The following is a 275303-nucleotide window of genomic DNA, read 5'->3' on the forward strand; positions in this document are numbered from 1 at the left end:
TTTTTAATCATATCTATGTCTCCCTAGTGGTTAGAGCGTTGGGCCAGTAACCGAAAGGTTGCTGGATCCAATCCCCGAGCTGTCGTCGTTCTGCCCCTGAGCAAGGCAGTTAACCCACTGTTCCCCGGGCGCCGAAGACGTGGATGTCGATTTTTCCTATAACTGCCCCAAGAGCTCTACTTGCTGAGTCGGCCAGGGCAGATGTTCTGTATAGAAAGGTAATATGTTCATCAATAAAAAGACCCAAATATTTATAATTGCTAGTAAACTCAACAGTCTTCACCAAAACAACATTAAAAAACACTTCTCTTACTACCTGGTTTTCTAAAAGTCATTATCTGTGTTTTAGTCTGGTTGATCATGAGTCATCTTTTACACCAACAGACTGCACATAATAACATGTTCTGCAGGTCTTGTTCAGTTTCTGACATCAGAATAATATCATCAACATATAAAGGATACTTAGCATTTCATCATCATATCCTACTCCAATATTTAACTTTCTTTTGCCAAATAATTTATAAACAAAGCAAACAAAGTCGGTGATAAGGAGTCTCCTTGTTTTGCACCATATTCATTAACACGCACACAAGCAATTGGTACTTTGTAAAGAAACTGGATTACGTGATAAAATTTCCCATCAACCCCTGTCTTTAACAAACTATAGGCTAAAATATCCCTATTTACAAAATCAAAGGCTTTCTGGAAATCAATGAAACATGCAAAAATAGGCTTCTCTTCATGTAATCTATTTATTGTACAGGCCAAGAAGATATGATTTATATAGGCTCTGGATATACTAAAAATATTTTTGTTTTTCCACCAGAATGTTTTGATCCTCTAAAAGAGTCATTAGCCTGTTGAGGATGGATGAATATAATTTAGAAACCATAAACCTATACCTCTATAGTTCAGTGGTACTCTCTGGTCATTCTTTTTTAAGATTTGGGAATGGGATACACTATAGACTTATACCAAATGGATGGCAGTATAATGTACTCAAAAACACATTTGGAGCAAATCATATTTTATAAATCAATTAATTTAGTGGATTTTAAAACCTCATTAGGCAGTTCATCAATGCCAAACACTTTCCCATTTTTTGCAGCTTCAATCACCTTAACTTCTGCCACAGACAGCTCCTTGTTTAAATACGGGTTACTTATATATAAGATGGTTCTAACATTGTATTTCTCATTTTAGTTTTCAGGGAACACATGTCTTTATACAATTCTTCCACAAAATATGTCACGTTTTCGTTACCTGCCAATACCTGGCTCTGGTCCATTTCACTTTAATATCACAACCACTTATATTACAGTGTCTGATCCCAAGATCTGATGAAATCTCTTTGTGGCAAATAGTCAATAAGTATTGAGTTTCTGCTGAGTAATAGTCAGCTGGCTAGCTGTTCATTCACACCTGTAAGCTGTGGGTGCCTGAGTGACCAACCACATATTGAATGATTGACAGGTCTGAATCCCTATCAACTCTCTTGACAGGCCAAAATGTTAAGAATGAGGAAATTGAATGGGAGGAATAATATTGTTTTAACCAATAAGGATTGGAATTTTGCACTGTCTAGGTCAAGGGTAAAAAAAAAAGTTAAATTGCACATAGAGTTGATATTTTTGTCACAATAATGTACTACAATTACAAATATGAATTTTGATTTATCTTTTAACAATTTTCTTTCTCAATATGGCAGTGTTATCCGGAAGGGCATTGGACAAAAAACGGTCAACTTGAAAATGAAAACTGGAGTTTTGCGTTTCAATTTGGTCATTGATTATGTTTACATATAAACAATATTGATAACGTATTATTACGTTTCCAACTAATTCTATCATGAAGGCTTCTACATAGTAAAATATGTTTTCGCGAGCTAATTTGTTATTATGTAGGTCTAATTTGATTAATATACTGAACGAATAATATAAACGCAACATGCAACAATTTCAACAAATTTACTGAGTTACAGTTCATATAAGGAAATCAGTCAATTTAAATAAATTCAGTAGGCACTAATCTATGGATTTCACTTGACGGGGAATACAGATATGTATCCGTTGGCCACAGATACCTTAAAAAAAAAAGTGAGGGCGTGAAATCAGAAAACCAGTCGGTATCTGTTGTGACCACCATTTGCCTCATTCAGCGCGACACATCTCTTTCACATAGAGTTGATCAGGATGTTGATTGTGGCCTGCGTAATGCTGTCCCACTCCTCTTCAATGGCTGTGTGAAGTTGCTGGATGTTGGTGGGAACTGGAACACGCTGTCGTACACGTTGATCCAGAGCATCCCAAACATGCTCAATGTTTGACATGTCTGGTGAGTATGCAGGCAATGGAAAAACTGGGACATTTTCAGCTTCCAGGAATTGTGTACAGATCCTTGTGACATGGGGCTGTGCATTATCATGCTGAAACATGAGGTGATGGCGGGTGGATGAATGGCACAACAACGGGCCTCACAATCTCATCACGGTATCTCCGTGCATTCAAATTGCCATCGATAAAATGCAATTGTGTTCGTGGTCTGTAGCTTATGCCTTCCCATACCATAACCCCACCGCCACCATGGGGCTCTCTGTTCACAACGTTGACATCAGCAAACTGCTCACCCACACGGCGCCATACACGCTGTCTGCAGTTGTGAAGCCAGTTGGACATACTGCCAAATTCTCTAATACGATGTCGGAGGCGGCTTAGGGTAGAGAAATTAATATTTAATTATCTGGCAACACCTGTGGTGGACACTCCTGCAGTCAACATGCCAATTGCACGCTCCCGCAAAACTTGAGACATGCCACACTCTGTGGCATTGTGTTGTGTGACAAAACTGCACATTTTAGAGTGGCCTTTTATTGTCCCCAGCACAAAGTCGACCTGTGTAATGATCATGCTGTTTAATCAGCTTCTTGATATGCCACAGCTGTCAGGTGGATGGATTATCTTGGCAAAGGAGAAATGTTCACTAACAGGGATGTAAATTAATTTGTGCACAACATTTGAGAGAAATACACTTTTTGTGCGTACAGTATGTAACATTTCTGGGATCTTTTATTTCAGCTCACGATACATGAGACCAACACTTTACATGTTGCGTTTATAATTTTGTTCAGTTGAAATTGAAATGTCCCCTTTAATGAAGTGTAAGAAACATTACATTAATGTAACCTTTAATATCAGAAAATATCTTGTTTTCAACTGACACCAAGCATTTTGTCATGTCCTCCGTAGCCTTCACTGAATTTGTATTTAGGATATGAAAAAATAAAATTGCTTATAATTCTTACATTTTACCATTGATATGAACATCTATTTGTGCTCTTTTGCTGAGAAAGTATTTTTTCCTAATAAATGCATGATTATTGATTAAAAATCACTATAATTAATTGCGTACCTCAGTCTACCCTCAACCCCATTACGCCAACCAATCTCCCCTCATAAAAAATTGTGAACTTATCCTTATGTGACATCATCAACTGGAAGTGACATCATTACAAGTCTTCTGAAGAACATGGTGCAAAGACAGGCAAGTTGTATATTTTTTTTAATATCTATATTTCATTGATTTTTATTGTTAGATCAAGCTCAACTCTGTTACATGAAATAAAGATAGAAAACTATTACATTTTTTATTGCAAAAATATATACAATTTCTTAATTTCGTGCACACGATCTGGTCTCATGTTCTTCACCACATGAGGCGCAGTGGCCATTTTGAGCCAAAAAACACAACTCCGTTGATCATAACAGGGTTGTGAGACTGTGACAGAGTTGAGTTTCACTTTGTTTGTGAAGTTATCCAATTATTCAAATTAATTAATTATTTTTTATCTTCATTCTTATAACCACATGCATATGTTGACTGTAATGTTGTCCATGTTAAGATTACATACAGTAGTCTACATCGGAGCGATGTCTCTGGAGAGTGCATTCTTTTCTTGTCAATCTACATTTCTGCTGTATGTGCTCAACACAGAAGCAACTCGACTGCAAGTGCTTCAACACACAACATCTACATTTTAGCAAGAAGGAGCCAACTGCTGCGCCACATTCAGCCAGTGAAGGAAATCCAGTGGGGAAGTCCAGGGCTGCTTGAGCAGGAGTGTAAGACCAGACCAGACACCAGACACTAGACACATCACGTTGAATCAACCAGATTATTCTGGCCTGCTCGTGATGACATCCACTGATACCTGTTTGAGGATGGCCTTGAAATCATTCCACCCTCACGTAGAGATCTTGAAAGAGGTATGGGACAGACTTTCAGGATGAACGCCATGAAGCAAGAGACACACACACACAAAGTATCTGCCTACCTGTGAGACCTGCTCCATGGTGGCCCTGAGTGTCTTCATGTCCACACACACACACCCCAAAGCCTCAGCCTGCCAAAGGAAGTGTACCAAGTGGGAACCCAGCCTGTGTTGTTTCAACAGGCAGGCCCAGGTCTCAACAGGCAGGCCCAGGTCTCAACAGGCAAGCCCAGGCCTCAACAGGCAGGCCCAGGCCTCAACAGGCAGGCCCAGGCCTCAACAGGCAGGCCCAGGTCTCAACAGGCAGGCCCAGGTCACAACAGGCACCCAAAACAAACACGTATACAAAACACTGGGATGTACCCAAACAAAAGAGCGAGGGTAAACCTCGTAGAACGACACGGGACGATACCCGTAATACACACAGCATGCAACACAGGCTGAGACAACGCATAGGTACTCAACACGACCAACGGACATGGGAACAATAACCCGCAGCCCAATGGGGAAACAAAGGGCACATTTATACAAATACAATCAGTGAGGAATTGGAACCAGGTGAGTGTAATGACACAGTTCAGTGCAGCCTAGAAGACAGGTGACGGCGACCTCCGGAACTGGTGGACAGAATGAGCAGCAGTACCGGAGGGGATCCATGACACACACTTGCATACCCCGCAAGACATGCCACCAGAGGTCTCTTCACAGTCCCCAAGTTCAGAACAGACTATAGGAGGCGCACGGTACTACATAGAGCCATGACTACATGGAACTCTCTTCTACATCATTTAACTGAGGCACACAGTAGAATCAGATTTTAAAAAACAGATTAAAAATACACCTTATGGAACAGCAAGGACTGTGAATAGACACACACACACAGGTACACACACACGCATACGCACACACACGCTGGCACACGCACTCTACACACACGCACATCGTAAAATTGTTGTATGGTGGTATTGTACATTTTACATTGTAGATATGTAGTGGTGTAATAATGTTATATGATGTACTGTTTTATATTTTGTTTTAATGTGTGATGTAAGTGTCAATGTATTTGGACTCCAGGAAGAGTAGTTGCTGCCTTGGCAACAGCTAATGGGGTTCCCTAACAAATACAAAAGTTGGCTGGATGTCCTTTGGGTGGTGGACCATTCTTGATACACACAGGAAACTCAGCAACATTTCAGTTCTTGACACACTCAAACCGGTGCGCCTGGCACCTACTACCATACCCTGTTCAAAGGCACCTACATCTTTTGTCTTGCCCATTCACCCTTTGAATGGCACACGTACACAATCCATGTCCCAGTAGTCTCAAGGATTATAAGTCCTTCTTTAACCTGTCTCCTCCCCTTCATCTACACTGATTGATGTGGATTTAACAGGTGACATCAATAGGGGATCATAACTTTCACCTGGTCAGTCATTGAAAGAGCAGGTGTTCTTAATGTTTTGAACACTCAGTTTATGTAATTCATGTCAAAGTCTAAGTCATCCTGGTTTGGTGGAATTTTTATTGAACTAGGCAAGTCAGTTAAGAACAAATTCTTATTTTCAATGACAGCCTAGGAACAATGGGTTAACTTCCTTGTTCAGGGGCAGAATGACAGATTTTTACCTTTTCAGCTCGGGGGATTTGATTTTGCAAAATTCCGGTTACTAGTCCAACGCTCTAACCACTAGGCTACCTCCCGCCTTTGTTTGAAGCGCTGTCACAATGAATATGTTTTTAAATTAACTTCTCAGCAGCATACATATTTGATGCAAAAAAAAATGTATTAATGGCTTATTTTGTCGATTTGACAGACACAGCTTGGCTAGATTGTAGTCACGGTACGCCTGCATATGGAGCTCAGCCAGAACTGTTATTTTTGTAACTGAATGAAAACGTTTTAATGATGTCATTTAACCGATTGATGTTGGGAAAATAGATTGCGAAATGTATAATGGTCTTAAATGCCTTTAAACAGCTTGGGGAGGAAAAATATTTCCTAAAATGAAGGCTACTGATTATTTCTCAGTATCTACTCGCAAGCGTCTCATTGACAGTCTGAAGCACTACCAGTCATACCGTTTTCTGCCAAGGTGCAACCTTTGGTAGGCTGATGGAAGGCTACTCCGAGTCAAGAGGTTGTGATACAGCAAAGCCAAGACATGCCTGGGCCGTGCTCATCATGGTTCTGACAGGCGAAGTGAAAATGATACCATGATTTTGCTCGTTGTGCACGCTGCTCAATTGATATATCAATCATGGTACCATTTTCACTTCGCCTGTGTATGTAACAACACCATCGGACACGAAACAACGATACAAATGTAACAACAGCACAACAAAATAGATTTAAAAATAACATTTATTTTGCAGGTGCCTTGTCATTTTCTACACCGGTGGTTCAACATGTGCTTTCTAACAGTGACAGCAGGAGCAACAAACATTATCAACCAACATTATCAACCAACATGAGCAACCAACATGAGCAACCAACATTATCAACCAACATTATCAACCAACATTATCAACCAACATGATCAAGTGGTCAAAACCATTCATCTTCAGGCGATGTGGGGAGGTTGGTTCAAAAATACAATCTGTTAATTATTACATCATCTATAAAATGGACATATCTATGTAATACAGACTAGCTCATAACATTGCTAATCGTTGAAAATGACAAATCTACCCAATGGATTATGATAATATTGTGTTTTAAAAAAAAATGTAAGTGGTTGTGCAAAAACATACATTTGTACCTCCATTTTGAAAGTGGGGATGCAGCTGCTCCCTTTGCTCCAGTGCTCGGTAATCTGTAGGGATTACTCAGCATAAAACAATTCTACTATTCTTTTTATTAACAAAAGAATCCAGATGATTTGCAGTATTACGTAAAAGCAGTAGACAGTATTTGATTTTTTTACTTTAAAGAATTTGTAAGTCGTAAAATCTAGTCTGAAGGACTCATAAACTGTTCTTTTTTCATTGTTATTCGGCACAGTAGTAAGTGGTGTATTATGGGTATTCCCCAGTCCTGCTGTTAGAAGTTCTCATAGTGATGTATGAAATGTGTTTGGTCTCTCTTGTTCATCTGTTGGCAGGCCTTCTCTACGTTCTTAGTGAGACCAGGAGGACCACAGCTGAACACACCAATCTTACCCACCTAGGGAGAGAGAGAGACACACAGTAATTTTGTAAGATCAGTTCCAGTGTTTGAGTATCTGTTTATCATGGTAGATTGCTACTGCAGCCGATGGAAACGTGGAGGGGACACAGTACAAGGAAGTGATGCTGAATTCTGTGGAAGGGTTCAGAACGTCATACAGCATTCAGAAAGTATTCAGAACCCTTGACTTTTTCCTCATTTTGTTACGTTATAGCCTTATTCTAAAATGGATTCAATTCATTATTTTCCTCATCAATCTAAACACAATACCCCATAACGACAAAGCTAAAACAGGTTTTTAGATTTTTTTGCAAATGTATTAAAAATAAAAACAGAATTAACAGAAATCTACATAAATATTCAGACCCTTTGCTATGACCTCAGGTGCATTCTGTTTCCATTGATCATCCTTGAGATGTTTCTACAACTTGATTGGAGTCCACCTGTGGTCAATTCAATTGATTGGACATGATTTGGAAAGGTCCCACAGTTGACAGTCCATGTCAGAGCAAAAACCAAACCATGAGGTTGAAGAAATTGTCCATAGAGCTCCGAGACAGGATTGGACAACAGGACAACAACCCTAAGCACACAGCCAAGACAACGCAGGAGTGGCTTCAGGACAAGTCTATGAATGTCCTTGAGTGGCCCAGCCAGAGCCCTGACTTGAACCCGATCGAACATCTCTGGAGAGACCTGAAAATAGCTGTGCAGCGATGCTCCCCATCCAACCAGACAGAGCTTGAGAGGAGGCTGTAATCGCTGCCAAAAGTGCTTCAACAAAGTACTGAGTAAAGGGTCTGAATACTTATTAAAAATAACACATTTACATACATTTGCAAAAATGTCTAAAATCCTTTTTTTGCTTTGTCATTATGGGGTATTGTGTGTAGATTGATGAGGGGGGAAAAAAACAATTTCATCCATTTTAGAATAAGGCTGTAACGTAAACAAAATGTGGAAAAAGTGAAGAGGTCTGAATACTTTCCAAATGCGCTGTATGTAGCATAGTCTTCTTCCAGAGATGTTTGGGCTGTATTAGCTAACTTCTATGGACAATTAATACTGATAGATACTATGATAACATATGATAGCAATATAATGACCACTATAAAGCACAAACAGGTCTGGCATCAGGTTTTACGCAACATGGCGCTGATGGATGTGTCTATGTAACTGACCTCAGGGTGCACCTCCTGCAGAGAGCTGAAGAAGGAGAGAAATGGTGGACGACCGAAGTGGGTCACAGAACGCAGGCCGGTGAACAGGCTCCGATTCCACTCCTTCTGGAAGTGACGCTCACACACGTACTGACCAGACACATCAGGACATCCCACTTTAGTACCACATACTACATTTACTGTTAAATGTACAGTCCTAAAGTCCTCAAGTCCTAATGTTTTAAAGTCCTAAAGTCACAAAGTCCTAAAGTCTAAAAGTTCGATTCTTAAAGTCCTAACGTCTTAACGTCTTAACGTCTTAAAGTCTTAACGTCTTAACGTCCTAACGTCTTAACGTCTTAAAGTCCTAACGTCTTAACGTCTTAACGTCTTAAAGTCTTAAAGTCTTAACGTCCTAAAGTCCTAACGTCTTAAAGTCCTAAATTCTTAACATCTTAACGTCTTAAAGTCTTAACGTCTTAACGTCTTAACGTCTTAAGTCCTAAAGTCCAAAAATACAAACTCTGCCCTCCCGGTGCACCATAGTAGCTACAACTAAACCACACAACATATCTAAACTGTTGTACTCTTATCCTGTGACATTTCAAGCACTTTTAGGGCCAGTTTTCCAGACCCAGATTAAGCCTAGCCCTGGGTTGAGAATGTTTTGTTTTCAGTCCAGGACTAGGCTTAATCTACGTCCAGGAAACCGTTTGTTGGTTGTTCTCACCAGCATGGTGGTTCGCAGGTCAAACTTCTCTGCCAGCTGTGTGATGTAGATGTGGACAGAGACCAGGTCCAGACTGTCCTGCTCCTCCACCTCCCGGATGATGTCAGACACCCACTCAAACTGACGTTGCGTCCGCGTCACCCAGATAAAGTATACCTTCAGACAGACAGGATATTCCCCCCGGGCAAAGCCAAAGGTTAGGCATAGGGATTCAGATTAGGTTAAGGACATAAAGGCAGGAGGTATATTTACTTTTATTCTGATACGGGACAGTGTAAATACTGAGTAAATACTGAGTAAATACTGAGTAAATACTGTGTAAATACTGAGTAAATACTGAGTAAATACTGTGTAAATACTGTACATGCAACCATATCTACATGTACATACTACCTCAATCAGCCTGACTAACCGGTGTCTGCATGTAGCCTCGCTACTTTTATAGCCTCGCTGTCACGTCCTGGCCAGTATAAGGGTTAATTGGTATTGTAGTTTGGTCAGGACGTGGCAGAGGGTATTCGTTTTATGTGGTTCGGGGTGGTGTGTTTGTTGAAGGGGCATTTGATTTAAGTATTCCGGGGTTTTTGGGCACTGTTTGGTTTTCATGTATTCTATGGTTAGTCTAGTGTGTCTGTTTCTATGTTTGGTTAATTGGGGTTGGTACTCTCAGTTGAAGGCAGGTGTTGTCTATTTGGCCTTTGATTGAGAGTCCCATATATTAGGGTGTGTTTGTTTGTCATATGTGGGAGATTGTTCCGTGTTTAGTGTGTGTCAACATTACAGGACTGTCAGTTTATTGTTTGTTCTCTTTTGTTCATTTTGTGTTCATTTTGGAGTTAATAAATGTTCAAAATGAACAACCGCATGCCTGCTGCGTTTTGGTCCTCCTTCACCGCCGATAATCGTGACACTCGCTACTGTATATAGCCTGTCTTTTTACTGTTGTTTTATTTCTTTACTTACCTATTGTTCACCTAATACCTTTTTTGCACTATTGGTTAGAGCCTGTAAGTAAGCATTTCACTGTAAGTTCTACACCTGTTGTATTCGGCGCAAAGTGACAAATCAACTTTGATTTGATTTGGATCACTAGAACAAGCAGAAGCAGAAGAAGAAGAAGGAGAAGGTTCCTGACATTCTCATGTGGACAGCTTACTTTTTTACACTGTATCTTGAACTTGACTGAGGACTTGAACACCAGGTCCTTGAGGATGGAAGCGAAGGGGGTGACTCCAATCCCTCCTCCCACCAGGACTGACACGTCAAAATTTGTCCAATCCTGGTGGCCCTCCCCAAACGGCCCGTCCAGGTACAGCTGTAGAATGGGAGTACAAAGATGTGATAGAGAAAGCATTGCAAAACAGCAAGAATTAATCAACCTTCCAACCAACCAACCGCATGCACACAGACACGCTTGCAGCAGACACGGATGGATGCACAGATGTACACACACAGACCCCCCAACCTACACACAGACCCCCCACCATACACACAGAGCCCCCACCCTACACATACACATCCTCCCTCCATGCCTCCCTTCTTCCCTCCCTCCATGCCTTTGGATATGTTCGCAGTTGTTCCAGGTTGTTGGGGGCGTATGCCTCTCGGAGGTGGCTGGTCCAGGGGCCTATGGCGCGGATGTGAAGGCTGAGGGTCTCCTCATGTGGAGCTGACGTCAAGGTGAATGGGTGGTACTCATCTGTGCCAAGCGCCAGACACGCCACCCTCACCCACTGGCCTGAGCGGTACACAAAGCCCTGGGGACGCTTGAACTCCAGGTGTGTCACTTCTATGTTGGGGTGGGGAGGGGTTGAGAGAGAGAGAAGAGACAGAATGAGATAGAGAGAGAGAGGAGAGCGACCAGTAGCACAAGGCAATAGCCAGAGTGGAGGGGAATATAAGGATAGAACTAGAATTAACCCACAAAGAGCATTAACTGGAATGGGAACTCATGCATTCATCCGCTCATCTATCCATCCATCCAATCCACCATCCATCCATCCCTCCTTCCTCACTCCTTCCCTCCCTCCATGCCTCCCTTCCCCCTTACTCTATCCCTCCCTCCCTGCCCCCCTCCCACCCACCCTTCCTCCCTCCCCTCCCACCCTCTATCCCAGTCCCTACCTGAGGGCAGCAGCGTAGCATTGACCACAGGGATCTCCACCTTCTTCCTGTTGAGGCTGATGAGTTTGTCCAGGAGGAAGAGCAGTCCCGGGGGGATCAGGTAGATGTAGAAACGAGGCTCCTGGAGCAGAGCAAAGCTGCCGTGGATGACTGTCTGGCGGGACGAGACATAGACAAGAGGATCATGTTTTAAATAAACTAGAAACCAGGGGACGAGAGGGCTATGAGGAAATATACTTCATGTTCTCCCTACAGGGACCAGCATTTACGTTCAATCCAACCAAAATGCATCCTACCGGCTGTATGTATGTATTTCTAAAGTTATATAGCTTAAAAACTTGATTGCTGACATAGAAAACATTTTGGGACTATATCAACAATGTACTAATGAAACAAAGAGCAAAAATATCGTTTTTTTGGTGGAATTTAGTTGGTAATGAATGAGGGGAGCAGGTTCCTTCCTTCACCTACTGACTAATTACATTTACATTTTAGTCATTTAGCAGACGCTCTTATCCAGAGCAACTTACAGTAGTGAATGCATACATTTCATTTCATGCATTTAAAAAAAAAATGTATTATTTTTTTATTATTATTATTATTATTTTACAAAAAAAGGACACTCTCCTAGACCACTTTTCGATTTCCAGGTCACGGAGGAGTCGAGGAGAGGACGGTCTTTTCGTCCAAATGAGAATCTCCCTGTGTTCACCGTGGTTCAACGTTATGGCAAGCCCCTTCGGTTAACCAGCAACTACTATAGTAATACTCATCTGTATATGTTGTACAAGGTATACGTATATGAATATAATGTATCTCTGTGCTCACCAGAATGTAGACAACCACATAGAGGTAGTGTGTGAGCCAGAAACCCCGGAAGCTGATTCGTCGGAAGTAGTGAGTGGCAAAGACGTACATAAACGCAAAGATGAAGAGAAGCAGGATGCCCGTTAATCCTGCAGTAACATTAGAGAGAGAGACACGTTAGAGTAACGTTAGAGAGAGAGAGACATGTTAGAGTAACGTTAGAGAGAGAGAGACATGTTAGAGTAACGTTAGAGAGAGAGAGACATGTTAGAGTAACGTTAGAGAGAGAGAGACATGTTAGAGTAACATTAGAGAGAGAGACACGTTAGAGTAACATTAGAGAGAGACATGTTAGAGTAACGTTAGAGAGAGAGACACGTTAGAGTAACATTAGAGAGAGAGACATGTTAGAGTAACGTTAGAGAGAGAGAGACATGTTAGAGTAACATTAGAGAGAGAGACACGTTAGAGTAACGTTAGAGAGAGACGTTAGAGTAACATTAGAGAGAGACATGTTAGAGTAACATTAGAGAGAGAGAGACACGTTAGAGTAACGTTAGAGAGAGACATGTTAGAGTAACATTAGAGAGAGAGACACGTTAGAGTAACGTTAGAGAGAGAGAGACACGTTAGAGTAACATTAGAGCGAGAGAGAGACACGTTAGAGTAACGTTAGAGAGAGAGAGAGACGTTAGAGTAACATTAGAGCGAGAGAGAGACACGTTAGAGTAACGTTAGAGAGAGAGAGACACGTTAGAGTAACAGAGCGAGAGAGAGACACGTTAGAGTAACGTTAGAGAGAGACACGTTAGAGTAACGTTAGAGAGAGACACGTTAGAGTAACATTAGAGCGAGAGAGAGACACGTTAGAGTAACGTTAGAGAGAGACACGTTAGAGTAACATTAGAGCGAGAGAGAGACATGTTAGAGTAACATTAGAGAGAGAGACACTTTAGAGTAACGTCAGAGAGAGAGACATGTTAGAGTAACATTAGAGTGAGAGACACGTTAGAGTAACGTTAGAGAGAGACGTTAGAGTAACATTAGAGAGAGACATGTTAGAGTAACATTAGAGAGAGAGACACGTTAGAGTAACGTTAGAGAGAAAGACACTTTAGAGTAACGTTAGAGAGAGAGACACGTTAGAGTAACATTAGAGCGAGAGAGAGACATGTTAGAGTAACGTTAGAGAGAGACACGTTAGAGTAACGTTAGATAGAGAGACACGTTAGAGTAACATTAGAGAGAGAGACACGTTAGAGTAACGTTAGAGAGAGAGACATGTTAGAGTAACGTCAGAGAGAGAGACATGTTAGAGTAACGTTAGATAGAGAGACATGTTAGAGTAACATTAGAGAGAGAGACACGTTAGAGTAACGTTAGAGAGACATGTTAGAGTAACGTTAGAGAGAGAGACATGTTAGAGTAACGTCAGAGAGAGACATGTTAGAGTAACATTAGAGAGAGAGAGAGACATGTTAGAGTAACATTAGAGAGAGAGACACGTTAGAGTAACGTTAGAGAGAGACATGTTAGAGTAACGTTAGAGACACGTTAGAGTAACGTTAGAGAGAGAGAGACTCGTTAGAGTAACATTAGAGAGAGAGACTCGTTAGAGTAACATTAGAGAGAGAGACACGTTAGAGAGAGAGACACGTTAGAGTAACGTTAGAGAGAGACGTTCGAGTAACATTAGAGAGAGACGTTAGAGTAACGTTAGAGAGAGAGAGAGACTCGTTAGAGTAACGTTAGAGAGAGAGACACGTTAGAGTAACGTTAGAGAGAGAGACACGTTAGAGTAACGTTAGAGAGAGAGACACTTTAGAGTAACGTTAGAGAGAGAGACATGTTAGAGAGAGAGACACGTTAGAGTAACAGAGCGAGAGAGAGACACGTTAGAGTAACGTTAGAGAGAGACGTTAGAGTAACGTTAGAGAGAGACGTTAGAGTAACGTTAGAGAGAGACGTTAGAGTAACGTTAGAGAGAGAGAGAGAGACTCGTTAGAGTAACATTAGAGAGAGACGTTAGAGTAACGTTAGAGAGAGAGACTCGTTAGAGTAACATTAGAGAGAGAGAGAGAGACGTTAGAGTAACGTTAGAGAGAGAGACACGTTAGAGTAACATTAGAGAGAGAGAGACACACGTTAGAGTAACATTAGAGAGAGACGTTAGAGTAACGTTAGAGAGAGACTCGTTAGAGTAACATTAGAGAGAGACGTTAGAGTAACGTTAGAGAGAGAGAGAGAGACTCGTTAGAGTAACGTTAGAGAGAGAGACACGTTAGAGTATTGAGCTACTGTAATATTCAGCAATAACATAACATAATAACATAGCTCTTTACCGTCAATATTTTGGGACTAAAGCAAACCCAGCGGGCAAAACTGGTTGCATTGTTGTCGTTATAACTAGAAACGGGTTGAAATGACATAATTATGACATCAACTAGTTTTGCCCAGTTTTGACCGGTGGGAACGGTTTGTATTCTGTCCTACCTGGAACAGTCTGAAAGAACCACCACGACCATTTCATCGGCATCTCAGACCTGCAAATAGTCAATACATAGCAAATAGTCAATACATAGCAAATAGTCAATACATAGCAAATAGTCAATACATAGCAAATAGTCAATACATAGCAAATAGTCAATACATAGCAAATAGTCAATACATAGTAAATAGTCAACACAGAGTAAATAGTCAGATAGTAAATAGTCAACAGAGTAAATAGTCAGATAGTAAATAGTCAACACAGAGTAAATAGTCAACACAGTAAGCAGTCAACACAGTAAATGGTCAACACAGAGTAAATAGTCAACACAGTAAATGGTCAACACAGAGTAAATAGTCAACCCAGAGTAAATAGTCAACCCAGTGAATAGTCAACCCAGTGAATAGTCAACCCAGTAAACAGTCAACCCAGTCAACACAGTAAACAGTCAACACAGTAAAACCCATTGAATAGTCAACACAGAGTAAATAGTCAACACAGTAACCAGTCAACACAGTAAATGGTCAACACAGAGTAAATAGTCAACCCAGAGTAAATAGTCAACCCAGTGAATAGTCAACCCAGTAAACAGTCAACCCAGTCAACAGTCAACACAGTAAACAGTCAACACAGTAAAACCCATTGAATAGTCAACCCAGTCAACAGTCAACACAGTAAACAGTCAACACAGTCAACAGTCAACACAGTAAACAGTCAACACAGTAAACAGTCAACACAGTCAACAGTCAACCCAGTCAACAGTCAACACAGTAAACAGTCAACACAGTCAACAGTCAACCCAGTCAACAGTCAACACAGTAAACAGTCAACACAGTAAAACCCATTGAATAGTCAACCCAGTCAACAGTCAACACAGTAAACAGTCAACACAGTAAACAGTCAACACAGTAAACAGTCAACACAGTAAACAGTAAACAGTCAACACAGTAAAACCCATTGAATAGTCAACCCAGTGAACAGTCAACACAGTAAATAGTCAACACAGAAGATAGTCAGATAGTAAATAGTCAACACATAGTAGTCAACCCAGTCAATAGTCAGCACAGTAACTAGTCAACACAGTAACTAGTCAACACAGTAACTAGTCAACACAGTAACTAGTCAACATAATAAATAGTCAACACATAGTAAATACTCAACACATAGCAATTCAGATACAAGAGTATGCATGTAAAGAGGTACACATGTGAAAATGGAGAAGAATCCCCAAAATATTCCCGAAGAATCCAGAAGAATGAAGAAGAATCCAGAATAATGCCATTACCCATTGTTGACTAGGACCCTAGGGAACAGACAGGCCAGGATGCTGAGGTCACTGACTGAGAACACGTAGACATTAACCACATGACCCAGAGAGTGGACAACTAAAGAGAGGAGGAGAAGAAGGGGTTAATTCAGGAGTAAAACTTAACATGAACTGGAAACACGTTGTAATTGTGTTACTACAATGAGATGTGAAGAACTAGTATTTATAAATGTAGGAGTTCCCCAAGTGAAATCATTTAGACCAAAAATATATCTATTTTTTTAGGATTTTACATTGGTAAGTGACTTTTTTCCAATATCCGCCCAGTCAACCCCTCCTTTTGTGTCGATTCTCTGAGAAGTGAGTCAACCTCTGATCTCTAACCTCTGATCTCTAACCTCTGACCTTTAACCTCTGACCTGTGAGTAAGAGGGCGGACATGGCCATGAAGCGGTGGAAGTCTATAGCGGCGTCGAAGGGGATGTATTGGTTGAGGAAGGTCTCTCGTCCCAGGGTGATGAGGTTACGGCACACCGTCAGCAGCATGTAGGGGTACAGGAAGGAGATGGCCGCCGCCGAACCACGCGACGCCAAGATACCCACGACCGACGTCTCTGGCACGCCCGTGGAGTATGCCTGTAAACCATAGTCTAAACACACAGCTAGGGGTTTGTTTCTGTTAGTCCACAGGCTTTACCTGAATCCCAAATAAGACCCTCAGCCCCTCCGTATTCCCTAGGGCACTCCCGTAGATCTGAAGGGATTGGATAAGTGTAATCAAAATGGCAAAAAAAGTCAGCCAAACAGAAGGGTAAGTTTAAGTCATCACCATATTGCGTAAACATATCCCATTCTGTTAGATCTACAGGAAGGATTCGGGCCAGGGCTTGATTTGGGATTCAGGGTATATACAAGGCTGACAGAAGACCTTTATATTCAGATACAGTATAGCTATTTTAATGTGATGGAAAATGTACCTAAGCATTCATAAGATGCTTTTGTAGGGCAATGGAGTTAAAATTGCACGAGTAATCAACAAAATTATGAATATCTCATTAAGTTAAGCATTTGTGTCAACAAAACAGTCATCTCTCGTGACCGCTGATTTGGTTCTGGGCATTGAGATAAAAAACAAAAAACAGGTAACTCCCAGCCTTCTTCTTCTTCTTGGCACAGCCTGGTCTCAGATCTGTTTGTACGGTCTTGCCAACAATCATAATTGTTGGCGAGACAGCACAAACAGATCTGGGACCAGCCAGGCTAGCTCAAATTCAAATCAATCAAATGTATATTATAGCAGTTGTAACGAAGTGCCAGCTAACTCCCAAAACAAAAGATCAGACAGAAGAGAAAATAATAGAAAAGAAGGACGAGAGAAGACAAGACGAGAGAAGACGAGAGAAGACGAGAGAAGACAAGAAAAGACAGAAGAAGAGAAAACAAGAGAAGACAAGACGAGAGAAGACAAGACCAGAGAAGACCAGAGAAGACAAGACGAGAGAAAACAAGAGAAGACAAGACGAGAGAAAACAAGAGAAGACAAGACGAGAGAAGACAAGACGAGAGAAAACAAGAGAAGACAAGACGAGAGAAAACAAGAGAAGACAAGAGAAGACAAGAGAAGACGAGAAGACAACTTACAGTAGCATCTCTCCAGAGCCACTCCGGCTGTGATGCCATAGACGATAGTGAAGCAAACAATGTGGCGACGGTAGTTCTCTACGAAGCGTTTGAATTGCTGGATCTTCTGCTGGATGGGGCTCCTGTTGTAACGCTCCTTCTTCGGCTTCACGTAGACCTTAGGACTCTGGAGGCCCGATCTGCATGGGAGGAGGAAGGAGGAAGTCATTTGCAGTGGTTTAGATTGAGAAAAGCTACATTGTCCCAACATAATTTATTAAACTGAAACTACCAAAGAAGGTTCAGGCCGCAGCATAACTGACTTCAATGGCATTTATTGCTGAACACGTTTAAGAGAAAGCTCCAACAAAGCACTATTGCGACCTTTTTTAACCTTTAAGTTACAGCAATGCAGCAATCAATGAATACAATGGATGAGTCAGAGTTAGCAAGGACAATAGAAATAAGTCATAAGGACAGTGGGTAAAAAATCAGAACATCCGGATGAGGTTCAGGCTGGATTCCCCTTAAGGGGAATAATTAAATGTTAAGAGGTATTACTGGGCGTTAGTGATATAACGAAGCCACAGGATAGATAGAGTGTAAGTACTGTGCTCCATGGTAACACCATCGTACCATCATCAATATATGTAAGGAACTCAGATTCAAGTCTAGTGTTATCTGATAATGGCGTTAAGTAGAGGCTGGTTGCATCACTGGGAGGACAACTCTAGATACCACACATGAGGTCAACCACAAAGCAAGAAAACTCTCTTACGCAACCCGAGGTAACCATGGTGAACCCATAATTACTGGTATCACTCTGCTTCACTTCCTTGAAATAGAATACTGTACAAATGTAACAGTTTTGCTTCCGTCCCTCTCTTCGCCCCAACCTGGGCTCGAACCAGGGACCCTTGCACACATCAACAACTGACACCCACGAAGCATCGTTACCCATCGCGCCACAAAAGTCGCGGCCCTAGCAACGCAAGGGGAACAACCACTTCAGGTCTCAGAGTGAGTGACGTCACCGATTGAAACACTATTAGCACGCACCACCGCTAACTAACTAGCCATTTCACATCGGTTACACATACAGGTAAGCACAACAACCATTACCACTACTGGTATCGACCTACTGTATAAGGACTTATTGAACTTTATGTAAATAGATTTTTAAAAATGATTAGAAAGCCATGCGAGAAAGTCATGAGAAAATCTGTCAATAAATAAAAAATAAAAACACGTGAGGAGAAGTCTGGTAGTGACATGAGCAGCATGAGGTTGGATGTGATCTCTGGTAGTGACATGAGCAGCATGAGGTTGGATGTGATCTCTGGTAGTGACATGAGCAGCACGAGGTTGGATGTGATCTCTGATAGTGACATGAGCAGCATGAGGTTGGATGTGATCTCTGGTAGTGACATGAGCAGCATGAGGTTGGAAGTGATCTCTGGTAGTGACATGAGCAGCACGAGGTTGGATGTGATCTCTGATAGTGACATGAGCAGCATGAGGTTGGATGTGATCTCTGGTAGTGACATGAGCAGCATGAGGTTGGATGTGATCTCTGGTAGTGACATGAGCAGCATGAGGTTGGATGTGATCTCTGATTGTGACATGAGCAGCATGAGGTTGGAAGTGATCTCTGGTAGTGACATGAGCAGCATGAGGTTAGATGTGATCTCTGGTAGTGACATGAGCAGCATGAGGTTGGATGTGATCTCTGGTAGTGACATCAGCAGCATCAGGTTGAAATTGCCCAACCCAAGAGAACTTACCTTTTCCCTTGTCGTCTGCGAAGTTCCTGCCCGTCTTTCCCCGGGCTACTGGAGAACTGTGTGTCCCGTTCTGAGGGCGAGCTAAGGAAGTGAAGACATTACAGTTTTTAAATAAAGAGCATGAGGCCTGCAGGCCGCCGTTTCAAAACTGATGCTGATAACTGATACTCCAAGGGTGGAGTAATTAAAATAAAATAATCGTAATAGTCGTCGTAATAGTAATATAACAGGTTACTTGGAAAAAAGTAGTTATCGTCATGAAGTAAATCATCATCATGTCCACAATCACACCCTGATAAGAGCATGACTATCGAGATCTTGGTGAATGGAGATTGTGAAATACAGTAAATGACCTTGCAATGAAGAGTGCATTTTTTCAATCAATCAAATCAATGTTTTGTTTGTCAGTAGTTCTCTCATAAGGGTGTATCCTCGTTACTAAGTTATTCTCTTCCTCTATTCTAATGTTGTTATCTTACCTGTTCCTCTCCGGGGTGATGAAAGAAAACGGGCTGGTGTTATTTGTAACGTCTGCTTCCAACTCACACCCTCAAAACACATAGATCCCCTGAACGCAGCTCACTTTCCAGCCCACTTTCCAGCTCACACTCTCAAACACCTAGATCCCCTGAATGCAGCTCACTCTCCAGATCCCAATCACCTGAATTCTAATCACCTGTTCACACACCTGTAGGTCATTATCAAACACTATTTAGTTCAGTTCTTTGCACCTCATCACTGTGAGGTATTGATTGTTTTGGGACACATGTCTGTCAGAGTGCTTGGTTTCCCGTGAGTTACTCCTCCCGTGTATGATAGTTTTTGCCTGCCTCACTAACGACGCCTTTTTCCTATTCCCTGCTTGTACTTAAGCCTATTGGATTTCCTGTTACCTACCTATTGCCTGATCTCCCAGACTACGTTACTAGCCTTTTCCCTGCGTGTACTGTTGCCCTTTTGGACCCCTGTGTATGACCTTCTGCCTGCCCCTGGACCCAGCTACATGCCTCCTCCTGTGTATGACCTTCTGCCTGCCCCTGGACCCAGCTACCTGCCTCCTCCTGTGTATGACCTTCTGCCTGCCCCTGGACCCAGCTACCTGCCTCCTCCTGTGTATGACCTTCTGCCTGCCCCTGGACCCAGCTACCTGCCTCCTCCTGTGTATGACCTTCTGCCTGCCCCTGGACCCAGCTACCTGCCTCCTCCTGTGTATGACCTTCTGCCTGCCCCTGGACCCAGCTACATGCCTCCTCCTGTGTATGACCTTCTGCCTGCCCCTGGACCCAGCTACCTGCCTCCTCCTGTGTATGACCTTCTGCCTGCCCCTGGACCCAGCTACCTGCCTCCTCCTGTGTATGACTTTCTGCCTGCCCCTGGACCCAGCTACCTGCCTCCTCCTGTGTATGACCTTCTGCCTGCCCCTGGATCCAGCTACCTGCCTCCTCCTGTGGTCCTTTACAATAAACATCTGCTGTGCTTGAAACCATCTCTCTCTCACCTCATGTTCATTACATTATTATCTTACCTGTTCTTCTCTGGGGTGATGAATGAAACGGGCTGGTGTTATTATCTTACCTGTTCCTCTCTGGGGTGATGAAAGAAACGGGCTGGTGTTAATATCTTACCTGTTCCTCTCTGGGGTGATGAAAGAAACGGGCTGGTGTTATTATCTTACCTGTTCCTCTCTGGGGTGATGAAAGACACATGCTGGTGTCGACTCAGTCTGTTTCCCCCCTCCTTCTCCATCCCTGCAGAGATACATAACATTAGAAGAAGAAAAAAAAGAAGCTTTGCAGAAGCCTTTGAGAGTATTTTGTGTCCCTGGTCGGCCTTCTCCAGCCTTTGTCACCTTTGATGTTAAGCTGAGCGAAGGTCAGTTCCTTCTCGTGGTCCCGGAGCAGGAAGTGGAAGTCCTCCCAGGTAATCTGTTCCTTGTCGTTGAAACCTGCGGCCTTCAACATGTCCTTGATGGCCTCCTCAGCCTGGCTCTTAGACAGAAGACTGCTGGAGATCTCTATGAACGACCTGCAGAACAGACCACAAGATGGCCGGAGTTAAGACGGCCGGAGAATCCATTATACGGTGCTTATCTTTTTCATTCATTTTGGATTGCGCATACAGCTGGATCTACAAAGCAGACGGCATGGAATGTGGACGTACTTTGACAGAAGGTGGCTATTGAGGTCTGAGTGTAATGTCCTTTCAAGAGACAATGTTTTTCATGAAATTGGATGATATTTGGATGAAAACAGATCAAAGTATGATGACCCAAAGTATGAAAAATGACTGTTGCTTCTATACTTATCAAGTTTGACCATAAAGTTACTGGTTTCTTTTCAAACTTCCTGGTAGTTAGCCATGAGAGAGAAGTACTTTTTCTCAAATCTTGAGCATTTTTTTCCCCCAAAAAATATTATGGGTGATATTTTACATGGGAATCAGAATGACTGTTCGGGGACCTTTAAGAGAATTGATAACAGTGCTAACCTGAGCAGCCTGGAAAAATCCTCTTTCGATAAGAAACCGTCTCCATCGATGTCGTGCATCGAGAACATCAGTTTAGACTTTTCCTCGGGAGAACCTGGACAAACAACACAGTGGAATATCAGTACAAAATCTGTGTTTCTTATTGGACAATTCCTGTTTCAGTCAGTTGTCTTCTGTTTGTTGCCTAATAAACACGACCCCCGGACTCCAGGGTTTGGATCAATTCCACTTAAATTCCAGTCAATTCAGGAAGTACACTGAAATTCCAATTATCTTCAATGCTTTTCAATGAGTAAAATGTGGAATTGGAATCTGGTTTACTTTCTGAATTGACTTGAATTGAAATGGAAACCTACCCTGGACTCACCTTTCATGAAAATGACGATGACATCAAGGAACTCCTGGAAGGAGAGGTATCCGTTTCCGTCCTTGTCGGCCAGCGTGAACATGGCGTCAACAAAGAGCGAGTCCGGTTTGAGTCCCAGAGCGTCGGCAAATTCAGTTCGTGTCAGCTCAGTCTCCAGGGCTTCGCGGGTCTTCCTACAGGACGCACCACTCATGTCCCTGGCATCACAATTCTCTATCTCCAGGACCTATAGGGTGGGGATGGATGTATATATTTTTGAACCTTTATTTAACCGGGTTGTCCCATTGAGCCAATACATATGAGTGATAGATCGTTTCGTCAACATGAAAGACAAGAGGATGGCATTGGCGTTTCTCACCATGTCGTTTAGCACCATGAACTGCTAACTGAAAGTAATCAGATTATGATCCTAAATTTGGGTAATACTAAAGTTACTGATGTCCATTTTGGACAGGTAACTAGTAACTGGAATGGATTACATTTAGAAAGTAACCTTCCCAACCCTGCACATGTCAGCATGGTGCCATTGCGATTGTTAATGGTGGTCACGTTGAATGGCTCAATAGGTTAGAGGGGCGGCAGGTAGCCATAGTGGTTAGAGCGTCTGTGTCTGTTGTTAGCTAGTTACTGGCTAGCTAGGTCTTCATCTGTATCTGTTGTTAGCTAATTACTGGCTAGCTAGGTCTTCATCTGTATCTGGTGTTAGCTAGTTACTGGCTAGCTAGGTCTTCATCTGTGTCTGGTGTTAGCTAGTTACTGGCTAGCTAGGTCTTCATCTGTGTCTGGTGTTAGCTAGTTACTGGCTAGCTAGGTCTTCATCTGTGTCTGTTGTTAGCTAATTACTGGCTAGCTAGGTCTTCATCTGTGTGTGGTGTTAGCTAGTTACTGGCTAGCTAGGTCTTCATCTGTGTCTGGTGTTAGCTAGTTACTGGCTAGCTAGGTCTTCATCTGTGTCTGTTGTTAGCTAATTACTGGCTAGCTAGGTCTTCATCTGTGTCTGGTGTTAGCTAGTTACTGGCTAGCTAGGTCTTCATCTGTGTCTGGTGTTAGCTAGTTACTGGCTAGCTAGGTCTTCATCTGTATCTAGTTACTGAAATGTTGCTAGATCAAATCCCCGAGCTGACAAGCTAAAAATCTGTCGCTCTGCCCCTGAACAAGTCAGTTAACCCACTGTTTCTAGGCCGTCATTGTAAATAAGAATTTGTTCTTAACTGACTTGCCTAGTTAAATAAAACAAAAAATGGTGTTAACAATACTAGGGTTGTGGGTTCAATTCCTGCATGGGCCACGTAAATTGTCACTGTCCATTGGGTTGTGGATCTAACCCAATGTGACATTAGATAAAAAGTCTCCTAAATCACCATATTACAGTAAACATTTCCTAAATCACCATTTTACAGTAAACGTCTCCTAAATCACCATATTACAGTAAATGTCTGCTAAATCACCATATTACAGTAAAGCGTCTCCTAAATCACCATATTACAGTAAAGCGTCTCCTAAATCACCATATTACAGTAAACGTCTCCTAAATCACCATTTTACAGTAAACGTCTCCTAAATCACCATATTACAGTAAATGTCTGCTAAATCACCATATTACAGTAAAGCGTATCCTAAATCACCATATTACAGTAAAGCGTCTCCTAAATCCACATATTACAGTAAAGCGTCTCCTAAATCCCCATATTACAGTAAAGCATCTCCTAAATCACCATATATTCCAGTACCTTGGCAAAGGCACTCCTGATGAAGTTCTCTACTATCTGAGCTCTCTGGTCTCTGGTCACTGCCTCTCTCAGTAGCTCCTTCTCTGTCATGTCCCTCACCGCCAGCTCCTGTCCACCGGCTGTCACCTCAGAGCGAAGGTGCCGGACAAACTCTCCACGCTGGCCCTCGTCCTCAAAGTACAGCACCTGGGGACAGACCACAACAAACAGAGATCACAGTCACACACACACAGGGATTGGCATGGAAACATCTAACAATGAAGACGAACAAAGGAGAGGCACATGAAACACAAGAGTAAACAAAGGTAAATGAATCCGTAAACAAGAGTAAACAAATCAGTAAACAAGAGTAAACAAATCAGTATACACAAGAAAACAAATCAGTATACACAAGAAAACAAATCAGTAAACACGAGTAAACAAATTAGTAAACACGAGTAAACAAACACACGCACAATCATACACACCCCCATCTACTCACCAGGTCATACTCTTTGGGTACTTTCATCAGCAGAGCCCTGCGGTATTTGTTGCTGGACAGCAGGACCTCCAGGTGGGTCTGGGTACCCAGACTGAGTGACCGTAGAGCGGGTCCAGACTGGTCAAACACCTGGAGTTTCCTCCTATCATCGATCAACAGACTGACTGGAAATAGGGGCTTCTTAGGGCCCTGCCACTCACAGGCTAGAGGAGAGGAGAGGAGAGGAGAGAGAGAGAGAGAGAGAGAGAGAGAGAGAGAGAGAGAGAGAGAGAGAGAGAAGGGGGTGAGAGATGGACATCAAGACATATTGCAATTTTCACACTATCATGCCTATCCAAACGGTATTCTGATGGCTCTGATATGTTCTGTTGACATTGTCCTTCCCAGCATAGTTCTAGCAGCAGTTATGGTGGATGTGTAACCAGGCCAGCTCAGCTTGGCTCGGCCCAGTAGTGTGAAAAGAGTAAAGCACACCAGTTCTAACATAACACACACCTGTTTTACACAGAGAGTGACGATTCTGTCATAACACAGACCATGCACATGCATGTACTGCACACACACACACACACACACACACACACCTGTGATTCCAGCAGCAGGTTCCTCTGTTGTGTCGTCAGCCCCTCTCTTCTGGAACTTCTTAAACTTGGACTTTCTGAAGTGGGCCACCACAAGGGCCATGAGGAAGCTCACTGGCCAGGGGAACACATGGACAATAGTCATCAGAGAATCCCTGGTAACCCGTATAATAGGGTTTATGATATGCTATGTCTCTCTAAGTAGGCCACAGCAAGAGCCATGAAGAAGCTCACTATGAGGGTACCACAATCAACAAAACAATTATACTGTAGCAATCACAATGGTTATTTGATTATTTGATCTTAAAATGTACATTTAGGAGAATTGTACAAGAGAAAATATTTGTTTTGGGAATTTTCTCAATACTTTGAATATGATTAATTTCCATGTCAGCTCTATGCCTGGAAATGCCCTTGTCTGGAGCAAAGGATACCAATTTCAAACTTTCCAAAAAAAGTGTTTACATGTTTTTTTTACTGGCAAAAATTGATATTAACTGAGAAAATAGCGTGTGTAGTTTCTTGCAATAGTCCTCTGTGACTTTAAAGAATATTTCTCAAAAAATGTTGATTCCTAAAAGATGTGTCCGGAGATTTGGTTTACTCCGTCAGATTTGTCAGAAATCCTAAATCAATCAGGAATGAGCAGGGCCAGCTATACCATAAGGACCCCTTATTCACGTCCTCATTACATGGAGTGCAACAAGAGAAGTTCTTTACTTTTGAAAGATTTAAACAATATTGGAATCACTCTGGTCACAACCATAAACTTTTAACTTCACCTGCCTGATAGATTAAGATAGAATATGAATACTGTTTTAAATATGTTACAATTTAATTAAGTTTTAGAGTCAGAAAGCAACTGAGAAAAAACTACATTGCTACTGTGTATACCATTTGAACGAAGAAGAAAAATTGCCATTTTATTTTCGCCAACTATGTAAAACACCAATTCCGTCAGATTTATGTCTGACAGAAGGGTTATTTTTATTGGGGATTTTCAAATGAATCATTTTCTATATTTTACAAATGTTTGTATATTAGATGTCTGTTTTGAGTATCTGTTGTCAACTGCGTCACTGATGGCTAATCCCCTTGAGATCGATTTTTGTTGTCAATATTCTGAAAAAACATTGGAATCACTGTTCTGCACCATTAGCTAGACATAACGGATAGTGTTTCCGTAATACATTTTGTTTAAATGCTAACAAAATTAGCCCTGATGTATTTTAAATTGCTATAAAACAAAACAAAAAGAAGTTTGGAGATTTGTATTACTTATTTGAATAATCTAATGTTAGAATTATAAAATCAAGGCCTTTTGCTTGTGGATTCTGATTGGTTAACGTCAGATACTGACCAACAGGAAAGAGGAACAGGCAGATGACTGAGATGCCAAAGCCAGCTTTGCTTCCGTCGTCAAAGTAGTTGAGCTTGGTGGCGTTGGTGCAGGGGTGGAGCTCAGAGGTCGTGACCTGAGAAGGCTGGGGGCAAGGGTCACCTGTAACAGACAGACAGGCAAGACAGGCAGGCAGGCAGGCAGGCAGGCAGGCAGGCAGCCAGACAGACAGACAGACAGACAGACAGACAGACAGACAGACAGACAGACAGGCAGGCAGGCAGGCAGCCAGGCAGACAGACAGACAGACAGACAGGCAAGACAGGCAGGCAGGCAGACAGACAGACAGGCAGGCAGGCAGCCAGGCAGGCAAGACAGGCAGGCAGGCAGGCAGGCAGCCAGACAGACAGACAGACAGACAGACAGACAGACGGGCAGGGATACAGGTAGGCAGACAGGCAGAGAGAAAGGGAGACACGAAGGCAGGCAGGGAGACAGGCAGGGAAACAGACAGGGAGGCACGTAGACAGAGAAACTAGTTACTGTGCCAGCAGCACGTACAATCAACATTTATGACTTACAGTGAATACTGTCATAGATTACATATCTTTATTGTTTGAATTGCAGAGAACACTATCATTTATTGGCCAACCACAGAAACTTTAAGGAAGAAATGAGCTTTACCATCCCTCCAGAAGAAGACTTTCCTCTGTATGTCCTCAGCCTCTGCACTGGTAACTGCTGTAATGACGTCATGAAAGGTTGTGTCCCGAAGGGCCTGCAGCTCCTCAGCTGTGAACAGACTTGAGGAACAAACAGGAGTGGTCAGATTGACTGGAAATATTATGATAGTATCACCCAAACGGTGAATCAAAGCTGATCATAAATGACAATAGTCTTGTGTTTCCTCAGTTCAAAGCTGATCAAAAACTGACAGAAGTCTTGTGTTTCCTCAGTTCAAAGCTGATCATAAATGACAATAGTCTTGTGTTTCCTCAGTTCAAAGCTGATCAAACTGATAGAAGTCTTGTGTTTCCTCAGTTCAAAGCTGATCATAAATGACAATAGTCTTGTGTTTCCTCAGTTCAAAGCTGATCAAACTGACAGTGGGTCTTGTGTTTCCTCAGTTCAAAGCTGATCAAACTGACAGTGGGTCTTGTGTTTCCTCAGTTCAAAGCTGATCATAAATGACAATAGTCTTGTGTTTCCTCAGTTCAAAGCTGATCAAACTGACAGAAGTCTTGTGTTTCCTCAGTTCAAAGCTGATCAAAAACTGACAGAAGTCTTGTGTTTCCTCAGTTCAAAGCTGATCATAAATGACAATAGTCTTGTGTTTCCTCAGTTCAAAGCTGATCAAATCTGACAGAAGTCTTGTCTTTCCTCAGTTCAAAGCTGATCATAAATGACAATAGTCTTGTGTTTCCTCAGTTCAAAGCTGATCAAACTGACAGAAGTCTTGTGTTTCCTCAGTTCAAAGCTGATCAAACTGACAGAAGTCTTGTGTTTCCTCAGTTCAAAGCTGATCAAAACTGACAGAAGTCTTGTGTTTCCTCAGTTCAAAGTCTAGTTCTCCACTAGACTATTGTTTATTTCATTAGTACTTACGTTATGAAAGGTATCCCTCCAGGCATTCAATTTACATTTGACATTTTAGTAATTTAGCAGACTCTCTTATCCAGAGCCACTTACAGTAGTGAGTCATTTAGCAGACTCTCTTATCCAGAGCCACTTACAGTAGTGAGTCATTTAGCAGACTCTCTTATTCAGAGCCACTACAGTAGTGAGTCATTTAGCAGACTCTCTTATTCAGAGCCACTTACAGTAGTGAGTCATTTAGCAGACTCTCTTATCCAGAGCCACTTACAGTAGTGAGTCATTTAGCAGACTCTCTTATCCAGAGCCACTTACAGTAGTGAGTCATTTAGCAGACTCTCTTATCCAGAGCCACTTACAGTTAGTGCATTCATCTTTAGATGGAGCTAGATGAGACAACCACATATCATAGTCGTAGTCAGTACATTTCAGCAAACTCAGTGCAAGTAGGAAAAGTTTGTATAAAAGGGTAAAGGTTAGGCTTCCAGACGTTTTCAGGAAGATGGGCAGGGACTGCTGTCCTAGCTTCAGGCGGGAAGCTGGTTCCACCATCGGGGTGCTGGGACAGAGAAGAGCTTTGGCATGGGCTGAGTGGGAGCTGACCTCCTTTTCAGAATGAACGAACGTGAGAAAGCCAGGAAATAAATCGAGGTTCAAATGACAGTAACAGTTTCATACGATTAATGAATGTATGTATGAGGTGTACATTTTACATGACATATTTACATATTTGACATTCCTTCCTACCCATTTTGTGTGTTCTCGAACCAGAAGCGGTCCCCGTTCCTGATGCGGTTCAACTGATCCAGTATGATAGAGGAGAAGACCTGACCAGGACCGTCCACAGACTCCAGGAGACCCCCAGGAAACAGCTCCAGTTTAGAGATATCCCCGTCATACAGGTCTGATAGGTCCCTGAATAACTAGAGATACAGAACGGGTAGAGATGGAATTGAGAGAGTATGGTAGATTATTCACTCTATTATAGGCTATTTGGCCAGTGGTTTGAGTCCCCACTCTTTGGCTCAACTCTCCCTGCCTGGTTACATTTATGTTTTAGTCATTTTGTGTGACGTATACCTATGTAAAACAACCACATACACTATCATGATCATTGGCAATTAAAATTTAAATGGTCAGTAGTACATAAGGATTTAATAACACATTCACATCACGTACATAAAGCATTTATAAGCAGTACGTAAGCAGTTCTGAACATACCTGTGGGTTGGTGATGTTGAGCTGTGGGTTTATGTCTCCCCACCTCCCCACAGGGGCCAGGCCCAGCCCCTCTCTGACCTGGTTGTAGCTGGGCAGGCCAAAGTCCCGGCCTCTCTGCACCGTCAGAGCAACCAGGTCTGACCGTGAGAAACGCAAAGGACCGTACATGTAGTCTGGTGGGTGGAGAAAAACCACTATCAGTAACATTTAAATCATGTATTATTGTTGTATTGAGAACACACCTTTCTTAAAGTCAACAGGTATAATGCATTATGATGTGGTTGTTATGCATCATTATGTGGTTGTAATGCATTATAATGTGGTTGTTATGCATTATGATGTGGTTGTAATGCATTATGATGTGGTTGTTATGCATTATGATGTGGTTGTTATGCATTATGATGTGGTTGTAATGCATTATGATGTGGTTGTTATTCATTATGATGTGGTTGTTATGCATTATGATGTGGTTGTTATGCATTATGATGTGGTTGTTATGCATTATGATGTGGTTGTTATTCATTATGATGTGGTTGTTATGCATTATGATGTGGTTGTAATGCATTATGATGTGGTTGTTATTCATTATGATGTGGTTGTTATGCATTATGATGTGGTTGTTATGCATTATGATGTGGTTGTTATGCATCATTATGTGGTTGTAATGCATTATAATGTGGTTGTTATGCATTATGATGTGGTTGTTATGCATTATGATGTGGTTGTAATGCATTATGATGTGGTTGTTATGCATTATGATGTGGTTGTTATTCATTATGATGTGGTTGTTATGCATTATGATGTGGTTGTAATGCATTATGATGTGGTTGTTATGCATTATGATGTGGTTGTTATGCATTATGATGTGGTTGTTATGCCTTATAATGTGGTTATAATGCATTATAATGTGGTTGTTATGCATCATTATGTGGTTGTAATGCATTATAATGTGGTTGTTATGCATTATGATGTGGTTGTTATGCATTATTATGTGGTTGTTATGCATTATGATGTGGTTGTAATGCATTATGATGTGGTTGTTATTCATTATGATGTGGTTGTTATGCATTATGATGTGGTTGTTATGCATTATAATGTGGTTATAATGCATTATAATGTGGTTGTTATGCATCATTATGTGGTTGTAATGCATTATAATGTGGTTGTTATGCATTATGATGTGGTTGTTATGCATTATTATGTGGTTGTTATGCATTATGATGTGGTTGTAATGCATTATGATGTGGTTGTTATGCATTATGATGTGGTTGTTATGCATTATGATGTGGTTGTAATGCATTATGATGTGGTTGTTATGCATTATGATGTGGTTGTTATGCATTATGATGTGGTTGTTATGCATTATGATGTGGTTGTTATGCATCATTATGTGGTTGTAATGCATTATAATGTGGTTATAATGCATTATGATGTGGTTGTTATGCATTATGATGTGGTTGTTATGCATTATAATGTGGTTATAATGCATTATGATGTGGTTGTAATGCATTATGATGTGGTTGTTATGCATTATGATGTGGTTGTTATGCATTATAATGTGGTTGTAATGCATTATAATATGGTTGTAATGCATTATGATGTGGTTGTTATGCATTATGATGTGGTTGTAATGCATTATAAGGTGGTTGTTATGCATTATGATGTGGTTGTTATGCATTATGATGTGGTTGTAATGCATTATAATGTGGTTGTTATGCATTATAATGTGGTTGTTATGCATTATAATGTGGTTGTTATGCATTATGATGTGGTTGTTATGCATTATGATGTGGTTGTTATGCATTATGATGTGGTTGTTATGCATTATGATGTGGTTGTAATGCATTATAATGTGGTTGTTATGCATTATAATGTGGTTGTTATGCATTATGATGTGGTTGTTATGCATTATGATGTGGTTGTAATGCATTATAATGTGGTTGTAATGCATTATGATGTGGTTGTTATGCATTATGATGTGGTTGTTATGCATTATGATGTGGTTGTAATGCATTATGATGTGGTTATGCATTATGATGTGGTTGTAATGCATTATGATGTGGTTGTTATGCATTATGATGTGGTTGTAATGCATTATAAGACTTTTCATAAGCAACTACTTGTCCTCTTCATGTTTGAAGGCCTACATAAAGCACGGCCATCCCTCCACTGACCCTCTAAAGCAGAAGTGAGAGGTCTCTGCCTTATGATCAGTAGACACAAAGTATTCTGAAAATATATGATGATGATGATGTGATGGAAATTGACCTCTTAAGTCCTCCACAACCATGTTGTCCTCTCTCTCTGCGATCTGAGAGGCCATGCCCATAATCAGATGGTCTATGTCCTGGCCTGACTTCAGGTTGGGGTTCTACAACAGACAATCAGAGAGTTTTGTTTGAAACATGTCATTCAGTTTCTCTAATAGAAATGCTGTCTTGCCACCTCCTATGGCTGTTGGCTATACGGATCTAAGACCAGTCTACATGGAGGCTATACACAGATCTGAAACCAGTCTACATGGAGGCTATATACAGATATGAGACCAGTCTACATGGAGGCTATACAGATCTGAGACCAGTCTACATGGAGGTTATATACAGATCTGAGACCAGTCTACATGGAGGCTATATACAGATATGAGACCAGTCTACATGGAGACTATACAGATCTGAGACCAGTCTACATGGAGACTATACAGATCTGAGACCAGTCTACATGGAGGCTATATACAGATCTGAGACCAGTCTACATGGAGGCTATACAGATCTGAGACCAGTCTACATGGAGGCTATACAGATCTGAGACCAGTCTACATGGAGGCTATACAGATCTGAGACCAGTCTACATGGAGTCTATACAGATCTGAGACCAGTCTACATGGAGGCTATACAGATCTGAGACCAGTCTACATGGAGGCTATACAGATCTGAGACCAGTCTACATGGAGGCTATACAGATCTGAGACCAGTCTACATGGAGGTTACATGGCATATTTTTACCTGACGGTTCCAGAAGCTGTTACACATGCGAATGGCTGAGGACGTGCTTCCATCGATGTTGACAACCTTCTGAAAGTGGCAAGTTCTGTTTCTGTAGCCAAAAGAAGGTATGAAAAATTAATGATGACACAAATTACATGCAGCTGTTGAAATATGAATGCTGACACAAACACTGCATTTGGGACCATGTTTTTTAGTACATAACAACAAACCGGCCCCAAAAGAGCCTTATAGAGATATTTACTCTGCTAGCAATAGTGTACAGTGTTGAATTGAAGGGGTAGCCTGGTGGAACCATACAATACAAGTGTTTTAATAGCCTGTTGAATGCAGCATGATAGCCTGATAACTCTACCCTCCTGTAGGTTTACACTCTGACCCTGTTCCTGGAGAGATACCCTCCTGTAGGTTTACACTCTGACCCTGTTCCTGGAGAGATACCCTCCTGTAGGTTTACACTCTGACTCTGTTCCTGGAGAGATACCCTCCTGTAGGTTTACACTCTGACTCTGTTCCTGGAGAGCTACCCTCCTGTAGGTTTACACTCTGACCCTGTTCCTGGAGAGATACCCTCCTGTAGGTTTACACTCTGACCCTGTTCCTGGAGAGATTCCCTCCTGTAGGTTTACACTCTGACCCTGTTCCTGGAGAGATACCCTCCTGTAGGTTTACACTCTGACTCTGTTCCTGGAGAGCTACCCTCCTGTAGGTTTACACTCTGACCCTGTTCCTGGAGAGATACCCTCCTGTAGGTTTACACTCCTACTCTGTTCCTGGAGAGCTACCCTCCTGTAGGTTTACACTCCTACTCTGTTCCTGGAGAGCTACCCTCCTGTAGGTTTACACTCTGACCCTGTTCCTGGAGAGCTACCCTCCTGTAGGTTTACACTCCTACTCTGTTCCTGGAGAGCTACCCTCCTGCAAGTTTTCACCCCAACCCTGTTCCTGGAGAGATACCCTCCTGTAGGTTTTAACTCTGACCCTGTTCCTGGAGAGATACCCTCCTGTAGGTTTACACTCCTACTCTGTTCCTGGAGAGCTACCCTCCAGCAAGTTTTCACCCCAACCCCAGTCCATGGAGAGCTACCCTCCTGCAAGTTTTCACCCCAACCCTGTTCCTGGAGATACCCTCCTGTAGGTTTTAACTCTGACCCTGTTCCTGGAGAGATACCCTCCTGTAGGTTTTCGCTCCAACCCCAGTTCTAACTAACCTGATTCAGCTTATAAACCATCTAATTAGTAGAATCAGGCGTGCTAGATTAGGATCGGAGTGTGAACCTACAGGAGGGTATCTCTCCAGGGTCAGAGTGTAAACTTACAGGAGGGTATCTCTCCAGGGTCAGAGTGTAAACCTACAGGAGGGTATCTCTCCAGGGTCAGAGTGTAAACCTACAGGAGGGTATCTCTCCAGGAACAGGGTCAGAGTGCAAACCTACAGGAGGGTAGCTCTCCAGGAACAGGGTCGGAGTGTAAACCTACAGGAGGGTATCTCTCCAGGAACAGAGTCAGAGTGTAAACCTACAGGAGGGTATCTCTCCAGGAACAGAGTCAGAGTGTAAACCTACAGGAGGGTATCTCTCCAGGAACAGAGTCAGAGTGTAAACCTACAGGAGGGTTTTTCTCCAGGAACAGAGTCAGAGTGTAAACCTACAGGAGGGTAGCTCTCCAGGAACAGAGTCAGAGTGTAAACCTACAGGAGGGTAGCTCTCCAGGAACAGGGTCAGAGTGTAAACCTACAGGAGGGTATCTCTCCAGGAACAGAGTCAGAGTGTAAACCTACAGGAGGGAATCTCTCCAGGAACAGGGTTGAAGAGGGGCCTGCTCCAGACAGTGGAGGCTAGTCATCAGTACCTCATATAAACACCAGGTGGGGCCATCGTGGTGGCAAAGCGGATGGCAGCAGCCTGGAACTCAGGTGAGATCCCTGGATCCACAAACTTCTGGTAGCCTGCAGGAGACAAGACAGACAGAGAACAATGACACGGGATGTAATACTGTTAAACTGCTCTAAAATGGAAGAGATGGAGTCTCCAAAACCATTGTCATAGGTGCAGCATGTATGTGTCTGCCCACTGTACAGGAAGCATTTTTTAACATTGTGAAAGATTACAGGGAAAGGAATACTACTAAGGGGCGGCAGGTAGTCTAGTGGTTCGAGCGTTGGGCCAGTAACCGAAAGGTAGCTGGATTGAATCCCTGAGCTGACAAGGTAAAAATCTGTTGTTCTGCACCTGAACAAGGCAGTTAACCCACTGTTCCCTGGTAGGCTGTCATTGTAAATAAGAATTTGTTCATAACTGACTTGCCTAGTTAAATTAAGGTTCAATTTAAACCTCCATATGATTTATTAAGAGAAAATAACATAATGTGACTTTCTTCTTCTGGTTGCTGACCCCTGTGTGCGTGCATGTGGTTGAGTGTGTGTGTGTGTGTGTGTGTGTGTGTGTGTGTGTGTGTGTGTGTGTGTGTGTGTGTGTGTGTGTGTGTGTGTGTGGAGCATCGGTCTCTGAGTGTTTCCTTTCTGACACAGCACATATTTACACAATACCACTAGAGGTAACAACTCTGTCTTGTGATCAGCTTGACCCTGCCCCCCCCCCCTCCACACAGTCACTTTCTCCCTCTCCCTCTCTCTCTCCCTCCCTCCCTCCCTCCCCTCTCTCTCTCCCTCCCTCCCTCCCTCTCTCTCTCTCTCTCTCTCTTACCCTGGTATGGAGGCATTGTCTTCTCCCCCAGGAATCCAGGCAGCCATTCGTAGAAGGCAATATTCTGTAAAAAAAAAATACAATATTATTCATTTTACTTGTCAAGTGTTTGTCAATACACAGGATAATTACATTGGTGCTAAACCAGAAGGAATAAGAGGTGACACAGTCACACAGACACCCTCAACTAATACCATTTAATCCAGTCACACAGACACCCTCCACTAATACCATTTAATCCAGTCACACAGACACCCTCAACTAATACCATTTAATCCAGTCACACAGACACCCTCCACTAATACCATTTAATCCAGTCACACAGACACCCTCAACTAATACCATTTAATCCAGTCACACAGACACCCTCCACTAATACCATTTAATCCAGTCACACAGACACCCTCCACTAATACCATTTAATCCAGTCACACAGACACCCTCCACTAATACCATTTAATCCAGTCACACAGACACCCTCCACTAATACCATTTAATCCAGTCACACAGACACCCTCCACTAATACCATTTAATCCAGAAACCCACGACCACCTGGCATTGATGTAACTAACAACACTCTTCCCTGGTCATGTGACATGCTATATTACTGTAAATAACCACTAAATGACCAGCTATGTGTTGGTTGGATTACAGCAGACTTTTCCTAGTACCTGGAACGTGGCGACCACGGTCTTCCTGGCGTTTTGAAACAGGTCTTCGTCCGACCACGACGAGTGTTTCTCACCAAGCTGGGAGGCGATGTAATTGTGGTAGCGAAACCACACGATCCCCTCGGCCATGGTGAACACATTCTCGTTGCCCCAGGCGTTACCCAACTCTGGAGGGTGGAAACGAAGAAACAAAAAGGGTTTACTCTGGCTGCATGTTTGGCTGTTGAACTGCAGTATCGACTGTATGACAGGGTTGGGGTCATTTCCATTTGAAATCAGTCAATTCAGGAAGTAAACTGAAATTCCAGTAATTGACTGAGTAGAAACTGAACCCAACCCTGGTATATAAATGTTTATAAGCAGTATTAACTGTCCTGAGAATAAAGTATTTTCAGTGATTCTTTAGATGTGCCGATATCTTTTTCTCTCTGACCTCCTTAAAGGGGTTGATATCTTTATAAGTTATTACTCAATGTTTCTGAGCATATCTTCGTAGACTTTAGCTGTGCCAAGGCATGAATATAATGGACTCACACCCAACTGATCAGGAGCAGGAAGTTTTACACAGCTTGATCATATCTAGTTCTTGTGTCAATATCTTTATATCCATTAACAGTTTTGTATTTTGTTTTGTATTTCCTTATTGTATTCTTCGTCATTAGTGAAGTGTCTTGCCAGATCAACTGGCATTATGTAGCTTTACTGTGCAAGTCCATTGTCACGGACTACCGGGATTGTGGAGTAACTGATTACATGATGTATAATCAGCTACATGTTATCTGATTACATTAAATAAAATCAACTTTAATCAGTTACATTACCAGCCAAAATATCATGAAAAAAACCCACATGATTACTTCTTGGATTTCTTTTAAATTCAGAAAGGATTGTTTGTTAAAATGTTTTAAAATACATTATGACACCTTTCTGTTTTCTCAATGACATTCAGATCAGCATCGAAAAAAGGTGCACGTTTATATTTGTTCCACCTGAGCGAGTCTGACCACAAGTTAAGAGACCACTATGACAACACACCAAATGTGTTTCATTGATCTTTTTTTGTCTTATTCTAATACCTCTTAAGGGGAATGTAATCCAAAAGTAAAAGTAATCAGATTACATTACTGAGTTTTGGGTAATCAAGAAGAAGATGAAGAAGAAGATGAAGAAGAAGATGAAGAAGCAGAAGAAGACAACGAGCATCTACTCACCATAGAGTCCCTCAGGTCCATGCTGACCAGTGGAGGGATCAGCAGCACTCCACATGAGGCTAGTGCTCCCGCTCCTCTTGGGCATGTCCAACTGCTCCCCCGAGGCTAGGAGACCTCCAGAGAAACTCCTCAGGGCGTCAGACCAGGAACTAGATGGGCCGTAGATAGAGCTGCCGTCCAGCCATGCTGTCACCAGGTTCACCTACGTAACATGACATGACATAGCGACGCTATCACCAGGTTCACCTACATAACATGACATGACATAGCCACACTGTCACCAGGTTCACCTATATAACATGACATGACATAGCCACACTGTCACCTGGTTCACCTACATAACATGACATGACATAGCCACACTGTCACCAGGTTCACCTAACAACATGACATAGCCACGCTATCACCAGGTTCACCTACATGACATGACATAGCCATGCAGTCACCGGGTTCACCTACATAACATGACATGACATAGCCACACTGTCACCAGGTTCAGCTACATAACATGACATAGCCACACTGTCACCAGGTTCACCTACATAACACAACATAGCCACGCAGTCACCGGGTTCACCTACATAACATAACATGACATGACATGTTTCACCTAATAACATGACATGACATGACATAGCCACACTGTCACCAGGTTCACCTACATAACATGACATAACATGACATAGACACACTGTCACCAGATTCACCTACATAAAATGACATAACATGACATAGCCACACTGTCAATAGGTTCACCTACATAACATGACATAACATGACATAGCCACGCTGTCACCAGGTTCACCTAATAACATAACATAGCCACACAGTCACTGGGTTCACCTACATAACATGACATAACATGACATAGCCACTTCACCAGGATCACCTTTATGAAACATGACATGACTTAACATGACATAGCCATACAGTCACCAGGTTCACCTACAGGTGTTATGATAAAATTGATGTAATTTTGGATTTATTACTTGATTATTATGCCCGACAGATGTCCAACAGACTGACCATGTAATCACTGAAATATGACCAACTGGTCTTACCTTGTGGCATTATGCTCCTGTCTGGCTCAGTTCATAAGGACATTGCACTAACAATGCCAAGATAGTGGGTTCAACGAATGTATAAACTCATTAAGCATCTGTTATAGTACCTGTCTGTCTGTTATAGTACCTGTCTGTCTGTTATAGTACCTGTCTGTTATAGTACCTGTCTGTCTGTTATAGTACCTGTCTGTTATAGTACCTGTCTGTCTGTTATAGTACCTGTCTGTCTGTTATAGTACCTGTCTGTTATAGTACCTGTCTGTTATAGTACCTGTCTGTTATTGTATCTGTCTGTTATAGTACCTGTCTGTCTGTTATACTACCTGTCTGTCTGTTATAGTACCTGTCTGTTATAGTACCTGTCTGTCTGTTATTGTATCTGTCTGTTATAGTACATGTCTGTCTGTTATACTACCTGTCTGTCTGTTATAGTACCTGTCTGTTATAGTACCTGTCTGTTATAGTACCTGTCTGTCTGTTACAGTACTTGTCTGTCTGTTATAGTACCTGTCTGTTATAGTACCTGTCTGTTATAGTACCTGTCTGTCTGTTATAGTATCTGTCTGTTATAGTACCTGTCTGTCTGTTATAGTACCTGTCTGTTATAGTACCTGTCTGTTATAGTACCTGTCTGTTATAGTACCTGTCTGTTATAGTACCTGTCTGTCTGTTACAGTACCTGTCTGTTATAGTACCTGTCTGTTATAGTACCTGTCTGTTAAAGTACCTGTCTGTCTGTTATAGTACCTGTCTGTTAAAGTACCTGTCTGTTAGAGTACCTGTCTGTCTGTTATAGTACCTGTCTGTTAAAGTACCTGTCTGTCTGTTATAGTACCTGTCTGTTAAAGTACCTGTCTGTTATAGTACCTGTCTGTCTGTTATAGTACCTGTCTGTTACAGTACCTGTCTGTTATAGTACCTGTCTGTTATAGTACCTGTCTGTCTGTTACAGTACCTGTCTGTTATAGTACCTGTCTGTTAAAGTACCTGTCTGTCTGTTATAGTACCTGTCTGTTAAAGTACCTGTCTGTTATAGTACCTGTCTGTCTGTTATAGTACCTGTCTGTTAAAGTACCTGTCTGTTATAGTACCTGTCTGTCTGTTATAGTACCTGTCTGTCTGTTATAGTACCTGTCTGTTAAAGTACCTGTCTGTTAAAGTACCTGTCTGTCTGTTATAGTACCTGTCTGTCTGTTATAGTACCTGTCTGTTAAAGTACCTGTCTGTTATAGTACCTGTCTGTCTGTTATAGTACCTGTCTGTCTGTTATAGTACCTGTCTGTTAAAGTACCTGTCTGTTATAGTACCTGTCTGTCTGTTATAGTACCTGTCTGTTAAAGTACCTGTCTGTTATAGTACCTGTCTGTTAAAGTACCTGTCTGTTATAGTACCTGTCTGTTAAAGTACCTGTCTGTTATAGTACCTGTCTGTTAAAGTACCTGTCTGTTATAGTACCTGTCTGTTAAAGTACCTGTCTGTTATAGTACCTGTCTGTTAAAGTAACCTATTTCCTGTGGATATTACCTGTGTGTGGGGGCTATTACCTGTGTGTGGGGGCTATTACTCCTGTCTGTTATAGTACCTGTCTGTATGTTATAGTACCTGTCTGTTATAGTACCTGTCTGTTATAGTACCTGTCTGTCTGTTACAGTACCTGTCTGTTATAGTACCTGTCTGTTAAAGTACCTGTCTGTCTGTTATAGTACCTGTCTGTTAAAGTACCTGTCTGTTATAGTACCTGTCTGTCTGTTATAGTACCTGTCTGTTAAAGTACCTGTCTGTTATAGTACCTGTCTGTCTGTTATAGTACCTGTCTGTTAAAGTACCTGTCTGTTATAGTACCTGTCTGTTATAGTACCTGTCTGTTATAGTACCTGTCTGTTAAAGTAACCTATTTCCTGTGGATATTACCTGTGTGTGGGGGCTATTACCTGTGTGTGGGGGCTATTACCTGTGTGCGGGGGTTATTACCTGTGTGGGGGGGTTATTACCTGTGTGTGGGGGTTATTACCTGTGTGCGGGGGTTATTACCTGTGTGCGGGGGTTATTGGGGCTCTGGCTGGAGTGTTTGTCCCAGGGCCCCCTCTGGAAGGGCAGCAGGACCCGGCCAGCACGGTGGGGGTCAAAGACTGGGTCTCCCTCTGGGACGGGGATGTACATGAACTCAGGGGGACAGCCAGGAGGACGGGAGTCTAGCATCTCAAACATTACATGGTAACCTTCACAGACAGAGGAGACAGAGAAACACAATGACATTTACAAGACACATAAAGGGTCATTATGTGCTTATAACAAGTTATATGGATCTCAAACATGACATGGTACCCTGAACAGGCAATGGAGAAATATACTTATATAACATTTGACTTAAAGCCTGCTGCAGCTATAATGCTGTTTAACTTGTATTTTATAATGAGGCTGTTATTTAGTCTGGATCATTATAAAATGGTAATAAGACATTATTATAGAATCTCAAAGGGGGTCGTACATATTTAAAATGTGTTAGAATCATCTTACTATGCATTATTATAATCGGGTGACTATGGCAACCTCACCTCAATTATTTAGGTTCATTTCATAATGCAATTTTTTTTTAAACAATACCTCCTGAATGTCATTATACCATAGTGAACAATAAACATTGACTTACCGAAGAACACAGAGAGTACGGTCTGGTTGTGTGCGGAGGGCAGGCCCGAGTGGCCCCTGGCCGTCACATCGCTGAGTTTGCGCGGGTTGGGGAGCTGTGGTTCCTGCAGAGGCTGGAGCACCCCGTCAGAGTAACGCGCGGGCAGCAGTCGCACCAGGGGGGAACCTGCACCCGCACACACTTCCGTGAGTTCCATCATCTAGCAACAATGCAACTTATGGTTTTCTATAATCGCATCCTATATCTTTAAATATTCATATTTCAAATGGTTTATATTGTCAGTTATATTGTCAGATTTTGTGAGAAACTTACCAACAGCTCCTCGACTGTGATAGGCTAAATTGTTATACCAGCCGTCATATCGTTGGACTTCCCAGGTGACTTTAGACTGAGCATCTAAACAGGTGGATTTATAGATAGACACTTTCAGTATGGTACTCAAATTGAGGACTTTTTTTATCAAACTTATTTATCAAGATGAGATATTTTCCGTGGGTTTTAACCGAATAATTTAAAGTAACTAGTTACAGGGCTACTTACGTTCAACGATAAGGGCAAGCACTGCCAGCGCTGTCAAGATACTCCAGATCGGTTTACGCAAATCCATTGATGCGAGAGATGCAACTGCATGCACTCTGAGCCAGTCAAGAGTCTAGTCGAGGAGCACTTGTGTGGAAAGGCCAGGGTAAGGTAGGAAAACACTGGGCTAAATCTTTACATAAAATAATCTTTACCTCGCATTTTAGTTTTGATTGGTAATGTGTAAAATCAATGTGGGTATCAGTGCTTCATAAATTAAATTGTCACTCTAACGTAGAGAAGAAGTGTGTTGGTTGGAAGCGATAACGAATCCTTTAATTAAACAAGAAGAGGACAATTGGTTGATTGACTCTAAAAAGCCTATTTTGAATAGACAGATAAGTTTGTTACTTACCCTAATTGTTGTCGATGAAATGTCACGCGCACTGAAGAATCAGAACAATAAAAAAATGTAGTTGATAGCCATACAATATAGCCTATTGCTACAGAGAAGGATAGTCTACAGTGTCGATGACCCAAGTTCTTACAAATGACTGACACATGCGTTTCCTTGATGGACTGGTCATCACCAGTTAACACACCCCTTATTCTAAAGAATACCAATAAATTCATCCTTAAAGATAAACAAAAGACATAGACTATAAAAGAGAAGTCTGTCGCCTTCGTGCGTTACATTCGTTCTTCTCTTGATCTGCTCTAGTAACTTTTATACACTTAAAGGTGAGTATTATTTTAAGCATATATATTACGCATTATGCAGGGTAGCCTAGTGGTTCGAGCGTTGGACTAGTAACCGGAAGGTTGTAAGATCGAATCCCCGAGCCGACAAGGTAAAAATCTGTCGTTCTGCCCCTGAACAAGGCAGTTAACCCACTGTTCCTAGGCTCTCATTGAAAATAAGAATTTGTTCTTAACTGACCTGCCTAGTTAAATAAAGGTAAAATTAAAAATATATATCGCACACTGGCATGTTTGTATGGTTCCGAGGTATATAGAATAGTTTTTTGGTTTTTTGTTGTTGTGTGTGTTTGCTTTGCTATTTGTTTGTTGCTTCCAAAACGAGTCGAGTTTGAGATGGGTTGGTCTTTGTCCTTGTAGTTTGCCAGGGAGGGTAAACTTGAGTGCAAGAGTATCCACTTACTGTACCCATTGACTGTACTGTACCTGACACTGTTTAGTTTGCATGTGCTTTCAATCTTAACAGTGGTTTCTTAAGGCACTTTGTATTTTACAATAATTTAAAAAAAATGTATGTTGAATTAAAAATCCAGAAAACAGTCAAATTCATTTGATAATTGAAACAATTCATATTTTTACTTAAAAAGTTTCACTTTTTAAATGATGTAACATTCTCATTCCTCAGTGTACAGTATGTAAGGAACGGATGTGCTAATCTCTGGATCTTTAGACAGTAACTGAGACACCCTGCTCTCCACACTGTCCCTTCTGTCACGCTGTCTGCTCTCAGCCCCGGAGATCCTGAGGAAAGATGACTTTCTACGATGGCATTTACCCATTCTACCCCCTACAAAGAACCTCCTTTATCTTCAGCACCCACCTCCTCACCATTATCCTGGTCTTCCTGGTCCTCACGGTCAGCTTCCTTCTTATTCTGCCAGGTATCAGAGGCAAGTCGGTGAGTATAATGAACTGGTGCAACCCTAACTATGGATTCATTCATATTAATGCCGACAGAAGTGGAATCTTCAGATTCCATTCATCTTCAGATTCCATTCATCTTCAGATTCCATTTCTGTTGGCGCTAATATGAGTACAACATTATGACGTCATACAAAATTGTAGATAATACAATTTCTCAATGTAAAAATGCATATTTAAACATATTATTTACCCTCGGAATGTGATTGAGATAAACTGGATTAATAAACCTGAGTTAAGAATTTATGGATGTGAGATCTGTCAGTAAGTCACCCCCCCCCCTCCTCTCTCTCTTCTAGAGACTTTTCTGGATGCTCAGAATCATCATCAGTTTATTCATAGGCATTGTGATAGTGGGTAAGTACCTATAACTGGAAATTGATAGACATTTCCACGTCACATGACATCTATTGCAACACGTCAAATGACTGGCAGTCATTGGATTCAAATCTTCTTATCTTATTGCCCTAATAAAAAGACCGATTCTGATAGATTGAGAGGATGTTGATTATTTCACACGTCCATAACGGCTAACTGTTTGTTTACTATTATGTCTGTAAGTGTGTCATCTCATCTCATTTCATATCATCTCAGCACTGAATTTCACCAGTGACTGGGCTGAGGCCAGAACCACCACCAACACCACCTACAAGTCCTTCAGCAGCGAGGAGGTGAACGCTGAACTGGGACTGCACATAGGACTGTATGGTATTAACATTACTTTAAAAGGTAAGCCCGTACAATTAAAACGTAATATTATTATTTATTTGTTTACAGTATTACACCTGTATATATTACATATGTCCTTTTCTGCAGCGTTGAATGTTCTGTATATGTTACCTGGGGTGTAATCTCTCGTCGACAGACGCACCTAACATAACTGGTATCGTAGTGTCTGTCAAGAGACAACGCAATTCCGCAAGATTATTGTTCTGGGTTTTCTGTGACTGCCTAAGGATAATATTGAATACAGCTACTATAACCCTTTAAGTCATCTTATATTTGATAGCATTCCACTGTTTTTTACTGTCATGCATTTGAATATGGAGTACATGAAGAAAGACGGACACAAGGCTAAAGTTTTGATACAGTATGTGACACATAGGGTTGTTATGGTGATCCTTCCCTGTGGCTCAGTTGGTAGAGCACGGTGTTTGCAACACCAGGGTTGTGGCGTTTGATTCCCACGGGGGGCCAGTACAAAAAAAAAATGTATGAAATGTATTCACTACTGCAACTCCCTTCCTTCAAGGGCCTGATAGGTGTCAGACCCCCCCCCCCCCCAGCCCTAGCAAACACACCTGATTTAAACTAATTGCATTTTTGACTGAAGATCATGATTAGGTGATTATTGGAGTCAGGTGTGTTAGCTGGAGCTGGGGAAAAACTGTGACACCAATCAGGCCCTGCCGAAGACTGGAATTCCCCACCCCCCAATCCATTAAGGGATTCATTGACACATTAAACAAACATCACAATGATTCTTACAAGGATTCTTACAAGGATTCTTACAAGTGCATGGATTATAACCGCCATTGTCCTCTATGGTCCACTCTGTCCCTCCAGGGAATCCTGTGAATCAACTCAACGAGACCATCAACTACAACGAGATGTTTGCGTGGAAAGACACCATCGATGAGGAGTACGGGGAGGCCTTAGAGAGAGGTCTACCTAACCCCATCCTCTATATCGCTGAGAAGTTTACCCTCAACAACCCATGTGGCCTCATCTACCAGTATAGATACTCTGGGCGCTATGCCTCGGCCACCCTCTGGTAAGATTAGCCATATAAAAAGAAATAGTTCTGTGAGACAACCGGTCTCAATCTAAACATATATACCTGTAGATGTTTTCAGTGAGACATTGCTCCTCAAACTATGAGTCAGAATTCGAAGGAAGTGGATATTTGACCACCAGGTATCCAGAGGTTAAGGTTAGGCATTGGGATCGAAAATGGTCGCGACCCCTAGTTTGGAAAACGCCAGGGTAAGGGTTAAGGTTAGGCAATAGATTAACAAACCGCCATTGAGAACGGTACAAATTCTGCCGGCTGTACATACACATATACCAAATTTAACTCGCCTCCCCAGGACAGCGTTCTGCTGCTGGCTGGTAGCCAACGTGCTGTTCTCCATGCCTGTCATCCTGTACGCCGGCTACATGATGGTGGCCACCGCCGCTTTCATCTTCTTCTCCATGGCCTCCTTCTCCACCATCATGAACCTGCCTACCTGTCTGTTCACCATAGGCACCTCTGAAGCCTTCCAGACAGAGTACAGCGGTTCTTTCTGGCTGGCGCTGGCCACAGGTAAGGAAAGGTTCACCAGAGCCCAAGGCTCTTTCCTCAATTCATCTTTCCTCAATTCCTTTGTGTCCTCTCTCCTAGCCTCCATCTCAAAAATGCATTGGAAGTGAAGGTTTGAGGGAAAGGGACCTTGGACCTTCTCCAAATGTGCGTTTTGAGAAGGAGGTGAGGAGAAAGGACGCTAGGATCAAGGAAAGATGAATTGAGAAAGATCCCAGTTATCCACACCAATGACAACATTTAACGAAAATGTTGCTTAAAAGGCATCCATCTTGTTTTCCAGGTGTGCTGTGTTTAATCATTGGAGTCCTGGTGGTTCTGTTGGACTGTCTGATCCCTGGGAAGATACGAGAGGCCTTCAGTGTCGGGGTGGACAACGACGAAGATGAGGATGTTTATTTTGGAGAGGGATACCTGAACTCCAACTTCCTGGCAGGAGTAACCACCACACCTTTGACAACCTTAGTACTTCCTACAGTAAGTCTCTGTCAGTTTAATGAGATGAAGTACTGTAGGTCCAGTGTGATCTCTCACAATCATCATCACTAGCTCTGGTCCAGGGTGATCTCTCACGATCATCATCACTAGCTCTGGTCCAGGATGAGCTCTCACGATCATCATCACTAGCTCTGGTCCAGGGTGAGCACTCACGATCGTCATCACTATCTCTGGTCCAGGGTGATCTCTCACGATCATGATCACTATCTCTGGTCCAGGGTGATCTCTCCCGATCATGATCACTAGTCTATTAAAGTCTATGACATTCATTTTGGCTATCTTCTCAAAAAGAACAGCATTTATTTTCCAACTCTGCTACATAAGTACAGTAATAGGGAATAGTAATTATTGATTTAACTGTAAATAATGTTATTTTCTTCTTCTTATGTGTTCCAGGATGAAATTCGGAATGTCAGCCGCCAACCATCACTCCAGGAGCTGTCAGTCAGAATGTAACGGAGTCGGATTTATAACCTCCTATCCCCTGCTTGAAATGTCTCCACCCGCGCTATCGAATCGCTAGCTTTTTGGCAGCGTAGTTGGCTAAGACGTTGTCAAGGAGGGGGGTCAAGTGTGTTTGCGGGTCAGAGGTCCCAGGTTCTAGGTGTGAGCTGGATGGGGAGGAAGTGGTATGGTTAAGCTAGCACGGTGATGGAGGAAGTGGTATGGCTACGCTAGCATGGTGAGGGAGGAAGTGGTATGGCTACGCTAGCACAGTGAGCTAGGAAGTGGTATGGCTAAGCTAGCACGGTGAGGGAGGAAGTGGTATGGCTAAGCTAGCATGGTGAGGGAGTGGTATGGATTCGCTAGCACGGTGAGCTAGGAAGTGGTATGGCTGAGCTAGCACGGTGAGAGAGGAAGTGGTATTGCTAAGCTAGCACGGTGAGCTAGGAAGTGGTATGGCTAAGCTAGCACGGTGAGCTAGGAAGTGGTATGGCTAAGCTAGCGGTGAGGGAGGAAGTGGTATGGCTAAGCTAGCACGGTGAGGAAGTGGTATGGCTAAGCTAGCACAGTGAGGAAAAGGTATGGCTAAGCTAGCACGGTGAGGGAGGCTAGCACTATCACATGCACAGTGACATCCGTGTCTGTCACGTCAAACAATATTATCTCAACTTGAAAATCAATTATCATTGCAGTTACCAAGAAAAATGTGTTTAACTTTGTGAATTAGTTGTGAATATCTCTGGGAGTCCTTTAGACCTACTGTACAATATATTTAGTTATATAAATCATGTATATACGTATAATGTGTTAATGCCATAATTGGTTAATATGTACTATATAAGTGTTGTATCTGTGCCATTTGTCATGTTCCAATAGTGTAACAAAAATTAAACAAACGTGTGAGATTCACATACTTCCTTTTAATGGACATCGTTGAGTCGGGTATTCAAGTCATTGATGATCTGCTTCTTGTGTAATGAACATAAGAGTAAAGTGTGAACGAACAAGTCGACTGCGTCCCAAATGGCACCCTATTCCCGATATAGGGCACTACTTTAGACCAGAGCCCTATTCCCTACATAGGGCACTACTTTAGACCAGAGCCCTACGGGAATAGGGTGCCATCTGGCACTCAGCCGTTGTCCTCAACCTCATGAATATACACCACTTACATCATTGCATGTCATAAATGCCTTTTTTTATTTTATTTTTATTTTTTACATATTTGGAAAGCAATAGTAAGCATTGTCATTAACATTTCATTAATCACAGTATAGTCTTAGCTTCTCACAATACAGCAACTAAACAAGTTAATACATTGTCATTATACCTGCTCTGCATTCCAAAATGTCCCCCCCCCATATCCTTTACAGTGCACTCGTTTTTTTTTAAATACATTTTTAAATTTTTTATTTATTTCACCTTTATTTAACCAGGTAGGCAAGTTGAGAACAAGTTCTCATTTACAAGAATGCATGTCGCAGTATTATCTTTGGCCTTCAGCATTGCCATAATGTTATATTGAAACCTTTGTTACATCCAAGGCAGTATAGAGAGAAAAGGACAGCTTCCAGACACTGGTTTGTATTCCAAAGGGCACCCTATTCTCTACATAGTGCACTACTTTTGATTAGAGCCCTATGGGCCTTGCATGGTCAAAACTAGTGCACTATCTAGGGGAATACCCACTGGACAAAAAAAAAAACGTGTTGAATCGATGTTTCCACGCCACTTCAACCCCACCCCGCAAAAACTTGTAACATAAATCCAATGACATGGTGAAATGTTTTGTGGTTGTTGTTGTTCATTTCACGTTGAATTCACATTAGTTGACAAACTCAAAACTAGACATTGAAACTGATATCTGTTCCCAGTGAGTAGGGTGTGATTTGGGACACAGTACCCTACATTACATTGTTTTCTGTTGCTCAATACCCCACCCCCTAGCCTGGTCACCAGATCGGTCTGTGTTGTTGTCTCACCAACTCCTAAGGTAGTAGTTATGCATTGGCATGGCAGGCTCCAATGACAGACAAGGCTACAATGGCCCTGCTATTGAAGAATAGCCTTGTCCTATGCTGTTTAGGTATACACGGGACGTTGCTTAAATATCCCTGCTATTAAAGAATAGCCTTGTCCTATGCTGTTTAGGTATACACGGGACGTTGCTTAAATATCCCTGCTATTAAAGAATAGCCTTGTCCTATGCTGTTTAGGTATACACGGGACGTAGCTTAAATACCCCTGCTATTGAAGAATAGCCTTGTCCTATGCTGTTTAGGTGTTCACGGGACATAGCTTAAATACCCCTGCTATTGAAGAATAGCCTTGTCCTGTGCTGTATAGGTATACACGGGACGTAACTTAAATATCCCTGCTATTAAAGAATAGCCTTGTCCTGTGCTGTATAGGTATACACGGGACGTAGCTTAAATACCCCTGCTATTGAAGAATAGCCTTGTTCTATGTTGTATAGGTATACAAGGGACGTAGCTTAAATACCCCTGCTATTGAAGAATAGCCTTGTCCTATGCTGTTTAGGTATACACGGCACGTAGCTTAAATACCCCTGCTTTGCCACTTGAACTCCTATTGAAGAATAACGACAGGCCAACCCCTTCCCTACAATAAGTTCAGTTACCGTATCAACACGTTTATGTCACTACATTGTTTAATCTGGCATGTTATCAAATTGGAAATAAAATGTGGCGTGTTTGTAATCTAGTCATAAGAACATAATCATTACCTTGCATTTACAGTTTTTTTAACATTATACATTCGTATTCACACACATGCGCACACACACACACACACACACACACACACACACACACACACACACACACACACACACACACAGACTGTACACATCAAACCATTATGACCGTGTAGCTTTTCAATTATAGCCTGGTACCAGTCTGTTTAGCTTACATTCCACTCCTTGTACTACGTGTCATCGCCAAACAATGTGTTATCCAGGCTACTCCAACTAAGCCTGAAGTTGAATTTTTTTGTTGTTGTTGACATTTTCATCAGAGTAACATATTATTACCCCCAAAATAAAATGATATATCAAAAATAAATGTTGCTAATGTACCACCTTGTCACCAGTGGAGGCTGGTGTCACTATAAATCGGAGGACAGGCTCATTGGAATGGCTGGAATACCAGCCTCCTCTGCCTGTCACCCACCCGGTCTGTCCACCATCTTCTCCTAGACATGCAGAAGCAGTGAGAGAGTACGCAGAAAAATATGCATACCAAATGCCACCCTATTCCTTACATAGTGAACCTACAGCCATATGGGCCATGGTTAGAAGTAGTGCACTACACAGGGAAAAGGGTGCCATTGAGGGTGCAGTCATGGAGGGACTAGATGTAGACATGGAGGGACTAGATGTAGACAGGAGTCTCCTGTCCTGTTAACAGTCTGAACATCACTGCAGGCATGGTCTTCATGTTGATCTGACAGAGAGGAGGAGGAGGTGGAGGAGGAGGAGGAGGAGGAAGAGGAGAAAGAGGTGAGTGAGGAGGAGGATGAGAGTGAGGAGGAGAGTGAGGAAGAGGAGGAGAAGGAGGAAGAGGAGGAGGAGGTGAGTGAGGAGGAGGAGGAAGAGGAGGAGGAGGAGAATGAGGAAGAGGAGGAGGAGAAGGAGGATGAGGAGTAAGAGGAAGAGGAGGAGGAGAAGGAGGTAAGTGAGGAGGAGGAGGAGGAGGAAGAGAAGAAGGAGGAGGAGCATGAGGAGAGTGAGGAGGAGGAGAGTGAGGAGGAGAGTGATGAGGAGGAGAAGGAAGAGGAGAAGGAAGAGGAAGAACAGAAGGAGAGTGATGAGGAGGAGGAGGAAGAGGAGAAGGAAGAGGAAGAACAGAAGGAGAGTGATGAGGAGGAGGAGGAGAGTGAGGAGGAGGAGGAGGAGAGTGAGGAGGAGGAGAGTGAGGAGGAGGAGAGTGAGGAGGAGGAGGAGAGTGAGGAGGAGGAGAGTGAGGAGGAGAGTGAAGAGGAGGAAAGTGAGGAGGAGGAGGAGGAGAGTGAGGAAGAGGAGGAGAGTGAGGAGTAGGAGGAGGAGAGTGAGGAGGAGGAGGAGAGTGAGGAAGAGGAGGAGGAGGAGGAAGAAGAGGAGGATGAGGAGAAGGAGGAGGAGGAGAGTGAGGAAGAGGAGGAGGAGAGTGAGGAAGATGAGGAAGCGGGGGAGGAGAAGGAGGAGAGTGAGAAGGATGAGGAAACAGAGAAGGAGGAGGAGGAAGAAGAGAAGGAAGAACAGAAGGAGAGTGAGGAGGAGGAAGAGGAGAAGAGTGAGGAGGAGGAGGAGAGTGAGGAGGAGGAGGAGAGCGAGGAGGAGGAGGAGAGTGAGGAAGAGGAGGAGAGTGAGGAGGAGGAGGAGAGTGAGGAGGAGGAGGAGGAGGAGGAGAGTGAGGAGGAGGAGGAGAGTGAGGAGGAGAGTGAGGAGGAGGAGGAGGTGGAGCAGGAGGAGAGTGAGGAGGAGGAGGAGAGTGAGGAGGAGGAGGAGAGTGAGGAGGAGGAGGAGAGTGAGGAGGAGGAGGTGGAGCAGGAGGAGAGTGAGGAGGAGGAGGAGAGTGAGGAGGAGGAGGAGAGTGAGGAGGAGAGTGAGGAGGAGGAGGAGGAGGAGAGTGAGGAGGAGGAGGAGGAGGTGGAGGAGAAGTGAGGAAGAACAGAAGGAGAGTGAGGAGGAGGAAGAGGAGAAAGATGAGGAGGAGAGTGAGGAGGAGGAGGAGAGTGATGAGGAAGAGGAGGAGAGTGATGAGGAGGAGGAGGAGAGTGATGAGGAGGAGGAGGAGAGTGAGGAGGAGGAGGAGAGTGAGGAGGAGGAGGAGAGTGAAGAAGAGGAGGAGAGTGAGGAGGAGGAGGAGAGTGAAGAAGAGGAGGAGAGTGAGGAGGAGGTGGAGAGTGTGGTGGAGGTGGAGAAGAGTGAGGAGGAGGAGGAGGAGAGTGAGGAGGAGGAGGAGGAGGAGAGTGAGGAGGAGGAGGAGGTGGAGCAGGGGGGAGAGTGAGGAGGAGGAGGAGAGTGAGGAGGAGGAGGAGAGTGAGGAGGAGAGTGAGGAGGAGGAGAGTGAGGAGGAGGAGGAGGTGGAGCAGGAGGAGAGTGAGGAGGAGGAGGAGAGTGAGGAGGAGGAGGAGAGTGAGGAGGAGGAGGAGAGTGAGGAGGAGGAGAGTGAGGGAGGAGGAGGAGAGTGAGGAGGAGAGGAGGAGGAGGAGGAGGAGAGTGAGGAGGAGGAGGAGGAGGAGGGTGAGGAGGAGAGGAGGAGGAGGAGGAGAGTGAGGAGGAGAGTGAGGAGGAGGAGGAGGAGAGTGAGGAGGAGAGTGAGGAGGAGGAGGAGGAGAGTGAGGAGGAGAGTGAGGAGGAGGAGGAGGAGAGTGAGGAGAGAATCGGACAGATCAGTGCTCATCATGAAGACACTCTCTTGTATTTTTATAAATACTTCTGATTCGTCTGTTTCGTCCAGAGGGTTCTGATTGACTATTCATTGAACGTGTATAACGTTGGCAATTAGCTAACAGTCATAGGATCCTGATGCTCACCTCTCCCACTGATACAGACAGGGTCTGTACTATCTTCTCATGCGGCATGGCAACCACACTCTGCCCATTGATCTCAATGATCCTGTGGCCGACTCGCACCCCTCCTCGCTCTGCGATACCGCCACGCATCAGACTGCAGATCTGAGGAGAGAGAAAGAAAAGCTCAACTCTCTGAATCCAAATGGCTGTTATCAGGATCATTATAAGAGAGATGATAATTAGAGTACAAAGAGGTCATACATGCTTATGACAAGTCTTATAATGCATTATAATGGTATCATAATCCTACTCACGATGCCGTTCTGAACACTGAAGCCCAGCTGGAACTTGAGGTCAGGTCTCTTGATGAGGACAGTGGTGACAGGAGGACAACTCACGATGCTCAGCTTCACCTGCACCTGGCTCTTCAGACCCTGGCAGGACAACCGGAACACGATAAATAGCAATGGCCATTCTAGAGTGTCTCAATACTCTAGAATGGCTTCCTAGAATGGCCATGTCTCAATCGAATTACTCTAGAATGGCTTCCTAGAATGCCCGTATATCAATCTCAATACTCTAGAATGGCCGTGTCTCAATCTCAATACTGTAGAATGGCTGTCTCAATCTCAATACTATAGAATGGCTGTGTTGATCTCAATACTCTAAAATGTCTTCCTAGAATGGCTGTGTGGATGGATCTCAATACTCTAGAACAGTGGTTCCCAAACTTGTTATAGTCCCAAACCTCTTCAAATATTCAACCTCCAGCTGTACCCCCTCTAGCACCAGGGTCAGTTGTTTTTTGCCATCATCGTAAGCCTGCCACACACACACACAATACGATACATTTATTAAACATAAGAATGAGTTTTTGTCACAACCCGGCTCGTGGGAAGTGACAAAGAGCTCTTATAGGACCAGGGCACAAATAATAATATAATAATAATCAATTATTTTGCTCATTATTTAGCCATCTTACAATATAAAACCTTATTTTATATGTAAGATTGTGAATAACTCACCACAGGTTAATGAGAAGGCTGTGCTTGAAAGGATGCACATAACTCTGCAATGTTGGGTTGTATTGGAGAGAGTCTCAGTCTTAAATCATTTTCCACACACAGTCTGTGCCTGTATTTAGTTTTCATGCTAGTGACGGCTGAGAATCCACTCTCACATAGGTACGTGGTTGCAAAGTGCATCCGTGTCTTAACAGCACGATTTGCCAAGGCAAGACACTCTGAGAGCAGCCCAATCCAGAAATCTGGCAGTGGCTTCTGATTCAATTCCATTTTCACAGAACCGCTTGTTGCAATTTCGATGAGGCTCTCTTGTTCAGATATCGGTAAGTGGACTGGAGGCAAGGGATAACGAATCCAGTTGTTTGTGTCTTCCGTTTCGGGAAAGTACCTGCGGAATTGCGCACCGAACTCCTTCAGGTGCTTCACTATATCACATTTGACATTGTCCGTAAGCTTGAGTTCATTTGCACACAAAAAATCATACAATGATGGAAAGACCTGTGTGTTGTCTTTGTTAATGCAGACAGAGAAGAGCTCCAACTTCTTAATCATAGCCTCAATTTTGTCCCCATGAAATATATTTGCAGTCCCTGTAATCCTAGATTCAGATCGTTCAGGCGAGAAAAAAACAGATCCCAGACAGGCCAGTTGTGTGAGGAACTCATCATGCAAGCGGTCAGACAAGTGAAAATTATGGTCAGTAAAGAAAACTTTAAGCTCGTCTCTCAATTTAAAAAAACGTGTCAATACTTTGCCCCTTGATAACCAGCGCACTTCTGTATGTTGTAAAAGCGTTACATGGTCGCTGCCCATATCATTGCATAGTGCAGAAAATATATCAGAGTTCAGGGGCCTTGCTTTAACAAAGTTAACCATTTTCACTGTAGTGTCCAAAACATCTTTCAAGCTGTCAGGCATTCCCTTGGCAGCAGAGCCTCTCGGTGGATGCTGCAGTGAACCCAAGTGGCGTCGGGAGCAACTGCTTGCACATGCGTTACCACTCCACTATGTCTCCCTGTCATGGCTTTTGCACCATCAGTACAGATACCAACACATCTTGACAACCAAAGTCCATTTGATGTCACAAAGCTGTCCAGTACTTTAAAAATATCCTCTCCTGTTGTCCTGGTTTCCAGTGGTTTGCAGAAGAGGATGTCTTCCTTAATTGACCCCCATAAACGTAACGTACATATACCAGGAGCTGTGCCAAGCCCGCCACGTCTGTTAACTCATCCAGCTGTAACGCATAGAATTCCCTGGCTTGTATGTGAAACAGTAATTGTTTCAAAACATCTCCTGCCATGTCACTGATGCATCATGAAACAGTGTTGTTTGATGAAGACATTGTCTGTATAGTTTTTTTGGGCCTTTTCCCCCAGCATTGTCCCAGCCATATCCACGACAGCAGGAAGAATTAAGTCCTCCACAATAGTATGGGGCTTGCCTGTCCTAGCCACTCAGTAGCTCACCATATAAGATGCTTCTTGCCCCTTCTTACTAATAGTATCTGTTGCTTTTATACATGTCTTACTACTCGTCGTCTTAATTCTCGCTCAAAAAACTCCTGTGGCTTATTTTTCAAATTGTAATGTTTTGTTTCTGAATGTCTGCGCAAGAGTGAAGGTTTCATCGAGTTGTGAGATAGTACTTTTGCACATATAACACACTGTGGCTGATGAAAGGCACTACTCCCAATATAAGCGAACCCCAAATAAATGTAGTTCTCATCATATTTGCGCCTCTTCGATGGTCCAACGTCCCCGTCTGTTGTTCGGTACTTTCCCTGGTAAGGGGGCAGTAGCTCTTCAGCTACATCAGATTCAAAACTGTCAGTGTCCATGCTAGCTGGGCTAACAACACATGTAGAATTACTGATGCTAGCATTGGATGTGCTCGTGGAATCAGGACAACTTGTGTCGTCGACAGGTGCAGGTGTGGTACTGCTGGTAGTAGCAGTACTACCAGTAGAGCTGGTATGTGTCTTTTTTAACCATTTATCAATTTTGGAGGAAACGGAATGAGCAGCAGCTATGTTTGGCTACATACGGACCGTTAGTGGAATTCCCGCTAGAGAGTGACGGTTAATGTGATTGGATGTTAATTATTTGACTAGGCTACCTGTATTTGACATTGTGTTGTTATTTCGCTGAACACTAGATGGTTTAATTGTATTTTTGGCAGTGAAAAGAGGCTACTCAGGCGAGAAAGAAACCTCACCCAAATGTATAGCCCCGTTGGAAAATGGACTGTTTGGAAAAGTGAAGAATTATTATTATTATTTTTTTTAAAATGTCAATCACATTTTTTTGGCGTACCGACGGCATTGCAGTTTGGGAATACCTGCTCTAGAATGCCGATGTCGATCTCAATACTCTAGAATGGCTTCCTAGAATGGCTGTGTCGATCTCAATCTCAATACTCTCGAATGGCTGTGTCTCAAACTCAATATTCTAGAATGGCCGTGTCTCAACCTCAATATTCTAGAATGGCTTCCTAGAATGGCCATGTCTCAATCTCAATACTCTAGAATGTCTTCCTAGAATGGCTGTGTCGAGCTCAATCTCAATACTAATGGCTTCCTCATCTCCTTTTCTTTAATGACTGATAAGAGACAAAGAAAGGAAGTGGTTTGAACTTTTGAGTTAAAAACAGTAAAACAGGCTCGATGAGCAGTAACATAACATAGATGCTGCCTGAGTTGACTGTATGCTCCAAAACTTGGCTGCGGTCCAAACACTTAAGACACACCCTATCCCCCTCAGCCCTCAAATTTAGTGGACACTTCTGATGACGTATCATGACGTCTGACGAGTATACACTTGCAGGGCAACGGGCGAGGGAGGAAGGAATGATTTTTAAATGGACCACCCTTGGCCGGAAACGTCACTCGTTCAACCTGCGATGATTGTGTTTTCAGCCCCCGGGAAGCTTGTGGGTGGCTTTATATGCACTACAGTCAATTATGAGCGCATGTCTACTTATATTAAATATATACTTATTAATATATGCCTACTGTATGATAGCTAGCAAATTATTTAGCTAACTAACGTTAGCCTGCCTAGCTGGATCTTCTGAAGAAGGAAAATGTTTTATTGCTACAATTTCCAAAAGGTAACCAAAACATGCATTCGTTTTTACTTGCACTTGTATGTTGACTTCTCCATTGATGTTGTTTATAAGTTTTCGCTGAATTTTCTTAGCGGATGTACAATTGTCGTGAATTGAATTATGGGGAGTTTCAGGCCCCGGAGTGAACATAATTGTACACTCGCAATGGCGACTAAAAACGAGAGCTTACGTTGCAAACTTCCCTTGCTTGGCTAATAATTTTGGACCGTCCACCCAAGATGGCGACGGGGATTTCCTCCAAGGGCATAAGGCGAGGGTAAGTGGACGAGGATGTGTCTTTTAAGTCTTTGGACCGTAACCCTTGACGATGGCCTGGCAGGTGGCTAGTGGTAAGTCCCACCAGGCTGGTGTTATTGATGGACTTGATCTGGTCTGCAACACTAAGCTAGTATTACCACACACAATGCTAACTAGCATTGTCATGCCTGACTGCCTGACAGACTGTCCGCCCTGAGATTGGACGGTAGGGAGTTGTCCAGTCGAGTCATACAAAAGGCTGGAACCAGATGTGTTATGGGCCGTTCTGGCTCGGACAAGGCTTACCTATTTTGTGTTGTTGATGGACATGTCTGACTAGTGACTAGTGTACGGTACCTTGATTATAGCCTGGCAGGTAGCTAGTGGTAGCCCTACCAGGCTAGTGTTGTTGATGGACATGTCTGACTAGTGACAGGTGTACGGTACCTTGATTATACCCTGGCAGGTAGCTAGTGGTAGCCCTACCAGGCTAGTGTTGTTGATGGACATGATCTGGTCTCCCACGTTAAGCTTCCCAGAGCGGGCAGCCGGGCCGCTGTTCAACATGTTAGCTAGGATCACCGTAGGCAGGATGGAGCCCCAGCCAGACTCCACTATCACCACACCTAGGCTCTCTCCCTTCTGCTTCTCCAACTCCAGCTATGGAGGAGGGGGGAGGGAGAGAGAGAGAGGGGGGAGAGGGAAAGAGAGTAAGAGAGGGGGGAGAGAGAGAGAGAGAGAGAGAGAGAGAGAGAGAGACTGAGAGCGAGAGAGAGAGAGAGAGAGAGGGGGAGAGCGAGAGAGGGGGAGGGGGAGAGAGAGAGAGCGAGAGAGAGAGAGTTCAGACTCAACTATCACCAGCCCCAGGCTCTCACCCTGCTGCTTTTAAGTTATTAGTGTATAGTGCCTTCAGAAAGTATTCAGACACCTTGACATTTTCCACATTTTGTTACATTACAGCCTTATTCTAAAATGTATTAAATAAAAATAAATACTCAGCAATCTACACACTATACCGGATAATGATAAAGCGAAAACAGACCTTCGCCTCTCCCGAGTTGCAGCGATGAGACAAGACTGTAACTACCAATTGGATACCACGAAATTGGAGAGAAAACAGGGTAAAAAAAAGGTCCCACAGTTGTCAGAGCAAAAACCAAGCCATGAGGTCGAAGGAATTGTCCGTTGAGCTCCGAGACAGGATTGTGTCGAGGCACAGATCTGAAAGGTCCCCAAGAACACAGTGGCCTCCATCATTCTTAAATGGAAGAGGTTTGGAACCACCAAGACTTTTCCTAGAGCTGCCAGTCCGGCCAAACTGAGCAATTGGGGGAGAAGGGCCTTGGTCAGGGAGGAGACCAAGAACCCGATGGTAACTCTGACAGAGCTCCAGAGTTCCTCTGTGGAGATCGGAGAACCTTCCAGAAGGACAACCATCTATGCAGTACTCCCCAAATCAGGCCTTTCTGGTAGAGTGGCCAGACGGAAGCCACTCAGTAAAAGGCACATGACAGCCTGCTTTGAGTTTGCCATAAAGCACCTAAACACTCTCAGACCAAGATACTCTGGTCTGATGAGTCAAGATTGAACTCTTTGGAGTGAATGCTAAGCATCATGTCTGGAGCAAACCTGGCACCATCATTACGGTGAAGCATGGTGGTGGCAGCATCATGCTGTCGGGATGTTTTTCAGCAGCAGGGACTGGGAGACTAGTCAGGAACGAGCAAAGATGAACAGAGAAAAGTACAGAGAGATCCTTGGTGAAAACCTGCTCCAGAGCGATCAGGACCTCAGACTGGGGTGAAGGTTCACCTTCCAACAGGACAACGATGCTAAGCAGCCAAGACAACGCAGGAGTGGCTTTGGGGACAAGTCTCTGAATGTCCTTGAGTGGCCCAGCCAGAGCCCGGACTTGAACCTGATCGAGCATCTCTGTGAGAGACCTGAAAATAGCTATGCACCAACGCTCCCAATCCAACCTGACAGAGCTTGAGAGGATCTGCAGAGAAAAATGGGAGAAACTCCCCAAATACTGGTGTGCCAAGCTTGTAGCATCATATCCAAGAAGACTCGATGCTGTAATCGCTTCCAAAGGTGCTCGAACAAAGTACTGAGTAAAGGGTCTGAATATTTATGTAAATGTGATATCAGTTTTTTATATTGAATAAATTAGCAAACATTTATAAAAAACTGTTTTTGCTTTGTCATAATGGGGTATTGTGTGTAGATTGATGACGAAAAAACAAACAATTGAATACATTTTAGAATAAGATTGAACCCAACCCCTCTGAATTAGAGAGGTGGGGGGGCTGCCTTAATCGCCATCCACGTCTTCGGCGCCCAGGGAACAGTGGATTAACTGTCTTGCTCATGGACAGAACGACAGATTTTTACCTTGTCAGCTCATGCATTCGAACCAGCAACCTTCCGGTTACTGGCTGATAAGAGAATTATCTAATAAAGGTAAATGAATCAATAAACCATGATGAATTATTAGTCATACAGCATGGTTAATGAATAATCAATGTAATGATCAATGTAGGGATCGATTGGTCTGATTAGTTCCGGAAAGTCCAGGAACCACTGGAGAGGGAAAGAAATGTGTGTATGCAATTAGTATAGAGAGCTACAGAAGCAAATGGTCAAGGGCGTAAAACTTCAGAGAGTTCCTATCCTTGATGGAAAGGAACAGGCTGAGCCAGAAGGTGATAAACAGCGTGAGAAGTTTATGGGGGTTGCAGGTCACCAACAGATTGTGTGTAAATGCATGTGCGTAAGTAAGCAAGAACTATATAATGACTGTTTTGTTATCCTGACGGCAGAACATTCTCATGAATAAAGCTACAGATGCCTTCTGTAGAAAGCTGAGTCCTTGCCTAATTATTTTAACCCATTGTCTTACAAACCTTGGGCATTAGTCAAGGCGAATTGATTATTGATTATTATCATCAAGATATAAAATTCCTTTAACAATTGGTCCTTCGAGCCGGAATTCAAACTGCCGCTGTCGTTCCAAGGAGACACGGAAACCGTGCACGGGCGGATGAAATATCCGTAAATCACCTGGCCCTTTACTGTGGGTTCTTTACAGGCCGGTGGCAAACTGGTACGCGACAGAGGTGGTGACGAGATTCAACGAACATTGAAAAACTCAGCTGCAAATTATAAGGTTAGTAGACTTTATTCATACTTTTGGGGAATAGCACCTGTATGATTACATTAAATAAGGGGTGAGTGATATACCTATAGGTCTGCATTGCATGGTGAAATGAGTGAAGTACCTATAGGTCTGCATTGCATGATGAAATGAGAAATACACCTGTATGTCTGCATTACATGATGGAATAAGGGACACAATTGGGTGTTGGCATTTGATGAGTTGTGAGTGAAAGGCAAAAGCGATTGTTGTGAGTGAAAGGCAAAAGCGATTGTTGTGAATGACAAAAGCGATTGTTGAGAGTGAAAGGCAAAAGCGATTGATGTGAGAGTGAAAGGCGGGAGCAAGTAGAGGATTTTAATGTACTCTGGGTGTTAGACGCTGAAATTCGTGAATGTTATAGCTGGTGACCTGGCTTCAGAAGTTCGCGTGGAGAAAAATCGGTTTTAAAGGGAATCAAGTATTCTGCGCGAATGGAAGGCAGGAATTAGTTGTAAATTCAAAACGACGAATTCGAAAACGAAGTAGGGTCCGAAATCGACCCTGGGCAACTGTGGCCACTGCATAAAACTAAACTAGGGCTTGTGGTGAGACCTGATAATGTAGCACAAGGGTCAAAAAACCATAAGGGGATAGTTGGTACCTAAATAAAGGCTTTAGGTCTGATATCTATGGTGTCAACAGTTACATGAAGCAACAGATAAATAGGCTGTTAACTAGGGCTTTACGACCCCTGGAAAGTAGTTTATAGTTGCATACGTATGCGACCTAATGTCTGATCGACAGTCCCATCTATAGATAAAGTTTCAAGAGAGATAGAGTAACTATGCTGGGATGAGTGATGCGTGTGAGGAGGATTCAGTCAACAATCGCGAAAAAGACAGGCAGTAAAACCTAATAATAAAACGGGTTGCAGTGTTTGTCTATGAGTGATGAGGACAGGGTGTGAGGATAGATACGTATAATCATTCTAGCAGAACAACTCAATATTGCGAATAGAAGGATAACAAAAACATATTTCTAGAATCAACAGTCGCGGGATATAAGCCGTTTGTTCTTTTGAGCGAGAGATAGAAGCAATGTGTAATATAGCATGCGAATAATTATTCCCCAAATTCTAGGTTAATAACGAAAACATATTGTTAAAATCAACAATCGCGGGATAAAAGCCGTTTGTTCTTTTGAGCGTGAGATAGAAGCAATGTGTCTTATAGTGTCACAAGTATCTTCGTCTTCTGACGATAATGCGAAATCGTCATCAGAAAAGGTAGACCAATACGCAGCAGGTGTGCAGTTGTTCATTTTGAACATTTAATTAAATCAACACGAATACAAAAACAACAAACAACAAAACGACCGATAAACTGACAGTCTGCAAAGCATAAAGCTCAACACAGAACAATCACCCACAAATCACACACACAAACACACCCTAATATATGGGACTCTCAATCAAAGGCAGATAGACAACACCTGCCTTCAACTGAGAGTCCCAACCCCAATTAACCAAACATAGAAACACACACACCAGACTAATCATAGAATACAAACACATAGACCATCAACCAAAAACCCGGAAATACTAAATCAAACACCCTTTACACAAACACACCACCCCGAACCACATAAAACAAATACCCTCTGCCACGTCCTGACCAAACTACAAAACAATTAACCTTATACTGGCCAGGACGTGACATATAGCATGCGAATAATTATTCTCCAAATTCTAGGTTAATAACGGTAAATAGTATACACATAAAGATTAACAGCGAGTAGACACTGATTGTATTTGGTTCGGAGTTGTATAAATTAAAGCACATAGTTTAAGGTTCTTACGAATAATATTTCAAAAATTCTAGATTGGGAGAAGAAACAGAATAAATACGAGTGTACTTTAACAACATGGGTAGTAAATACTCTAAGGAGATCCCGGTATTGACGGGAGATGAACGGTTTATGCTGGGAAAAGATAAAGAGGAACATTTATTTTGGCCCGAAATGGAGGAAGAAATACGATTTTGATGGATGTTTAAATGTTAAAAGATTGGAATTAATGGTAAAACAAATACATTGGGTCTGTGGGGGTAAGATAGAGAAGCAGCGCACAGAGGGCCTTGACACTGCTCGGGTATGGCTGGCAAAAGCTAGGAAGAGAGCGGAGGGTGCCAAGAGTAAGGGAGTTACTAAGAATGAATGTTTGGGTAGCCAGGAGCAGACAGAGAGGACTCCCACGGCTCCCACAGAGACAACATCTAAACCCGAATTCAGATTAGTCATTTTGATCTGATTATGTTATTTGAAAATATTATCATCAAGATATAAAATTGCTTTAACACTGGCCCAATGCTCTAACCACTAGGTTACCTGCCGTCACAAGAGTTCTGTTGGTAATGAAATCATAGAAGATGAATAATAATGTCAGAAGTGTATGCTGAATAACAGTTTAGCTGAAGCAAGAACACTAATTACTTGTACTCTTCAAAGTTATCTCTTTTAATTTACTGGAAGGAAGGAAGGAACAAAGTAAGGAACGAAGTAAGGAAGTAAGGAAGGAAGTAAGGAAGGAAGTAAGGAAGGAAGGGAGGGAGGAAGGAAGGAAGCGGGCAATACGTCCTGAAGAGTCATGCATCACGGTCAACAATCAAAGCTCTGCTCACTACAGTAGGCCGTCACACCTCTTTACACTTCAGTACACACACACACACACACACACACACACACACACACACACACACACACACACACACACACACACACACACTTCACCTCTTTACAGTTGTCAGAGTTTGAGAAATGGACCAGGTCGTCATTGTACATCTCCTGGGAATTGATGATGTCACTGTATTGCTTCTGACTCAGGTCCTTAGGATTGATCCCATTGGCTCGGAGGAACTCCCTGTAGGCAACGCTGAACGCCTGTCCGATGGACTGGGCAATGAGCTGGGCCTGCGGAGGGTGAAAGGGGGCATAGGGAGGGGGCAAAGGAAGGGGGCATAGGGAGGTAGGCCGGAGGGGGAAGGGGATATAGGGAGGGGGCAAAGGGAGGGAGGCTGGTTGGTAGGGGATAACTACTCAATGGAAACTACAAGCTATTCAAGTTGACAACAATACAGGGGTGGGAAAGAGCACACAGTTAGGGACCAACTGAAATGATGAATGAAGATACAACACATGTTATAGGAAGGTATAGCACATGTTATAGGAAGATATAACACGTGTTATAGGACGATATAACACGTATTATAGGAAGATATAACATGTGTTATAGGTAGACAACACGTATTATAGGAAGATATAACACGTGTTATAGGAAGATATAACACATGTTATAGAAAGGTATAGCACATGTTATAGAAAGGTATAGCACATGTTATAGGAAGATATAGCACGTGTTATAGGAAGATATAGCACATGTTATAGAAAGGTATAGCACATGTTATAGAAAGGTATAACACGTGTCATAGGAAGATATAACACGTGTTATAGGAAGATATAACATGTGTTATAGGAAGATATAACACATGTTATAGGAAGATATAACACATGTTATAGAAAGGTATAGCACATGTTATAGGAAGATATAGCACGTGTTATAGGAAGATATAACACGTGTTATAGGAAGATATAACACGTGTCATAGGAAGATATAACATGTGTTATAGGAAGATATAACACGTGTTATAGGAAGATATAGCACATGTTATAGAAAGGTATAGCACATGTTATAGGAAGATATAACACATGTTATAGGAAGATATAACACGTGTTATAGGAAGATATAACATGTGTTATAGGAAGATATAACACATGTTATAGGAAGATATAACACGTGTTATAGGAAGATATAACATGTGTTATAGAAAGATATAACACATGTTATAGGAAGATATAACATGTGTTATAGGAAGATATAACATGTGTTATAGGAAGATATAACACATGTTATAGGAAGATATAACATGTGTTATATAACATGTGTTATAGGAAGATATAACATGTGTTATAGGAAGATATAACACATGTTATAGGAAAGCCTACATTAGAGTTAAATAAGGTATGGCCTCTGTACAAGTCATACATTTTCAAAGCTTTAAAATTATGTTCAGTAAGATTGTACTGTAATAGTGTATAGGCCATTCTATCTCAAGGCCATCAGACTGTTAAACAGCCATCACTAACATAGAGAGGCTGCTGTCAACATACAGACTCAAATCTCTGGCCATTTAAATAAACTGACTTAATAAAGGTATCACTAGTCACTTTAAATAACGACACTTTAATAATGTTTACATATCCTACATTACTCATCTCATATGTATTTACTGCTCTATACCATCTACTGTATCTTGCCTATGCCCTTCGGCCATCACTCATCCATATATTTATATGTACATATTCTTATTCATCCCTTTACATTTGTGTGTATAAGGTAGTTGTTGTGAATTTGTTAGATTACTTGTTAGATTTTAACTGCATAGTCGGAACTAGAAGCACAAGCATTTTTCTACACTCGCATTAACATCTGCTTACCATGTGTATGTGACCATTAACATCTGCTAACCATGTGTATGTGATCAATAACATCCGCTAACCAAGTGTATGTGACCCATAACTTTTGATTTGATTTGACCTTTGCAAACACTGTGCCAGACAATCTCAAAGAACAAAATCATTGCCCCAATAGATCAATAACATTCAACAGTATTCAAAGTTCAAGAGTGGGAGAATAGAACAGAATAAAACAGAACAGAATAGAACAGAATAAAATGGAACAGAACAGAATAGAACAGAATAGAACAGAACAGAATAGAACAGAATAGAACAGAACAGAATAAAATAGAACAGAATAGAACAGAACAGAATAGAACAGAATAGAACAGAATAAAATAGAACAGAATAGAACAGAACAGAATAAAATAGAACAGAATAGAACAGAACAGAATAGAACAGAATAAAACAATAGAACAGAATAGAACAGAATAGAACAGAATAGAACAGAATAAATCAGAACAGAATAGAACAGAATAAAACAATAGAACAGAATAGAACAGAATAAATCAGAATAGAACAGAATAGAACAGAATAGAACAGAATAAAACAGAATAGAACAGAATAGAACAGAATAGAACAGAATAAAACAGAACAGAATAAAACAGAATAAAACAGAACAGAATAGAACAGAATAAAACAGAACAGAACAGAACAGAACAGAACAGAATAGAACAGAATAGAACAGAATAGAACAGAACAGAACATAATAGAACAGAATAGAACAGAACAGAATAGAACAGAATAAAACAGAATAGAACAGAATAGAACAGAATAGAACAGAATAAAATAGAACAGAATAGAACAGAACAGAATAAAATAGAACAGAATAGAACAGAATAGAACAGAATAGAACAGAACAGAATAGAACAGAATAAAACAGAATAGAACAGAATAGAACAGAATAGAACAGAATAGAACAGAATAGAACAGAATAAAACAATAGAACAGAATAGAACAGAATAAATCAGAATAGAACAGAATAGAACAGAATAAAACAGAATAGAACAGAACAGAATAGAACAGAATAAAACAGAATAGAACAGAATAGAACAGAATACAACAGAACAGAATAGAACAGAATAAAACAAAATAAAACAGAACAGAACAGAATAGAACAGAATAAAACAGAATAGAACAGAATAGAACAGAATAGAACAGAATAGAACAGAATAGAATAGAACAGAATAAAACAGAATAAAACAGAACAGAATAGAACAGAATAGAACAGAATAGAACAGAATAAAATAGAACAGAATAGAACAGAATAAAACAAAATAAAACAGAACAGAACAGAATAGAACAGAATAAAACAAAATAAAACAGAATAGAATAGAACAGAATAAAACAAAATAAAACAGAATAGAACAGAATAGAACAGAATAGAACAGAATAGAACAGAACAGAACAGAATAGAACAGAATAAAATGGAACAGAACAGAATAGAACAGAATAGAACAGAATAAAATAGAACAGAATAGAACAGAACAGAATAAAATAGAACAGAATAGAACAGAACAGAATAGAACAGAATAGAACAGAATAAAACAATAGAACAGAATAGAACAGAATAGAACAGAATAAAATAGAACAGAATAGAACAGAACAGAATAAAATAGAACAGAATAGAACAGAACAGAATAAAACAATAGAACAGAATAGACCAGAATAGAACAGAATAGAACAGAATAAATCAGAACAGAATAGAACAGAATAAAACAATAGAACAGAATAGAACAGAATAAATCAGAATAGAACAGAATAGAACAGAATAGAACAGAATAAAACAGAATAGAACAGAATAGAACAGAATAGAACAGAATAAAACAGAACAGAATAAAACAGAATAAAACAGAACAGAATAGAACAGAATAAAACAGAACAGAACAGAACAGAACAGAATAGAACAGAATAGAACAGAATAGAACAGAACAGAACATAATAGAACAGAATAGAACAGAACAGAATAGAACAGAATAAAACAGAATAGAACAGAATAGAACAGAATAGAGAAATAGAACAGAATAGAACAGAAATAGAACAAAGAACAGAATAGAACAGAATAGAACAGAATAGAACAGAATAGAACAGAACAGAATAGAACAGAATAGAACAGAATAGAACAGAATAAAACAATAGAACAGAATAGAACAGAATAAAACAGAATAGAACAGAATAGAACAGAATAAAACAGAATAGAACAGAACAGAATAGAACAGAATAAAACAGAATAGAACAGAATAGAACAGAATAAAACAGAACAGAATAGAACAGAATAAAACAGAATAGAACAGAACAGAACAGAATAGAACAGAATAAAACAGAATAGAACAGAATAGAACAGAATAGAACAGAATAGAACAGAATAGAACAGAATAAAACAGAATAAAACAGAACAGAATAGAACAGAATAGAACAGAATAGAACAGAATAGAACAGAATAGAACAGAATAAAACAGAATAAAACAGAACAGAACAGAATAGAACAGAATAAAACAGAATAAAACAGAATAGAATAGAACAGAATAAAACAGAATAAAACAGAATAGAACAGAATAGAACAGAATAGAACAGAATAGAACAGAATAGAACAGAATAGAACAGAATAGAACAGAACAGAATAGAACAGAATAGAACAGAATAAAACAGAATAGAACAGAATAGAACAGAATAAAACAAAATAGAACAGAATAGAACAGAATAGAACAGAATAGAACAGAACAGAACAGAATAGAACAGAATAAAACAGAATAGAACAGAATAGAACAGAATAGAACAGAATAGAACAGAATAGAACAGAACAGAATAGAACAGAATAAAACAGAATAGAACAGAATAGAACAGAATAGAACAGAATAAAACAGAATAAAACAGAATAAAACAGAATAAAACAGAATAAAACAGAACAGAATAGAACAGAATAGAACAGAACAGAATAGAACAGAATAGAACAGAATAAAACAGAATAGAACAGAATAAAACAGAATAGAACAGAACAGAACAGAATAGAACAGAATAGAACAGAACAGAACAGAACAGAATAGAACAGAATAGAACAGAATAGAATAAAACAGAATAAAACAGAATAAAACAGAATAGAACAGAATAGAACAGAATAGAACAGAATAGAATAGAACAGAACAGAATAGAACAGAATAGAACAGAATAGAACAGAACAGATTAGAACAGATTAGAACAGAATCTTATTTTAAGGCTGCCAGCTCAGTACTCACGTCTTCTGACTCAAAGACATAGCAGATCATTCTGTAGTGCCTCTGTCCCTCTGAGGAGGAGAGATCAGCTTCAGTACAGTCCTGTGAGGATGTTCCTGCCATACGGGTACGAGCCATCAGAACCACGATGCTCCCGATGTCTGCGATGTAGGATATGGAACGCAGCGCACTGTCCATCAGCGTCTCCTGGGGGGGATAAATAATATATATGGCTGCTGTGGTAATAACTGTCCATCAGCGTCTCCTGGGGGGATAAATAATATATATGGCTGCTGTGGTAATAACTGTCCATCAGCGTCTCCTGGGGGGATAAATAATATATATGGCTGCTGTGGTAATAACTGTCCATCAGGTGTCTCCTGGGGGGATAAATAATATATATGGCTGCTGTGGTAATAACTGTCCATCAGCGTCTCCTGGGGGGATAAATAATATATATGGCTGCTGTGGTAATAACTGTCCATCAGCGTCTCCTGGGGGGGATAAATAATATATATGGCTGCTGTGGTAATAACTGTCCATCAGCGTCTCCTGGGGGGATAAATAATATATATGGCTGCTGTGGTAATAACTGTCCATCAGCGTCTCCTGGGGGGATAAATAATATATATGGCTGCTGTGGTAATAACTGTCCATCAGCGTCTCCTGGGGGGATAAATAATATATATGGCTGCTGTGGTAATAACTGTCCATCAGCGTCTCCTGGGGGGATAAATAATATATATGGCTGCTGTGGTAATAACTGTCCATCAGCGTCTCCTGGGGGGATAAATAATATATATGGCTGCTGTGGTAATAACTGTCCATCAGCGTCTCCTGGGGGGATAAATAATATATATGGCTGCTGTGGTAATAACTGTCCATCAGGTGTCTCCTGGGGGGATAAATAATATATATGGCTGCTGTGGTAATAACTGTCCATCAGCGTCTCCTGGGGGGATAAATAATATATATGGCTGCTGTGGTAATAACTGTCCATCAGCGTCTCCTGGGGGGATAAATAATATATATGGCTGCTGTGGTAATAACTGTCCATCAGGCGTCTCCTGGGGGGATAAATAATATATATGGCTGCTGTGGTAATAACTGTCCATCAGCGTCTCCTGGGGGATAAATAATATATATGGCTGCTGTGGTAATAACTGTCCATCAGCGTCTCCTGGGGGGATAAATAATATATATGGCTGCTGTGGTAATAACTGTCCATCAGCGTCTCCTGGGGGGATAAATAATATATATGGCTGCTGTGGTAATAACTGTCCATCAGCGTCTCCTGGGGGGATAAATAACATATATATGGCTGATGTGGTAATAACTTAGTACAATAAGGCCCGAGGTACCTTATTGCTATTATAAACTGGTTACCAATGTAGTTAGAGCAGTAAAAATACATGTTTTGTCAAACCCTTGGTATACGGTCTAATATACCACGGCTGTCAGCCAATCAGCATTCAGGGCTCGAACCACCCAGTTGATAAATATATATATATATATAGCTGCTGTGGTAATAACTTAGTACTGTGTGGAGTAAACGGTCCTCAACAACATGTCCACAGGATGCCCCTAAAGCTAGAAGAGCTAGAGATAGGACTCATATGACAGTAGATCAGATTTTTTTCAATTAGGAGAATAGGAATTGGAACTGGAATTTCAGTCAACTTCCTGAATTGAAACCACAATCCGAGAGCAGACACTAAGCTAACACAGAGGTGAGTGTTTTCCCTAGACACATAGCTCAACACTGTAGTTACACACCTGTGTGTCAGCATTCAGCACTTTGACTGCTTTGGTGGAGATAAAGAGGTCAACTTCTGTCACCATCTGAGAGTCTTCATCTTGGCTCTGTGGGCAGCAGACATCATAGATAAGGGATCATCAACTAGATTCAGCAGTGGGATGATTTTTCTCTTGAGCGGATATTCGGGGTGCCGGAAGATAAATCCAAATCATTTGTAGACTGCAAATCAACCGCAAGAATCTCAAACAGATATCATATTTGACTAAAACATAATAATTTCAAACCTTGCTTATTATTGTATACATTATACGTGGGAATACTTGGGAACAGATGTCCAAAATAAAAATCACTTGGAGCTAATTTCCTGGCTTTTATTTATTTTTTACAGTCTTTTATGTCCAACAATGAATATCTATATTTTTAATATAATAATAATTTAAGAGAAGGGGGGGGGGGGGGCAAATATAATCACCACCAGTTTGGAAATCCTGTCATAAATGTAAGACACACAAAACATGGTGAAAAGGAATGAGAGAGCGCCATCATGTGGCTGAAAAAGTGTACTCCAACTGTGAGTTTTTTCAAAGGCAAAAATCCTTATTGTGGTTAGAGAGAACGCATATTCAGTTCAGCTGACATTCATTGATTGATCAGAATATTAGGTAGGCAAAAAAATAGAATAGAATACCTTGACCTGGCTGACAGCTTCCTGGGCCTGGGCCATGCGTGTTCCTTTGGATGGGTTCTTGTCAGACAGCAGCTGTGTGGAACCCAGGTAGTTAGCAGCAAAGATGATCCCATCAATCAGATCCTCCGGCTCACACGGACCTGGGACTGGGCATGAGATTTAAAGTCAGAGTCAGGTTCAGAGTCAGATTCACATTCAGAGTCAGATTCAGAGTCATATTCACATTCAGAGTCAGATTCACATTCAGATTCACATTCAGAGTCAGATTCAGGGTCAGACTAACATTCACAATCAGAGTCAGATTCAGATTAACATTCAGATTCAGATTCCCATTCAGATTCACATTCAGAGTCAGATTCACATTCAGAGTCAGAGTCACATTCAGAGTCAGACTCACATTCACATTCAGAGTCAGATTCAGATTAACATTTAGATTCAGATTCCCATTCAGATTCCCATTCAGAGTCAGATTCACATTCAGAGTCAGACTCACATTCACATTCAGAGTCAGAGTCAGATTTACATTCAGAGACACATTCAGAGTCAGACTAACATTCACATGCAGAGTCAGATTCAGATTAACATTCAGATTCAGATTAACATTCAGAGTCAGATTCACATTCAGAGTCAGACTCACATTCAGAGTCAGATTTACATTCACATGCAGAGTCAGATTCAGATTAACATTCAGATTCAGGTTAACATTCAGAGTCAAATTCACATTTAGAGTCAGACTCACAATCAGTCAGACTCACATACAGAGTCAAACTCACATTCAGATTCACATTCACATTCAGAATCCGATTCAGATTAACATTCAGAGTCAGAGTCAGATTCATATTCACATTCAGAGTCAGATTCACATTCATTGTCAGATTCAGAGCCAGATTCACATTCAGAGTTAGATTCAGAGTCAGATTCAGAGTCAGATTCACATTCAGAGGCAGATTCAGAGTCACATTCAGAGGCAGATTCAGATTAACAGTCTGAGTCAGATTCACATTCAGATTCAGACTCACATTCACATTCAGAGTCAGATTCAGATTAACATTCAATGTCAGATTCACATTCATATTCACATTCAGAGTCAGATTCACATTCAGAGTCAGATTCACATTCACATTCAGAGTCAGATTCAGATTCACATTCAGAGTCAGATTCACATTCAGACTCAGTTTCAGATTCAGATACAGATTCACATTCACATTCAGAAGGTCGTTATTGTCCCATTGCTGGGCAATATGGTTGCAGCAGTACAGCTACGTCAAGGTGTGTACACACCAGAAACCAATCACATGTCCGTTACTCAGGTATGGAATCAATGAGCTACACAGAGAAATTACATTTACCATCCACGAAGCTGGGGAACGAGGCGTTGTTCTGTGTTGGTTCAGGCTGAGGTGTGTTGTTGCTGTCCTTCTGTAGGGCCTGGGGCTCTGGGCAGTGGGGCCTGCCAGGCTGCTGCTCTGAGACATTGTGAGGCATCTGGAACAGACAGAGGGGAGATCTTACTAACAACTGGAACAGAAAGAGGGGAGATCTTACTAACAACTGGAATAGGCAGAGGGGAGATCTTACTAACAACTGGAATAGACAGAGGGGAGATCTTACTAACAACTGGAATAGACAGAGGGGAGATCTTACTAACAACTGGAATAGACAGAGGGGAGATCTTACTAACAACTGGAATAGACAGAGGGGAGATCTTACTAACAACTAAACAGACGGAAAAATGACCGGACTGCAGATGAGACTTAGCCATGTAGGTCAAATCTGGTGCAATGTTTGTTGTACATGGTCCCTGTCAAGTAAACTAATAACATAAAACAAACCCTGTTGAGTTGGCAGCATCAGGCGGTTGATTACCTGTGTCTGTGTCTGTGTCTGTCTCTCCTCTGGGGACTCCCTCTGTGGCTCTGTGTTCTGATGTGGAGCTGCTGATACATTGACAGCCCTTGGATGGCTCTCCAGGCTGGGAGTGGAGTTAGAAGTAGGCCTTGGGCTGGGGCTGGTGGTGCTCTCTCTGCAATGCTGCTGGGTCTGTCTGCCCTGGCTCTCGGTCTGATAAGAGTGGGCCTGGATGTGGACCGGGTGGCTTTCCTGGAGGGGAGGGGAGTCAGAGGGGGGCCTGGGACTGGTGGTGCTCTCTCTGCGATGCTGCGATGTCTGTCGGGTGTGGGGAGTGTGGTCCTGTATTTGGGTCTTGTGGCTGGGAGGGGAGGCAGAAGTGGGCCGGGACCTGGGGAGACTCTCTCTGTAGTGCTGCTGGGCCTGAGACTGGTCATTTTGGGCCTTACTGGGTGGGGAGTCGGAGTCGGGCCTGGGGCTGGTAAGGCTCTCTCTACGGTGTTGCATGGTCTGCCAGGCCTCTTGTTGCCGAGGATGGTTCTGGGCCTGGGTCTGGTGGTTCTGGGCCTGGGTCTGGTGGGTGGGAGGGGGGTCAGAAGTGATGGGACTCCCTCTCCGATCCTGGATTTGCCAGGCTTGGGTCTGGGCCTCTGACTGCTGGGTCTGGGCCTCTGACTGCTGGGTCTGGGCCTCTGACTGCTGGGTCTGGGCCTCTGACTGCTGGGTCTGGGCCTCTGACTGCTGGGCCTCTGACTGCTGGGTCTGGGCCTGGCGCTCCTGGCTGTGTGTAGGCTCAGTGGTGAGACTCTCTCTGCGATGCTGAGTCTGCTGGGTGGGAGGGCAGTCAGAGGTGGGCCTAGGCCTAGGGCTGGGCCTGATGGAACCTTCTCTGTGGTGCTGCAGTGTCTGGGCCTGTGTCGGATGGGTGGGTGCTTGTCTCTTGTGGTTTTGGGCCTGTGTCGGTAGCACCTGTCGGGCCTGGGTCTGAGCCTGTGTCAGGTGGGTGTGGGTCTTTGTCGGATGGGCCTGTTTTGGGCAGATCTGGTGAGGCTGGGTGTGTGTCTGCTGGGCCTGGCTGTGCTGTGTTTGGGCCGGGGTTTGAGGAGGGTGAGGGTGTGGTGTGATGAAGTCAGATCTAGGTCTAGAACTGATGGCACCGTCGCTGCAGTCCTGTGTCTTAGTCTGCTGGCTCTGTCGGGCGTCGCTCTGAGCCTCTAGGTGGTGGTTCTGTGTTGGGTGGGCTTTTGTCGGTCCAGCATGGCCCTCTGTCAGGTAGGTGTGGGTCTGGTAGGCCTGTTTTGGGCGGGTCTGGGTGTGGGATTGTGTCTGGTGAGGTTGTGGGGTGCTGGAGCTGGGCCCGGATCTAGGCCTGGGCCTAGGCCTTGGTGGTCTGGGCCTGATGGCAGCCTCTCTGCAGTCCTGTGTCTCTGAGCTGCTGCTACTGCTCATACATACCTTCATCTCAGATACTATCTGGCCAGTGTTTTCCTCCCTGTCAGTCTCCCTCACGACCCTTCCTCCTTCCCTCCCACTCCTTCCTCCTCCCCTCTCACTCCTCCCACCTCGTCCTCCTCCCCTCCCCTGCCTCTTCACCTCCTTATGGGCCCTTTGAGGGGCATCAAAAGTCCAATCCCTTCCCCCCACACTTCCCCTATAGGGGGCCCTTTGTGGAGACTCTGAGACACACACTGAGATCGTACTGTCCTCAGGAGTGTCACCGTTTCTCAAAGAGTAGACCTTACCATCTTCCCTGTCCCTGTCACCCCTCTCTCCCTTTCTCATTCTCTCTCCCTCTCTCACCCCCTCCCTCTCTCCCTCTCTCACCCTCTCCCTCTCTCTTACCCTCTCCCCCTCCCTTTCTCCTGCTCTCATCAGCCTCCCCCCCTCCCTCTCTCCTGCTCTCATCCTCTCCTCCTCCCTCTCTCCCACTCTCACCCCATCCATCTCTCCCTCTCTCACCCTCACCCTCATCCTCTCCCCCTCCCTCTCTCCCTCTCTCACCCTCTCCCCCTCCCTCTCTCCCTGTTTCACCCTCACCCTCTCTCTCATCCTCTCCCCGTCCCTCTCTCCCTCTCTCATCCTCTCCTCCTCCCTCTCTCCCACTCTCACCCCTCACCCCATCCCTCTCTCCATCTCTCATCCTCTCCCCCACCCTCTCTCTCATCCTCTCCCCCTCCCTCTCTCCCTCTCTCATCCTCTCCCCCACCCTCTCTCCCTCTCTCATCCTCTCCCCCACCCTCTCTCCCTCCCTCATCCTCTCCCCCACTCCCTCTCTCATCCTCTCCCCCACCCTCTCTCTCATCCTCTCCCCCTCCCTGTCTCCCTCTCTCATCCTCTCCCCCACCCTCTCTCTCATCCTCGCCCCCCACCCTCTCCCTCTCTATCATCCTCTCCCCCTCCCTCTCTCCCTCTCTCATCCTCTCCTCATCATTCTCCTGGTGGCTGCTAGTGGTTTTCTTTTCCTGCTCTCTGTCCTCTGTCTCTTCAGACTCCTCCTCTGTGTACGTGGTCACATCCCGCTCTTCCTCTGTTTCACCAGTTTCATCTGGGAAATTCTCCTCCTCCTGCCCCTCCACCTCCTCTTCCTCCTCCTGCCCCTCCACCTCCTCCTGCCCCTCCACCTCCTCCTGCCCCTCTACCTCCTCCTGCCCCTCCACCTCCTCCTGCCCCTCCACCTCCTCCTGCCCCTCCACCTCCTCCACCTCCTCCTGCCCCTCCACCTCCTCCTGCCCCTCCTCTTTTTCTTCCTTGTCTCCAGCCTTGGGTGTCTGATGTGGATTGTCATTGACCTGATGGTAATACTCAGAAGAGCTACAGGGTTTTCTATCTTTATCCTGCATCTCCTCAGACTCAGGGCCGTACAGTGGCCTGGTGGCTTTGTATTGTACAGTGGTGCTGCTGTCCCCCTCCAGGCTGTCCCCCTCCAGGCTGTCCCCCTCCACACTACCCTCCACATAGGTACCATCCTCACCTTTTACATAGGTGGAATCCTTGGGGCAATAGGGTCCATCCTCACCTTCTACATAGGTGGAATCCTTGGGGCAATAGGGTCCATCCTCACCTTCTACATAGGTGGAATCCTTGGGGCAATAGGGTCCATCCTCACCTTCTACATAGGTGGAATCCTTGGGGCAATAGGGTCCATCCTCACATTCTACATAGGTGGAATCCTTGGGGCAATAGGGTCCATCCTCACATTCTACATAGGTGGAATCCTTGGGGCAATAGGGTCCATCCTCACCTTCTACATAGGTGGAATCCTTGGGGCAATAGGGTCCATCCTCACCTTCTACATAGGTGGAATCCTTGGGGCAATAGGGTCCATCCTCACCTTCTACATAGGTGGAATCCTTGGGGCAATAGGGTCCATCCTCACATTCTTCTACGTAGGTTTCATCTTCATGCCTCACATACATTCCGTCTTCGTCTTCTATGTAAGTTCGGTTTTCACATTCCACGTAGGTTCCGTCTTGGTGTTTCACGTAGGTTCCTTCTTGGTGTTTCACGTAGGTTCCGTCTTGGTGTTTCACGTAGGTTCCGTCTTGGTGTTTCACGTAGGTTCCGTCTTGGTGTTTCACGTAGGTTCCGTCTTGGTGTTTCACGTAGGTTCCGTCTTGGTGTTTCACGAAGGTTCCGTCTTGGAGTTTCACGTAGGTTCCGTCTTGGTGTTTCACGTAGGTTCCGTCTTGGTGTTTCACGAAGGTTCCGTCTTGGAGTTTCACGTAGGTTCCTTCTTGGTGTTTCATGTAGGTTCCGTCTTGGTGTTTCACGAAGGTTCCGTCTTGGTGTTTCACGTAGGTTCCGTCTTGGTGTTTCACGTAGGTTCCGTCTTGGTGTTTCACGTAGGTTCTGTCTTGGTGTTTCACGTAGGTTCTGTCTTGGTGTTCCACATAGATACCATCTTGCGGCTCAGGGTAGTACCTCACCTCCATACCCTGGTCTTCCACCTGCAGCACCTGATCAATATCTTGCTCCACACCTTCCACATCTGAACCCACATTGTCGTACTCTGAGCAGCTGTCCTCCTCCTCCTCCATGCTGTCAGGGGTGGTTCTGTCACCGGGCAGGTTCAGAGAGAGCTTGGAGGAGACACTAGCTGTAGTAGGGACAGGAAGAGGTGAACTGGAGGGACTAATCAGACACGGCTGGTAAGGACTGGCACTGGTAAGGACAGGTGATGGTTTAACAGCCCTGGACTGTCTCTCCTGACTGGATGGGGGGTCAGAGGTGGGCCTGGTGCTGAGGCTCGTTGGACTGTCTCTGAGATGCTGCTGGGTCTGTCGGGGCTGGGCCTGGGCATCCGAGGGCCGAGGGTAGTTCTGGGCCTGGGTCATTTTGCTGTAGGCCTGGGTTGGGCGGGCCTGTGTTGGACTAGCAGGGACAGGGACAGGTGCTGCAGGCCCAGGGGTCCTCTCGTCATTGTAATTGTCCAGCTCCTCATTGCTGGTGCTCTGCGAGTGCTGAGGAGGGCCTTCACTCTTCAGACTCTGAGTTCCATCATGTAGTCTTTCAGTTGGGCCTTTGCTGCTCAGACCCCGGGGTTCTTCATCAGTAGGCTCCCCTGTGGATAGGGGGTCAGGGCAGGGTGGAGGGCCCTTACTCCTCAAACTCTGTGGTCTTTCTTTCTGAGGTCCTTCATCATGAGGTCCTTCATTAGACTCCTCTGTGGATCCTGTGGGACTCGGGCTGGGCGGAAGGCTGGGGGCCAATATTCTCCTAATAGTCCCTGGCTTTTTCTCGATGGATCCTCCTGGGCACGACGAAGGGCTGGGTCCCAGGATTCTGGTGATCTTCCCTGGTTTCTTCCCATGAGCCATGGCTCAGGCTGGCCTATTCCAACACTATCCTAAGTCCTAGAATAACACAGCAATGAACCCGTGGTCAAATTATAATTGGAATTGCATATCGGGTTTACTATGCCTAGGATATTGTTTACTAGTTCTATTTACACAGCCAGACCAAATAAGGGTGTACGGGAACGCATGCAATCCCCAAGTGGGCGAAATCAAATGGTTTATTCTTCTAAAACTGCGTCACTACACATCGGTGTTCAATAATACCCGCCAAACACACACATCTAAATGCGAAATGTCCCTGTCCATGGTGTTGAACTGTACGGATGACTGATGCTATTTGTAGTAGGACTTTTTGTTGATCATTATGACGTTGCAAATGCTGTTGCTAGTGTGGATCTTATAAAATCTCACGCGAGATTATTGAATTTGCACACTGCAGATAATCAGATGATAAACGATCACGCCAAACTTTTGCCGCAACTGCAGGGGTAGTGTTGTTAGAAAACTGTTCCTCGAGCACTAGGACAGGGAAACGTACGTATTCGTTCTATCTCCAACCTATTTCTTATATCGGATCCGGGTTTTCACTGCACTCAGCATATTATCCCTGTTTTTCGTAAAACGCAGGAATGGTTTTCTCATCCATTCTCTGAAAATCCCGATTCGTCACATTGATCTATAGCCATGTAAATCGCAGACAGACAAACCGTTAAGTTCTTATAAGCACAATTAACATCGACCTTGATTTGAATGATTTCTCATTGAGACTGCATCACGCTGGTTGGGTGTTATAGGCTAATTAGGCTGGTGGTGTGTGCCATGATTCCTATGTGCCATTAGGACCATATCTTTATAATAAGGATCTCAGATATAGAGACTGAATATGCTACTGATCTCTTTCTGTTTAAGCTTCCTAATCAAAACAATATAGGCTGATATCCGACTTACCAGCATCGACTGATGATAGGATCTTAGCTCCTTTGAAATTATTGCCTATGTCCCGATCAGAGATTTGCCTTAGAAACCCCGGAATATGGTGAATTTGGAAGCCAGGGGCAAGTAGCCCTGGAACATGTGTAAAGAATACCCCATGCAGGCTCTATTCTCTCCTCAGTACGTGCGGGCAGCACCCCGATGAAATGGTCTGGTCCATCTGATGTCAATAAAAATGATCCTTTGTGCCACATGAGATTATACATACATCCTTGACAGAGTCAAAGTGAGTGGCCTATAGCAACAAAAAAAAGCACACAGATTTGTTTTATTGGGGTCTTAAAAACACAATACATTTTTCCAGGTAGTCAATGCATTGTCTATTCATTTATTTTTTATGTGCAGTTGATGCTGCATTTATTTCTATAGAAGTGGTAGGCTATATACACCTCATAGGCCTATTATCTTAATTAATAAGAGTCTTAACAATTCATATTTTAAAGTGTTTTATGTTGTGTTATTATTACTATTTTGTGAAAGCACACAATTACCTCCCTTTTCACCAATATATGAAAATCCACTAAATCTATGAATTTGTCATCTACTACTTGAGTCTGCTAAACATCCTTTCTCGATTGCTCTAGCGTTGCGCGCGAACCCGGCTGTTCTGTAACGATAACACACCGGATACTCAAAGAGCTTCATTTCTCATCTAAAACTCAAAAATAATTATATTATAACGCAATGCATTACAAGTATGACCGTTTCTATATCATAGTTCGCTAGCTCAGCCACGCATTGCCCATTCTAGATGAACGATCTGCGGTGAACGCCACTGGTGACACTGGTGAGTGGTTGAGCTACAATGTGAAGGAATTATACGTTTATGATGTGACATTGTTCTAAATGATATATGGTGTTAGTGTAGTCTTTATGACAACAATGTTCAGCAAGTAGGTTTCTCTCACTGTCACATTACAGAAATACTCGGAGTATACCAAACATTAGGAACACCTTCCTAATATTGACTTTTTATTTGTGTCGCTTAACTTAACGCGAATGAGCGAATTGAATCTCCGTTTACGTAACGTTAGTACCAGCAACACAAATGAGGAGAAATTCGGTGGTGGTATTCGATAGGTTTTTATTTAAAAAAATGAATTTCAGCACCCTGCGGAAGAACGGCAGTTGAACAGGACAAATTTAGGTACAGGTAACCGTTTTCAGATGTGATTTATTTTTTTTTACAAGAATCGACTGATGGTGGGTAACTCAGTGTTATTGCTATCAAATCCCGCGACCGGTTATCAAAACTCAACTCTGCCTCGATATAAGAGAACAGAGTTAAGCGTTCCTCAGCTATGTGAACTGTAATCTTTGCCTCTCTCACTTTACAGATTGGTGGTGGACCTACATTTGCAAGTTACTGTCAAGATAGCTACATAATAGAATATCAGCCCCTGTTTTTGTAGACAAAACGTGAAAACAACAACAGTTGAAACACCATGGCAGAGAAAGGAAACAAACGCAAACAGAGAAGCCTCTCAGTAACAAAGAGAAAAGGATATGTCAGTAGTAAAGGTGGTAAGAAGAGTGCCAATGCATGTCCTGGTACAGCCTCCATCTCATCATTCTTCAACAACGCCCCGCCACCTAGACTTCCATGTCCTCTGTGTGGTCAGCTTGTGCCACGGTTCAGGATAAACCAACACATTGACTCACAGTGTCAGAACTTTCAGAGGGAAGATGGTGCGTCCATTGATACTGCTTCAGCCTGTAACATTGTTACTACAACAAAGCTGGCATCGTCTCGCTCTCCTTCCAGGAAGGCCAGTAAGGTCCATGATCCAGACACAGGGCCTTCCTCTGCGAAGGAGGAAAAGCCTCAGCGAGAGGTCAACACCAGCCCGTACTTTAAAAAGTCTGGTGCTTCTTCTCAGCAGGTAAACACCAGAGAGATGAGCAGTAAGACTGTAGTCAGGCCCATTGACATAGGTAGCAGGCTGTCCTCTAAGCTCTCCAGGAGGGGCCTGAAGCAGAGGCTGAAGTCCCCTGAGGACCTACAGTCGCAGGTCGATGACATCATCACCATCCAGGAGTCCCCAGAGAAAGACAGAAGGTCTGAGGAGCTGAGCAGCTCTCAGAAGGAGAACCACCTCCCTCAGGGATTTGGTGACCAGACAACATGCTTAATGGACACAGAGACAACAAATGTCACAGTGGAAAGTCACAGTACTATATCACTGGGCAGACCTCAGGTAGAAAGCAGAGAAGAAACCTTAGAATGTTTAGAATCTGAATCTAAATTAGAATCATTGTCTCCGGTAGTTTCTATGGCCCCGCGACCTCTGTCCTGTGCTCCATCCAGACTGAACAAGAGGAAGAAAGGAGGGAGAGCAGAGGTCTCTGTTAAAACACAGAGGATGTCTACTCGCAGCAAGAAAGGCAGATGTGAGAAGAGAGATGGTGAAGAACCAGATGATGACCTCACTAGAAACCAACTCCTTACGTCAACAACAACAACAGCTGATGGTGATAAGCAACACGGAACAGAAGAATCTTCAACTGGTAACTGTGACACTCGTTTGAAGAGCAGCTCAGAGGTGCCTGAGGAGGAGCGTCAGAGAAGAAAAGTAAAACTAGAGGAAGAAGAAGGAGAAGAAGAAGAATCCACAGTGACTGGTAGCAGTGATCAGCTGACAGAGCCTGACACAGACAGAAGAACTGATGAGCAAGATTCAGAGTCACCACGGTTACCATACTACCTGGGTAACTTCCTGACCGTGCTAGAGGCAGTGCTGGAGAATGAAGATGATAGGATGCTGTTCAATCAACTAGACCTTTCAGCCATACATGGCTTTGAGCGTCTGTCAGGTGTGTAGAATAGAACATGACTGTCTATGACAAATGTTATGTTTTATATAGCTGTTATAAGGGCTTTATGAATGCATACATAAGGGCTACAGGAAAGTGTTCTGCAAATGTGTTTTTTGAACATACATGATTTATAACACAAGATAATATAAAATCACAATGTACAATAGAATTACATGTAGTAGTACACGTTTAGCATTTTTACTACTATTTTATCATCAACCAGTCTTGCTAATTTGCCTTTCCTTCCTCTCAGTGACAGGACAGAAGCTGTATGTGAGACTGTTCCAGAGGAAACTGAAGTGGCTCCAGGTCAACAAGCTAAACTATAATGAGATTAGCACTGACCTGGGACCTGTAGCTCAGGAGCTGGTGGAAGGAGGTTTCCTACAGACAGGTGAATTGATTGGACTGGAATTGTTTTATGCTACATGCTAACTGTTGAATGGACTTGAATGGTGTTATGCTAACACTAGGCTGATCTAGGACTTGTAGTTCAGGACCTGGTGAAAGGAGGCTTCCTACCAACAGTTGAATGAGTGGACTTCAATGGTATTATGCTAAATGCTAATTGTTGAAAGGTCTTGAATGGTATTATGCTAAATACTAATTGTTGAAAGGTCTTGAATGGTATTATGCTAATTGTTGAAAGGTCTTGAATGGTATTATGCTAATTGTTGAAAGGTCTTGAATGGTATTATGCTAAATGCTAATTGTTGAAAGGTCTTGAATGGTATTATGCTAAATGCTAATTGTTGAAAGGTCTTGAATGGTATTATGCTAAATGCTAATGTAGTGGATGGCTAAGTGCATTGCTACTGCCTTCCTGGGATCTAGAGGTGCTGAAAGCCCTGGATGCAGACAGGTCTTTACTGAGTCAGTATTGACTGTGCTTCTTGAGTGTGTTGTGTTAATGGTGCGGAGGGTTGAATTTCCACTCTGTCACGCTAACAGTGGGAAGTCACTCAAATGTTCAACCCTAACCAACCCCTACCATCCAATGCCCAACATCCTCAACTGTTTTCCAGACAGTGACCTCCAAGATCTGGAGGAGGTGCTGGACCTGCTGCCCGCCCCGGAGCTCCGGAGCCTGGCTAAGACGTTCCACCTGGGGGGCCCTGGGTCTGGTACCCAGAAACATCAGCTGGTGGAGGGACTCCTGAAGCTGAGCAGACAGAGGTCTCTGTTCGCCCTGGCCCCTGGACAGAACAACATTGGGACTGTCATACTAAAGAGGTGAGAAGGGAGGGACTCTAGTGACATATTCTAGAGTCATTCACAGCAATATGTCCCACCCTTTTTTCTGCTTGCCTTTTTATTTTAATTGAAAGGGATAGACATTAGTGAATGGGAGATTGATGGAATGGGAGACTGACGGAATGGGTGACTGACGGAATGGGTGACTGACGGAATGGGTGACTGACGGAATGGGTGACTGACGGAATGGGTGACTGACGGAATGGGTGACTGACGGAATGGGAGACTGACGGAATGGGTGACTGACGGAATGGGTGACTGACGGAATGGGTGACTGACGGAATGGGTGACTGACGGAATGGGTGACTGACGGAATGGGTGACTGACGGAATGGGTGACTGACGGAATGGGTGACTGACGGAATGGGTGACTGACGGAATGGGATAAAGTGTACAGAAGGGCATTACATTGGGACAGGCATTCGTTCCTACGCAGGCAGGGGATTGCATATGTGACGAGGTCATCTGCCTTAAACACACAACCGTCCTCAGGCACACTCCTACACTAATTATCTCTCCTCTCCAGGGCAAAGCAGCTAGCTGGTTCCTGTGTACGTCTGCATCGCGGCCCCAGGGCTGTGTTCTCTCGCGTCCTCCTCCTCTTCTCCCTGACAGATGGTCTGGAGGAGGAGGAGACGGCCGGAGGGGGTCAGGGTCAGCTCTACACCATCCTACTGGTCAACTCTGGCCGACTGGCCTTCCCTGACTACACCATACAGCGCAGAGCCAAACTGTTCCTGGATAGAGAAGATCTTATCAGGTTAGAGTATAGATTTACAGTGTATTTGGGTCAGATCTCATTGGTCAGTGCTGTGGACACTGATTGATCAACCTCAAATGTTTATTTAGGTGTGCGTTCCATAGGCTATCTAAGTGTTATTATAAAATGGGATGTTTGGGTCCTAGATGCTGATTGATTGATAGCAGGGACTTATTCACGACAATCCCCAGGTAATGCCTGTTAACAGTTCAATGCACGTCCACTGTCCCACAGCCCAGGCCAGGCAATTCATGAACTTCATGTCACCCGGAAAAAAATATCTAGACATAATTTTTCATTTGTATAAACATTGCTGCCCGCCTCTCTGATCTTTGCAACAATTGTGCCATTTTTGTTGTTGTTGCCATCTCCACCGTACTCCGCTTCCCGTCGTGCATAAGGACAGCCCTTAGTCCTTTGTTATTCTTACAATAATCCCTGGGTTTTTTATGCCTTATTGCTTAAAGATCGGAAAGGAGAGAGAGGGAGATGCATGTAGAAGGGGCACACACAGACATGAAAGCTCTAGACACCAGGCGGATATGTAGTCCGTAATCAGCAGCGCTACCATTAGTCCAGACTCTGGCACACATTCTGCCAATATTAACAAGATGGCTCCGAAACGACAGTCACCCTGTTTCCAGCTCCTAGCCAGCTTTGCAGTATTTCTGTTGTTGTCGTTGTGTTTCTTACATTATTTGCTCAGAACATTTCTAGTATTATTACCTACAGCCCAAAATAACTTTTTGGACATTAGATTGGCGGTCACACACCAGAAATGTTCCTTTCCCTGACCCTGACTGATCCTTTGTTTTGGATTCTCTGAGGCAAAACGTCGACGCCAGAGAAGTGGGGTCCTAGTCAGGCTCAGGTGGCGAGCAAACCATCCACCGCTTCCGTGTATATTACTCGCTAACATTCAGTCTCTGAACATCAAAGTAGATGAGCTTAGGGCGAGGATCTTCTTTCAGAGAGACACAAGGGACGGTAACATACTCTGTTTTACGGAATCATGGCTCTCTGTGGATAAATTATCCCCATCCACACGGCCAGCGGGGTTCTCAGTTCATCGCTCGGACAGCAAGAAAGAACTCTGGGGAAAAACAGGTGGAGGGATATGATTATGATTAACAACTCACGGTGTGATTGTGGTAACGGAAGTCCTTTTGTTCTCCTGATCTGGAATACCTCACCATCAAATGCCGACTGCATTACCTTCAGAGATAATTTTCTTTGGTTATTGTTACTGCCGTGTAAATTCCCCCCCCCCCCCCCTCCCAAGCTGACACTGTGACGGCTCTCAAGGGACTGAGGAACTGAGGCTGCAAACTGGAAACCACATATCCTGAGGCCGGGGACTATTGTAGCTGGGGACTTTAATAAAGGAAATCTGAGGAAAACTGTTGTTACTCTCCTTTCAGGGACGACTGCAAGGTCATCCTCTGCCCTCCCTTTGGCAAATCAGACAACGCCTCCACCCTGCTCCTCCCCGCCAATAGGCAGAAACTTAAGCAGGAAGCACCCGTGGTAAGGACCGTTCAACATTGGTCTGACCAATCGGAATCTATCCTTCAAGACTGTTTTGATCACGTGGACTGGGAAAGGTTGCGGGTCGTCAAACTTATTCAAACCAAACCGTGGATAGATAGCGCCACAGTTTTTATTTAAATCTGCTTGAAAATCGATGGCAAGACCTGAAAATGGTTGTTCATAACCAATTCGACAGAACTTGAGGAATTCTGAGAAGAATAATAGGTACATTTGCACAATCCAGGTGTGTAAAGCTCTTAGAGACTTAGCCAGAAAGACACAGGTGTAATCACTGCCAAAGGTGCTTCTAACATTTTTGTTATTTACATTCTTTTTTACATTTAACCTTTAAGAACAAATTCTTATTTACAATGACGGCCTACACCGGCCAAATCGGACGACGCTAGGCCAATTGTGTGCCGCCCTATGGGACTCCAAATCACAGCCAGTTGTGATACAGCCTTGATTCGAACCAAGGTGTCTGTAGTGACGTCTCAAGCACTGAGATGCAGTGCCTTAGACCGCAGCGCCACTCAGGAGCCCTAACATGTATTGACTCAGTGGGTGGACTACTCATCTAATCAACATATATTTGTGTTAGATGAAATTATTATTATTATTATAATTTTTTTATGATAGAATTTTTCTTCTGCTTTGACGTTACAGTATTTTGTGTAGATTGTTGACAATGACAATTAAATCTATTTTAGTCCCACTTTGAAACACAACAAAATGTGTCAAGGGATGTGATTACTTTCTGATGGCACTGTATATACTGTATTCTAGTTATGGCTCGTCCATGCTCAACTGGCGGAACGCGGTCCTGATTCGCACCCAAAACAGGGTCAATACGGACCGCGGGTCCTGATGACAATTATTTTAAAAAATGTACTCGCTTCGATCCCTGATATCATATCAGAATTGCAGGAAATTAGCTTTTAAAACGGCAAACAAACAAAAATCTCTGCCCAATGCAAAATGTGTAGAATTGCAGGACATTAACTTTAAAACTGCAAAAATGTTCTCTCCGCCAACAAGAGGAGTGTGAACAGTTTGGGTTTGTGAGGTTTGTTACCGCGTCGGTAATAACTAAATAGTCAAGGCCCATCCTATATAATTACTGCTGTACATAACTCTTCTTTTCATATATACTGACCATACACACATCCTTTATAACTAATGCTATCCATACATCATTTTTCTAATCATATACTGTCTATATAAACCATCCTATATAACTACTGCTGTACATAACTCTTCAATTCATATATACTGTCCCTTCTGTCTATATTCACCATTAACGTTTAAACTGAGTGTCAAAACATTAGGAACACTTTCCTAATATTGAGTTGCCTCAATTAGTCAGGGCATGGCCTCTACAAGGTGTTAAAAGCGTTCCCGCAGGGATGCTGGCCCATGTTGACTCCAATGCTTCCCCACAGTTGTGTCAAGTTGGCTGGATGTCCTTTAGGTGGTGGACCATTCTTGATACACACGGGAAACTGTTGAGTGTGAAAAACCCAGCAGCGTTGCAGTTCTTGACACACTCAAACCGGTGCGCCTGGCACCTACTACCATACCCTGTTCAAAGGCACTTAAATCTTTTGTCTTGTCCATTCACCTTCTGAATAGCACACACACACAATCCATGTTTCAGTAGTCTCAAGGATTATAAGTCCTTCATTAACCTGTCTCCTCCCCTTCATCTACACTGATTGAAGTGGATTGAACAGGTGGCATCAATGAGGGATAACAACTGCTATATGTTCCTAATATTTTGTCCAACTTGGTGTAGCTGTATTCATACTCTCACTCTGACTCTGGGTCCTAGACTTCTAATATTTCTGTCTTAATGTCTTTGTTCTTTTTAACTTTTAGATTGCGTGTATTGTTATTGTGTCGCTAGATATTGCTTCATTTTTGGGAGCTGGAAACAACACTGGTGATAACGTCTGCAAAAAAAAACGGTGTACGCGACCGATAAACGTTGATTTGATTGTGTCGTTGGATTCAGCGCCTCTCTGTCCTGTTGTGTCAGGTATGAGGCGGCGATGCGAGCGCTGCAAGAGGTGATTACAGCCATGCAGACAGGCCACTGGGAGGACGCTCTGGCACTTTACACTGCAGCCAAGACGACCTGGCAGGAGATGAGCAAGACGTACGACCTCAGGTGGGGACCACTAGCGGCATATGCATCCCTGTTTGTCAATCTTTGATATGTGGCCATGCGGATCTCATATTGGCCTGCACAGCCAAATGCAAACCTCCTCCCCCCCACACACACACACACACACACACACACACACACACAATAATCGCTTGATAAGCAACGTTATCATTGACATTGGTCGACAGCCATAAGCCAGCCAAACCTAAAGTGTGTGTGTGTGTGTGTGTGTGTAGCCACCAGGAAGCGCTGCCAGTGTTCCTGCGCTGTTTCACCACAGGGTGGGCCTACACACGCATCCTGTCCAGGGGAGTAGAAGTACTACAGAGACTACGTTGCTACAAGGTGGGTGCAGACACACACATCATATACCTCGATACACACTAGGACTGTCCCAGACAAAAAATATATATATAATGGTCTGTTCTATCGACCAACCTGTATTGTTCCATATATATATATACACATCCTATGTGTTTTAATCAAATCAACTTTATGCACTGACCTTGTCTGATGCTTCAAGTGCGCTGTTTGATGAAATAATGAATACACACCGATGACTAGAGGGAATCCGACCGCAATTGATTTGATTGGGCCGGGCCGGACTCAGACTTGCTGCGCTGTGTGAAAAAAGAAAAAACGACAGCGAGGGACTTGGTGACCCGTTGTCTCTCTGTCCTCCCTGCTGCAGCGACCACCACAGAACATCAGCAGTGTGTATCACACGGTCTCTGCTGCAGCGACCACCACAGAACATCAGCAGTGTTTATCACACTGTCTCTGCTGCAGCGACCACCACAGAACATCAGCAGTGTGTATCACACTGTCTCTGCTGCAGCGACCACCACAGAACATCAGCAGTGTTTATCACGCTGTCTCTGCTGCAGCGACCACCACAGAACATCAGCAGTGTTTATCACACTGTCTCTGCTGCAGCGACCACCACAGAACATCAGCAGTGTTTATCACACTGTCTCTGCTGCAGCGACCACCACAGAACATCAGCAGTGTTTATCACGCTGTCTCTGCTGCAGCGACCACCACAGAACATCCACAGTGTGTATCACACTATCTCTGCTGCAGCGACCACCACAGAACATCCACAGTGTGTATCACGCTGTCTCTGCTGCAGCGACCACCATACAACATCCACAGTGTTTATCACACTGTCTCTGCTGCAGCGACCACCACAGAACATCAACAGTGTTTATCACGCTGTCTCTGCTGCAGCGACCACCACAGAACATCAACAGTGTTTATCACGCTGTCTCTGCTGCAGCGACCACCACAGAACATCAACAGTGTGTATCACACTGTCTCTGCTGCAGCGACCACCACAGAACATCCACAGTGTGTATCACACTATCTCTGCTGCAGCGACCACCACAGAACATCCAGTGTGTATCACGCTGTCTCTGCTGCAGCGACCACCATACAACATCCACAGTGTTTATCACACTGTCTCTGCTGCAGTGACCACCACAGAACATCAACAGTGTTTATCACACTGTCTCTGCTGCAGTGACCACCACAGAACATCAACAGTGTTTATCACACTGTCTCTGCTGCAGCGACCACCATACAACATCCGCAGTGTGTATCACGCTGTCTCTGCTACAGCGACCACCATACAACATCAACAGTGTGTATCACGCTGTCTCTGCTGCAGTGACCACCACAGAACATCAACAGTGTGTATCACGCTGTCTCTGCTGCAGCGACCACCACAGAACATCAACAGTGTTTATCACACTGTCTCTGCTGCAGCGACCACCACAGAACATCAGCAGTGTGTATGACACTGTCCGTGTTGCTGAACTGCAACATAATTACAGCCATTTCTCATTGAAAAGTTCTGTTTACAGAATTCCCTAATTTATTTAGGAAAATATTCCCTCAACCCTTGCTCTCTTTATGTGACACGTGTGCATCGAATGCACGTGACCAATAGGGCCTGACCTTATAGCATATCATAATCACATTAATAAAGTGGTTATAACTAACTCTGAACACCGGAACACATGTGACAGTAAAATGGATGCAGAGGACGTGACTCGAAACGGGGGAATGTTTTACTGGTTGCTCAGGAGGTAAAGGGGAAGTCAGGTGTGTGGAATAAATTTGACTAGTTGTGGAAAGTTCTGGAGATCAAGAAGGTAAGGAGCAAGAGCTGCGTGTGTATTATGTGGCAAACAGGTGCTGTTACAGTATACACACACACATTCATACACACACACACACACACACACACATTCACACACACACACACACACACACACACACATTCATATACCAAGATATACACACACACATTCATATACACACACACACATTCATATACCAAGATATACACACACATTCATATACACACGCACATTCATTTTTCAAGATATGCACACACACATTCATATACACACACATTCATATACCAAGATATACATACACACACACACACACATTCATATCAAGAAGTTTAGAACCAGGAACAGATATAGCCCTTGGTTCTCTCCAGACCTGACTGCCCTTAACCAACACAAAAACATCCTGTGGCGTTCTGCATTAGCATCAAACAGCCCCCGTGATATGCAACTTTTCGGGGAAGTTAGAAACCAATATACACAGGCAGTTATAAAAGCCAAGACTAGCTTTTTCAAGCAGAAATTTGCTTCCTGCAACACAAACTCAAAAAAGTTCTGGGACACTGTAAAGTCCATGGAGAATAAGAGCACCTCCTCCCAGCTGCCCACTGCACTGAGGATAGGAAACTCTGTCACCACCGATAAATCCACTATAATTGAGAATTTCAATAAGCATTTTTGTACGGCTGGCCATGCTTTCCACCTGGCTACCCCTACTCCGGTCAACAGCACCGGACCCCCCACAGCAACTCGCCCAAGCCTTCGCCATTTCTCCTTCTCCCAAATCCAGGTAGCTGATGTTCTAAAAGAGCTGCAAAATCTGGACCCCTACAAATCAGCCGGGCTAGACAATCTGGACCCTTTCTTTCTAAAATGATCTGCCAAAATTGTTGCAACCCCTATTACTAGCCTGTTCAACCTCACTTTCGTGTCGTCTGAGATTCCCAAAGATTGGAAAGCAGCTGCGGTCATCCCCCTCTTCAAAGGGGGGGGACACTCTTGACCCAAACTGCTACAGACCTACAGTGCCTTGCGAAAGTATGCGGCCCCCTTGAACTTTTCGACCTTTTGCCACATTTCAGGCTTCAAACATAAAGATATAAAACTGTAATTTTTTGTGAAGAATCAACAACAAGTGGGACACAATCATGAAGTGGAACGAAATTTATTGGATATTTCAAACTTTTTTAACAAATAAAAAACTGAAAAATTGGGCGTGCTAAATTATTCAGCCCCTTTACTTTCAGTGCAGCAAACTCTCTCCAGAAGTTCAGTGAGGATCTCTGAATGATCCAATGTTGACCTAAATGACTAATGATGATAAATAGAATCCACCTGTGTGTAATCAAGTCTTCGTATAAATGCACCTGCTCTGTGATAGTCTCAGAGGTCCGTTTAAAGAGCAGAGAGCATCATGAAGAACAAGGAACACACCAGGCAGGTCTGAGATACTGTTGTGGAGAAGTTTAAAGCCGGATTTGGATACAAAAAGATTTCCCAAGCTTTAAACATCCCATGGAGCACTGTGCAAGCGATAATATTGAAATGGAAGGAGTATCAGACCACGGCAAATCTACGAAGATCTGGCCGTCCCTCTAAACTTTCAACTCATACAAGGAGAAGACTGATCAGAGATGCAGCCAAGAGGCCCATGATCACTCTGGATGAACTGCAGAGATCTACAGCTGAGGTGGGAGACTCTGTCCATAGGACAACAATCAGTCGTATACTGCACAAATCTGGCCTTTATGGAAGAGTGGCAAGAAGAAAGCCATTTCTTAAAGATATCCATAAAAAGTGTTGTTTAAAGTTTGCCACTAGCCACCTGGGAGACACACCAAACATGTGGAAGAAGGTGCTCTGGTCAGATGAAACCAAAATCGAACTTTTTGGCAACAATGCAAAACGTTATGTTTGGCGTAAAAAGCAACACAGCTCATCACCCTGAACACACCATCCCCACTGTCAAACATGGTGGTGGCAGCATCATGGTTTGGGCCTGCTTTTCTTCAGCAGGGGCAGGGAAGATGGTTAAAATTGATGGGAAGATGGATGGAGCCAAATACAGGACCATTCTGGAAGAAAACCTGATGGAGTCTGCAAAAGACCTGAGACTGGGACGGAGATTTGTCTTCCAACAAGACAATGATCCAAAACATAAAGCAAAATCTACAATGGAATGGTTCACAAATAAACATATCCAGGTGTTAGAATGGCCAAGTCAAAGTCCAGACCTGAATCCAATCGAGAATCTGTGGAAAGAACTGAAAACTGCTGTTCACAAACGCTCTCCATCCAACCTCACTGAGCTCGAGCTGTTTTGCAAGGAGGAATGGGCAAAAATTTCAGTCTCTCGATGTGCAAAACTGATAGAGACATACCCCAAGCGACTTACAGCTGTAATCGCAGCAAAAGGTGGCGCTACAAAGTATTAACTTAAGGGGGCTGAATAATTTTGCACGGCCAATTTTTCAGTTTTTTATTTGTTAAAAAAGTTTGAAATATCCAATAAATTTCGTTCCACTTCATAATTGTGTCCCACTTGTTGTTGATTCTTCACAAAAAAATACAGTTTTATATCTTTATGTTTGAAGCCTGAAATGTGGCAAAAGGTCGAAAAGTTCAAGGGGGCCGAATACTTTCGCAAGGCACTGTATATCTATCCTACCCTGCCTTTCTAAAGTCTTCGAAAGCCAAGTCAACAGATTACCGACCATTTCGAATCCCACCGCACCTTCTCCGCTATGCAAGCTGGTTTCAGAGCTGGTCATGGGTGCACCTCTGCCACGCTCAAGGTCCTAAATGATATCTTAACCGCCATCGATAAGAAACAATACTGTGCTGCCGTATTCATTGACCTGGCCAAGGCTTTCGAATCTGTCAATCACCACATCCTCATCGGCAGACTCAATAGCCTTGGTTTCTCAAATGATTGCCTCGCCTGGTTCACCAATTACTACTCTGATAGAGTTCAGTGTGTCAAATCGGAGGGCCTGTTGTCCGGGCCTCTGGCAGTCTCTATGGGGGTGCCACAGCGTTCAATTCTTGGGCTGACTCTTTTCTCTGTATACATCAATGATGTCGCTCTTGCTGTTGGTGAGTCTGATCCACCTCTACGCAGACGACACCATTCTGTATACTTCTGGCCCATCTTTGGACACTGTGTTAACTACCCTCCAGACGAGCTTCAATGCCATACAACTCTCCTTCCGTGGCCTCCAACTGCTCTTAAATACAAGTAAAACTAAATGCATGCTCTTCAACCGATCGCTGCCTGCACCTGCCCGCCCGTCCAGCATCACTACTCTGGATGGTTCTGACTTAGAATATGTGGACAACTACAAATACCTAGGTGTCTGGTTAGACTGTAAATTCTCCTTCCAGACTCACATTAAGCATCTCCAATCCAAAGTTAAATCTAGAATTGGCTTCCTATTTCGCAACAAAGCATCTTTCACTCATGCTGCCAAACATACCCTCGTAAAACTGACCATCCTACCGATCCTCGACTTCGGCGATGTCATTTACAAAATAGCCTCCAATACCCTAATCAATAAATTGGATGCAGTCTATCACAGTGCCGTCCGTTTTGTCACCAAAGCCCCATATACTACCCACCACTGCGACCTGTACGCGCTCGTTGGCTGGCCCTCGCTTCATACTCGTCGCCAAACCCACTGGCTCCAGGTCATCTACAAGACCCTGCTAGGTAAAGTTCCCCCTTATCTCAGCTCGCTGGTCACCATAGCAGCACCCAACTGTAGCACGCGCTCCAACAGGTATATCTCTCTGGTCACCCCCAAAGCCAATTCCTCCTTTGGCCGCCTCTCCTTCCAGTTCTCTGCTGCCAATGACTGGAACGAACTACAAAAATCTCTAAAACTGGAAACACTTATCTCCCTCACTAGCTTTAAGCACCAGCTGTCAGAGCAGCTCACAGATTACTGCACCTGTACATAGCCCATCTATTAATTTAGCCCAAACAACTACCTCTTCCCCTACTACATTTATTTATTTATTTTGCTCCTTTGCACCCAATTATTTATATTTCTACTTTGCATTTTCTTCTACTGCAAATCTACCATTCCAGTGTTTTACTTGCTATATTGTATTTACTTCGCCACCATGGCCATTTTTTGTCTTTACCTCCCTTATCTCACCTCATTTGCTCACTTTGTATATAGACTTATTTTTCTACTATATGTTTGTTTTACTCCATGTGTAACTCTGTGTTGTTGTATGTGTCAAACTGCCTGCTTTATCTTGGCCAGGTCGCAATTGTAAATGAGAACTTGTTCTCAACTTGCCTACCTGGTTAAATAAAGGTTAAAGAAATAAAATAAAGAAATAAAAAATATACCAAGATATACACACACACACACACACACACTCACATTCATATACCAAGATATACACACACACACAGTCACATTCATATACCAAGATACACACATATATATATATATACACACACACACACACACAGCAGTGTGTAGTGTAATGTATTGATTCAGATTGGTTGTGTTCCAGGAAGCGGTGAAGGAGCTGCGCTCCCTATTGGCCCAGTCAGTCTACTGTCCAGACAGCAGGGGGCGATGGTGGGACAGACTGGCACTCAATCTCCAGCAGCACCTCAAACTACCTGAACAGGTCAGTCAACCTCTAGCCCAACCTCAAACTACATGAACAGGTCAGTCAACCTCAAACTACCTGAACAGATCAGTCAGCCACTCAGCCTCCAGCTGCACCTGAAACTACCTGAACAGATCAGTCAACCTCAAACTACCTGAACAGGTCAGTCAACCTCAAACTACCTGAACAGATCAGTCAACCTCAAACTACCTGAACAGATCAGTCAGCCACTCAATCTCCAGCAGCACCTCAAACTACCTGAACAGGTCAGTCAACCTCAAACTACCTGAACAGATCAGTCAGCCACTCAACCTCCAGCTGCACCTGAAACTACCTGAACAGATCAGTCAACCTCAAACTACCTGAACAGGTCAGTCAACCTCAAACTACCTGAACAGATCAGTCAACCTCAAACTACCTGAACAGGTCAGTCAACCACACCGTCTCTGAAGTACTTTGTCCCATGTTTCTTCCTGAATTTATGGACACTTTGTTAATGTTTGTCTGGATTTCACTTTGCACTGTTGTTATACGTGGTATTTATTAAACGTGTGTCTTTTTGTCTGTGTCCTAGCAGTAATTAGCATTAATTGAATTGAAATTCCCCATGTATCAATCCCAGGCTATCAGCGCCATCAGAGACGGTCTCGCTGACCCCTTGGTGAGGACGGGCCACCAGCTTTCACTCCACCAGAGAGCCAATAGGATGAAGGAATCCCCCAGCTACAAGAATTACCACCCTGTACTCAGTGACCTGCCCACCATCCACATCAACGACGTCACTCATGTGAGTCACTTCTGTCACTGATGAAATATACATTATATTTAGAGATGGATAAATTATAAGCGATGATCGAGATGACAATCTTTGTTATCAAGTTAAGTAAACGCTAATGCAAAAAAAAAACTAAAACGTTAGATAAGAGGTGGGTCAATTATATTCCCAAAATATAAAGGAGAGTAAACTGGGTTTACTTGAGTTTATGCTTCATTACATCACTGATGATGTCTTTTTGACTTCCTAAACATCAAGCAGTTTTAAGGGGCTCCCGAGTGGTGCAGCCGTCTAAGGCACTGCTAGAGGCGTCACTACAGACACCCTGGTTTGATTCCAGGATGTATCACAACCAGCCGTGATTGGGAGTCCCATAGGGCGGTGCGCAATTGGCCCCAGTGGCGTCCGGGTTAGGGTTTGGCCGGTGTAGGCCGTCCATTCTGAATAAGAATTTGTTCTTAACTGACTTTCCCAGTTTATTTTTTTATTCCACCTTTATTTAACCAGGTAGGCTAGTTGAGAACAAGTTAAATAAAAATCAGACTTGTTTTGTGTGTGTTTTTGTGTCTGTGTGTTTTTGTTTATGTCTGTGTGTTTGTGTCTACTAGGTCACTATCCGAGGGCAGCTCTTCCCCCACGAGGGGGGGACAGGGAAGAATGTGTTCCTCATGCCTGCTGAGGAGGGGGCAGAGGGAGGATACTCCACTGTCATGTGTTCTGTGGAAGAGCTGTCACTGGCACACTACCGTCGGCAAGGCTTTGACCAAGGTCTTCTGCTTCACTTCTTTTATAGTTTCCTTTTTTTTTTGCTTCTTTTAAATCGTCAAGTTTTCATGTTTTAAGTGCATTTAACATATAAACCAGAGCTCTCACAGTAAAAAACGATTGAAAACAGCAAGTTCAGTAAAGTTCTCCTGTTGTCACATGAACCTGTACTTAGAAATGTAATCAAATGTAATTGTATTTGTCACAGACTATTTGCATTGCCCCCCCCCTCCTCTTTTACACTGCTGCTACTCTCTGTTATTATCTATGCATAGTCACTTTAATACCTCTACCTACATGTACATATTACCTAAACTAACTGGTGCCCCCGCACATTGACTCTGTGCCGGTACCCCCCCTGTATATAGCCTCGCTATTGTTATTTTACTGCTGCTCTTTAATTATTTGATACTTTTATTTCTTATTCTTATATATTTTTTTTAACTGCATTGTTAGTTAAGTAAGCATTTCACTGTAAGGTCTTCACCTGTTGTATTTGGCGCATGTGACTAATACAATTTTATTTGGGTGTAGACTTTACCGTGAAATGCTTCCTTACCACATGGATGGAAGTGAAGTTTGACTGAAACTTCTCTTGGTTATCTATAGGGATCCATGGAGAAGGCTCCACGTTTTCCACTCTGTTTGGTCTTCTGTTATGGGACGTCATTTTCATGGAGGGTATTCCAGATGTCTTCCGGAATCCCTACCAGGTTAACATGCTCAACCTGTCCTTTTTTTGTGGTTCAGTTGGTTGAAGTGTGTCAGTAACGACGCCAAGGTTGTCAGTTCAATTCCCACAAGGCTCACGTATACCTTAACCTACATGCCCTCACTACATGCCCCCACCTACATGCCCTCAGACTCTGTGGATAAAAGTGTCTGCTACTAGGCATATATTGATATGTTCTCGTCCCTCTTGTTCCTCTCCTAGCCCTGCCCACTGGACCTCTTCACAGACTGTTTCTATGGGAACCGGAGGGAGGCGATAGAGACGCGTGTGCAGGTGCTCTGTGAGGCGTCCATTGAGACGCTGCACAACCTGATGGCCGAGGCCTGGACCAATCAGGAGGGGAGAGTGTGTTCACTGGTCAACTGGGAGCGCTTCGCATCCCTGCAGCGGGCACAGGTAAGCACAGTTAAGGCTCACTTCAAAACCGATTGGATGACGCATTGTCGAGCACAGGTAACCACAGTTAAGGCTCACTTCAAAACCGATTGGATGATGCATTGTCGAGCACAGGTAACCACAGTTAAGGCTCACTTCAAAACCGATTGGATGACGCATTGTCGGTACAGACAGTCTTGTTTGTCATTGACTTACCACGTGGACCAGTGTGGTTCAGTTGGTAAAAGTAGCTTCGGTGCTAGCAACGCCAAGGTTGTGGGTTCACTGGCCTCTTTAGTAATGGAACACTAGTCACTCTAATAATGTTTACATATTTTTGCTTTACTCATCTCATATGTGTATATAGTGTATTCTTATTCTACTGTATTTTAGTCTATGCCAGTCCGAAATTGCTCATCCTATAATTTATATATCCCTTAATTCCATTCTTTTACTTTTAGATTGTGTGAATTGTTAGATATTACTACACTGTTGGAGCTGGAAACGCAACCATTTCGCTACATCCGCAATAGCATCTGTGACAAATAACTCCCTTTACTTTAAAGTTGAAAAGCGTCTGCTAAGTTTAATAAATATTGACTTTCAGATTAGTCATTATAAAGCCTATGCTATGATTTCACCTCCATGTATAACGATGTGTTAGTAACATGGTTATTGTGTTATGGTAAATCTCATGTAATTGTAGCCTGGTTAAACTAACCTGCTGTCACATTGAACAAAGTGCTGTTTACCTGGCTACTGTAATGCTACTGAGCTGGTCTAACCCTCTGTGGTCTCCTCTCTTTGCAGAGTCTCGTGTCTTGTCTGGGTGGATCGTTTCTGGGAGGGATGATCACTAGGATGGCCAAGGACTACAGACACTGTCGAGCAGGACTGCCTGACCTAGTGGTGTGGAACACATCCAACAACACCTACAAGGTGAGCTCACAGGACTGTCTAGGCCTGCCTGGGGCTGTGGAATTAAACACATTTATTTGAGATGACTAGAAGGTCTATCTATTTGTCCCATGATGACATGTTGATGAGAGGTAGAGGGGCTTAGCGACAAACTCTCTATTCTATTCTATGAATTCTATCATATTCTATTGTTCCAGTTGGTGGAGGTGAAGGGCCCTAGCGACAAACTGTCCCAGAAGCAACAGATCTGGCTGGATGAGCTACAGAGACTGGGGGCTGATGTAGAGGTCTGTCACGTCACTGCCACTGGGGCCAGAGGAGCTTGGCTGGAATAGGACTGATGAGCTTGACAAACACCTGCTTTGACCTTTGACCGTCTCACTGAAGTACAGAATTGAATGAAATTGATTTGATAAAAATAGCACTTGGTACAGTTTGTTGCAGGACAGACAAGGTTGAGGGGGGGATAAAACACAGTGAGCTTTAATGACTGGATTTTATACTATAACTGTCTAATATGTAAATAAAATAATCTCTCTAATCAATGTAATAAATCTGGTTGAATGTGAAAATGTTAACTTTCTTAGTATCTGGTGATGCCGGAAAAGGCTTTTTGTCCTATTTAGTCAGCAATGAGTAGAAGAATGACCTGAACATTACATGATGTACTTGAGTTATACTTTTTGAAACATTACCTGAAATATCTGTTACAATAGTTGGAATGCATTCAGTTGTACACCTGACTAGGTATCCCATTTTCCCAATCTATCGCTCCATAATGATGGGGGAAGGGAGATCCCTACGTCTGACGTCGGGGCGTGAAAGAGGGCAGGCGAGGAGGAGAGGAAGCTGCGATAAACACAGGCAGGGCGTCTGAGCCTAAACAAGGACAAAGTGATCACGGTATCAATGCTCTAACAATGGACTTAGCAGATATGCTTGTCGTCAAATTCTTCTGTTTCGTCTACTTAATAAATTACACCCAGGGTGAGTGAGAGAGCATTTGTATTTGTTCTGTTGCCGCGAAGCATTAGCGGGCTACATTCACGAAGGGAAGAGTAGCCAAGCAAGACAGCGTTTGAGCGAATGGCTAGCAGGCTAGGCTACGAAAGCTAACATAGCGGTCCAAGGCCTGGTCGTTGTGAAGATGCCTAGTGTCCCTTTTTGACAGAAACTCCAAACCACAAAGCTATATAGTTGTCAAAATAAATGTTATGTTAAGCTTGGCGGAAGCTAGTTTTCTTTAAAACGAGAATTTACAATTTATATGGATGGTTACGATAAGACTACTAGCTAACTAGCTTGCGGAGGTGCCATTGTTATGGGAAATTAGGTGGAATCTGTTGTCTTTTGGCACGAACGAGCAAAGCGATTTGGGCAATCTGATTTAGCTTGCAATATTTTCAGTGCTGTCGGACAGTGTTGTTTTTGCACCACGTCAATACCACATTTGCAATGATGGGCTGTCCCACTTTCTGTCAACATTAGCTAGCATGCTAGCTAGGTAGCCAGCTAATTTAGCATCGTTTTTAGCAACAACAGTTAGCTAACTAGGGATATTGCTAGGTAATTAGCTAACTATGCCTGTTGACAACTTAATATTTTTTACACGTTTGACCCAAAGGCAATGGCTCCCTAGTAAGAACATATTCGATCTTTGTTAGCTAGCTATTAGCTTTCCGATGGCAGTAGCAAGCGCCAATATATTATGTTGTAGCTATTCGATGAATACAGTAGTAATGGCTGGAATGGAGTATTTGGAAAGGAGTCAAACATGGTTTCAATATCTGTGATGTTTTTTTACTGTTCCATTACAATGAGCCCGTCCTATAACACCTCCCACCATCCTCCACTGGTAGAACGATACAATAGTATTAATGTGAATACAGAAATGTCCTTATTTTCATGGACACATTCTGATCGAGTAATCGATAGAGGCAACGCACTGTACGTTTTCAATGAGATGTTCTTGTTGACATGATGCTAATCACACATAGAATTGATTGAACAGCTTTGAATGTGTTTCATGGTTCACGTAATACTATATGGGCCAACTGCTGTGAAAAAGATGAGCAGCAGATAAGATGTCAAATTAATGAAAATTCAAAAGATGAGGTTCACTAGACTGCTGGTATCTAACAAACAGCATCCAGATTGGTGGTAGTTGGACAAATACAATCTGAAACTACTCAATACGAAATAGCCTAAGTCTCTTAAAGCTATTACAACCACAATTAAATATTTGAATGGTCAGTTTAATATTTTATCATGCAAATGTAGGGAGCAGAAAATAGAAGAGTATTCCCAGGCCTGTAGCTATATAGCAGTGGAGGCTCCGGAGGGGAGACGGCTATTAATAACGTCTGGAACGGAGTAAATGGAATGGCATCAAACACATGGAAACTATGTATTTGATACCATTACGCTCAAGTCATTACCATGAGCCCATCCTCCCCAATTTAGGTGTCATCGACCTCCTATCCTATGTAGTATTTGTCCTACCTACCTTAATGACATCATGAGCTCTAAAATGAATAGCCTACGACAGTAGCTGGGAGCAGGCACAGGAATAAACACCTGCTACTGTTAGTGATGGCAGACCTGGGTTCAAATACTATTCAAATACTTTTCAGCCTTTGCTCTAGCCTGCTTGAGGTGCTAGATGGGTGGTGTTTGCACTTTTACCACTGTTTTATTGGTCCATTAAGCCAGGCAATCTCAATCGAGCACAGATAAAGTATTTGGAATGATTTTTAAATAGTGTTTGAGCCCACGTCTGAGTGATACTAATTCAGTTATAATCCATGTTAAAGCCTTTTATGATGACATCCAGTTGATTTATTTATAGGGTTGAGACTGCGATTGCAGTAATCGCCAGGTCTTTTACGGATGTAGACATAGAAATAGGCCTAGATTCTATTCCCGTAATAGATTCCATTTCCGTAATAGATTCACTTTATTTGTTATCGTTTAAGGACAGGCACCACACCCTAATAGATGATGTTTTTGTCAGTTACAGGTGTACTCAGCAGCACCACCTTGTTAATAAATCATTGGGAGAACCGTGAATGTAGACTAGGCTGTACGCTCAATGAACTACCACTCCTTTGCAACAATGTGATGACACTTGCCGTCTTTGATAGTTTTAGTCATTGGGGGGGGGGGGTGAATCCAGACATTATGGTGGCCTCCACAAATTAGGAATCCTATGTAATTCCAAACAGAATGTGCCTTTTGTTCTGAATGAGTAGAGTATTGTGTTTCCAGGCTTGGCTAGAATAATGTAGGATCATGGATGTTATGAGGGCTAGTGTGCTATCACGTTTTCAGTCTGTTTCAAGAAAATAGGCTACTATCTTTATATGGCTTGTTGATTATAGCTAGGCCTCGAAGAAGATAACGAATTATAGAATTGTAGTTTAATATTCAGCTTACAGCCTGTGGTTTGAAGAGGTGTCCTGTGTGGTGTTGTTTTTCTAGTGGGTCTTAGTTCCTCTGTGTTATCATCTCTCCAGGTTATCATTATGGGAACCCCCTGAACAAGTATGTGCGTCACTACGAGGGTCTGTCCTATAACACCTATGAGTTACATGACAAGCACCTGAGAGTCAAGAGGGCCCTCCACCACCAAGACAAATTTCTCCATCTAGACTTCCACGCACACGGAAGGTTAGTGTCCCAGACTTTTTCACTGTGCTTGTGTGTCCATTTTGTGATTTTTAGTTTATTTTGTTAAAAAGTCTAAATGAAGTACCAGGAGTGAACCTCATCTTCAAGATGAGTCTTGTTCCTCAATAACTGAACCGTGATGTTCCTCAATAACATAGGCATTATTGTTGTTTAATTTAGCCTTGTTTTCATCTTTGATTATTTTCATAGAACATAGCCTAATTATTAATATCCTGTACCTTCAAAACAAGCCTTGCCTGGCTTTGTGGGAGAGCGTAGTGTTTTGTTCTCTCCCAGCGCTGTGCCCAGTCGAGACCCACTCGAGACCATCTGGCTGTTAGTCTGACCTGGGTTCAAATACTATTTCAAATCATTTCAAATAATTTATCTGTGCTTGATTGAGCTTGCCTGGCTTAATGGCTCATTAGAGTAGGCCCCAAATGGCAAACCCTTCTTATCTAGCACTCCTAGGAGGCCAGAGCAAACGCTCAAAGTATTTAAAAAAAACTTCAAATAGTATTTGAACTCAGATCTGTTGCTAGCTTGGCAGGAAGGGGACTAGGCCTCTCATTCTGCCAGTGGCAAAGCCTGGTGCTCCCATTGCTCCTAGCCTCAGATGCTACTGCTTAACAGGGATGGAAACAAATAAACACAAAATAAGGAGAGGAGGAGGTCTGCAGCTGTTCTGAAAAGCAGGAGTCTCTAAAGCTCTGAGTTCTGGCTTGGAATTAATTTAGCCTAGTACCAGGGCCCAGTTTCCCAAAACCATCTAAAGGCTCTCTCTGGTCACCCCCAAAGCCAATTCCTCCTTTGGCCGCCTCTCCTTCCAGTTCTCTGCTGCCAATGACTGGAACGAACTACAAAAATCTCTAAAACTGGAAACACTTATCTCCCTCACTAGCTTTAAGCACCAGCTGTCAGAGCAGCTCACAGATCACTGCACCTGTACATAGCCCATCTATAATTTAGCACAAACAACTACCTCTTCCCCTACTGTATTTATATATTTATTTTGCTCCTTTGCACCCCATTATTTCTATTTCTACTTTGCACTTTCTTCCACTACAAATCTACCATTCCAGTGTTTTACTTGCTATATTGTATTTACTTTGCCACCATGGCCTTTTTTGCCTTTACCTCCCTTATCTCACCTCATTTGCTCACATTGTATATAGACTTATTTGTCACCAGCAAAGCACCATCACACCACCACCTCCATGCTTCACAGTGGGAACCACACATGCGGAGATCATCCGTTCACCTATTATGCGTCTCACAAAGACAAGGCGGTTGGAACCAAAAATCTCAAATTTGGACTCATCAGACCAACGGACAGATTTCCACCGGTCTAATGTCTGTTGCTCGTGTTTCTTGGTCCAAGCAAGTCTCTTCTTCTTATTGGTGTCCTTTTAGTAGTGGTTTCTTTGCAGCAATTCGACCATGAAGACGTATCTCAAAGACACACCAACATGCACAGGTTAGAGCAGGGGGTGCCACACTGGGATCCCGGTTGGAGCAGGGGGTGCCACACTGGGATCCCGGTTGGAGCAGGGGGTGCCACACTGGGATCCCGGTTGGAGCAGGGGGGGCCACACTGGGATCCCGGTTGGAGTAGGGGGTGCCACACTGGGATCCCGTGGACAAGTTGTTGATGTCTCTGTCCCTTACGTTGAAAAACATCCCCACAGCATGATGCTGCCATCACCATGCTTCACCACAGGGATGGTGCCAGCTTTCCTCCAGACGGGTCTCTTTGGTATTCAGGCTATATAGACCTCCTTGTAGGTTTATTTTGGGAGAAGTCACTGATTTTTGGCCAACTCAAAATGATTTTCTTTCACTGTTCTAGTGTTTGAGGAGCCATACAGAACGTAATGAATTTCGTTCTTCAATTATTTACGTCCCCCCCCAACATCGTTTAATATGCAGTAAAACCGTACTGTTTTTAAGATGACCTCATTTCTCTGTTGGTGTTGGAAATAATGTTTACTGCTCTTTCACCGTCTTTCAGGAGAGAAAAAAGAAATGCAAAAAAAAAAAAAAAAATTGAATAAATGTTTTTATTTTCAGCTGAGCCAATGCCCTGGTCTTTTATCTCTGCATCTTTCATTTGCATTTTATTTTCTCCTGAGTCCTGAAATATAAAGGCCTAGTTCCATCCAGAGTTTCTTATATTTGTATTTATTATTTAATTTATGTAATCAGGTTGGCCATAGTATTGCAATGTTCAGACCATAGAAATATATTCTATAGAACAGACCATTCTATGCTCAATATTTAAATGGTTCAGACCCACTCCCAGGCCTGAAGGCACATGTTCAGTGCCACATGTTTATAACATTATTACAGGGTCACAGGAGTAAGGGGTTTTGAGACAAGAGACCGTTATCATCACGGGTAACTGAAACGTAACTGAAACGTTTCATCTCCATGGTGTACTCAGAATGGTAAACAAGTCATTATGAAGGACAGATTTTTCTGAACGTGTCTTCCAAACTTTGCTAGTTTGTTCAGATCTGTCTCTCCACAAGCACGAAAACACCTCATGTCTTAGTGCTACTATGCCTGTGTCTTTTCTTTGGCTCCGTTCATGGACATATTGTGGACCCCAGGAAGAGTAGCTGCTGCAACAGCTAAAGCATGTGACTAAACATATTTGTGTGTGTATATATATATATATATATATCTCTCTCTCTCACACACACGCACACACACGCACGCACGCACGCACACACACACACACACACACACATCAGGTGGTTGTTTAATCAACAAGTCAATGTGTTTGTATCTGTCCCTACTCCAAATCAGCCATACAGAAATGTGGCATGAATGACTTGGTACTAAACCTCTGTTTCTTGTCTGTCAGACATTTTAACCTGAGGATGAAGAGAGACACCAGTCTCTTTGCTGAGGACCTGAAGGTAGACATGGGAGGACAGGAGGTGAACTATGACACCTCTCATGTCTACACTGGAGAAATATATGGTGAGGACCGATGTCACTACAGTGCATTCAGAGAGTATTCACACCCCTTGACCTTTTCCACATTTTGTTGTTACAGCATGAATTAAAAAAAAATAATAATCTTCTTCTTCACTGGCCTTCACACAATACGCCTTAATGTCAAAGTGGAATTATGTTTTTTTTCCAATATTTTTACAAATTAATAAAAAATGAAAAGCTGAAATGTCTTGAGTTAATAAGTATCCAACCCCTTTGTTATGGCAAGCCTAAATAAGTTCAGGAGTAAATATGTACTTAATAAGTTGCATGATTTTTAAAACATTTTTTATGACTACCTCATCTCTGTACCACTCACATACAATTATATCTGTAAGTTCGCTCAGTCGAGCAGTGAATTTCAAACACCGATTCAACCACAACGAGGGAGGTTTTCCCAATGCCTCACAAAGAAGGACACCCATTTGTAGATCTGTAAACATATTAAATGCAGACATTGAATATCCCTTTGAGCATGGTGAAGTTATTAATTACACTTTGAATGGTATAGCAATACACCCAGTTACTGCAAAGATACAGGAGTCCTCCCTAACTCAGTTGCTGGAGAGGAAGGAAACCGCTCAGGGATTTCACCATAAGGTCGATGGTGAGATTAGATTTGAATGGCTGTGATAGAACTGAGGATGGATCAACAACATTGTAGTTACTCCACAATAATAACCTAATTGACAGAGTGAAATGGAGGCCTGTACAGAATAAAAATATTCTAAAACATGCATCCTGTTTGCAACAAGGCACTAAAGTAATACTGCAAAAAATATTGGCAAAGCAATTCACTTTTTGTCCTGAATACAAAGTGTTATGTTTGGGGCAAATACAATACAAAACATTACATATTTTCAAGCATAGTGGTGGCTGCATCATGTTATGGGTATGCTTGTATTATTTTTTTTTACATTAATTTATTTAACCTTTATTTAACTATGCAAGTCAGTTAAGAACAAATTCTTATTTTCAATAACGGCCTAAGAACAGTGGGTTAACTGCCTTGTTCAGGGGCAGAAAGAGAGATTTTTACCTTATCAGCTCCGGGATTCAATCTTGCAACCTTTCAGTTACTAGTCCAACGCTCTAACCACTAGGCTACCTGCCTCCCTATTTGGTAATCATTAAGGACTGGGAGTTTTTCAGGATAAAAAATAAATGGATTATAGCTAAGCACAGACAAAATACTAGAGGAAAACCTGGTCCAGTCTGCTTTCCACATTAATTCACCTTTCAGCAGGGCAATAATCTAAAACACATCTACACTGCAGTTGCTTACCAAGAAGACAGTGAATGTTCCTGAGTGACTGAGCTACAGTTTTGACTTAAATCTGCTTGAAAATCTATGGCAAGACTTGAAAATGGCTGTCTAGCAATGATCAACAACCAAATTGACAGAGCTTGAAGATTTCGGCAAAGAATAATGGGCAAATATTATACAATCCAGGTGTGCAAAGCTCTTAGATTACTTACCCAGAAAGACTCGTAGCTGTAATTGCTGCCAAAGGGGATTCTAACATGTATTGACTAGCATATATCCCTCCCTATTTCTGAATACTTATGTAAATTAGATATTTCTGTTTTAGATTTTCAAAAAATGTGCAAAAATTTCTAATACCTTGTTTTCACTTTGTCATTATAGGCTATTATGTGTAAACGGGTGAGAATGGTTTATATATGTTTTATCCATTTTGAATTCAGGCTGTAACACTGTAAACAAAAAAATATATATTAGGTCATGTGGTGTGAAATACTTTTTGAAGGCTGTGTGTGTGTGTGTGTGTGTGTGTGTGTGTGTGTGTGTGTGTGTGTGTGTGTGTGTGTGTGTGTGCGTGCGTGTGTGTGTGTCCATTCTATGAGTTCATCTGTATGTGTTCTGTTAGCTGTGTGTTGCAATCAACTTGTATTTTGTGCAAGAGAAATTCCCTTTGGAGGACACAGTTCCATGCATCTATCTAAAACCCCCCCCAAAAAAATTGCCTGAGTGAGGTTGTGGTAGTTTAAAAAAAAATAACTTATTGGCCAAGTCCGGGTATTCTGTCTCTCTCTCCCTTCCCTGTTTTCAGTTCAGTTTCTTCCATTTGGATCCCCAACAGGGGTTGAAACCGAACATATTTTAAACAGGGAAGGGAGAGAGAGACAGAATACCCGGACTTGGCCAATAAAGTTATTTAAAAATATTTTCGGTTCCAACCAGCAAAATGTATGTTCTGAACTGGTTCAAACCTCCAAAAAAACGGACAGTTTATATTGTTTCTTTCTGTTCCTTTTTAAACCTCTGAAATTAAATTACTTTACCAATCAGTACAGATAGAGAAGCTTGCTATGGAACGGGCAAGCTATTTACATGCATTGGACAGACAAGTGTAGGGCGCGAGATACGACTGACATTTTTGCGGGTGTGTAGACAGAGAGGGCGAAAGAGGCATGGCTTGAAGCGCTGGGCATCTTGTTGTTATGACATGGAATTATCTGAATTAGTTAGACCCATGGAATTATACCTACAGAGGAGCGGCTTCTATGAAAGAATTTGGAATGTCTTTTGATCTTTAAAGACATTCTAAGAGCACTGACCCTTAACGTTGGACCAGAGCTAGCTAGCTATCAAGCTTGTGTGTGAAAATCGGCACCAGAATTTTAAATAAAAACACGTTTGACCTTTTTGTAGTTAATACATCCAATGTAAAACGTGATAACTATAGTATCCTTAATTAGCATTGAAAAGGTTAGTTTCTTTTTCTCTCATGAAAAATCTCTCCCTAATTTCTGAATCACGCTTGTAATGTCAGTAGTCAACTAGACCATGCTTCAGAGAGAGGGGGAGAGGTAGGTAGCCTACACATACACACATACTGGTAAAGATTTCCTGCTGCAGGCAGACACTTGAAGAAGTTTCTGAGTGACACAGTGAGGGCTTTGCATAGGCGCTTTGTTGCATTTTTTTGTTCTGTTGGACTGAGGAAAAACAATACCCTGAATGTAAAATAACATTAATAACCAGTTCCCACGCTTTTTAAAATAATGGTTCTGTTCCGGAACTGTATAGATCATTTTCATTCCTGGTTCTGATTCTGTTCCTCAAATGTTTATTTTACGGCTTCCTGCTTTCTCACAACCCACCCCCCCCTCTCCATAGGTGAGAAAGGAACCCTGAGCCATGGGTCTGTGGTGGATGGGAAGTTTGAGGGCTTCATCCAGACGTACCAGGGGACGTTCTACGTAGAGCCAGCTGAGAGATACCTGAAGGACCGGGACGTTCCCTTCCATTCAGTTATCTACCACGAGGACGACATCAGTAAGTACTGTAGTATGTGTGTGTACTGGAGTATACAGCTCCTTTCACTATAAAAAAAAAACACAAACACGCTTTGATGTACCCTCTTGTCATCTTTTAATTGTGTGAGAGTGTTTGTTGGTTTTCCATTTGGAGGATAGAGACCGGCTCAGTGCTGGCCCCTATCATTCTCTTAGGCACCGCAGCTCAATAAAACAAACGGAGATGCTTCTGTGGTGTGTCTGATGTTACCTGATATATTAAGGTACAAGTCCTCATCCAGTCATCTGTAGTGCAGACTAGTCATTCCTTATGTTACCTGATATATTGAGGTATAAGTCTCTGTAGTGCAGACTAGTCATTCCTTATGTTACCTGATATATTGAGGTATAAGTCTCTGTAGTGCAGACTAGTCATTCCTTATGTTACCTGATATATTGAGGTATAAGTCTCTGTAGTGCAGAGTAGTCATTCCTTATGTTACCTGATATATTAAGGTACAAGTCCTCATATAGTCATCTGTAGTGTAGACTAATCATGCAACACCTAGGACGGATTAAGAGAGTGTTAACTGAGAGTAGCTCCCAGGTGACAATAGAGTAGCTCCCAGGTGACTGTAGAGTAGCTCTCTGGTGACTATAGAGTAGCTCTCTGGTGACTGTAGAGTAGCTCTCTGGTGACTGTAGAGTAGCTCTCTGGTGACTGTAGAGTAGCTCTCTGGTGACTGTAGAGTAGCTCCCAGGTGACTGTAGAGTAGCTCCCAGGTGACTGTAGAGTAGCTCCCAGGTGACTGTAGAGTAGCTCCCAGGTGACTGTAGAGTAGCTCCCAGGTGACTGTAGAGTAGCTCTCTGGTGACTGTAGTGTAGCTCCCAGGTGACTAGTGTAGCTCCCAGGTGACAGTAGAGTAGCTCTCTGGTGACTGTAGAGTACCTCCCAGGTGACAATAGAGTAGCTCCCTGGTGACAATAGAGTAGCTCCCTGGTGACAATAGAGTAGCTCCCAGGTGACAGTAGAGTAGCTCTCTGGTGACTGTAGAGTAGCTCTCTGGTGACTGTAGAGTAGCTCTCTGGTGACTGTAGAGTAGCTCTCTGGTGACTGTAGAGTAGCTCTCTGGTGACTGTAGAGTAGCTCTCTGGTGACTGTAGAGTAGCTCTCTGGTGACAGTAGAGTAGCTCTCAGGTGACAGTAGAGTAGCTCTCTGGTGACAGTAGAGTAGCTCTCTGGTGACAATAGAGTAGCTCTCTGGTGACAATAGAGTAGCTCTCTGGTGACTGTAGAGTAGCTCTCTGGTGACAGTAGAGTAGCTCCCAGGTGACTGTAGAGTAGCTCTCTGGTGACTGTAGAGTAGCTCTCTGGTGACTGTAGAGTAGCTCTCTGGTGACTAGAGTAGCTCTCTGGTGACAATAGAGTAGCTCCCAGGTGACAGTAGAGTAGCTCCCAGGCGACAGTAGAGTAGCTCCCAGGCGACTGTAGAGTAGCTCTCTGGCGACTGTAGAGTAGCTCTCTGGCGACTGTAGAGTAGCTCTCTGGCGACTGTAGAGTAGCTCTCTGGCGACTGTAGAGTAGCTCTCTGGCGACTGTAGAGTAGCTCTCTGGCGACATCCACGAGTAGCTCTCTGGCGACATCCACGAGTAGCTCTCTGGCGACATCCACGAGTAGCTCTCTGGCGACATCCACGAGTAGCTCTCTGGTGACATCCAAGAGTATCTGAAGAGGATGAAGTGGGAAGTCGTGAAGGTGACAAATGTTACCTCGGGTAATCTAAACGTGTGTCTCTCTCCCTTTAGATTACCCACACAAGTATGGTCCAGAGGGGGGCTGTGCCGACCACTCAGTGTTTGAGAGGATGAAGAAATACCAGGCCACTGCCATGGAGGAGCCAAACAAGGTGAGTTAACAGACTGGGGGTGTGTCTGAAATGGCACCATAATTCCCTATATAGGGCACTACTTTGGACCAGGGTTCTATGCCACTACTGTATATACATTGAGTGTACCAAACATTAGGAACACCTGCTCTTTCTCTGACAGATTGACCAGGTGAAAGCTTGATGTCACCTATTAAATCCACTTCAATCAGTGTAGATGAAGGGGAGGAGACAGGTTATAGAAGGATTTTTAAGCCTTGAGACATTTTATTTTTCCTTTATTTAACTTGGTGAGAGAGAGATGGGAGGAGAGAGACAGACAGAGAGAGAGGGGGGAGAGAAAATGACAGAAAACTCTCCATAAACTCCAACATACAACCAACGACACTGGGCGATAAGCAATCTCACAGTGCAAACAATTAATATTAGCCCAGGGCACTCCAACATCAGCCAGCTAGTTATACATTAACTAGACCCATCAGAGGAGCATCTGACTAAGGCCTGTAATTGGCATGACTATTTTTTTATTTAATTAATTTTTTCACCTTTATTTAACCAGGTAGGCAAGTTGAGAACAAGTTCTCATTTACAATTGCGACCTGGCCAAGATAAAGCAAAGCAGTTCGACAACATACAAAAACACAGAGTTACACATGGAGTAAAACAACATACAATCAATGATGCAGTAGAAAAAAAAATAAGACTATATACAATGTGAGCAAATGATGTGAGATAAGGGAGGTAAAGGCAAAAAAAAATGCCATGGTGGCAAAGTAAATAAAGTATAGCAAGAAAAACACTGGAATGGTAGATTTGTAGTTTGAAGAAAGTTCAGAGATAAAATATAAATAATATGGTGCAAAGGAGCAAAATAAATAAAATAAATAAATACAGTAGGGGAAGAGGTAGTAGTTTGGGCTAAATTATAGATGGGCTATGTACAGGTGCAGTGATCTGTGAGCTGCTCTGACTGCTGACTGCTGGTGCTTAAAGCTAGTGAGGGAGATAAGTGTTTCCAGTTTCAGAGATATTCAGAGATATATTGGAGGCCGGCCAGAAGAGTCACTCTAGTAGTTGTAAATCCGTGACCTTTTAACCCCAAACTGCTTTCCACTCTGATCCAAGATTTTTACCTTGTCAGCTCGGGGGATTTGATCTTGCAACCTTCCGGTTACTAGTCCAACTCAATATTAGGAAGGTGTTTGCTATACTCTGTGTGTATGTAACTATGTGATGATACTCCATGTAAGTATCTTTAGCTCAGTGGATACTAACATACTACATCTTGTATCAGATATTCGACTCAACACCTCATCAGTGCTTCAGGCCCAAGAAAATGTATAATACTATGAAACTGTAAGATTAGGGATTTCTTATCCTCATGGGGAGCTGTTGGTACAATACAGTCTACAATAATACAGTCTACAATAATACAGTCTACAATAATACAGTCTACAATAATACAGTCTACAATAATACAGTCTACAATAATACAGTCTACAATAATACAGTCTACAATAATACAGTCTACAATAATACAGTCTACAATAATACAGTCTTTAATAATACAGTCTTTAATAATACAGTCTACAATAATACAGTCTACAATAATACAGTGTTTAATAATACAGTCTACAATAATACAGTGTTTAATACTGTCCTTCTCCCCCTCCCTCGCTCCACCCCTTTTCCTCTCCTCCCCTGCACCTCTCCTCCTCCCAGAAGCTCCATGCAGAGGAGGCGTCCAGTGACCCGGTGTTGCTGAGGAAGAGGAGGACGGCTCAGATAGAGAAGAACACCTGTCAACTCTTCATCCAGACAGACCACCTTTTCTTCAAGTACTACAAGACCAGGGAGGCTGTCATCGCACAGGTACTGGATGATACACACAGTATTCCTCAATAGCACCAAGTGTATTGTTTGTGTGATACCGGGTTCTTTGGGGATGGGGAAACATGTCAACAATGTTTAGAACTGTGTGTCAAGATTCCATTCCAGAATAATGATGTGAATTCTGATGCATCTTGTTGTTGTTGTTCCAGATCTCTAGTCACATCAAGGCTATTGATGCCATCTACCAGGGAACAGACTTCATGGGTATCCGGAACATCAGCTTTATGGTCAAGAGGATACGGGTGAGACCCTAGACAGTTGTTTTACCTGGCAACGTTCAGTCAATCAATCACCACCGGTTCCCACTTCCTGTTGTACTGTTGGTTGTCTGTCGTGATGTCACTTCCTGTTACCGCATCCCGTTTGTCTGTCATGATGCCACTTCCTGTTGTACATCCTGTTACCACTTCTTATTGTCTGGTGTGACGTCACTTCCTGTTTCCACTTCCTGTTATATGTCTAACATGTGGCCACTTCCTGCTCCAGATCAACACCACTACAGATGAGAGGGACCGGTCCAACCCTTTCCGCTTCGCTAACATCGGCGTGGAGAAGTTCCTGGAGCTGAACTCTGAGCAGAACCATGACGACTACTGTCTGGCCTACGTCTTCACTGACAGGGACTTTGATGATGGTGTGCTGGGTCTGGCCTGGGTCGGAGCTCCTGCAGGTACTGACACACAATTACTGGTCCTGTCTGGCTCATTTGGGAAGACCGTGGCGCTCCAAAACTATTTGTGATGCATTATGGGTCTTGAAGGGATGGACCGACCCTGACTAATACCTGTCTGTCTCTCCACAGGGAGTTCTGGAGAGATGGACCGTCCCCTCACTAATACCCATCTGTCTGTCCACAGGGAGTTCTGGAGAGATGGACCGTCCCCTCACTAATACCCATCTGTCTGTCCACAGGGAGTTCTGGAGAGATGGACCGTCCCCTCACTAATACCTGTCTGTCTGTCCACAGGGAGTTCTGGAGAGATGGACCGTCCCCTCACTAATACCTGTCTGTCTGTCCACAGGGAGTTCTGGAGGGATGGACCGTCCCCTCACTAATACCTGTCTGTCTGTCCACAGGGAGTTCTGGAGAGATGGACCGTCCCCTCACTAATACCTGTCTGTCTGTCCACAGGGAGTTCTGGAGAGATGGACCGTCCCCTCACTAATACCTGTCTGTCTGTCCACAGGGAGTTCTGGAGAGATGGACCGTCCCCTCACTAATACCCGTCTGTCTCTCCACAGGGAGTTCTGGAGGGATGGACCGACCCTCACTAATACCAGTCTGTCTGTCCACAGGGAGTTCTGGAGAGATGGACCGTCCCCTCACTAATACCCGTCTGTCTCTCCACAGGGAGTTCTGGAGAGATGGACCGACCCTCACTAATACCTGTCTGTCTGTCCACAGGGAGTTCTGGAGGGATCTGTGAGAAGAGTAAGCTGTACTCTGATGGGAAGAAGAAGTCCCTGAATACCGGCATCATCACGGTTCAGAACTACGCCTCCCACGTCCCTCCGAAGGTCTCACACATCACCTTTGCCCACGAGGTGGGACACAACTTTGGCTCGCCGGTGAGTTAGATAACCTAGCCTGCTGATGGTAGATGCATGGAACACAGCAAAACCTCATCCGGACCTGCAATGGTCTATCTCTCTCTCTTTCTCTGTCTCTCTTGTCGCTCTCTCGCTCTTTCTCTGTCTGTCTGTCTGTCTGTCTGTCTGTCTGTCTGTCTGTCTGTCTGTCTGTCTGTCTGTCTGTCTGTCTGTCTGTCTGTCTGACCATGGTCATACATTGGGCAGGAGGTTAGGAAGTGCAGCTCAGTTTCCACCTCATTTTGTGGGCAGTGTGCACATAGCCTGTCTTCTCTTGAGAGCCATGTCTGCCTACGGCGGCATTTCTCAATAGCAAGGCTATGCTCATTGAGTCTGTACATAGTCAAAGCTTTTCTTAAGTTTGGGTCAGTCACAGTGGTCAGCTCTCTCTGTGTCTCTCTCTCTGTGTCTCTCTCTCTCTCTCTCTGTGTCTCTCTCTCTCTCTGTGTCTCTCTCTCTCTCTGTGTCTCTCTCTCTCTCTGTGTCTCTCTCTCTGTGTCTCTCTCTCTCTCTCTCTGTGTCTCTCTCTCTGTCTCTCTCTCTCTCTGTGTCTCTCTCTCTCTCTCTGTGTGTGTGTGTGTGTACCTATGTATGTTTTGTTTGTAACCGCAGCATGACTCGGGGTCAGAGTGCACCCCGGGGGAGTCTAAGACCCAGGATAAGAAGGAGAAGGGGAACTACATCATGTACGCCCGGGCCACGTCAGGAGACAAGCTCAACAACAACAAGTTCTCCGTCTGTAGTGTCAGGAACATCAGCCAGGTCCTGGAGAAGAAGAGGGGAAGCTGCTTTGTCGGTACGTTTCCACTGCTGTCTATGGTTTTTAAAGCTCATTTATCGGTACGTTTCCACTGCTGTCTATGGTTTTTAAAGCTAATTTATCGGTACATTTCCACTGCTGTCTACGGTGTTTAAAGCTAATTTATCGGTACATTTCCACTGCTGTCTATGGTTTTTAAAGCTAATTTATCGGTACGTTTCCACTGCTGTCTATGGTTTTTAAAGCTAATTTATCGGTATGTTTCCACTGCTGTCTACGGTGTTTAAAGCTAATTTATCGGTACGTTTCCACTGCTGTCTATGGTTTTTAAAGCTAATTTATCGGTACGTTTCCACTGCTGTCTATGGTGTTTAAAGCTAATTTATCGGTACGTTTCCACTGCTGTCTATGGTTTTTAAAGCTAATTTATCGGTACGTTTCCACTGCTGTCTATGGTGTTTGATCCTAATTTGTCGGTATGTTTCCACTGCTGTCTATGGTGTTTGATCCTAATTTGTCGGTATGTTTCCACTGCTGTCTATGGTGTTTGATCCTAATTTATCGGTATTTTTCCACTGCTGTCTATGGTTTTTAAAGCTAATTTATCGGTATGTTTCCACTGCTGTCTATGGTGTTTGATCCTAATTTGTCGGTATGTTTCCACTGCTGTCTATGGTGTTTGATCCTAATTTATCGGTATTTTTCCACTGCTGTCTATGGTTTTTAAAGCTAATTTGACGGTCCATTAGTTTAAGATTGGTTGTAGAATTCCGTAAAATGTCTTCAACCAGGATTTCTGGAAAGCCTTGGAATTTTGGGAACGTTTGTGAAATTCTACACTGTATTAAAGATCAAATGTGTTATTATGAATGTCATTTCGTAACGTGCATGTGTTCTTTCTGCCCCCCTCCCCTACAGAGTCAGGCCAGCCCATCTGTGGTAATGGGTTAGTGGAGCCAGGGGAGGAGTGTGACTGTGGATACAGCGATCAGTGCAGAGACCAGTGTTGCTATGACGCCGACCAGCCTGACAACAGGAAGTGTAAACTAAAACCCAACAAAGTCTGCAGGTAAGATAAGATGGCCCACCTGACAGAGTAGCTGTCGTCCAGGAAGTTAACCTGACAGAGTAGCTGTCGTCCAGGAAGTTAACCTGACAGAGTAGCTGTCGTCCAGGAAGTTAACCTGACAGAGTAGCTGTCGTCCAGGAAATTAACCTGACAGAGTAGCTGTCGTCCAGGAAGTTAACCTGACAGAGTAGCTGTCGTCCAGGAAGTTAACCTGACAGAGTAGCTGTCGTCCAGGAAGTTAACCTGACAGAGTAGCTGTCGTCCAGGAAGTTAACCTGACAGAGTAGCTGTCGTCCAGGAAGTTAACCTGACAGAGTAGCTGTCGTCCAGGAAGTTAACCTGACAGAGTAGCTGTCGTCCAGGAAGTTAACCTGACAGAGTAGCTGTCGTCCAGGAAGTTAACCTGACAGAGTAGCTGTCGTCCAGGAAGTTAACCTGACAGAGTAGCTGTCGTCAAGGAAGTTAAGGGACTCAAACTGAGGAAACAAGACGCTTTGTTTCTTACAAATGTCATTGTAATTAAATGACTAAAATTGATGTGTGTGGAGACTTATTTCTGTCATTTTGTTATTTTCTGTCAAATGGTGTATTTTCCATAATACAAATTGAAGCCTTTGGTCTTTCCCTCCCCCAGTCCTAGCCAGGGCCCGTGCTGTACTCCTGAGTGCTACTATAAGGGCCGTAATGAGAAGTGTCGTGAGGAGTCTGAGTGTGCTCATCAGGGCATGTGTAACGGGGGTACTGCCCAGTGCCCCACCTCTGAACCCAAGGCCAACTTCACCGCCTGCCACGGAGAGACTCAAGTCTGCCTCAACGGGGTGAGTGTATACCTGGCTACCTGAGGTTAAATACCTGGCTACCTGAGGTTAAATACCTGGCTACCTGAGGTTAAATACCTGGCTACCTGAGGTTAAATACCTGGCTACCTGAGGTTAAATACCTGGCTACCTGAGGTTAAATACCTGGCTACCTGTAGTGTGTAGTTAAATACCTGGCTACCTGAGGTTAAATACCTGGCTACCTGAGGTTAAATACCTGGCTACCTGAGGTTAAATACCTGGATACCTGTAGTGTGTAGTTAAATACCTGGCTACCTGAGGTTAAATACCTGGCTACCTGAGGTTAAATACCTGGCTACCTGAGGTTAAATACCTGGCTACCTGAGGTTAAATACCTGGCTACCTGAGGTTAAATACCTGGCTACCTGTAGTGTGTAGTTAAATACCTGTCTACCTGTAGTTAAATACCTGGCTACCTGTAGTTAAATACCTGGCTACCTGTAGTTAAATACCTGGCTACCTGTAGTTAAATACCTGTCTACCTGTAGTTAAATACCTGGCTACCTGTAGTTAAATACCTGGCTACCTGTACTGTTTAGTTACATACAGTTGAAGTCGGAAGTTTACATACACTTAGTTTGGAGTCATTAAAACTAGTTTTTCAACCACTCCACACATTTCTTGTTAACAAACTTTAGTTTTGGTAAGTCGGTTAGGACATCTACTTTGTGCATGACACAGGTAATTTTTCCAACAATTGTTTACAGACAGACAATTTCACTTATAATTCACTGTATCACAATTCCAGTGGGTCAGAAGTTTACGTACACTAAGTTGACTGTGCCTTTAAACAGCTTGGAACATTCCAGAAAATGATGTCATGTCTTAAGAAGCTTCTGATAGGCTAATTGACATAATTTGCGGTGTACCTGTGGATGTATTTCAAGGCCTACCTTCAAACTCAGTGCCTCTTTGCTTGACATCATGGGAAAATCAAAATAAATAATCCAAGACCTCAGAAAAAAAATTGTAGACCTCCACAAGTCTGGTTCATCCTTGGGAGCAATTTCCAAACGCCTGAAGGTACCACGTTCATCTGTACAAACAATAGTACGCAAGTATAAACACCATGGGATCACGAAGCTGTCATACCGCTCAACTCTCTGTCTCCTAGAGTTGAATGTACTTTGGTGCGAAAAGTGCAAATCAATCCCAGAACAACAGCAAAGGACCTTGTGAAGATGCTGGAGGAAACAGGTACAAAAGTATCTATATCCACAGTAAAACGAGTCCTATATCGACATAACCTGAAAGGCCTCCCAGCAAGGAAGAAGCCACTGCTCCAAAACCGCCATAAAAAATGCCAGACTATGGTTTGCAACTGCACATGGGGACAAAGATCGTAGTTTTTGGAGAAATGTCCTCTGGTCTAATGAAACAAAAGTAGAACTGTTTGGCCATAATGACCATCATTATGTTTGGAGGAAAAAGGGGGAGGCTTGCAAGCCGAAGAGCACCATCCCAACCGTGAAGCACGGGGGTGGCAGCATCATGTTGTGGGGGTGCTTTGCTGCAGGAGGGACTGGTGCACTTCACAAAATGGCATCATGAGGGAAGAAAATTATGTGGATATATTGAAGCAACATCTCAAGACATCAGTCAGGAACTTAAAGCTTGGTCACAAATGGGTCTTCCAAATCGACAGTTACCCCAAGCATACTTCCAACATTGTGGCAAAATGGCTGAAGTCAAGGTATTGGAGTCAAGGTATTGGAGTGGCCATCACAAAGCCCTGACCTCAATCCTATAGAAAATCTGTGACAGAACTGAAAATGCGTGTGCGAGCAAGGAGGCCTACAAACCTGACTCAGTTACACCAGCTCTGTCAGGAGGAATGGGCCAAAATTCACCCAACTTATTGTGGGAAGCTTGTGGAAGGCTACCTGAAATGTTTGACCCAAATTAAACAATTTGATGGCAATGCTACCAAATACTAATTGAGTGTATGTAAACTTCTGACCCACTGGGAATGTGATGAAAGAAATTAAAGAAATAAAAGCTGAAATAAATCATTCTCTCTACAGTCGTGGGTAAAAGTTTTGAGAATGACACAAATATTAATTTTCACAAAGTCTGCTGCCTCGGTTTGTATGACGGCAATTTGCATATACTCCAGAATGTTCAGATGAATTGCAAAGTCCCTCTTTGCCATGCAAATGAACTGAATCATGTCAGTGATTCTCTTGTTAACACAGGTGTGAGAGTTGACAAGGCTGGAGATCACTCTGTCATGCTGATTGAGTTTGAATAATAGACTGGAAGCTTCAAAAGGAGGGTGGTGCTTGGAATCATTGTTCTTCCTCTGTCAACCATGGTTACCTGCAAGGAAACATGTGCAGTCATCATTGCTTTACACAAAAAGGGCTTCACAGGCAAGGATATTGCTGCCAGTAAGATTGCACCTAAATCAACCATTTATCGGATCATCAAGAACTTCAAGGAGAGCGGTTCAATTGTTTTGAAGAGGCTTCAGGGCGCCCAAGAAAGTCCAGCAAGCGCCAGGACCGTCTCCTAAAGTTGATTCAGCTGCGGGATTGGGGCGCCACCAGTACAGAGCTTGCTCAGGAATGGCAGCAGGCAGGTGTGAGTGCATCTGCACGCACAGTGAGGCGAATACTTTTGGAGGATGGCCTGGTGTCAAGAAGGGCAGCAAAGAAGCCACTTCTCTCCAGGAAAAACATCAGGGACAGACTGATATTCTGCAAAAGGTACAGGGATTGGACTGCTGAGGACTGGGGTAAAGTCATTTTCTCTGATGAATTCCCTTTCCGATTGTTTGGGGCATCCGGAAAAAAGCTTGTCTGGAGAAGACAAGGTGAGCGCTACCATCAGTCCTGTGTCATGCCAACAGTAAAGCATCCTGAGACCATTCATGTGTGGGGTTGCTTCTCAGCCAAGGGAGTGGGCTCACACAATTTTGCCTAAGAACAGAGCCATGAATAAAGAATGGTACCAACACATCCTCCGAGAGCAACTTCTCCCAATCATCTGGGAACAGTTTGGTGACGAACAATGCCTTTTCCAGCATGATGGAGCACCTTGCCATAAGGCAAAAGTGATAACTAAGTGGCTCGGGGAACAAAACATCGATATTTTGGGTCCATGGCCAGGAAACTCCCCAGACCTTAATCCCATTGAGAACTTGTGGTCAATCCTCAAGAGGCGGGTAGACAATCAAAAACCCATAAATTCTGACAAACTCCAAGCACTGATTATGCAAGAATGGGCTGCCATCACTCAGGATGTGGCCCAGAAGTTAATTGACAGCATGCCAGGGCGGATTGCAGAGGTCTTGAAAAAGAATGGTCAACACCGCAAATATTGACTCTTTGCATCAACTTCATGTAATTGTCAATAAAAGCCTTTGACACTTATGAAATGCTTGTAATTATACTTCAGTATTCCATAGTAACATCTGACAGAAATATCTAAAGACACTGAAGCAGCAAACTTTGTGAAAATTAATATTTGTGTCATTCTCAAAACTTTTGGCCATGAATGTAAACTTCCGACTTCCGATGTTGATCTGTGTCTTGTCCAATCAGTTACCACATATGATTTTTCCTCACAGGGAAATAAAAGAGATGTATTTTCCTACTAGCTCTGACTTTGCTGATTTAGTGTTAGAGAATTTCCAGTCATCGGGTGATTTTCAGTACCTATACTGTTCTCTTTGAAGTAGAAAGAAGAATCTATAGAAGTTTAAATATTAGACATGTAAAACAAAATCAGAACGTAAGCCGAATCCATGTGGATTAAGCAAGGTAGACCAACAAGACGTGACTGGTCTTGGCCATATCTGATCTTGTGAAGGCTACTGGACATGCACATGGGTTAATCACACACAGACCACATCGGCCTGAACTTGTGAAGATCTTTGGACAGGAACATTAGCTAATTACTTATAGGCACCATTAGACCTGCAGTAGGATTGTGCATGTCACGCCATCAATAGAATCTATGCCCCAATGTCTGAGCCAATAAGAGAATGGAAACTAAGCAAGACAACAACATTCATACTGTGGAGTGACGATGTTATGTAAGGATAAGACTGTATAAAAGCCAAGTATTAAGAATACAGAGTCAGTTGTTCCATGGAATTGCTCGGCTTTGTTACTCTCTGTAATAAAGTCTGTTCACAAGCTCCGGTATCTGAGAAATATTTGATTCAATATTTCCACGACATTAGCTACTTTGAGGAAAAAAATGTACTTACTATAAATGTGATATGTGGTTGTCCCACCTAGCTACGTTAAATGCATTAAACTGTAAGTCGCTCTGGATAAATGACTAAAATGTCACATGATATCTCATCCCTTCTATTGGCTCCTCCTCCAGGGCTGTTCTGGCTCCATCTGTGAGAAGTATGGTCTGGAGGTCTGTACCTGTGCCAGCGTGGAGGGCAAGGACGAGACTGACGAGCTGTGCCACGTTTGCTGTAGTGAGAAAAGTGAGTCCTGTTATCACGTCCTCACGGTCCCCCCCCTGTTACCACGTCCTCACAGTCCCCCCCTGTTACCACGTCCTCAATGTCCCCCCCTGTTACCACGTCCTCACGGTCCCCCCCTGTTACCACGTCCTCACGGTCCCCCCCCTGTTACCACGTCCTCACGGTCCCCCCTGTTACCACGTCCTCACGGTCCCCCCCTGTTACCACGTCCTCACGGTCCCCCCCTGTTACCACGTCCTCACGGTCCCCCCTGTTACCACGTCCTCACGGTCCCCCCTGTTACCACGTCCTCACGGTCCCCCCCTGTTACCACGTCCTCACGGTCCCCCCTGTTACCACGTCCTCACGGTCCCCCCCTGTTACCACGTCCCTCACGGTCCCCCCCTGTTACCACGTCCTCACGGTCCCCCCTGTTACCACGTCCTCACGGTCCCCCCTGTTACCACGTCCTCACGGTCCCCCCTGTTACCACGTCCTCACGGTCCCCCCCTGTTACCACGTCCTCACGGTCCCCCCTGTTACCACGTCCTCACGGTCCCCCCTGTTACCACGTCCTCACGGTCCCCCCTGTTACCACGTCCTCACGGTCCCCCCTGTTACCACGTCCTCACGGTCCCCCCTGTTACCACGTCCTCACGGTCCCCCCTGTTACCACGTCCTCACGGTCCCCCCCTGTTACCGCGTCCTCACAGTCCCCCCCTGACGTTCACGTCGTTTTAGGAGTTATATTGGAATTGTATCATGTCCTTTACAGGTTTAGTTCAATTCTAGATACTTTCCAAACGTTCCTGGGTGTTTCAGAATTCCCGGTTGGAGGATTCCCTCCTGATTTTGGGAATCCTCCAATTAAGGATTTCTGGAAAAAACAGGAACATTTTCTTGAATTGTTCAACCTTACTCGCCAGCTTGTATGATAGCTACATTGTAAGACAATGTTTAAAGCTCTTCGAGATTCTTTGTGTAATAAATAGCGTTATAAAATATTCCATTATTATTGAGTCCTGTGATTGTCTCCTGTTGCAGTGAACCCCAACACCTGCAGCAGTACAGGCTCAGAGAAACTGGCCCGGTTCTTCAATAAGAAAATCACCACGCTGCCCGCGGGGTCTCCCTGCAACGACTTCAAGGGCTACTGTGACGTGTTCATGAGGTGTCGGCTGGTGGACGCGGACGGCCCTCTGGCCAGACTGAAGAAGGCCATCTTCAACCCTGAGCTCTATGAGAACATCGCAGAGTGGATAGTGGTACGTAGCTTTACTGACCGACTCTTCAACCCTGAGCTCTATGAGAACATCTAAAATGATAGTGTTATGTGTCGTTGCTGACTTCACTCACATTGTATTTTAATATCATACCATTTTCACACTACTGCGCTGGCCTGGTTCTGTATACACCGTATAGTAAAGGAGATATCAGCACAAGCACAGTATTGGTCAGGTTGGTGTGAAAAGGGTATTTGGTCAACTGACCATTTTGGTTTTCAACCGATGTAAAGTGGCACACTGGCATGCCTTTGGGAACTCTCACGTGTACTGCGAAACTTATTCTAATCTTGTTTTTTATTTATTTTATTTTATGTACACTATAAATGTGACCTGTGGAATGTACACAGGGAGCACCGGCTCAGATAATACATGAAATGTCACCTGGTTCCATCTGTGTGGCAGTGTTTGTCACAGAAAATAGGTGCTTTGCAATATGGATCAAGATGAGATGGAGGTCATTTAAAACAAAATAAATTATTTGGAAAAGTTTTTGTGCCGCAGAAATGTTTATCCCATCAAGGTGTGACACGGTTTAAAAAAAAGTTGGGATCTACTGCAGTAGATGTCACTATATGCCCTTAAATGTAATCTGTGTTTTCCATTGTCTAATTCCAGGCTCACTGGTGGGCAGTGTTGTTGATGGGCATCGCTCTGATCATGTTGATGGCTGGCTTCATTAAGATCTGTAGTGTCCACACCCCTTCCAGCAATCCCAAACTGCCCCCACCCAAACCACTACCAGGTGAGTGTCTGTCGTCACACCCAGCTCTCCCATATAAACCACTACCAGGTGAGTGTCTGTCGTCACACCCAGCTCTCCCATATAAACCACTACCAGGTGAGTGTCTGTCGTCACACCCAGCTCTCCCATATAAACCACTACCAGGTGAGTGTCTGTCGTCACACCCAGCTGTCCCATATAAACCACTACCAGGTGAGTGTCTGTCGTCACACCCAGCTCTCCCACCCAAACCACTACCAGGTGAGTGTCTGTCGTCACACCCAGCACTCCCACCCAAACCACTACCAGGTGAGTGTCTGTTGTCACACCCACTCTCCCACCCAAACCACTACCAGGTGAGTGTCTGTTGTCACACCCAGCTCTCCCATATAAACCACTACCAGGTGAGTGTCTGTCGTCACACCCAGCTCTCCCATATAAACCACTACCAGGTGAGTGTCTGTCGTCACACCCAGCTCTCCCATATAAACCACTACCAGGTGAGTGTCTGTCGTCACACCCAGCTCTCCCATATAAACCACTACCAGGTGAGTGTCTGTCGTCACACCCAGCTCTCCCATATAAACCACTACCAGGTGAGTGTCTGTGACTCTCCCACCCAAACCACTACCAGGTGAGTGTCTGTCGTCACACCCAGCTCTCCCATATAAACCACTACCAGGTGAGTGTCTGTTGTCACACCCACTCTCCCACCCAAACCACTACCAGGTGAGTGTCTGTCGTCACACCCAGCTCTCCCATATAAACCACTACCAGGTGAGTGTCTGTCGTCACACCCAGCTCTCCCACCCAAACCACTACCAGGTGAGTGTCTGTCGTCACACCCACTCTCCCACCGAGTCCACTACCAGGTGAGTGTCTGTCGTCACACCCAGCTCTCCCACCCAAACCACTACCAGGTGAGTGTCTGTCGTCACACCCAGCTCTCCCACCCAAACCACTACCAGGTGAGTGTCTGTTGTCACACCCACTCTCCCACCCAAACCACTACCAGGTGAGTGTCTGTCGTCACACCCACTCTCCCACCCAAACCACTACCAGGTGAGTGTCTGTTGTCACACCCACTCTCCCACCCAAACCACTACCAGGTGAGTGTCTGTCGTCACACCCAGCTCTCCCATATAAACCACTACCAGGTGAGTGTCTGTCGTCACACCCAGCTCTCCCATATAAACCACTACCAGGTGAGTGTCTGTCGTCACACCCAGCTCTCCCATATAAACCACTACCAGGTGAGTGTCTGTCGTCACACCCAGCTCTCCCATATAAACCACTACCAGGTGAGTGTCTGTCGTCACACCCAGCACTCCCATATAAACCACTACCAGGTGAGTGTCTGTCGTCACACCCAGCTCTCCCATATAAACCACTACCAGGTGAGTGTCTGTCGTCACACCCAGCTCTCCCATATAAACCACTACCAGGTGAGTGTCTGTCGTCACACCCAGCTCTCCCATATAAACCACTACCAGGTGAGTGTCTGTCGTCACACCCAGCTCTCCCATATAAACCACTACCAGGTGAGTGTCTGTCGTCACACCCAGCTCTCCCACCCAAACCACTACCAGGTGAGTGTCTGTCGTCACACCCACTCTCCCACCCAAACCACTACCAGGTGAGTGTCTGTCGTCACACCCAGCTCTCCCACCCAAACCACTACCAGGTGAGTGTCTGTCGTCACACCCAGCTCTCCCACCCAAACCACTACCAGGTGAGTGTCTGTTGTCACACCCAGCTCTCCCACCCAAACCACTACCAGGTGAGTGTCTGTCGTCACACCCAGCTCTCCCATATAAACCACTACCAGGTGAGTGTCTGTCGTCACACCCAGCTCTCCCACCCAAACCACTACCAGGTGAGTGTCTGTTGTCACACCCAGCTCTCCCACCCAAACCACTACCAGGTGAGTGTCTGTCGTCACACCCAGCTCTCCCATATAAACCACTACCAGGTGAGTGTCTGTCGTCACACCCAGCTCTCCCATATAAACCACTACCAGGTGAGTGTCTGTCGTCACACCCAGCTCTCCCATATAAACCACTACCAGGTGAGTGTCTGTCGTCACACCCAGCTCTCCCATATAAACCACTACCAGGTGAGTGTCTGTCGTCACACCCAGCTCTCCCATATAAACCACTACCAGGTGAGTGTCTGTCGTCACACCCAGCTCTCCCATATAAACCACTGGAGATACGAGCCGTCTTCTCAATGGACTTATTGCCTACTTAGTCTTGTTTTCCTCTCTGTGGTCGTTTTGTTGGGGTGCGTTACAAACCTTCAAACGATTTGGGAAGTGGAGCAGACGAGACAAAGAAGAGCTGTTGATAGGTTGTAAACTAATCCGTCTCCCTCCCTCTACACCAGGCACACTAAAGAGGAGGAGAGCCCAGCAGCACGCCCGGGACGCCCGAGACGCTCAGGTGCACCAGTCCCAGTCCCACCACGGAGGTGGAGATCACGGCCAGCACCACCCGGTCTCCGGAGGCCAGCGACAGCAGCCCTCACGCCAGGCCCAGCCACAGCCCCAGCCTCAGAGGCACCACCGCAGCCAGGGCCAGCCCAGAGAAAACTACCAGATGGGTCAGATGAGACGCTGAGCTGTTGAGACACTGGGGCTTCGGGGTTGGGACCGCTCGGGGTGGGACCGCTCGGTCCACTGCTCCCTCCATCGACTGCTCCTTGCCTTGGCTCCTCCACGTGCCTATCTATGTAACTGGTGGGACTTGGATTTGAACCGATTTGTTGGGATTTGAATCCGGGTCTCCAGGGTGGGAATCCGATGTCCATTTAGATCAACAGGATTTTCTTAGTTTTTTTCTTGATTAGGATCGATGGAATCAAGGGAAAGGGAACCACACTTTAGTTTTTACACGTTTTTTTAGGATTTCCTCTTGGTCTATTGGTTAAGGTGTTGGGTTGCCACGTGGGAGGACCTGGGTTCGAATCCCATCGGTTTACACCTAACAGTAGGATAAAACACTTGCTTCAGTCCTTCCAAAGAACAGCCTAAACTGGTTGTTTACCATCCTCATACCCTCCATCTACAAACAAAACAGAGTTGAGAAAGTGAGAATAAACGGACCCCCCCCTCCCAACGACCACCACTGACTGGAGCCTGCAGCACGGCTGACCTCTTCAGTCTTGTTTTCTGTGGCTCTCTATGTGCAGTGGAATCCACCATCAGTCATTTTGTTTGAACTTCCACCATTTTTTTTTTTTTTTTTGTGGAGTGGAAGTGACCATCCACCATTTTGTCTTTTTTGTGGAGTGGAAGTGACCATTGGCCATTTCCAATGCAGTAGGTCTTCAGTCTGCATCTATTTCCCACCAAATCTTTCTTTCTTTCAATGGAGTGCCAACGAGTGGAGGAATGGTTTCATCACTTGTAGCTTTACTACCTTCGGTCGTGGTTTTTTTTTCTTCGATTTTGTAAAGTACCTCCTCTTGAGTGAGAACACCCGCGTGATCCGTGGCTCCTGGTTGGTTGAAATGTTTTGTCAGCCATCTTAGCCAGGAAGTGAAGTGAAAAACACTCGGAGGAGATTTGCTGTACTTGTGACTACAACACAACGTTTCAAACATAAAACTGGGAAAAGAGACGAAGCTCTTCTCTTGGTTTCTCCATGTAGACTGACTGTCTTCTGCATGTGATTGTACAGATTTCAGTGTAACATAAGTGAAAAAACTAAACTATTTCTTCTACTGTAAATGTACGTATGATTCTTTACTGTTTTTGGTTAGTACTGTACTCTCAGGACAGTAACACAAATGAAGATATCTGGAATAGTAAATGGGCGAGTTCAGTGGACTGGACACAGTAGTTGGAAATAGACAGCATTCTTACCAATCAAGTTCTTCTTTTACTGCAGTGATGGAATCATATGGATGGAATTCTCTATGGCATTGTGTTTAGGGTCCGGTTGCTAGATGCTAGGTTCCAAGGATTGAACAAAAAGGTCACCACCATTTCCCACTACTTCTCACCTTTGACCTTTTTGTGACATTCAAGATCTCCCTCATCTCTTCATCTGGTAACAACTTGTTCTGATCACGTCATGATGACATCACGATGTAACGATTTGTTCTGGCCACGTCACGATGACATCATGATGTAACGACTTGTTCTGACCACGTCACGATGACATCATGATGTAACGACTTGTTCTGACCACGTCACGATGACATCATGATGCAACGACTTGTTCTGACCACGTCACGATGACATCATGATGCAACGACTTGTTCTGACCACGTCATGATGTAACGACGTGTTCTGATCACGTCACGATGACATCATGATGCAACGACTTGTTCTGACCACGTCATGATGTAACGACGTGTTCTGATCACGTCACGATGACATCATGATGCAACGACTTGTTCTGACCACGTCATGATGTAACGCTTAGAGATAGAAGGATCAGGGAAAGGAAAGGGAACTTCACTTTTAGTTTTTACACACTTCTTCTTCTTGATATGTTTTGATGCAGAAGAATAGAACAAATAACCACTAACGGAAAGCTGATGATTCTGCCTGTTATATTAGGTCAGTGATGCGTTTTTTTTTTAAGAGACATTTTATGGCACGCATTCAAAATGGCACCCTATTCACTATTTAGCCCTATGCACCCTGGTCAAAAGTAGTGCACTATATAGGGTTTAGGGTGCCATTTCGGACATACACTTACTTTAGTACAGAGTGCATTGATAGTATCAAATTGCTAGGTTTACGTGAGTGTGGAAAATAAATACAAAAACAATTCCAGAATGGATGAACAAAAAAATGAGTACAATTGATATCAAACTGTTAATTTTCAATGTGGGCATGGAGTCATGATTTTATTATTTTATTTTTAAATATGACTACGGTTGATTTGACAAAGGTCTGTACTAAATTGTCTGTTACGTAATTGATCACAACCGATAACTTGCCAATGATGGCTGGGGTTGACTAGTTAGGCCTGTAGTACAGACAGCAGGGTGAGGAGTTATTCCAGGACAATGGCACTTTCAAACTAACACTATGTATAGAGCTAGAATCTGGATTAAATGGTCTTCCATCCTGTAACAATGTGTGTGGATGCCTGGATTGGGTTCATTATGTATCAAACGGAAGAAAGCGGACTGCAACAGGAAGGGCCTACCTGGATTTGTCTAAAAAGAAACGTTCATTTTCGTTTTTTTTCCATTACAAAATGTGTTGAACATCGTTTTCTGCTGTGTGCCCTAATGAAGACGACCTGTTGTGTTGCTCCACTGTGTCCTTTACAGAGGTGAAGACTGTGGGCTTTTACGTTAACATTGGTGTGCCATACATGTCTTTGTACTTGTGGGCGAACGAGTCATATCATTTTATGAACGAGTCATATCTTTTTTTTATCATTACCTTTTTATGTAGGAAAAGCCAGTAGGAAGGTCTCTAAAAGCCATGCACTAGTTTGAATGGATGAATGGAAGTCTCATAGCCTGGTCCCAGACCTACTACTGCTGTCTGGTCAACTCTATGGTAATTGTCATGCCAAACAGTGATTTGACTATGATTTCTTTTGCATAGGAGTTGTCCAGACAAACAGATGTGGGGGTCCTGGATAGAAGTGTCATGTTTTTGGAGGAGATAGAGACTACGAGGCAGTAGTACTAGGCGTTTACTCCTGCCCTTTTAACACTACAAAGACTGTAGGTTGGGTTGATGTGGAACAACATTTGGAACATAGCCTAGATCACGTAAACAACTTCAAAGCTAACCCCAACCATACTGTTCTTGGTCAAATCGGTTCTTTTCAACACTATCATGCTGACCCCAACCATACTGTTCTGGGTCAAATCTGTTGTTTTCAACACTATCATGCTGACCCCAACCATACTGTTCTGGGTCAAATCTGTTCTTTTCAACACTATCATGTTGACCCCAACCATACTGTTCTGGGTCATTTCCAGCATGGTTCCAGCAACTATGGTTTAATGTGTAACCAGGCCAGAGCAGTATAACTTGGTTTGGCTCGGTTCAGCTCGGTACTGTGAAAAGGGTAATGGACTCTGTTGAGGACTTAGGCGCTTGTCTGTCTTCCATTGAATCCTGTATTTCACATTGCTGAATAACTGGGAGACTGGTTGCTAAATTCAACGACTGGTTGCTAAATTCAACGACTGGTTGCTAAATTCAACGACTGGTTGCTAAATTCAACGACTGGTTGCTAAATTCAACGACTGGTTGCTAAATTCAACGACTGGTCGCTAAATTCAACGACTGGTCGCTAAATTCAACGACTGGTCGCTAAATTCAACGACTGGTCGCTAAATTCAACATGGAGTTTTTCTGAAGAGAAGGAAGCCGTTTAAAAAATGTATCTGACCAGCTAGCACACTTACAGTACACTAAGCCAGACATATTTCCCTGTAAACTTGTATAGTACTTGGAGAATTTAGAGTTTTAAGTTGAAGATAAAAAAAAATCTAAAATTCTGAAATCGAGGAAAAACTGTTCAGAAACAAAACATCCCCTTCTCAAAACCTTCTCAGTAACACTTGATTTTGAAGGGAACCTACGTAAGTATTTTATAACATTCATAAACCATACATAAAACATTCATAAGCAGTACATAAGTATTTCATAGTAGACATAATGTATTAAATGCTTACTCACTGATTATGAATGTGTTATAATGTCTTATGTAGGTACCCTTTAAATAAAGTTTTACCAACCTCCCTTTCCTGAGTTATTCTCGTATCTATGCTAGTTGAAATGGGATTAGTTTTAAATATAATTTACTTTAATTCTCCACCATCATGAAAATGGAAAAGAAAAAAAAAAAACTATATTCAGTGTGATGGACTTAAATGTTTCCTTCATTCTCATTTCGTTTAAGTCTGTTATCCTGTGGCATGGTTTTCGGTTTTATTTTTTTAAATTTTTTATTTCGTGGTCTTCATGATAAAGAAGGTTCTAAGCGTAAAACGTGCACTGAAATGTCCAAAATTGAGTTGAAAAAATGTAGTAGGTGAAATGAAGATGTAGGCCCGAAAGAACACACGATGATTAAAAAGTAAAAAAACTACTGTCTGATTTTAATGTTCACTGTGTTTTATACAGTATCAAACATTGTTGTTCACTTTGAACATTTTTACTAAAGAAATTCCAATAATGTATTGTGTAATTTTTTTGGAGTACTTTAAATGCATTAATTAAAAGACTCGTTCAAAATAAATTGGATTTGATTCACTGTATAAAATTTGTTTAGAACTGTTACTTTAATAATATTTGTATTTAGTTCTACTGGTGTTCTATAGTAATTTATCTCCAGTAATTCAGGTTTGGACTATGGTATTTCAGTGTGAATACAGTTGTAGGTTTGGCCTCGTCTGCTTGCTGTATGTATTTATTTAGTTATAGGCTTGTTACATTTGGTCATGGGGCGCAGCTGGCCAGATATTTTCAACCCTAAAACCACATTGATCTCCTAGATATCCATATCCTAGAGATGGGTATTTAACTCTTGTTTATTCTAGCCTATAATCAAATAAATACAAACCAACTGGCAAGTGTCTTCACTGACATTTTCAACCTGTCTCCGACTGAGTCTGTAATACCTACATGTTTCAGGCAGACCACCATAGTCCCTTTGCCCAAGAACACCAAGGTAACCAGCCTAAATGACTACCAACCCGTAGCACTCACGTCTGTAGCCATGAAGTGCTTTGAAAGGCTGGTCATGGCTCACATCAGTACCATCATCCCAGAAACCCTAGACCCACTCCAATTTGTATACCGCCACAACAGATCCACAGATTATGCAATCTCTATCGCAATCCACACTGCCCTTTCCCACCTGGACAAAGAGAATGTGAGAATGCTGTTCATTGACTACAGCTCAGCGTTCAACACCATAGTGCCCTCAAAGCTCATCACTAAGCTAAGGACCCTGGGACTTAACACCTCCTGCAACTGGATCCTGGACTTCCTGACGGGCCACCCCGGTGATAAGGGTAGGCAATGTTGTCTTTGGCTATGCCGGATTAAGTGATATGACATGCTAACCTATAAAATTCTTTCTCTAATTAATATTACCTGATTAAGCTAATCATGTAAATGTAATTAACTAGAAAGTCGGGGCACCACGGAAGAACGTTTATAGAGCCGTTATCTTCCGAATAAACTCTTAAAATACTTAGTAATACTTTACATCGGTAGCAGTCAATATTAACCCTTATCTTATTTTCAGTCTCATAATGAAAGTTGTAAATTCTTGGCTATCTTCACGAACCCTGGCTAACAAGTTGAATCAGCAATACCAAATTGGGTTTAATTATTTATTTACTAAATACCTAAACTAATCACACAGAATTACAAATACACAGAATACAAATGATGTCATACAGAAAACGTCCCGGTGGACGGAACCTGTATCATGGCTGGTTACACAAAGGAAAGGGGGTTGGGCTTGAATGAAAGAGCGGGAAGACTTAGCATAGCTGCTGTTTCTTTGTTCCTATCGTAAATACATTATCTTATGCATTCTAAATTACCGCCCATTTGGAAAAGGAAAATGCAATAAATATTTACTCTGAGCTGCGCTTCGGTAGGTTGGTCGTAGATGCTGGCCGGGTTGGCCAACAGATCTTCCTGTCCTCGGAAGAATGTCTCTGGTGGTAAATTGGATAAGTGGTGGTATCTTCGTCCGTCTGTTAGACTGGATCCGTCGTCCGTCCTTTCCTAGCCCCCGTCTACAGCGGCCGCTGCTAACTCAACGGCTAGGAAGTATCACTTCTGTAGTGAATAAGCTCAAAGTTCATACCATTCGCCACCAAAGCTCACGCCGAGGTTGGCTTAGTTCTGTACTTGACGTGTGTCCTTCTAACGTAGAGGCTGCAGACCTCACGTACTGGAACAACATGGTTATCTTTTTGTCAAAGGCTTATATAGTGGAGAGGGGGAAGGATGTGTTTCATCGTTTATAACCCCTCCTCTTCACAGGGGTGGGCCACTGATCAAGCAGGGCACTTTCCTTATGAAAACCCAAATCTCTCATTTGGAAGCTAAAATTACATTTAATCTCCTAACAAACAATTTCAATATCAAACATTTCAATTGCATAACAATTCCATGTTACTCTGATAACTAGAGGGTGTATACTTTCTCAGGTACAGTTTATGTCGTCCTGTCATCAGTCATAATGTCTCAGATGACAACCGAACTGACATACATACTCATTACGTTCCCAAGCATATTTCCAACTGGTTTTATTACCAAAATATGTTTCCTTTTCCCCATTTGTTTGATGTTCCCAGACTCTCTATATTTAACACAGGCTATTCAAGTCCTTCAGTAGGGTCAGAGAGGGGAAGGGAGAAAGGTATTTATGGGGGGGGGTCATAAACCTTACCCACAGGCCAACGTCATGACAGCAACAACACATCTGCCACGCTGATCCTCAACACGGGGGCCTCTCAGGGGTGCGTGCTTAGTCCCCTCCTGTACTCCCTGTTCACCCATGACTGTGTGGCCAAGCACGACTCCAACACCATCATTAAGTTTGCTGACGACACAACAGTGGTAGGCATGATCACTGACAACGATGAGACAGCCTATAGGGAGGAGGTCAGAGACCTGGCAGTGTGGTACAAGGACAACAACCTCTCCCTCAACGTGAGCAAGACAAATTAGCTGATCGTGGACTACAGGAAAAGGGGGGCCGAACAGGCCCCCATTAACATTGACGGGGCTGCAGTGGAGCCGGTTGAGAGTTTGAAGTTCCTTGGTGTCCACATCACCAACAAACTATCATGGTCCAAACACACCAAGACAGTTGTGGAGAGGGCACAACAACACCTATTCCCCCTCATGAAAAATATTTGTCATGGGTCCTCAGATCCTCAAAAGGTTCTACAGCTGCAACATCGAGAGCATCCTGACTGGTTGCATCACTGCCTGGTACGGCAACTGCTCGGCCTCCGACCGCAAGGCACCACAGAGGGTAGTGCGTACGGCCCAGTACAAAACTGGGGCCAAGCTTCCTGCCATCCAGGACCTCGATACCAGGCGGTGTCAGAGGAAGGCCCTAAAAATTGTCAAAGACTCCAGCCACCCTAGTCATAGACTGTTCTCTCTGCTACCGCACGGCAAGCGGTACCGGAGCGTTAAGTCTAGGTCCAAAAGGCTCCTTAACAGCTTCTACCCCTGCTGAACAGGCAATCAAATGGCTACCCGGACTATTTGCCTTGACCCCCTTTTTTTTTTTACATTGCTGCTACTCGCTGTTTATTATCTATGCATAGTCACTGCCCCTATCTACATGTACATATGACCTTAATTACCTCGACTAACCTGTACCCCCGCACATTTACTCGGTACCGGTACCCCCTGTATATAGCCTTGTTATTTTTTTTACTTTTTTTAACTTTATTTTATTTAGCAAATATTGCCTCACTGCAGTGTTCGTTAAGGGCTTGTAAGTAAGCATTTCACAGCAAGGCAACACCTGTTGTATTTGGCCCATGTGACAAATACAATTTGATTTGATTTTCAAGAAGTACAATATCTGGGGTGGCAGGGTAGCGTAGTGGTTAGAGCATTGGACTAGTAACCGAAAGGTTGCAAGATCGAATCCCCGAGCTGCCAAGGTAAAAATCTGTCTTTCTGCCCCTTAACAAGGCAGTTAACCCACTGTTCCTAGGCCGTCATTAAAAATAAGAATTTGTTCTTAACGGACTTGCCTAGTTAAATAAAGGTAACAAAAAAAAAGTTTTGTATTGTAAATCATGTTACAGAAACTTATAGGATCATGTCCATACAGTATGTTTTCCATGGAAACCACCAGGCGATAGCATGTCAGGACATGTGGTGTGTCATTGATTTTCAACAAAGATCCTCAATACACTTACGGTGCAGTGGTATGTGCTGCACACTGCAATGTCACCCATAACAGTGGTATAGGTTCAATAAATTGCAGGAGCAGCAGTATCTCTCTAGCTTTCCATGATGTATCTAATGTACTGGTGTAGGTAGGCTGTGCTGGTCTGGTCATATTCCACAGGTCAAATTAGCCTGAAATCCAGATTTTCTTAACGTTCCACTTCCTGTACACTGTGGGAGGAGCTGAATTGGTTTTAGCTTGACTACTCGCGTCCGTTCTTCCGTCCTCCCCTCGTATGCTTTTGAAAAATATCAAAAGGTAACGGAGGAGCGGAAATGTAGAAACAAAGGCACTTTTATGAAACGAGACTCCTGTCGTACTGTATGTTCGGCATATGACACTGAGAACAGGGAGTTGAATGTTATCACAAACTGACTGGTACCCAGGCTAAGAATGAACAGCTACTTATGTCAGACAACTAATCCTTCCAGTCCTTTTTGTCCCTGCATTCCTGGCCAAGATGACCTAAGGCATCTTGGCCTCTTAGAAAAAAAAGATGCTATCTAGACCCTGAAACGCTTCTTCGGCTGTCCCCATAGGACAACCCTTTGAAGAAGGCTTTTTGGTTCCAGGTAGAACCCTTTTGGGTTCCATGTAAAACCTTTTACATAGAGAGTTCTAGATGGAACCCAAAATAGTTCTAAATGTAACCAAAAAGGGTTCTACCTGGAACCAAAAAGGGTTGTCCTATGGGGAAAGCCGAAGAAGCCTTTTTTGTAAAGGTGAGTAACTCGTGTCCTCTGGAAGAACACTAGAGCCTGGTCCAGCCTGTGTAGGGCCTTGTACACCAGGCCCATGTTGAAATAGAGGTCTCCATTGGATCATGTTGGTTTATTCTGTCACATTACAGAACAGGAGCCTTTGAGTCTGTCTGGTTATAAGTGAATGGCCAAAAGTGATGGCATTATGCAACAGGTTTTCTACCAACAAACTTTATCAGTGTGTGTTTTGCGCCAAGCCTGGTTCTATCTATTTAACTCCTATGGTTGTTGTCATGTAAATGCCCAAAGGAGTTGTCAAGACAACACAAACAGATCTGGGACAAGGCTATTTCGCTCCTCGGTGCCATGATAACAAGTTTTACTTAAAAAATACAAGACACCATTTTTTTAATTTTTTTATTATGCATCCAAGTAATAATATTTGTTTACACAAACAGGAATACATTTGTCACATTGAAATAGTTTGGATACTATTTCCATGACAACAATACAAAATCAAAAACAGAAAAAGCACACCAATAAACCAACATAATAATTGAATATTACACAATGGCAACAAAACTTTTAACTGCCATACATGAAATTCATGAATTGTAACAGAAGTTGTTGTTATATTTGTTATTTCTCAGGGTTTCCTTAGATACGCACGTGGTCTCTTTCAATGCACAGAGTATGAAGTGTATGGTCAAAATTGCAATCTAAAGCCTACTTTAAAGCTATACCTTCTGCAATTACAACGCAGACATTACTACAACAACAAAAATTACATCAAATGGGGCTGGGTTAATTGTCTGCATGAACCTCATTTACATAAAACTGACAGAGGTGTAGTCCAAATGGAATCTCATTTACATAAAAATGACAGAGGTGTAGTCCAAATGGAATCTCATTTACATAAAAATGACAGAGGTGTAGTCCAAATGGAATCTCATTTACATAACAATGACAGATGTGTAGTCCAAATGGAATCTCATTTACATAAAAATGACAGATGTGTAGTCCAAATGGAATCTCATTTACATAAAAATGACAGAGGTGTAGTCCAAATGGAATCGTAAGAGGTGAAATATTATATATACATAATATTACTTTTCCAGTGTTGCGGATTGCTACATTTAAGCACATCATTATGAACTAACCATTCTGTATCTTTACCTATTAAAAGAGTAACAATAGCCTGTTCTACAGGGTTTCTCCATGTAGACTGACTATTGGAGCGCCCATCAGCAGCGGGCTAAAGGCCTTGTACTGTGATCAGTCGCTCATACGTAGCACACCAGTCTGGTTACTAAAGGCTATGACATGTAATAACAGGCTATAAACCGTACTCTGATCATTCACACATACGTAGCACACCGGTCTGGTTACTAAAGGCTATGACATGTAATAACAGGCTATAACTCTTCTACTCCCTCTACCACAGGGTTTCACCATAGCACACTGAGAGAGCAAGCCTGTGTGTGTGTGTGTGTGTGTGTGTGTGTATTTGGCTCCCAACATGACATTCCTCTCCTGATTAACTTTACAGTAACACTGATCTGAACCAGACAGATATTTTCTTTTAAAGTCCTTGACAAGTGAATGAATCTCTCTGACTCTAACTCATGGTAATCATCTCATATTTGTCCTTAAGACTGCTGTCCTCCTCCAGATCTTCTTCCTCCTCTTCGTCCTCCTCCTCTTCCTCCTCGTGGGGTTTCTCAGGCTGTTTGTGATGCATCTCGATGAACAGGAAGTAGACCAGGGCCCCGACCACACCCCCTATCATCGGCCCCGCCACCGGGACCCACCACCAGTAGTCTGACGTGCTGTGTATAGGTAGGCACACACACACATACACACACATTACAAGAACACATAACACATGCAATAGATGAAGGTATAAGAACAGATTATCCAGCTGTCCTTCTGGATAATGCTGTGATGCGGCCACACTTATAAATATGTTCTTAAGCCTTGTACAGTGCATTCGGAAAGTATTCAGACCCCTTGACTTTTTCCACATTTTGTTACGTTACAGCCTTATTCTAAAATTGATTAAATTGTTTTTTCCCCCTCATCAATCTACACACAACACCCCATAGTGACAAAGCAAAACTTTTTTTTTAATGTTTGCAAATGTATTAAAAATAAAAAACGGAAATATGACATTTACATAAGTAGATTGAAGCACCTTTGGCAGCGATTACAGCTTCTTGGGTATGACGCTATGAGCTTGGCACACCTGTATTTGGGGAGTTTCTCCCATTCTTCTCTGCAAATCCTCTGAAGCTCTGTCAGGTTGGATGGGGAGCATCACTTCACAGCTATTTCCAGGTCTCTCCAGAGATATCCGATTGTGTTCAAGTCCGGGCTTTCGCTGGGCCACTCGAGGACATTCAGAGACTTGTCCCGAAGCCACTCTTGCATTGTCTTGGCTGTGTGCTTAGGGTCATTGTCCTGTTGGAAGGTGAACCTTCGCCCCAGTCTGAGGTCCTGAGCGCTCTGGAGCAGGTTTCATCAAGGATCTCTCTGTACTTTGCTCTGTTCTTCTTTCCCTCGATCCTGACTAGTCTCCCAGTCCCTGCCACTGAAAAACATCCCCAGACCATGGTGCTTGCCTACGGAGCTGTGAGGGGAACGGCACCTCCGTACCTTCAGGCTCTGATCAGGCCCTACACCCAAACAAGGGCACTCCGTTCATCCACCTCTGGCCTGCTCGCCTCCCTACCTCTGAGGAAGCACAGTTCCCGCTCAGCCCAGTCAAAACTGTTCGCTGCTCTGGCACCCCAATGGTGGAACAAGCTCCCTCACGACGCCAGGACAGCGGAGTCAATCACCACCTTCCGGAGACACCTGAAACCCCACCTCTTCAAGGAATACCTGGGATAGGATAAAGTAATCCTTCTAACCCCCCCCTTAAAAGATTTAGATGCACTATTGTAAAGTGGTTGTTCCACTGGATATTATAAGGTGAATGCACCAATTTGTAAGTCGCTCTGGATAAGAGCGTCTGCTAAATGACTTAAATGTTAAATGTTAAAATGTTAAATGCTGCCACCACCATGCTTCACCGTAGGGATGGTGCCAGGTTTCCTCCAGACGTGACACTTGGCATTCAGACCAAAGTGTTCAATCTTGGTTTCATCATACCAAAGAATCTTGTTTCTCATGGTCTGAGAGTCCATTAGGTGCCTTTGGCAAACTCCAAACGGGCTGTCATGTGCCTTTTTACTGAGGAGTGACTTCCATCTGGCTACTCTACCATAAAGGCCTTATTGGTGGAGTGCTGCAGAGATGGTTGTTTTTCTGGAAGGTTCTCCCATCTCAACAGAGGAACTCTGGAAAGTATTGTAGGTAATACTCGGTAGGGTCTGTAGAATGGACAGTTGAAGTCGGAAGTTTACATACACCTCAGCCAAATACATCTAAAATCAGTTTTTCACAATTCCTGAATGTGAAATGTCAGAATAATAGTTGAGAGAAGGATTTATTTCAGCTTTTATTTCTTTCATCACATTCCCAGTGGGTCAGAAGTTTACATGCACTCAATTAGTATTTGGTAGCATTGCCTTTAAATTGTTTAATTTGGGTCAAACGTTTCCGGTAGCCTTCCACAAGCTTCCCACATAAGTTGGGTGAATTTTGGCCCATTCCTCCTGACAGAGCTGGTGTAACTGAGTCAGGTTTGTAGGCCTCCTTGCTCGCACACGCTTTTTCAGTTTGCCCACAAATTTTCTATAGGATTGAGGTCAGGGCTTTGTGATGGCCACTCCAATACCTTAACTTTGTTGTCCTTAAGCCATTTTGCCACAACTTTGGAAGTATGCTTGGGGTCATTGTCCATTTGGAAGACCCATTTGCGACCAAGCTCTAACTTCCTGACTGATGTCTTGAGATGTTGCTTCAATATATCCACATAATTTTCCTCCCTCATGATGCTATCTATTTTGTGAAGTGCACCAGTCCCTCCTGCAGCAAAGCACCCCCACAACATGATGCTGCCACCCCCGTTCTTCACGGTTGGGATGGTGTTCTTCGGCTTGCAAGCCTCCCCCTTTTTCCTCCAAACATAACGATGGTCATTATGGCCAAGCAGTTCTATTTTTGTTTCATCAGACCAGAGGACATTTCTCCAAAAAGTATAATCTTTGTCCCCATGTGCAGTTGCAAACCATAGTCTGGCTTTTTTATGGCGGTTTTGGAGCAGTGGCTTCTTCCTTACTGAGGGGCTTTTCACGTTATGTCGATATAGGACTCGTTTTACTGTGGATATAGATACTTTTGTACATGTTTCCTCCAGCATCTTCACAAGGTCCTTTGCTGTTCTGGGATTGATTTGCAGTTTCGCACCAATGTACATTCATCTCCAGGAGACAGAACGCGTCTCCTTCCTGAGCGGTATGACGGCTGCGTGGTCCCATGGTGTTTATACTTGCGTACTATTGTTTGTACAGATGAACGTGGTACCTTCAGGCATTTGGAAATTGCTCCCAAGGATGAACCAGACTTGTGGAAGTCTACAATTTTTTTCTGAGGTCTTGGCTGATTTCTTTTGATTTTCCCATGATGTCAAGCAAAGAGGCACTGAGTTTGAAGGTAGGCCTTGAAATTCATCCACAGGTACACCTCCAATTGACTCAAATGATGTCAATTAGCCTATCAGAAGCTTCTAAAGCCATGACATAATTTTCTGGAATTTTCCAAGCTGTTTAAAGGCACAGTCAACTTAGTGTATGTAAACTTCTGACCCACTGGAATTGTGAGACAGTGAATTATAAGTGAAATAATCTGTCTGTAAACAAATGTTGGAAAAATGACATGAGTAGATGTCCTAACCGACTTGCCAAACTATAGTTTGTTAACAAGAAATGTGTGGAGTGGTTGAAAAACGAGTTTTAATGACTCCAACATAAGTGTATGTAAACTTCTGACTACAACTGTATATACTTGAAAATGTATCAATTGACCAATTTGGCATATTTGGGCAAACTCCTGGCAGGCTTGATACAAAATATTGTGTAGTGATGTAATTATTCACTGGATCAATCTGAAACTTTGCACACACAATGCTGCCATCTGTTGGCCAAAATCGAAATTACACGTAGACTCCAATCTGAATGTATGACCTTTCTCTTGCATTTCAAAGATGATGAAAAAAAGATATAGATATATAAAAACTCATGTTTTTTTGTTTGTATTATCTTTTACCAGATCTAATGTGTTATATTCTCCTATATTAATTTCACATTTCCACAAACTTCAAAGTGTTTCCTTTCAAATAGTACCAAGAATATACATAAATGTATCCTTATTTCAGGTCCTGAGCTACAGACAGTTAGATTTGGGTATGTCGTTTTAGGCGGAAATTGAAAAAAAGGGTCCGATCCTTAATTTAAGAATGATGGAGGCCACTGTGTTGTTAGGGACCTTCAATGTTGCAGAAATGTTTTGGTACCCTTCCCCAGATTTGTGCCTCGACACAATCCTGTCTTGGAGCTCTATGGAAAATTCCTTTGACCTCATGGCTTGGTGTTTGCTCTGACATGCACTGTCAACTGTGAGACCTTATATAGACAGGTGTGTGTCTTTCCAAATCATGTCCAATCAATTGAATTTACCACAGGTGGACTCCAATCAAGTTGTAGAAATATCTCAAGGGTGATCAATGACAACAGGATGCACCAGAGCTAAATTTCGAGTCTCATAGCAACGGGTGTGAATACTTATGTAAATAAGGCATTTGTTTATTTTTAATACATTTGCAAACATTTCTAAAAACCTGTTTTCACTTCGTCATTATAGGGTATTGTGTGGAGATTGATGGTAAAAAAAATGCTTTAGTGTAATAAAATGTGGAAAAAGTCAAAGGGTCTGAATACTTTCCGAATGCACTATAAGTGCGGCTAGATGCGGCCGTCACAGAATTATCCAGACTTTCCGAATGCACTATAAGTGCGGCTAGATGCGGCCGTCACAGAATTATCCAATAGGACAACTGTTTATTTTTTACAGCACCATTATAATTTAAATCTCAGTCTACTTTCCAAGCTCCAAAGCTTTGAAAGTTCAATTCAATAGTAGGCAGGCAGTAACCCAACGGGGTAGCACAGAGCATGACAACAGATAATTAGCTAACATTGACTGCATGTGATGTGAGGTGTTGTGATGTGTTGCTGTGCATGTGAGGTTATATAACACCAATCAACACAGGGTTGTTTTTTCACCTATCAATACCAGACAATCAAAGGATGATTTGATTAAAACGGTCAACTAATAATCAAGCTAGTTTTGGAATAGATCCAGTAAATGGAACTAGAAGTTTGTGAAACAGTCTTTGATCGACATGAGTTACCCTGAACCCTTCTATATGAGTTACCTGAACCCTTCTATATGAGTTACCTGAACCCTTCTATATGAGTTACCTGAACCCTTCTATATGAGTTACCTGAACCCTTCTATATGAGTTACCTGAACCCTTCTATATGAGTTACCTGAACCCTTCTATATGAGTTACCTGAACCCTGCTATATGAGTTACCTGAACCCTTCTATATGAGTTACCTGAACCCTTCTATATGAGTTACCTGAACCCTTCTATATGAGTTACCTGAACCCTTCTATATGAGTTACCTGAACCCTTCTATATGAGTTACCTGAAGACTTCTATATGAGTTACCTGAACCCTTCTATATGAGTTACCTGAACCCTTCTATATGAGTTACCTGAACCCTTCTATATGAGTTACCTGAACCCTGCTATATGAGTTACCTGAACCCTTCTATATGAGTTACCTGAACCCTTCTATATGAGTTACCTGAACCCTTCTATATGAGTTACCTGAACCCTTCTATATGAGTTACCTGAACTCTTCTATATGAGTTACCTGAACCCTTCTATATGAGTTACCTGAACCCTTCTATATGAGTTACCTGAACCCTTCTATATGAGTTACCTGAACCTTTCTATATGAGTTACCTGAACCCTTCTATATGAGTTACCTGAACCCTTCTATATGAGTTACCTGAACCCTTCTATATGAGTTACCTGAACCCTTCTATATGAGTTACCTGAAGCCTTCTATATGAGTTACCTGAACCCTTCTATATGAGTTACCTGAAGACTTCTATATGAGTTACCTGAACCCTTCTATATGAGTTACCTGAACCCTTCTATATGAGTTACCTGAACCCTTCTATATGAGTTACCTGAACCCTTCTATATGAGTTACCTGAACCCTTCTATATGAGTTACCTGAAGACTTCTATATGAGTTACCTGAACCCTTCTATATGAGTTACCTGAAGCCTTCTATATGAGTTACCTGAAGACTTCTATATGAGTTACCTGAACCCTTCTATATGAGTTACCTGAACCCTTCTATATGAGTTACCTGAACCCTTCTATATGAGTTACCTGAACCCTTCTATATGAGTTACCTGAAGACTTCTATATGAGTTACCTGAACCCTTCTATATGAGTTACCTGAAGACTTCTATATGAGTTACCTGAAGACTTCTATATGAGTTACCTGAACCCTTCTATATGAGTTACCTGAAGACTTCTATATGAGTTACCTGAACCCTTCTATATGAGTTACCTGAAGACTTCTATATGAGTTACCTGAACCCTTCTATATGAGTTACCTGAACCCTTCTATATGAGTTACCTGAACCCTTCTATATGAGTTACCTGAACCCTTCTATATGAGTTACCTGAACCCTTCTATATGAGTTACCTGAACCCTTCTATATGAGTTACCTGAACCCTTCTATATGAGTTACCTGAACCCTTCTATATGAGTTACCTGAACCCTTCTATATGAGTTACCTGAAGCCTCCCCAGTCTGCTACTGCAGTGAAGTGCTGTGGCCCCGGGTGTCTGGCAGGGCTGAGGGGGTACTTACCTCTAATCTTAGCCGCATATATTATACAGTATTATATTATGAGTTACCTGAACACCTCCCAGCCCCAGCCTGCTACAGCAGTAAAGAGCCGTGGCCCCAGGTCCCTGGCAGGGTTGAGGGGGTACCCACAGTTCAGCCCCATGGACACCCCGATAGCCATGATGATCAGGCCGATGCACAGCGGCTCCATGCCCCTAGGGGCGCCGATGTTCTTCCCATCGTTGATGGCCAGGATACACAACACCAGCATGCCTGTTCCCGCTGCCTGGAGAGTACAATCAAAGAATACAGTATGAAGATAGGCAGAATGCCTGTTCACGCTGCCTGGAGAGTACAATCAAATAATACAGTATGAAGATAGGCAGAATGCCTGTTCCCGCTGCCTGGAGAGTACAATCAAAGAATACAGTATGAAGATGGGCAGAATCCCTGTTCACGCTGCCTGGAGAGTACAATCAAAGAATACAGTATGAAGATAGGCAGAATCCCTGTTCACGCTGCCTGGAGAGTACAATCAAAGAATACAGTATGAAGATAGGCAGAATCCCTGTTCACGCTTGTCGGCGATGTCATGGCGATGTTGGCTAGCGAAGTGATCGACGGTTGTCTCACGATGAACTGTGCATGTGAAGGCTGTCAAATTAAAGACACTTCTTCGATATGAAGTTGTTTTTGACTAAAATAAAAACGTATCAGTTTGTCGCTCACGAGGTTGGAGTAATAACATGTTCAACTACTGAAGACATCTTGAATCTTGGTTGTTCCTTTAGATTAAAAAAAATAAAAAACAATTAAGGAAGAGCTTTTCACTTCTCTCATTGACTTTTGGTCTGTTTCGGAAAACGCTCCCGGAAGTCTCTCAATGTTGCGCCTCTGGGTTTAAAATCTCTGTGGTAAGATGATTTCAAAAATAATTTTATTGTTGACAACAGCATTGGGTCAATTACATTTCAGTTCAGTCAATTCAGGAAGGAAATGGACCCTGGTTGATCATTTAAATAAAATTACATTCAGTAACACCTGGTGATATTTTAATTTATTTTAATATTACAGCAGGATACAAAGAAAATAGTTGAAATGTTATTCTTTATATTTGTTGGGAGAACATAATGTTATTCTTCATCCAGACTGCATCACATCCGGCCGTGATTGGGAGTCCCATAGGGTGGCGCACAATTGGCCCAGTGTCGTACAGGTTTGGCCGAGGTAGGCCGTCATTGTAAATAATATTTTTTTTTTTAACTGACTTGCCTAGTTAAATTTAAAAAAATTAAATATATATTTGTTGGGAGAACGTAATGTTATTCTTTGTATTTTTTGGGACAATGTTATTCTTTATATTTGTTGGGAGAATGTTGGGAAAACATTTCCACTGCATTTCAGCCCTACCACAAAAGGACCAGCTGACATCATGTCAGTGATTCTCTCGTTAACACAGGTGTGAGTGTTGACGAGAACAAGGCTGGAAATCACTCTGTCATGCTGATTGAGTTCGAATAACAGACTGGAAGCTTCAAAAGGAACTCTGGTGCTTGGAATCATTGTTCTTCCTCTATCAACCATGGTTACCTGCAAGGAAACACGTGCCGTCATCATTGCTTTGCATAAAAAGGGCTTCACAGGCAAGGATATTGCTGCTAGTAAGATTGCACCTAAATCAACCATTTATCGGATCATCAAGAACTTCAAGGAGAGCGGTTCAATTGTTGTGAAGAAGGCTTCAGGGCGCCCAAGAAAGTCCAGCAAGCGCCAGGACTGTCTCCTAAAGTTGATTCAGCTGCAGGATCGGGGCACCACCAGTACAGAGGTGTGAGTGCATCTGGACACACAGTGAGGCGAATACTTTTGGAGGATGGCCTGGTGTCAAGAAGGGCAGCAAAGAAGCCACTTCTCTCCAGGAAAAACATCAAGGACAGACTGATATTCTGCAAAAGGTACAGGGATTGGACTGCTGAGGACTGGGGTAAAGTCATTTTCTCTGATGAATCCCCTTTCTGATTGTTTGGGGCATCCGGAACAAAGCTTGTCCAGAGATGTCAAGGTGAGCGCTACCATCAGTCCTGTGTCATGCCAACAGTAAAGCATCCTGAGACCATTCATGTGTGGGGTTGCTTCTCAGCCAAGGGAGTGGACTCACTCACAATTTTGCCTAAGAACACAGCCATGAATAAAGAATGGTACCAACACATCCTCCGAGAGCAACTTCTCCCAACCATCCAGGAACAGTTTGGTGATGAACAATGCCTTTTCCAGCATGATGGAGCACCTTGCCATAAGGCAAAAGTGATAACTAAGTGGCTCGGGGAACAAAACATCGATATTTTGGGTCCATGGCCAGGAAACTCCCCAGACCTTAATCCCATTGAGAACTTGTGGTCAATCCTCAAGAGGCGGGTGGACAAACAAAAACCCACAAATTCTGACAAACTCCAAGCATCGATTATGCAAGAATGGGCTGCCATCAGTCAGAATGTGGCCCAGAAGTTAATTGACAGCATGCCAGGGCGGATTGCAGAGGTCTTGAAAAAGAAGGGTCAACCCTGCAAATATTTACTCTTTGCATCAACTTCATGTAATTCTCAGTAAAAGCCTTTGACACTTATGAAATGCTTGTAATTATACTTCAGTATTCAATAGTAACATCTGACAAAAATATCTAAAGACAATGAAGCAGCGAACTTTGTGAAAATTAATATTTGTGTCATCCTCAAAACTTTTGGCCACGACTGTACACACAACACCTCATAATGACAAAGCAAAAACAGATTTTTAGATATTCTTGCAAATGTATTAAATATAAAAAACTAAAATATCACATTTACATAAGTATTCAGACCCTTTAGTCAGTACTTTGTTGAAACACCTTTGGCAGCGATTACAGCCTCAAGTCTTCTTGGGTGTGAAGCTACAAGCGTGGCACACCTGTATTTGGCGAGTTTCTCCCATTTTTCTCTGCAGATCCTCTCAAGCTCTGTCGGGGGGGGGGGGTCGCTGCAAAGCTATTTTCAGGTCTCTCCCAGAGATGTTCGATCGGGTTCAAGTCCGGGCTCTGGCTGGGCCAATCAAGGACATTCAGAGACTTGTCCCGAAGTCACTCCTTCATTGTCTTGGCTGTGTGCTTAGGGTCATTGTCCTGTTGGAAGGTGAACCTTTGCCCCAGTCTGAGGTCCTGAGCTCTCTGGAGCAGGTTTTCATCAAGGTTCTCTCTGTACTTTGCTCCATTCATCTTTCCCTCAATCCTGACTAGTCTCCCAGTCCCTGCCACTGAAACACATCCCCCCACTGCATGTTGCTGCCATCACCTTGCTTCCCCGTAGGGATGGTGCCAGGTTTCCTCCAGACGTGAACCTTGGCATTCAGGCCAAAGAGTTCAATCTTGGTTACATCAGATCAGATAATATTGTTTCTCATATTCTGAGAGTCCTTTAGGTGCCTTTTTGGCAAACTCCAAGTGGGCTGTCGTGCCTTTTACTGAGGAGTGGCTTCCGTCTAGCCACTCTTACCATTAAGGCCTGATTGGTGGAGTGCTGCAGAGATGGTTGTCCTTCTGGAAGGTTCTGCCATCTCCATAGAGGAACTCTGGTGCTCTGTCAGAGTGACCAGAGGGTTCTTGGTCACCTCCCTGACCAAGGCCCTTCTCCCCCGATTGCTCAGTTTGGTCGGGCGGCCAGCTCTAGGAAGAGTCTTGGTGGTTACAAACTTACTCGGTTTAAGAATAATGGAGGCCACTGTGATCTTGGGGACCTTAACATTTAAAAAAAATGTTTTTTGAATAAGTCTGTAACGTAACAAAATCTGGAAAAAGTCAAGGGGTCTGAATACTTTCCGATGGCACTGTATAGTATTTTTTGGTCCTAACTATTACAGATCATGGCCTTTTAAACCCACCCCTCAGCTACTCTCAGTCCATCCCACCTATCTCTGTAAAGCTACTCTCAGTCCATCCCACCTATCTCCGTAAAGCTACTCTCAGTCCATCCCACCTATCTCCGTAAAGGTACTCTCAGTCCATCCCACCTATCATCGTAAACCAGACTTATGATCTCCATCTGCAATATATTTTTAAACTGTGCTGTTTTACATAAATTCTGAACCTTTATAATCGCATAATATTTACAGATAGTAAAATATGAATCTTTAATATACAAATGGTGTGTATATTATATTGTTGATTGATTGACTATGGGTTTCCAAATCTCTAAAACAGTGCTATTTGTAGGGTTCGTTTCATGTAAATGTTGTGATTTTTCAGCCGCTCTTAAACCTGTGACCAGAAACAAGCTACATAGGGGCAATACCAAAAGAAGTGATCTAATGATTCTGTCTCTTTGCAGCAAAATCTGCAAAGCTGGGATAAATAAATACAATTCAAATAAATGGTTGCATGCCCCATATACAGGACATAACATTCTGTAGGTGGCAAGAATTGTATATTATCATTTAAATTGAGTGTTGCTTTGTGTATCAGTTCATAAACGATGTACCATGAAAACGGAACATCGGAAATCTCTTCCCACCTATTTTGCAACCTGTATGGCGCCGCTGTCAACATTTTGGTTCTCAAATGAAACTGGTATACAGTGACTTCAGAAAGTATTCATACCCCTTGACTTATTCCACATTTTGTTGTGTTAGCCTGAATTCAAAATTGATTAAAAAATAAAATGTCCACCCATCTACACACAATACCCAATCCCATAATGATAAAGTGAAAACATGTTTTTAGAAATGTTTTAAAATTTATTGAAAATGAAATACAGAAATATCTAATTTACATAAGTATTTACACCCCTGGGTCAGCACATGTTTGAATCATCTTTGCACACGTGGATTGTACAATATTTAAACATTAAACAATTCTTCAAGCTCTATCAAGTTAGTTGTTGATCATTGCTAGACAGCCATTTCCAAGTCTTACCATAGATTTTCAAGCCGATTAAAGTCAAAACTGTAACTAGGCCACCCAGGAGCATTCAATATCGTATTGGTAACCAACTTTGGCCTTGTGTTTTAGGTTATTGTCCTGCTGAAAGTTGAATTTGTCTCCCAGTTTATGTTGGAAAGCAGACAGAGCTAGGTTTTCCTCTAAGATTTTGCCTGTGCTTAGCTCTATTCCGTTTATTTTTATCCTAAAAAAACTCCCTAGCCCTTGACGATGACAAGCATACCCATAACATGATGCAGCCACCACTCTGCTTAAAAATATGAAGAGTGGTACTCAGTGATGTGTTGTGTTGGATTTGCCCCAAACATAACACTTTGTATTCAGGACATAAAGTTAATTTCTTTGCCATATTCTTTGCAGTATTACTTTAGTGCCTCGTTGCAAACAGGATGCATGTTTTGGAATATTTGTATTCTGTACAGGCTTCCTTCATTTAACTCTGTCATTTAGGTTAGTATTGTGGAGTAACTACAAAGGTGTTGATTCATCCTCAGTTTTCTCCTATCACAGCCATTCGTACTAATCTACTGGATAACCAGTTCTTATAAACATTTGTATGACTGAAGCTTTTAGTGGGAAACTCATTTTCATTATATAAACAAGCATGTTTAATTTAGTCTGGTTGGCATTCCAAATCAAGTTAAATATTTCTTGCTCATATAATTTCAAAAAAGAACCATAAGGAAACTATGATGTGACTGAAGAGTTAATCAGTGTGATATAAATACAGGTATTTTCCCTCTCCATGGTTGCAAGATCTTGTTTATTTTTTTGCTAAATTTCTATTTAAATTTGTTGTAGTGAGTTAATTGATATATTTCGGGATATGAATGCCAAGTATGTCTTCTTCACCGGCAGACCATTTTATTGATAAACTACAGGCCGCTGTAAAAGTTGTGTATTTTAATGATGCAATAAGTAATATGGTACATTTATCATAATTAGGTTTTAGTCCAGAGAGGTTAGAGAAATATTCCAGATTCTCAATGAGATTGTGCATCCAGTGCAGGGATCCAAATTCCAGATTTAAGAGAGAACTTGAGTCACTGGCATAGATTGACACTTTTGTTTTTAAGCCCTGGATTTTTAACCCCTTGATATTATTGTTGGTTCTGATACCTAACATTTTGATGGCCAGAGCCAATAGATACTGAGACAATGTACAACCTTGTTTTTGTCCTTTTGACAGTTCAATACTTTCTGAGATGTAGCCATTATTTACTATTTTACACCTCAAGTTACTATACATAACTTTAACTCATTGTATAAGAGATTCTCCAAAATAAATAATATATCAATTCTAGTTGTACTTTATCAGCGGCCTTTTCAAAGTCAGCTATGAAAACCAGGCCTGATTTCCCAGATGTTTCATAGTGTTCTATTGTTTCCAGTACTTGTCTTATATTATCTCCAATGTATCGTCCATGTAAACAACCTGTCTGATCAGGATGAATAATAACAATACCTATTTAATTCTATGCGCCCTGCATTTTGCAAAAATGTTGGAGGCCCCTTACACAACACTGAAGTGTAAGGGGCCTCCAATTTTTTTAAATGGAGTGGATCTTTATATTTCTGTGATCACTGTGATCCTATTTCAGTAATAATGATATCAGACCTTCTTGTTGAGTGTCTGATAATCTACCATTTTATATGAGTGGTTAAAACACGCTAATAGTGGATCTTTGAGTACATCAAGAAAAGTTTGATATAACTTGAGCCCTGGAGTTTTTCCCAGACTGTTCCTCCTCTGTAATCTGGCCTTCATATGAGTCTTTCTGTATAGCTGTTAATTTCACATTATTAATAGGGTAAAAAAGTCATTATAGGTAACATCCTTCAGTGGTGATGTTATTCTTTATATTTGTTGGGAGAAAGTAATGTTATTCTTTATATTTGTTGGGAGAATGTAATATTATTCTTTATATTTGTTGGGAGAAAGTAATGTCTAAGACAGGATGCAACACCACCGTGATTGTTACTGTGTTGTGTCTGTGTTGATGTTAAAGTGTTAAGTAGGTAAGTGTGAACATCAGAACAAGGGTCATTGGCCCCAAAACCCAGCTAACGAGGGGATGTGATGTGTAGGAAAGTGGGACAATCAATTTGCATTAGCAACATGTCCCAGAGAACTGTGGATGTAAAGGTTTAATGGCCTAACTCTGACAAAACATTGTGTAACTAGAGCAGACTGGAGTACCAGAGGGGTCGACTCTCTCCTCTCAACCCCTTGATTTTGTCTCGCCTGGTTTGCCTAGGTGGTGTTCATTAAGGCACGCAACGGACATTTTTGGCAACAAAAAACTAAAATGTGTAGGTAGTAGGTAGGTAGTCACTCAGAGAATTTTCATCTGTGTGGTGCCTAATGAACATGATGCTGGTCTCTCCCCCTGGTCTCCCTCCCCGGTCTCTCTCTCCCCCCTGGTCTCTCTCTCCCCCCGGTCTCTCTCTCCCCCGGTCTCTCTCTCCCCCCGGTCTCTCTCTCTCCCCCCTGGTCTCCCTCCCGGTCTCTCTCTCCCCCCTGGTCTCTCTCTCCCCCCGGTCTCTCACTCTCCCCTGGTCTCCCCCTCTCCCTGGTCTCTCTCTCTCAACTCTGGTCGCTCTCTCCCCCTGGTCTCTCTCTCTCCCCCGGGTCTCTCTCTCCCCCTGGTCTCTCTCTCCCCCCTGTCTCTCTCTCCCCCTGGTCTCCCTCTCCCCTGGTCTCTCTCTCTCCCCCGGTCTCTCTCTCTCCCCCTGGTCTCTCTCTCTCCCCCGGTCTCTCTCTCTCCCCCTGGTCTCTAACTCCCCCTGGTCTCTCTCTCCCCCGGTCTCTCTCTCTCCCCCGGTCTCTCTCTCCCCCCTGGTCTCTCTCTCTCCCCTGGTCTCTCTCTCTCCCCTGGTCTCTCTCTCCCCCCTGGTATCCCTCTCCCCTGGTCTCTCTCTCTCCCCTGGTCTCTCTCTCCCCTGGTCTCTCTCTCTCCCCTGGTCTCTCTCTCCCCCCTGGTCTCCCTCTCCCCTGGTCTCTCTCTCCCCCCTGGTCTCTCTCTCCCCCCTGGTCTCTCTCTCCCCCGGTCTCTCTCTCTCCCCCCGGTCTCTCTCTCTCCCCCTGGTCTCTCTCTCCCCCCTGGTCTCTCTCTCCCCTGGTCTCTCTCTCCCCCTGGTCTCCCTCTCCCCTGGTCTCTCTCTCCCCCAGTCTCTCTCTCTCCCCCGGTCTCTCTCTCTCCCCGGTCTCTCTCTCCCCCGGTCTCTCTCTCTCCCCCTGGTCTCCCTCCCCGGTCTCTCTCTCCCCCCGGTCTCTCTCTCCCCCTGGTCTCTCTCTCCCCCGGTCTCTCTCTCTCCCCCTGGTCTCCCCCTCTCCCTGGTCTCTCTCTCCCCCCTGGTCTCTCTCTCCCCCTGGTCTCTCTCTCCCCCTGGTCTCTCTCTCCCCCTGTCTCTCTCTCTCCCCCTGGTCTCCCTCTCCCCTGGTCTCTCTCTCTCCCCCCGGTCTCTCTCTCTCCCCCCTGGTCTCTCTCTCCCCCCTGGTCTCTCTCTCCCCCCGGTCTCTCTCCCTCCCCCCGGTCTCTCGCTCTCCCCCTGGTCTCTCTCTCCCCCCTGGTCTCTCTCTCTCCCCTGGTCTCCCTCTCCCCCTGGTCTCCCTCTCCCCTGGTCTCTCTCTCCCCCAGTCTCTCTCTCTCCCCCGGTCTCTCTCTCTCCCTGGTCTCTCTCTCTCCCCCGGTCTCTCTCTCTCCCCCTGGTCTCCCTCTCTCCCCTGGTCTCTCTACCCCTGGTCCCCCCCAGCCCCCCTGGTTCCCCCCCCCGTCTCTCTCTACCCTGGTCTCTCTCTCTCCCCCTGGTCTCCCTCTCTCCCCTGGTCTCTCTACCCCCTGGTCCCCCCCCGTCTCTCTCTCCCCTGGTCTCCCTCTCTCCCCTGGTCTCTCTACCCCCTGGTCTCCCCCCCAGCCCCCCTGGACTCCCCCTCTCCCTGGTCTCTCTCTCCCCCTGGTCTCTCTCTCCCCCCTGGTCTCTCTCTCCCCCCGGTCTCTCTCTCCCCCTGGTCTCCCCCTCTCCCTGGTCTCTCTCTCCCCCTGGTCTCTCTCTCTCCCCTGGTCTCTCTCTCCCCCTGGTCTCTCTCTCCCCCTGTCTCTCTCTCTCCCCCCTGGTCTCTCTCTCTCCCCTGGTCTCTCTCTCCCCCTGGTCTCTCTCTCCCCCTGTCTCTCTCTCTCCCCCTGGTCTCCCTCTCCCCCCGGTCTCTCTCTCCCCCGGTCTCTCTCTCTCCCCCTGGTCTCTCTCTCTCCCCCCGGTCTCTCTCTCTCCCCCGGTCTCTCTCTCCCCCCCTGGTCTCTCTCTCCCCCCGGTCTCTCTCCCTCCCCCGGTCTCTCTCTCTCCCCCTGGTCTCTCTCTCCCCCCTGGTCTCTCTCTCCCCTGGTCTCTCTCTCTCCCCCCTGGTCTCTCTCTCCCCTGGTCTCTCTCTCCCCCTGGTCTCTCTCTCTCCCCCGGTCTCTCTCTCTCCCCCTGGTCTCTCTCTCCCCCTGGTCTCTCTCTCCCCCGGTCTCTCTCCCTCCCCCGGTCTCTCTCTCTCCCCCTGGTCTCTCTCTCCCCCCTGGTCTCTCTCTCCCCTGGTCTCTCTCTCTCCCCTGGTCTCTCTCTCTCTCCCCTGGTCTCTCTCTCCCCCTGGTCTCCCTCTCCCCTGGTCTCTCTCTCCCCCCAGTCTCTCTCTCTCCCCCCGGTCTCTCTCTCTCCCCGGTCTCTCTCTCCCCCGGTCTCTCTCTCTCCCCCTGGTCTCTCTCTCCCCCTGGTCTCCCTCTCTCCCCTGGTCTCCCAGCCCCCCTGGTCCCGTCCCCCCCCGTCCCCCCCCGTCTCTCTCTACCCTGGTCTCTCTCTCTCCCCCCTGGTCTCCCTCTCTCCCCTGGTCTCTCTACCCCCTGGTCCCCCCCCGTCTCTCTCTACCCTGGTCTCATTCCCCCAGGTCTCTCTCATCGTGACCCTTGACCTTGTCTCACTTGATCTATGAGGCCATCTACAATGGTCAGAGACCTGGCACAGTAGGATGCAACATACACACACACACTCTTACCTGGTCTATGAGGCCTCCGAGGATGGTTAGGGACCTGGCAGGGTAAGAGGCAAAGATGTGACCGGTGGCGTTAATACCAGTCACTGATAAAATCCCATTGGTGAAGTCCATGAACGCATCTACATGGGTGACAATGTCACAGTTAGAAAATCAAACTTAGCCATTCAGAAGATGAAAGGATAACACCACATATTGATAAGACGATGGACGTTTGCTTCAAAAATCAATCTTCTATTGCACCTTGGTTAGAAAGCGGGATAGTGACAGCTTCTTTACTTCCAGAGCACATGACAACAGTTCATAACAGCAGTTCATAACAGCAGTTAATAACATCTGTTGTTCATAACAAACATGTAAAATATGTTTGTTTGGCAGGAAATATGAGTTAAACCAGTTGACCTGATTTGTTCCAATACGCCCCAAGCCTTTTAAACATGTGCAATCTGTTGGAACAGTTACATGGGCATTTGGTCATCAACAACAGATCACCGTGGTGATAGCAGAATGCAGAAATGTGTTGTTTGTTGTATCACAGTAAGCTTTTATTAAAAAATCACATTTGAGAGCAGCAAAACAGTGAGCAGACATTCTCTTTTTCTACTGTCCAACTCCTGTTATTACTTCCGATGTCCGTAACAGAATGCAGACGTGGCCAGACTACTCACCATAATACAGACGTGGCCAGACTACTCACCATAATACAGACATGGCCAGACTACTCACCATAATACAGACATGGCCAGACTACTCACCATAATACAGACATGGCCAGACTACTCACCATAATACAGACATGGCCAGACTACTCACCATAATACAGACATGGCCAGACTACTCACCATAATACAGACATGGCCAGACTACTCACCATAATACAGACATGGCCAGACTACTCACCATAATACAGACATGGCCAGACTACTCACCATAATACAGACATGGCCAGACTACTCACCATAATACAGACATGGCCAGACTACTCACCATAATACAGACATGGCCAGACTACTCACCATAATACAGACATGGCCAGACTACTCACCATAATACAGAATGCAGACATGGCCAGACTACTCACCATAATGCAGACATGGCCAGACTACTCACCATAATACAGACATGGCCAGACTACTCACCATAATACAGAATGCAGACATGGCCAGACTACTCACCATAACACAGAATGCAGACATGGCCAGACTACTCACCATAATACAGACATGGCCAGACTACTCACCATAATACAGACATGGCCAGACTACTCACCATAATACAGACATGGCCAGACTACTCACCATAATACAGACATGGCCAGACTACTCACCATAATACAGACATGGCCAGACTACTCACCATAATACAGACATGGCCAGACTACTCACCATAATACAGACATGGCCAGACTACTCACCATAATACAGACATGGCCAGACTACTCACCATAATACAGACATGGCCAGACTACTCACCATAATACAGACATGGCCAGACTACTCACCATAATACAGACATGGCCAGACTACTCACCATAATACAGACATGGCCAGACTACTCACCATAATACAGAATGCAGACATGGCCAGACTACTCACCATAATACAGACATGGCCAGACTACTCACCATAATACAGACATGGCCAGACTACTCACCATAATACAGACGTGGCCAGACTACTCACCATAATACAGACATGGCCAGACTACTCACCATAATACAGACATGGCCAGACTACTCACCATAATACAGAATGCAGACATGGCCAGACTACTCACCATAATGCAGACATGGCCAGACTACTCACCATAATACAGACATGGCCAGACTACTCACCATAATACAGAATGCAGACATGGCCAGACTACTCACCATAACACAGAATGCAGACATGGCCAGACTACTCACCATAATACAGACATGGCCAGACTACTCACCATAATACAGACATGGCCAGACTACTCACCATAATACAGACATGGCCAGACTACTCACCATAATACAGACATGGCCAGACTACTCACCATAACACAGAATGCAGACATGGCCAGACTACTCACCATAATACAGACATGGCCAGACTACTCACCATAATACAGGCCAAACACTGCCGCAGCTCCAGCGAAAGCACCAAGGAACTGAGCGCTGACATAGACAGGGAATTTATAGAACTTGAGTTTTCCCAGGATCACCATGGCCAAGGAGACAGCAGGGTTCACATGGGCTCCTGGGAGAGAAGAGAGAGCCAGGTGATGGCTCTATCTCAATGATTCTTACATATACATTTAAGTCATTTAGCAGACACTCTCATCCAGAGCGAATTACAAATCGGTGCATTCACCTTATGATATCCAGTGGAACAACCACTTTATAATAGTACATCTATATCTTAATTTTTTTTGGCGGGGGGGTAGAAGGATTACTTTATCCTATCTTCCTGTGATTCCTCCCCATCCTATCTCCTTGCCTCCTCAACCATATTGAAGAAGGTCAAAAGGTACTTCCCCCGCAAGATCTTCTTCTCCAATACGTTTTGAGAAGGAAGCGAGGAGAAAGGATGGGTGAAATGACGGAAAAATGAATTGAGAATGAGCCAGTGAAAGAGGAGAGAGGGTTGGAGAAATGACGGAATAATGAATTGAGAATGAGCCAGTGAAAGAGGAGAGAGGATGGGAGAAATGACGGAATAATGAATTGAGAATGAGCCAGTGAAAGAGGAGAGAGGATGGGAGAAATGACGGAATAATGAATTGAGAATGAGCCAGTGAAAGAGGAGAGAGGGTGGGGAGGTTGGAAAGAAAGCCGTCTACACTACTAGATGAAGAGACATATTACAGATATATGCTCTCACTATAACGTAATTCCAGCGGCTGAAATTACTGCTAAGTGACATATATTAAGACCAGCTATACTCCGTGTCTCTCTTCAACATATTTAAACCTGCATGAGCATGATCTTAAACCTGCATGATGTTACTGTTGTTGTTGGTATGCAAACTATCCCATTTTCAATCCCTCTCTGTGAACTATTTGTTGTATTCACAATCAGCCTAGCAGTGTGTTGGAGCCGGTCTCTGTCACAGAGAGGCCACTGCCTAAGATCAATGGAGTTTGTAGGACATTTACTGCCCAAGGTTATGAATGGCCTGGATGGGGCTGGAGCACAACAGGGCTATGGGTGAGAAATCAATCGCTAGTTCAGATGTATTAACTGTGAACACTGGAGCTGGCACGTTCTGCATCGGTCTAGAACGTGAGGTGACAACATGACTGTTGACAGGGTGCAGGGGGGTTATGTTGTCAGATGAACTAAATTACTCTAAAGGATTGTCTTGTGTTACAATGTTATCATCAAACAACTCAAATGTCTTAACGTTTCACTTCAGTAAGCATTGTGTGTGTGTGTGTGTGTGTGTGTGTGTGTGTGTGTGTGTGTGTGTGTGTGTGTGTGTGTGTGTGTGTGTGTGTGTGTGTCTGTGTGTGTGTATACACAGTAGGTTCCAGGAACTTTTAAAAACGATTGGTTTAATTGAGATGGCATCCCCTCATTGATTGAACTGAATTCCAATATCTAATTTGAAAAGGCATTGATCCCTGCAAACTCCAATTAATAACAAAACACCATTCATTACATAATAGTACTAATGCATTGTGAATCTTTTTCTGTTTTTGTCAGTACCTCAATCAGCCATGTATTGGGTTGGCTGATAATTTCACTGGGAGGTAGATATCTTTGATACAGCTTTACTGCAACATTAAACTCTGGCAAAATGGCAGAGAGAGTTTGTCACATCAACAATGCACCGTTGCTTCATAACAGGCTTTTTTTTAACTATATTTTTAAACGCACTCAATTGTAGTGTGATTATTATAATGTGATATGATAATTACCTGACACTCCTCCGGCCACGTACACTGCCATCATCAGTCCTACAGAGAAGCCTATATGGATGGTGAGAGTCTCCCCCATGGCATTACGACTCAGGACCGTCTGAGCAACAGACCCAACGCCAAACAACTAACACAGGAGATGAAGAGAGGGAGAGGGAAGGGGAGGGAAGAGAGGGAAGAAGAGAGGGAAGAGAGGGAGAGGGAAGAAGAGAGGGAAGAAGAGGGAAGAGAGGGAAGAAGAGAGGGAAGAGAGGGAAGAAGAGAGGGAAGAGAGGGAAGAAGAGAGGGAGAGGGGAGAGGGAAGAAGAGTTAGTCCAGGTCTAGCCAAGCAAATAAACATTAATCCCATTCAGTATAATACTATCAGTTACATTTAGTTTGTAAGAATTTGAATTAATTCTGATTACACTTTACTAATTTGTACTAACCCTAATCCTAATTTAATCATAATCATAAACCTAACCCTACTTTAATCATAATCCTAACCCAAATTTTATTCTAACCCTAACCTAATTGGGGTGGCAGGTAGCCTAGTGGTTAGAGTGTTGGGCCAGTAATCCCCAAACTGACCAAATCTGTCGTTCTGCTCCTGAACAAGGCAGTTAACCCACTGGTCCTAGGCTGTCATTGTAAATAAGAATTTGTTCTTAACTGACTTGCCTAGTTAAATTAAAAATAATCCTAATCAAAACCTAATTTGGTTGTAATCCTACCCCTAATTGAATCATAATAATTGAATCATAATCCTACCCTTAATTGAATCATAATCCTAATGTAATCATGTGAAATAACATACATGTATTTTTATGTAATTGCTCAATAAGATAACTCATATTGAGAGGTTACAAATTGCCCTTGTAAGGCAATTTCTCACCAAAACACATTGAATATGAAGCCAGCAGTACTTACAACCAAGATAAAAGTCCCCAGGAACTCAGCCAGGAACTCCTTGAGTATCCCATGTTTCAGAGCATAGCGTTGTCTCATAGTTCTCTTGTGTTTCATCTCCATGTATCACCGTGCCAACGCGCTGTCAAAACTGACAGTTATCCAACAGTCTCACAGTGTCTCTGGAGCATCGCTAGATTCCCACCACCTCCAGACACTCCCCCGTCCTCTACCCCTACCAGACACTCCCCCGTCCTCTACCCCTACCAGACACTCCCCCGTCCTCTACCCCTACCAGACACTCCCCCGTCCTCTACCCCTACTAGTCACTCCCCCGTCCTCTACCCCTACCAGACACTCCCCCGTCCTCTACCCCTACCAGACACTCCCCCGTCCTCTACCCCTACCAGACACTCCCCCGTCCTCTACCCCTACCAGTCACTCCCCCGTCCTCTACCCCTACCAGACACTCCCCCGTCCTCTACCCCTACCAGACACTCCCCCGTCCTCTACCCCTACCAGTCCAGGGGCGAAAATCTGATATCAACTTTGGAGGGGACAATTACATTACATTTTCTCAAGCGCAATTCCTGAGGGGGACACCAAAAGTAGTGCTGAAACAGGGGCGAAAATCTGATATCAACTTTGGAGGGGACAATTACATTACATTTTCTCAAGCGCAATTCCTGAGGGGGACACCAAAAGTAGTGCTGTAACACATAGCCTACATTGTAATATGGTAAATGTATATTGAGGAACCAAAGAAATAAGGTGTTTGCCGTACTCCTAACTACCGGTACCCAAAACTACACAACTAATCACAACAGCAATACCATTGCCTTTAACAAATCTTAGTTCAGTCACCAGTTTAAGTTGAGAGTGGGGGTATCCATGGCATTTTCCAATTATGTTCCTATTTTACAAGTCAAAAAAATTGAGAACCTTTCATAATGTTGCCAAACAAAGACTCAACAAACTTACCTGAGACTCCCTGTCTCTGCCAGTCTGTCCCTGCATATCTGTCCCCAACTCTGCTGTCTGTGTGCCATCCGTTGCCTGCTCTGCCTAATGACATCATTGTGAAACATTTCCATTAGAATTTCATTTCTTTCTTATGAACATTTTATCAACTAGTCTTTGAGATATTAGGCTACTAGGGTTCTTACTTTGCGTTTTGGTGTACTGAAAAATACTCTGATGTCCGTCTTTTTTCTGCCATTTTTCTGCCATTTTTCTACCTGGTTGGCTACACACACACAGTATGTAGGTTATTTACATATGCTGCAACCTTTTGTAATTTTTATCGTTTGTTTCATATTGGCTGGCTTCTAACAATAGCTGAATTTGCAAAGCTAGCGAGCACCAATTCAGTGGTGTTTGCTATAATCATTGCTACCCGGGTTAAATAAAGGTGAAATAAAATATATAAATAAAAGTTCCCTTGCGACAATTTAGCTTTTGCAACGAGGACATTAAATATATCAAACCATTGTGAGGCCAAGGGTGGGGGGGTCGCAATCTTTTGAAACTTAAAAACGCGCTATTAAGTGTCTATAATCATCACAATTGCTTTCATTGCGTATTATTAATATTATTTCAATTACATAGTTATGTTTACAGTTATATATTGGGGGGGACAAATCATATTTTTCCCAGGATGGGGGGGGGGGGTCGTGTCCCCCCGTCCCCCCTGGGATTTCCGCCCCTGTTTGTTAGATAGCTCTGGTCTGTCTAACTCTCGAAAACTCAAGGTGGCATTATGTGTAATGTAATGGAACTGAGAGTCATGACGAAGGGCTAGCTCTGGTCCAATGTTAGGTAGCTCTGGTCCAACGTTAGGTAGCTCTGGTCCAACGTTAGGTAGCTCTGGTCCAATGTTAGGTAGCTCTGGTCCAACATTAGGTAGCTCTGGTCCAACGTTAGGTAGCTCTGGTCCAACGTTAGGTAGCTCTGGTCCAATGTTAGGTAGCTCTGGTCCAACGTTAGTTTAGCCAACTCTCTGAAGTTCAAAGACATTCAAAGTACATTCATATCCTCCGTAGATATAATTCTGTTATATCGGTAATTTGGTGTCAGAAGAGTAGCGTTTTAAGTGTTTTTCACAAAATGTTCTAAATGGCGGGAAATCCATCAGGGTGGACCTTATTGATCCCTGGGGCAGATTTGAGGAATCTATGTACCAAATTTCATGACTTTAGGTCAAACGGGGTGAGAGTGGTGAGCTTTCAAAGTTTGCATTTTCAATCTCTTGTTATAGCGCCACCATCTGGTCAATCAGTATAATTGAATAAATTCCAGATCTCTATGGCAAGACGCTTCATTCACCAAAGTTTCGTCAAAATTGGGCCAGTGCTGTTTGAGCTATACTGTGTGACTAACGTATAGACTTTACTGTAAAATAAATTAAATAAAGTTTCACGTTTTAATGTCACGTGCACAAGTACAGTAAAATGCCTTTCTTGCGAGCTATAAACCCAACAATACAGTAATCAATAACAATGTAATACTAAAAATGACATAAGGTAGAACAAAAACACACAAGATATAAAAAATAAGAAACAAGCTTGTACACAGCTATGATAATAACACACGTGAATTAACTTGGTATATAGTGGGGGTCGGTATTTAGCATCAGAAACTCAAGGTCGGGTGAACAGGAAGGAGCTCAAGATGTTTTCAACTTCGGTAAACCAGGAGTTGTTGATGAGGAAGCCGTACCCCTCCCCTGATCTTACCAGAAGACACCGCTACTGAAAAGCTGTCTGGTTGAATAGCAGAGTCGGGTGAATTCTCCGTAAACCATCTCTCTGTAAAAACAAAGACATTTCCCAACGTCCCTCTGTGATTCAAGCCTTTCTCGGAGTTCACTACGTTTATTTTTTACAAAACAAAACACAGCAGCAGAGACGGTAGAGACCATCTGGCAGAAGTGTGCCTGTTACAACGGGGACACAGCGCCTCCTACTGGACAAAATCAGTAGAAATGTACAGCGCTTATTATTCCCACGCGGTCTCCCATCCAAGTACTAATCAGGCCCGACCCTGCTAAGCTTTATGGTAAAGTATATAAAGTTACTGAGTCTCAAAAGCAGGTAAATTGAAGCAAACATAGCAGCCTTTTTACCTTTTTCATTAATTATGCTAAAATTGACACCTGACAAACAGTTCTATTTTCCACATATTTCTAACAGTAGAAAACATGAATCGGATACAGCACCGACCGAAGCGATGGACATCGATAAACTGTTGATTGTAGGATCTCTAAACAGCAGAGCTACTAAAAATATAATCACCAACTTGTAACTAAGCTAGATATCTACATGTCAAAGCTTTCTTCACTTAAAAAAGGCTGTTTCAGTCGAACCTAATATTTACTTTCACAGTGAAATCAGGGGAGAGCGCGAACGCAGTCCCCCACTACCAGAAATTATGCAATCGAGATTTCCACATTTGGGAAATTCGCAGGGGTCAGCACAGCCGGAGTGCAATGGCTGAGCCTCACCCTGGGTGAACCGCCTTCTTGATCACGGTGTCTCCCTTGCCAGGTAAGTATGAGTTGTACACGGTCAATGTGGGATAGTGCTTCCTGTGCGAACGTTTTAGTTTCATGGTTTTAGCACCACGGCTATTGAGAGAAAAGCAAATCATTTAAATAAACGTTCAGTGTTATTTTGTCTACGTGTAGATGGAAAGGTGAAAACACGTTTGAACTGTTATTTTACTCGTAAATGGTGAGTGTTTTTCAATTTTCCCAGGATGCAGTTCTGTAGAAATTATCATAACAAAAACATTTTTTATTAAACGTGTCTGATAGCTGAAACTATAACAAGTGATTAGAAATGCCCCTGAGTACATCCCAAACTATTCTGAAACACACATAAAGCCAAGTGAATGGAATTTGTGATTTTATTTAGCCTTTCTCGTTCTCGTGCTTCTTTTGTCTTCGAGAGAAAAGCCAGACTGCATTTCCACTATAGAACAGTAGTGGCCACACTCCCCAGTCCCACACAGCCACCCATGGAGGCACATTGAAACAGGGAGCGCTGATAAAGCGTTAGTTTCTACTCTTTCTTGTGGTGTTAATGTCGAGACAGTGCGTTAAATACCTGACTAAACTTTAGCGTTCATACAGATTGAACTGAAAGACAATGTATCTTATTGAACCCATGTCAGCCATTACCGGGGTGTGTTTGACAGGTCATTTACAAAAATGGCTGCGGTCCGTAACGTTAACGGTAAGAAACGACAGGCACAAGTAAGAGTATACAAGAGTAGCAAGAGTAAATTTATAGCAATCCAGTGAGATTTAAATCAAGTGACAAGTGGATTTTGCACTCCTCTCAAACACAGGAAATAGATGGTGGAAAAAGACAGATCCTCTGGTGAGCGGGGCATGCGCGTTGCTAGAGCAACTCTTAGAACAAGGATAGGTGTGTGTGTGTGTGTGTGTGTGTGTATCAGGGTCGTAGGATACAGGGGTTGGAACCGGTTCAGGGAACATGACAGAAAATAATGACCTTTTCTGAGGACCAGAACAGGGAACGAAAGTGATTTATAATGTTGCTGAAAACAAACAATTATTTGAAGAACATGGGAACCGGTAAATAACGTTATTTTACATTTCGGGCATTTTTCCAGTCCAACTAAAAACGCAACAAAGCATTTATGCAAAGCCCTCAACATCACCCAGTGTCTGGGTGCCTGCCAGCTGAAAATCTTTGCTAATGTGTGTATGTATGTAGGCTACCTGCCCTCCCACCAAAGCATAGTCTACTGTAGCTACTGATGCTACAGGCCTGATTCAGAAATTAGAGAGAGAGATTTTTTATTAGAGAATAAAGAAACTTTTTCAATACTAGTTAAGGATACTATAGTTATCACGTTTCACATTGGATTTATTAACTACAAAAACGTAAGATGTGTTTTTCTTTGCAGGGGCGAAAATCTAATATCAACTTTGGAGGGGACAATTACATGAAATTTTCTCAAGAGCAATTCCTGAGGGGGACACCAAAAGTAGTGCTGTAACACATAGCCTACATTGTAATATGGTAAATGTATATTGAGGAACCAAAGAAATAAGGTGTTTGCCGTACTCCTAACTACCGGTACCCAAAACTACACAACTAATCACAACAGCAATACCATTGCCTTTAACAAATCTTAGTTCAGTCACCAGTTTAAGCTGAGAGTGGGGGTATCCATGGCATATTCCAATTATGTTCCTATTTTACAAGTCAAAAAATTTGAGAACCTTTCATAATGTTGCCAAACAAAGACTCGACAAACTTACCTGAGACTCCCTGTCTCTGCCAGTCTGTCCCTGCATATCTGTCCCCAACTCTGCTGTCTGTGTGCCATCTGTTGCCTGCTCTGCCTAAAGACATCATTGTGAAACATTTCCATTAGAATTTCATTTCTTTCTTATGAACATTTTATCAACTAGTCTTTGAGATATTAGGCTAATAGGGTTCTTACTTTGCGTTTTGGTGTACTGAAAAATACTCTGATGTCCGTCTTCTTTATTTTTCTGCCATTTTTCTACCTGGCTGGCTGGCTACACACACATACAGTGTGTAGGTTATTTACAGTAGGAGATGGGCTTCTATCATCTTATCTTCAATCATTCTATTTGGGCTTCGATCTAAAAGGTAGCTAGCAAATGTGAAACGGATTGCAGTGACAAGAGTTGACAGCTGTATGAGTTCACCATTTACACAACATATGCTGCAACCTTTTGTAATTTTAATAGTTTGTTTCATATTGGCTGGCTTCCAACAATAGCTGAATTTGTAAAGCTAGCGAGCACCAATTCCGTTTCAGTGGTGTTTGCTATAATCTTTGCGACCCGGGTTAAATAAAGGTGAAATAAAATAAATAGATAAAAGTTCCCTTGCGACAATTTAGCTTTTGCAACGAGACCATTATATATCAAACTATTGTGAGGCAAAGGGTGAGGGGGGGTCGCAATCTTTTGAAACTTAAAAACGCGCTATTAAGTGTCTATAATCAGCACAATTGCTTTCATTGCGTATTATTAATATTATTTAAATTACATAGTTATGTTTACAGTGATATATTGGGGGGGACAAATCATATTTTTCCCAGGATGGGGGGGGTCGTGTCCCCCCCGGGATTTCCGCCCCTGTTTCTTTGTATTCTGGTGCCACTGCACAAGCATGTTAGATAGCTCTGGTCTGTCTAACTCTCAAAAACTCAAGGCAACATTATGTGTAATGTAATGGAACTGAGATTCATGACCAAGGGCTAGCTCTGGTCCAATGTTAGGTAGCTCTGGTCCAATGTTAGGTAGCTCTGGTCCAACGTTAGGTAGCTCTGGTCCAATGTTAGGTAGCTCTGGTCCAACGTTAGGTAGCTCTGGTCCAACGTTAGGTAGCTCTGGTCCAATGTTAGGTAGCTCTGGTCCAACGTTAGGTAGCTCTGGTCCAACGTTAGGTTAGGTAGCTCTGGTCCAACGTTAGGTAGCTCTGGTCCAACGTTAGGTAGCTCTGGTCCAACGTTAGGAAACTCTGGTCCAATGTTAGGTAGATCTAGTCCAATGTTAGTTAAGCCAACTCTCTGAAGTTCAAAGACATTCAAAGTACATTCATATCCTCCATAGATATAATTCTGTTATATCGGTCATTCGGTGTTAGAAGAGTAGCGTTTTAAGTGTTTTTCACAAAATGTTCTAAATGGCGGGAAATCCATCAGTGTGGACCTTATGGGTCCCTGGGGCAGATTTGAGGAATCTATGTACCAAATTTCGATGACTTTAGGTCAAACGGGATGAGGGTGGTGAGCTTTCAAAGTTAGCATTTTCAGTCCCTTGTTATAGCGCCACCATCTGGTCAATCAGTATAATTGAATGAATTCCAGCTCTCTATGGCAAGACGCTTCATTCACCAAAGTTTCGTCAAAATTGGGCCAGTGCTGTTTGAGCTATACTGTGTGACTAACGTATAGACTTTACTGTAAATTAAATTAAATCAAGTTTCACGTTTTAATGTCACGTGCACAAGTACAGTAAAATGCCTTTCTTGCGAGCTCTAAACCCAACAATACAGTAATCAATAACAATGTAATACTAAAAATGACATAAGGTAGAACAAAAACACACAAGAAATAAAATTAAGAAACAAGCTTGTACACAGCTATGATAATAACACACGTGAATTAACTTGGTATATAGTGGGGGTCGGTATTTAGCATCAGAAACTCAAGGTCGGGTGAACAGGAAGGAGCTCAAGATGTTTTCAACTTCGGTAAACCAGGAGTTGTTGATGAGGAAGCCGTACCCCCCCCCCTGATCTTACCAGAAGACACCGCTACTGAAAAGCTGTCTGGTTGAATAGCAGAGTCGGGTGAATTCTCCGTAAACCATCTCTCTGTAAAAACAAAGACATTTCCTAACGTCCCTCTGTGATTCAAGCCTTTCTCGGAGTTCACTACGTTTATTTTTTACAAAACAAAACACAGCAGCAGAGACGGTAGAGACCATCTGGCAGAAGTGTGCCTGTTACAACGGGGACACAGCGCCTCCTACTGGACAAAATCAGTAGAAATGTTCAGCGCTTATTATTCCCACGCGGTCTCCATTCCAAGTACTAATCAGGCCGGACCCTGCTAAGCTTTATGGTAAAGTATATACAGTTACTGAGTCTCAAAAGCAGGTAAATTGAAGCAAACATAGCAGCCTTTTTCATTAATTATACTAAAATTGACACCTGACAAACAGTTCTATTTTCCACATATTTCTAACAGTAGAAAACATGAATCGGATACAGCACCGACCGAAGCGATGGACATCGATAAACTGTTGATTGTAGGATCTCTAAACAGCAGAGCTACTAAAAATATAATCACCAACTTGTAACTAAGCTAGATATCTACATGTCAAAGCTTTCTTCACTTAAAAAGGCTGTTTCAGTCGAACCTAATATTTACTTTCACAGTGAAATCAGGGGAGAGCGCGAACGCAGTCCCCCACTACCAGAAATTATGCAATCGAGATTTCCACATTTGGGAAATTCGCAGGGGTCAGCACAGCCGGAGTGCAATGGCTGAGCCTCACCCTGGGTGAACCGCCTTCTTGATCACGGTGTCTCCCTTGCCAGGTAAGTATGAGTTGTACACGGTCAATGTGGGATAGTGCTTCCTGTGCGAACGTTTTAGTTTCATGGTTTTAGCACCACGGCTATTGAGAGAAAAGCAAATCATTTAAATAAACGTTCAGTGTTATTTTGTCTACGTGTAGATGGAAAGGTGAAAACACGTTTGAACTGTTATTTTACTCGTAAATGGTGAGTGTTTTTCAATTTTCCCAGGATGCAGTTCTGTAGAAATTATCATAACAAAAACATTTTTTATTAAACGTGTCTGATAGCTGAAACTATAACAAGTGATTAGAAATGCCCCTGAGTACATCCCAAACTATTCTGAAACACACATAAAGCCAAGTGAATGGAATTTGTGATTTTATTTAGCCTTTCTCGTTCTCGTGCTTCTTTTGTCTTCGAGAGAAAAGCCAGACTGCATTTCCACTATAGAACAGTAGTGGCCACACTCCCCAGTCCCACACAGCCACCCATGGAGGCACATTGAAACAGGGAGCGCTGATAAAGCGTTAGTTTCTACTCTTTCTTGTGGTGTTAATGTCGAGACAGTGCGTTAAATACCTGACTAAACTTTAGCGTTCATACAGATTGAACTGAAAGACAATGTATCTTATTGAACCCATGTCAGCCATTACCGGGGTGTGTTTGACAGGTCATTTACAAAAATGGCTGCGGTCCGTAACGTTAACGGTAAGAAACGACAGGCACAAGTAAGAGTATACAAGAGTAGCAAGAGTAAATTTATAGCAATCCAGTGAGATTTAAATCAAGTGACAAGTGGATTTTGCACTCCTCTCAAACACAGGAAATAGATGGTGGAAAAAGACAGATCCTCTGGTGAGCGGGGCATGCGCGTTGCTAGAGCAACTCTTAGAACAAGGATAGGTGGTGTGTGTGTGTGTGTGTGTATCAGGGTCGTAGGATACAGGGGTTGGAACCGGTTCAGGGAACATGACAGAAAATAATGACCTTTTCTGAGGACCAGAACAGGGAACGAAAGTGATTTATAATGTTGCTGAAAACAAACAATTATTTGAAGAACATGGGAACCGGTAAATAACGTTATTTTACATTTCGGGCATTTTTCCAGTCCAACTAAAAACGCAACAAAGCATTTATGCAAAGCCCTCAACATCACCCAGTGTCTGGGTGCCTGCCAGCTGAAAATCTTTGCTAATGTGTGTATGTATGTAGGCTACCTGCCCTCCCACCAAAGCATAGTCTACTGTAGCTACTGATGCTACAGGCCTGATTCAGAAATTAGAGAGAGAGATTTTTTATTAGAGAATAAAGAAACTTTTTCAATACTAGTTAAGGATACTATAGTTATCACGTTTCACATTGGATTTATTAACTACAAAAACGTAAGATGTGTTTTTTCTTTGCAGGGGCGAAAATCTAATATCAACTTTGGAGGGGACAATTACATGAAATTTTCTCAAGAGCAATTCCTGAGGGGGACACCAAAAGTAGTGCTGTAACACATAGCCTACATTGTAATATGGTAAATGTATATTGAGGAACCAAAGAAATAAGGTGTTTGCCGTACTCCTAACTAACGGTACCCAAAACTACACAACTAATCACAACAGCAATACCATTGCCTTTAACAAATCTTAGTTCAGTCACCAGTTTAAGCTGAGAGTGGGGGTATCCATGGCATATTCCAATTATGTTCCTATTTTACAAGTCAAAAAATTTGAGAACCTTTCATAATGTTGCCAAACAAAGACTCGACAAACTTACCTGAGACTCCCTGTCTCTGCCAGTCTGTCCCTGCATATCTGTCCCCAACTCTGCTGTCTGTGTGCCATCTGTTGCCTGCTCTGCCTAAAGACATCATTGTGAAACATTTCCATTAGAATTTCATTTCTTTCTTATGAACATTTTATCAACTAGTCTTTGAGATATTAGGCTAATAGGGTTCTTACTTTGCGTTTTGGTGTACTGAAAAATACTCTGATGTCCGTCTTCTTTATTTTTCTGCCATTTTTCTACCTGGCTGGCTGGCTACACACACATACAGTGTGTAGGTTATTTACAGTAGGAGATGGGCTTCTATCATCTTATCTTCAATCATTCTATTTGGGCTTCGATCTAAAAGGTAGCTAGCAAATGTGAAACGGATTGCAGTGACAAGAGTTGACAGCTGTATGAGTTCACCATTTACACAACATATGCTGCAACCTTTTGTAATTTTAATAGTTTGTTTCATATTGGCTGGCTTCCAACAATAGCTGAATTTGTAAAGCTAGCGAGCACCAATTCCGTTTCAGTGGTGTTTGCTATAATCTTTGCGACCGGGTTAAATAAAGGTGAAATAAAATAAATAGATAAAAGTTCCCTTGCGACAATTTAGCTTTTGCAACGAGACCATTATATATCAAACTATTGTGAGGCAAAGGGTGGGGGGGGGTCGCAATCTTTTGAAACTTAAAAACGCGCTATTAAGTGTCTATAATCAGCACAATTGCTTTCATTGCGTATTATTAATATTATTTAAATTACATAGTTATGTTTACAGTGATATATTGGGGGGGACAAATCATATTTTTCCCAGGATGGGGGGGGTCGTGTCCCCCCCGGGATTTCCGCCCCTGTTTCTTTGTATTCTGGTGCCACTGCACAAGCATGTTAGATAGCTCTGGTCTGTCTAACTCTCAAAAACTCAAGGCAACATTATGTGTAATGTAATGGAACTGAGATTCATGACCAAGGGCTTGGGTGTAGCTCTGGTCCAATGTTAGGTAGCTCTGGTCCAACGTTAGGTAGCTCTGGTCCAACGTTAGGTAGCTCTGGTCCAACGTTAGGTAGCTCTGGTCCAATGTCAGGTAGCTCTGGTCCAATGTTAGGTAGCTCTGGTCCAATGTTAGGTAGCTCTGGTCCAACGTTAGGTAGCTCTGGTCCAACGTTAGGTTAGGTAGCTCTGGTCCAACGTTAGGTAGCTCTGGTCCAACGTTAGGTAGCTCTGGTCCAACGTTAGGAAACTCTGGTCCAATGTTAGGTAGATCTAGTCCAATGTTAGTTAAGCCAACTCTCTGAAGTTCAAAGACATTCAAAGTACATTCATATCCTCCATAGATATAATTCTGTTATATCGGTCATTCGGTGTTAGAAGAGTAGCGTTTTAAGTGTTTTTCACAAAATGTTCTAAATGGCGGGAAATCCATCAGTGTGGACCTTATGGGTCCCTGGGGCAGATTTGAGGAATCTATGTACCAAATTTCGATGACTTTAGGTCAAACGGGATGAGGGTGGTGAGCTTTCAAAGTTAGCATTTTCAGTCCCTTGTTATAGCGCCACCATCTGGTCAATCAGTATAATTGAATAAATTCCAGATCTCTATGGCAAGACGCTTCATTCACCAAAGTTTCGTCAAAATTGGGCCAGTGCTGTTTGAGCTATACTGTGTGACTAACGTATAGACTTTACTGTAAATTAAATTAAATCAAGTTTCACGTTTTAATGTCACGTGCACAAGTACAGTAAAATGCCTTTCTTGCGAGCTCTAAACCCAACAATACAGTAATCAATAACAATGTAATACTAAAAATGACATAAGGTAGAACAAAAACACACAAGAAATAAAATTAAGAAACAAGCTTGTACACAGCTATGATAATAACACACGTGAATTAACTTGGTATATAGTGGGGGTCGGTATTTAGCATCAGAAACTCAAGGTCGGGTGAACAGGAAGGAGCTCAAGATGTTTTCAACTTCGGTAAACCAGGAGTTGTTGATGAGGAAGCCGTACCCCTCCCCTGATCTTACCAGAAGACACCGCTACTGAAAAGCTGTCTGGTTGAATAGCAGAGTCGGGTGAATTCTCCGTAAACCATCTCTCTGTAAAAACAAAGACATTTCCTAACGTCCCTCTGTGATTCAAGCCTTTCTCGGAGTTCACTACGTTTATTTTTTACAAAACAAAACACAGCAGCAGAGACGGTAGAGACCATCTGGCAGAAGTGTGCCTGTTACAACGGGGACACAGCGCCTCCTACTGGACAAAATCAGTAGAAATGTTCAGCGCTTATTATTCCCACGCGGTCTCCATTCCAAGTACTAATCAGGCCGGACCCTGCTAAGCTTTATGGTAAAGTATATACAGTTACTGAGTCTCAAAAGCAGGTAAATTGAAGCAAACATAGCAGCCTTTTTCATTAATTATACTAAAATTGACACCTGACAAACAGTTCTATTTTCCACATATTTCTAACAGTAGAAAACATGAATCGGATACAGCACCGACCGAAGCGATGGACATCGATAAACTGTTGATTGTAGGATCTCTAAACAGCAGAGCTACTAAAAATATAATCACCAACTTGTAACTAAGCTAGATATCTACATGTCAAAGCTTTCTTCACTTAAAAAGGCTGTTTCAGTCGAACCTAATATTTACTTTCACAGTGAAATCAGGGGAGAGCGCGAACGCAGTCCCCCACTACCAGAAATTATGCAATCGAGATTTCCACATTTGGGAAATTCGCAGGGGTCAGCACAGCCGGAGTGCAATGGCTGAGCCTCACCCTGGGTGAACCGCCTTCTTGATCACGGTGTCTCCCTTGCCAGGTAAGTATGAGTTGTACACGGTCAATGTGGGATAGTGCTTCCCGTGCGAACGTTTTAGTTTCATGGTTTTAGCACCACGGCTATTGAGAGAAAAGCAAATCATTTAAATAAACGTTCAGTGTTATTTTGTCTACGTGTAGATGGAAAGGTGAAAACACGTTTGAACTGTTATTTTACTCGTAAATGGTGAGTGTTTTTCAATTTTCCCAGGATGCAGTTCTGTAGAAATTATCATAACAAAAACATTTTTTATTAAACGTGTCTGATAGCTGAAACTATAACAAGTGATTAGAAATGCCCCTGAGTACATCCCAAACTATTCTGAAACACACATAAAGCCAAGTGAATGGAATTTGTGATTTTATTTAGCCTTTCTCGTTCTCGTGGTTCTTTTGTCTTCGAGAGAAAAGCCAGACTGCATTTCCACTATAGAACAGTAGTGGCCACACTCCCCAGTCCCACACAGCCACCCATGGAGGCACATTGAAACAGGGAGCGCTGATAAAGCGTTAGTTTCTACTCTTTCTTGTGGTGTTAATGTCGAGACAGTGCGTTAAATACCTGACTAAACTTTAGCGTTCATACAGATTGAACTGAAAGACAATGTATCTTATTGAACCCATGTCAGCCATTACCGGGGTGTGTTTGACAGGTCATTTACAAAAATGGCTGCGGTCCGTAACGTTAACGGTAAGAAACGACAGGCACAAGTAAGAGTATTACAAGAGTAGCAAGAGTAAATTTATAGCAATCCAGTGAGATTTAAATCAAGTGACAAGTGGATTTTGCACTCCTCTCAAACACAGGAAATAGATGGTGGAAAAAGACAGATCCTCTGGTGAGCGGGGCATGCGCGTTGCTAGAGCAACTCTTAGAACAAGGATAGGTGTGTGTGTGTGTGTGTATCAGGGTCGTAGGATACAGGGGTTGGAACCGGTTCAGGGAACATGACAGAAAATAATGACCTTTTCTGAGGACCAGAACAGGGAACGAAAGTGATTTATAATGTTGCTGAAAACAAACAATTATTTGAAGAACATGGGAACCGGTAAATAACGTTATTTTACATTTCGGGCATTTTTCCAGTCCAACTAAAAACGCAACAAAGCATTTATGCAAAGCCCTCAACATCACCCAGTGTCTGGGTGCCTGCCAGCTGAAAATCTTTGCTAATGTGTGTATGTATGTAGGCTACCTGCCCTCCCACCAAAGCATAGTCTACTGTAGCTACTGATGCTACAGGCCTGATTCAGAAATTAGAGAGAGAGATTTTTTATTAGAGAATAAAGAAACGTTTTCAATACTAGTTAAGGATACTATAGTTATCACGTTTCACATTGGATTTATTAACTACAAAAACGTAAGATGTGTTTTTCTTTGCAGGGGCGAAAATCTAATATCAACTTTGGAGGGGACAATTACATGAAATTTTCTCAAGAGCAATTCCTGAGGGGGACACCAAAAGTAGTGCTGTAACACATAGCCTACATTGTAATATGGTAAATGTATATTGAGGAACCAAAGAAATAAGGTGTTTGCCGTGCTCCTAACTAACGGTACCCAAAACTACACAACTAATCACAACAGCAATACCATTGCCTTTAACACATCTTAGTTCAGTCACCAGTTTAAGCTGAGAGTGGGGGTATCCATGGCATATTCCAATTATGTTCCTATTTTACAAGTCAAAAAATTTGAGAACCTTTCATAATGTTGCCAAACAAAGACTCGACAAACTTACCTGAGACTCCCTGTCTCTGCCAGTCTGTCCCTGCATATCTGTCCCCAACTCTGCTGTCTGTGTGCCATCTGTTGCCTGCTCTGCCTAAAGACATCATTGTGAAACATTTCCATTAGAATTTCATTTCTTTCTTATGAACATTTTATCAACTAGTCTTTGAGATATTAGGCTAATAGGGTTCTTACTTTGCGTTTTGGTGTACTGAAAAATACTCTGATGTCCGTCTTCTTTATTTTTCTGCCATTTTTCTACCTGGCTGGCTGGCTACACACACATACAGTGTGTAGGTTATTTACAGTAGGAGATGGGCTTCTATCATCTTATCTTCAATCATTCTATTTGGGCTTCGATCTAAAAGGTAGCTAGCAAATGTGAAACGGATTGCAGTGACAAGAGTTGACAGCTGTATGAGTTCACCATTTACACAACATATGCTGCAACCTTTTGTAATTTTAATAGTTTGTTTCATATTGGCTGGCTTCCAATAATAGCTGAATTTGCAAAGCTAGCGAGCACCAATTCCGTTTCAGTGGTGTTTGCTATAATCTTTGCGACCGGGTTAAATAAAGGTGAAATAAAATAAATAGATAAAAGTTCCCTTGCGACAATTTAGCTTTTGCAACGAGACCATTATATATCAAACTATTGTGAGGCAAAGGGTGGGGGGGGGGTCGCAATCTTTTGAAACTTAAAAACGCGCTATTAAGTGTCTATAATCAGCACAATTGCTTTCATTGCGTATTATTAATATTATTTAAATTACATAGTTATGTTTACAGTGATATATTGGGGGGACAAATCATATTTTTCCCAGGATGGGGGGGTCGTGTCCCCCCGGGATTTCCGCCCCTGTTTCTTTGTATTCTGGTGCCACTGCACAAGCATGTTAGATAGCTCTGGTCTGTCTAACTCTCAAACTCAAGGCAACATTATGTGTAATGTAATGGAACTGAGAGTCATGACCAAGGGCTAGCTCTGGTCCAATGTTAGGTAGCTCTGGTCCAACGTTAGGTAGCTCTGGTCCAACGTTAGGTAGCTCTGGTCCAACGTTAGGTAGCTCTGGTCCAATGTCAGGTAGCTCTGGTCCAATGTTAGGTAGCTCTGGTCCAATGTTAGGTAGCTCTGGTCCAACGTTAGGTAGCTCTGGTCCAACGTTAGGTTAGGTAGCTCTGGTCCAACGTTAGGTAGCTCTTGTCCAACGTTAGGTAGCTCTGGTCCAACGTTAGGAAACTCTGGTCCAATGTTAGGTAGATCTAGTCCAATGTTAGTTAAGCCAACTCTCTGAAGTTCAAAGACATTCAAAGTACATTCATATCCTCCATAGATATAATTCTGTTATATCGGTCATTCGGTGTCAGAAGAGTAGCGTTTTAAGTGTTTTTCACAAAATGTTCTAAATGGCGGGAAATCCATCAGTGTGGACCTTATGGGTCCCTGGGGCAGATTTGAGGAATCTATGTACCAAATTTCGATGACTTTAGGTCAAACGGGATGAGGGTGGTGAGCTTTCAAAGTTAGCATTTTCAGTCCCTTGTTATAGCGCCACCATCTGGTCAATCAGTATAATTGAATGAATTCCAGATCTCTATGGCAAGACGCTTCATTCACCAAAGTTTCATCAAAATTGGGCCAGTGCTGTTTGAGCTATACTGTGTGACTAACGTATAGACTTTACTGTAAATTAAATTAAATCAAGTTTCACGTTTTAATGTCACGTGCACAAGTACAGTAAAATGCCTTTCTTGCGAGCTCTAAATCCAACAATACAGTAATCAATAACAATGTAATACTAAAAATGACATAAGGTAGAACAAAAACACACAAGAAATAAAATTAAGAAACAAGCTTGTACACAGCTATGATAATAACACACGTGAATTAACTTGGTATATAGTGGGGGTCGGTATTTAGCATCAGAAACTCAAGGTCGGGTGAACAGGAAGGAGCTCAAGATGTTTTCAACTTCGGTAAACCAGGAGTTGTTGATGAGGAAGCCGTACCCCTCCCCTGATCTTACCAGAAGACACCGCTACTGAAAAGCTGTCTGGTTGAATAGCAGAGTCGGGTGAATTCTCCGTAAACCATCTCTCTGTAAAAACAAAGACATTTCCTAACGTCCCTCTGTGATTCAAGCCTTTCTCGGAGTTCACTACGTTTATTTTTTACAAAACAAAACACAGCAGCAGAGACGGTAGAGACCATCTGGCAGAAGTGTGCCTGTTACAACGGGGACACAGCGCCTCCTACTGGACAAAATCAGTAGAAATGTTCAGCGCTTATTATTCCCACGCGGTCTCCATTCCAAGTACTAATCAGGCCGGACCCTGCTAAGCTTTATGGTAAAGTATATACAGTTACTGAGTCTCAAAAGCAGGTAAATTGAAGCAAACATAGCAGCCTTTTTCATTAATTATACTAAAATTGACACCTGACAAACAGTTCTATTTTCCACATATTTCTAACAGTAGAAAACATGAATCGGATACAGCACCGACCGAAGCGATGGACATCGATAAACTGTTGATTGTAGGATCTCTAAACAGCAGAGCTACTAAAAATATAATCACCAACTTGTAACTAAGCTAGATATCTACATGTCACAGCTTTCTTCACTTAAAAAAGGCTGTTTCAGTCGAACCTAATATTTACTTTCACAGTGAAATCAGGGGAGAGCGCGAACGCAGTCCCCCACTACCAGAAATTATGCAATCGAGATTTCCACATTTGGGAAATTCGCAGGGGTCAGCACAGCCGGAGTGCAATGGCTGAGCCTCACCCTGGGTGAACCGCCTTCTTGATCACGGTGTCTCCCTTGCCAGGTAAGTATGAGTTGTACACGGTCAATGTGGGATAGTGCTTCCCGTGCGAACGTTTTAGTTTCATGGTTTTAGCACCACGGCTATTGAGAGAAAAGCAAATCATTTAAATAAACGTTCAGTGTTATTTTGTCTACGTGTAGATGGAAAGGTGAAAACACGTTTGAACTGTTATTTTACTCGTAAATGGTGAGTGTTTTTCAATTTTCCCAGGATGCAGTTCTGTAGAAATTATCATAACAAAAACATTTTTTATTAAACGTGTCTGATAGCTGAAACTATAACAAGTGATTAGAAATGCCCCTGAGTACATCCCAAACTATTCTGAAACACACATAAAGCCAAGTGAATGGAATTTGTGATTTTATTTAGCCTTTCTCGTTCTCGTGGTTCTTTTGTCTTCGAGAGAAAAGCCAGACTGCATTTCCACTATAGAACAGTAGTGGCCACACTCCCCAGTCCCACACAGCCACCCATGGAGGCACATTGAAACAGGGAGCGCTGATAAAGCGTTAGTTTCTACTCTTTCTTGTGGTGTTAATGTCGAGACAGTGCGTTAAATACCTGACTAAACTTTAGCGTTCATACAGATTGAACTGAAAGACAATGTATCTTATTGAACCCATGTCAGCCATTACCGGGGTGTGTTTGACAGGTCATTTACAAAAATGGCTGCGGTCCGTAACGTTAACGGTAAGAAACGACAGGCACAAGTAAGAGTATTACAAGAGTAGCAAGAGTAAATTTATAGCAATCCAGTGAGATTTAAATCAAGTGACAAGTGGATTTTGCACTCCTCTCAAACACAGGAAATAGATGGTGGAAAAAGACAGATCCTCTGGTGAGCGGGGCATGCGCGTTGCTAGAGCAACTCTTAGAACAAGGATAGGTGTGTGTGTGTGTGTGTATCAGGGTCGTAGGATACAGGGGTTGGAACCGGTTCAGGGAACATGACAGAAAATAATGACCTTTTCTGAGGACCAGAACAGGGAACGAAAGTGATTTATAATGTTGCTGAAAACAAACAATTATTTGAAGAACATGGGAACCGGTAAATAACGTTATTTTACATTTCGGGCATTTTTCCAGTCCAACTAAAAACGCAACAAAGCATTTATGCAAAGCCCTCAACATCACCCAGTGTCTGGGTGCCTGCCAGCTGAAAATCTTTGCTAATGTGTGTATGTATGTAGGCTACCTGCCCTCCCACCAAAGCATAGTCTACTGTAGCTACTGATGCTACAGGCCTGATTCAGAAATTAGAGAGAGAGATTTTTTATTAGAGAATAAAGAAACGTTTTCAATACTAGTTAAGGATACTATAGTTATCACGTTTCACATTGGATTTATTAACTACAAAAACGTAAGATGTGTTTTTCTTTGCAGGGGCGAAAATCTAATATCAACTTTGGAGGGGACAATTACATGAAATTTTCTCAAGAGCAATTCCTGAGGGGGACACCAAAAGTAGTGCTGTAACACATAGCCTACATTGTAATATGGTAAATGTATATTGAGGAACCAAAGAAATAAGGTGTTTGCCGTGCTCCTAACTAACGGTACCCAAAACTACACAACTAATCACAACAGCAATACCATTGCCTTTAACACATCTTAGTTCAGTCACCAGTTTAAGCTGAGAGTGGGGGTATCCATGGCATATTCCAATTATGTTCCTATTTTACAAGTCAAAAAATTTGAGAACCTTTCATAATGTTGCCAAACAAAGACTCGACAAACTTACCTGAGACTCCCTGTCTCTGCCAGTCTGTCCCTGCATATCTGTCCCCAACTCTGCTGTCTGTGTGCCATCTGTTGCCTGCTCTGCCTAAAGACATCATTGTGAAACATTTCCATTAGAATTTCATTTCTTTCTTATGAACATTTTATCAACTAGTCTTTGAGATATTAGGCTAATAGGGTTCTTACTTTTGCGTTTTGGTGTACTGAAAAATACTCTGATGTCCGTCTTCTTTATTTTTCTGCCATTTTTCTACCTGGCTGGCTGGCTACACACACATACAGTGTGTAGGTTATTTACAGTAGGAGATGGGCTTCTATCATCTTATCTTCAATCATTCTATTTGGGCTTCGATCTAAAAGGTAGCTAGCAAATGTGAAACGGATTGCAGTGACAAGAGTTGACAGCTGTATGAGTTCACCATTTACACAACATATGCTGCAACCTTTTGTAATTTTAATAGTTTGTTTCATATTGGCTGGCTTCCAATAATAGCTGAATTTGCAAAGCTAGCGAGCACCAATTCCGTTTCAGTGGTGTTTGCTATAATCTTTGCGACCCGGGTTAAATAAAGGTGAAATAAAATAAATAGATAAAAGTTCCCTTGCGACAATTTAGCTTTTGCAACGAGACCATTATATATCAAACTATTGTGAGGCAAAGGGTGGGGGGGGGGTCGCAATCTTTTGAAACTTAAAAACGCGCTATTAAGTGTCTATAATCAGCACAATTGCTTTCATTGCGTATTATTAATATTATTTAAATTACATAGTTATGTTTACAGTGATATATTGGGGGGGACAAATCATATTTTTCCCAGGATGGGGGGGGTCGTGTCCCCCCCGGGATTTCCGCCCCTGTTTCTTTGTATTCTGGTGCCACTGCACAAGCATGTTAGATAGCTCTGGTCTGTCTAACTCTCAAACTCAAGGCAACATTATGTGTAATGTAATGGAACTGAGAGTCATGACCAAGGGCTAGCTCTGGTCCAATGTTAGGTAGCTCTGGTCCAACGTTAGGTAGCTCTGGTCCAACGTTAGGTAGCTCTGGTCCAACGTTAGGTAGCTCTGGTCCAATGTCAGGTAGCTCTGGTCCAATGTTAGGTAGCTCTGGTCCAATGTTAGGTAGCTCTGGTCCAACGTTAGGTAGCTCTGGTCCAACGTTAGGTTAGGTAGCTCTGGTCCAACGTTAGGTAGCTCTTGTCCAACGTTAGGTAGCTCTGGTCCAACGTTAGGAAACTCTGGTCCAATGTTAGGTAGATCTAGTCCAATGTTAGTTAAGCCAACTCTCTGAAGTTCAAAGACATTCAAAGTACATTCATATCCTCCATAGATATAATTCTGTTATATCGGTCATTCGGTGTCAGAAGAGTAGCGTTTTAAGTGTTTTTCACAAAATGTTCTAAATGGCGGAAATCCATCAGTGTGGACCTTATGGGTCCCTGGGGCAGATTTGAGGAATCTATGTACCAAATTTCGATGACTTTAGGTCAAACGGGATGAGGGTGGTGAGCTTTCAAAGTTAGCATTTTCAGTCCCTTGTTATAGCGCCACCATCTGGTCAATCAGTATAATTGAATGAATTCCAGATCTCTATGGCAAGACGCTTCATTCACCAAAGTTTCATCAAAATTGGGCCAGTGCTGTTTGAGCTATACTGTGTGACTAACGTATAGACTTTACTGTAAATTAAATTAAATCAAGTTTCACGTTTTAATGTCACGTGCACAAGTACAGTAAAATGCCTTTCTTGCGAGCTCTAAATCCAACAATACAGTAATCAATAACAATGTAATACTAAAAATGACATAAGGTAGAACAAAAACACACAAGAAATAAAATTAAGAAACAAGCTTGTACACAGCTATGATAATAACACACGTGAATTAACTTGGTATATAGTGGGGGTCGGTATTTAGCATCAGAAACTCAAGGTCGGGTGAACAGGAAGGAGCTCAAGATGTTTTCAACTTCGGTAAACCAGGAGTTGTTGATGAGGAAGCCGTACCCCTCCCCTGATCTTACCAGAAGACACCGCTACTGAAAAGCTGTCTGGTTGAATAGCAGAGTCGGGTGAATTCTCCGTAAACCATCTCTCTGTAAAAACAAAGACATTTCCTAACGTCCCTCTGTGATTCAAGCCTTTCTCGGAGTTCACTACGTTTATTTTTTACAAAACAAAACACAGCAGCAGAGACGGTAGAGACCATCTGGCAGAAGTGTGCCTGTTACAACGGGGACACAGCGCCTCCTACTGGACAAAATCAGTAGAAATGTTCAGCGCTTATTATTCCCACGCGGTCTCCATTCCAAGTACTAATCAGGCCGGACCCTGCTAAGCTTTATGGTAAAGTATATACAGTTACTGAGTCTCAAAAGCAGGTAAATTGAAGCAAACATAGCAGCCTTTTTCATTAATTATACTAAAATTGACACCTGACAAACAGTTCTATTTTCCACATATTTCTAACAGTAGAAAACATGAATCGGATACAGCACCGACCGAAGCGATGGACATCGATAAACTGTTGATTGTAGGATCTCTAAACAGCAGAGCTACTAAAAATATAATCACCAACTTGTAACTAAGCTAGATATCTACATGTCACAGCTTTCTTCACTTAAAAAGGCTGTTTCAGTCGAACCTAATATTTACTTTCACAGTGAAATCAGGGGAGAGCGCGAACGCAGTCCCCCACTACCAGAAATTATGCAATCGAGATTTCCACATTTGGGAAATTCGCAGGGGTCAGCACAGCCGGAGTGCAATGGCTGAGCCTCACCCTGGGTGAACCGCCTTCTTGATCACGGTGTCTCCCTTGCCAGGTAAGTATGAGTTGTACACGGTCAATGTGGGATAGTGCTTCCCGTGCGAACGTTTTAGTTTCATGGTTTTAGCACCACGGCTATTGAGAGAAAAGCAAATCATTTAAATAAACGTTCAGTGTTATTTTGTCTACGTGTAGATGGAAAGGTGAAAACACGTTTGAACTGTTATTTTACTCGTAAATGGTGAGTGTTTTTCAATTTTCCCAGGATGCAGTTCTGTAGAAATTATCATAACAAAAACATTTTTTATTAAACGTGTCTGATAGCTGAAACTATAACAAGTGATTAGAAATGCCCCTGAGTACATCCCAAACTATTCTGAAACACACATAAAGCCAAGTGAATGGAATTTGTGATTTTATTTAGCCTTTCTCGTTCTCGTGGTTCTTTTGTCTTCGAGAGAAAAGCCAGACTGCATTTCCACTATAGAACAGTAGTGGCCACACTCCCCAGTCCCACACAGCCACCCATGGAGGCACATTGAAACAGGGAGCGCTGATAAAGCGTTAGTTTCTACTCTTTCTTGTGGTGTTAATGTCGAGACAGTGCGTTAAATACCTGACTAAACTTTAGCGTTCATACAGATTGAACTGAAAGACAATGTATCTTATTGAACCCATGTCAGCCATTACCGGGGTGTGTTTGACAGGTCATTTACAAAAATGGCTGCGGTCCGTAACGTTAACGGTAAGAAACGACAGGCACAAGTAAGAGTATTACAAGAGTAGCAAGAGTAAATTTATAGCAATCCAGTGAGATTTAAATCAAGTGACAAGTGGATTTTGCACTCCTCTCAAACACAGGAAATAGATGGTGGAAAAAGACAGATCCTCTGGTGAGCGGGGCATGCGCGTTGCTAGAGCAACTCTTAGAACAAGGATAGGTGTGTGTGTGTGTGTGTATCAGGGTCGTAGGATACAGGGGTTGGAACCGGTTCAGGGAACATGACAGAAAATAATGACCTTTTCTGAGGACCAGAACAGGGAACGAAAGTGATTTATAATGTTGCTGAAAACAAACAATTATTTGAAGAACATGGGAACCGGTAAATAACGTTATTTTACATTTCGGGCATTTTTCCAGTCCAACTAAAAAACGCAACAAAGCATTTATGCAAAGCCCTCAACATCACCCAGTGTCTGGGTGCCTGCCAGCTGAAAATCTTTGCTAATGTGTGTATGTATGTAGGCTACCTGCCCTCCCACCAAAGCATAGTCTACTGTAGCTACTGATGCTACAGGCCTGATTCAGAAATTAGAGAGAGAGATTTTTTATTAGAGAATAAAGAAACGTTTTCAATACTAGTTAAGGATACTATAGTTATCACGTTTCACATTGGATTTATTAACTACAAAAACGTAAGATGTGTTTTTCTTTGCAGGGGCGAAAATCTAATATCAACTTTGGAGGGGACAATTACATGAAATTTTCTCAAGAGCAATTCCTGAGGGGGACACCAAAAGTAGTGCTGTAACACATAGCCTACATTGTAATATGGTAAATGTATATTGAGGAACCAAAGAAATAAGGTGTTTGCCGTGCTCCTAACTAACGGTACCCAAAACTACACAACTAATCACAACAGCAATACCATTGCCTTTAACACATCTTAGTTCAGTCACCAGTTTAAGCTGAGAGTGGGGGTATCCATGGCATATTCCAATTATGTTCCTATTTTACAAGTCAAAAAATTTGAGAACCTTTCATAATGTTGCCAAACAAAGACTCGACAAACTTACCTGAGACTCCCTGTCTCTGCCAGTCTGTCCCTGCATATCTGTCCCCAACTCTGCTGTCTGTGTGCCATCTGTTGCCTGCTCTGCCTAAAGACATCATTGTGAAACATTTCCATTAGAATTTCATTTCTTTCTTATGAACATTTTATCAACTAGTCTTTGAGATATTAGGCTAATAGGGTTCTTACTTTGCGTTTTGGTGTACTGAAAAATACTCTGATGTCCGTCTTCTTTATTTTTCTGCCATTTTTCTACCTGGCTGGCTGGCTACACACACATACAGTGTGTAGGTTATTTACAGTAGGAGATGGGCTTCTATCATCTTATCTTCAATCATTCTATTTGGGCTTCGATCTAAAAGGTAGCTAGCAAATGTGAAACGGATTGCAGTGACAAGAGTTGACAGCTGTATGAGTTCACCATTTACACAACATATGCTGCAACCTTTTGTAATTTTAATAGTTTGTTTCATATTGGCTGGCTTCCAATAATAGCTGAATTTGCAAAGCTAGCGAGCACCAATTCCGTTTCAGTGGTGTTTGCTATAATCTTTGCGACCCGGGTTAAATAAAGGTGAAATAAAATAAATAGATAAAAGTTCCCTTGCGACAATTTAGCTTTTGCAACGAGACCATTATATATCAAACTATTGTGAGGCAAAGGGTGGGGGGGGGGGTCGCAATCTTTTGAAACTTAAAAACGCGCTATTAAGTGTCTATAATCAGCACAATTGCTTTCATTGCGTATTATTAATATTATTTAAATTACATAGTTATGTTTACAGTGATATATTGGGGGGGACAAATCATATTTTTCCCAGGATGGGGGGGTCGTGTCCCCCCGGGATTTCCGCCCCTGTTTCTTTGTATTCTGGTGCCACTGCACAAGCATGTTAGATAGCTCTGGTCTGTCTAACTCTCAAACTCAAGGCAACATTATGTGTAATGTAATGGAACTGAGAGTCATGACCAAGGGCTAGCTCTGGTCCAATGTTAGGTAGCTCTGGTCCAACGTTAGGTAGCTCTGGTCCAACGTTAGGTAGCTCTGGTCCAACGTTAGGTAGCTCTGGTCCAATGTCAGGTAGCTCTGGTCCAATGTTAGGTAGCTCTGGTCCAATGTTAGGTAGCTCTGGTCCAACGTTAGGTAGCTCTGGTCCAACGTTAGGTTAGGTAGCTCTGGTCCAACGTTAGGTAGCTCTGGTCCAACGTTAGGTAGCTCTGGTCCAACGTTAGGAAACTCTGGTCCAATGTTAGGTAGATCTAGTCCAATGTTAGTTAAGCCAACTCTCTGAAGTTCAAAGACATTCAAAGTACATTCATATCCTCCATAGATATAATTCTGTTATATCGGTCATTCGGTGTTAGAAGAGTAGCGTTTTAAGTGTTTTTCACAAAATGTTCTAAATGGCGGGAAATCCATCAGTGTGGACCTTATGGGTCCCTGGGGCAGATTTGAGGAATCTATGTACCAAATTTCGATGACTTTAGGTCAAACGGGATGAGGGTGGTGAGCTTTCAAAGTTAGCATTTTCAGTCCCTTGTTATAGCGCCACCATCTGGTCAATCAGTATAATTGAATGAATTCCAGATCTCTATGGCAAGACGCTTCATTCACCAAAGTTTCGTCAAAATTGGGCCAGTGCTGTTTGAGCTATACTGTGTGACTAACGTATAGACTTTACTGTAAATTAAATTAAATCAAGTTTCACGTTTTAATGTCACGTGCACAAGTACAGTAAAATGCCTTTCTTGCGAGCTCTAAATCCAACAATACAGTAATCAATAACAATGTAATACTAAAAATGACATAAGGTAGAACAAAAACACACAAGAAATAAAATTAAGAAACAAGCTTGTACACAGCTATGATAATAACACACGTGAATTAACTTGGTATATAGTGGGGGTCGGTATTTAGCATCAGAAACTCAAGGTCGGGGTGAACAGGAAGGAGCTCAAGATGTTTTCAACTTCGGTAAACCAGGAGTTGTTGATGAGGAAGCCGTACCCCCCCCCTGATCTTACCAGAAGACACCGCTACTGAAAAGCTGTCTGGTTGAATAGCAGAGTCGGGTGAATTCTCCGTAAACCATCTCTCTGTAAAAACAAAGACATTTCCTAACGTCCCTCTGTGATTCAAGCCTTTCTCGGAGTTCACTACGTTTATTTTTTACAAAACAAAACACAGCAGCAGAGACGGTAGAGACCATCTGGCAGAAGTGTGCCTGTTACAACGGGGACACAGCGCCTCCTACTGGACAAAATCAGTAGAAATGTTCAGCGCTTATTATTCCCACGCGGTCTCCATTCCAAGTACTAATCAGGCCGGACCCTGCTAAGCTTTATGGTAAAGTATATACAGTTACTGAGTCTCAAAAGCAGGTAAATTGAAGCAAACATAGCAGCCTTTTTCATTAATTATACTAAAATTGACACCTGACAAACAGTTCTATTTTCCACATATTTCTAACAGTAGAAAACATGAATCGGATACAGCACCGACCGAAGCGATGGACATCGATAAACTGTTGATTGTAGGATCTCTAAACAGCAGAGCTACTAAAAATATAATCACCAACTTGTAACTAAGCTAGATATCTACATGTCAAAGCTTTCTTCACTTAAAAAAGGCTGTTTCAGTCGAACCTAATATTTACTTTCACAGTGAAATCAGGGGAGAGCGCGAACGCAGTCCCCCACTACCAGAAATTATGCAATCGAGATTTCCACATTTGGGAAATTCGCAGGGGTCAGCACAGCCGGAGTGCAATGGCTGAGCCTCACCCTGGGTGAACCGCCTTCTTGATCACGGTGTCTCCCTTGCCAGGTAAGTATGAGTTGTACACGGTCAATGTGGGATAGTGCTTCCCGTGCGAACGTTTTAGTTTCATGGTTTTAGCACCACGGCTATTGAGAGAAAAGCAAATCATTTAAATAAACGTTCAGTGTTATTTTGTCTACGTGTAGATGGAAAGGTGAAAACACGTTTGAACTGTTATTTTACTCGTAAATGGTGAGTGTTTTTCAATTTTCCCAGGATGCAGTTCTGTAGAAATTATCATAACAAAAACATTTTTTATTAAACGTGTCTGATAGCTGAAACTATAACAAGTGATTAGAAATGCCCCTGAGTACATCCCAAACTATTCTGAAACACACATAAAGCCAAGTGAATGGAATTTGTGATTTTATTTAGCCTTTCTCGTTCTCGTGGTTCTTTTGTCTTCGAGAGAAAAGCCAGACTGCATTTCCACTATAGAACAGTAGTGGCCACACTCCCCAGTCCCACACAGCCACCCATGGAGGCACATTGAAACAGGGAGCGCTGATAAAGCGTTAGTTTCTACTCTTTCTTGTGGTGTTAATGTCGAGACAGTGCGTTAAATACCTGACTAAACTTTAGCGTTCATACAGATTGAACTGAAAGACAATGTATCTTATTGAACCCATGTCAGCCATTACCGGGGTGTGTTTGACAGGTCATTTACAAAAATGGCTGCGGTCCGTAACGTTAACGGTAAGAAACGACAGGCACAAGTAAGAGTATACAAGAGTAGCAAGAGTAAATTTATAGCAATCCAGTGAGATTTAAATCAAGTGACAAGTGGATTTTGCACTCCTCTCAAACACAGGAAATAGATGGTGGAAAAAGACAGATCCTCTGGTGAGCGGGGCATGCGCGTTGCTAGAGCAACTCTTAGAACAAGGATAGGTGTGTGTGTGTGTGTGTGTGTGTGTGTGTGTATCAGGGTCGTAGGATACAGGGGTTGGAACCGGTTCAGGGAACATGACAGAAAATAATGACCTTTTCTGAGGACCAGAACAGGGAACGAAAGTGATTTATAATGTTGCTGAAAACAAACAATTATTTGAAGAACATGGGAACCGGTAAATAACGTTATTTTACATTTCGGGCATTTTTCCAGTCCAACTAAAAACGCAACAAAGCATTTATGCAAAGCCCTCAACATCACCCAGTGTCTGGGTGCCTGCCAGCTGAAAATCTTTGCTAATGTGTGTATGTATGTAGGCTACCTGCCCTCCCACCAAAGCATAGTCTACTGTAGCTACTGATGCTACAGGCCTGATTCAGAAATTAGAGAGAGAGATTTTTTATTAGAGAATAAAGAAACTTTTTCAATACTAGTTAAGGATACTATAGTTATCACGTTTCACATTGGATTTATTAACTACAAAAACGTAAGATGTGTTTTTCTTTGCAGGGGCGAAAATCTAATATCAACTTTGGAGGGGACAATTACATGAAATTTTCTCAAGAGCAATTCCTGAGGGGGACACCAAAAGTAGTGCTGTAACACATAGCCTACATTGTAATATGGTAAATGTATATTGAGGAACCAAAGAAATAAGGTGTTTGCCGTACTCCTAACTAACGGTACCCAAAACTACACAACTAATCACAACAGCAATACCATTGCCTTTAACAAATCTTAGTTCAGTCACCAGTTTAAGCTGAGAGTGGGGGTATCCATGGCATATTCCAATTATGTTCCTATTTTACAAGTCAAAAAATTTGAGAACCTTTCATAATGTTGCCAAACAAAGACTCGACAAACTTACCTGAGACTCCCTGTCTCTGCCAGTCTGTCCCTGCATATCTGTCCCCAACTCTGCTGTCTGTGTGCCATCTGTTGCCTGCTCTGCCTAAAGACATCATTGTGAAACATTTCCATTAGAATTTCATTTCTTTCTTATGAACATTTTATCAACTAGTCTTTGAGATATTAGGCTAATAGGGTTCTTACTTTGCGTTTTGGTGTACTGAAAAATACTCTGATGTCCGTCTTCTTTATTTTTCTGCCATTTTTCTACCTGGCTGGCTGGCTACACACACATACAGTGTGTAGGTTATTTACAGTAGGAGATGGGCTTCTATCATCTTATCTTCAATCATTCTATTTGGGCTTCGATCTAAAAGGTAGCTAGCAAATGTGAAACGGATTGCAGTGACAAGAGTTGACAGCTGTATGAGTTCACCATTTACACAACATATGCTGCAACCTTTTGTAATTTTAATAGTTTGTTTCATATTGGCTGGCTTCCAACAATAGCTGAATTTGTAAAGCTAGCGAGCACCAATTCCGTTTCAGTGGTGTTTGCTATAATCTTTGCGACCCGGGTTAAATAAAGGTGAAATAAAATAAATAGATAAAAGTTCCCTTGCGACAATTTAGCTTTTGCAACGAGACCATTATATATCAAACTATTGTGAGGCAAAGGGTGGGGGGGGGTCGCAATCTTTTGAAACTTAAAAACGCGCTATTAAGTGTCTATAATCAGCACAATTGCTTTCATTGCGTATTATTAATATTATTTAAATTACATAGTTATGTTTACAGTGATATATTGGGGGGACAAATCATATTTTTCCCAGGATGGGGGGGTCGTGTCCCCCCGGGATTTCCGCCCCTGTTTCTTTGTATTCTGGTGCCACTGCACAAGCATGTTAGATAGCTCTGGTCTGTCTAACTCTCAAAAACTCAAGGCAACATTATGTGTAATGTAATGGAACTGAGATTCATGACCAAGGGCTAGCTCTGGTCCAATGTTAGGTAGCTCTGGTCCAACGTTAGGTAGCTCTGGTCCAACGTTAGGTAGCTCTGGTCCAACGTTAGGTAGCTCTGGTCCAATGTCAGGTAGCTCTGGTCCAATGTTAGGTAGCTCTGGTCCAATGTTAGGTAGCTCTGGTCCAACGTTAGGTAGCTCTGGTCCAACGTTAGGTTAGGTAGCTCTGGTCCAACGTTAGGTAGCTCTGGTCCAACGTTAGGTAGCTCTGGTCCAACGTTAGGAAACTCTGGTCCAATGTTAGGTAGATCTAGTCCAATGTTAGTTAAGCCAACTCTCTGAAGTTCAAAGACATTCAAAGTACATTCATATCCTCCATAGATATAATTCTGTTATATCGGTCATTCGGTGTTAGAAGAGTAGCGTTTTAAGTGTTTTTCACAAAATGTTCTAAATGGCGGGAAATCCATCAGTGTGGACCTTATGGGTCCCTGGGGCAGATTTGAGGAATCTATGTACCAAATTTCGATGACTTTAGGTCAAACGGGATGAGGGTGGTGAGCTTTCAAAGTTAGCATTTTCAGTCCCTTGTTATAGCGCCACCATCTGGTCAATCAGTATAATTGAATGAATTCCAGATCTCTATGGCAAGACGCTTCATTCACCAAAGTTTCGTCAAAATTGGGCCAGTGCTGTTTGAGCTATACTGTGTGACTAACGTATAGACTTTACTGTAAATTAAATTAAATCAAGTTTCACGTTTTAATGTCACGTGCACAAGTACAGTAAAATGCCTTTCTTGCGAGCTCTAAACCCAACAATACAGTAATCAATAACAATGTAATACTAAAAATGACATAAGGTAGAACAAAAACACACAAGAAATAAAATTAAGAAACAAGCTTGTACACAGCTATGATAATAACACACGTGAATTAACTTGGTATATAGTGGGGGTCGGTATTTAGCATCAGAAACTCAAGGTCGGGTGAACAGGAAGGAGCTCAAGATGTTTTCAACTTCGGTAAACCAGGAGTTGTTGATGAGGAAGCCGTACCCCCCCCCTGATCTTACCAGAAGACACCGCTACTGAAAAGCTGTCTGGTTGAATAGCAGAGTCGGGTGAATTCTCCGTAAACCATCTCTCTGTAAAAACAAAGACATTTCCTAACGTCCCTCTGTGATTCAAGCCTTTCTCGGAGTTCACTACGTTTATTTTTTACAAAACAAAACACAGCAGCAGAGACGGTAGAGACCATCTGGCAGAAGTGTGCCTGTTACAACGGGGACACAGCGCCTCCTACTGGACAAAATCAGTAGAAATGTTCAGCGCTTATTATTCCCACGCGGTCTCCATTCCAAGTACTAATCAGGCCGGACCCTGCTAAGCTTTATGGTAAAGTATATACAGTTACTGAGTCTCAAAAGCAGGTAAATTGAAGCAAACATAGCAGCCTTTTTCATTAATTATACTAAAATTGACACCTGACAAACAGTTCTATTTTCCACATATTTCTAACAGTAGAAAACATGAATCGGATACAGCACCGACCGAAGCGATGGACATCGATAAACTGTTGATTGTAGGATCTCTAAACAGCAGAGCTACTAAAAATATAATCACCAACTTGTAACTAAGCTAGATATCTACATGTCAAAGCTTTCTTCACTTAAAAAGGCTGTTTCAGTCGAACCTAATATTTACTTTCACAGTGAAATCAGGGGAGAGCGCGAACGCAGTCCCCCACTACCAGAAATTATGCAATCGAGATTTCCACATTTGGGAAATTCGCAGGGGTCAGCACAGCCGGAGTGCAATGGCTGAGCCTCACCCTGGGTGAACCGCCTTCTTGATCACGGTGTCTCCCTTGCCAGGTAAGTATGAGTTGTACACGGTCAATGTGGGATAGTGCTTCCCGTGCGAACGTTTTAGTTTCATGGTTTTAGCACCACGGCTATTGAGAGAAAAGCAAATCATTTAAATAAACGTTCAGTGTTATTTTGTCTACGTGTAGATGGAAAGGTGAAAACACGTTTGAACTGTTATTTTACTCGTAAATGGTGAGTGTTTTTCAATTTTCCCAGGATGCAGTTCTGTAGAAATTATCATAACAAAAACATTTTTTATTAAACGTGTCTGATAGCTGAAACTATAACAAGTGATTAGAAATGCCCCTGAGTACATCCCAAACTATTCTGAAACACACATAAAGCCAAGTGAATGGAATTTGTGATTTTATTTAGCCTTTCTCGTTCTCGTGCTTCTTTTGTCTTCGAGAGAAAAGCCAGACTGCATTTCCACTATAGAACAGTAGTGGCCACACTCCCCAGTCCCACACAGCCACCCATGGAGGCACATTGAAACAGGGAGCGCTGATAAAGCGTTAGTTTCTACTCTTTCTTGTGGTGTTAATGTCGAGACAGTGCGTTAAATACCTGACTAAACTTTAGCGTTCATACAGATTGAACTGAAAGACAATGTATCTTATTGAACCCATGTCAGCCATTACCGGGGTGTGTTTGACAGGTCATTTACAAAAATGGCTGCGGTCCGTAACGTTAACGGTAAGAAACGACAGGCACAAGTAAGAGTATTACAAGAGTAGCAAGAGTAAATTTATAGCAATCCAGTGAGATTTAAATCAAGTGACAAGTGGATTTTGCACTCCTCTCAAACACAGGAAATAGATGGTGGAAAAAGACAGATCCTCTGGTGAGCGGGGGCATGCGCGTTGCTAGAGCAACTCTTAGAACAAGGATAGGTGTGTGTGTGTGTGTGTATCAGGGTCGTAGGATACAGGGGTTGGAACCGGTTCAGGGAACATGACAGAAAATAATGACCTTTTCTGAGGACCAGAACAGGGAACGAAAGTGATTTATAATGTTGCTGAAAACAAACAATTATTTGAAGAACATGGGAACCGGTAAATAACGTTATTTTACATTTCGGGCATTTTTCCAGTCCAACTAAAAACGCAACAAAGCATTTATGCAAAGCCCTCAACATCACCCAGTGTCTGGGTGCCTGCCAGCTGAAAATCTTTGCTAATGTGTGTATGTATGTAGGCTACCTGCCCTCCCACCAAAGCATAGTCTACTGTAGCTACTGATGCTACAGGCCTGATTCAGAAATTAGAGAGAGAGATTTTTTATTAGAGAATAAAGAAACGTTTTCAATACTAGTTAAGGATACTATAGTTATCACGTTTCACATTGGATTTATTAACTACAAAAACGTAAGATGTGTTTTTCTTTGCAGGGGCGAAAATCTAATATCAACTTTGGAGGGGACAATTACATGAAATTTTCTCAAGAGCAATTCCTGAGGGGGACACCAAAAGTAGTGCTGTAACACATAGCCTACATTGTAATATGGTAAATGTATATTGAGGAACCAAAGAAATAAGGTGTTTGCCGTGCTCCTAACTAACGGTACCCAAAACTACACAACTAATCACAACAGCAATACCATTGCCTTTAACACATCTTAGTTCAGTCACCAGTTTAAGCTGAGAGTGGGGGTATCCATGGCATATTCCAATTATGTTCCTATTTTACAAGTCAAAAAATTTGAGAACCTTTCATAATGTTGCCAAACAAAGACTCGACAAACTTACCTGAGACTCCCTGTCTCTGCCAGTCTGTCCCTGCATATCTGTCCCCAACTCTGCTGTCTGTGTGCCATCTGTTGCCTGCTCTGCCTAAAGACATCATTGTGAAACATTTCCATTAGAATTTCATTTCTTTCTTATGAACATTTTATCAACTAGTCTTTGAGATATTAGGCTAATAGGGTTCTTACTTTGCGTTTTGGTGTACTGAAAAATACTCTGATGTCCGTCTTCTTTATTTTTCTGCCATTTTTCTACCTGGCTGGCTGGCTACACACACATACAGTGTGTAGGTTATTTACAGTAGGAGATGGGCTTCTATCATCTTATCTTCAATCATTCTATTTGGGCTTCGATCTAAAAGGTAGCTAGCAAATGTGAAACGGATTGCAGTGACAAGAGTTGACAGCTGTATGAGTTCACCATTTACACAACATATGCTGCAACCTTTTGTAATTTTAATAGTTTGTTTCATATTGGCTGGCTTCCAATAATAGCTGAATTTGCAAAGCTAGCGAGCACCAATTCCGTTTCAGTGGTGTTTGCTATAATCTTTGCGACCCGGGTTAAATAAAGGTGAAATAAAATAAATAGATAAAAGTTCCCTTGCGACAATTTAGCTTTTGCAACGAGACCATTATATATCAAACTATTGTGAGGCAAAGGGTGGGGGGGGGTCGCAATCTTTTGAAACTTAAAAACGCGCTATTAAGTGTCTATAATCAGCACAATTGCTTTCATTGCGTATTATTAATATTATTTAAATTACATAGTTATGTTTACAGTGATATATTGGGGGGGACAAATCATATTTTTCCCAGGATGGGGGGGGTCGTGTCCCCCCCGGGATTTCCGCCCCTGTTTCTTTGTATTCTGGTGCCACTGCACAAGCATGTTAGATAGCTCTGGTCTGTCTAACTCTCAAACTCAAGGCAACATTATGTGTAATGTAATGGAACTGAGAGTCATGACCAAGGGCTAGCTCTGGTCCAATGTTAGGTAGCTCTGGTCCAACGTTAGGTAGCTCTGGTCCAACGTTAGGTAGCTCTGGTCCAACGTTAGGTAGCTCTGGTCCAATGTCAGGTAGCTCTGGTCCAATGTTAGGTAGCTCTGGTCCAATGTTAGGTAGCTCTGGTCCAACGTTAGGTAGCTCTGGTCCAACGTTAGGTTAGGTAGCTCTGGTCCAACGTTAGGTAGCTCTGGTCCAACGTTAGGTAGCTCTGGTCCAACGTTAGGAAACTCTGGTCCAATGTTAGGTAGATCTAGTCCAATGTTAGTTAAGCCAACTCTCTGAAGTTCAAAGACATTCAAAGTACATTCATATCCTCCATAGATATAATTCTGTTATATCGGTCATTCGGTGTCAGAAGAGTAGCGTTTTAAGTGTTTTTCACAAAATGTTCTAAATGGCGGGAAATCCATCAGTGTGGACCTTATGGGTCCCTGGGGCAGATTTGAGGAATCTATGTACCAAATTTCGATGACTTTAGGTCAAACGGGATGAGGGTGGTGAGCTTTCAAAGTTAGCATTTTCAGTCCCTTGTTATAGCGCCACCATCTGGTCAATCAGTATAATTGAATGAATTCCAGATCTCTATGGCAAGACGCTTCATTCACCAAAGTTTCGTCAAAATTGGGCCAGTGCTGTTTGAGCTATACTGTGTGACTAACGTATAGACTTTACTGTAAATTAAATTAAATCAAGTTTCACGTTTTAATGTCACGTGCACAAGTACAGTAAAATGCCTTTCTTGCGAGCTCTAAACCCAACAATACAGTAATCAATAACAATGTAATACTAAAAATGACATAAGGTAGAACAAAAACACACAAGAAATAAAATTAAGAAACAAGCTTGTACACAGCTATGATAATAACACACGTGAATTAACTTGGTATATAGTGGGGGTCGGTATTTAGCATCAGAAACTCAAGGTCGGGTGAACAGGAAGGAGCTCAAGATGTTTTCAACTTCGGTAAACCAGGAGTTGTTGATGAGGAAGCCGTACCCCCCCCCTGATCTTACCAGAAGACACCGCTACTGAAAAGCTGTCTGGTTGAATAGCAGAGTCGGGTGAATTCTCCGTAAACCATCTCTCTGTAAAAACAAAGACATTTCCTAACGTCCCTCTGTGATTCAAGCCTTTCTCGGAGTTCACTACGTTTATTTTTTACAAAACAAAACACAGCAGCAGAGACGGTAGAGACCATCTGGCAGAAGTGTGCCTGTTACAACGGGGACACAGCGCCTCCTACTGGACAAAATCAGTAGAAATGTTCAGCGCTTATTATTCCCACGCGGTCTCCATTCCAAGTACTAATCAGGCCGGACCCTGCTAAGCTTTATGGTAAAGTATATACAGTTACTGAGTCTCAAAAGCAGGTAAATTGAAGCAAACATAGCAGCCTTTTTTCATTAATTATACTAAAATTGACACCTGACAAACAGTTCTATTTTCCACATATTTCTAACAGTAGAAAACATGAATCGGATACAGCACCGACCGAAGCGATGGACATCGATAAACTGTTGATTGTAGGATCTCTAAACAGCAGAGCTACTAAAAATATAATCACCAACTTGTAACTAAGCTAGATATCTACATGTCAAAGCTTTCTTCACTTAAAAAAGGCTGTTTCAGTCGAACCTAATATTTACTTTCACAGTGAAATCAGGGGAGAGCGCGAACGCAGTCCCCCACTACCAGAAATTATGCAATCGAGATTTCCACATTTGGGAAATTCGCAGGGGTCAGCACAGCCGGAGTGCAATGGCTGAGCCTCACCCTGGGTGAACCGCCTTCTTGATCACGGTGTCTCCCTTGCCAGGTAAGTATGAGTTGTACACGGTCAATGTGGGATAGTGCTTCCTGTGCGAACGTTTTAGTTTCATGGTTTTAGCACCACGGCTATTGAGAGAAAAGCAAATCATTTAAATAAACGTTCAGTGTTATTTTGTCTACGTGTAGATGGAAAGGTGAAAACACGTTTGAACTGTTATTTTACTCGTAAATGGTGAGTGTTTTTCAATTTTCCCAGGATGCAGTTCTGTAGAAATTATCATAACAAAAACATTTTTTATTAAACGTGTCTGATAGCTGAAACTATAACAAGTGATTAGAAATGCCCCTGAGTACATCCCAAACTATTCTGAAACACACATAAAGCCAAGTGAATGGAATTTGTGATTTTATTTAGCCTTTCTCGTTCTCGTGGTTCTTTTGTCTTCGAGAGAAAAGCCAGACTGCATTTCCACTATAGAACAGTAGTGGCCACACTCCCCAGTCCCACACAGCCACCCATGGAGGCACATTGAAACAGGGAGCGCTGATAAAGCGTTAGTTTCTACTCTTTCTTGTGGTGTTAATGTCGAGACAGTGCGTTAAATACCTGACTAAACTTTAGCGTTCATACAGATTGAACTGAAAGACAATGTATCTTATTGAACCCATGTCAGCCATTACCGGGGTGTGTTTGACAGGTCATTTACAAAAATGGCTGCGGTCCGTAACGTTAACGGTAAGAAACGACAGGCACAAGTAAGAGTATACAAGAGTAGCAAGAGTAAATTTATAGCAATCCAGTGAGATTTAAATCAAGTGACAAGTGGATTTTGCACTCCTCTCAAACACAGGAAATAGATGGTGGAAAAAGACAGATCCTCTGGTGAGCGGGGCATGCGCGTTGCTAGAGCAACTCTTAGAACAAGGATAGGTGTGTGTGTGTGTGTGTGTATCAGGGTCGTAGGATACAGGGGTTGGAACCGGTTCAGGGAACATGACAGAAAATAATGACCTTTTCTGAGGACCAGAACAGGGAACGAAAGTGATTTATAATGTTGCTGAAAACAAACAATTATTTGAAGAACATGGGAACCGGTAAATAACGTTATTTTACATTTCGGGCATTTTTCCAGTCCAACTAAAAACGCAACAAAGCATTTATGCAAAGCCCTCAACATCACCCAGTGTCTGGGTGCCTGCCAGCTGAAAATCTTTGCTAATGTGTGTATGTATGTAGGCTACCTGCCCTCCCACCAAAGCATAGTCTACTGTAGCTACTGATGCTACAGGCCTGATTCAGAAATTAGAGAGAGAGATTTTTTATTAGAGAATAAAGAAACTTTTTCAATACTAGTTAAGGATACTATAGTTATCACGTTTCACATTGGATTTATTAACTACAAAAACGTAAGATGTGTTTTTCTTTGCAGGGGCGAAAATCTAATATCAACTTTGGAGGGGACAATTACATGAAATTTTCTCAAGAGCAATTCCTGAGGGGGACACCAAAAGTAGTGCTGTAACACATAGCCTACATTGTAATATGGTAAATGTATATTGAGGAACCAAAGAAATAAGGTGTTTGCCGTACTCCTAACTAACGGTACCCAAAACTACACAACTAATCACAACAGCAATACCATTGCCTTTAACACATCTTAGTTCAGTCACCAGTTTAAGCTGAGAGTGGGGGTATCCATGGCATATTCCAATTATGTTCCTATTTTACAAGTCAAAAAATTTGAGAACCTTTCATAATGTTGCCAAACAAAGACTCGACAAACTTACCTGAGACTCCCTGTCTCTGCCAGTCTGTCCCTGCATATCTGTCCCCAACTCTGCTGTCTGTGTGCCATCTGTTGCCTGCTCTGCCTAAAGACATCATTGTGAAACATTTCCATTAGAATTTCATTTCTTTCTTATGAACATTTTATCAACTAGTCTTTGAGATATTAGGCTAATAGGGTTCTTACTTTGCGTTTTGGTGTACGGAAAAATACTCTGATGTCCGTCTTCTTTATTTTTCTGCCATTTTTCTACCTGGCTGGCTGGCTGGCTACACACACATACAGTGTGTAGGTTATTTACAGTAGGAGATGGGCTTCTATCATCTTATCTTCAATCATTCTATTTGGGCTTCGATCTAAAAGGTAGCTAGCAAATGTGAAACGGATTGCAGTGACAAGAGTTGACAGCTGTATGAGTTCACCATTTACACAACATATGCTGCAACCTTTTGTAATTTTAATAGTTTGTTTCATATTGGCTGGCTTCCAATAATAGCTGAATTTGCAAAGCTAGCGAGCACCAATTCCGTTTCAGTGGTGTTTGCTATAATCTTTGCGACCCGGGTTAAATAAAGGTGAAATAAAATAAATAGATAAAAGTTCCCTTGCGACAATTTAGCTTTTGCAACGAGACCATTATATATCAAACTATTGTGAGGCAAAGGGTGGGGGGGGTCGCAATCTTTTGAAACTTAAAAACGCGCTATTAAGTGTCTATAATCAGCACAATTGCTTTCATTGCGTATTATTAATATTATTTAAATTACATAGTTATGTTTACAGTGATATTTTGGGGGGGACAAATCATATTTTTCCCAGGATGGGGGGGGTCGTGTCCCCCCGGGATTTCCGCCCCTGTTTCTTTGTATTCTGGTGCCACTGCACAAGCATGTTAGATAGCTCTGGTCTGTCTAACTCTCAAAACTCAAGGCAACATTATGTGTAATGTAATGGAACTGAGAGTCATGACCAAGGGCTAGCTCTGGTCCAATGTTAGGTAGCTCTGGTCCAACGTTAGGTAGCTCTGGTCCAACGTTAGGTAGCTCTGGTCCAATGTTAGGTAGCTCTGGTCCAATGTCAGGTAGCTCTGGTCCAATGTTAGGTAGCTCTGGTCCAATGTTAGGTAGCTCTGGTCCAACGTTAGGTAGCTCTTGTCCAACGTTAGGTTAGGTAGCTCTGGTCCAACGTTAGGTAGCTCTGGTCCAACGTTAGGTAGCTCTGGTCCAACGTTAGGAAACTCTGGTCCAATGTTAGGTAGATCTAGTCCAATGTTAGTTAAGCCAACTCTCTGAAGTTCAAAGACATTCAAAGTACATTCATATCCTCCATAGATATAATTCTGTTATATCGGTCATTCGGTGTCAGAAGAGTAGCGTTTTAAGTGTTTTTCACAAAATGTTCTAAATGGCGGGAAATCCATCAGTGTGGACCTTATGGGTCCCTGGGGCAGATTTGAGGAATCTATGTACCAAATTTCGATGACTTTAGGTCAAACGGGATGAGGGTGGTGAGCTTTCAAAGTTAGCATTTTCAGTCCCTTGTTATAGCGCCACCATCTGGTCAATCAGTATAATTGAATGAATTCCAGATCTCTATGGCAAGACGCTTCATTCACCAAAGTTTCGTCAAAATTGGGCCAGTGCTGTTTGAGCTATACTGTGTGACTAACGTATAGACTTTACTGTAAATTAAATTAAATCAAGTTTCACGTTTTAATGTCACGTGCACAAGTACAGTAAAATGCCTTTCTTGCGAGCTCTAAATCCAACAATACAGTAATCAATAACAATGTAATACTAAAAATGACATAAGGTAGAACAAAAACACACAAGAAATAAAATTAAGAAACAAGCTTGTACACAGCTATGATAATAACACACGTGAATTAACTTGGTATATAGTGGGGGTCGGTATTTAGCATCAGAAACTCAAGGTCGGGTGAACAGGAAGGAGCTCAAGATGTTTTCAACTTCGGTAAACCAGGAGTTGTTGATGAGGAAGCCGTACCCCCCCCTGATCTTACCAGAAGACACCGCTACTGAAAAGCTGTCTGGTTGAATAGCAGAGTCGGGTGAATTCTCCGTAAACCATCTCTCTGTAAAAACAAAGACATTTCCTAACGTCCCTCTGTGATTCAAGCCTTTCTCGGAGTTCACTACGTTTATTTTTTACAAAACAAAACACAGCAGCAGAGACGGTAGAGACCATCTGGCAGAAGTGTGCCTGTTACAACGGGGACACAGCGCCTCCTACTGGACAAAATCAGTAGAAATGTTCAGCGCTTATTATTCCCACGCGGTCTCCATTCCAAGTACTAATCAGGCCGGACCCTGCTAAGCTTTATGGTAAAGTATATACAGTTACTGAGTCTCAAAAGCAGGTAAATTGAAGCAAACATAGCAGCCTTTTTCATTAATTATACTAAAATTGACACCTGACAAACAGTTCTATTTTCCACATATTTCTAACAGTAGAAAACATGAATCGGATACAGCACCGACCGAAGCGATGGACATCGATAAACTGTTGATTGTAGGATCTCTAAACAGCAGAGCTACTAAAAATATAATCACCAACTTGTAACTAAGCTAGATATCTACATGTCAAAGCTTTCTTCACTTAAAAAAGGCTGTTTCAGTCGAACCTAATATTTACTTTCACAGTGAAATCAGGGGAGAGCGCGAACGCAGTCCCCCACTACCAGAAATTATGCAATCGAGATTTCCACATTTGGGAAATTCGCAGGGGTCAGCACAGCCGGAGTGCAATGGCTGAGCCTCACCCTGGGTGAACCGCCTTCTTGATCACGGTGTCTCCCTTGCCAGGTAAGTATGAGTTGTACACGGTCAATGTGGGATAGTGCTTCCCGTGCGAACGTTTTAGTTTCATGGTTTTAGCACCACGGCTATTGAGAGAAAAGCAAATCATTTAAATAAACGTTCAGTGTTATTTTGTCTACGTGTAGATGGAAAGGTGAAAACACGTTTGAACTGTTATTTTACTCGTAAATGGTGAGTGTTTTTCAATTTTCCCAGGATGCAGTTCTGTAGAAATTATCATAACAAAAACATTTTTTATTAAACGTGTCTGATAGCTGAAACTATAACAAGTGATTAGAAATGCCCCTGAGTACATCCCAAACTATTCTGAAACACACATAAAGCCAAGTGAATGGAATTTGTGATTTTATTTAGCCTTTCTCGTTCTCGTGGTTCTTTTGTCTTCGAGAGAAAAGCCAGACTGCATTTCCACTATAGAACAGTAGTGGCCACACTCCCCAGTCCCACACAGCCACCCATGGAGGCACATTGAAACAGGGAGCGCTGATAAAGCGTTAGTTTCTACTCTTTCTTGTGGTGTTAATGTCGAGACAGTGCGTTAAATACCTGACTAAACTTTAGCGTTCATACAGATTGAACTGAAAGACAATGTATCTTATTGAACCCATGTCAGCCATTACCGGGGTGTGTTTGACAGGTCATTTACAAAAATGGCTGCGGTCCGTAACGTTAACGGTAAGAAACGACAGGCACAAGTAAGAGTATTACAAGAGTAGCAAGAGTAAATTTATAGCAATCCAGTGAGATTTAAATCAAGTGACAAGTGGATTTTGCACTCCTCTCAAACACAGGAAATAGATGGTGGAAAAAGACAGATCCTCTGGTGAGCGGGGCATGCGCGTTGCTAGAGCAACTCTTAGAACAAGGATAGGGTGTGTGTGTGTGTGTGTATCAGGGTCGTAGGATACAGGGGTTGGAACCGGTTCAGGGAACATGACAGAAAATAATGACCTTTTCTGAGGACCAGAACAGGGAACGAAAGTGATTTATAATGTTGCTGAAAACAAACAATTATTTGAAGAACATGGGAACCGGTAAATAACGTTATTTTACATTTCGGGCATTTTTCCAGTCCAACTAAAAACGCAACAAAGCATTTATGCAAAGCCCTCAACATCACCCAGTGTCTGGGTGCCTGCCAGCTGAAAATCTTTGCTAATGTGTGTATGTATGTAGGCTACCTGCCCTCCCACCAAAGCATAGTCTACTGTAGCTACTGATGCTACAGGCCTGATTCAGAAATTAGAGAGAGAGATTTTTATTAGAGAATAAAGAAACTTTTTCAATACTAGTTAAGGATACTATAGTTATCACGTTTCACATTGGATTTATTAACTACAAAAACGTAAGATGTGTTTTTCTTTGCAGGGGCGAAAATCTAATATCAACTTTGGAGGGGACAATTACATGAAATTTTCTCAAGAGCAATTCCTGAGGGGGACACCAAAAGTAGTGCTGTAACACATAGCCTACATTGTAATATGGTAAATGTATATTGAGGAACCAAAGAAATAAGGTGTTTGCCGTGCTCCTAACTAACGGTACCCAAAACTACACAACTAATCACAACAGCAATACCATTGCCTTTAACACATCTTAGTTCAGTCACCAGTTTAAGCTGAGAGTGGGGGTATCCATGGCATATTCCAATTATGTTCCTATTTTACAAGTCAAAAAATTTGAGAACCTTTCATAATGTTGCCAAACAAAGACTCGACAAACTTACCTGAGACTCCCTGTCTCTGCCAGTCTGTCCCTGCATATCTGTCCCCAACTCTGCTGTCTGTGTGCCATCTGTTGCCTGCTCTGCCTAAAGACATCATTGTGAAACATTTCCATTAGAATTTCATTTCTTTCTTATGAACATTTTATCAACTAGTCTTTGAGATATTAGGCTAATAGGGTTCTTACTTTGCGTTTTGGTGTACTGAAAAATACTCTGATGTCCGTCTTCTTTATTTTTCTGCCATTTTTCTACCTGGCTGGCTGGCTACACACACATACAGTGTGTAGGTTATTTACAGTAGGAGATGGGCTTCTATCATCTTATCTTCAATCATTCTATTTGGGCTTCGATCTAAAAGGTAGCTAGCAAATGTGAAACGGATTGCAGTGACAAGAGTTGACAGCTGTATGAGTTCACCATTTACACAACATATGCTGCAACCTTTTGTAATTTTAATAGTTTGTTTCATATTGGCTGGCTTCCAATAATAGCTGAATTTGCAAAGCTAGCGAGCACCAATTCCGTTTCAGTGGTGTTTGCTATAATCTTTGCGACCGGGTTAAATAAAGGTGAAATAAAATAAATAGATAAAAGTTCCCTTGCGACAATTTAGCTTTTGCAACGAGACCATTATATATCAAACTATTGTGAGGCAAAGGGTGGGGGGGGGGTCGCAATCTTTTGAAACTTAAAAAGCGCTATTAAGTGTCTATAATCAGCACAATTGCTTTCATTGCGTATTATTAATATTATTTAAATTACATAGTTATGTTTACAGTGATATATTGGGGGGGACAAATCATATTTTTCCCAGGATGGGGGGGTCGTGTCCCCCCGGGATTTCCGCCCCTGTTTCTTTGTATTCTGGTGCCACTGCACAAGCATGTTAGATAGCTCTGGTCTGTCTAACTCTCAAACTCAAGGCAACATTATGTGTAATGTAATGGAACTGAGAGTCATGACCAAGGGCTAGCTCTGGTCCAATGTTAGGTAGCTCTGGTCCAACGTTAGGTAGCTCTGGTCCAACGTTAGGTAGCTCTGGTCCAACGTTAGGTAGCTCTGGTCCAATGTCAGGTAGCTCTGGTCCAATGTTAGGTAGCTCTGGTCCAATGTTAGGTAGCTCTGGTCCAACGTTAGGTAGCTCTGGTCCAACGTTAGGTTAGGTAGCTCTGGTCCAACGTTAGGTAGCTCTTGTCCAACGTTAGGTAGCTCTGGTCCAACGTTAGGAAACTCTGGTCCAATGTTAGGTAGATCTAGTCCAATGTTAGTTAAGCCAACTCTCTGAAGTTCAAAGACATTCAAAGTACATTCATATCCTCCATAGATATAATTCTGTTATATCGGTCATTCGGTGTCAGAAGAGTAGCGTTTTAAGTGTTTTTCACAAAATGTTCTAAATGGCGGGAAATCCATCAGTGTGGACCTTATGGGTCCCTGGGGCAGATTTGAGGAATCTATGTACCAAATTTCGATGACTTTAGGTCAAACGGGATGAGGGTGGTGAGCTTTCAAAGTTAGCATTTTCAGTCCCTTGTTATAGCGCCACCATCTGGTCAATCAGTATAATTGAATGAATTCCAGATCTCTATGGCAAGACGCTTCATTCACCAAAGTTTCGTCAAAATTGGGCCAGTGCTGTTTGAGCTATACTGTGTGACTAACGTATAGACTTTACTGTAAATTAAATTAAATCAAGTTTCACGTTTTAATGTCACGTGCACAAGTACAGTAAAATGCCTTTCTTGCGAGCTCTAAATCCAACAATACAGTAATCAATAACAATGTAATACTAAAAATGACATAAGGTAGAACAAAAACACACAAGAAATAAAATTAAGAAACAAGCTTGTACACAGCTATGATAATAACACACGTGAATTAACTTGGTATATAGTGGGGGTCGGTATTTAGCATCAGAAACTCAAGGTCGGGTGAACAGGAAGGAGCTCAAGATGTTTTCAACTTCGGTAAACCAGGAGTTGTTGATGAGGAAGCCGTACCCCCCCCCTGATCTTACCAGAAGACACCGCTACTGAAAAGCTGTCTGGTTGAATAGCAGAGTCGGGTGAATTCTCCGTAAACCATCTCTCTGTAAAAACAAAGACATTTCCTAACGTCCCTCTGTGATTCAAGCCTTTCTCGGAGTTCACTACGTTTATTTTTTACAAAACAAAACACAGCAGCAGAGACGGTAGAGACCATCTGGCAGAAGTGTGCCTGTTACAACGGGGACACAGCGCCTCCTACTGGACAAAATCAGTAGAAATGTTCAGCGCTTATTATTCCCACGCGGTCTCCATTCCAAGTACTAATCAGGCCGGACCCTGCTAAGCTTTATGGTAAAGTATATACAGTTACTGAGTCTCAAAAGCAGGTAAATTGAAGCAAACATAGCAGCCTTTTTCATTAATTATACTAAAATTGACACCTGACAAACAGTTCTATTTTCCACATATTTCTAACAGTAGAAAACATGAATCGGATACAGCACCGACCGAAGCGATGGACATCGATAAACTGTTGATTGTAGGATCTCTAAACAGCAGAGCTACTAAAAATATAATCACCAACTTGTAACTAAGCTAGATATCTACATGTCAAAGCTTTCTTCACTTAAAAAGGCTGTTTCAGTCGAACCTAATATTTACTTTCACAGTGAAATCAGGGGAGAGCGCGAACGCAGTCCCCCACTACCAGAAATTATGCAATCGAGATTTCCACATTTGGGAAATTCGCAGGGGTCAGCACAGCCGGAGTGCAATGGCTGAGCCTCACCCTGGGTGAACCGCCTTCTTGATCACGGTGTCTCCCTTGCCAGGTAAGTATGAGTTGTACACGGTCAATGTGGGATAGTGCTTCCCGTGCGAACGTTTTAGTTTCATGGTTTTAGCACCACGGCTATTGAGAGAAAAGCAAATCATTTAAATAAACGTTCAGTGTTATTTTGTCTACGTGTAGATGGAAAGGTGAAAACACGTTTGAACTGTTATTTTACTCGTAAATGGTGAGTGTTTTTCAATTTTCCCAGGATGCAGTTCTGTAGAAATTATCATAACAAAAACATTTTTTATTAAACGTGTCTGATAGCTGAAACTATAACAAGTGATTAGAAATGCCCCTGAGTACATCCCAAACTATTCTGAAACACACATAAAGCCAAGTGAATGGAATTTGTGATTTTATTTAGCCTTTCTCGTTCTCGTGGTTCTTTTGTCTTCGAGAGAAAAGCCAGACTGCATTTCCACTATAGAACAGTAGTGGCCACACTCCCCAGTCCCACACAGCCACCCATGGAGGCACATTGAAACAGGGAGCGCTGATAAAGCGTTAGTTTCTACTCTTTCTTGTGGTGTTAATGTCGAGACAGTGCGTTAAATACCTGACTAAACTTTAGCGTTCATACAGATTGAACTGAAAGACAATGTATCTTATTGAACCCATGTCAGCCATTACCGGGGTGTGTTTGACAGGTCATTTACAAAAATGGCTGCGGTCCGTAACGTTAACGGTAAGAAACGACAGGCACAAGTAAGAGTATACAAGAGTAGCAAGAGTAAATTTATAGCAATCCAGTGAGATTTAAATCAAGTGACAAGTGGATTTTGCACTCCTCTCAAACACAGGAAATAGATGGTGGAAAAAGACAGATCCTCTGGTGAGCGGGGCATGCGCGTTGCTAGAGCAACTCTTAGAACAAGGATAGGTGTGTGTGTGTGTGTGTGTGTATCAGGGTCGTAGGATACAGGGGTTGGAACCGGTTCAGGGAACATGACAGAAAATAATGACCTTTTCTGAGGACCAGAACAGGGAACGAAAGTGATTTATAATGTTGCTGAAAACAAACAATTATTTGAAGAACATGGGAACCGGTAAATAACGTTATTTTACATTTCGGGCATTTTTCCAGTCCAACTAAAAACGCAACAAAGCATTTATGCAAAGCCCTCAACATCACCCAGTGTCTGGGTGCCTGCCAGCTGAAAATCTTTGCTAATGTGTGTATGTATGTAGGCTACCTGCCCTCCCACCAAAGCATAGTCTACTGTAGCTACTGATGCTACAGGCCTGATTCAGAAATTAGAGAGAGAGATTTTTATTAGAGAATAAAGAAACGTTTTCAATACTAGTTAAGGATACTATAGTTATCACGTTTCACGTTGGATTTATTAACTACAAAAACGTAAGATGTGTTTTTCTTTGCAGGGGCGAAAATCTAATATCAACTTTGGAGGGGACAATTACATGAAATTTTCTCAAGAGCAATTCCTGAGGGGGACACCAAAAGTAGTGCTGTAACACATAGCCTACATTGTAATATGGTAAATGTATATTGAGGAACCAAAGAAATAAGGTGTTTGCCGTGCTCCTAACTAACGGTACCCAAAACTACACAACTAATCACAACAGCAATACCATTGCCTTTAACACATCTTAGTTCAGTCACCAGTTTAAGCTGAGAGTGGGGGTATCCATGGCATATTCCAATTATGTTCCTATTTTACAAGTCAAAAAATTTGAGAACCTTTCATAATGTTGCCAAACAAAGACTCGACAAACTTACCTGAGACTCCCTGTCTCTGCCAGTCTGTCCCTGCATATCTGTCCCCAACTCTGCTGTCTGTGTGCCATCTGTTGCCTGCTCTGCCTAAAGACATCATTGTGAAACATTTCCATTAGAATTTCATTTCTTTCTTATGAACATTTTATCAACTAGTCTTTGAGATATTAGGCTAATAGGGTTCTTACTTTGCGTTTTGGTGTACTGAAAAATACTCTGATGTCCGTCTTCTTTATTTTTCTGCCATTTTTCTACCTGGCTGGCTGGCTACACACACATACAGTGTGTAGGTTATTTACAGTAGGAGATGGGCTTCTATCATCTTATCTTCAATCATTCTATTTGGGCTTCGATCTAAAAGGTAGCTAGCAAATGTGAAACGGATTGCAGTGACAAGAGTTGACAGCTGTATGAGTTCACCATTTACACAACATATGCTGCAACCTTTTGTAATTTTAATAGTTTGTTTCATATTGGCTGGCTTCCAATAATAGCTGAATTTGCAAAGCTAGCGAGCACCAATTCCGTTTCAGTGGTGTTTGCTATAATCTTTGCGACCCGGGTTAAATAAAGGTGAAATAAAATAAATAGATAAAAGTTCCCTTGCGACAATTTAGCTTTTGCAACGAGACCATTATATATCAAACTATTGTGAGGCAAAGGGTGGGGGGGGGGGTCGCAATCTTTTGAAACTTAAAAACGCGCTATTAAGTGTCTATAATCAGCACAATTGCTTTCATTGCGTATTATTAATATTATTTAAATTACATAGTTATGTTTACAGTGATATATTGGGGGGGACAAATCATATTTTTCCCAGGATGGGGGGGGTCGTGTCCCCCCCGGGATTTCCGCCCCTGTTTCTTTGTATTCTGGTGCCACTGCACAAGCATGTTAGATAGCTCTGGTCTGTCTAACTCTCAAACTCAAGGCAACATTATGTGTAATGTAATGGAACTGAGAGTCATGACCAAGGGCTAGCTCTGGTCCAATGTTAGGTAGCTCTGGTCCAACGTTAGGTAGCTCTGGTCCAACGTTAGGTAGCTCTGGTCCAACGTTAGGTAGCTCTGGTCCAATGTCAGGTAGCTCTGGTCCAATGTTAGGTAGCTCTGGTCCAATGTTAGGTAGCTCTGGTCCAACGTTAGGTAGCTCTGGTCCAACGTTAGGTTAGGTAGCTCTGGTCCAACGTTAGGTAGCTCTTGTCCAACGTTAGGTAGCTCTGGTCCAACGTTAGGAAACTCTGGTCCAATGTTAGGTAGATCTAGTCCAATGTTAGTTAAGCCAACTCTCTGAAGTTCAAAGACATTCAAAGTACATTCATATCCTCCATAGATATAATTCTGTTATATCGGTCATTCGGTGTCAGAAGAGTAGCGTTTTAAGTGTTTTTCACAAAATGTTCTAAATGGCGGGAAATCCATCAGTGTGGACCTTATGGGTCCCTGGGGCAGATTTGAGGAATCTATGTACCAAATTTCGATGACTTTAGGTCAAACGGGATGAGGGTGGTGAGCTTTCAAAGTTAGCATTTTCAGTCCCTTGTTATAGCGCCACCATCTGGTCAATCAGTATAATTGAATGAATTCCAGATCTCTATGGCAAGACGCTTCATTCACCAAAGTTTCATCAAAATTGGGCCAGTGCTGTTTGAGCTATACTGTGTGACTAACGTATAGACTTTACTGTAAATTAAATTAAATCAAGTTTCACGTTTTAATGTCACGTGCACAAGTACAGTAAAATGCCTTTCTTGCGAGCTCTAAATCCAACAATACAGTAATCAATAACAATGTAATACTAAAAATGACATAAGGTAGAACAAAAACACACAAGAAATAAAATTAAGAAACAAGCTTGTACACAGCTATGATAATAACACACGTGAATTAACTTGGTATATAGTGGGGGTCGGTATTTAGCATCAGAAACTCAAGGTCGGGTGAACAGGAAGGAGCTCAAGATGTTTTCAACTTCGGTAAACCAGGAGTTGTTGATGAGGAAGCCGTACCCCCCCCCCTGATCTTACCAGAAGACACCGCTACTGAAAAGCTGTCTGGTTGAATAGCAGAGTCGGGTGAATTCTCCGTAAACCATCTCTCTGTAAAAACAAAGACATTTCCTAACGTCCCTCTGTGATTCAAGCCTTTCTCGGAGTTCACTACGTTTATTTTTTACAAAACAAAACACAGCAGCAGAGACGGTAGAGACCATCTGGCAGAAGTGTGCCTGTTACAACGGGGACACAGCGCCTCCTACTGGACAAAATCAGTAGAAATGTTCAGCGCTTATTATTCCCACGCGGTCTCCATTCCAAGTACTAATCAGGCCGGACCCTGCTAAGCTTTATGGTAAAGTATATACAGTTACTGAGTCTCAAAAGCAGGTAAATTGAAGCAAACATAGCAGCCTTTTTCATTAATTATACTAAAATTGACACCTGACAAACAGTTCTATTTTCCACATATTTCTAACAGTAGAAAACATGAATCGGATACAGCACCGACCGAAGCGATGGACATCGATAAACTGTTGATTGTAGGATCTCTAAACAGCAGAGCTACTAAAAATATAATCACCAACTTGTAACTAAGCTAGATATCTACATGTCAAAGCTTTCTTCACTTAAAAAAGGCTGTTTCAGTCGAACCTAATATTTACTTTCACAGTGAAATCAGGGGAGAGCGCGAACGCAGTCCCCCACTACCAGAAATTATGCAATCGAGATTTCCACATTTGGGAAATTCGCAGGGGTCAGCACAGCCGGAGTGCAATGGCTGAGCCTCACCCTGGGTGAACCGCCTTCTTGATCACGGTGTCTCCCTTGCCAGGTAAGTATGAGTTGTACACGGTCAATGTGGGATAGTGCTTCCCGTGCGAACGTTTTAGTTTCATGGTTTTAGCACCACGGCTATTGAGAGAAAAGCAAATCATTTAAATAAACGTTCAGTGTTATTTTGTCTACGTGTAGATGGAAAGGTGAAAACACGTTTGAACTGTTATTTTACTCGTAAATGGTGAGTGTTTTTCAATTTTCCCAGGATGCAGTTCTGTAGAAATTATCATAACAAAAACATTTTTTATTAAACGTGTCTGATAGCTGAAACTATAACAAGTGATTAGAAATGCCCCTGAGTACATCCCAAACTATTCTGAAACACACATAAAGCCAAGTGAATGGAATTTGTGATTTTATTTAGCCTTTCTCGTTCTCGTGGTTCTTTTGTCTTCGAGAGAAAAGCCAGACTGCATTTCCACTATAGAACAGTAGTGGCCACACTCCCCAGTCCCACACAGCCACCCATGGAGGCACATTGAAACAGGGAGCGCTGATAAAGCGTTAGTTTCTACTCTTTCTTGTGGTGTTAATGTCGAGACAGTGCGTTAAATACCTGACTAAACTTTAGCGTTCATACAGATTGAACTGAAAGACAATGTATCTTATTGAACCCATGTCAGCCATTACCGGGGTGTGTTTGACAGGTCATTTACAAAAATGGCTGCGGTCCGTAACGTTAACGGTAAGAAACGACAGGCACAAGTAAGAGTATACAAGAGTAGCAAGAGTAAATTTATAGCAATCCAGTGAGATTTAAATCAAGTGACAAGTGGATTTTGCACTCCTCTCAAACACAGGAAATAGATGGTGGAAAAAGACAGATCCTCTGGTGAGCGGGGCATGCGCGTTGCTAGAGCAACTCTTAGAACAAGGATAGGTGTGTGTGTATCAGGGTCGTAGGATACAGGGGTTGGAACCGGTTCAGGGAACATGACAGAAAATAATGACCTTTTCTGAGGACCAGAACAGGGAACGAAAGTGATTTATAATGTTGCTGAAAACAAACAATTATTTGAAGAACATGGGAACCGGTAAATAACGTTATTTTACATTTCGGCCATTTTTCCAGTCCAACTAAAAACGCAACAAAGCATTTATGCAAAGCCCTCAACATCACCCAGTGTCTGGGTGCCTGCCAGCTGAAAATCTTTGCTAATGTGTGTATGTATGTAGGCTACCTGCCCTCCCACCAAAGCATAGTCTACTGTAGCTACTGATGCTACAGGCCTGATTCAGAAATTAGAGAGAGATTTTTTATTAGAGAATAAAGAAACTTTTTCAATACTAGTTAAGGATACTATAGTTATCACGTTTCACGTTGGATTTATTAACTACAAAAACGTAAGATGTGTTTTTCTTTGCAGGGGCGAAAATCTAATATCAACTTTGGAGGGGACAATTACATGAAATTTTCTCAAGAGCAATTCCTGAGGGGGACACCAAAAGTAGTGCTGTAACACATAGCCTACATTGTAATATGGTAAATGTATATTGAGGAACCAAAGAAATAAGGTGTTTGCCGTACTCCTAACTAACGGTACCCAAAACTACACAACTAATCACAACAGCAATACCATTGCCTTTAACAAATCTTAGTTCAGTCACCAGTTTAAGCTGAGAGTGGGGGTATCCATGGCATATTCCAATTATGTTCCTATTTTACAAGTCAAAAAATTTGAGAACCTTTCATAATGTTGCCAAACAAAGACTCGACAAACTTACCTGAGACTCCCTGTCTCTGCCAGTCTGTCCCTGCATATCTGTCCCCAACTCTGCTGTCTGTGTGCCATCTGTTGCCTGCTCTGCCTAAAGACATCATTGTGAAACATTTCCATTAGAATTTCATTTCTTTCTTATGAACATTTTATCAACTAGTCTTTGAGATATTAGGCTAATAGGGTTCTTACTTTGCGTTTTGGTGTACTGAAAAATACTCTGATGTCCGTCTTCTTTATTTTTCTGCCATTTTTCTACCTGGCTGGCTGGCTACACACACATACAGTGTGTAGGTTATTTACAGTAGGAGATGGGCTTCTATCATCTTATCTTCAATCATTCTATTTGGGCTTCGATCTAAAAGGTAGCTAGCAAATGTGAAACGGATTGCAGTGACAAGAGTTGACAGCTGTATGAGTTCACCATTTACACAACATATGCTGCAACCTTTTGTAATTTTAATAGTTTGTTTCATATTGGCTGGCTTCCAATAATAGCTGAATTTGCAAAGCTAGCGAGCACCAATTCCGTTTCAGTGGTGTTTGCTATAATCTTTGCGACCCGGGTTAAATAAAGGTGAAATAAAATAAATAGATAAAAGTTCCCTTGCGACAATTTAGCTTTTGCAACGAGACCATTATATATCAAACTATTGTGAGGCAAAGGGTGGGGGGGGGTCGCAATCTTTTGAAACTTAAAAACGCGCTATTAAGTGTCTATAATCAGCACAATTGCTTTCATTGCGTATTATTAATATTATTTAAATTACATAGTTATGTTTACAGTGATATTTTGGGGGGGGGACAAATCATATTTTTCCCAGGATGGGGGGGGGGTCGTGTCCCCCCTGGGATTTCCGCCCCTGTTTCTTTGTATTCTGGTGCCACTGCACAAGCATGTTAGATAGCTCTGGTCTGTCTAACTCTCGAAAACTCAAGGCAACATTATGTGTAATGTAATGGAACTGAGAGTCATGACCAAGGGCTAGCTCTGGTCCAATGTTAGGTAGCTCTGGTCCAATGTTAGGTAGCTCTGGTCCAACGTTAGGTAGCTCTGGTCCAATGTTAGGTAGCTCTGGTCCAACGTTAGGTAGCTCTGGTCCAACGTTAGGTAGCTCTGGTCCAACGTTAGGTAGCTCTGGTCCAATGTCAGGTAGCTCTGGTCCAATGTCAGGTAGCTCTGGTCCAATGTTAGGTAGCTCTGGTCCAATGTTAGGTAGCTCTGGTCCAACGTTAGGTAGCTCTGGTCCAACGTTAGGTTAGGTAGCTCTGGTCCAACGTTAGGTAGCTCTGGTCCAACGTTAGGTAGCTCTGGCACGTTAGGAAACTCTGGTCCAATGTTAGGTAGATCTAGTCCAATGTTAGTTAAGCCAACTCTCTGAAGTTCAAAGACATTCAAAGTACATTCATATCCTCCATAGATATAATTCTGTTATATCGGTCATTCGGTGTCAAAAGAGTAGCGTTTTAAGTGTTTTTCACAAAATGTTCTAAATGGCGGGAAATCCATCAGTGTGGACCTTATGGGTCCCTGGGGCAGATTTGAGGAATCTATGTACCAAATTTCGATGACTTTAGGTCAAACGGGATGAGGGTGGTGAGCTTTCAAAGTTAGCATTTTCAGTGCCTTGTTATAGCGCCACCATCTGGTCAATCAGTATAATTGAATAAATTCCAGATCTCTATGGCAAGACGCTTCATTCACCAAAGTTTCGTCAAAATTGGGCCAGTGCTGTTTGAGCTATACTGTGTGACTAACGTATAGACTTTACTGTAAATTAAATTAAATCAAGTTTCACGTTTTAATGTCACGTGCACAAGTACAGTAAAATGCCTTTCTTGCGAGCTCTAAACCCAACAATACAGTAATCAATAACAATGTAATACTAAAAATGACATAAGGTAGAACAAAAACACACAAGAAATAAAATTAAGAAACAAGCTTGTACACAGCTATGATAATAACACACGTGAATTAACTTGGTATATAGTGGGGGTCGGTATTTAGCATCAGAAACTCAAGGTCGGGTGAACAGGAAGGAGCTCAAGATGTTTTCAACTTCGGTAAACCAGGAGTTGTTGATGAGGAAGCCGTACCCCTCCCCTGATCTTACCAGAAGACACCGCTACTGAAAAGCTGGCTGGTTGAATAGCAGAGTCGGGTGAATTCTCCGTAAACCATCTCTCTGTAAAAACAAAGACATTTCCTAACGTCCCTCTGTGATTCAAGCCTTTCTCGGAGTTCACTACGTTTATTTTTTACAAAACAAAACACAGCAGCAGAGACGGTAGAGACCATCTGGCAGAAGTGTGCCTGTTACAACGGGGACACAGCGCCTCCTACTGGACAAAATCAGTAGAAATGTACAGCGCTTATTATTCCCACGCGGTCTCCATTCCAAGTACTAATCAGGCCCGACCCTGCTAAGCTTTATGAGTTTATGGTAAAGTATATACAGATACTGAGTCTCAAAAGCAGGTAAATTGAAGCAAACATAGCAGCCTTTTTACCTTTTTTATTAATTATGCTAAAATTGACAACTGACAAACAGTTCTATTTTCCACATATTTCTAACAGTAGAAAACAGCACATGAATCGGATACAGCACCGACCGAAGCGATGGACATCGATAAACTGTTGATTGTAGGATCTCTAAACAGCGGAGCTACTAAAAATATAATCACCAACTTCTAACTAAGCTAGATATCTACATGTCAACGCTTTGTTTACTTCGAAAAAGACTGCTTCAGTCGAAGCTAATATTTATTTTGACAGTGAAATCAGGGGAGAGCGCGAACGCAGTCCCCCACTACCAGAAATTATGCAATCGAGATTTCCACATTTGGGAAATTCGCAGGGGTCAGCACAGCCGGAGTGCAATGGCTGAGCCTCACCCTGGGTGAACCGCCTTCTTGATCACGGTGTCTCCCTTGCCAGGTAAGTATGAGTTGTACACGGTCAATGTGGGATAGTCCTTCCCGTGCGAACGTTTTAGTTTCATGGTTTTAGCACCACGGCTATTGAGAGAAAAGCAAATCATTTAAATAAACGTTCAGTGTTATTTTGTCTGCTTGTAGATGGAAAGGAGGAAACACGTTTAAACTGTTATTTTACTCGTAAAAGATGAGTGTTTTTCAAATTTCCCAGGATGCAGTTCTGTAGAATTTATCATAACAAAAACATTTTTATTAAACCTGTCTGATAGTTGAAACTATAACAAATGATTAGAAATGCCCCTGAGTACATCCCAAACTATTCTGAAACACACATAAAGCCAAGTGAATGGAATTTGTGATTTTATTTAGCCTTTCTCGTTCTCGTGGTTCTTTTGTCTTCGAGAGAAAAGCCAGACTGCATTTCCACTATAGAACAGTAGTGGCCACACTCCCCAGTCCCACACAGCCACCCATGCAGGCACATTGAAACATAGAATAACAAAGTATTGTATTTCAACCACTCCGCCTCTTTAACAAATTGGTAAACTGAAAGAATGTTACTGTTATAAATGGAAGTCAGTTGCTCCCTTATAATACAAGAGAAGTGTACAGCCTGCTGGGAAAAAAAACGAATGAGCATCTAGCAAGAGTCAACGAAATTGTTAATTAAAAGGTTTAAAAACAATTCTGATAAATGCAACAGTTGGACAATGGATGAAGATACTCCTAACGGTTTACAATTGTTCAGTGGTGGAAAAAGTACCCAATTGTCATACTTGAGTAAAAATAAAGATATCTTAATAGGAAAGGACTCAGGTAAAAGTGAAAGTCAGGATTTAAATATACTCAAGTATTAAAAGTAAATGTAATTGCAAAAATGTACTCAAGTATCAAAAGTATTAATCATTTCAAATTCCTTATATTAAGCAAACTTAATTTACGGATTGCCAGGAGCACACTCCATCAGGATACTAGAAAGAGGAGGCCGTGTAGCCCGTCTTTTCAGCTAGCCATCAGGATACTAGAAAGAGGAGGCCGTGTAGCTGTCTTTTCAGCTAGCCATCAGGATACTAGGAAAAGGAGGCCGTGTATCCTGTCTTTTCAGCTAGCCATCAGGATACTAGGAAGAGGAGGCCATGTAGCCGTCTTTTCAGCTAGCCATCAGGATACTAGGAAGAGGAGGCCGTGTAGCCCGTCTTTTCAGCTAGCCATCAGGATACTAGGAAGAGGAGGCCGTGTAGCCCGTTGCCTTCGGTCATCTCGGCCAGGAGCAACAGGTACGCTAGCTGGTCATGGAACAAAGGAGGGAATGTACTATTCCATATCTGAGGAGGCTGAGAGAGATATTTGTGTAGCTTCCGATTCATGATTCAGAAGTGTTTGTCGGTCGTAGGAGATTATTGCACGAACATTCTGAGCAAACAAAGTGCTAATGAATGCTTTTAATAGCAATAAAAAAGTAAAGTCGAGCAGCAACGAATCCTTCAGAATTAATATGAGGGGTATACTAGTTACCTGGTTTGAGGAGTTAGCAAAGTAAACTATATATATTGTAACTGCTGAAGTGGAAACATCTAGGAGAAACAACGGCTCAACCGCGAAGTGGTAGGCCACACAAACTCACAGAAAGGGAACGTTGAGTGCTGAAGCGCATAGTGCACACAAATTGTCTCACCTCGGTTGCAACACTCACTACGAGTTCACTACGAGTTCCAAAGTCAGCACAATAACTGTTCGTCAAGAGCTTCATGAAATGGGTTTCCATGGCCGAGCAGCCGCACACAAGCCTAAGATCACCATGCGCAATGCCAAGCGTCTGCTGAAGTGGTGTAAAGCTTGCTGCCATTGGACTCTGGAGCAGTGGAAACACGTTCTCTGGAAGGAAAAATCACGCTACACCATCAAGCAGTCTGACGGACTTATCTGGTTTTGGCTGATGCTAGGAGAACGCTATGCCCCAATGAATAATGCGAACTGTAAAGTTTGGTGGAGGAGGAATAATGGGCCGGGGCTGTTTTTCATGGTTCGGGCTAGGCCCCTTAGTTCCAGTGAAGTTCCAACCTTATGGATGTGACATTTCCACACAAAATGAGAAACAAATGGCTCAGAGAATTGACTTATCAGGCATAAATGAAAATGTTAATGCGTATATTTGTAAAACCCTGTAGGGGAAGTGTAGACACAAAATTACAATGTTCTAAGCAATACCACTTTGAAGTAACAGAACAACAAAACTTGTAGACGGAAATGGACAGGCATTTTTGGCGGAACGTTCACATCAGCAAAAGTCGTGAATCTCAAAGGGTAAAATATGAATAGCCACTTTGAAAGTAAGGCTTGTCTACACACAAAAACCACAATGATGAACATATAAAAATGGTCATATATACTTTAGAGAAGAAAATTTACCGTTGTGGATGTGACATCCTCCCTTACGGAAGTGACGCTGTGCAAAATGACTGTTAATATATTAAAGATTTCTTCACCGAACTTCATAATAATACTTTTGTTGTCATCTGAAAATGCAATGTACCTCAAAGAACCAAGAAATCACTAGTATCGTGAATAGTTATTGTATATGCTATCAAAGTGCACTCGAGGGTCCCGTCTTAACCAAACATGAATGCACAAATGTGCTAAAAAAAAAAAATGCATTTACAATTATTTATTTGAAAAAGTATTTTCATTGCGAATTAGAGTGCTGCATACCTCAACAATTATATGAATATTTGCAATTTCATAATAACACTAGAGATGACAGGGTCCCAGAAAACAGACAACAAATGACACTGCACAATTTACAACATTTGAGTCATTGCATTCGAGATCATTTATGACTGCTTTATGTCTAATATTAAATGTTATTATCAATCACCTACTGAGTAACAGAATAAACATACAAAAACTCAAACTCAATTCAAAGTTTAATTTTTTTTATTTTTATAAACTCAGGTTTTGTGTTAATCTCACACATTTTAATCTGCAGCAGAGGCTCTATGAAATGGTTCTTCCTCTCTCTGTTGTCCACAAAACAACACAGGGACTGAACAACTTGACCTGCAGCCACCTAGGCCTGGTCGTCCTTGGCTGGCGAGATATACACAAATCCTGTGTGGTCGTTTCTCTTCAAGAACTGCATCTCAACAGCATCAGAGTCAGTCTTTATCGGCTACCAGTCCTACAAACTGCCTGTATGTACACTGAGTATACCAAACGTTATGAACACCTTCCTAATTGAGTTCAGAAATAAAAGGGGCTGTGTGATAAGCACATCAAAGATTATTAACGATAAGTAATTCTAAAAAAGGCACTTCAACAAGCTTATTTCACACCATAGCCTGCTGAATTTGCAAGATAACTTTCTTTCATTTTTTATTTTGGCACAAATTAAATTATGCTACTGACTCGCCCATGTATTGACGTTTCAGCATTGTCTCAATGAAGAGTTCGGTGTTCGACTAGCCACGTGCAACATGCATGAGCAGTTACAAGCCTGATAAAGTTAGCGGCAGGCGGACGAGAAATATCCACCTTCGTAGTACGGATGAAGCCTGATCTGGAATTTTAAGCTAACTGAATGAAGCTGGCTAGCTTTATAAAAACCTGAGTAGATCTAGCTTGCTTCGTAGTATAGACGGGTTGGTTGTTTAGCAACAAAACCGACACGTGCGTAACTATGGGGCAAAACAGATGGGTTTTGGCTTAGACATGACAACATGTAAACTATATTTAGTCTCCAGATTTTTGGGAAAACATAAATACATTTGCACAATGAGAACTTGTTGTCTCTCAAATGCATAATTACAGTTGTTGGTTAGCTAGCTAGCAAATGTTTTTGCCATATTAGCATAGACATGAAATCAGTCAAAACAGCTCAAAACAAGACATGGTATAAATAACAAGCTACAACAAGCTGAAACCAGCCACCCACAGCTCCCCACATAGCAGCTTCTTGTCATTGTTGTTAGCTATCTGACCGTTCAGAATCCCAACAACACACGCCTTCCGGAACACATCCATGCATCAAGTTCGTGACGTTAAATCGGCCAACCCATCTATACCAAAACAGAGTTTACTGTCTTTGATACCACACTCTGGCTACACTAACAGGTAGCTAGATAGCTAGCAGTAAGTGGCTTGCACACCCACATTTTGAGTCGAAAAAAGTTGGGGGTTTACCATTCAAATAATTCTCTAATGTTGTAAAACGCCATATGAATTAAATAATAAATCTTTGAAGCAGTTTATCTTTGTAAATAGAGAGAAATCTTCTCGCCTTTATCAGCTGTGCTGTGGGGTACACACTCTTTTCACTGCACTTTGATGAAAAAGCGATTTTCGTAACAGGTTAGAAGAGCATTTTCGCGAACCCTAACCCTTTTCCTAATCTTAACCTCAGTCTCCTAACCTGCTACGAAAAAGTCCCTTCGGTATCGAAGTGGCATGAAAAGAACGTTTTCCCTGCTGTGGTGTGCTAATAACAACAAAACACATTGAGCCGCTTCCGTAAACACTCGGTTTGCGTCCTCTCATTGGTACTTGGCTCATCGTGCTCTAGTGACTCCTTGTGGCGGGCCGGGCAGCTGCAAGCTGACTTCGGTTGTCAGTTGAGTAGTGTTTCCTCTTTGGAACACACTTTTTGGTCTAAAAGTTCCAGGCTGTATCACAACCGGCCGTGATTGGGAGTCCCATAGGGCGGCGCACAATTGGCCCAGCGTTGTCCGGGTTTGGCCGGTGTAGGCCGTCACTGTAAATAAGAATTTGTTCTTAACTGACTTGCCTAGTTAAGTTTCTATACTATTCTACGGTATCTCATTCACTTAATAAGGCTTACATATCTTGCATTACACAACTCATATGTATATTTCTATACTATTCTACTGTATCTAAGTCCGTTTGGCTCTGACATCGCATGTCCATATGTATATAGTCTTAATTGATTCCTACTTAGATTTGTGTGTATATGTTGTGTAATTTGTTAGATACTACTGCACTGTCAGAGCTAGAAGCACAAGCATTTTGCTACACCCACAATAACATCTGTTAATCACGTGTATGTGACCAATAACATTTGATTTGAAAAAGGTTAAATAAATAATATATATATTAGTTAGCTGCATACATTCCCTTTGGATGGTAATATAAAACGACTCAATATCACCATCTGCCGGCCTTTGGGTAGACTACTCCCATCTAAATGTGTATCCTCAAGAGAAACTTACCCAAACATTGCATTTCCCGGGCTAGGCCTACTCCTGCCATTCGGTATACTCAGTCACTACAAGAAACTTCTTAATGTACATAAAATACCATTATTGAAGTTTTGTAACTTAGTTCATGATCTTGTGGTAGAATGAACCAGTGCACTCCATCTTTAGCTTTCCCTTTGCAAACTTACAAATCCGCTGCATGTGTAACCGGTGTGAAATGGCTAGCTAGTTAGCGTGGTGCACGCTAATAGCGTTTCAATCGGTGACGTCACTCGCTCTGAGACCTTGGAAGTAGTTGTTCCCCTTGCTCTGCAAGGGCCGTGGCTTTTGTGGAGCGATAGGTAACGGTGCTTCGGGGGTGACTGTTGATGTGTGCAGAGGGTCCCTGGTTCGAGGCCAGGTAGGGGGGCGAGGAGAGGGACGGAAGCAAAACAGTTACACATGGTCGAGTTTATTAGTTTGCCGCAGTTCATTATCAAAACGCCAGGTTTAGACTATATTCCACAGAAATAATACCATTGTGTAGATGAACGACATCAGCAAGTTGTGAGTTACAAGTAGTTTACGCCTACCCCTGATTCCGTTGGCATGGCTACAGGTAGAGTAAAGATGAGAGGTTCCTAACCATGGGGGGATTGCATGTATAAGGTGTGAAATGGGGGAGGGCGTGTGTGCGCGAGTCCCAGACTGTATAATATATTCTGAGATGTACCTTTGAACTTTGCAGATACGAAGCCTTCCTTCAAATCCTCATTTCACACAACTTAGTAATAAATAACCGTAATTTATTCATTAGGTTAAATAAATTATGCAAATACAAAATGATGGAGCACACAATGACGTTTATTGACTGCTTTATGATAGTGAAAAGCAGGGGCGCAACTTTGGTTTTAGAAGTGGGGGGGTGGGCATAATTTTTTTATATATATATATTTTTTCAGTCAGATAAAACACTCCAAACAGCCTGACCGACCGCTCGGAGGCGTCTGCATGGTCCTAAAGCACAGTTGCATCGTTTTGTATCACATTCCAATGATAAAACTGGGTGGGGGACAAAAAAATGCAATTTCAGAATGTGGGGGGGACATGTACCCCCCCCCCCAGCCCCAGTCAAAGTTGTGCCCCTGGTGAAAAGCAAAAAATAAAGTTGCTTTTTTATTAGTGATCTTTCTTCTGGAACTGCATGGAACTCTGTAGTTTTAGAATAACCACTAGATGTCAGTCTAGAGCAAAGGGTTATGAAATCACCAGTTGAACCCACAGTTGAGTTGAACAGGTGAAATATCGTTAATGAGAAACTTCTGTAGTGCTTTTCATTCCCAAGTCCTCAGTGATTTACCGACCCTTTTGTGAGACTGCTTGTATTTTTCCCCACCACGCTGTAGTCAGTGCATTACAACATGTCACCAAGGAGTACTAAAAGTCAGTCAGTCAGTCAGTCAGTGTTGATGTCATCCACACCCTTAAGGATCATCAGGAGCGGTGCTGATTTCTGTTGCTTACGCCTGAACAAGGAAAAGAGCAGGAGAAGCCTTATAAAAAAACGACATCAGTGCAGGTGCAGGGTACAAAAACTGAAGTCAAATGAAAGAACAACCTGGTCTCAAGAGTATTTCGTATTATTCTGTTCGTAATTACGAGACACTCCATTTAGTATCGTATGTTACATTTTGTATGATATGTATTCATTGGTGGATGTCCATAATCCATTTCATATGATATGTTACGAATTTGTAAAACGTATGATATGTTACAAATTCTAATTTGTTGTGGCTAACATTAGCTAGGTAGCAAGTGCTAATGCTAACGTTAGCTAGGCTAGGGGTTAAGGTCAGGGTTAAGTTTAGGAGTTAGGTGTAAGGGTTAGGGGAAGGCTTAGATAACATACTAATTTGTTGCAAAGTAGCTTAAAAGTAGTAGAAACGTTGCTAATAACCTATAATGCTAAGGTTGTCCCTGATTACATTCGAACGCGCAACCTTTGTGTTGCTAGATGTTCGCGTGATACGCCCACCCATCCTACCCGACCAAATCACCCTCCTTTCGGTTTTGCCTTAAGTAACCTTCTGTCTTATGTAACCATAACATACTAATTTGAGTGTTTCGGATTTACGTTTACTATCTTACATCTAGTCTATGAGAACAGGCTGGAAAGATAGATACCCACACATTGTTGCATTCAACTCACCTCATCTCTGAGCGCAGGGTGTTGAGCTGGCTGAGGACCTGGTCATTGGTCTCTATCCGTTCATCCAGATCTCTCTGTAACTTCCTCTTAGAGTTTTCCAGTCGCTCTATCTCCTGCTCAGCCCCATCCATCTGTCTCTTCACAGTCTTCAGCCTCTGGTTCAGCTAGGAGAGGAGAGAGGGGGTAACAGTCAGGGATGGAAATAAAGCTGGTCCAAGGTTAGTACTTTTTTTAGACCAGACTAGTGAAAAAGTACAAAACTAGCCCAGTAAAATGTCTTTCAGAACAAAGCATGGCCCAAATTCTGGACCTGAATGTCATCCAGGCTAGTAGAAATCGCAGTCTACTAGCCAGGCTGGCCAGAGCCCAAAATCCTTAAATTCCATCCCTGGTTACAGTTCGTTTTGATAATTTATTGATGATGTGTTGTTGTAAATGTATATGTCCATTGTTGTGTTTGTAATGGCTGTACTAGTACTTATGTCTTTAGCCCCTTGATGAACTTGTTTTTAAGTTTGTCTGTATGTCCATTGTAGTGTAACAGTGTTGCTACCGTAGTCCCTCTCCTTGCCCCAACCTGGGCTCAAACCAGGGACCCTCTGAACACACCCACGAAGCATTATTACCCATCGTTCCACAAAAGCTGCGGTCCTTGAGGAGCAAGGCGAAACATCTACTTCAAGGTCTCAAGAGCGGGTAAAGTCACCGATTGAACGTTACTAGCTAGCCATTTCACGTTGGCTTCATTAGTACTTGTCCATCTTCAGATTCTGGGTCAGCTATAATAGGTGTACATAGGTAGGATCTCTATGAATTGGCCAATGCAAAGTCCTCAATGGATGTGAATTACTTTGACTCACTTGTGTCTTCCTGTAACACTTTATCTGAATTTGCCACTTGACATTCAGAGACATTTGTAATGTCAGGTTTATGACTGTATTACAACACTTATGACCTACAGTTCAAATAAAGTGCTAAAGTAATTATTTTCACTAAGTGTTCCATGTTACCTGGTCTTTCTGGTTCTGTATAGACATGTACTCATCGTCCACCTTACCTGGTCTTTCTGGTTCTGTATAGACATGTACTCATCGTCCACGTTACCTGGTCTTTCTGGTTCTGTATAGACATGTACTCATCGTCCACGTTACCTGGTCTTTCTGGTTCTGTATAGACATGTACTCATCGTCCATGTTACCTGGTCTTTCTGGTTCTGTATAGACATGTACTCATCGTCCACGTTACCGGGTCTTTCTGGTTCTGTATAGACATGTACTCATCGTCCACCTTACCTGGTCTTTCTGGTTCTGTATAGACATGTACTCATCGTCCACGTTACCTGGTCTTTCTGGTTCTGTATAGACATGTACTCATCGTCCACGTTACCTGGTCTTTCTGGTTCTGTATAGACATGTACTCATCGTCCACGTTACCTGGTCTTTCTGGTTCTGTATAGACATGTACTCATCGTCCACGTTACCTGGTCTTTCTGGTTCTGTATAGACATGTGCTCATCGTCCACGTTACCTGGTCTTTCTGGTTCTGTATAGACATGTACTCATCGTCCACCTTACCTGGTCTTTCTGGTTCTGTATAGATATGTGCTCATCGTCCACCTGTATTGTCATCTCCTTCACTTTTCTCTCTAGTTTCCTGTTGGCTTGTTGCAGGTTGATGTTGTCTCTGAGAAGAAAATATGAAACCCTGTTAGACACTCAATCATAGCCCTCAACACCATCTAACATTCAACCCTGTCAGACACTCAATCATAGCCCTCAACACCATCTAAACATTCAGCCCTTGTACCATAGATGCCTTGCCATTGCTGTAGTGATGGTGATGTATTTAGTGATGGTGATGTATTTAAACCAAGGGAAGAATCTAACTGCCAGCATAATAGTCCAGGGTTGAGCACACTACCAACTGTTACCAACTATTTTCACACCTCACCTCTCAGCTCTCCTCTCCCTCCAGCCTCCCCTCTACCTCCCCCTCCCTTCCACCTCACCTCTCAGCTCTCCTCTCCCTCCAGCCTCCCCTCTACATCCCTTCCACCTTACCTCTCACCTCTCCCTCCCCTCGCAGCTCTCCTCTCCCTCCAGCCTACCCTCTACCCCCCCTCCCTTCCACCTTACCTCTCACCTCTCCTCTCCCTCCAGCCTCCCCTCTACCTCCCCCTCCCTTCCACCTCACCTCTGCTTGCAGCCTCCTCTACCCTCCAGCTCCCCTCTACTCGCATCCTCTCCAGCCTCCCCTCTCCTTGCAGCATCTTCACCTCACCTCTCCTCTCCCTCCAGCCTCCTCTCCTCTCCACCTCACCTCTCCACCTCTACCCTCCAGCTCACCTCTACCTCTCCACCTCACCCCTCCAGCTCACCTCTCCACCACTACCTCTCCACCTCTACCCTCCAGCTCACCTCTACCTCTCTACCTCTCCACCTCTACCCTCCAGCTCACCTCTCCACCTCTACCCTCCAGCTCACCTCTCCACCTCTACCCTCCAGCTCACCTCTCCACCTCTACCCTCCAGCTCACCTCTCCACCTCTCCCGTCCAGCTCACCTCTCCACCTCTCCCGTCCAGCTCACCTCTCCACCTCTCCCGTCCAGCTCACCTCTCCACCTCTCCCGTCCAGCTCACATCTCCATCTCACCCCTCCAGCTCACCTCTACCTCTCCAGCTCACCTCTCCACCTCTGCCCTCCAGCTCACCTCTCCACCTCTACCCTCCAGCTCACCTCTCCACCTCTACCCTCCAGCTCACCTCTCCACCTCTACCCTCCAGCTCACCTCTCCACCTCTACCCTCCAGCTCACCTCTCCACCTCTACCCTCCAGCTCACCTTTCCAACTCTACCCTCCAGCTCACCCCTCCAGCTCAGCTCTACCTCGTCTCCTCTACCCTCCAGCTCACCTCTCCACCTCTCCCGTCCAGCTCACCTTTCCACCTCTCCCGTCCAGCTCACCTTTCCACCTCTCCCGTCCAGCTCACCTTTCCACCTCTCCCCTCCAGCTCACCTTTCCACCTCTACCCTCCAGCTCACCTTTCCACCTCTCCCCTCCAGCTCACCTTTCCACCTCTACCCTCCAGCTCACCTTTCCACCTCTACCCTCCAGCTCACCTCTCCACCTCTACCCTCCAGCTCACCTTTCCACCTCTACCCTCCAGCTCACCTCTCCACCTCTCCCTTCCAGCTCACCTCTCCACCTCTCCAGTCCAGCTCACCTTTCCACCTCTCCAGTCCAGCTCACCTTTCCACCTCTCCAGTCCAGCTCACCTTTCCACCTCTCCCGTCCAGCTCACCTTTCCACCTCTCCCGTCCAGCTCACCTTTCCACCTCTCCCGTCCAGCTCACCTTTCCACCTCTCCCCACCAGCCTCCCCTCCATCTCACCTCTCCTCTCCCTCCAGCCTCCCCTCCAGCTCCTGGACCCTTCCCTCCAGTCTGGAGACCACAACATCCTGGTTGGACCTCTGGGAGCCCTCTAGATGAGACACCCTGCTCTTCAGATCCTTATTCTGGAGGAGAACAACAAAAGGGTGAGCACATATAAAAGAGACAGGAAACATGGGGAATGATTCAGGGGGTACCATATACAAGCAGGTTTAACCACCAATGATTCTGGGGGGTGACATATAGCAACTTCAACCACCAATGGAGAGGACTACATGTGAAGAGAGCTGGGTGAGGAGGAGAAATTGAGAAAGTCCAGTACCTGTCTCTCCAGAGTGATCTTGTCACACTCCAGGTCCTGTCTGACTGCACTCTCCTGCAGCAGCTCAACTCTTATCAGCTCCATCTGTCAGCAGAGAAAACATTCACTACATACACACACTGATGAATACACCTTTCACATGAGAAAGGGCCATTCCCAGTCCATTGATGGACAGTTATTAAAACAGTGACGCTGTCAGAATCTCCCTCGTCATCAAAACAGTGATGCTGTCAGTAATGGTTTCATTCAACAAAACCAAAGGGAATAATGCATTTACTTTCATCTCCAGGATCCAAAGACTGTATCCTCTACTGCCAGTCAGACAGGACTCAAAAACGTTCTCCTCTACTGCCAGTCAGACAGGACCCAAAGACTGTCTCCTCTACTGCCAGTCAGACAGGACCCAAAGACTGTCTCCTCTACTGCCAGTCAGACAGGACCCAAAGACTGTCTCCTCTACTGCCAGTCAGACAGGACCCAAAGACGGTCTCCTCTACTGCCAGTCAGACAGGACCCAAAGACTGTCTCCTCTACTGCCAGTCAGACAGGACCCAAAGACTGTCTCCTCTACTGCCAGTCAGACAGGACCCAAGGGCTCTATCCTCTACTGCCAGTCAGACAGGACCCAAAGACTGTATCCTCTACTGCCGGTCAGACAGGACCCAAAGACTGTCTGCTCTACTGCCAGTGAGACACTGCCCTCTCCAACTCGCCAGGAAAGGGAGAATGAATAATAGGTGACATCATTGCTCAGAATAGTTAGCTCTTCTTTGTCTTTTCAGGGAAACCAAAACAGAGTTGTGTCAATTAGTCTGAACCGATCTGCTGCCATGGCCTACTTCACACACACACACACACACACACACACAGCTGTGTCAGCATTTCACAAACATACTGTACACAAACTCAGTAAACTTGAGAACAAAACTGGACATATATTTTTTTTAAATCTCTGAACTTCCTTAGCCAGCAACTAAAGGCAGAGCAGGAAACGTGAGCATTCAGACCTAAATGTGTTCATGTAAAGTCTGAGTCATCTAGCATGATTCTATGACCCAGTCTACATTGTATGCTTGGCTGTGTGCCATTGGTGGAGGAGGGCCCTGTGTGTGTGTGTGTGTGTGTGTGTGTGTGTGTGTGTGTGTGTGTGTGTGTGTGTGTGTGTGTGTGTGTGTGTGTGTACTGGCCTGTTGTTTCCCTTGGTCCACTCTGTCCATCAGGAGATCTGCACTGTTCCTCTCCTCACTCAGATCACGTTCCAGATGGCTCACTTCACTCTGGGAAAGAGACATGTAATACTTATGTAGTGCTTATGGAGGTGTTATTTAAGGGTTATGAATGTGTTGTGAAGTCCTTGTGTAGGTGCCTTTATGTATTAGAACCATCTCGGTCCCGCATTTAAATGACTTTCAGCTTATAAAGGCTTCATAAGCACTACATAAATGTGTTACAAAGCAAAGTAGGTCATGCTTTATAAAGGGTTCATAAATGTGGCATAACTGTGTAACATAATCACCAATGTCAAATGTGACATAAGTTTATAACCCAATATGTCAAATATGCTATAAACGTGTGCTTTATAAAGGGTAGCATGTTGTGCTGAAGGATGTAATACTCTCTAAAGTGATGTCATACTCTCTAAAGTGATGTCATACTCTCTAAAGTGATGTCATGTTAGTCACATTACACCTAATCTTGTTCCCAGACACTTCCACCGAAACGGTCTTTTGGACCAACACATCATACTTGGCCTTCATTAGTTAGGGTTAGGTTCTCACCCCCTCCCCTCCAGCTCACCTCTCCCCTCCAGCTCACCTCACCTCTCCCCTCCAGCTCACCTCACCTCTCCCCTCCCCTCCCCTCCAGCTCACCTCACCTCACCTCTCCCCTCCCTCCCTCCCCTCCAGCTCACCTCACCTCTCCCCTCCCCTCCCCTCCAGCTCACCTCAGCTCACCTCACCCCTCCAGCTCACCTCACCCCTCCAGCTCACCTCACCCCTCCAGCTCACCTCACCCCTCCAGCTCACCTCACCCTTCCAGCTCACCTCACCCTTCCAGCTCCCCCCAGCTCACCTCTCCCCTCCAGCTCCCCCCATCACCAACTACTAAAACAAAGAAACATTATAGACATGTTGATACATTTGCTTTTATTTGTATATTTTTAAAAAAACAATACAAGTACATGAAATCCAGCAATGTAATTACATCGAACATTATACAGGACTGAATAGTGTAGCTTGTCCCTGAGCTGGTGGACCAATGGTTCTTGAAGCTCTTCCAGCTGGAGGTACTGCATGTTGGTTCCAACCTTAAAAGTAACAACAAAGAAAGTTCGCAGGCCTGTTAGGAAATGTCTTTGTCACACCATCTGTATAAGGTCTGTGCTGCAGCAAAAATACTCAATGGGGAAATGGGAAACTCGATTCAATTCGTATTATTATATTCCTCTTTAATTTACAAATCTCATGATGTGGCTACGAGACATGGCTGTATCTAGGCGGATTTGTATTTAGCTGATCCTGCTAGCTAGCTAAATTTTGGTTAGCTACCAATTGCTTTGAAGGTCACCATAATTATTTGAAATTACGATTGGAGGTAGCTACAGAATGTAATCTAACTCAACACTGAACTAGTACAAACTCATTTAAAATTACAATAAATAAAAAAGTTAACTTACCTGTTTTTTTGCTGTCCAGTGGCAGCACAAGTGGGCATTTCATTTGCAAACTCATCACATGATCAGCAATACAAAAAAAGTAATTCCAGAATTTTGGAAATGTTCTAAATAAATCAAATGTTATTTGTCACCTTACCGTGAAATGCTGAATACAACAGGTGTAGACCTTACCGTGAAATGCTTACTTACAGGCTCTAACCAACAATGCAGTTAAGAAAATATTTACTAAATAAACTAAAGTAGAGAAAAGTACAAATAAACTAAACAATAACGTGGCTATATACAGTCGGTACCGGTTAGTCAATGTGCAGCGGTACAGGTTAGTCGAGGTAATGGAGGTCATGTGTACATGTAGGTAGGGGTAAAGTGACTACGCATACATAATAAAGAGCGAGTCCCAAGTAATAATAGAAAAATGTCAATAACCATTCGTAATATGAAAAATAATTGTCTAAACATTAACAATGATTCATATTTAAGTGACTTTTGAATTTTAAAAAAATTGGGTTTTAAAACATGTACCAAGGTCAAATAAATGCCCCCAATGCGAATCACTGTATATGGAATACATATTGGCTTATAGAGCAAGAACTATTCTGGGTTCAGCAGTAAAAGTATTGTAGGTAACACTCAGTAGGGTCTGTAGAATGTATATGTGGTGTCAATTCAGGGGGCTGTGAATAATACGGAGTGTTGCTGGACTTTTAATCCACACATTCTATTGGCGGCCGAATCACATCGTGTGCACTTACTGCGCTACAGAAAATCCGCTAACCAAACACCACTGAATAAAAGGGCAACTACACTCAAAATGTTTCTTAGATTTGTTCCCCCCAGACCTCATAAGTCATCCCCGATGTGGTTTAAGCATTGTTGTGGGCACAGAAAATCAAATTGTTGTTTTTCTCTAACAAAAAAAAGTTTATTTTTTATTTTTTTATATAAAATAAAAAATTAAATTAAAAATTAGGGTAAACCCCACAAACAATTGAGGAAATCCAAAACTGAATTTGGGGAAAAAGTTGGCAAAAAAATATAAATTGATTTTAAAAAGGCCCTACGAATGTTTTTTGCTGTGCGTGACTGCACTTTAGAGTGTACGTCATCCTGTAGCAAAGCATTTTGGGGGAAGTTGAGGTCAGATCCAATATTGACTATGCACCCAGGAGGGAAAGAGGTTGGGCCATCCTAGAAATGTTTTAGTGAAATATAATATATAGAATTTAACAGACGCTTTTATCCAAAAGAGACTTCCAGTCATGCGTGAATACATTTTAACTTATGGGTGATCCTGGGAATCGAACCCAATATCATGGCGGTGCAACGCTCTACCAAGATGCATGACAGGGTTATAAATGCTTTGTGAAGCCTCAATTTATGATTTATTAAGCCTTTATTAAGCAGTGCTTATGCCACCCTTAATAAAAGCACAGGTTTATGCCATATTTGACATAGTGGGTTATGTCACACCATTAAGCCACATTTATGAACCCTTTATAAAACATGGAATATAGTTATAGATGATTTAAAAACACATTTATGTAGTGTTTATGAAGGATTTATGAAGCTGCACGTCATTAAAAACAGGACCCCATAGCTTTATAACTATTAAGACATTAGTTATATTTGTACAGACTGGTCCATCAACTCTGACTGTTGTTCTGTTACAAGTCAGACCAGGACCTTTGACCTTTCAGTATCAAACAATGGTGAGTCAACAGTGAACTCAATGTTTTGCCATCAGTTAACAACAGTTAATTTTTCAGCGAGAATTAGCCAGCGCTGCTCTTTTCCAGTCCATGTCAGTCTACAGGTATAAATAGAGGCAGCAGGTAAACAACACAGAGGAGACATATCATACAAAAACAGACTGGGACGCTTCTAACACAATCTGAAGGGAAGAGAGAAAGAAATTAACAGGGGTCTATGTCCAACAGTGTGTCTTGCAGTACAGGGGTGTCATGACTTTGACCTGTGGGTAAGGTTTATGACCCCCCCCCCCATAAATACCTTTCTCCCTTCCCTCTCTCTCTGATTCTACTGAAGGACTCTTGAATAGCCTTTGTTAAACATAGAGAGTCTGGGAACATCAAACAAGTGGGGGGAAAGGAACCATATTTCGGTAATAGAACCAGTTGTAAATATGCATTGGTACTAATTAATGTATAAGATGTCTGTTCGGTTGTCATCTGAGACATTATGACTGATGACAGGACGACAAACTGTATCTGGGAAAGTCTACACATTCTAGTTATCAGATTCACATGGAATTGTTGTGCAATTTAAATGAAACTATTTGTGAAAAGATTAAATGTAATTTTAGCTTCCAAATGAGAGAATTGGGTTTTCATAAGGTTAGAGCTCTGTTCAATCAGAGGCCCGCCCCTGTGAAGAGACATGGGCTATAAACTATGAAACACACCCTTCTCTCCCTCCACTCTATAAGCCCTTGACGAAAATGTAACTTTCTGTTCCGAGTACGCGAGGCCTGCAGCCTCTGTGTTAACCTGTTAGGGCTAGGAGGCAGTATTGACACGGCCGGATAAAAAACGTACCAGATTTAATCTGGTTACTACTCCTGCCCAGTAACTAGAATATGCATATAATTATTGGCTTTGGATAGAAAACACCCTAAAGTTTCTAAAACTGTTTGAATGGTGTCTGTGAGTATAACAGAACTCATATGGCAGGCCAAAACCTGAGAAGATTCCATGCAGGAAGTGGCCTGTCTGACAAGTTGTTGTTCATCTTGGCTCTTTTTATTGAAGACTGAGGATCTTTGCTATAACGTGACACTTCCTACGGCTCCCATAGGCTCTCAGAGCCCGGGAAAAAGCGGAATGATATCGAGGCAGCCTCTGGCTGAAACACATTATCGCGTTTGGCAAGTGGCCGATCAGAGTACTATGGGCTTAGGCGCGTGCCCGAGTCGACCCCATGCTTTATTTTCTTTCATCTGTTTACCTAAACGCAGATTCCCGGTCGGAATATTATCGCTTTTTTACGAGAAAAATGGCATAAAAATTGATTTTAAACAGCGGTTGACATGCTTCGAAGTACGGTAATGGAATATTTAGAATTTTTTTGTCACGAAATGCGCCATGCTCGTCACCCTTATTTACCCTTTCGGATAGTGTCTTGAATGCACAAACAAAACGCCGCTATTTGGATATAACAATGGATTATTTGGGACCAAACCAACATTTGTTATTGAAGTAGAAGTCCTGGGAGTGCATTCTGACGAAGAACAGCAAAGGTAATAAAAATTTTCTTATAGTAAATCTGACTTTGGTGAGTGCTAAACTTGCTGGGTGTCTAAATAGCTAGCCCTGTGATGCCAGGCTATCTACTGAGAATATTGCAAAATGTGCTTTCACCGAAAAGCTATTTTAAAATCGGACATATCGAGTGCATAGAGGAGTTCTGTATCTATAATTCTTAAAATAATTGTTGTGTTTTTTGGGAACGTTTATCGTGAGTAATTTAGTAAATTCACCGGCAGTGTTCGGTGGGAATGCTAGTCACATGCTAGTCACATGCTAATGTAAAAAGCTGTTTTTTTTATATAAATATGAACTTGATTGAACAAAACATGCATGTATTGTATAACATAATGTCCTAGGGTTGTCATCTGATGAAGATCATCAAAGGTTAGTGCTGCATTTAGCTGTGGTTTGGGTTTATGTGACATTATATGCTAGCTTGAAAAATGGGTGTCTGATTATTTCTGGCTGTGTACTCTGCTGACATAATCTAATGTTTTGCTTTCGTTGTAAAGCGTTTTTGAAATCGGACAGTGTGGTTAGATTAACGAGAGTCTTGTCTTTAAAATGGTGTAAAATAGTCATATGTTTGAAAAATTGAAGTTTTTGCATTTTTGAGGTATTTGAATAACGCGCCACGGGATTACACTGGCTGTTGAGTAGGTGGGACACAAGCGTCCCACCTAGCCCATAGACGTTAAAAGGGCGAATAACTTTCTGTTCCGAGGACGTGAGGATGACGGTCCCATACGTTAAAAGGACTAACATGTCACCTACAGAACTAAGCTAACCTCAGCGTGAGCTTTGGTTGTGAATGGTATGAATTTTGAACTCCAATTCACTAAAAAAGTGAGACATCCTAGCCGTTGAGTTAGCAACAGCAGCTGTAAACGTGGGCTAGGAAAGGACGGACAACGTATCCAGTCTAACATACAATGACGATACTACGACGTATCCAATTGACCACCAGTGACATTCTTCCGAGGACAGGAAGATCTCTGTTGGCCAACACGACCAGCATCTACGACCAACCTACCGAAGCGCAGCTCAGAGTAAATATTTATTGCATTTCCATTTTCCACACGACATAGAACACATAAGATTTTTTTATTTATTTACGATAGCACAGCTTCTCCCTTTGTTCCTCAGTCTTCCCGCTCTTTCACTCAAACCCAACCCCCTTTCCTTTGTGTAACCAGACGTCATGCCGTCTCCGTCCACCAGGGACGTTTTCTGTATGACATAATTTGCATTCTGTGTGATTAGTTAGGTATTTAGTAAATAAATAATTGAACCCAATTTTGTATTGCTGATTCAACTTGTTAGCCAGGGTTCGTGAAGATAAGCAAGAATTTACAACTTTCAGATGAGGCTGAAATAAGGTGACGATTAATATTGACTGCTATTGATGTAAAATATTACTAGGTCTTTAAGAGTTTATTCGGAAGATAACAGCTCTATAAACACTCTTTCGTGGTGCCCCGACTTTCTAGTTAATTACATTTACATGATTAGCTCAATCAGGTAATATTAATTACAGAGAAAGGATTTTATAGAATAGCATGTCATATCACTTAATCCGGCATAGCCAAAGACACGACAGGGGTCTATGTCCAACAGTGTGTCCTGCAGTACAGGGCCTATGTCCAACAGTGTGCCCTGCAGTGCAGGGGTCTATGTCCAACAGTGTGTCCTGCAGTACAGGGGCCTATGTCCAACAGTGTGTCCTGCAGTACAGGGCCTATGTCCAACAGTGTGTCCTGCAGTACAGGGGCCTATGTCCAACAGTGTGTCCTGCAGTACAGGGGCCTATGTCCAACAGTGTGTCCTGCAGTACAGGGGCCTATGTCCAACAGTGTGCCTTGCAGTACAGGGGCCTATGTCCAACAGTGTGCCTTGCAGTACAGGGGCCTATGTCCAACAGTGTGCCTTGCAGTACAGGGGTCTATGTCCAACAGTGTGTCCTGCAGTACAGGGGTCTATGTCCAACAGTGTGTCCTGCAGTACAGGGCCTATGTCCAACAGTGTGTCTTGCAGTACAGGGGCCTATATCCAACAGTGTGTCCTGCAGTACAGGGGTCTATGTCCAACAGTGTGTCCTGTAGTACAGGGGTCTATGTCCAACAGTGTGTCCTGCAGTACAGGGGTCTATGTCCAACAGTGTGTCCTGTAGTACAGGGGTCTATGTCCAACAGTGTGTCCTGTAGTACAGGGGTCTATGTCCAACAGTGTGTCCTGTAGTACAGGGGTCTATGTCCAACAGTGTGTCCTGTAGTACAGGGGTCTATGTCCAACAGTGTGTCCTGCAGTACAGGGGTCTATGTCCAACAGTGTGTCCTGTAGTACAGGGGTCTATATCCAACAGTGTGTCCTGCAGTACAGGGGTCTATGTCCAACAGTGTGTCCTGTAGTACAGGGGTCTATGTCCAACAGTGTGTCCTGTAGTACAGGGGTCTATGTCCAACAGTGTGTCCTGTAGTACAGGGGTCTATGTCCAACAGTGTGTCCTGTAGTACAGGGGTCTATGTCCAACAGTGTGTCCTGCAGTACAGGGGTCTATGTCCAACAGTGTGTCCTGCAGTACAGGGGTCTATGTCCAACAGTGTGTCCTGTAGTACAGGGGTCTATGTCCAACAGTGTGTCCTGCAGTACAGGGGTGCCTCACGGATGTGTTTTGAGTTCAGCACTTCAGCCAGTCAGTACCTCCATGAGTTTGACCTTTCGGGCGTGGTCCTCGTGGGCGTGTGCGTTCCTCTCCTCCAGCTCCTCCACCTTCCTCTCCAGCTGTCTGCCTCTCTGCTGGGCCTCCTCCCACTCTCTACGACCCCGCTCCAGACCCTGCTCCAGGGGAAGCAGCTGAACACACACACATCATATTATAACACACAGAACACATTGAACACACACACACACATTATAATACACACACAGAACATAGGTAGACAACTCTGGTTCAAACCCAGTCAGAGACAGGTTCAGGGACATAGAACAACACACACCATAACACAAACACACAGAACATAACACATAACACACGACATAGAACATAACACAGCACATCACACACACACAGAGATCTTAACACAAGACATTGAACATCACACACACAGAACGTAACACACGACATAGAACATAACACACACACAGACAGAACTTGGTGAACATCAACATAGCCTTCATTTCAACATGTTTACAGCTGAACTTTACTTCAGTCCCCTCTCCTGATAAACCTTTTAGCTCTACAATCACTCCTCACCTCCTTATCTCTGAAGCGTGAGAGACAGAAAGAGAGAGACCGAGAGAGCGTGAGAGAGAGAAAGATGAATTGAATAGAGAGACCGAGAGCGTGAGAGAGAGAGAGAAAGAGAGAGAGAGAAAGTTGAATTGAATAGAGAGAGAGAGAGAGTATAAATCAAAGTTAGAATATGATCCATCCATTGGTGACTCATCAGGGGGAAAAATGTGTGCCACACCTCTTCCTGCAGTTTTCTGGCAGTCTGTAGGGATTTCTCCAGCTCCACTCCCTTTTCCTGCAGCTGTTGTTGGAGCTCAGACAGCACAGAGTGGCTCTTCTCTCTGACTTCATCAACCTGGAGCTGGAGCTTCTCAGTGGACACCTCACAGCCCTCTACTATAGTACTCATCTGGAGGGGTGGGGGCAGCGAGAGAGAGACAGAGACAGAGAGGGGGGGCAGAGAAAAAGAGGGGGAGGGCAGAGAGAGATGTAAGAGTGAGACAGACTTGAATGGTATGAATTTAACATTCCCCCCATGATAGATACGGGTTTTAAAGAAAATTCATACAACCAGTATCATTTGTACTGGTGACAACTCTAGGGTAAATGCATGACTATTATAACTATTTAAAAACCCAGCAGCACTGTAGAGTGGCAATCAATAAAGTGGAGGTCGATAAAATCTTCCGCTCCTCCGCATAGAAACACAGTGTTCTTCTCAGTGACCTATGACCTAGCCCCTCTCTCTCTCCCCCTCCCTCCCTCACCTCCTTCTGCAGTTCCTCCACAGTGCTGTTCTGCAGTCTCCTCTCCTCGTCCAGATCACTCTTCATCCTCTTCAACTCCTCTGTTCTTCTCCTCTCCTCCTTCAGCCTCTCCTTCACCTCCCTGTGCTGGTGGTTCAGCTGTGTCATCTCACTCTGTGGGGACACACACACACACACACACACACACACACACACACACACACACACCTGTGTTATTGTGTGGCAGAACTACAACAACAACTAACTCAACAACATGTTTTCCAAGTTGGACGTACTCTGTGCTAAGGAGATGTTTACCAGCGAGTTCTGAATACTGTATATTACTGGGTACATTGACTCCAGCACCTGATACAGTACGACCTGTATGGTCCTTGTATCCACTCTGCACTCACCTGTACATTCTCCAGACGTACGAGAAGGGCTTTGTTTGCCTGGGACATCTCCTCTTCCTTCTCCCTCACCTCCACTAGAGTCTCCTCAACCTGCCGTTTCTCCCTCTGTGGAATCACATCTGTAATAAATATACCTTCAATACCTGGCCATGCATTTTCACAGAACATCTAAATTCATTCAGTCTATATTGTGTGTGTTTTCTTTTTCTCTCTCTACCTCACCTTGAGTTGCTCTATGCGTTTCACCAGCTGTCTCTGCAGGGTTTTGGAGTCCTTGATGACGAGGTTAAGCTGCTCCACCCTGCTCTCCAGCTCCTCCACCTTGGTTAGTGAGGAGACGGGACACATCATCACATCAAATGGACAAGATCCGTACTCCTGCTCTGAGACATTTAATGAATACGGACCCTGATATTATTTTCTGGATATATTGTAAAGAGCATTATGGGTATTGTAGTACATAATTTTGGGTTCTGTAGTATAGAGCATTATAGGTATTGTAGTACGTAATGATGGGTTCTGTAGTACAGAGCATTATGGGTATTGTAGTACATGATGGGTTCTGTAGTATAGAGCATTGTGGGTACTGTAGTACATCCATCTGCAATACCTGTCCCCTAGTACATCACGATAGGTTCTGTAGTACAGAGCATTATGGGTATTGTAGTACATCATGATGGGTTCTGTAGTATAGAGCATTATGGGTATTGTAGTACATAATGATGGGTTCTGTGGTACAGAGCATTATGGGCATTGTAGTACATGATGGGTTCTGTAGTATAGAGCATTATGGGTACTGTAGTACATCCATCTGCAATACCTGTGCCCTCAGTTCCTCCCTCTCCTGCATCAGCTGATTCACCTGTCCCCGTGCCTCCCCTCTCTCCTCCTCCATCTCCCTCTTGTCCTGGCTCAGCACTGTGTTACTCTAGCAGAGAGAGAGGAGGTAGTATACACAGGAGATGGGTGGAATATTAGTAGAAAAAAACCTGGGATCAAACTCACAACCTTCTGCATTCCAACACATTGAAACTCAAAGTCAACTAATATATGACAAATGTAAATATATATATAGCCACTTGGGACACAGGGGGGAAAAGTACCTCAAGTCTGTTCTACTCAGGTGGTGGAAAAGTAAAAGTAAAGATACCTTAATAGAAAAATGAAAGTCACCCAATAAAATACTACTTGAGTAAAAGTCTAAAAGTATTTGTGTTTTAAATAAACTTAAGTATCAAAAGTACAAGTAAAAATCATTTCAAATTCCTTAAATTAAGCAAACCAGAAAAGTACATTATTTTCTTTAGGAATGTAGTGAAGTAAAAGTAGTCAAAAATATAAATAGTAAAGTAATGTACAGATACCCAAAAAAACTACTTAAGTAGTACTTTAAAGTATTTTTACTAAAGTAATTTACACCACTGGTTCTACTAGTAGTAGCATGTCCCTTATCTCAATTCAATACCTCTTTCACCTCCTCAACTTCCTCTCGGAGCTTCTGCACCTCCTTGTCGCGCACCTCCTTCATAATGCCCAGCTCCTTGTCATGACTCTCCACCTCCTCGTTCAGCGCTCCCTTCAGGGCGGTCAGCTCCCTCTCCCTCCAGTGTAGCACCTCCTCCTGCTCCTCCTGCACCTGAATGAGCCCCTGGAAGTCCAACCGCAGCTGTGCCAGGTCCTAACACAGACACGGAGTTAATTGATATAATCCAGCTGTGCCAGGTCCTAACACAGACACAGAGTTAATTGATATAATCCAGCTGTGCCAGGTCCTAACACAGACACAGAGTTAATTTATATAATCCAGCTGGGCCAGGTCCTAACACAGACACAGAGTTAATTTATATAATCCAGCTGGGCCAGGTCCTAACACAGACACAGAGTTAATTTATATAATCCAGCTGGGCCAGGTCCTAACACAGACACGGAGTTAATTTATATAATCCAGCTGGGCCAGGTCCTAACACAGACACAGAGTTAATTTATATAATCCAGCTGGGCCAGGTCCAAACACAGAAAACTGAGTTAATTGATATGATCCAGTAATTCGAACTCAAACCCTGTGCTTCAACCTTTCCACCTGATAGCTGCTGTGTGGTGAGCATTCAGGCACCAAAATGGCCACCGTGCATCACTGAGGTGGGTGCTACACATTGATGGTGGAGGAGGTGAGTTTCCTCCTACTATGTAAAGTGCTTTGAGAACCTCAGCTGGTAGAAAAGCGCTATATTAAATCTAATGTATTATTATGTACGTCTGTGTGTGTCACATGGTTGGGCCACATCCTACCATAGACAGGTATCAATTAAACATAACTTGTATAATACGGTAGAAGGAGCTTTCCTCACCCAGATTAAGACCTGGATTAGAAATCATCAAGGGAGAATCTTCACTGAAGGTTTGTCGTTGTCCAGGACTAGACTTAATCTCGGTCCAGGAAACCCGATTTATAAAACACACAATAGTCTGAACTCAAAGTACACACTTGGAATAAACGGAATGTTTTGAGCAAGAATATCAACTCGTCACCTTACCTTTAGAAGGAGCTGTTTCTCTGTGCTGTCTGCCTGTGTTGTGTTCTTAGCCTGGTCCAGCTCATCATGCATCTCAGACAGCTGCTGCTGGAGGTCCTTCATCTCTGTACGGCCCTGCTCTCGCTCAGTCTTCACCTGGACTAGCCTGGCAATAGAAATAATACAACAGAATAGAATCTTATTTGCACTCGATAGGGAATTTAATATTACAGAGCACCAGAGAAATCATACTATGTCAAGACGTTGTGAGGCAATTAGCGAAATGCTTACACCTGTTCAATTCTTTCAGATCCTTTTTATTTATTTTTTAATTTCACCAGGTAGGCTAGTTGAGAACAAGTTCTCATTTACAACTGCGACCTGGCCAAGATAAAGCAAAAGCAGTGCGACACAAACAACAACGCAGAGTTAAACATGGAATAAACAAAACATACAGTCAATAACACAATAGAAGAAAAAAAATCTGTATACAATGTGTGCAAATGAAGTAAAGAGGTAAGGCAATAAATAGGCCAATAGTTGTCGAAGTAATTACAGTTTAGCAAATGAACACTGGAGTGATAGATGTGCAGTTGAGGATGTGTAAGTAGAGATACTGGTGTGCTACAGTAGTTCCTAGGGAATAGGGACTTATAATAATCATCAAGGCGGATTATGGTCCTAAACACAATCCCAAAATGACTTCTAGACCCCGATGCACTTGTGGAAATGTTCTTACTCCTCTATGGCGACCTCAAGCTCCGCCTCCATCTGAGCCAGCCTATCCCGTAGCGTGGAGAGTTCTTCCTGTCTCCTGTCCAGTTCCTCCTGAATAGTCTTCATGTCTGTCTGAGCCTTGTAACACACCTCCGCCAGACTCCGACCACTCTGCAGGGGACACAGTGCATTCAACTAAAGTAGGTCAGAATAACCACATATAAACGATCACCCCAAAAATAACGCCATCTGCAAAATCAGTACTAGTGAGAATAAACGAGTCTGAGCTGGACTCCATGCACATAAGGAGAAAACAAGTACAAATCTCTTGCTAAAAGTACTATATTGTACTGTACTGTATTGTACTGTATCGTACTGTATTGTACTGTATTGTAGTGTACTGTATTGTACTGTACTGCAGTGTATTGTATCGTACTGTACTGTATCGTACTGTGTTGTACTACACTGTATCGTACTGTACTGTACTGCACTGTATTGTATTGTACTGTATCGTACTGTACTGCACTGTATTGTACTGTACTACACTGTATCGTACTGTACTGCACTGTATTGTATTGTACTGCACTGTATTGTATTGTACTGTGTTGTACTACACTGTATCGTACTGTACTGCACTGTATTGTATTGTATCGTACTGCACTGTATTGTATTGTACTGTATTGTAATGTATTCTGTACTGTGTATTGTACTGCACTGTATCGTACTGTATTGTATATTGTACTGTATCGTACCTTATTGTACTGTACTGTATATTGTACTATATTGTGTATTGTATTGTACTGCACCATGGTCTTATGCTCCAGCTGTGTCATCAGCTGTGACACCTCTCTCTCCAGCTCTGCTCCTGTCTTCTGAAGCTCCTTGGCCTCCTTGGCCATAGCAGCATAGTCCTACAACAGGTCCAACAACACATCACAAACCTGCTTCTGCCTCACAGACAGACACAGTACTTTCCTTTACACTGAAATACAACACGGAAATACATAGGTATTTACACAGATATGAATGTATTAGTATAACACGTAAGATTGTAATGCTTCTATATGGAAGTCTCAACCATCTGTGTAAACTACAGCAGTGGTTCTCAAACGTTTTGGCTGGGGATCCTCTAGGACAGTACAGCCAACCATCTGAACCATGTCTGTCCTGGGGATCCCCTAGGACAGCACAGCCAACCATCTGAACCATGTCTGTCCTGGGAATCCCCTAGGACAGTACAGCCATCCATCTGAACCATGTCTGGTTGGGGATCCTCTAGGGCAGCACAGCCATCCATCTGAACCATGTCTGTCCTGGGAATCCCCTAGGACAGTACAGCCATCCATCTGAACCATATCTGGTTGGGGATCCTCTAGGGCAGCACAGCCATCCATCTGAACCATGTCTGTCCTGGGGATCCCCTAGGACAGTACAGCCATCCATCTGAACCATGTCATCCAACCTCACCCTGATCTCCTCCTCCACGTAATCTGCAGTCTTCCACTTCAGTTGGTTGATTCTGTCAAACACCAGGTTCACCTTCGTCTCAGTGATGGAGGTTTTATCAGTAGTCCTGAGGGAATACCAACAACCAGACACACGGAATTCAATGACACCAGCATACCCCAGTCATATAACTAGCATACAGAACAGCATACCCCAGTCATATAACTAGCATACAGAACAGCACACCCCAGTCATATAACTAGCATACAGAACAGCACACCCCAGTCATATAACTAGCATACAGAACAGCATACCCCAGTCATATAACTAGCATACAGAACAGCATACCCCAGTCATATAACTAGCATACAGAACAACATACCCCAGTCATATAACTAGCATACACAACAACATAACACTTATATAGATACTGTGTGTGGGAAATCTGCAGGCATTCTGTATGTAAGATAATGAAGGGTACAATTCAAATAAAATTGTATTGGTCACATACACATGGTTAGCAGATGTTATTGCGAGTGTAGTGAAATGCTTGCGCTTCTCGTTCCCAACAGTGCAGCAATATCTAACAAGTAATATCTAACAATTCCACAACAACTACCTAATATACACCAATCTAAGTAAAGGAATGGAATAAGAATATATAAATATATGGATGAGCAATGTCAGAGCGGCATAGACTAAGATGCAATAGATAGTATAGAATACAGTATATACATATGAGATGAGTAATGCAAGATATGTAAACATTATTAAAGTGACTAGTAGCTTTGTGCTACAGACACAGAGCCTGACAGAGCCTCCACTTCCAGGTTTCCTCACGTGCGTTCAAGACCTTGGCTGAATGGCAACGCCAGACTAAAACGTTGATATTAATATGTGCCATTTACACTGACGCTTTAATCCAAAGTGATTTACAGTCATGCGTGAATACGTTTTACATACGGGTGGTCCCCGGGAATCGAACCCACCATCCTGGCTTTGCAAGCTCCATTCTATACTAACTGAGCTACAGAGGATCGACATATTTCAGATGTTGCCAGTTTTATATAACTCACGACAGTGAGGAGGTGAACCTGATATTCCATTGTTGGCTATTTGGAAGGGTGTTCATCATCGTAGTCTGTATTCCTGAACTGGCGTGTGTGTGTGTTTGCGTTTGCGTGTGAGCAATCCTTTTTAAGACTAACAACTGTACGTCACAGAGAGACTCCCTCAGATCATCAAAGGCAGGATATGAGGAATGTGTAATGGTCACTTGGGATCAGGATCGGGGGTCATTAAGTTCCATTTTAATTCAGTCAATTCAAAAAGTAAACTGAAATTCCAAACCTCCTCTTTGGAATGGAATGGGATCGGAATTGATCCCAACCCTCTTTGGGGAAAACATTCCAGCTGGCATCTTTCCAAGGAAGTTCTGTCACACCTCAAAAAACCTCCAGGTAAAATAAAAGTTAAATAGGTAAAAGAATCATGACAATACTCAGTGGTTGATTTAGTCCAGTGTTACTCACCCATCATTGAGGTAAGTGAACAGTATCTTTTTGGTGGTGTCTTCATTTGGTTGTGGTTCAATTGAGACCTCGTGCTGACCCCTCTGACCTTCCAGAAGATCTGGAGTGATGATCTGATTAAATGAACACACAACAGAATATCAAGGTGTATCAATCAATTAATCAATCAATCAATCAAAAGAATGCTTTACAGTAACCTGACCGGGACCCTCAAAGAGCAAGCAAAAGCACAGTAGCAAAAGCACAGTAGCAAAAGCACAGTAGCAAAGGCACAGTTGCAAGAAAAAAACATAGAAGGAATCAAAATATATATATATATATATATATATATATATATATATTTTTTTTAACTCTTTAAACCGAGTAAAACCTCTAAAGCTAATCTCTTTACCTGAATGTCTCTCTCTGACTCCTCCTCCGTGTGGTTGAGAGACCTGGATCTGGTCATGAAGGTCTTCTCAACTCTGTACAGCACATTCACTGCTCTGGATGACCTACCGCTAAGCTCCTTCTCCTCCCAATGTAGTTTATTAAACATCACGGTGGAGGGTCCGTTGGCCCCTCTCACCTTAGGTGACCCTGGGGCGCTGGTGGAACCGCCTGGAGTCTCTCCCCTGGCCCCTCTGATGACCGAGGCAGGGCTGGAGGAGTCCAATGGGTATGAGTGACACTGTTGTCTGCTGTCCACGCTACGTGACCTCCTCCGGTCCTCAGGGGCTATCCTCCCTCTCCTAGGCCCAGCTCGGCCTATCTGTTGGGGGCTGTCGAACTGGTTGATCAGGCTACCTATGGAGGAGATGGGCTCTGTGTCCACGGAGTTTGGGGATCTTCTGGGGATGTTGGTGACCTCATTTGGGGGGCTTAGTAAGGTGGCCAAAGAAGAGTGGTGGAGCGCTGGGGCCAAGACAGGGGCAGGGCCTGGGCATTTGGTCTGGGTGGGGGCTGAGACAGGGGCAGGGCCTGGGCATTTGGTCTGGGTGGGGGCTGAGACAAGGGCAGGGCCTGGGCATTTGGTCTGGGTGGGGGCCAAGACAGGGGCAGGGCCTGGGCATTTGGTCTGGGTGGGGGCCAAGACAGGGGCAGGGCCTGGGCATTTGGTCTGGGTGGGGGATGAGACAGGGGCAGGGCCTGGGCATTGGGTCTGGCTGGTGGCCGAGACAGGGGTGGGGGCCCTCTCTACACCCCCAGCAGGCAGAGGGATCCTGGCTGCTCCTGGTCTAGGCCCTGCAGCCTGGATCAGTGTGGCCCCTGCCCCACTCTGGAGACCCCTGGTGAGATGTCCCGGCCTAGGTACAGTAGGGGGAACAGAGAGTCTTCGGGTGGAGAGTAGGAGGGGGCTGAGGCTGTTCCTGTCTGGGTTGTAGGGTTTCAGCAGCTCTGGGTGTCTCTGGAAGTTCAACATCGTGTTAGATGTCAGCACGGTCCTCTGCGACTGCTGTAAATCTGACTCCTGGAAGTCGTACATGAACGCAGCGGACGCCAGCGGAATCCTCTGTGACTCCCTATCCTCAGTCAGAGCACCTCCACGAGCATACTCCCTCTGGTGGTTGGGAAGTCTGCGCTCCACATTGGGACTACCGAATGAAGATCGCTCCACATTGGGACTACCGAATGAAGATCGCTCCACATTGGGACTACCGAATGAAGATCGCTCCACATTGGGACTACCGAATGAAGATCGCTCCACATTGGGACTACCGAATGAAGATCGCTCCACATTGGGACTACCGAATGAAGATCGCTCCACATTGGGACTACCGAATGAAGATCGCTCCACATTGGGACTACCGAATGAAGATCGCTCCACATTGGGACTACCGAATGAAGATCGCTCCACATTGGGACTACCGAATGAAGATCGCTCCACATTGGGACTACCGAATGAAGATCGCTCCACATTGGGACTACCGAATGAAGATCGCCCATCATTCAACATGAAGGTGTACTCAGACTGGCTGTGGGCGTTGACAAACACTTCCAGGTGGTCCCAGTTCCTGCTGTAGCTCTCCAGTCCACCAGATGGCAGAGCTGCTCTACTATCCCCATTCAATACAACGTAAGGAAGACCCTCAATCCCCTGGACTTGTACCCTAACCCCGAACATGCAGCTGCTGTCGCTGTGAGGGCGAGGGCTGCCTCTGGGACCAGGCCTAGGCTGCTGCATGTTGTAGCCCTGTTGTATTCTACTGAAGTCTGGAGAAGAGCCACTCACTCAGTGTCTGTGAGACTCCCTTTATAGAGAGTCAACTTAGAGACAACGTTAAGACAACGTTGTGTGTTTGCTGGGTCCACACTAGTCCTGAATGAATAGAGGACCTCCCTCAGAACTGAAGAGATTCACAGCTATAAAAGACGCCAAATACAACACGTTAGAGGCTGATGCATTATTACCACGGCTCTTCTTGACCTGGAGGCTCCAATAACCACCCCTGTGTTTACAACAGTTTAACCCCGGGGAAAAAAATACATCACTTTCTATGGCATCAGCTGGATGAGGTGGACTGTTTACAAAACAAAGAGAAGTCATGTGGACCAACTAACAACAATGACATCCCAAGAGCATCTGATGTCACTCAGACAGCTGCACTAACCAGTTAGCCACAGAGAGAGAGAAAACACCAACATCAACACACAGCACATTGATATAGAAAACAGTTTATTCAGTGTGCTAACAGTGTAACTATTGTATACAGGACACTACTGCTGCATGACGACTACCACTGGCCGTGGTCGCGCCAACCAGACTATCGTCATACACACACACACACACACACACACACACACACTCCGACCAGACTTTTTTCATCTACAGTTTATGATATGATTATGAGAGTTACGGAACAAAACAAAAACACACGTTTGTTTTAGAACAATGTACATTGTTATTGAAATAAACAACATGCAAAAGTACTGTATTCTAATATAGGTGACAGTTGTTGCCGTGTTACAGCCCACCGGGCATCGGGCACCGGGCAACAGACGTCAGTTCAACATCTAGTTTTGATTTACATTTGGTTGATTTGTCAACTATTGTTAATTCAACGTTAAATCAACAACAAAATGTCACCATGTCATTGGATTTAGATTCAAAGTTAGGTGAAAAAAAATACAAAATGACTTTTTGCAAATCCACGAAGTTTTCCACAATGATTCAACATCATCAATTTGATTTGTGGGGTGAAATGACGTGGAAACAACGTTGATTAATACCGTTTTTGACCAGTGGGAGTACACTTCTTTAATGAAATTTTTTTAATAATAAATTGAACTTGTTTACATTTAACCTTTATTTAACTAGGCAAGTTAGTTGAGAACAAATTATTTTTACAATGATGGCCTACCCCGGACGACCCTGGACCAATTGTGCCAAGCCATATGGGACTCCCAATCACGGCCGGTTGTTATACAGCCTGGATTCGAACCAGGGTGTCTGTAGAGACGCCTCAAAAACTGAGATGCAGTGCCTTAGACCGCTTAGACCACTCGGGAGCCCCTTTTTAATTATTAACCAATATCAAAAATGTGTCTCCTTCACAAGTTACTTTATCAACCTCTATTTGTACGATTGTAATTAAAGACAAAGGATATATGCATGGATAAACCTCTATGCAGTTTTACCAGCGGATAATAAAACACCACTCTACCTTTACTAGCTGATCAAACGTGATGTTCTTGAACGATAAAACAGCCTACCCAAAGCAATGCCAAAACGAGAATCACTTTATAAAACACTAACTGTGCAATTGGTTTGTGTCCCAGTGCGCAAAATCTTTGTGATTGTCTTACCTAAATTCGCGCAGTTCTGTTAAAAGTAGTGCCCTGGCTGAAATGCCAGTGTTGTGGGAGCTGTTTTATGGCGCTCGGGATTCCCCCTCCCTATTCCAGTCTCTATTCACAAGTACGTGTTCCCCCCTAGCGGAATTGTCCAGCCATTCAACAAATTGCGCGGGTGTTCATCATCATCATCATCATCATCATTATGATCATTAACTCCTCGAATAATACATACCGGATGTATTTTCTGAGAAAAAAAATATAGGGAAAAATACGAAATACTTTTATGGTTTACATTTCCTGTAGATGACATAGGTGACACTCATCAACATAACTGTACATACCTGAAAGGTATGGGTTTTTACAAAGACATCCCCCATTATGGAATTCTCCAATATACACTAAGCTGTGGCTTGTTTAGGGTATCATTATTTACAATGTCTGGTAAAATATATGACAAAAAAAAATATTTCTGAAAAAAACAAACATTTTATTGTTTAAAATGTAAAATCTGTAATTCAGATATTTTGTTATTAGTAATTGTAGAAAAGATAAACTACAGCAAGTTAGTAAAAAGTAATCAATATTTTCTAGAAAAACGGAACAATTAAGTATTAATTGTAGCCTAACCAAAAAGTGCACTTAGCTCCAAAAAATCTGACTCTGCCTAAACACATGCATGTACATACAACTAAAAGGCTCTGCATGGTCAGTCCGACATCTGCAGTGGCCATGCATCACTTCCTGGAGCAGAGTAGAGCTGTTGTGGAGGAAGTTGTCAAGGAAGTGAGTTTGTGTTTATACCTCTAGCCCTCACCTTCCGTCAACCAATCATGTCAATGTGGAGCTATACAGAGCCCTCTGCATTGTTAAAACATTTGGGAGGAGCACGGAGATGTAGTACGGAGATCGATTTGACCTCGTCAAGCCTTCGGAGCCTCCAGCTCATATTGCTGGAGCAAGCATAAATTGGTTTTAAGCCTTGTTTCAGCTTTAAAGACAATTTAAGCTTGATCTGGAATGTGGCCCAGAGTCTCAGTATGGAGGGTGTGACTCAATTGCAGTGCCTCTGAAGGCTCGAGGAGGCCAAATCGAGCTCCGTATGGCGATGCCGTGCGCCTCCCAAATTTTGTAACAATGCGAAGGGATCCGTATAGCTCCATATAGCTTCGGATTGACATGATCGGTTGACGGAAGGTGGGGCGGTACATCCTGTATAAACACAAATTAACTTCCTTGCCAACAAAAATGTAGAACTTTGACGACAGGCTATCAGAACAAGTTCACATATAAAAAACATCTTTATGATACCTTTTTTAGGGATTTCTAACACACAAACATTTGTTTGAACTCCTGGAAAGAGATCAGGGAGGTAATGGGGATAGATAGGTAAAGAGGTCAATGGAATGCAGACTGTGGGTGATAGAAGGACGCTGGATTGGCACACACACAAAAAAAATCTGATTGAACAAAGTGGATATTTGTCAAATTCGTAATGATTGATGTATTGTAACAGGCCCACAATGTGGTTACTAAAATCCGATTTGGATATATTTGGCTGTTTTTGTTGCAAAAAATGTTGAAGTTGTCCCTTTTCAGGTTAAGGGAAAGTGACTGCTAAATGCTAACTCCCATTCGTATAAGCTGGTAACATAGCTAGCATACAGTAGTCAAAGTATACTCCGATTTTTACCTCAACGTAGTGTGAAATACACAAATAAACAATAGCCTAAATGTAGACTAATTTTGCTGGGGGGGCAATGGGGAGATTCGGGATGGAGATGCAGCCTTTTTACTTCATGCTGTTTTGGCTGAGTTCCTATGTTAAGCACCGGGAAACAAACTTCAACATCTCAGTAGAGATAAGATCTTGTCTTTTCATTTAGCCAGTTGCTCGTAAATTAGCTGGATGGCTATAGAGATTAGCCCTGAATCACTACAAGTGGTGTGGTTCAGACCAATTTATTGGATGTGTATGACAGCACCCCGAAGTGCAACAAGTATGAAAGCTCTGACTTCTGTGGAGGCCGCATCACCGTAAATGCTGTACGGCCACTGCAGATGTTGGACTGACCATGCAGAGCCTTTTAAGAGGTCAATACTGACAGAGGAGAATAAAAATGATGAAATTAACATTGTTTTACACAGGACAGTGTTGTGTTTTTTTTTTTCACTGTACATTTTTCTTTCACTGTACTAACGAATATAAAACATTTTGTACAAAACATTTGCTGGTTACAAGTAAGTTTAGGCACAAGTGAAAGTCGATCTGGAGGAAATTGTCACTACTGTCGTGATTAATTAGCTTCTGCAATAGTTTATCTGCCCCCCCCCACGGAAATCCTTCTGTCTCTTCGCTACTGGGTCCCAGAGATAACACTGAATGTCATTGGATGGTCTTTCACCATCTTAAGATGATCCTTCTCCACACTTCATCTGTAGAAAGAAAGAAAAAAAAATGTGTTGATAATGTTTCTCACAATATAGATTATATCAACTTGGATCAACACACACTTTCATAGAAGAAGAAGAAGGCTGCGTTTAGACAGGCTGCCCAAATCTGATCTCTTTCCACCAATCACATCAGATCTTTTCACAGCATATCATTTTAAGACCTGATCTGATTGGTCAAAAGACCAATCAAAGTGACATCATTTTATTTATTTCTGAATTTTTTTGAATTGGGCTTCCTGTCTAAACACAGCCAAGAAGAAGAAGAAGAAGAAGAAGAAGAAGAAGAAGAAGAAGAATGGGAGATCTTTGTACTGTTACCTGTTTTAGATGTTTAGAGATTATGTCCCATGGGGTTGGCAGCATCTAGTCCACGATGTAGTGATGCCTGGTGTTGCTGCAGGCCCTGGGCATCTGTTAACCCAGCTGACATCTTCTCCTGCTCCCTCCTCCTCAGACAGGCTGTTTTAGGGTTCAGATTACGCTCTAGAGGTAGCAGATCACACGGACATCAACATTAGTACTATCCCATAGACCTGACAGTGAACCAGGACATCAACATTAGTACTATCCCATAGACCTGACAGTGAACCAGGACATCAACATTAGTACTATCCCATAGACCTGACAGTGAACCAGGACATCAACATTAGTACTATCCCATAGACCTGACAGTGAACCAGGACATCAACATTAGTACTATCCCATAGACCTGACAGTGAACCAGGACATCAACATTAGTACTATCCCATAGACCTGACAGTGAACCAGGACATATCCTCTTCTACGCAGCCCCTCCCATCAATTCATGTTCCACTGTAGTGAAGTACGTACTCATTCAACTTCTATTTATACAGATTATTTAGATAATAACTATATCTCAATGTATCTTTCCAACTTTTCTTAATCTCCTTCTCAATCTCTTATTGGAGGAGAAAATACAATGTTCCTCTCCTCAGACCTTCTCCTCCAATGTGTTTTGAGAAGGAGTCGAGGAGAGAGGATGCGAGGAATTCGAGGAAAGATGAATTAAGAAATAGACATAATCTGTTTTTGCAAGAGAGACCTGTTCAAGATGGTAGCAGTACTGACCTCTGACTTGTTGTTCTAGACTAAGTATTACAGCCACAGCTTGGTGTAATACAAGCAGCTTGGTCTGGGGCTTCTCGCTCTTCAGGTGCAGCTGGGTCATGTGACCCAGCTCTTTGAACGCCTCGTTGATGTCACGGACACGAAGGCGCTCGCGGGCGTTGTTGGCCATCCGTCGCTCCCGCTCCCGCTCAGCCTTCTGCTCCGGACTCAGGTTGTCCTCATCCTCATGGATGCTGCTGAAGGGGAGAAAAGAAAGTGGGGGTTAGTGTTAGAATTGGCAGTTGCCATGTGGCGCCCTCTGGTGGGAATTATTTGAACACTTTTGACATTTTGAGGGATTTAGTTGGAATTCTGATCATGCGCCCCCAAAAATTGCATTGAATATTGAATTCATTACCAGTTTTTACCACTCAAACAGATAGATAGGGAGCTACCCAGCCAGCAGGCAGAGCTGGTTGAAATGACATCATAACAACCATTTCCCCTGCTGGGTAGAGGGAGAATAACCTCATTCTAGATCTGTTTCAACTCTGACAAGACAGCACAAACTGATCTGGGACCAGGCTAGAGGCAGAACGATAGCATACAGCTGATCTGGGATCAGGCTAGAGGCAGAGAGAGAGAGAGATAGCATACAGCTGATATGGGATCAGGCTAAAGGCAGGGAGAGAGAGAGAGAGACAGCATACAGCTGATATGGGATCAGGCTAGAGGCAGAGAGAGAGACAGCATAAAGCTGATCTGGGATCAGGCTAGAGGCAGAGAGAGAGATAGCATACAGCTGATATGGGATCAGGCTAGAGGCAGAGAGAGAGAGATAGCATACAGCTGATATGGGATCAGGCTAGAGGCAGAGAGAGAGAGTGAGAGATAGCATACAGCTGATCTGGGACCAGGCTAGAGGCAGAGAGAGAGATAGCATACAGCTGATATGGAATCAGGCTAGAGGCAGAGAGAGAGAGAGAGATAGCATACAGCTGATATGGGATCAGGCTAGAGGCAGAGAGAGTGAGAGATAGCATACAGCTGATCTGGGACCAGGCTAGAGGCAGAGAGAGAGAGAGAGAGAGAGAGAGAGAGAGAGAGAGAGATAGCATAAAGCTGATCTGGGACCAGGCTAGAGGCAGAGAGAGAGAGAGATAGCATACAGCTGATATGGGATCAGGCTAGAGGCAGAGAGAGAGATAGCATAAAGCTGATATGGGATCAGGCTAGAGGCAGAGAGAGAGAGAGAGGCAGAGAGAGAGAGAGAGAGAGGCACAGAGAGAGAGCGAGAGAGAGAGAGAGTATAAAGCTGATCTGGGATCAGGCTAGAGCCAGAGAGAGATAGCGTAAAGCTATTTTTGCTGTCCTCACCTGGTCATGCTGTCTCCTTGTGTCTTGTGTGACACGCTCTCCTCGTCGGCGCGCTGGCTGTGGCTGTCAGAGCTGTGGCTGTGCCTGTTACCCTGGTTGTAATGGCTGTGAAGTAGGTCATACTGCTCATCTTTCTCCAGACCCTCCAACTTCAGCTCCAAGCCACCTAGTCCTGCAGGGAGACCCGCTGGGAAGGAGTGGCCATGTTTATTCTGTGAACGGCTCTGCAGCACAGGATGGTGGTTGTTGTTGTTCAGATTGACAGCCTCTACCTGTACACACACAAGAGAATAGGTGCAATAAATATACACAAAAGTATGTGAACATCCCTTTAAAATTAGTGGATTTGGCTATTTCAGCCACACCCATTGCTGACAGGTGTATATAATTGAGCACACAGCCACACAATCGCCATAGACAAACATTGGCAGCTCTAGATAAGAGCGTCTGCTGTGTGACTAAAAGATAAAAATGTGAATCTCTGTCAGACAAGGTGACTTTTATCAATATATTCAGCTCTTGTTTTTTTTTAATGGGTATTATGACTCATACTGTGGTACTCTGTGTGTATGTAGTAAGCAGTACGAGCAAATCCAAATGAGGAAAAAGTGGGCGGTTGTATTCAATAAAAGTTTTGATTAAAAGTTTCAATTTGAGCTCCACACGGAAGGACCTTTGCTCATGTAGTGTATTTTATTATCATCTACTTAGTGGGAAAACAGTCAATATAAAAAAAATACATTACACATACGTTGCCTTCACTTCCTTGATGCTACCCCCAATGACAAAAAGGTAAAAACAGGTAGCCTAGCGGTTAGGGCGTTGGGCCAGTAACCGAAAGGTTTCTGGATTGAATCCCTGAGCTGACAAGGTAAAAATCATATCATTCTGAACTTGAACACGGCAGTTAATCCACTGTTCACCAGTAGGCCGTCATTGTAAATAAGTATTTGTTCTTAACTGACTTGCCTAGTTAAATAAAGGTCAAATATTAATTTCTTTCAGGAATTATTCATTTTTAACTGACACATATCCCTGGAAAAAAAAAAAGTGACTGAATTAATTGAATAATCCTCCTAGGGATTAAACAGGTTCATATCCGCTGAATGTAATGTAGGCTTACTTCCATTACTCTCTCCTCTGTCTGGATTCAATCACCACAAACAAAAGACTAGGTCTAACACACTGATCAGACCTGGGTTCAAAAAGTATTTGTTTTCTTTCAAACACTTTGAGCATATTTGATTGAGTCTGTCTGGAGTACCAGATTGGCAGGGTTTTCACTTTTTTGGAAACCGTTCTATTGGCTCTACTATACCAGGCAATTATCAATCAAGCACAGTTCAAATATTTGAGAGTAAAACAAATGCTATTTGAATCCAGGTCTGACAGTGCTATGTAAGTGCCATGGTGGAAGCATTCCCCTTCCCCCTGTCCATATCGTTACCTGGTCAGTATCCACGCATAGATAGACTTTTCAGACCACAGCAAATGAAATTAAATGTGGCGTTCACCATTGTTCTCTATTTCCCGAACACTAACCCTCCCGTTAGGATAATGACGCCGGAGGGGATGGCTGCCGTTTTACGTGCTCCTAACCAACTGTGCTATTTTGTTTGTTTTTTCACATTGTAACATATTTTGTACATAATGCTACCATCTGTTATGACCAAAAAGAGCTTCTGGATATCAGAACAGCGATTACTCACCTTGAACTGGACAAAGATTTTTTTCTTGAATGAATCCGACGCGAAGGATATACTACCTCCCCGAGACCCAAATCCCTGCCATTTGCGTGAAGAAAAGACGGAAATACAGGGGGCGGAGGTCGGGGTGTCTTGTGAGAATTGGTCGGCGAGTGGGTAACCTTCCTCTACCATTCGTTCTATTGGCCAATGTGCAATCGCAGGAGAATAAACTGGATGATCTCTGTTCGAGACTATCCTACCAACGGGACATTAAAAACTGTAATATCTTATGTTTCACAGAGTCGTAGCTGAACGACGACATGGATAATATAGAACTGGCTGGTAAGACGAGGGGTGGGGATGTATGTCTATTTGTCAATAACTGCTGGTGCGCGATGTCTAATATTAAAGAAGTCTCAAGGTATTGCTCGCCTGAGGTAGAATACCTCATGATAAGCTGTCGACCACACTATCTACCAAGAGAGTTCTCATCTATATTATTCATAGCCGTCTATTTACCACCACAAACCGATGCTGGCACTAAGACCGCACTCAACGAGCTGTATAAGACCATAAGCAAACAAGAAAATGCTCATCTAGAAGTGGCTCTCCTAGTGGCCGGGGACTTTAATGCAAGCATACTTAAATCCGTTTTTCCTAATTTCTACCAACATGTTATATGTACAACCAGAGGAAAAATAACTCTAGAACACCTTTACTCCACACACACACAAAGCTCTTCCTCGCCCTCCATTTGGCAAATCTAACCATAACTCTATCCTCGTGATTCCTGCTTACAAGAAAAAAGTAAAGCAAGAAGTACCAGTGACTCGCTCAATAAGGGAGTGGTCAGATGACACGGATGCTATGCTACAGGACTATTTTGCTTGCACAAACTGGAATATGTTCCGGAATTCATCCAATGACATTGAGGAGTATACCACCTCAGTCAACGGCTTCATCAATAAGTGCATCTATGAAGTCGTCCCCACAGTAACCGTGCGTACATATCCCAACCAGAAGCCATGGATTACCGGCAACGTCCGCACCGAGCTAAAGGCTAGAGTTGCCGCTTTCAAAGAGCGGGACACTAATCCGGACGCTTATAAGAAATCCTGCTATGCCCTCAAACGAACCAGGCAAAGCGTCATTACAGGAATAAGATTGAATCCTACTACACCGGCTCTGAAGCTCATTGGATATGGCCGGGCTTGCAAACTATTACGGACTACAAAGGGAAACCCAGCCGCGAGCTGCCCAGTGACACAAGCCTACCAGACGAGCTAAATGCCTTTTATGCTTGCTTCGAGGCAAGCAACACTGAAGCATGCATGAGAGCACCAGCTGTTCCAAACAACTGTGTGATCACACTCTCCATAGCCGATGTGAGCAAGACCTTTAAACAGGTCAACATCCACAAGGCCACGGGGCCAGATGGATTACCAGGACGTGTACTCAGAGCATGCACTGACCAACCGGCAAGTGTCTTCACTGACATTTTCAACCTCTCCCTGACCGAGTCTGTAAGGATAGGCAACAACACATCTGCCACGCTGATCCTCAACACTGGGGCCCCTCAGGGGTGCGTGCTTAGTCCCCTCCTGTACTCCCTGTTCAACCACGACTGCGTGGCCAAGCATGACTCTAACACCATCATTAAGTTTGCTGACAACACAACAGTGGAAGGCCTGATCACCGACAACGATGAGACAGCCTATAGGGAGGAGGTCAGAGACCTGGCAGTGTGGTTCCAGGACAACAAGCTCTCCCTCAATCTGAGCAAAACAAAGCTGATCGTGGATGACAGGAAAAGGAGGGATGAACAGCCCACAATTAACATCGACAGGGCTGTAGTGGAGCGGGTCGAGAGTTTCAAGTTTCTTGGCGTCTACATCACCAACAAATGATCATGGTCCAAACACATCAAGACAGTCGTGAAGAGGGCACGACAACACATTTTCCCCCTTAGGACACTGAAAAGATTTGGCATGGGTCCCCAGATCCTTAAAAAGTTATACAACTGCACCATCGAAACATCCTGACTGGTTGCATCATCGCCTGGTATGAAACTGCTCGGCATTGGACCATAAGGCACTACAGAGGGTAGTGCGTATGGCCCAGTACATCCCTGGGGCCAAGCTTCCTGACATCCAGTAAATATTTTATTAACTCTATTTCTTGAACTGCATTGTTGGTTAAGGGCTTGTCAGTAAGCATTTCACGGTAAGGTCTACACCTGTTGTATTAGGCGCATGTGACAAATACAATTGGATTTGATTTATGGAAAATATGTCGAAATGACATGTGGAAAATACGCATACCATAGCTGGAGTGTGTCTGGTGTGATTTGTAGAGCCGTGGTGGCAGGGTACACACACAGACACACAGAGATTGCTGTTTTCTGTTTTCTCAATGACATTCAATTCAGCATTGAAAAAAACAGAAGTTTTTTCCACCTGAGACTGACCACAAGTCAAGTCACTATGACAACAAACCAGATGATTTTAATGGATCCTGTTTGACTTCTAATGCCTGTTAAGGGGAATGTAAGCCAAAAGTAACTGAAAGTTACTGAGTTTGGGTAATCCAAAAGTTACATTACTGATTACAATTTTGGACTGGTAACTAGTAACGGATTACATTTAGAAAGTAACCTACCCAACATTGCACACACACACACACACACACACACACACACACACACACACACACACACACACACACACACACACACACACACACACACACACACACACACACACACACACACACACACACACACACACACACACACACACACACACACACACCCTGCACACACAGTGGCCAATAGCCTTTCCCTACACGCTTCCCATACATAAAACAGACACAACCTGAAACCCTTTCACAAAGAAATGAATGGGTCTCACCATGGCTGTGTCATGTGCCATGGTGGGTCTGTGTCCAAGGTTAGCCTGGTTTAACAGGCTGTGGATGTCAGAGGGCAGGCTGGGGATGGGTCCTGCCGCATGGTTACGCAGCACATAGATCACATCATCCAGTCTGTCTAGACGATCCTCCAACTGAGACTAGAGAGGAGAAGAGAGGAGAGGAGAGGAGAGGAGAGGAGAGGAGAGGAGAGGAGAGGAGAGGAGAGGAGAGGAGAGGAGAGGAGAGGAGAGGAGAGGAGAGGAGAGGAGAGGAGAGGAGAGGAGAGGAGAGGAGAGGAGAGGAGAGGAGAGGAGAGGAGAGGAGAGGAGAGGAGAGGAGAGGAGAGGAGAGGAGAGAGAGAGAGAGAGAGAGAGAGAGAGAGGAGAGGAGAGGAGAGAGAGAGAGAGAGAGAGAGAGAGAGAGAGAGAGAGAGAGGGGGAGAGGAGAGAGAGGGGGGGTGTTATTATCATGCTGAGAATGAAACATTGCAGTGCTTGAGGCTATAATATAATAAGATAAACTCAGCAAAAAAAGAAACATCCTCTCACTGTCAACTGCATTTATTTTCAGCAAACTTAACATGTGTAAATATTTGTATGAACATAACAAGATTCAACAACTGAAACATAAACTGAACAAGTTCCACAGACGTGTGACTAACAGAAATGGAATAATGTGTCCCTGAACAAAGGGGGGGTCAAAATCAAAAGTAATAGTCAGTATCTGGTGTGGCCACCAGCTGCATTAAGTACTGCAGTGCATCTCCTCCTCATGGATTGCACCAGATTTGCCAGTTCTTGCTGTGAGATGTTACCCCACTCTTCCACCAAGGCACCTGCAAGTTCCCGGACAGAGTGCAGGCCTCGGTGTAACGCTCATTCCTTCGCCGATAAACGCAAATTCGACCATCACCCCTGGTGAGACAAAACCTCTACTCGTCAGTGAAGAGCACTTTTTGTCAGTCCTGTCTGGTCCAGCGACGGTGGGTTTGTGCCCATAGGCGACGTTGTTGCCTGTGATGTAAGGCAGGTCCTCACCAGACAACAGGCCTACAAGCCCTCAGTCCAGCCTCTCTCAGCCTATTGCACTGATGGAGTTGTTGTTGCCATCCTGTACCTGTCCCACAGGTGTGATGTTCGGATGTACCGATCCTGTGCAGGTGTTGTTACACGTGGTCTGCCACTGCGAGGACAATCAGCTGTCCGTCCTGTCTCCATGTAGCGCTGTCTTAGGCATCTCACAGTACGGACATTGCAATTTATTGCCCTGGCCACATCTGCAGTCCTCATGCCTCCTTGCAGCATGCCTAAGGCACTTTTGCGCAGATGAGCAGGGACCCTGAGGATCTTTCTTTTAGTGTTTTTCAGAGTCAGTAGAAAGGCCTCTTTAGTGTCCTAAGTTTTCATAACTGTGACCTTAATTGCCTACCATCTGTAAGCTGTTAGTGTCTTAACGACCGTTCCACAGGTGCATGTTCATTCATTGTTTATGGTTCATTGATCAAGCATGGGGAAACAGTGTTTAAACCCTTTACAATGAAGATCTGTGAAGTTATTTGGATTTTTATGAATTATCTTTGAAAGACAGGGTCCTGAAAAAGGGACGTTTCTTTTTTGTTGTTGCTGAGTTTATGTATTTGATGAGTTGGATCAATTCAAAGACAGCAGCATTTAGATAAAATGTGACTCCAGCAGACAAAAATCAATGATAGAATGTGTGGGTACAGTATTTGAACATTCTTCGTGACCTATCAAAACTTATCAAACAAAGATGTGTCACAGAGCTCCATGTCCTTACCAGTGATATAGGTGAGGCCTGGTAGCTGGACGAGAGAGAGGCCTGGTTAGCTGGGGGACCCGTTGCAGACCCTGTGTGTGGAGATGGAGACCTCTCTGGTGTGGAGGAGTTTTCACTGCTGCTAGTGTAGTCAGGTGAATACATCTGAATACAGACAGAGGAGTAGAAGAAGAAGATGAGGGGGAGATAGAGGAGGGGTAGAGGAAGGACAGAGGAGGGGGAGAGGAGGGATAGAGCAGGGGGAGATGAGGGATAGAGGAGGGATAGAGGAGGGATAGAGGAGGGATAGAGGAGGGGGAGGGATAGAGGAGGGGTAGAGGTGGGGGATAGAGGAGGGGTAGAGGAGGGATAGGGGAGAGTTAGAGGAATAGAGGAGGGATAGAGGAGGGGTAGAGGAGGGATAGAGGAGAAATAGAGGAGGGGAGGGGGTAGAGGAGGGGTAGAGGAGGGGAGGGGTAGAGGAGGGGTAGAGGAGGAATAGAGGAGGGATAGAGGAGGGGAGGGGTAGAGGAGGGATAGAGGAGGGGAGGGGTAGAGGAGGGATAGAGGAAGGACAGAGGAGGGGGATAGAGGAGGGAATAGAGGAGGGATAGAGGAGGAATAGAGGAGGGGAGGGGTAGAGGAGGGGTAGAGGAGGGGAGGGGTAGAGGAGGGATAGAGGAGGGGAGGGGTAGAGGAGGGATAGAGGAAGGACAGAGGAGGGGGGATAGAGGAGGGGAGGGGTAGAGGAGGGGGATAGAGGAGGGATAGAGGAAGGATAGAGGAGGAGGAGGGATAGAGGAGGGATAGGGAAGGGGAGGGATAGAGGAGGGATAGAGGAGAGGGAGGGATAGGGGAGGGATAGAGGAGGGAGGGACAGAGGAGGGGGGGATAGAGGAGGGAGGGAGGGGGGGTAGAGGAGGGGGGGATAGAGGAGGGATAGAGGAGGAGGGATAGAGGAGGGAGGAGGAGGGGATAGAGGAGGGATAGAGGAGGAGGAGGGATAGAGGAGGGATAGAGGAGGGATAGGGAGGGGAAGGGGAGGGATAGAGGAGGGATAGAGGAGGGAGAGGAGGGATAGAGGAGGGGATAGAGGAGGGATAGAGGAGAGTAGAGGGATAGAGGAGGGATAGAGGAGAGGGAGGGGATAGAGGAGGGATAGAGGAGGGGAGGGGTAGAGGAGGGATAGAGGAGGGGTAGAGGGAGAGGAGGGGTAGAGGAGGGATAGAGGAGGGATAGAGGAGGGGAGGGGTAGAGGAGGGATAGAGGAGGGGGGGATAGAGGAGGGGTAGAGGAGGAATAGAGGAGGGGGGGATAGAGGAGGGGGGATAGAGGAGGGGTAGAGGAGGGATAGAGGAGGGATAGAGGAGGGGTAGAGGAGGGATAGAGGAGGGGTAGAGGAGGGATAGAGGAGGGGTTGAGGAGGGATAGAGGAGGGGTAGAGGAGGAATAGAGGAGGGGTTAAGGAGGGGAGGGATAGAGGAGGAATAGAGGAGGGGGAGGGATAGAGGAGGAATAGAGGAGGGGTTGAGGAGGGGGAGGGATAGAGGGGTAGAGGAGAGGGAGGGATAGAGGAGGGGGAGGGATAGAGGAGGAATAGAGGAGGGGTTGAGGAGGGGGAGGGATAGAGGAGGGGAGGGATAGAGGGGTAGAGGAGGGGGAGGGATAGAGGAGGGGGAGGGATAGAGGAGGGGTTGAGGAGGGGGAGGGATGGAGGAGGGGGAGGGATAGAGGAGGGGTAGAGGAGGGATAGAGGACCGTGAGTAACAACACAATGCAACATTTTAAAAGCGCAACTTGTAATTTCTCTGTGTGGTTTTATAACCACCACCTCAGGCCTTGTAGCATGGCTCATAACCCGAGCTGACTTAATAATATTTTCCTGGTTGGACAGATGGCCAATAAACAGTCCAGCAGCACGGCCCAAATAATACACAGTGGTTTTTAATAGGGACATTTCCCTATTGATCATTGTGGTTTCACTTTGAAGTTGGCTTTGTAAGTAGTCCCAGTACATACGGAAGCCAGTGCTTTCCCCAGGGTTGCTCCGGTCTGAGACCATCCTGTAGACGGGTTTCCTGTGCTGTTCTCTGAGCTGTTGACTGACAGGGAGTGAGATGAAGCAGGGTTGTTACGGTGGAAGGTAGACATAGGAGGAAGACCCCTGTTCACCTCTACAGGTGAGACTGAATGGGGAGAATAGACCTGCAAAGCAATCAAACACATACACGTGTTACATTTGTCTTGGTGACGGTGCAGCAGAGTACAGTACATATACACTGAGTGGACAAAACATTATGAACATCTGCTCTTTCCATGACATAGACTGACAAGGTGAATCCAGGTGAAAGCTATGATCCCTTATTGATGTCACTTGTTACATCCACTTCAATCAGTGTAGATGAAGGGGAGGAGACAGGTTAAAGAAGGACTTATAATCCTTGAGACTACTGAGACATGGATTGTGTATATGTGCTATTCAGAGGGTGAATGGGCAAGACAAAAGATTTAAGTGCCTTTGAACGGGGTATGGTAGTAGGTGCCAGGCACACCGGTTTGAGTGTGTCAAGAACTGCAACGCTGCTGGGTTTTTCACACTCAACAGTTTCTTGTGTCTATCAAGAATGGTCCACCACCTAAAGGACATCCAGCCAACTTGACACAACTGTGTGGAAGCATTGGAGTCAACATGGGCCAGCATCCCTGTGGAACACTTTCAACACCTTGTAGAGGCCATGACCTGATGAATTGAGGCTGTTCTGACGACAAAAGGGGGAGGTGCAACTCAATATTAGAAAGGTGTTCCTAATGTTTTGTACACTCACCGTATATACAGTACATTTTTACATATTTGTCCCAAACTTTCTTTTTAATATAAGAGCTCTGGTGAGTAAAATGTACTATGTTTTTATCATATGCCAAATTAACTAAAAACTTACCAGGTGATTGTGTGACGGTTGCAGGTTACTGTAGCTTCCTGATTGGTGGGCTGAAGCCCCTCCTGTTCCTCCATAGCCAGCCTGGTTCATTCCGTTGGAGTTCCACATGTCAGGTGAACTGTTAATCCCCTGTTGTTCGCCACAGGAGGAGGGGTGTGAGGAGGAGTCAGGGTTGAGGTCATGGTGACTTGGAGATTGATCGTAAACCTGAGAAGAAGAGGGGGGGGGGGTCTGATGAGTCCAAATAGAGTAGGTGAACGGATGATCTCTACGTGTGTGGTTCCTACCGTGAAGCATGGAGGAGGAGTTGTGATGGTATGGGTGTGCTTTGCTGGTGACACTGTCTGTGATTTATTTAGAATTCAAGGCACACTTAATCACCATGGCTACCACAGAATTCTGCAGCGATACACCATCCCATCTGGTTTGCACTTAGTGAGACGATCATTTGTTTTTCAACAGGACCCAACATACCTCCAGGCTGTGTAAGGGCTATTTGACAGAATACTACAGTACACTACAGTACATTACAGTACACTACAGAATACTACAGTGCATGCCAGTACACTACAGTATACAGTACAGTACACACAATCAGTTCCACAATTGATTCCAACCGCTGTGTCTTTGTGAAACGCAGAGTAGGTGAACGGATGATCTCTACGTGTGTGGTTCCTACCGTGAAGCATGGAGGAGGAGTTGTGATGGTATGGGTGTGCTTTGCTGGTGACACTGTCTGTGATTTATTTAGAATTCAAGGCACACTTAATCACCATGGCTACCACAGAATTCTGCAGCGATACACCATCCCATCTGGTTTGCACTTAGTGAGACGATCATTTGTTTTTCAACAGGACCCAACATACCTCCAGGCTGTGTAAGGGCTATTTGACAGAATACTACAGTACACTACAGTACATTACAGTACACTACAGAATACTACAGTGCATGCCAGTACACTACAGTATACAGTACAGTACACACAATCAGTGTGTTGATTGGAGCAGATTTAGAGCTATTGTGTTAATCCCTAAACTGGGTGATCCATGCACCTCCTTATCCGGGTTTAGGGAACAGCATTTCCTCCCCATCACTGCACAGCCCTGGAGGGAGGGAGGGAGGGAGGGATAGATAGATTTCCATGTGGAAACCGCTGCAGAATCATATTGGATACATCCTCTTCAGACAGCCGGACCACACCACAGGATCTGACCACAGGACCACACCACAGGACCACACCACAGGATCTGACCACAGGACCACACCACAGTATCTCACCACAGGATCTGACCACAGGATCTGACCACAGGACCACACCACAGGACCACACCACAGGACCACACCACAGGACCACACCACAGGATCTGACCACAGTATCTCACCACAGGACCACACCACAGGATCTGACCACAGGACCACACCACAGGATCTGACCACAGGACCACACCACAGGACCACACCACAGGACCACACCATAGGATCTGACCACAGTATCTCACCACAGGACCACACCACAGGATCTGACCACAGTATCTCACCACAGGACCACACCACAGGATCTGACCACAGTATCTCACCACAGGACCACACCACAGGATCTGACCACAGGATCACACCACAGTATCTCACCACAGGACCACACCACAGGACCACACCACAGTATCTCACCACAGGACCACACCACAGGACCACACCACAGTATCTCACCACAGGACCACACCACAGTATCTCACCACAGGACCACACCACAGTATCTCACCACAGGACCACACCACAGGACCACACCACAGGATCTGACCACAGGACCACACCACAGTATCTCACCACAGGACCACTCCACAGGACCACACCATAGGATCTGACCACAGGACCACACCACAGTATCTCACCACAGGACCACACCACAGGACCACACCACAGTATCTCACCACAGGACCACACCACAGGACCACACCACAGTATCTCACCACAGGACCACACCACAGGACCACACCACAGTATCTCACCACAGGCCCACACCACAGTATCTCACCACAGGACCACACCACAGGACCACACCACAGGATCTGACCACAGGACCACACCACAGTATCTCACCACAGGACCACACCACAGGACCACACCACAGGACCACACCACAGTATCTCACCACAGGACCACACCACAGGACCACACCACAGTATCTCACCACAGGACCACACCACAGTATCTCACCACAGGACCACACCACAGTATCTCACCACAGGACCACACCACAGGACCACACCACAGGATCTGACCACAGGACCACACCACAGTATCTCACCACAGGACCACACCACAGGACCACACCACAGGATCTGACCACAGGACCACACCACAGGACTACACCACAGGACCACACCACAGGATCTTACCACAGGATCACACCACAGGACCACACCACAGGACTACACCACAGGATCACACCACAGGATCTGACCACAGGATCTGACCACAGGACCACACCACAGGACCACACCACAGGACCACACCAGCGGGTCTGACCACAGGATCTCACCACAGGACCACACCAAAGGACCACAGTTGTAATGGGATATGATACTTTGTATCACCTAGAAAATAACTGCCAGGGAAATTATAATATAATAATACTTTTTATTATAATAAAAAATGAGAATGAACTACAGTATCATTGTAGGATGTCTTACAAATGCAATACACACCCACCTACACACCCACCATTGTTACCCCGACGACAACGCACTGTAAAGCAGACTGGCCACTTAAAGACTCTGTTGAATATGATCACACACACCATACACACAACTCCCCTCCCCCCACACACACAACTCCCCTCCCCCCACACACACAACCCCCTTCCCACACACACACAACTCTAGCCGTAACCCTGGCTGGTACGAGTCCTGTGGTGATAGTGGGAACAGGCCAAATATAGGAGCCCCTGCCGTCACCAACCCTGTTTCACACACACACACACACACACACACACACACACACACACACACACACACACACACACACACACACACACACACACACAAGCCCTGTCTGAACCTCCGTGGGTAGCATATGGTACAGGATAAAGCCAATTGTCCTCCTTACTATAGGACGGAGCAGGCAACCCGTTAGTAATACACACACACACACACACACACACACTCGCTCACTCCTTGGACGTAGTAGGCGACCCGTTAATAATGGCCACACCCCCGGCCCAGCACACCCTCGCTGTCCCCCCGCTGTCCCCCGAATAAATCCCCCCCCGACACACACCCTGAAACATGCATACATAAACCGTCAACATGGTGTTCTCTTTTACTACCGCATTGATTTACGAACCATCAATAACGGCATCACTAAAGATTAGAGACTCTCCATATGTGAAGAACACAACTGAAGGAAGACAGACACATAGTATATGAGACATGTTCATAGTTCTGTGTTACGTTAGCGTCTCTGATAGCAACAAAAACTAAATAGTTCTGTGTTACGTTAGCGTCTCTGACAGCAACAAAAACTAAATGGCTTAAATATATTATGAAGACAATAAAAGAGGACAAGACCACATTTTGGACTTGAAATGTATACTTTCAATCATATACAGGAAGATTTAAATGAGTGTAATATTGACCAACTATTCAATTTGCCTCTGCTCTATAGTAACACCACATCCAACTCTAGCCACATGCAGTCAATTTGCCCGTCTGCGTCTAGTACGAACGTCTGGTTCTAGTTAGTTACTCTCCCAGAGATCAAAGCAGTCTTTGATAGCGCCTGATAATGATCCGTATAGGGACCAGTGTTAAATCAGACTACGGGTTAAATCAAATAGAGATCAGAGCAGCAATCTGCTTCACGTCAAAAAATGGTAGACGGTAAAAAACGAGAATGATATGTGTTGTGTTCTCAGGTCTGTCTGAACTGAAAGAGAGATCTTGATCATTAACACAGGGTATTGATCATTAACACAGGGTATTGATCATTAACACAGGGTATTGATCATTGATGCGCGTTACTGAACTCACTGACCACACAGCCAAGAGAAAAATGGTCAATGTCACTTCAGTATGCATTAAAGAACTGCATGATCAAAGAAATCGAAATAATTTGTAAATCGAAATTCATAAACTTGGGAACTTTCCTAAAATGAATGAATAAACACCGACAACACTGACTGAATAGCACACAGAGTCCCAATCCCACTCACCATACAGTAATATCCCTTCCCAGACACACACTCAGCCATATGTGCCCATTCCTAACCCATAAAACACTCAAACACATGGTTGCTGCAATAACTTTTGGGTAACTGTATATCAAAGGGTCTGTTCCTGTACTGGTATAGAATGTAGTCTGCATGGACTCCCTGGTATGATAAATTACAATGAAATAGAAACAGATGAAGGACTAGCTAGTACACACAGTGGATAGAGTAGGTTTACTTTGATGCGTCAATACTGTACTATTCTACGATAAGGTGTTATTACATCGATAGTGAACATATTGATAATGTATTTAAATGATCTATGCCTTATTCCATGTCTTATGTGTATATGAGGATAATGAAGATAACACGTGACAGAGAATAGATCATGGAGAGTATATCAAGATAACGGAGAGTATATCAAGATAACGGAGTGTATATCAAGATAACGGAGTGTATATCAAGATAACGGAGAGTATATCACGATAACGGAGAGTATATCACAATAATGGAGAATATATCAAGATAACGGAGTGTATATCAAGATAACAGAGAGTATATCACGATAACGGAGAGTATATCACGATAACGGAGAGTATATCACGATAACGGAGAGTATATCAAGATAACGGGGAGTATATCAAGATAACGGAAAGTATATCACGATAACAGAGAGTATATCAAGATAACGGAGAGTATATCAAGATAACGGAGAGTATATCAAGATAACCGAGAGTATATCAAGATAACAGAGAGTATATCAAGATAACGGAGAGTATATCACGATAACGGGGAGTATATCACAATAACAGAGAGTATATCAAGATAACGGAAAGTATATCAAGATAACGGAGAGTATATCAAGATAACGGAGAGTATATCACGATAACGGAGAGTATATCAAGATAACGGGGAGTATATCAAGATAACGGAGTGTATATCAAGATAATGGAGAGTATATCAACATAACGGGGAGTATATCAAGATAACGGAAAGTATATCACGATAACGGAGTGTATATCAAGATAACGGAGAGTATATCAAGATAACGGAGAGTATATCAAGATAACAGAGAGTATATCAAGATAACGGAGAGTATATCAATTAAAAAGAACCATGTAGAGACCTCTGTTAGTTTATATTCCTATAGGACCTTCAAACTCAACTCTGGCCCTCCAAGCCAGTGCCACTGCATTTTTTCATTGTTCCCCCTCTAATCAGGGACTGATTTAGACCTGGGACACCAGGTGGGTGAAATTGATTATCAAGTAGAACAGAAAAGCAGCAGGCTCTGGACCTTGTAGGGTAAAAGTTGAATGCCCCCTGCAATAGTAAATATCAAAAGAAGGAGAGATAATAGGAGAACATCTAATTACATCCAATCATTCACAAAGACAGTATGCAGACCGGTGCACACGTTTTTATCTAGAGTGGGAACACACTCACCGATTTGACGTAGCAATACATCAGGTTATTGCTGGTGGTCCCGGCAGAGACAGGATAGGAAGCGCAATACATGATGCTGTTCAGTTTCAGATTCAGTTCAACAGTCCAGTAGTTTCAGTAGTGTGTCCGTAGTCCTGTAGTATAGACTCCGGTAGTCAGTAGTGTCTCAGTATAGACCTGTGAGTCCACAGCACCAGTCTCTGTTCATATGCTCTGTAGTCGACATACACTCCTCCTCCTCCTCCTCTGACCCTTTACCTTGCAGCTCGCTTAACTACTCTGTCACAGACAACTTATGCAAATGAGGGCTGGTCCATTCCAGGAATTGGTGAGGGGTGATTTAGGGAGGGATTGGGGAGGTTCCACTAGTACACACACAGTCACAGTCACACACTCTACCTACATATCTAGTACCCCGTTGGTTTACTACTATATAATAGGGTGTCTTTCAAACAATAGGAGTGAGTGACCTTCAAAATAACTGATTAAAAAAGGCAGAGCAGACAGGGATTCCCTTCAAACACACCTCAACTAAACACACTCCTAACTCTAACCAAACACACCCTAACTAAACACACTCCTAACTAAACACACCCTAACTAAACACACCCTAACTAAACACACTCCTAACTAAACACACCCAAACTAAACACACCCAAACTAAACACACTCCTAACTAAACACACTCCTAACTAAACACACTCCTAACTAAACGCACTCCTAACTAAACACACTCCTAACTAAACACACTCCTAACTAAACACACTCCTAACTAAACACACCCTAACTAAACACACTCCTAACTAAACACACTCCTAACTAAACACACCCTAACTAAACACACTCCTAACTAAACACACTCCTAACTAAACACACCCTAACTAAACACACCCTAACTAAACACACCCTAACTAAACACACTCCTAACTAAACACACCCTAACTAAACACACTCCTAACTAAACACACCCTAACTAAACACACCCTAACTAAACACACTCTAACTAAACACACTCCTAACTAAACACACTCCTAACTAAACACACTCCTAACTAAACACACCCTAACTAAACACACCCTAACTAAACACACCCTAACTAAACACACTCCTAACTAAACACACTCCTAACTAAACACACTCCTAACTAAACACACTCCTAACTAAACACACCCTAACTAAACACACCCTAACTAAACACACTCCTAACTAAACACACTCCTAACTAAACACACCCTAACTAAACACACTCCTAACTAAACACACTCCTAACTAAACACACCCTAACTAAACACACTCCTAACTAAACACACTCCTAACTAAACACACTCCTAACTAAACACACTCCTAACTAAACACACCCTAACTAAACACACCCTAACTAAACACACTCCTAACTAAACACACCCTAACTAAACACACCCTAACTAAACACACTCCTAACTAAACACATCCTAACTAAACACACTCCTAACTAAACACACTCCTAACTAAACACACTCCTAACTAAACACACCCTAACTAAACACACCCTAACTAAACACACCCTAACTAAACACACCCTAACTAAACACACTCCTAACTAAACACACTCCTAACTAAACACACTCCTAACTAAACACACTCCTAACTAAACACACCCTAACTAAACACACCCTAACTAAACACACTCCTAACTAAACACACCCTAACTAAACACACTCCTAACTAAACACACTCCTAACTAAACACACCCTAACTAAACACACTCCTAACTAAACACACCCTAACTAAACACACCCTAACTAAACACACTCCTAACTAAACACACTCCTAACTAAACACACCCTAACTAAACACACCCTAACTAAACACACCCCAACTAAACACACTCCTAACTAAACACACCCTAACTAAACACACTCCTAACTAAACACACCCTAACTAAACACACCCTAACTAAACACACTCCTAACTAAACACACCCTAACTAAACACACTCCTAACTAAACACACCCTAACTAAACACACTCCTAACTAAACACACCCTAACTAAACACACCCTAACTAAACACACCCTAACTAAACACACCCTAACTAAACACACTCCTAACTAAACACACCCTAACTAAACACACCCTAACTAAACACACTCCTAACTAAACACACCCCAACTAAACACACCCTAACTAAACACACTCCTAACTAAACACACCCCAACTAAACACACTCCTAAATAAACACAACCCAACTAAACACACCCTAACTAAACACACTCCTAACTAAACACACTGCAAGTAAACACACCCTAACTAAACACACCCTAACTAAACACACCCCAACTAAACACGCTCCTAAATAAACACACTGCAAGTAAACACATCCTAAATAAACACACCCTAACTAAACACACCCCAACTAAACACACTCCTAACTAAACACACCCTAACTAAACACACCCTAACTAAACACACTGCAAGTAAACACACCCTAACTTAACACACCCTAACTAAACACACCCCAACTAAACACACTGCAAGTAAACACACTGCAAGTAAACACACCCTAACTTAACACACCCTAACTAAACACACTAAACACACTCCTAACTAAACACACGGCAAGTAAACGCACCCTAACTAAACGCACCCTAACTAAACACACCCCAACTAAACACACCCCAACTAAACACACCCTAACTAAACACACTCCTAACTAAACACACCCTAACTAAACACACCCTAACTAAACACACTCCTAACTAAACACACTCCTAACTAAACACACTCCTAACTAAACACACTCCTAACTAAACACACTCCTAACTAAACACACCCTAACTAAACACACCCTAACTAAACACACTCCTAACTAAACACACTCCTAACTAAACACACTCCTAACTAAACACACTCCTAACTAAACACACCCTAACTAAACACACTCCTAACTAAACACACCCTAACTAAACACACTCCTAACTAAACACACTCCTAACTAAACACACCCTAACTAAACACACTCCTAACTAAACACACTCCTAACTAAACACACTTCTAACTAAACACACCCTAAAAAAACACCTCTTGTACATTAGTGTCTTCCCTTCTCTCCCTCCCTTGACTGTCTGACCCATATTCCCAAATCAGACATGCCTGGCGGGAGTTCTTAACTTCTAGGCACGTGTGGCTGGGTAAGTTCCTCCTCACTAAGGCTGTTTGTAGTAAGGTTATTCACAAAGTTGCTGTCTGGATTGGGTGCTAAAGCACTGAGTAAATGCCACCCAACCAAGTGGTTCTCCTGTGATCTCTAATCTCTCTGGCTCATAGTTTTGATTTAAATTTGATTGAGTCGTCAACTAAAGTGAATTCAACTCGAAATCAACAAAAAAACATGAACCGTGTAATTGGATTTAAGTTAACAGTTGGGTGAAATAAAGAAGGATTTTTTTATTTAATTTAAATTTAAAAAAAATCGCACTAATTATTTTACGGTGATGGCTTTTTCAAATCCCATTTTCCATGTTAATTCAACGTCACTGCATTTTTTTTTTTATGACATGGAAACAATGTTGATTCAACCAGTTTGTGCCCTGTGGGTACTGTCTGCATGTTAGCCTGGGCTGGTAAGCAGGTTGACCTACTGTAGAAGCCACTATAGAAGCCAGAACTACTTTCAGTAACTAAACTGCTAGTAACTAAACTACATTTTGCAGTAGCTTGGTGAAAGTTGAATTAAATTCAAATCTTGGTAGTGTTTTCAGTAATTAATAACTGTTTTACCATGTAGCGGTGTAGCTAACTACTGGAACTACACACTACTGTTTACCATGTAGTGGTGTAGCTAACTGCTGGAACTACACACTACTGTTTTACCATGTAGCGGTGTAGCTAACTACTGGAACTACACACTACTGTTTTACCATGTAGCGGTGTAGCTAACTACTGGAACTACACACTACTGTTTTACCATGTAGCGGTGTAGCTAACTACTGGCACTACACACTACTGTTTACCATGTAGCGGTGTAGCTAACTACTGGAACTACACACTACTTTATTTGCAAAAAAATATGGTTGACGTAGGCAAGAATTTCCTTTCTATTTCTACATTAAACCTGCCTAATTCTCACTTGAAACATAGTTTTTGTGTTAAATACATTACGTTACATTCTGTTAACATCTGACTACAGACATTTCAGATGTACACTACCATTCAAAAGTTTGGGGTCACTTAGAAATGTCCTTGTTTTTGAAAGAAAAGCACATTTTGTTGTCCATTAAAATAACATCAAATTAATCAGAAATGCAGTGTAGACATTGTTAATGTTGTAAATGACTATTGTAGCTGTAAACGGACAATTTTTTATGGAATATCTATATAGGCGTACAGAGGCCCATTATCAGCAACCATCACTCCTGTGTTCCAATGGCACGTTGTGTTAGCTAATCCAAGTTTATCATTTTAAAAGGCTAATTGATCATTAGAAAACCCTTTTGCAATTATGTTAGCACAGCTGAAAACTGTTGTTCTGATTAAAGAAGCAATAAAACTGGCCTTCTTTAGGCTAGTTCAGTATCTGGAGCATCAGCATTTGTGGGTTTGATTACAGGCTCAAAATGGCCAGACACAAACAGCTTTCTTCTGAAACTTGTCAGTCTATTCTTGTTCTGAGAAATTAAGGCTATTCCATGAGAGAAATTGCCAAGAAACTGAAGATCTTGTACAACGCTGTATACTACTCCCTTCACAGAACAGCGCAAACTGGCTCTAATCTGAATAGAAAGAGGAGTGGGAGGCCCCGGTGCACAACTGAGCAGGAGGACAAGTACATTAGAGTGTCTAGTTTGAGAAACAGACGCCTCACAAGTCCTCAACTGACAGCTTCATTAAATAGTACCTGCAAAACATCAGCCTCAACGTCAACAGTGAAGAGGCGACTCCGGGATGCAGGCCTTCTAGGCAGAGTTGCAAAGGAAAAGCCATATCTCAGACTGGCCAATAAAAAAGAAAAGATTAAGATGGGCAAAAGAACACCAAGACTGACAAAGGAACTCTGCCTAGAAGGCCAGCATCCTAGAGTCGCCTCTTCACTGTTGATGTTGAGACTATAGATATTCCATTAAAAATCAGCCGTTTCCAGCTACAATAGTCATTTACAACATTAACATTGTCTACACTGTATTTCTGATCAATTATATGTTATTTTTAATGGACAAAACATTTCTAAGTGACCCCAAATTTTTGAATGGTAGTGTAAGTACTGTATGATATTTTTTTCTCACAAAGTAGATTAGATGTAGTGAACTACTTTTTCAAAGTAAACTATATTTTTCTTAATGGTAGCTTTAGTGTAGCATAGCTTCTCGAAGTGTGAGGTAATTTGCATTTTGGTCAACTATAATTTCAGAATAGTTTCCCCAACACTGGTAGAAGCCTAGGAGGAGGAGGAGAAGAGGAGGGGGAAGACGAAGAAGATGAAGGTGAGGAGGGAGGCGTCTCTTCTGTAACACTGACTTTCTGTAGGTAGGAAGAGGTAACTTTCTGTAGGGCGGAAAAGGTAAGATTCTGCAGGTAGGAAGAGGTAACTTTCTGTAGGGCGGAAAAGGTAAGATTCTGTAGGTAGGAAGAGGTAACTTGTAGATCTCTGACGTGATGTTTTTTTCTGACCTCCTCTGTCTTGCATGCTAACCACCAAGGAGGAGGTGGAAGAGGAGAAAGAGTAGACGGAGGAGGGGGGAAGGTGAGGGAATTGTCAGGTATTGCTGCACTGCACCTGCGATAACATCTGCAAAATATGTGTTCGCGACCAATAAAAATGTATTTTTATCCGAATAAACTACCAATCAACTAGGACCGCTGGCTGGCATTCCTTTCTTTATATTAAAGAGTTACGAGGTACAATCACATCTGTTACATATGGTCCACTGTAGCTCTGGTCCAGGGTATTACATGCAGCACGATGTCCGCTGGACTCTCCTCTTATGTCCCCTAAACACTGTTCCATTCAAGGTACAGTAAGCCTGTCTATAGCATTATTCCCTACTCTGGTTTGTGGTTCCTATTCCCTATACAGTTAACTACTTGACCAGGGCACATAGCACCCTATTCCCTATATGTTGCACTGCTTGACCAGGGCACATAGCACCCTATTCCCTATACAGTGCACTACTTTTGACCAGGGCCCATAGCACCCTATTCCCTATATAGTGCACTACTTTTGACCAGGGCCCATAGCACCCTTTGGGACACACACCTGCGGTCTTAATCCGACTCCTGAGTCTCCTGAGCTTTCTAAGCAACACGTGTATTCTGCTTCTGTAAACTGGGTCATTGGGTCAGTGCATGTCTCTGGTTGTCAACATTAGCTTTAACTAACTGGATCTTAAAGGAGAGGGAATGTCTTGTCGATGAGGATATTTTGGTGTCATTTACTGTTTTGGCTCAGGCCAGGGTGGAGGAAAAGAGCTTTAGTTTCAAGGTGGAGGACAAGGGCTTTAGTTTCAGGGTGGAAGAGCTTTAGTTTCAGGGTGAAAGAGCTTTAGTTTCAGGGTGGAGAAAAATAGCTTTAGTTTCAGGGTGGAAGAGCTTTAGTTTCAGGGTTGCAAACAAGAGATATAATTTCAGGGTGGAAGAGCTTTAGTTCAAGGGTGGAAGAGCTTTAGTTTCAGGGTTGAGAACAACAGATATAGTTTCAGGGTGGAAGAGCTTTAGTTTCAGGGTGGAAGAGCTTTAGTTTCAGGGTGGAGGAGCTTTAGTTTCAGGGTGGAAGAGCTTTAGTTTCAGGGTGGAGGAAAAGAGCTTTAGTTTCAGGGTGGAAGAGCTTTAGTTTCAGGGTGGAGGAAAAGAGCTTTAGTTTCAGGGTGGAGGAGCTTTAGTTTCAGGGTGGAAGAGCTTTAGTTTCAGGGTGGAAGAGCTTTAGTTTCAGGGTGGAGGAGCTTTAGTTTCAGGGTGGAGGAAAAGAGCTTTAGTTTCAGGGTGGAAGAGCTTTAGTTTCAGGGTGGAGGAGCTTTAGTTTCAGGGTGGAGGACAAAAGCTTTAGTTTCAATTGAATGGGTCCTGAAAGGAGGATGAGTAACAACATTCCTGTCCCGGGTATTAAAACGATATATGTACTGCATATACCACTGAACATACGCTTTTATCCAAACAGAGTTCAAACATTTTGTCTCGGTGGAAACGTGGTTATATTTTTATGGGAGACCCTGGCTATGATGTCACTTCCCTAGTGTAGCCCACACCTTTCTGTTGTCCTGGAGGTTTTTAGACTCTGGTTGTTGTGATCTCTGGTGGGAGAGCGGAGGGGAAACTCTGATGTCATCAGCTACGGCACTGCAGGACACACACACACACGCGCGCACACACACACACACACGCACACACACACACACACACACACACACACACACACACACACACACACACACACACACACACACACACACACACACACACACACACACACACACACACACACACACACACACACACGAGCACACACGCAGACTGTGGAAAACGTAGTGCTTCAGGGTGCCCTGTTATGATTGGTGTGGTGCCCATGTGTTAGCAGTGCCCTGTAGATGGTTAGAGAGATGGGTTGGGGGGGGGGCCCGCCTGTGCTGCACCTGGGTCCCAGCAGGCTGATTGATCAGTTTGGTCATGTGGAATGTCACCATCTGGTCCCCATGCCGTCCTGGCTCCTCTCTCCTGCTCCTCCTCCTCTGTCTTTTCTTCTCCTTCTCCTGGTCTATGCAGTCCTGGCTCCTCTCTCCTCTCTCCTGCTCCTCTCTCCTGCTCCTCCTCCTCTGTCTTTTCTTCTCCTTCTCCTGGTCTATGCAGTCCTGGCTCCTCTCTCCTCTCTCCTGCTCCTCCTCCTCTCTCCTCCTCTGTCTTTTCTTCTCCTTCTCCTGGTCTATGCAGTCCTGGCTCCTCTCTACTCCTCTCTCCTGCTCCTCCTCCTCTGTCTTTTCTTCTCCTTCTCCTGGTCTATGCAGTCCTGGCTCCTCTCTCCTCCTTCTCCTGGTCTCTACGCAGTCCTGGCTATTACTTGCAATCGTTGCAGGCATGAAAAAAGGCTAGTTGGTTAAGCCCAAATCATGTGCATAAACATGAAGATATACAATATCAGAGTATCACAATATCACAATATCAGAGTATCACAATATCAGAGTATCACAATATCACAATATCACATTATCACAATATCAGAGTATCACAATATCACAGTATCATAATACCACAATATCACAGTACCACAATATCACCGTATTAGAGTATCCAAATATCACAGTATCATAATACCACAATATCACAGTATCACAATATCACAGTATTAGAGTATCCAAATATCACAGTATCATAATGTCACAATATCACAGTATCACAATATCACAGTATCACATTGAAATGTGTGCTTACTGTAAGGGCACATCTTAATATTATTCATATTTCCCCTTTTTTAGTTACATATTTTTCTCCCCATATGCTCTCCTCCCTATCCTATCCTATCCTATCCTATCCTATCCTATCCTGTCTCCACTCTTCCCTCTCCTCTCCCTCACCTTCTCCACTCCTCCCTCTCCCTCTCCCTCTTCCTCTCCTCTCCTCTCCTCCCCTCTCCTCTCCCTAATGGCTAATAATACATAACAGAGTGCACCAGGAGTGGCATTCATCATTGTAGACTGTCATAATCAATTACATTTCAACAAAAGGAAAACACAGATATGCAAATAAGAAACCATTAACATTTGCATTTCCTGATTGAATAATCACCTAGTAGTCAAAATACTGTAATGAACAAAGACTGATGCAAAGGCCAGGATGAGGAGAGCGTATATATTTCCTCCTGGGTGGTTTGGCTCAGATACATGTGTGTGTGTATCTGTGTGTGTCTGTGTGTGTGTGTGTGTGTGTGTGTGTGTGTGTGTGTGTGTGTGTGTGTGTGTGTGTGTGTGCTCGCGTGCCTGTCACTGCTATCCTATGGACGTCAATCATTCTACTTTGACCTCATTTCCTGTTTGTCTATATGTATATATATATATATATATGTATATATATATATATATGTATATATACTTTGTTTGAAGCTGAACCAAATATTTGTAATACACTTCACTGTGGAGACACTTTTAAATAAACAGACGAATAAGCCAGTCAAAGGTATTGTTTGATACCTGGCCTGGCGCGACTCTAGTGACTCAACAGTGTGATGCTCCATCTAAATCCTGGAGAACAAGCTAATCCATTCCTGTGTCCAAAAATGTCAACCTATTCCCTACATAGTGTACTACTTTTGACCTGGGCCCTGGTCAAAAGTAGTTCACTATATAGAGAATAGGGTGCCATTTGGGGACAAAGCCAGTGCCAGAGGATGAGGATGGTGGGGGTGGGTAAGAGGATCAGAGCAGTTGGTCTAGAGGTAGTGTGTTAGTTCCACGTGAGTCCCAGACCGGCTGACCCTTGCACTACATTGACCTCAGTCACTCGGCTAGATACACCTAGTTCAATCTTTTCAGAAGAACCATTGAGGAAAACAGCTAGAGGTGGTTAACCTGACCGTGGTGCGTGTCGTGTCATCCCCACTACCTGAAACACCACTTTGACCCGGGTCATTTACTGACCGTTCCAAATTAATTCAATGATTAACGGATCCCCCTCTTCATTTTTCTCAAAAAAAATACCAATCTGATTTTTTCTTCTTTTTAAAAAAAATTGTACTGAAACATTTAAAGATTATTGCAGTAAAGAGATGCATCATTTCCTTTCGGATTATGGCTGAACTTTGCCTCTTTTAGGCACAACATCTCTTGATTAGGATACTATATGTGAACTAAGGTCACAGATCTACCTAGGTAGATCTCTCTAGTAGAACTATTCAGGGAAACAGATTCAACCATTCAAGGGTGATTAAGCTGACCGTGGTGCGTGTCGTGTCATCCCCACTAACACTACATGAAGCACCACTTTGACTCCCTAGTGATGCAGTGGTCTAAAGGCACTGCATCTCAGTGCGAGAGGTCGTCACTAGAGGTCGTCACAGTCCCTGGTTTGAATCCAGGCTGCATCACATCCGGCCGTGATTGGGAGTCCCATAGGGCGGCGCGCAATTGGCCCAGTGTCGTCTGGGTTTGGCCGGGGTAGGCCGTCATTGTAAATAAGAATTTGTTCTTAACTGACTTGCCTAGTTAAATAAAGGTTAAATTATAAAAAATTACTGGTTACCAGGGTTACACATGGCTTGTGTCCCAAATGGCACCCTTATTCCCTATGGGGCTTGGTCCAATGTAGTGCACCACATAGGGAATAGGGTGCCATTTTGGATGCAATCACACTCACACTATGGAATTGGTTTGTTTCATGTTCACAACTGTTTATAAGTAATGAATACGATAATCAATAAACAGAAAGAAAACAAAAAGAGATTTGTTAGACAAAAATAGTAATTCATTGATAAGCCTTTTGTAAGTGCTAATAAATGTTTATACATTATTTGTAACATATTATAAATGTTATAAATACAAGCCAACCAATTTTGATACATTCTGGAAACACAACTCGTTTTATAAGGAAGATGGGATCCACCCAAATCATTTGGGTTCATGGATCCTTTCACAGCATTATAAGGCTGTGTTGAGACAATGATTTATCAATGACCAGCTCATTTAATCCCTACCATTGTGTTGCTGAGTTGTCATAATGCTTCAGCAAATGTACATTATCCCAGGGGCATTGGCAGACACAATGTAAGTAACCTAATTCCCTTGATATGCCCTGAATCCTACAGCTATTGTATGCAGTAATCATGAGCCTATGAACCAGAGTAATACTGTTAGCACTGAGGTGATGTGCCCTAGTAGGAAGTCCACTGTGTGCAGCTCACCCTGCACTAACATAAATAACATGAGCGTGTCTACTTCTGTTAAGCTTCCCAGTAAAGCAATGAAAACAATCAAGCATCCCAGAAAAGTGCTAAAAATAGCCCCCGTTAACATGCGTAGCTTTAAGAAACAAGGTTCATGAAATCAATCATTTGCTAGTAACAGAAGACATTCACATTCTGACCTCTGAAACGGACTTCGATAATATGTTTGATGATACAGTGGTAGCAATATATTTACATTTACGTTTACATTTACGTCATTTAGCAGACGCTCTTATCCAGAGCGACTTACAAATTGGTGCATTCACCTTATGATATCCAGTGGAAGAACCACTTATATCTATATCTTTTTTTGGGGGGGGGGTAGAAGGATTACTTAATCCTACCCCAGGTATTCCTTAAAGAGGTGGGGTTTCAGGTGTCTCCGGAAGGTGGTGATTGACTCCGCTGTCCTGGCGTCGTGAGGGAGCTTGTTCCACCATTGGGATGCCAGAGCAGCGAACAGTTTTGACTGGGCTGAGCGGTTATAACATCTACAGAAAAGACAGAAATGCCAATGGTAGAGGTTTTGCAGTTTATATTCAGAACCACATTCCTGTAAAGCTTACAGAGCATCTCATGTTAAATACTATTGAAGTAATATGGCTACAGGTTCATCTGCCTCACCTAAAGCCCATTCTGGTGGGAAGCTGCTATAGACCACCAAGTGCTAGCAGTCAGTATTTGGATAATATGTGTAAAATGCTTGATAATGTATGTGATATCAAAAGAGAGGTATATTTTTTGTGTGATTTAAATATTGATTGGCTTTCATCAAGCTGCCCACTGAAGAAAAAGCTTCAAACTGTAACTAGTGCCTGTAACCTGGTTCAGGTTATCAGTCAACCTAACAGGGTAGTTACAAACAGCACAGGAATGAAATCATCAACATGTATTGATCACATCTTTACTAATGCTGCAGAAATTATCCATCGGATGTAGTGAGCACAATATAGTAGCCATAACTAAGAAAACCAAAGTTCCAAAGGCTGGGCCTAATATAGTGTATAAGAGGTCATACAATACGTTTTGTAGTGATTCCTATGTTGTTGATGTAAAGAATATTTGCTGGTCTGTAGTGTGTAATGAGGAGAAACCAGACGCTGCACTAGACACATTTATGAAATTGCTTATTCCAGTTACTAATAAGCACCCATTAAGAAAATGACTGTAATAACTATTAAAACCATGTGGATTGATGAGGAATTGAAAAATGGTATGGTTGAGAGGGATGAGGCAAAAGGTATGGCAAATAAGTCTGGCTGCACATCCAATTGGCAAACGTACTGCAAATTGAGAAATCATGTGACTAAACTGAATAAAAATATGAAAAAAATATACTATGAAACAAATATATATTATATAGATAATTATAGTAAAACGTTTTGGAGCACCTTAAATGACATTTTGTGCAAAAAGGCAAACTCAGCTCCACTATTCATTGAATCAGATGGCTCATTCATCATAAAATCCACTGATATTGCCTAAACCTGTGACCCCAGGAAGAGTATGTAATAAATACATATTATAGATCCACACTACTCTTCCTGGGGTCCAGCAACATTAAGGCAGTTATATACAATGAAATATATTACATGACATTACATTTCATAACATTTTTCACAACACATTAAATGTGTTCCCTCAGGCTATAGAAAATCCAAAACTGGAACTTTTCCAAGTCAAGGGAAGCTTTTGGTTTTACTAATTTATTGCAAACCAACCCTTCAATATGTACACACTATTCATAAATAGTTGATTGATCTTTTAAGGATATTATGTAGTTTACCGTATGGGATTATCAGAGGTACTGACTGACAAAGTGTCTCGCCACGTCAGCTAGTCAGATGCACACACAGCAGAACGAGAGAGAGACTGAAAGAGACAGAGAGAGGAGAGAGAGAGAGAGAGAGAGAGAGAGAGAGAGAGAGAGAGAGAGAGAGAGAGAGAGAGAAATGACGTAATGCACATATCTGCACAAAGGCAGTTTTTGGGGAAGCTACTCTGAAAATGTAGTTCACCAAGCTACCAATGACTTCCTACTGGATCAAGTTAAACTACACTAAAGCTACATTTATGAAAAATATAGTTTACTGAACTAAAGTTACTTTGAAAAAGTAGTTCACTATATCACTACATACTCCGTGAAAAATAAGTATCATATCTAAATCTGATATTTCTGTAGTCAGATGTTAACAGGATGTAATTTATTTAACACAAAAAGTGAGAATTAGGCAGATCTGATGCAGAAAAAGAAAGGAAATTCTTGCCTACTTCAACCATATATATTTTTTTAATATAAAGTAGTGTGTAGTTCCAGTAGTTAGCTGCACCGCTACAAGGTAAACAGTAGTGTGTAGTGCCAGTAGTTAGCTACACCGCTACATGGTAAAACAGTAGTGTGTAGTTCCAGTAGTTAGCTACACTGCTACATGGTAAAACAGTAGTGTGTAGTTCCAGTAGTTAGCTACACTGCTACATGGTAAAACAGTAGTGTGTAGTTCCAGTAGTTAGCTACACCGCTACATGGTAAACAGTAGTGTGTAGTTCCAGTAGTTAGCTACACCGCTACATGGTAAAACAGTAGTGTGTAGTTCCAGTAGTTAGCTACACTGCTACATGGTAAAAAGGTTAATAATTACTGAAAACACTACCAAGATCTGAATTTAGTTCAACTACCACCAAGCTACTGCAATTACTAGTTAAACGACATGTAGTTCACTACACCCAAACACAGTACATACACTATAGAAACAAAAGTATGTGGACACCCCTTCAAATTAGTGGATTTGGCTATTTCAGCCACAACCGTTGCTGACAGGTGTATAAAATCGAGGAGACAGTCATGCAATCTCCATAGGGAAACATTGGCAGTAGAATGTCCTTACTGAAGAGATCTGTGGCTTTCAAAGTGGCACCGTCATAGGATGCCACCTTTCCAACAAGTCAGTTCGTCAAATTTCTACCCTGCTAGAGCTGCCCCAGTCAACTGTAAGTGCTGTTATTGTGAAGTGGATATGTCTCAGAGCAACAATGGCTCATCTGCAAAGTGGTAGGCCACACAAGCTCACAGAACGGGACCGCCGAGTGCTGAAGCACGTAGCGCATAAAATTTGTCTGTCCTTGTTTGTAACACTCACTACCGAGTTCCAAACCTCCTCTGGAAGCAACGACAGCACAATAACTGAACGTCGGGAGATTCATGGTCAAGCAGCCGCACACAAGCCTAAGATCACCATGTGCAATGCCAAGCGTTGGCTGGAGTGGTGTAAAGCTCGCCACCATTGGACTCTGGAGCAGTGGAAATGAGCTCTCTGGAGTGATGAATCACGCTTCACCATCTGTCAGTCTGACGAATGAACCTTGGCAGATGCCAGGAGAACGCTACCTGCCCCAATGCATAGTGCCAACTGTAAAGTTTGATGGAGGAGGAATAATGGTCTGGGCTGTTTTTCATGGTTCGGGTTAGGCCCCTTAGTTCCAGTGAAGGGAAGTCTTAACGCTACAGCATACAATGACATTCTCAATGATTCTGTGCTTCCAACTTTGTGGCAACAGTTTGGGGAAGGCCCTTTCCTGTTTCAGCATGACAATGCTCCTGTGCACAAAGCAAGGTCCATACAGAAATGCTTTGTCGAGATATCGGTGTGGAAAAACTTGACTGGCCTGCACAGAGCCCTGAACTCAGACCCACTGAACACCTTTAGGATGAATTAGGACACTGACTGCGAGCCAGGCCGAATCGCCCAACATTAGTGCCCGACCTCATCACTTGTGGCTGAATGGAAGCAAGTCCCCACAGCAATGTTCCTATATCTAGTGGAAAGCCTTCCCAGAAGAATGGAGGCTGTTACAGCAGCAAAGAGGGGGGACCAACTCCACATTCATGCCCATGATTTTGGAATGAGATGTTCAACATGCAGGTGTCTACATAGCTTTGGTAATGTAGTGTATGTGACGGAATTTTCGGGGACCACTTTTAACTCGTAAGCACTACTTTCAGAACTACTGGCTAAAAAGTATACAAAACTACTGAAGAACCTCTGTTAATGAATTGGAACATGCAGTTGAGGGAGAAGATTCTGGAAAGTCACAAGACAAAATAACCTAGAGTACTAAAGGACTGCTCAGATTAAACTCTCTGCCGGATTTAGATGAGAAATGACAGAAGATTGACAGGGAAGTAAATTCATATAGAATAGCCGTGAAGGGACACGGAGACGGAAATAAATAGTGTGAGAAAACAACAAGAAAACAACATTTTGGGAGAATTTATATAAATAAATGTAACTCTCATTCAACCAATGGCAAAAAAAAAACATAGGATATTCTCATTTACATAAACAACCTGGGGGATAAGGGGAGAGGGAATGAATGAATGAGACATTCAAGGTGGCCATGATTGTATGAGGGTCAGTTGAGGAATATCGCCATGACACCCGTGCTCTTGAGATACGTGCCTTTGAATCTTTAGTGACGACATAATCATCCTACGGCTACGGCTACGCAGTGCAATGTCTCCAATCCCTGCCCTTTGGGGCATTGGGGGTGCAATTTGAGGGAAGAGTGCCCCCTACTGGACCTAAATGATCATGACTAGATGACTACATGTAGGTAAAAACTGCAACACCAGTATTGACAAAACGGTGGTAGTATTGCACAAGTAAAATATGTGATTAGCCCAGGCAAGATACAGTGCATTCGGAAAGTATTTATACCCCTAGACTCTTTCCACATTTTGTTATGTTACAGCCTTATTCTAAAATGGATTGAATTGTTTATTTCCCTCATCAATATACACACAATAACCCATA

At 43.0% G+C, this 275303-nt stretch overlaps 9 protein-coding genes and 12 non-coding genes across 28 annotated transcripts; 3 read left to right on the forward strand and 18 right to left on the reverse strand.

Annotated features, from left to right (window-relative positions):
- Window positions 1-6612: 6612 nt before the first annotated feature.
- Window positions 6613-41607, reverse strand: LOC106584698 (dual oxidase 2). Its single transcript, XM_014170214.2, has 34 exons — window positions 41452-41607; window positions 41058-41183; window positions 40830-40913; window positions 40518-40682; window positions 39899-40086; window positions 36804-37005; window positions 35593-35759; window positions 34921-34984; window positions 34067-34163; window positions 32216-32306; window positions 31482-31584; window positions 29214-29386; window positions 28740-28915; window positions 27084-27202; window positions 26421-26561; window positions 25064-25174; window positions 24480-24682; window positions 23999-24184; window positions 22269-22494; window positions 21902-21995; window positions 21264-21439; window positions 21090-21162; window positions 19415-19495; window positions 17652-17830; window positions 16430-16660; window positions 16029-16128; window positions 14749-14798; window positions 12277-12404; window positions 11449-11602; window positions 10881-11113; window positions 10481-10639; window positions 9325-9480; window positions 8616-8744; window positions 6613-7431 (listed from the first exon to the last, which is right to left on the reverse strand). The coding sequence occupies exons 2-34, from the start codon at window positions 41122-41124 to the stop codon at window positions 7309-7311; spliced, it is 4629 nt and encodes a 1542-aa protein (XP_014025689.2). The 5' UTR covers window positions 41125-41183; window positions 41452-41607; the 3' UTR covers window positions 6613-7308.
- Window positions 41608-41693: 86 nt separating this feature from the next.
- Window positions 41694-46893, forward strand: LOC106584699 (dual oxidase maturation factor 1-like). Of its 2 annotated transcripts, none has more exons than XM_014170215.2 (8): window positions 41694-41777; window positions 42526-42693; window positions 43016-43073; window positions 43311-43445; window positions 44283-44490; window positions 44807-45024; window positions 45305-45498; window positions 45916-46893. In XM_014170215.2, exons 2-8 carry the CDS (start codon window positions 42547-42549, stop codon window positions 45973-45975), a joined length of 1020 nt encoding a protein of 339 aa, XP_014025690.1. In that variant the 5' UTR covers window positions 41694-41777; window positions 42526-42546; the 3' UTR covers window positions 45976-46893. The 2 variants fall into 2 exon arrangements, with proteins under 2 accessions (XP_014025690.1, XP_045562189.1); XM_045706233.1 differs by having other exon boundaries at window positions 41710-41777; window positions 42421-42693.
- A 246-nt stretch (window positions 46894-47139) lies between these two features.
- Window positions 47140-72918, reverse strand: LOC106584731 (amyloid-beta A4 precursor protein-binding family A member 1). The gene is made up of 10 exons (XM_045706232.1): window positions 71105-72918; window positions 70588-70723; window positions 69239-69384; window positions 68568-68654; window positions 66813-66998; window positions 61798-61977; window positions 56319-56531; window positions 51795-51914; window positions 51502-51642; window positions 47140-49427 (listed from the first exon to the last, which is right to left on the reverse strand). Exons 1-10 carry the CDS (start codon window positions 72866-72868, stop codon window positions 49356-49358), a joined length of 3045 nt encoding a protein of 1014 aa, XP_045562188.1. The 5' UTR covers window positions 72869-72918; the 3' UTR covers window positions 47140-49355.
- Window positions 72919-73499: 581 nt separating this feature from the next.
- Window positions 73500-77039, reverse strand: LOC123729832 (spore wall protein 2). The gene is made up of 3 exons (XM_045706197.1): window positions 76831-77039; window positions 73780-75939; window positions 73500-73583 (listed from the first exon to the last, which is right to left on the reverse strand). Exons 2-3 carry the CDS (start codon window positions 75901-75903, stop codon window positions 73500-73502), a joined length of 2208 nt encoding a protein of 735 aa, XP_045562153.1. The 5' UTR covers window positions 75904-75939; window positions 76831-77039.
- Window positions 75911-96316, forward strand: fan1 (FANCD2 and FANCI associated nuclease 1). 3 transcript variants are annotated; one of them, XM_045706387.1, is made up of 14 exons: window positions 75911-76416; window positions 78213-79689; window positions 79946-80086; window positions 80718-80925; window positions 81472-81705; window positions 85274-85405; window positions 85639-85747; window positions 92071-92190; window positions 92795-92959; window positions 93556-93715; window positions 94322-94425; window positions 94647-94841; window positions 95631-95759; window positions 95936-96316. In XM_045706387.1, the coding sequence occupies exons 2-14, from the start codon at window positions 78321-78323 to the stop codon at window positions 96071-96073; spliced, it is 3204 nt and encodes a 1067-aa protein (XP_045562343.1). In that variant the 5' UTR covers window positions 75911-76416; window positions 78213-78320; the 3' UTR covers window positions 96074-96316. The 3 variants fall into 3 exon arrangements, with proteins under 3 accessions (XP_045562343.1, XP_014025738.1, XP_014025736.1); XM_014170263.2 differs by lacking the exon at window positions 75911-76416 and adding an exon at window positions 77440-77662; XM_014170261.2 differs by lacking the exon at window positions 75911-76416 and adding an exon at window positions 77691-78022.
- A 205-nt stretch (window positions 96317-96521) lies between these two features.
- Window positions 96522-127728, forward strand: LOC106584732 (disintegrin and metalloproteinase domain-containing protein 10). Of its 4 annotated transcripts, none has more exons than XM_045706388.1 (17): window positions 96522-96725; window positions 99254-99407; window positions 102277-102395; window positions 105553-105711; window positions 107480-107580; window positions 109282-109431; window positions 109602-109694; window positions 109939-110122; window positions 110858-111021; window positions 111655-111838; window positions 112721-112871; window positions 113506-113689; window positions 118049-118160; window positions 119184-119404; window positions 120041-120167; window positions 120216-120742; window positions 120781-122513. In XM_045706388.1, the coding sequence occupies exons 1-17, from the start codon at window positions 96659-96661 to the stop codon at window positions 120877-120879; spliced, it is 2796 nt and encodes a 931-aa protein (XP_045562344.1). In that variant the 5' UTR covers window positions 96522-96658; the 3' UTR covers window positions 120880-122513. The 4 variants fall into 4 exon arrangements, with proteins under 4 accessions (XP_045562344.1, XP_045562347.1, XP_045562345.1 ...); XM_045706391.1 differs by having other exon boundaries at window positions 120829-122513; XM_045706389.1 differs by having other exon boundaries at window positions 120924-122513.
- A 4462-nt stretch (window positions 127729-132190) lies between these two features.
- On the reverse strand, window positions 132191-154635 carry LOC106584734 (aquaporin-9). Its single transcript, XM_014170268.2, has 6 exons — window positions 154454-154635; window positions 153545-153671; window positions 151744-151881; window positions 149660-149778; window positions 139730-139947; window positions 132191-133607 (listed from the first exon to the last, which is right to left on the reverse strand). Exons 1-6 carry the CDS (start codon window positions 154553-154555, stop codon window positions 133397-133399), a joined length of 915 nt encoding a protein of 304 aa, XP_014025743.1. The 5' UTR covers window positions 154556-154635; the 3' UTR covers window positions 132191-133396.
- A 3186-nt stretch (window positions 154636-157821) lies between these two features.
- Window positions 157822-157985, reverse strand: LOC123730007 (U1 spliceosomal RNA). The gene has a single exon (XR_006761700.1). It is a non-coding gene; the product is annotated as a U1 spliceosomal RNA (small nuclear RNA).
- Window positions 157986-162393: 4408 nt separating this feature from the next.
- On the reverse strand, window positions 162394-162557 carry LOC123730018 (U1 spliceosomal RNA). Its single transcript, XR_006761711.1, has one exon. It is a non-coding gene; the product is annotated as a U1 spliceosomal RNA (small nuclear RNA).
- Window positions 162558-166968: 4411 nt separating this feature from the next.
- LOC123729889 (U1 spliceosomal RNA) lies at window positions 166969-167132 on the reverse strand. Its single transcript, XR_006761588.1, has one exon. It is a non-coding gene; the product is annotated as a U1 spliceosomal RNA (small nuclear RNA).
- A 4396-nt stretch (window positions 167133-171528) lies between these two features.
- Window positions 171529-171692, reverse strand: LOC123729900 (U1 spliceosomal RNA). The gene has a single exon (XR_006761599.1). It is a non-coding gene; the product is annotated as a U1 spliceosomal RNA (small nuclear RNA).
- A 4399-nt stretch (window positions 171693-176091) lies between these two features.
- On the reverse strand, window positions 176092-176255 carry LOC123729911 (U1 spliceosomal RNA). Its single transcript, XR_006761610.1, has one exon. It is a non-coding gene; the product is annotated as a U1 spliceosomal RNA (small nuclear RNA).
- A 4401-nt stretch (window positions 176256-180656) lies between these two features.
- Window positions 180657-180820, reverse strand: LOC123729922 (U1 spliceosomal RNA). Its single transcript, XR_006761621.1, has one exon. It is a non-coding gene; the product is annotated as a U1 spliceosomal RNA (small nuclear RNA).
- A 4410-nt stretch (window positions 180821-185230) lies between these two features.
- LOC123729933 (U1 spliceosomal RNA) lies at window positions 185231-185394 on the reverse strand. Its single transcript, XR_006761632.1, has one exon. It is a non-coding gene; the product is annotated as a U1 spliceosomal RNA (small nuclear RNA).
- Window positions 185395-189795: 4401 nt separating this feature from the next.
- Window positions 189796-189959, reverse strand: LOC123729944 (U1 spliceosomal RNA). The gene has a single exon (XR_006761643.1). It is a non-coding gene; the product is annotated as a U1 spliceosomal RNA (small nuclear RNA).
- A 4402-nt stretch (window positions 189960-194361) lies between these two features.
- On the reverse strand, window positions 194362-194525 carry LOC123729955 (U1 spliceosomal RNA). Its single transcript, XR_006761651.1, has one exon. It is a non-coding gene; the product is annotated as a U1 spliceosomal RNA (small nuclear RNA).
- A 4395-nt stretch (window positions 194526-198920) lies between these two features.
- Window positions 198921-199084, reverse strand: LOC123729966 (U1 spliceosomal RNA). Its single transcript, XR_006761661.1, has one exon. It is a non-coding gene; the product is annotated as a U1 spliceosomal RNA (small nuclear RNA).
- A 4404-nt stretch (window positions 199085-203488) lies between these two features.
- Window positions 203489-203652, reverse strand: LOC123729977 (U1 spliceosomal RNA). Its single transcript, XR_006761671.1, has one exon. It is a non-coding gene; the product is annotated as a U1 spliceosomal RNA (small nuclear RNA).
- Window positions 203653-208149: 4497 nt separating this feature from the next.
- On the reverse strand, window positions 208150-208313 carry LOC123729986 (U1 spliceosomal RNA). The gene has a single exon (XR_006761680.1). It is a non-coding gene; the product is annotated as a U1 spliceosomal RNA (small nuclear RNA).
- A 6298-nt stretch (window positions 208314-214611) lies between these two features.
- Window positions 214612-239842, reverse strand: LOC106584735 (cingulin-like protein 1). The gene is made up of 20 exons (XM_014170270.2): window positions 239744-239842; window positions 236349-238300; window positions 235958-236070; window positions 234447-234552; window positions 233786-233890; window positions 233002-233150; window positions 232284-232428; window positions 231215-231427; window positions 230570-230677; window positions 229972-230070; window positions 229750-229854; window positions 229358-229510; window positions 228829-228999; window positions 228059-228211; window positions 220603-220692; window positions 219416-219499; window positions 219094-219218; window positions 217277-217385; window positions 215703-215866; window positions 214612-215019 (listed from the first exon to the last, which is right to left on the reverse strand). Exons 2-20 carry the CDS (start codon window positions 238119-238121, stop codon window positions 214950-214952), a joined length of 4035 nt encoding a protein of 1344 aa, XP_014025745.2. The 5' UTR covers window positions 238122-238300; window positions 239744-239842; the 3' UTR covers window positions 214612-214949.
- Window positions 238597-259883, reverse strand: LOC106584736 (transcription factor 12). 2 transcript variants are annotated; one of them, XM_014170273.2, is made up of 9 exons: window positions 259597-259883; window positions 253944-254150; window positions 253024-253209; window positions 251026-251169; window positions 249228-249386; window positions 244631-244902; window positions 243275-243507; window positions 242504-242668; window positions 238597-242167 (listed from the first exon to the last, which is right to left on the reverse strand). In XM_014170273.2, exons 1-8 carry the CDS (start codon window positions 259666-259668, stop codon window positions 242517-242519), a joined length of 1425 nt encoding a protein of 474 aa, XP_014025748.1. In that variant the 5' UTR covers window positions 259669-259883; the 3' UTR covers window positions 238597-242167; window positions 242504-242516. The 2 variants fall into 2 exon arrangements, with proteins under 2 accessions (XP_014025748.1, XP_014025747.1); XM_014170272.2 differs by having other exon boundaries at window positions 243275-243510.
- Between the last annotated feature and the right edge of the window lie 15420 nt (window positions 259884-275303).

The sequence above is a fragment of the Salmo salar genome, chromosome ssa23, assembly GCF_905237065.1.
Source record: "Salmo salar chromosome ssa23, Ssal_v3.1, whole genome shotgun sequence".
NCBI classification, from domain to species: Eukaryota; Metazoa; Chordata; class Actinopteri; order Salmoniformes; family Salmonidae; genus Salmo; species Salmo salar.

Excerpts from the sequence above, each read along its gene's own strand:
- LOC106584732 (XM_045706388.1), top strand. The coding sequence starts at position 96,659 with ATGGACTTAGCAGATATGCTTGTCGTCAAATTCTTCTGTTTCGTCTAC. Across the intron at positions 109,695-109,938 it reads TTATGGTCAAGAGGATACGG|ATCAACACCACTACAGATGA; the intron begins GTGAGACCCTAG and ends TTCCTGCTCCAG. Across the intron at positions 111,022-111,654 it reads GACACAACTTTGGCTCGCCG|CATGACTCGGGGTCAGAGTG; the intron begins GTGAGTTAGATA and ends TTGTAACCGCAG.
- LOC106584735 (XM_014170270.2), bottom strand. The coding sequence starts at position 238,121 with ATGCAGCAGCCTAGGCCTGGTCCCAGAGGCAGCCCTCGCCCTCACAGC. Across the intron at positions 229,000-229,357 it reads TGGAGGAACTGCAGAAGGAG|ATGAGTACTATAGTAGAGGG; the intron begins GTGAGGGAGGGA and ends CCACCCCTCCAG. Across the intron at positions 215,020-215,702 it reads ACCCTGCGCTCAGAGATGAG|GCGTAAGCAACAGAAATCAG; the intron begins GTGAGTTGAATG and ends TTCCTTGTTCAG.
- LOC106584699 (XM_014170215.2), top strand. The coding sequence starts at position 42,547 with ATGACTTTCTACGATGGCATTTACCCATTCTACCCCCTACAAAGAACC. Across the intron at positions 44,491-44,806 it reads TATGCCTCGGCCACCCTCTG|GACAGCGTTCTGCTGCTGGC; the intron begins GTAAGATTAGCC and ends TCGCCTCCCCAG. Across the intron at positions 45,025-45,304 it reads CTGGCTGGCGCTGGCCACAG|GTGTGCTGTGTTTAATCATT; the intron begins GTAAGGAAAGGT and ends CTTGTTTTCCAG.
- LOC106584734 (XM_014170268.2), bottom strand. The coding sequence starts at position 154,555 with ATGGAGATGAAACACAAGAGAACTATGAGACAACGCTATGCTCTGAAA. Across the intron at positions 153,672-154,453 it reads TGGGGACTTTTATCTTGGTT|TTGTTTGGCGTTGGGTCTGT; the intron begins GTAAGTACTGCT and ends CTCCTGTGTTAG. Across the intron at positions 149,779-151,743 it reads AGTGTTTGGCCTGTATTATG|ATGCGTTCATGGACTTCACC; the intron begins GTGAGTAGTCTG and ends TCACCCATGTAG.
- fan1 (XM_045706387.1), top strand. The coding sequence starts at position 78,321 with ATGGCAGAGAAAGGAAACAAACGCAAACAGAGAAGCCTCTCAGTAACA. Across the intron at positions 80,087-80,717 it reads AGGAGGTTTCCTACAGACAG|ACAGTGACCTCCAAGATCTG; the intron begins GTGAATTGATTG and ends ACTGTTTTCCAG. Across the intron at positions 92,191-92,794 it reads ACCTCAAACTACCTGAACAG|GCTATCAGCGCCATCAGAGA; the intron begins GTCAGTCAACCT and ends TATCAATCCCAG.
- LOC106584731 (XM_045706232.1), bottom strand. The coding sequence starts at position 72,868 with ATGAGAAAGGGAGAGAGGGGTGACAGGGACAGGGAAGATGGTAAGGTC. Across the intron at positions 70,724-71,104 it reads AGACACAGACACAGACACAG|ATGCCTCACAATGTCTCAGA; the intron begins GTAATCAACCGC and ends TGTCTGTTCCAG. Across the intron at positions 68,655-69,238 it reads AAGCTGTCAGCCAGGTCAAG|AGCCAAGATGAAGACTCTCA; the intron begins GTATTCTATTCT and ends TGCTGCCCACAG.
- LOC106584698 (XM_014170214.2), bottom strand. The coding sequence starts at position 41,124 with ATGGATTTGCGTAAACCGATCTGGAGTATCTTGACAGCGCTGGCAGTG. Across the intron at positions 14,799-16,028 it reads AGGGTCCTAGTCAACAATGG|GTCTGAGATGCCGATGAAAT; the intron begins GTAATGGCATTA and ends GACTATTTGCAG. Across the intron at positions 11,603-12,276 it reads ATGTGGTTGTCTACATTCTG|ACAGTCATCCACGGCAGCTT; the intron begins GTGAGCACAGAG and ends TCGTCCCGCCAG.
- LOC123729832 (XM_045706197.1), bottom strand. The coding sequence starts at position 75,903 with ATGGCTCATGGGAAGAAACCAGGGAAGATCACCAGAATCCTGGGACCC. Across the intron at positions 73,584-73,779 it reads GGCAGGAGGAGGTGGAGGAG|AGGAGGAGTCTGAAGAGACA; the intron begins GTGGAGGGGCAG and ends CCACGTACACAG.
- LOC106584736 (XM_014170272.2), bottom strand. The coding sequence starts at position 259,668 with ATGTATTGCGCTTCCTATCCTGTCTCTGCCGGGACCACCAGCAATAAC. Across the intron at positions 243,511-244,630 it reads CAAGGAGACAGCATGACCAG|CAGCATCCATGAGGATGAGG; the intron begins GTGAGGACAGCA and ends TCTCCCCTTCAG. Across the intron at positions 242,669-243,274 it reads TCTAGAACAACAAGTCAGAG|AGCGTAATCTGAACCCTAAA; the intron begins GTCAGTACTGCT and ends TGCTACCTCTAG.